Source organism: Schistocerca cancellata, chromosome 4, assembly GCF_023864275.1.
Source record: "Schistocerca cancellata isolate TAMUIC-IGC-003103 chromosome 4, iqSchCanc2.1, whole genome shotgun sequence".
NCBI lineage: Eukaryota > Metazoa > Arthropoda > Insecta > Orthoptera > Acrididae > Schistocerca > Schistocerca cancellata.
This window is the reverse complement of record NC_064629.1, coordinates 213,997,231-214,285,588: the sequence shown is the minus strand read 5'-3', so window position 1 is coordinate 214,285,588 and position 288,358 is coordinate 213,997,231. Positions and strand designations below refer to the sequence as shown.

At 42.8% G+C, this 288,358-nt stretch overlaps 1 protein-coding gene, 1 non-coding gene and 1 pseudogene across 2 annotated transcripts; 2 read left to right on the top strand and 1 right to left on the bottom strand.

Moving 5' to 3' along the window:
* Positions 1–101,938: 101,938 nt before the first annotated feature.
* LOC126184028 (homeobox protein B-H1-like) lies at positions 101,939–286,113 on the top strand. Its single transcript, XM_049926385.1, has 3 exons — positions 101,939–102,305; positions 205,748–205,964; positions 285,591–286,113. Exons 1-3 carry the CDS (start codon positions 101,939–101,941, stop codon positions 286,111–286,113), a joined length of 1,107 nt encoding a protein of 368 aa, XP_049782342.1.
* On the top strand, positions 211,083–211,200 carry LOC126185479 (5S ribosomal RNA; annotated as a pseudogene).
* On the bottom strand, positions 241,051–241,123 carry Trnai-aau (transfer RNA isoleucine (anticodon AAU)). Its single transcript has one exon. It is a non-coding gene; the product is annotated as a tRNA-Ile (tRNA).
* Positions 286,114–288,358: the final 2,245 nt, after the last annotated feature.

Genomic DNA, 288,358 nt, shown 5'->3' with positions numbered 1-288,358 from the left:
TTCATCACTTAAAAGGAAGTATTGATTTCACAAAAGGGAGCGGTAAGAATATGTGGTGTTCACCCACGGGCCTGATGTAGGTACTTCTTATAGGTGGTAGGCATTTTAACTGCGTCGTCACAGTACTTATGTTCGCTAATGAAATTCATCATAAATAATCCATCGCAATTTTGAATAACAGTGATATTCATATCTACAACACTGGGAGGAAGAATCACCTTTACCACACATCATAAAAGCTACCGGAGACTCAGAAAAAGAGTCCAATATGCAGCACGTTTTAAATCTAATTTAAAATCATTTCCCCTGGAGGACTCTTCTTATTCCATCGACGAACTTCTACTTAAAAAATGGTAGCCAAAAAGAACCTTGTTTTTAACTGTAGTTGCAAGAGTTAGACTAAAAAAATAATGCCTATATTAATTTCAGTACTAATCATGTATACATTTCCTGAAAGTGTCTCATTCCACGTCATTTCGATAAAAGAATCGTTCTGTTCAAATGCTTTTTGGAACATGTAACTAACTAAGTACCGTCGGAAAAATCGATTATGGTGTACAGAAACCGCATCAGGCGTTACAGTAGAACTGTATTCAACACTAACTACTGAAAGAAGATATGCGTGTCACGTAATGTTTCACTGAATCGCTACAGAGGAAAACTACGATAAACACACAAACTTCCACGAATCTATTAAATTTCTCGATTAATTACCAAAAATGAATGGTATTGTAACTCTTTCTATGAAACTTCAGTTCACATTTAGCTTAGAATCCAAAATTTGACTGTTAAAAACGAAAAAACTCATCATCTATTAGGAATAATTTTTTTACACAGGCAGTGTAAGTATACAATCTGAATCTCGGAACATGATCCAAGAAAGAATCTTTGGTTTAATTTCACAACAGTTCTTGTGTTTTAAATTCTCAATCATATTACTGTATGTAAGTATATTTAACACTCTTCGTTCGGTGGTAGAAATTTTCGGCTGTGTCCAAACACAGGTTCTCTGTAAGTTACTTACCATCCTCATTAACATTCAATTTTATATCTGCTATCCCCAGTAAGAACAGTCGAACTCTGACCCACCGCCACCTTCTCTCTCTCTCTCTCTCTCTCTCTCTCTCTCTCTATCTGTGTGTGTGTGTGTGTGTGTGTGCGTGCGCGCATCCTCGTGTAAGTCTCACGTGCACAACATTCCTTTGTTTCTAGAGAACAAGTGATTTCCGATCATTCATATCGATTGGCAGAGAATAAATTACTGTAAAATTTGCTTCAGCATTAGCCATAGAGGCGTTTACTCGCTTGTTTCATTATAGGAAACTGGCTGTGCAGCGCTTCGCGAGCCCTTACACGCATTCTGGGTCAAGTTGTTACGTATGGGAGGTTGAAGACACGTGAAAGCGCGGTGCAGAGCTTTTTGCAGCAATTGATGTTTAATGCTAAGGTTCGGCTGCTTCAACTGCGCATTTCACTTCACTGTGGAAGTGGTTTCCTTCGCAGGCGAATTGTGCGAGCGAGGCACGTTCCAGGGATCCAGCTACCACGATCCACCGGTAACTACGTGCTTGCCGATCTAGCCTCGCTGCACATAGTTGACTCGATGCTAATAGCGGCTGCTTATTTCCGAGGGAAGGCTTACGGAATAATGCAGTCCTGTGAAGCTGCGAACGTAAATTCGCAGACGTGACTGCTGTGTGAAAGCAGCTGTCCACATACAACACCGTGAATGTCTCCAACAGCAACTTATGCTTATGAATGTGCAATGCGCCCAATTCAGAAAAGTTATAAAAAGCATCTGATCATACATGTTGTTTTTATTTTGCGGAAGTATGTGAACATGGTGATTCACGAATCGTAGTTATCCTTAACAGCAGAAACAGTCACGAAGTTTTAATTATCATCTCGAAAGAATCAAATTGAGACCATAAAGTTCTGTGTTGGCTTACTGACTTCAAAAAAGATTTACTTTTAACAGTTTAAATGTTCTCTGTCCGTCCCATCTTAGAAGAATTTGCACCACTTAACCGCTGCGTTGTACGATGGTGCATTGTTGCTATACACTTCCACCAACTTAGCATGAACTGTTGCAGCGTTGTTCTCTTTCAGACTTGGCTTTACCAGTGGGATGCGCCATTTCGTTTCTCTCCTCTAGCAGCGCGCTACGGTATTATGGCGTGGAGATTTCAGTATGTAACAGGGCTGAAGATGGGCGCGTATGACCACAGTTGTTTTTTGCGCCCTAAAGTAAAACCAAAGGACTGATGACATGTACCGTCAAACAAACAAAGAGAGTTCCAAATGAGATAGTTAAAGTTGTATGACTATCTATAGTATTTCGTAAATGGGTGAAAATTTTGAAACACGATTTTCAGCAAGTAATTGTACATGAAGGGTGAGTATTTTTCTGTTTGATGGGTATTCATTACTATATTTTATCTGCCTTCTTCGAGGGTGTGACTAAATGTGAGCCGGCCGGTGTGGCTTAGCGGTTCTAGGCGCTTCAGTCTGTAACCGCACGACCGCTACGGTCGCAGGTTCGCACCCTGCCTCGAGCATGGATGTGTGTGATGTCCTTAGGTTAGTTAGGTTTAAGTAGTTCTAAGTTCTAGGGGCTGATGACCTCATTTGTTGAGTCCCATAGTGCTCAGAACCTTTGGAACCATTTTGAACTAAATGTGATTTACATCAAAGAACATTACTTCTATTGTTCGCCAGTTCGCCACTGTTTCGAGATTAGAAGGCTTCATAGCTTTACACGGAGGTAACAAGTCGTGGGATATTTCCTAATATCGTGTCGGACTTTCTTTTGTCCAGCGTAGTGCAGCACCTCGACGGTGGTATGGACTCACCAATTCCTTGGCTGCCCCTGCAGAGATGTAGTGAGCCATGCCGCCTCTGTAGCTGTCCATAATTGCGAAAGTGTTGCCGGTGCTAGATTTTGTGCACCAACCGACCTCTCGATTATGTCACAAAAATGTTCGATGGGATTCGTGTCAGGCCATCTAGGCTGCCAAAGCATTCGCTCGAACTGTCCAGGCCGCGCGGAGTGGCCGCGCTTTTAGAGCCGCCATGTCACTAATCGTGCGGCCCCTCCCGCCGGAGGTTCGAGTCCTCCCTCGGGCATGGGTGTAAGTGTTGTCCCTAGTGTTAAGTTAGTTAAGTAGTGTGTAAGTCTAGGGACCGATGACCTCAGCAGTTTAGTCACTTAGGAATTCACACACTTTTGTACTGTCCAGAATGTTTTTTAAACAAATAGCAAACAATTCTGGGCCGAGATATGACGCATTTTCATCCATAAATATTCCATTGTTGTTTGGCAGGAAATTTTTTTGGAAATTTGTGGTAAGTTCCTATGGGACCAAACTGCTGAGGTCATCGGTCCCTACGTTTTTTGGTCTCCAAGTATCCGTACATAAACATTTCCAGTCAATGATCGGTTCAGTTGGACCAGGGGACCCAGTCCATTCCATGTAAACACATCCCACACCATCATGGAGCAACCACCAGCTTACGCAGAGCCTTCTTGACCACTTGGGTCCATGGCTTCGTGGAGTCAGCACCACACTCGAAACCTACAAACTGAAATTGAGACTCATCTGACCTGGCCACAGTTTTCCAGTCGTCTAGGGTGCAAGCGATACGGTCACGAGCCAAGGAGCGGCGCTGCAGGCGTTGTCGTGCTTTTAGCAAAGGCACCCACTTCGCCCGTCTGCTACCGCAGCCTGTAAACGGAAAATTTCGTCGCACTATCCTAACGGATACGTTCGTCGTTCATTGATGTCTGTGATTATTTCACGAAGCGTTGCTTATCTCTCAGCTCCGACAACTCTACACAAACACCACTGCTCTCGGTCGTTAAGTGAAGGCCATCGGCCACTGCGTTTTCCTTGTTGAGAGGTAACGTCTGATATTTGGTATTCTCGGCACCCTCTTGACTCTGTGGATCTCGGAATACTCAATTGACTAACAATTTCCGAAACGAAATGTCCCATGTCTCTAGCTACAACTATCACTCCGCGTTCAAAGTCTGCTAATTCCCGTAGTGCGACTATAGTTACGTCTGCAAGCTTTTAACATCAATCACTTGAGTACAAATGAAAACTCTGCCAGTGCAGTGCCCTTTTATACCTTGTTATCGTGATACTACTTTTTAACCAATCTTAGAAAGCTTGTAGCTCCAAGACGTCAGCAACGTTACATCTCGTCCACAGGTCATTTAGAAGGCGCACTGAGTTGTACATTTAGGAGATTGAGCATTCGTTTGAACACCACATTTAAATGAACATTTCGTCATAGCCAAGTCAAATGTTAATTCTTAGAGAAAAGTTTTGTGGAAGTTTTTTTGACAAGCTTTCTGTATGTTTCCTGTGGTGCTGAATCCGAATTCTCGAAGTCCCATTAAAATTTCGGCTCCAAACTAAGTCAAAAATAAAAAAGATACGGAAAAATAGGACATTTTAGGGTTTGTTGTTTATAACTCGGAAACGACTCAATTTTAGGCAAAGTTGACTATTTACGAAAGTAAAAAGCATAAAATTTGTCTCAAAATAGGTTGCAATGTTTTTTTTTCGTGAAATTAAACACACGATGTGTAAAGCATTTTGTAAGTAGCGTAATTTCAGGTGCCATCATCAAAACCCAACTCCTAGTCTCTCAGTATGCTGTGATGCTCATTAAAACGGGAAAAACGAAAGCTTTCACCACTCCTACAATGAAAAGGTGTTCAAGTAACTTATGTAAATGGCATAATAATTATGTTTTAGTTTGCGTAATAAGTACCACGTTGTTGTTGTTGTTGCTGTGGTCTTCAGTCCAAAGACTGGTTTGATGCAGCTCTCCATGCTACTCTATCCTGTGCAAGCTTCTTCATCTCCTAGTACCTACTACAAACTACATCCTTTTGAATCTGCTTAGTGTATTCGTCTCTTGGTCTCCCTCTACGATTTTTACCCTCCACGCTGCCCTCCAATGCGAAATTGGTGATCCCTTGATGCCTCAGAACATATCCTACCAATCGATCCCTTCTTCTAGTCAAGTTGTGCCACAAATTTCTCTTCTCCCCAGATCTGTTCAATACCTCCTCATTAGTTATGTGATCTACCCATTTAATCTTCAGCATTCTTCTGTAGCACCACATTTCTAAAGCTTCTATTCTCTTCTTGTCTAAACTATTTATCGTCCAAGTTTCACTTCAATACATGGCTACACTCCATACACTCGATGTTAACAAATTTCTCTTTTTCAGAAACGCTTTCCTTGTCATTGCCAGTCTAAATTTTATATCCTCTGTATTTCGACCATCAACAGTTATTTTGCTCCGCAAACAGCAAAACTCATTTACTACTTTAAGTGTCTCATTTCCTAATCTATTCCCTCAGCATCACCCGATTTAATTCGACTACATTCCATTATCCTCGTTTTGCTTTTGTCGATGTTCGTCTTATATCCTCCTTTCAAGACACTGTCCATTCCGTTCATCTGCTCTTAAAGGTCCTTCGCTGTCTCTGATAGAATCACAATGTCATCGGCGAATCTCAAAGTTTTTATTCCTTCTCCATGGATTTTAATTCCTACTCCGAATTTTTCTTTTGTTTCCTTTACTGCTTGCTCAATATACAGATTGAATAACATCGGGGATAGGCTACAACCATGTCTCACTCCCTTCCCAACCACTGCTTCCCTTTCATGCCCCTCGACTCTTATAACTGCCATCTGGTTTCTGTACAAATTGTAAATAGCCCTTTGCTCCCTCTATTTTACCCCTGCCACCTTCAGAAATTGAAAGAAAGTATTCCAGTCAACATTGTCAAAAGCTTTCTCTAAGTCTACAAATGCTAGAAACGTAGGTTTGCCTTTCCTTAATCTATCTTCTAAGATAAATGATAGGGTCAGTATTGCTCACGTATTCCAACATTTCTACGGAATCAAACTGATCTTCTCCGAGGTCGGATTGTACCAGTTTTTCCATTCGTCTGTAAAGAATTCGTGTTAGTATTTTGCACCCGTGACTTATTAAATAATTAACAAATACATATGCAAAACATTTTGCTGCACCAAAATCACGTTTTTTAAAATCAAGGGAGATGTTAACTCTTTGATAAAATTCACATTTGTATTGTTTGGTTTGTAGGTGACAAGCTATCAGTGCAGGACACAATACAGATGGTCCTGCAGCACCGTATAATGTTAAATTATGGCAACATAAAAAAACGAACGAAAACTGTCTTTAGGCATCATTTTGTTAGATCAGTTACAACGTAAAATATGTTTAGTATCTACAGCTACAAAATCCACTAATGATGGCACAGAAGTGCCGAAACGTGCTGGGAAACAAGAAAAGACAGTGTTTTGCATAAAGACGAATCTATAATCAATAATTTTAACTGCAAACGTGGAAAAATACAAGAGCTGTAAATCCAAAAGACGAAAATATAGTAAGGACACCGGGGGTAGGTCCAGACGTGGTCCATCTCTTCAGCTATGAAGTCGCGCTAATGCCAACACGCGCTACACGCCATACGGTTGGTCTGACAAAAAACGTCACTGAGACCTATTTTATGGGAAATTTTACTGTCTTTGTTTTCATAAAAAGTTAACTTTTCCGAAAATAATGTCGTTTCGGAGTTACAAGCGAAAAACCAAAAAGTCCCATTTTTTTAAATTTTTTCCGCTTTTGACCCACTTTCGGACAGAAATTTTGGAGGTACTTTGAAGGAATTAGCACCCGTGAAAACATATGGAAAGCCTGTCAAAAAGACTTCTACAAGCCTTTCTGCTGTTTGGCCTTTTTGAGCACCATTTTTTTGGGACTATCACCAGAACATCCGTCCGAGCGCAGCCAATTATGTACAGCATTTTTCATTCACTCCAAAATCTTTGCTCGTTATCTATCTAAATAAATATTCCTTTCACTTATTATTCTGTAAGTTACAAAGACATACATTTTATCTGAAACACCCTGTATGTTTGCGTTCTCACTATTTGCAAATCAGTGCTAGATGTAAAAGAACTGGTAAGTGATAGAAAAAATTCAAAAACTGAAGCGGGATGTGAGTGTGTTTGTATGTGGAGAAGGGGGGGGGGAGAGGGAGGGAGATGGGCAGTTTAGGCGAATGTGTGCTGACGAGCCACTACTGACATCAATAAGAAATATTGTTCTAGATGCTATAAATGCATTTGAAATGTAAACCTATGCATTAAGACCCCTCTAATTGCGCTCATATTTCACCCGTGGTCAATGTTTTGGAACGTTGTAGATTTATGATGGAATGGGTGTATTTTGCTGATAATGTAGGATGACGTCTAATGCACGAAGATGGTCCAAGATGGATAGGTCGAGGCATTTCCGAATGAACGATGCATCGTAATTCTTCACAACACAGGCATTGCAATATCGTGTTTATCTGCCGATACAGGGCCTGCAATTTGAAACGTCCCCTTAGGAAAATTATACATGACTGTCCTTAAACTGACAGACAATATTTTTAGCGCAACGCAATCTGACTTTCAATAATCCCTACAAAAGAGTGGCCCTGACTAACATTAACCTATACCTTTCACAAATCACTTACCTCACAAAAATCTTCGTTACTCGAACTACTGCAATACAGCGAGCGCCACTACTGCCAGCTAAATAAAAGATTCAAACTACTGAAGGCACTAACTACTGATAGGCATAGTTAACAAATGAAAGATTTTGATAGAGAACAAACAATGTATTTACCTTAATAGTGTTGAAAAATCATAATATACGTAGCAGTTCATGACATCCTGTCTTACAAATTTCAAAACTCCACCGTCTCTCTCCCCACATCCACCACTGCTGGCGGCTCACCTCCAACTGCGCAACGCTACGCGCTGTTTACATCCAGCTGCCCAACACTACAATGGCAGACAACAATGCAAACTAGCCACAGACTGCACATAGCACAGCCAGTGATTTTCATACAGAGCGCTACGTAACGTTGCCAATAAGAAAACATAAACAGCCTACTTACATAGCACCCATGCTCCCCACAAAAAATTTTACAAATTGTTTTGGGCAGTGGCCAATAATGATTTGATAAAATTTTTCATCCTACTTACAAATTTACAAATTAAATGTCTCCCCTATATGGAAATAACGTTAATGGGTTGTACGAATTTAGAAACGACAGAAGGACGACGACATGTGGAAGTTTCGGTCTATCTGTGAGTCGTACTAGGACAGCCGAAGTGGTTAAGGCGACCGCTCGAGTAAAGCGGGAAATCAGGGATCGAGACCTTGCCGACACAAATTTTCAATGTCATAATTCCATTACGCACTTACAGGTGCTTCATATTCGCAACTGCGAATACATTTCATGTCTTTCCTGTCTTCGGTCATCTCAGAAGTGAAGGTTACAGCACTCCCATTGTGGAGAGTTAACTGTAGAAGTATTTCTAACAAAGTTCCTGAATTTACGGCCCTCCGTGAGAGAAGTTATTCTCGGAACCGAGAGCTGGCTGAAACCCAACGTAGAAGTTCCGACATATTTAGCGAAGCATGTAACGCATTTCGAAAAAAACAGATTAGACACCGTAGGAGGCACACTGTTCATCGCAGTCAACAGAAACATAGAGTTTATTGAGGTCTAAATTGAGTCTGTCTGTGAAGTTATCACGATGCGAATAGCAGGCGTAGGTGAACTGTAGTTAATTATGTTATTTTATGTATATACACTGAAGCGAAGAGCGAAAGTTTGTACCAAGGCCGGCAGTCGAACCAGGGACTCTTGCTTACTAGCCACCTTGTCACAGCGGTTCACCCAACTGCACGGATTATCCTGGTACAACTCCCTCCTCGATCCAGATTCTCACAGCCACCCACCAGTTTACTTTTCGTGTATAAAGGGGAAATTGAAAAGTAGGCTGGGTTGACAGTGAGAATCTGAATCGAGGAGGGAGTGTAATTCGTGCAGTTGTGTGAATCACTATGCCAAGGTGACTTAGTTGCTAACGCACCTGCCTAGTAAGCAGGAGACTCAGGTTCGATTTCCTGTATTGGCACACATTTTCACTTGCTATTTCAGCCTATATAAATAAAATCATATGTGTATGAGACTAATAACATCTCTGAAATTGTGTCTTTTCATTTGTTAATTATGTGATGTATTTACCGACCACCCGATTCCGCCGTAACAGGTGTGGTGTCATACAAAGAAACACTACGCTGAGTAGCGCGGAAATACCCAGATCATGCAGTATTGAAGGCGACTTTAATCTATCGCATATAGACCGGGATGTCTATGGATTCATTGCAGGTGGTACAGACAGGTAGTCTTGTGAAGTATTTTTGAACATGTTTTTCGGAAACTGTCTTGATCTGCTAGTTCGACAACCCATACGCAGTGGAAATATTTTAGATCTCGTAGCTAGAAACAGTCCTGACTTTATGCGCAGTTTCAGTACAGATACAGGGATCAGTTATCATGATATCATAGCGACAATCGTTACAGAACTTAATAAATCTACCAAGAAGACTACAAGAGTATTTATGCTAGAAAGAGCAGATAAGCAGTTGTCAGCATCCCACTTAGACAATGAATGGACATTATTTAGCTCCAGTATGATGGACGTAGAGGACTTAGGGACAAAGTTTAAACTGATTGTAAATCGCGTCACGGATAAATATGTTCTGAGTAAATGAATTAAGGACGGAAAAGACCGACAGCGGTTTAATAATAAAATTCGAAAAATACCGAGGAAGCAGAAATTGTTGCACTCTCGGTTCAAAGAGAACGTGCAAATGTCGACGGGCCCAAGCCAGGAGAAATTTTGCGTCTGTAAGATAATCGATGCGCGAAGCATACAAAGACTCCCATTGCCACACCTTAGTGAAAAATATCGCCAAGAAACCTTGAAAGTTATGGTCCTACGTAAAACTCCTAAGCGGGTGTGGCAATAGAAGACAGCAAAAGGAAAGCTGAAGTTTTCAGTTTCATGACAGAAAAGGTTGTGCCCACAAATCAGCACGGATTTTGAAAACACCGCTAGTGAGAAACTTATGTTGCTGTTTTCCTACATTACATTCCGCAAACCACAGGTGTGGGGTGACAAGTGCATCCCATATTTCTTGATTTCCGGAAATCGTTTGACACGGTGCCCTACTGCAGACAGTTATCGAAGATCCGAGCATACGGATTAAGTTCCCAGATATGTGAGTGGCTCGAAGACTTCCCAAGTAATAGAACCCAGTACGTTGTCCTCGACGGCGAGTGTTGACCACAGGTAAGAGCATCGTAAGGAGTGCCTCAGGGAAGTGTGATAGGACCACTCCTATTCTCTATGCACATGAATAATCTAACGGAATAGGGGAACAGAAATTTGCGGCTGTTTGCTTATGACGGTGTGGTTCAAATGGTTCAAAGCACTATGGGACTTAACATCTCAGGTCATCAGTCGCCTAGACTTAGAACTACTTAAACCTAACTTAACCTAAGGTCATCACACACATCCATGTCCGAGGCAGGATTCGAACCTGCGACCGTAGCAGCAGCGCGATTCCGGACTGAGGCGCCTAGAACCGCTCGGCCACAGCGGCTGGCGACGCTGTGGTTTTTGGGGAAGGCGCCGTCGGTAAGTGACTGTAAGAAAATAAGAGGTGACTTGGACAGAATTGCTAGTTGATGTGGCGAATGGCAGCTTGCTCTAAATGTAGAAATATGTAAGTTAATACAGATGAGTAGGAAAACCAATCCTGTAAAGTTCGAATACAGCATTGGTAGTGTGACACAGTGACGTCGATTAAATATCTAGGAGGAGCGTTGCAGCGCGATATGAAACTGAACGAGCGAGTAAGGAGGATAGTACGGAGGGCGAATGATCGACTTCGGTTCATTGGCAGAATTTTAGGAAAGTGAAGTTCATATACAGAGGGAACCGCGTATAGAATACTAGTGCGACCTAGTCTTGAGTGCTTCTCGAGTATGTGGATCCCCACCAGGTCATATTGAAGCAAAACTTCTAAACAAATCAGAGGCGTGCTACTGAATTTGTTACCGGGAGTTTCGATCAGCACACAAGTATTCCGGAGATGCTTCGGGAACTCAAATGGGAATCCCTGTACGGAAGACGATTTTGTTTCCGCGAGGCACTATCGAGAAACTTCAGAGAAGCTGCTGTTGAGGATGACTGCAGAAAAATTCTACTGCCGCCAACGTACGTTTGACGTAAGAACCACAAAGATAAGATGAAAGAAATTAGGGCTCGTGGGGGGACGTATTGACAGTCGTTTTCCCCTCGGTTCTTAAGCGAGTGGAACAGAACGGAAACGGCTAGAAGCGATATAAAGCACCTCCGCCATGCATCATACGGTGGCTTGCAGAGTCTGTATGCTAGATGTAGATGTAGGGTTTAAGAACTGGAGCAGCGAACTGTTGTTTGAAAGAATTCGTATCTGTCTGCAGAGACGAATGCGTTATTGCACCATAATCGGCGGAAGACACGTGGAATACCTTCTTTAAGGGCCGTCCGTAGTGGCCGAGTGGTTCTAGGCGCTTCAGTCTGGAACCGCGCGACCGCTAGGGTCGCAGGTTCGAATCCTACCTCCGGCATGGATGTGTGTGATGTCCTTAGGTTAGTTAGGTTTAAGTAGTTCTAAGTTCTAGGGGACTGATGACCTCAGAAGTTAAGTCCCATAGTGCTCAGAGCCATTTTTGAACCTTTTTTAACGAGAGGTTTACTATCTTTTGTTTCAAAAAATCGATTTTTTTAAAATTGCATTTTTGGATCCATAAAAGTGTTTGGAATCCACCACTGAAACGGTTTTTCCGAATACGGAACGGAAATGTTTGTTATTCGCGGTTGAAGAAAAAAATGCACCTGCCTGAAATCGGCCTTTTTCACGCACCAGTATTTTTCTTTCGGAGGACGAGTTACTGTACCGGTGCTTTGGAGGAAACACACAAAATTCAAATGAAAGTGTGATGAAAGTGTGAACGCGTGTGTTTGGAAGGTAGCCCCCAAGCATTTGTATTCTGGTGCGAAGACTGTGGAGATTGCAACTTTCCTGGCAGGGAGCAACTTCGACGAAGGGTATTCAGCGATTCTGAAGACCATGACAACAATGGACGTCACCCTGAGACTCTATTCGACACAGTTCGCCAAGCATTCGGACGACCACCGGATTCAAGCGGCAGAAAACCGCTTGTCACCGGCCGTACGAGCGGCTCTGGAGCAGCGCAGGATGGCCCAAACCGAGCAGAACGCCCTCTGTGAGGAAGAGGAAGGACTAGTTTATGGACCCGGAATAGCAGATTGAACGTAAGTTGCATAATACTGCATTTATATGTAGTCAAAATTTCAAACCCGTTTTTCTCGGAAATGACTTTCTTTTTGCCGCGCGGTGTGGTAACTTCAAATCTACTTAACCGATTGGCATGATTCTTTGTTTCCGACGAAGCTAACTAAATTGTCTAGGAGTTGTACCACTTTTATTCCGATCCATCAACTATAAATATTTTTACTTGGCCGACGAAGTCGAAAAATAGATGAAAAAACCCTATTTTTTTCAAATGGACGCCATTTTGTTTCCTATGGTCCAAATAACTTAAGCGAGGTACAATTCCTAAAGAATCTTATATACTTCGTTATCGTCAACTCAATTTTGATGACCTGTGACATACCGCGCGTGGAGGTCTACATCGAAATTTGGTTTCGTCCCGACGGCACTTCCGCCTTTGCTCTTCGACATTTACGGTCAAAAATATTTCAATTTGTAGAGAAAATATCAATAAGCATTTTGACCAAATTTGACATTGATATCTGTAACACATCCCGAGAAAAAAATTCTCAAAGAACATGCTTTTTTCGGGGCAAAGATAGTAAACTTCCCCTTAACATTTACGAATGTACAATAAAGTGTAACATTTAACGTGCTGCGTCAGCGTTGTAGTTCTTCTTAAGTTTGGTCACGGTTGAAATTAGGGCCCAATTAGATGTGGACTTACTCTAAATGTTTGCATTTCAAATTCATTTGTACATTTCATAGGACGATACTTCATGCTGAAGTCAGTGGTAGATCGTAGCGTAGCCTCACGTTGCAATTATACCCCAGACAGTTCTTTTGCAGAACCATGTTCACTGGAACGTTTTAGCTTCTATCGCAATATCGTATACTTTCTCACGAGTCTATTTTCACTATTAATTATCAAATACCCTGTATATACGTGAGCATTCATTGTACGAGCAACATATATAAGATGCTGTTTCACAGATACCTACAATTAAGTTGACAATCTGGATAACGAAGAATGTTAATGGTGTAATACAGTTCATGTTAAACGTAACGGCAGCGTTAGTGTGGTAGAATGGAGTCTCGTTAAGTCGCTGGCTCGTAAAATGACTTACAGCGCATGTCTTACGTATGAGGAGCGTTTAATTTTCACGTGGAGCAACGGTGTGTGATCTCAAGATGGAAAGTAGTCACGCTTTCGCCGAGGAGAAAGTATATCGCACGCTATATGTGTTGGCGAGCAGACTAATGGCTGTCACGAAACGCTTAGCGGCGACTTTCCTGGCCTCCTGTGGTCACACGAGCCGAGGCATGCCCCTTCCCAGCCGCAGTAATTCGAGATTCGGACAGCCGCCGCCGTCTGGGCAAGGAGCGATTTGGACGATTAAATTTCTGGAAAGCTGGGCTCTGAGGTTATTGACTGTGTGGTTCGAAAGCCTCCTTCACTTAATTATCGCGGTGTTTCATCTTACGCGAAGACCAGTTCAGTGATGCTTCAGCACGTCTGTGTCAATTTAGTATCGAGCTGCGAGTGAGCTGGGGCACTGCTAAGACACTACATTAGCCTTCGGTAAGTGTTATATTAATTTTCGTGATCTGAGCTTCTATGGACTGGTTAAATTAGTCGGGAATTCACTTGGATGGTACTTTAAACACGACCATGAGTGTAGTTTTGTTTCTACCATAAAAAAGTTTTCTGAAGAAGACAGCGATTTTTACTTATTTCATTTACCTTCCACACGTCTCACTTCGGGAAATGTATGACGGAAATGTAATGCTTTACATTGTGCTCTTTCAAGGCTATCGAATTTTATTAATGCGAGAAGTGACATGGTTGCGAGGAAAGGAGGAAACTTTATTATGAGTAATATTTAACACAACACACAAGCCATGGTGCTAGGCAGACATCAGAACGTGGGCAAATGCTCCGTTTGAAGTCAGACCCGCTGATAACCGGCCGAAAAAGTGGCGTTGCTGCAATGGCTAGGTGAGTACAACGCCCTCGACTACCAAGGCGACTTAGCAGACATTGGCATACAGCCAGAATGTTCGGGAATCTCCTGGAAGGTTCTGAAAGAATGCTTACGAAGTCTCTAGGAACTGGGAAAATATCTCTACGGGAGAAACTCGCTCAAAAGTCCTTGAAAAAGCAGTATGTAAACTTCCAGTGCAGGGGCCAAGACAGTGATTACCAGAAATCAGCTAGAAGCAGTACTACAGCCAGGCCTCAGAGTCACTGTAGATTGACACTTCGATGATGCTGCAGTAGGAATTACGAGAGGCTGTTCACATTCGAGGGAGGATAACTAAGATTCCGATAAGTTTCCCGCAACCACACTCCTGGAAATGGAAAAAAGAACACATTGACACCGGTGTGTCAGACCCACCATACTTGCTCCGGACACTGCGAGAGGGCTGTACAAGCAATGATCACACGCACGGCACAACGGACACACCAGGAACCGCGGTGTTGGCCGTCGAATGGCGCTAGCTGCGCAGCATTTGTGCACCGCCGCCGTCAGTGTCAGCCAGTTTGCCGTGGCATACGGAGCTCCATCGCAGTCTTTAACACTGGTAGCGTGCCGCGACAGCGTGGACGTGAACCGTATGTGCAGTTGACGGACTTTGAGCGAGGGCGTATAGTGGGCATGCGGGAGGCCGGGTGGACGTACCGCCGAATTGCTCAACACGTGGGGCGTGAGGTCTCCACAGTACATCGATGTTGTCGCCAGTGGTCGGCGGAAGGTGCACGTGCCCGTCGACCTGGGACCGGACCGCAGCGACGCACGGATGCACGCCAAGACCGTAGGATCCTACGCAGTGCCGTAGGGGACCGCACCGCCACTTCCCAGCAAATTAGGGACACTGTTGCTCCTGGGGTATCGGCGAGGACCATTCGCAACCGTCTCCATGAAGCTGGGCTACGGTCCCGCACACCGTTAGGCCGTCTTCCGCTCACGCCCCAACATCGTGCAGCCCGCCTCCAGTGGTGTCGCGACAGGCGTGAATGGAGGGACGAATGGAGACGTGTCGTCTTCAGCGATGAGAGTCGCTTCTGCCTTGGTGCCAATGATGGTCGTATGCGTGTTTGGCGCCGTGCAGGTGAGCGCCACAACCAGGACTGCATACGACCGAGGCACACAGGGCCAACACCCGGCATCATGGTGTGGGGAGCGATCTCCTACACTGGCCGTATACCACTGGTGATCGTCGAGGGGACACTGAATAGTGCACGGTACATCCAAACCGTCATCGAACCCGTCGTTCTACCATTCCTAGACCGGCAAGGGAACTTGCTGTTCCAACAGGACAATGCACGTCCGCATGTATCCCGTGCCACCCAACGTGCTCTAGAAGGTGTAAGTCAACTACCCTGGCCAGCAAGATCTCCGGATCTGTCCCCCATTGAGCATGTTTGGGACTGGATGAAGCGTCGTCTCACGCGGTCTGCACGTCCAGCACGAACGCTGGTCCAACTGAGGCGCCAGGTGGAAATGGCATGGCAAGCCGTTCCACAGGACTACATCCAGCATCTCTACGATCGTCTCCATGGGAGAATAGCAGCCTGCATTGCTGCGAAAGGTGGATATACACTGTACTAGTGCCGACATTGTGCATGCTCTGTTGCCTGTGTCTATGTGCCTGTGGTTCTGTCAGTGTGATCATGTGATGTATCTGACCCCAGGAATGTGTCAATAAAGTTTCCCCTTCCTGGGACAATGGATTCACGGTGTTCTTATTTCAATTTCCAGGAGTGTATAATTATCTTGAGTTTTCTGCCTGTTAGTAAAAAAACAAGCTCTTGAGAATTTGTCTCTGGTAGTCGCAACGGGTAATAACTGACACAGGATTTCCAGCAAAGGAGTCCTTGATTTCAAAATTAAATATCTCGAAAACTATGATCGGCAGACGAGTGCAACAAACTGGATGTTCACACTAAAAGCTGTAAGAATTTTGTACAGAAACAGCTGGAGCTATACCTTTACGCTGTGCGGATCGTACAGTATCAGTGTGCGTGACCAAACACGTCTGTAAACAGCCTTCACAATCACGTCACATCCAGTAGCAGTACAGATGAGGCGCAAACGAACAACGAAATTTTCCATCACATCCTGTATTGTCTCAACGGAAACTGATTCACATGCCACACAAATTACCGATTCAAGCTCGTCCAGCATGGTGAGATGGTTCTGGTAGACAGTGTATTTCAATGTGCCCCATAAAAAGTAATCATAATGAGTCATATCGGACGAATATGGAGGCAAATCCATCCCTGCTTCAGTAAATTTGCAACGCAAATCATCAAGAAACTGAAACAGCTGTTAGGTGCGATTTGGTCTGGCCTCAGCTTGCAGAACCACTCACGGCCTAGACGATTCTCCAGGGCCAGCTGTGTGTCGACAAATTGTTCCAAAATTGCAACGCAACGTTCAATAGTGACAGTCTGTCACTTGAAAAGAGGGCCAATAACGCCTCTGTTGCATATCGCAGCCCAAACAGTAACTTTGGGAGAATACAGTGGTTTCACTTCACAAAAAGGGGACATTAGGAAGTCCAAAATCGCCAGTTTTGGTTATTCACGACTCCACCGAGGTGGAAGCGTTCTTCATCTGTGGACCAGGTGCAGACAACATCAAATCTTTCATTATTAATGATTATGAGAGTCTGTTTCACAAAGTCAAACCCCTGTCACACAACTAGCACAGGTATCTCTTGGTGGCTTTGGTTTGGTTCAAAATGGTTCAAATGGCTTTAAGCACTATGGGACTTAATATCTGAGATCATCAGTCCCCTAGACTTAGAACTACTTAAACCTAACTAACCTAAGGACATCACACATATCCATGCCGTCTGGATTTGGAATGGAAACATGTGTATGCTCTGTCTCATTATTTCCTGTGTGCTGGAACGCTTCAAACCAGTTTCTGCTGCAATTCTTCGGACGGATTTCCCTGGATTTTTCTGAATAATTCTAGAAATCATGGAGACGTTTTTCAGGAGTAACAACAGTTTGCCGGGAGCCAACATTACTTGCTAGATCATGAACCACGCTGCCTGTCCGTTGAAATCTGGCGAAGAGCTTGCGAATGGTTTCCGCATCGGATCCTTTTGTAAAATTAAACTGTGTTTGAAAACTACGCCTTGTTGCAACAGGAATGTGTTCTAACCTGTGGTATTCCACCACCAGAGAAACAAGTTGTTCGGTGGAACACGCGATTTTAACCTCATTCTTCGGTACACTGACCTCATTTCCTGATCGCTCTGAGCTGCCGTGTGCTATTTATAGGCACTACTTATTGCGATTATACCACCATCTGTTAGTAGCTTTTCTAACTGTTTCGAAACTTCTATATAACTTCAGTATCAAATTCTTACCACTTTCACAATAAACATACCGTTTGTTGCACTTGTCTATCGATCTTAGTTTCCGAGATATTTAAGTTTAGAATCAGGGACTCCTTTACTGAACAGCATGTATTTTCTATGTGTCAGAATATAAAGGGGAACAAAAGCTGTCTCGCGCTTGATTGCGTACTGTCGGAATGAGTTGCAAGCAGAGGGCTCATCTCTGAAGTCGAAACGTAGAACTCAGGAGCTCCGAGTTACTGGAAAGAACAAACACAACTTACATAGAGTGTCGCGAAAAAAGTTTGGCCAAACGTCCAGGACGTAGAGGTACAAAATATGTTATTTTGACACGAGTCTAGAAACATTTTATTTCCTTACTAGAGTTCATTTTCTACTTCTTTTTATAATAACATTAATCATGGCAAACATGCAGAAACTTAACATACCAGCGTTACATGAAACGTTTTCTTACATGAAATGTTTCATATCCTCTTTTGGTTACGTTTGGTTAGACTGTACGGAAAGCTTTAATTCTTAGGTTCACCGTCAGTGTTTGTTCTTTCAGTGGAAGTAAAGTAATGTTGACATGTGACTCTCTTCACTGATTGTGTTGACATGCGACTGACCTCACTGCTCTACTAGCATCAAACATTTGAAGTTAACAGTTTAGGAGTCATCACGAACTGTGCAGGCATGTAGCATCACCTGTTTAGTGTTCACCACGGACTTGGTTTCCGGAAGTGCACTCTTGTGTGGTTTTGGCAGATGCCTAGATTAGCAGGTGGTAATGGCCGTGGTGCTCAACGTTTGTAAAGAGTTCTGTAACGACGGTGCAACTGATCTTCGTCTCAGGAAGTATGGGACGTTTAAGCCTACTACTCTAGGCGCTTCAGTCTGGAACCGCGCGACCGCTGCTGTCGCAGGTTCCAATCCTACCTCGAGCATGGATGTGTGTGATGTCCTTAGGTTAGTTACGTTTAAGTAGTTCTAAGTTCTAGGGGACTGATGACCTCAGCAGTTAAGTCCCATAGTGCTCAGAGCCATTTGAACCATTTTTAGAACTTAGAAGTACTTAAACCTACCGTAGCGGTCGCGCGGTTCCAGACTGTAGCGCCTAGAACCGCTCGGCCACACCGGCCGGCTAAGTTGTAGGGGACTGATGATGTTAAGTCCCATAGTGCTCAGACCCATTTGAACCATTTTTGAACTGGAGGAGGAACTTGTTCGTTCAGTTAACGACAACGTTAGCGCCAGCGTAAGATAAACAGTTGCAACAAGTAGTTTTGAGCACGTGACTGGAAAGTGCTACACGAGAACCAGCTGTGTCCGTACCACCTACAACATGTGCAGGCACTGTCAGCGGCTGCTTTCCTACACGGGTACACTTCTGCGAACATCATTTAGGGAAGTGTTTCCTTTCCTGCGTCTTTCCAATAATTAATGCGTTGCAAAATTGTAGAATCTGATTTCTAACGTGGAAACAAAGCGTTTCCACACCCACGACCATATAACATATTTTTTCCTCTAAGTGTGAAGAATGTTTCTTTAATGTTTGGCAGTACCTTTGTGTAGAGTGGTAGGGTGCACTCACTGATTTGCAAAAATGTAAAGCCACTGAAAACACCTCTCCGAATAAATGTTTACTGTTGGTAAAAAAACTGATCTTACATTACGTTCCGTTGGGCCCGCACCATAGTATACGTCAGGATAAGACGCGATGTGCGGTAGCGTTCTTGCTTCCCACGCCCGGGTTCCCGGGTTCGATTCGCGGCGGGGGCAGGGATTTTCTCTGCCTCGTGATGGCTGGGTGTTGTGTGCTGTCCTTAGGTTAGTTAGGTTTAAGTAGTTCTAAGTTCTAGGGGACTGATGACCATAGATGTTAAGTCCCATACTGCTCAGAGCCATTTGCAGTCATTTGAAGACGCGATGAAAATGAAAGTTCCAAAACTACCTGCGATAATGTAAAATATTTTAATATTTTACACAAAAGGCTTGTTTCGACTTATTGTCATTATCAAGTGACCAGCGAAAATATGATTTGTCAGATTATCTATACGTAAACCGCGTCTCTTTTATGTTTGCATTTGGTTTGGTACTTAGTCTAACTGAAAATGACGACCATAATGCATCTATAGTAATTTTTTCTGTCAAAGTCACCTGTGACGATTGCAGCAATTTATATTTGGCTAAAACTGACAAAATATGATCACCAGATTTAAAGACCACACTAGGAACAATGATAGTAATCCGTCAAGCTACTATTTGAAATCTGAAAACTCAAAGAATTGGAAATTCTGGTCTGCAGAGACAGGTCGAGGATATAGAATCAGTGCGTAGTGGGAATGTCCGTGTTACTGATAAGTCGCATATATGTACAGTATTTAATAATCACTTTCTGAATATAGCAGGTGAACTAAATAGAAACCTAGTCCCAACAGGGAATCATATAGCGCTCTTAGAAAAAAGTGTTTCGAGACTGTTACCTGAAATGCTCCTCCATGATACTGACAAGAGGGAGATTGAGTTAATAATTAAATCACTAAAGACCAAGAACTCTCATGGATATGACGGGGTATCTAGCAGAATACTGAAGTATTGTCCTATGTATGTTACCCCAGTACTTAGCCATATATGTAACTTTTCCTTTAGGAGTGGTCGGTTTCCTGACCGATTAAAGTAGTCGGTAGTGAAGCCACTTTATAAAAAGGGAGACAGGGATAATGTTGACAATTATAGACCTATTTCTACGCCATCGGTGTTTGCTAAAGTTATCGAGAAGGTTGTATATGCAAGGTTACTGGAGCATTTAAATTCACATAATTTGCTGTCAAATGTTCAGTTTGGTTTTAGAAATTGTTTAACAACTGAAAATGCTATATTCTCTTTTCTCTGTGAGGTTTTGGACGGATTAAATAAAAGGTTGCGAACGCTAGGTGTTTTCTTTGTTTTAACGAAGGCTTTTGACTGTGTTGACCACAAAATGTTACTGCAGAAGTTGGACCATTATGGAGTAAGGGGAGTAGCTTACAATTGGTTCGCCTCTTACCTTGAGAACAGAAAGCAGATGGTAATTCTCCGCAATATTGAGAGTGGTAGTGATGTTCAGTCCGAATGGGGCACTGTTAAGGGGGCGTTCCCCAAGGGTCGGTGCTGGGGCCACTGCTGTTTCTTATTTATATAAATGATATGCCTTCTAGTATTACAGGTGATTCAAAAATATTTCTGTTTGCTGATGACACCTGCTTGATAGTGAAGGATCTTGTGTGTAATATTGAAACAGTATCAAATAACGTAGTTCATTAAATAAGTTCGTGGCTTGTGGAAAATAATTTGATGCTAAATCACAGTAAGACTCAGTTTTTACAGTTTCTAACACACAAGTCAACAAGAACCGATATTTTGATCAGACAGAATCGGCATATTATAAGCGAGACGGAACAGTTCAAGTTCCTAGGAGTTCGGATAGAGAGTAAGCTGTTGTGGAAAGCCCATGTTCAGAATCTTGTTCATAAAGTAAATGCTGCTTTATTTACCATTAGAACAGTATCTGAAATAAGTGACACTTCAACACGAAAAGTAGTCTACTTCGCATATTTCCATACGCTTATGTCGTATAGTATTATTTTTTGGGGTAATTCTTCTGATTCAAAAAGGGTATTTTTAGCTCAAAAACGGGCTGTTCGAGCTATATGTGGTGTAAGTACGAGAACCTCTTGTCGACCCCTATTCAATAATCTGGGAATTCTGACATTGCCCTCACAGTATATATTTTCTTTAATGTCGTTTGTTGTTAGCAATATTAGCCTATTCCCAAGAGTTAGAAGCTTTCACTCAGTTAATACTAGGCAGAAATCCAATCTGCATGTGGAATGCACTTCCTTGACTCTTGTGCAGAAAGGAGTGCAGTATTCTGCTGCATCCATTTTCAATAAGCTACCACAAGAACTCAAAAATCTTAGCAGTAGCCCAAACACTTTTAAGTCTGAACTGAAGAGTTTCCTCATGGCTCACTCCTATTCTGTCGAGGAGCTCCTGGAAGAGCTAAAAAATTAAGCAAATTCCAGTGTTACGTTGTTGATTTTCTTTATTTAAATTTACGACTTGTCACCTGAATATGTTTTTTTATATTTCATTTTATCTGTTCTAATATCGTGTTATAATTTCATGTATTGACTCGTCCCATGACCATGGAGACTTCTCCTTAATTTGGTCCCACGGAACAATAAATAAATAAAAAAAAAAGTAGTGGTAAAACGTAGCCTCCTCCACGAACCGTACGGTGGCCTTTGAAATACGTATGTAGATGTAGATCTAAAGGTCGATGAATAAAGGTGTATTAATTAAGAGTGTAACATCCGATTCGCAACGCGAGAAACTGCAGATGATTAAGGCGTGTTTCAAAGACAGGTAGCTGACCCTCAACGTAAGTACATGAAATGAGTGGAAATGTGTCAAAACAATCAATAAAGCTTCATTAAACCATCGCAATCAATCACTAGAGTCAGTCACAACCTTCAGATATCTAGGTGCATAAATCCCGAGTGATCTGGAGTTAAACGACCATGTAAATACAATTGTAGGAAAGGCAGATATACTGGAAATTCCTATTAGAGTATTATTTACCGATGAAGGAAGTCACTCATAAATCTCTCATCTGACACACGGTTGAGCACTTTTAGGAACATTAACAAATTTAACTAACACAGTCGGCAGCTGTGACCGAACGGTTCTAGGCACTTCAGTCTGGAACCGTGCGACCGCTACGGTCGCAGTCTCGAATCCTGCCTCGGGCATGGATGTGTGTGATGCCCTTACGTTAGTTAGGTTTAAGTAGTTCTAAGTTCTAGGGGACTGATGACCTCAGATGTTGAGTCCCATAGTGCTAAGAGCCATTTGAACAATTTTTGAACTAACACAAAAATAGCGAAGAGTACGGTCGTTCAACCCGAGATTCTTGACAGCGCGATAGAGCTCTCCTGACTACAGTTGCAGTAACTAAGTAATACACCGCACAAAGATTTAAGAGTAACATATCGATAGCGCTGGCTTCCAGGGCGAGTCGTGAAACATTTTACTTGCTTGTGCGTAGTGATATTCACAAGTCGTACCGATTGTGGTTTTTTCCCCTGACTGTGTATTACCTACCGGTAGAGTAGGAACCAGGACAGTGGGAGGCAGGGGTTGAAGTAATTCTAGTTTACTTTGCACCCTTCACTACACACAGTATGATCATGTTTCGGAAAGTCGTAATATAGACAAGGTGATCCTCGAAGCACTGCAGAGTTTGAGAAAGAGTATAAGAAAACCCTCTTGAGCTTGTCAAATAAATCATTATGGAATTTTTGTTAAGAGATCTAAGGAAACCTTTACACGTCGAAGGGACACTACGATCTTCCTTTCCTTGTCGTTTTGTCACAAGATGGTTGTTCAGAAACTGAAGTCTTCGTTTCAGAATTTCATACTTTTCATTTGGGAATTCTGGACTCTAACGAGCTTTGTATTTACACTGGTATGTTGGACATTTTTGTGAGAACTAAGGGACTGTGGTTGATGATCGCCTTCCTACAATCTGGGACAGATGCGTCGCATGAGAAAGGATTCAGTGTTAACGATTATCGAGTGCTTGGACAGATGGCCTACACACCAAAAATAGCACTAAGGTGACTGAAAAGTGTAGCACCCCATTGGTCATAATGGCCACCATAAAGTCATCCTACGTCCTCACTCTACAATACGCTGTGGAATGGTTTTGAATAAAAGCATTAAATCCCTGTCGCTGACGCATTCTCTAGTAATCGTTAAGTGAATGACCTTTACATCGTATCACCTCATCGACCAAATTCTTGGGACGATATTCACCTTCACGCTTGTTTATTGGTCGTCCGGACTCTTCAGTGTAAACCAGTTTGCATTTGAAGCTAACCACTTAGTTGAAGCTTCAGACTTATCGAAGGAGTCCTTAGTGGTTCTATTCTTGCGGTTATGTAATGGCTCGATACTTCCCCGTCTAAACATCGTTCCCATGCTTTCGCGGATGTCTAGAAAGTGTGAACAGCATGCAATTTGCGACTGCTATTCATATTTACTTCTTGTACTGTGTGGTCCCAATTTTCTCGAAAGTACTCTCTCTAGATCGCTCTGAAGTGGTTCTTAGCTACTGTAATTAAGCCGTAGTACTGTAAGAGGAAGTCAGCATGATTCAGGTTGTCTGTAACACTAGCCGGAATTGTGGTTTTATATAACGAACGACAACGCCACAGATCTGTTTCACTAACTTTCACAGTCTATCTCTGACACCTCTGCCAAACTCTCGATATCTTCTTTCTGTGCACAATGAACTGTTATTTAAACTGAAGCTCCGAAGAAACTGGTATAATATGTAAACAGGCAGAATACCGCGCTGCGGTCGGCAACGCCTATATAAGGCAGAAAATGTCCGGCGCAATTGTTAGGTCGGTTACTTCTGCTACTGCAATGGCATACTATCAAGATTTAAGTGGGTTTCAACGTAGTATTATAGTCAGCGTGCGAGTGATGTGACTCAGCATCTCCGAGGTAGCGATGAAGTGGGGCTTTTCACATAAGACCATTTCACGAGAGTACCGTGAATATCAAGAATCCGATAAAACATCATATCTCCGACGTCACTGCCTCCGGAAAAAGATCCTGCAAGAACGAGACCAACGACGACTGAAGAGAATCCTTCAACGTGACAGATATGCAACCGTTCCGCAAGTTGCTGCAGATTTCAGTGCCGGGCCATCAACAAGTATCAGCGTGCGAACCATTCAATGAAACATCATCGATCTTGGTTTGATGACTGCAAGACATAAAGATTTACGCCTCGCCTGGGCCCGTCAACATCGAAATTGGACTGTTGACGACTGGAAATATGTTGCCTTGTCGGACGAGTCTCATTTCAAATTATATCGAGCGGATAGAAATGTACGGGAATGGAGACAACTTCATGATTCCATGGACCCTGCATGTCATCAGGGGACTGTTCAAGATGGTGGAGGCTTTGTAATGGTGTGGGGCGTGTACAGTTGCAGTGATATGGGACCCCTGATACGTCTAGGTACGACTCTGACAGGTGACACGAACGTAACCATCCTGTCTAATCACCTGGATCCATTCATGTCCATTGTGCATTCCGAAGGACTTGAGCAATTCCAGCAGCACAGTGCGACACCACGCATGTCCATAATAGCTACAGAGTAGCTCCAGGAAGCCCTCTTCTGAGTTTAAACCCTTCCGCTGGCCACCACGCTCTCCAGATATGAACATTATTGGGCGTATCTGGGATGCTTTGCAACGTGCTGTTCAAAAGGTATCTCCACCTTCTCGTACTCTTACGGATTTATCGACAGCCCTGCAGGATTCATGATGTCAATTCTATTAGGCAGGTGTACCAGTTTCTTTGGCTCTTCGGTCTTCGGTTTATGTATCCTTTGTCTCTCTCTCTCTTCTTTTTTTTTTTTTTTTTTTTTTTTTTTGCGGAACGAGACAGGGCAAAATTTAAGACGCTGGAATTGTAGTCTGGAAAAACAGACTCAAATCACATGCCTACCATCAAGATTCCGGGTTTTCATTATTTCCCTGTGGCACTTTCTTGACTAAGGTAACCACCAATTCCTTATCTCACCGTTGCTCGTCTCAGCTAGTTCTTTGTCACAAATGGTGAGGGAACTCTAACAGCATGAGCTCCATGCCAACTAATATGGATTCAAAAACACTCGTCACACTCGTCATATGAAGCCCAATCACGCTTTTCTCGCAAGACATCCCGAAATCGTGCACAAACTGTGGATCAAAGTAATCAGATGAATGCAGCATTTCTTGACTTCACGAAACGAATTTGATTTTCTCCGCACCAACGGTTATTAACAGAAGAACTATTACATTTGGGATACAACGCAAAGTGCGTGTGGATTGGATTCAGGTTTTCTTGACATGCAACATGAAACGTGCTATCTTGGAGGGAGAGTCAACAAAGTTAGATGTAACTTCCGGCACGCCCTTGGAAAGCGTGTTCGTACTCTTTCCGTTCATGTTGTGTATTAATGACCTGGCACAATAGATTAATACCACTCACATACTTTTTGTAGGTTATGCAGTTATCTGTAACAAAGTAATTCGTGAAGAAAGCTGCACAAATATACAGTCATATTAAATCCATCCAATACATAATATTCCTGATGAGCTACTAATTGAAACCAACCTCTTCTCATCAATGTCAACATAAAATTTAAACTTTTGTTGAAACGAACAAATTGGAAAATGTCTATGACTTTTACACACTCGTGTAGCAGTTTGCATGCTGATATAATGCGCCTGATGTATATGGCTAAGCGAGTTGGTTAATTTGAGTTACTATCTGAATGACAATATACTCATCCTTTACGTGGATCTCCGTTGAAATGGTGCACACTGTCAAGGAAGAAAACTGGGTTTATGTGTGGAAAGGATGCAATGTCTCGACTGCACGTGATGGATTTACCCGCATGTCCTATTAATCATTATTTGCATGTTTTTCAAATTAATAAGTTGCAAAATTATTTTAATGTTGCAACAGAAGGCCACATTAACATTAACTTCTCATTTTTCTACTAAACAGTATGTAAATATATGAAACAATGACATTCCAGGGATAAAAAGAAAGTACTTGTAAATGAATGAGCTAATTCATAAGCAATTCCAGTGAACAGAAGACTTATAAACTGCTTGAGAATATTACGCCAACATATTACTAATGTGCCTGTGTGGAATGAAAATTATAAACTGTAGTCTAGAACAAACTAAATGTCGTGTTTTGACTACTATTTATAATATATTAGTGTGGACCAGAATATTATGAAGACCTTCATTGTCAGATTAATTATTATATTAACATACAAATTTCTTAACACAGAAAATTCATATAAATTGTTTGATTTTATGAGTAGAAATATGTGAGTGTCTAAATAGTTATGAAAGATATGTTAAATAATGACAGATGAAAAATTAAGGTTTCCATAATATGACATATGTAAATGCTTCATTTACATTTTTTCATATGGTGATTTTGTGTAAAAAGAAATTGTTTCTTATGAAGTTAATTACATTGTGGAACTATTAAAAAACCCTTTGAAGATTCTGTAAGTATACATGGCATTGGTTGTTGCTTAAGTGAATTATATCTAGGCAAATTACAATATTTACAGATAATTTCTTTTCAAAATTTTGCTTCTGTAACTTTTCTCTATTTTAAAGTAAAGCTGTTAGGATGAATATCTTTCTGGGACCTTACTTTCCATTAATTATAGCTTGTAAAACTGTTCCCATCATTAATTAATGTGTAAAGGAAATACAATTGCTGAAAATGTTTTGGTGTCATGAAGTTAAATTAAAATTGTGCATCATATGTTTTGAGATGGAAACAGCATTTTAAAACAATTTGCATATAAAAGAGACATTAAATAATTTATTTTATACCAGTTTGTTACAGGCCTATTCATTTGTGCCCCTGTCAAATGTACAATTCCTAAAAATTTAACCATTCCAATTTTTGCAAATAAATGTGTTACGGAAAAAATGTTACCTATCATATTCTTTCAAACCAAGTAGTTGATGGTCTTCCAGTAAGTTATTTTATGAAATTGTGAAAAGTGAGATGTATATGTGCCAAATGATAAAGATAACAATTTAGTAGAAATACTATGAAACAAAAAGAAGATATGAACTCACATATCTTGCGAAAATTTCCTTTGGCAGGAGAGACATTCTGAGCTAAGGTAATTACAAAATTATAATCTGTACACAGCAGTTTGAATATAGCAGCACTAAAGAGGAAGCTGTTGTTAATAACAAAGATATGAAAATATAGTGTATGGCAAAAATTATATTCAAATGGAAGTGAACTATACAAAAAATGTAGTATGAATACAAATGTTAACTACAAATGACAAAAGTTTTACAAATTTCATCACAATTTCCAATAAACGTCTTTTAGCAATAATTACGAAACTGTCAAAATAAACATCGCATATTATCCATTGCTGACAAAACTATTAAGTTATTATCTTTAAGGACCACACTGAGCCAAAATCAAACGTTTTCATAAGTTACTTTCACCAAAATTTTGTATACATAGAGACTGGTTTGATGCAGCTCTCCATACAACTCTGTTCTGTGCAAGCTTCATCATCTCCCAGTACCTACTGCAACATACATCCTTCTGAATCTGTTTTGTGTATTCATCTCTTGGGCTCCCTCTACGATTTTTACTCTCCACACTGCCCTCCAATGCTAAATTGGTGATCCCTTGTTACCTCAGAACATGTCCTACCAACCGATCCCTTCTTCTAGTCATGTTGTGCCACAAATTTTTCTTCTCACCAATTCAATTCAATACCTCCTCATTAGTTATGTGATCAATCCATCAATCTTCAGCATTCTTCTGTAGCACCACATTTCGAAAGCTTCTATTCTCTTCTTGTCTAAACTATTTATTGTCCATGCTTCACTTCCATACATGGCTACACTCCATACAAATACTTTCAGAAACGACTTCCTGACACTTGAATCTATACTCGATGTTAACAAATTTCTCTTCTTCAGAAACGCTTCCCTTGCCATTGCCAGTCTACATTTTATATCCTCTGTACTTCGAACATCATCAGTTATTTTGCTCCCCAAATAGCAAAACTCCTTTACTACTTTAAGTGTCTCATTCCCTAATCTAATTCCCTCAGCATCACCCGACTTAATTCGACTACATTCCATTATCCTCGTTTTGCTTTTGTTAATGTTCATCTTATATCCTCCTGTCAAGACACTGTTCATTCTATTCAGCTGCTCTTCCAGGTCCTTTGCTGTCTCTGACAGAGTTACAATGCCATCAAGGTACCTCAGAATCTTAGTTCCTTCTCCATGGATTTTAATTTCTACTCCGAATTTTTGTTTTGTTTCCTTTACTACTTGCTCAGTGTACAGATTGAATAACATCGGGGGAAGGCTACAACCCTGTCTCACTCCCTTCCCAACCACTGCTTCCCTTTCGTGCCTCTCGACTCTTATAACTGCCATTTGGTTTCTGTACAAATTGTAAATAGCCTTTCGTTCCCTGTATTTACCTCTGCCACATTCAGAATTAGAAAGCAAGCGTTCTAGTCAACATTGTCAAAAGCTTTCTCTAAGTCTACAAATGCTAGAAACGTAAGTTTGCCTTTCCTTAATCTATCTTCTAAGATAAGTCGTAGGGTCAGTATTGCCTCACGCGTTCCAACATTTCTACGGAATCTAAACTGCTCTTCTCTGACGTCGGCTTCTTCCACTTTTTCCATTCGTCTGTAAAGAATTCATATTAGTATTTTGCAACCATGACTTATTAAACTGATTATTCGGTAATTCTCATATATGTCAACACCTGCTTTCTTTGGGATAGGAATTATTATATTCTTCTTGAAGTCAGAGGGTATTTCGCCTGTCTCATACATCTTGCTCACCAGATGGCAGAGTTTTGTTAGGGCTGGCTCTCCCAAGTTTATCAGTAATTCTAATAGAATGTTGGCTACTCCGGGGTCTTGTTTCGACTTCGGTCTTTCAGTGCTCTGTGAAATTCTTCATGCAGCTTCATAACTCCCATTTCATGTTCATCTACATCCTCTTCCATTTCCATAATATTGTCCTCAAGTACATCGCCCGTGTATAGACCCTGTATATACTCCTTCCACTTTCCGCTTTCCCTTCTTTGCTTAGAACTGGGTTTCCATTTGAGGTCATGATATTCATACAAGTGGTTCTCTTTTCTCCAAAGGTCTCTTTAATTTTCCTGTAGGCAGTATCTATCTTACCCCTAGTGATATATGCCTCTACATCTTTACATTTGTCCTCTAGCCATCCCTGCTTAGCCACTTTGCACTTCCTGTCGATCTCATTTTTGAGATATGTGTATTCCTTTTTGCCTGTTTCATTTACAGCGTTTTTATATTTTCTGCTTTCATCGATTAAATTCTTTATTTCTCCTGTTATCCAAGGATTTCAACTAGCCCTCTGCTGCCTTCACTATTTCATCTCTCAAAGCTCACCTTTTTTCTTCTACTGTATTTCTTTCCCCCATTCTTGTCAATCGTTCCCTAATGCTCTCCCTGAAACTCTCTACAATCTTTGGTTCTGTCAGTTTATCCAGGTCCCATCTCCTTAAGTTCCCACCTTTTGGCAGTTTCTTAAGTTTTAATTTACAGTTCATAACCAATAGATTGTGGTCAGAGTCCACATCTGCCCCTGGAAGTGTCTTACAATTTAAAGCCTGGTCTCTAAGTCTCTGTCTTATCATTATATAATCTGTCTGAAACCTTCCAGTATCTCAAGGCCTCTTCCAGGTATACAACGTTCTTTCATGATTCTTGAAACAAGTGTTAGCTATGATTAAGTTCCTCTTTCATTCCTTACCCCCATTCCATATTCACCTACTACATTTCCTTCTCTTCTTTTTCCTACTATCGAATTCCAGTCACCCACGGCTATTAAATTTTCGTCTCCATTCACTATCTGAATAATTTTTTTATCTCATCATACATTTCAGCAATCTCTTCGTCATCTGCGGAGCTAGTTGGCATATAGACTTGTACTACTGTGGTAGGCGTGGGCTTCGTATGTATCTTGGCCACAATAATGCGTTCACTATGCTATTTGTTGTAGCGTACCCGCATTCCTGTTTTTTAATTCATAATTAAACCTACTCGTGCAGTACCCCTATTTGATTTTGTATTTATAACCCTGTATTCACCTGACCAGAAGTCTTGTTCCTCCTGCCACCGAACTTCACGAATTTCCACTATATCTAACTTTAACCTATCCATTTCCCTTTTCAAATTTTCTAATCTACCTGCCCGATTAAGGGATCTTACTGTCCATATTCCGATCTGTAGAACGCCAGTTTTCTTTCTCCTCATAACGACGTCCTCCTGAGTGGTCCCTGTCCGGAGATCCGAATGGGGGACTATTTTACCTCCGGAATAGTTTACCCGAGAGGACGCCATCATCATTTAACCATACAGTAAAGCTGCATGCACTCGGGAAAAATTATGGCTGTAGTTTCCCCTTGCTTTCGGCCGTTCACAGTACCAGCACAGCAAAGCCATTTTGGTTAGTGTTACAAGGCAAGATGAGTCAATCATCAGGACTGTTGCCCCTGCAACTACTGAAAAGCCTGCTGCCCCTCTTCAGCAACCAGCCGTTTGTCTGGCTTCCCAACAGATACCCATAAATTGTGGTTGCACCTACAGTACAGCTATCTGTATCGCTGAGGCATGCAAGCCTCCCCACCAACGGGAAGGTCTGTGGTTCATGGGGGGCCATCATTCCTATAACAGCATAAAGGAAATGGTAGTAAAAAAATAAAATTCAGTTCAGGCTATCACAATGGTGTTACTACTCTCAGGACAAAATTATTTATTTCATTTTCCAAAATTATAAAAAGATATTTCTCATCTAATTTACACAAAATTGGAAAACATTGCATAACACAAAATAACAAAAATATTCCTATCGCCATTACTATTTATATGAATTCTCAAGGATAATATCATAGTAATTTCAAAAGTATGGTTGAAATGTATACTTACCAAAAACCAAGTTTCGCAGAAGTAAACTTTTCTCACTTAAGTTTCAACAGCACGATTTCTTAACATTTTTCCTGTACCAAAAACCGTCCCATAACACCTATACCTTTTCATTGTTTTAATGAATCTCATTTCCTCTTACATTTAATTTTACTTTTGTTTTACCTTAAATACAGAAGACTTTTTTGATGGTGGTATTTATCCACAGTCAGAAACAACATTATGTTGTTTGATATTGTTCACATTTAACCATCTTCACTTCATTATATCAACAACAAGTCATCATTATGAAGCTCTTGACTGAAATCCATATATTTAGAACCATCACACACACAATTAGAATGATTCAAAATCATTATAGGGCTGACAGACAAAATTACCACAGCAGATACCTCCAGAGCAACATACTCTTTGTTCAAAGCAGATCGCACATTGACAAAATGAATATAAAATGCTACAGTTCATAACAGAAGAAATCGGTAAGCCATCATCATTTAACATGTTATATAATCATCATAATCATCTCCATGAAAATCATCATTACAGCATATCACACTAAATCTCATTATAAATACCTATGAAAACCTTAAAATATATCCACATAACTTTTACAGTAGTCCATAAACTTCAGTGTAATACCTCAGTCTCAAAAGTGTTCAAATGGTTCAAATGGCTCTGAGCACTATGGGACTTAACTTCTGAGGTCATCAGTCCCCTAGAACTTAGAACTACTTAAACCTAACTAACCTAAGGACATCACACACATCCATGCCCGAGGCAGGATTCGAACCTGCGACCGTAGCGGTTGCGCGGTTCCAGACTGTAGCGCCCAGAACCGCTCGGCCACTCCGGCTGGCTCTCAAAAGTGTTCTCACTACACTATTTATACTTAGTTCACGACCCTACAGTATACATATGCAAAACAAATGTTCTCTCGCCTTACTTTCTTTCGATATTTCTTGGAATTTCTCACACAGGTACTAATGTAACACTTTGGTTTCATGTTCTCTTTACTGATGTGATCTGGAAACCAAATGCTCTCATCTAATGAACCTTCACGCCAGATTGCCAAACTTTTGTCTTGTGCAGCAAGAGCACAAATGGCTTCCTCAAATGAATTTTCTCTTTCAACAACAATACCACTTTTCATGAAGAAATACTAAACAGCAAGTCAGTTGCAAAATAGGTTTGTTTAAACCCATTGACAATGTTTTCAACATTTATAGGTACATCTTTTTCAGAAGGAAAATAGTGACAATGTAAACAGGTTAACAGTATATATATATATATATATATATATATATATATATATATATATATATATATATATATTAGTCAGAATTACTGGCTGGATCACATGTTGTAGGAGAGATATATTAAAAAATACCCAAAATGTGTGAGTAAAATATAAAATTCCACCTCCATAATATTAAAAGCATACAAAACATGGTTCTTGTCATTGGGTACTACTTCACCCATGTACAGTAATGTACTAGCATCATGGACATAACACTTTGGCCAAGGAAAGCTTCTGCTGAGAGAAGGCACCAGCAGTGTGAGTGAGGAGTGAATATTATTATACTAAACTCATTTGAAATGTTATGATTAAAATTAGGACATTAAAGCGGATAATAATATAGCTATGTAAACAAGTAAAATTGATAAAATAGCAACACATTACCATCAAAAAACGTTATTGCAGCAAAACCAAATTACCTAAACTGTGAGACAGTGTAAGTAATAAACACTACAATAACACCAGCAGAAAGGGAGAAGAAAGGTGCATAAGATAGGGATTGAGAGAGGGGTCCGGGGGGAGAAGCTGAAAGAAGGTAGAAACGTGTAAAACTAAAAAATATATCATACCTGAGAAGATATGAACATGAAAACCTCAAGAAATACATTAACATCATAGCAGGAAGAAACAAAGTACCACCAGCATGAACACATGAGAAAAATGACATGTTCAATAGTTGTGTGGAAGATGTAGCAACTTCATTGTTATTTTAACGAAATTAGGGGTCTGAAAATATCTATAAAATTCTAGTTTTCGAGTTATATCTGTTCATTTAAAATGGATTCATCTTTGTGAGCAAAATGCTTACAAATTTCTACTTCTTACAACAGATCAAAATAGTAGCCTTTACATTCTTTATGGAAAAGGTCATGGAACAAAAAAATTGAAGTTTCTGGATAATTTCACACCCTTACTTTTCTTAAATGTAACAAAGAACCAGCAATGCCTTTCAAATGATTGTTGAATATCTAATTTCCTTCGACTGATAATGCTGGTGGTACTCTGTTTCTTCTTGTTATGATGTTATTCGAGATTTTCATGTTCATAATTTCTCAGATATTATGTATTTTTAGTTATATACGTTTTTACTAACTTCTCCCCTTCTCTCCACCCTCCTATTATGCCCCACCCTTCGCCCTTCCCCTTGTCTTATTGTACAGCTTATTATTTACACTATCTCCTTGTTTATGTAATTTCATAGTACCACAATAACCATTTTTTATGCTAACTTATTATTTGTTGCAATTTTATTAGGTTTACATATGTACATATCTAAATTATGATCTGCTTTTTAATGTCATAATTTTAATTTTAGCATTCTAATCAGGTTTTGCATAGTGATGTTAATTGACTATTGCACACCCTCCTGTCACATACTACTACACCAGTTTTCCTTCACCCAAAAGTTATCTACAGGACGCTAGTGCATTAGCTGTACAATGGTGAGGTACTATTCAATGACAAGCATTTTCAAACACTGTGAAGGTGAAATTTAATATTTTAATCACATCTTTTGCCTATTTTTGAATGTACCTCCACTACAACATGTAACCCAGTAGGTTTGAATAATTTTTGTATCTGTAACAAGTTCTTATTGTTCTTACACATATAACCTAACATGTATTCATTGTTAACCTGTTTAGTTGTCACTATTTTCCTTCTGAAGAAGGCGTATTTATAAATGCTGGAATATTCCATTTTGCATCTGATTAGCTATTTATTATTTATTCATGAAGATTTCATCCTACAGTAGCATCTCCAGCCATGTAAAAAATTTTAAAGCCATATTTACTGTTACTGTTGTTATTGTTACTGTTTCCTTGCTTTGCTGAACTCAACTGTTTACATCTTAACCTCAGCTGTCCATTAGCCTTGCTTACAATTCACACTAGCTGTTCATAAGTTTGTGGTAACTGTTCCGTTAATGTAACAAAATTTGTTAGTCGCAGTTCACTTATTTGTATGGTACATGCTCTAAATATTTCCACCAATTCCAGAGTTTTTCATCTTCTACACTGTTCACAGTCTGATTCAATTCTTCAATTGATTCAGTATTTTCATCTTTATTTTCAGTTGCTTTTATGTTGTTAAATTTTAAAGTTCACTTGCAGTGTGAGCCAAAATTTCGAAGTAAATAATAGAAGGCGTATTGCACTTATCTTTGTTTTCTGTATAGAGTCCAGTCAGGAAGTGCTCTTCAGTTCTTTTTTTGTTTTCAAGGCCAGTTTTTCTTCCAAAATCTGGTTCCAGCAACGATCCTTTTACATTGTTACTTATTATTTCTATTTATTAACTCTTCTGCTTTTCCTCTTGTTCCTTTAGTTACATTCATTTTATGTGTACTGCTGAAAAACGTTAGAAGTATTTGTGTCTTAACCTGCAACTTTATGTTCTTGGTCAGAGCATGCATACAGAAAACCATCAGAGATATAATATCCCAGACAAGCTAAACAATCAAAATCATCCCTTGCGCAATTCATTATAAATATGAAAATTAATCTTTTGTTGAAATAAGGACGTAAGAAAATGTCTGACTTTTTAATGCTCTCTTCTAGCAGTTTATACACTGATATAACACACATTGTATTTATGGTTAAGAGAATCCTTCAAATGAGTTATTATTTGAATGATACTATACTAATCGTCTTTTGTAGACCTCCACTGAAATGTTGCTCATTGTTTGGGAAGTATGGTGGGTTTTATTTGTAGTAACGATACCATCATGAGTCGTTAGTGGGGAGTTGCATGTTTCTTACATTAGTAGCTTGAAGATTGATTTAAATGACACAATAAAAGATTTCTTCAGCAGAAATTTCACATTTTTTCACTAAACAGTATACAAATATTGCAACATGATATGGCTGGAATAAACAGAATATACTTGTACATACATGAGCTAATTCACAAGCATTTCAAGTTAAAAAAAGACTCACAAACCTCTGAGAAGATAATGCCAACATAGAACTCATGTCAGTTATTTTCTTTTAGTATGGGTGCACAACTTCTACAAATTTTTAAAGGAGTTAATCTTGCTTCCAGCTGTTAGAATTTTATTTTGCCATTGCAGTTTTTGCATTAAGCTTAATGCATTTACAAACTATAATACAACATTCTGAGAAGGGTTTACAGTGGTGACTCTTCAAGCTTTCCCAACAGATATGTTGTAAACAATCTTCACGGGTTTGCTGTCGGATGACATTGTGCAAATTCCACAATATTTCTTCGGAGCAACTGTCCGACATCTTCAGGTGGCTGAACCTTGCTGGTGGCCAGTTTATGGCGGTAACCTCACTTCGACGCCCCTGTACGAGTATATAGAACATGCACGTGAAGAAAGCGCAGGCGCGGAAATTACATATGTACAATGATTTGCAGAGAGATGGCGCCATACTCAAACGCCCTCTGCTGAAAATCACATAGCGGTCCTCCCGCGGGTGCGCTATACGCTATGTTTACCTACAGTACAGCCAGACGCCACTCGCTAAAAGGCTATACTAGACCAATCTATGACGGGTCTGTTATCGAAAAAATCTTGCTTTTCTCGTTGTGATTTAATAGCAGTCAATGCAGGGTTCCAGGCTGTTCTCAGTTGAAATCCCGCATCTCTGTTGATGAGATTATGAGCTGTACGGATATGTATTGCTTCCTTAATGACGCAATGGTTCAAATGGCTCTGAGCACTATGGGACTTAACATCTATGGTCATCAGTCCCCTAGAACTTAGAACTACTTAAACCTAACTAACCTAAGGACAGCACACAACACCCAGCCATCACGAGGCAGAGAAAATCCCTAACCCCGCCGGGAATCGAACCCAGGAACCCGGGCGTGGGAAGCGAGAACGCTACCGCACGACCACGGGATGCGGGCATAATGACGCAATCCTAGAAATATTATGCCGGGGATAAAACTTCAGTTTGCTCATAAATCATGTGATGTCGTGTATTCAGACAGTGGTTTGCAATTTTCCGGTTGACGCAGGCGTGTATGACGCTGGTGTTCATCGCAGCGCTCTGGTAATGTGCGACATGTCTGGCCTGTACCTTTGCCGCCGCACACCGACAAGGAATCTTGCACACGCCACATTGCCTTAGGCCATCATCCTTAACCGAACCCTACAGGTTCCTCAGTTTTGCAGATGGTCGAAAAACACACTTAATTTCGTATCTTCCGAGGACTCTTCCTATTCATGACGACATGGCATCAAAATACAGCAAAAAGGCCAAAGTGGTAGGTGTCTTCGTATCTTCACTCTGCTCCATAGATTGAGCTCACTTGGGCCTGAATGCATTTCGTATCTGTCTCTCAGAATAACCGTTTTGTAGGAACACTGTCTTCAAATATTGCATTTAACTCGGCAGGCTCTCAGGATCAGATACCACTTGTGCTCTATGAACTACCGCGTCGTGCAGGATGATGGCAACTTGTGGCCCGCAAATATATATCTGTATGCGTTGGCTTGCGGTAGACGCTGTGTTCTAAGATTCCATCTGCTTTCCTTCGTGCCAAAACATCAAGAAAAAGTTAAGTAACATCTTTTTCCACTTCCATTGTGAAGTTTATATTCGGATGGAGCGAATTTAAATGCTGAATAAACGTAGGTTTAGTTCATTGGTAGAATAATGAGAAAATTCAGTCAGTGTACAAAGGAGACTGCTTACAAAATCCTCGCGAACAGTCTTGTAATACTGCTCAACTGTGTAGAATGAATACCACATATAAGTAACAGGCAATACTGAATGTATACAAAGAAAAACAGGCTTCTGACTCATGGGAGTGAGTCACAGAATTGCTGAAAAAAGCTGAACCGGTAGATCCTTGAAGAAAGAAGTCACCTGTCCTGTGAAAGCCTACTTACGAAGTTTCAACAACTACTATTGAGCAAAAATGTAGTCATATACTACAGCACAATACGTATCACTCCCGTAAAGTCGGTGAAGACAAGATAAGGCCAATTATACTGTGTATTGAGGCACTTACAGCAGTAATTCAACCTGCACAGCATACGCAAATGGAATCGGGAGAAACAAAAATAGACGATATCCATGCCGACAGGAACCTAAAATATAATTAAGTTTCCTTGACTACTTTGTACGAGCACGTGTTTCACACCGTATTTTGAATGTAGGCTGGCCACAGTTGTAGGAGATATTTCAGTTGTCGTTTTCTTTTTCATAATTAGTGACAGCTCTTTTCAATGTTATTAAATTTACGCGTAGTGATACTGGAGGTGTGCCAAGAAACTTTAATGTTTTACAACACATCCACAGAGAGATATGCTGCAGTACTAAGGGTATTCGAATCATGTTTCCGCTGTAACGTCTACCAATCTTGATTTTGGATTCGCTAAACACTTCAAATTAATGCGAGGCTGCTTACTACGAAAATTCTAAATTAGTTTCCATCTCGATTGGAATTGTTTCCATTGAGCTACCTATGGCTGAAACGGCGAATTCTAATTTTCCTTTCTTGTTTCACATTTCCAATTCCCAATGTCTTTCTGAAATTTTGTTTTAAAATTTCTGCATATTGTCCGCTAGTACACAGTTGCTATAACATTAAAGCAGGGACGTGTGTAATTCCTGCAGTATTAAAAAAAAGTTCATAGTTTCGTTAGAACCGTTTTTACCGCAGCTACTTAGTGATACCCACAAGAAGCTACCGTTCCTGTTATATCTTGGATCAACAGTATCGTGTGCTTATCGCTCTAACTCATTGGTGAGGAATTCATTATCAGGCCCATGTTAAAAGGAGCTAACTTGAAGAGAGAAACCGATACTATATGAATGATAACAAATAGTGTTGAAGATGACACATCCCTGTGTGTGGATGTCAGAAATAGGTGACCTTGTACTTCCCGTGAATATAAAAGACACAGCACTGTGCGAGGTCTGTTGGCCCTCTTATATATGCACGTGGATGTCTGAAACAATCCGGGCTAGCGGCGTAGGAGCCCTGTCATTACCAGTAGTGAGAACCAGCGTGCTTATGAAATATTCATGCTGTTATTACGAATATAATTCATCCATTGCGCAATTCTAGAAAACTCTCGATACAGAACGTTTTACGGTCACAGCAACGATACTCAGCGAGCATTATGGTAATAAATCTGAGGAGGAAGCGATATTCGAATACATCTGCCGTTCCGCATTTTATCATTCGATTACCAGATTTTTGGAAGTGCGCCATTACAGGCGACACGGGCTCATCTTCGAAACCGTAATCTTACCATTACTCGACACTAAAAAATTCAGATTCAACTAAAGCCAGGTGAGGGCTACAAAATCTGGAAAAGAAAAAAATCGTCGGTTCGTGTTTAGGTAAGAAATGTTGAAGAATCTATCTTTGTATCCAATTTTCTCAGACTTCATAAATTACGAAAAACGGATTGTAAATTCAAACTGGTACCTTCATAATATGTGGAAAGCATTATATCTCTTCCGAAACAACGCATTCGGATGACTGGCGGAGGCATAGCCGATGTGACAAGGGCTCACAGAACAAGACAAAATGATTACGTTTATTTGTGAAGCAGTGTTTTCTTACACGTTATTTGAAATACGACACACCATTATACTCAAGAAATCACTACATCACTAGATAAACAAAAATGAAGATTTAGTATTTGATCCATCCTCAGCAACTGTAGTTGCATATAACGGAATAATAAGCAACCAGTTGCATAAAGGAAATTCAATTTCTTTATCGGTTTCGGGCAATAAGCCCTTCTTCAGAAGGTTATAACTATCGCATTATTTGCGAATGCCATGCCCATGTGGTTCATATTGTCTGTAGAAGACTAGTATTATACTAATTTTGTACAGGCACTATGAACCACATGACCTTGGCATTTTGCTGTATGCATCTTATTGTTGACACTCCCAAATAATGCAGTAGGTATAAACTTCTGAAGAAGGACACTAAGAGCTCGAAACCGATAAAATATTAAATTTCTTTTAGACAACTGGTTGCTTGTTACTTCATTATGATAATGAACAAATAATAAGTTTAATATCTATTCGGCGTCTAAGTCATTACATACGGAACGGAAGCTAAGATCGGTAGGGACAAAAGGGTCGTGACCTTAATTAAGGAATTCTTCGAGCATTCTCTTCCAGGGATTTTGATAAATCACGCCAGGTGTGTAGGGAAATCACGTGAAACCTAAATCTGGATGACTGGACTAGGATTTGAACTTCATTCCTTCGAAGCACGAATCAAGGACATTAACCACCGCATCACTTTGCACGTTGTAATGATAAAGAACAGTTTTATGTCAGTGGTACTATGGTTTTCACCGCGTGTTGGGTATCAATGCGGCAGCTCTGTGGAGTCTTATTACGGAGGATCCTCATCATCAGCAGAACTGAGACATCAAAACAAAGTCTGTGGAAGTTTTTCATTCATTTTGCCTCGTTTCGGAATTTTTGCTGCAGTAATGATGGAACTGCTGATCATTAATGAAGATGTTCAGAATAAACCACTTGAAACTTTGATGGAAACCTTTCAGAAGTCCACGCTGTTTCCATAGCATCAGGATTTTGACATACAATTAGCCAACAACGTGGTAGTTCACATACTGTTGTTGGTGCTGTAGCTGGCGGAACAGCTGAGGCTTGTTTTTTGCCAAGTATTGAGCCTACGACCGCCTTATATTAAGAGTTTTCTTGGAGAGATGCGATAGATAGAAGAGATAACGTCCTTTCATCATTCCGACTCTAGATACACTTTTCAAGCTGTTGTTCAACATTCATCATAAATCAAATACAAAGTAAAATGAGATCATTTTTCTTACAGATTTCAGTGTCTGTTATGGTCTTTCCTAACCGCCTGTAAAGTGAGCTCTGCATATTAAGAATCGCCCTGTGTACTATGTGATAAAAATATCTTTACACCCCCATGTGATGCGGAATTGACCACCAGATGTCGCGAGAAGTGGACCCGCCTCTGCCGAGGGGGAGGGAGGGGGGGGGGGGGTTGTATTGCCAGGAGAGAAGCAGATAGTTACAGCTGAATGCGTTGGGCAGGTGAGCTCAGTTACTTCGAACATGAACTAATCATTGGATGCCACCTAGTAAAAAATCCATCAGGGACATTTCAACCCTTCTAAAACTACTCAAGTCGACTGTTGGTGATATGACTGTCAAATGGAAACATGAAGGAACAACCACGCCTAAACCAAGACCAGACAGACCTTATCTACTTACGGACAGGGATCGTCGAGCATTGTAGAGGGTGCTTACAAAAAATCGCATGAAATCAGCGATCAGCAGAAGGAAGCACTAGTAATTCTAGTTAGCACGATGGCTGTGAGCAGGTGCATTGGTCGAGAAACTTCTGGCTGGAAACGAGTGATTTGGAGTGGTAAATCACGCTACGCCCTTTGGCACCCAAAAAAAGGGTTCAGGTTTGCCGAATGGATGTATAATGCCGACAGTGAAGCACTGACGAGGTGGTGTTATGGTATGGGGACGTTTCTCGTGGTTAGGGTGTGGTCCCTTATTGCCCTTAAGGAAACGTTAAATGCGGAAGGATTTGAACATACTTTACAGCACTATGTACTTCGTACAGTAGAGAAGCTGTTCCAACATGACGACTATTGGTATCAACATGAAAATACACCCTATCATAAAATAAGCGACTGTGAGGCAATGGTTTATGGGAAATAATATTTGTGAAATGGATTGGTCTGCCCAGAGTCCCGACCTGAACCCAGTGGATCTCATTTGAATGAGTTAGAACATCGACGTCAGACCAAACCCAGCGTTCAACATCACGATCTTCTCTCTTTTCGGCTCTTGAGGAAGAATGGACTCCAATTCCTCCAAAACACTCAGACAACTCACTGACTGTGCCCCAGCAGAGTTCAAGAAATCACACGGATGGGTTGGCCCACACCATTTTAATGTCCACTATTAGGTGACCAGGTACTTTTGAGCAAATAGTTTGTAGTTACGTTAAGAAGGATGCTAGAGCAAATGATCTGTCGCTGACTTGCCGCTATTTTTTCTTCTCATGCTTATATGTAAATGTATAGCTCACATGACTGTAATGAATATACTTGACCTATAGATGCTACAGGAAATGGACCGAGAAAAAGTCACGAAGTCCCAAATAAATTAGCAAACTACGCATAAAAAGAAAATGAAGTGTTGATCTTGGAGGAACTATCATCATGGCGTTCGCATACTTCCTGCTTACGGGACACGGCAAAACGTACTTAATTTTAATCAAGATACTGATTAGTAACTGGTATCCACCTCCCCTACTTCCCTGCCAGCCATGCACTAATGCAAATTCTTTTCTCCAGCGGTATTCCAGTTTACTTTCCCCTACGCAAGCAGCGTTGCAATTCAGCCACATCCCTTATTAAAATAGTCGTACGATATACTATAGATCATATATTCGAACAACGTAATGTTTTTGGAAGGAATTGTCGTCTTGAAGGATGAATCATATTTACACATCACAGTACTAAATGCACTTTCGAACACACGATTCACAAAAATTACGGTACAATGTCACTCTTCCCTCCTTTAAGCAACAATACAGAATCGGCACGGATAGTAAAGTACGTGGCACATCAGAATGTTTAGCGCACCTTAACACAGCACGCTTCTTGTATAATCTTTTAAAAGTCTTCCTTGTTTGTATAGGGCAGATGTAATTAGAAACCTCCTAAAATCACAGTTGCTCTCTACGTACTGGTAACCTGATATTAATGGTGGCTCTTCGTATATTTTGACGCAGCCATAGACCATGAAATACCCTCGAGTTATTAGAAACTGATTTTTTGGTTGCAACCGGTCTAACCATTGAAGTTTTCACAAGAATATTTGACTACTGTTATCCTTTGTTGTTAAAAGAAAAGTGTTAGCTTCTGCTCGTCACCAGTAGCATGGCAAAATGAACACTTTTTTTAAAGTTCTGGAACAATACATGTACGCGTAGGTGTAGTTTTTTTCTTTTGTATCTGATCTTCTATGTAAAAAAGGGTTGAAAGAACGTTTTGCTCTACTTGTGAGTAGTGTGTTGATGTAAAAAAATGTTTAATAGTTTCACTTCTTTTTGTGTACGGGATGTTCCAAAGAGTGACGTCGAAGTTGTCAACATTTTTAAAGATGAGATTGGAGGTCGGCAGTCTGTTATATTTTGTACAACCCATGGTACGAAGGCGACTTGCACTATAGAACCTCCCCTGCTGTGGAAGCCACTGGCTTTCTTCTTATCTCTTCTAACCCACCGCGACGCAACTGCTTCAATACCTTGCGCCCTTTGGCGCAGACCACAGCCTTACTTTCCCTGTGCATCAGCCTAAAGCACTGCTGCTACTTCTGATCATTTCTTTAGGAACGTCATTCTACTCAGCAGAAGTAACAGTCGTGCACCAAAAAAAGCATACTTTCAGTTGTCAGAGAATCAGAACTGTTTTATTTGTTCACAAGAGCTCTCGGAATTGAGAAGTTTAATCGCATTGTGCAGGCCTAAGTGCTATTGGGACTGTTTCCGTGGCCTCCTTCAGTTGTAAACCCCCTGAAATCACGCAGATATTGTTGAAACAAACAGGTACACAATATGCTGCCGTGCTGTACCCCAGCACCAGATTTGGAACTCCTACAGTACTTGTATAATATTCGCATGATGTGTGTGATTGTTTAGACTAAATAGAAATGCAGTTCTCCGATTCCTTTTTTCAACTCTATCAGGTCGGATCTACACCATACTAATGGGTCAAGCGATAATATCAAATATTTTGATGTGTCCTCATTAGCTTATGTCCTAACAATTCATACGATTTTGTAGTTTTATCTATGTCTTCCTGTTATCGGAGTGCATCATGGTACTAACTGCATTATTTGAATCGGGATGCAACTGGCACCTTTTCCAGTTTTTACGTAGTATCTGCAGGCCCAACTAGAGTCCGACTTGGATTACTCCTCCCGGCAAATCGTTACTATTTTCATGTTTTCGTACTTTAAAAATTGGTAATTTAATTGTTCACATAATTTTCATCGAATATTTAAAACAGAGCATATACTGTACTCGAACATTATGAATCACGTTGAAGAAAATGACTTATTGATACATAACCAACACGGATTCAGAAAATATCGTTCATGAGCAACACAGCTAGATCTTTACTTGCATGAAGTAATGAGTGCTGTCGACAAGGGCTCTTAGATCGATTCCATATTCCTAGATTTCCAGAAGGCTTTTGATACCGTTCCTCACAAGGGACTATTAACCAAATTGCGTTCATATGGAGTATCGTCTCAGCTGTGTGACTGGATTCGTGATTTCCTCTCAGAGAGGTGACAGTTCGTAGTGATAGACGGTAAATCATCAGCTGGAACAGAAGTGATATCTGGCGTTTCGCAAGGTAGTGTCATAGGCCCTCTTCTGTTCCTGATTTATATACCTGATCTAGGTGATAATCTGAGGAGCCCCCTTAGATTGTTTGCAGATGCCGCTGTAATTTACCGTCTAGTAAAATCATCAGACGATTAGTTCCAATTACAAAATGATCTAGAGAGAATTTCTGTATGGTGCGAAAAGTGGCAATTAGCACTAAATAAAGAAAAGTGCGAGGTCATCCACATGGGTACTAAAAGAAAACCGATAAATTTTGGGTATACAATAAATCGCACAAACCTTAGGGCTGTCAATTCGACTAAATACCTAGGAATTACAATTACGAGCATCTTCAATTGGAAAGACCACGTAGATAATATTGTGGGGAAGGCGAAACAAACACTGCACATTGTTGGCAGAACGATGTGACAAACCCCCTACATTACACTTGGCCGTCCTCTGCTGGAACATTGCTACTCGGTATGGGATTCTTTCCAGGTAGGATTGACGGAAGACATCGAGAAAGTGCAAAGAAGGGGAGCTCGTTTCGTGTAATCACGCAATGGGGTCAGAGTGTCACTGATATGATACGCGAGATGGGTTGGCAGTCACTGAAACAAAGGCGGTTTTCTTTGCGGCGAGATCTATTTACGAAATTTCAATCACCAACTTTCTCTTCCGAATGCGAAAATATTTTGTTGGCACCCACCTACGTAGGGAGAAATGAGCATCACAATAAAATAAGAGAACTCGGAGCTCGAACGAAAAGATTTAGGTGTTCCTTTTTCCCACGCACCATTCGAGAGTGGAATGGTAAAGAAGTGATATGAAAATGGTTCGATGAACCCTCTGCCAGGCACTTAAGTGTTAATTGCAGAGTAATCATGTTGATGTAGATGTAGATGTAACTAGTTTTCTGCATAAATGTGAGTGGTACACATTGCTAAACATGAATAACTTAGGTAACCAGTTTACAACAATAGTAAGTATCGATTCTGAGCTCACTTTACATCTATACCACGCTAACGCGCTGCACTACACACGCTAAACTAAGAACTAAAATATTATTATTGGGAAAAGTAAGGACTCTCCACGAAGACAGTGGCACGACCTCTCTAGTAGGTACTAAAACCCAGTTCCCACGACAGTTGTTGAGGAATGCAATTGTCTGGGAGAAGCGCAGAACAGAAAATCGCGTGACGGACTCTGGCGTACCCGCAGAGATTCTACCACCGGACGTAATTGGCATGCAGCGGCGGGGCAAAACTCCCACGCCCGAACGGGAACTCCAGTGACGGCGGTGTCACAGCGCGTTTGACGCGGTCGCCTCATGGAGCTCGTTTAGCGCTCACACGACTGCGTATCTGCGATGGAGCGTAGCGAGCACGCAACGCTCGCGGGGAACGAGCTAAAAGAATTAGCGCACGCCGAGCGCCGGCACTTAATTGGCCGGAGATGATCCCCGGAGCAGCGGCTAACAAGCCCGGGGCTGCATATTGAGCAGCGCCAGCCGCGCCGGCAACAGCCTGTGGCCAAGCGACCAAATCATTACGGCGGTTGATCCGGACCCATTTGCGTGCCGCCTTCCTGCAACATAAATGCATTACACCCACTTTGAGCTGCGGCGCTGAAACCGATAATTTATTCAGCCACCGTTCTCAACGACCTCCACGCAGAAATCGCGCACGCACGCCAACAGCGGTACGCGCAGCGCTCACGCCTCGAGCCGGCATCCCTCCCGTGTCTGCGTTGCTATCTTCGTGCGTAACGCTTTGTCGGCTCTCTGTCCTTTCTGCAGAAAAGCGTTATTTCCACAAGTGAGAACGTTTCACGTAACCAGTTCGTGGGAATTTCTGTTCCCCGAAGGAGAAGGGTAAGATGTTGCGGAACTGAACAGGTAGAGGCTAATTTTATTTTGTTCTTTTGTCGAAAACTGGCATGACGAAACCGTCACTGTGGGACAGACACATTCTTTGGGACTGTTTTGTCTTTGCAAGCCACTATCATTGAACGTAAAGATCCGTGTGACCGAAAACCTTAAGTGTGTACATGTAAATTATAATCATTTTAAATAAAATGAACCTTACTAACATTCTACATCTTTATTTCTAATGTCTATAAAGGGTGCTCGTAAATTCCCATTACAAACATCTAGAACTTTCAGAGGGGGAGTGAGTACATAATATTTTGAATAGGAACCAATGTCCGGTAACGTACCGTTTCCGTTCTACCACGGTATCAGTTCAGATGTTTAACTCTTACCCTTCTGCTTGAGGAACTGAATTAGGCGTGACGCAGTAGAATCATTAAAGAACAGCTGCCGCACGGGATTAGCCGAGCGGTCTGAGGGTGCTGCAGTCATGGACTGTGCGGCTGTTTCCGGCGGAGGTTCGAGTCCTCCCTCGGGCATGGATGTGTGCGTTTGTCCTTAGGATAATTTAGGTTAAGTAGGGCGTAATCTAAGGGCCTGATGACCTTAGCAGTTAAGTCCAATGAAATTTCACACACATTTGAACATTTGAAGATAACAGCTCTAGAGGAAACATGACGAAATATCCATTTATCACTTAAGCATATTTGTTTATACCAACACTTAAACATAACGTTCTTTACGTACAGTATGCTGGTTAAAATCTGCTCATAAAGTATGCTGGGTTCCTTTTTGCTTTAGGATAAAGTAAACACGTAACGTTTAAGTGTTAATACTAACAAATGTGCTTAAGTGATAAATGGATGTTTCGTTCTGTTTCCTTTCGAACTGATATCTAAGAACTGTACCATGTCACCATTAATTCAGTTCGTAAAGCAGAAGTGGATGAGTGAAACATTTGAGCTGAAACGCTCGTAGAACGGAAACCTTCGAAACTATCGATCACTGCGCCTCGGCTCGGCTATTGGAGAAACGAATAGATAGTCTAGCTTATATTAATAGCCGCTAGATGTCAGTTGTCTTCTGTTTTGCTTGGTAACCGTCATATGTTTAAAATACCTACTCCGCAGAAGAAATCATTTTGTGTTCTCGAGTTTGCGAAGGGCAATTCCGTGATTACAGTGCAAAGACGTTTCAGGTTGAGGTACGAAATTGATCCTCCGAATGGGTGGAATATTCGCAGATGGTATCGACAGTTTCTATGTAGATACAGGATGTGTATGTAAAGGAGAGAATCCTGGCCGCCCTCGTGTTCCTGAAGAAATTGTCACACGAATTCAAACTGTTTTCCAACGTAGTCATTCAAAATCAACTCGTCGTGCCAGTCGGGAGCTACAACTGCCTACAACAACAATTTGGGTGTTTCGAGACGGCGGTTGGTTATGAAGCCGTACAAGTTACAGCTGTTTCAAGCTCTGCGTCCTGAAGACAAACGCAAACTTGTGGCATTTTGTAACGAGATTCTTATGCTATTGACAATGGTAACACTTTCGCACAACGCATCGTGTCCAGTGATGAAGCGACTTTCCATGTTAGTAGTCAGGTAAACAAACACAATGTTAGAATTTGGGACGTACAGAACCCACATGCAGCCATTGAACATGCACGATATTCGCCCACAGTCAATGTGTTTTGTGCGATATCCCGATCATCTGTTTACGGCCCATTCTTCTTTGATGGAAACACGGTTAACCGTCAACAGTATCTCGCTATGTTACAAAACAGATTGTTTCCGAGGCTGCACGAAGACAACTCCATATTTCAACAAGACGGGGCACCCGCTCTCTGGAGTCGTGAAGTGCGTGAATATCTGAATGAAACTCTACCGAACAGTTGGATTGGTCGTCAAGGAACTAGCGACTGAGAGTGTCTCAGCTGGGCTCCACGGTCACCGGATTTGACACCCTCTGACTTCTTCCTGTGGGGTTTCGTTAGAGACAACGTTTATGTACCACCACTCCAACAGAACCTGGAAGAGTTGAAGAACCGGAGGTCACGTTGGAGTGCTGGGGAACAAAGCTGCCGATGCTGCTGCCAAGGATGTAGACCAAGTATCTAGGCCCTTTAGCTGCTCTGTCCCTTCAGATGATCTTTGTGTTACTGAACGTAGGAATACTGTGCCTCTATCACTTGAACACTGGTTTTCTCTAATGCAGGGCCGGCCAAACGCTGCGCAGTGTGCAGACGTGCGGAAGTGCTGCACATGTGCGCACGTGTGCGACAGCGACATCTGTTATTAGACATGTGTCCTAAATGCACGGCGGCGACTCCACTTCCCTGTGGTACAAGCAAGAGCGCAACATATCCATTCTCGTTTACCCCTTGTGACCGTAACCTCAACAGCGAAGTACTGAGAAATGGCAAGTACTGTGAAAAAGCAAAGGACGGGAGATCTATGTTCTCAGTCGTTTAAAAATGACTGGGAACTGCAATTCTTTTTTGTTGCCGTTGGTGAAAACTCACAGTGTTTGCTGTGTCGCCGAATAATAGGCGTCCAGTGTAAGTTTTCAATTGAGAGACATTACAATACATATCACAAAGACGAGTGTAGTGTACTCAACAGTGAAGAACGGCAAGCAAAATTAAATGTCCTTCAGAAAATGGATGAGACACATCAACTCGATTTTACTGTACGTCAAAGTAACTGATACTTCTTGAACTCTTAGTTTCTTGTGTTACATTTATGTCTGTTTTACTGTACGCTGTACAATGTACTGTTTTCAATTTTCCAGAGTGACAACCACACTAAATCTTCACTGCGAGCAAGTTTTAAAATCGCATTAAGAATTGCGCAATCTGGGAAACCCTTTTCCGAAGGGGAGTTTGTGAAAGGATGTCTGATTGATGCTGCAGAACTTGTGTGTCCCACGAACGTTAGCAGGTTTCGAGAAATCAGTCTATCCAAACAAACAGTGACAAGACGTATCAGTGCTACGGCCGGCGATCTGCACAGGCAGCTAATAAATAAGGCTAAATACTTTGTTGCTTTCTCTGTTGCGCTCTATGAAGCAACAGATCTTACAGATACAGCCCAGGTATTTATATACATACGAGGTGTCGATGACGCACTTTGTGTAACAGAGGAGCGACATCTGTGCGTAGAAACATGCACTACCTGAACGCTGACGGCTGCGGCGTGCACGCTGTGACCCGGAAGTTGCACATGTGCAAGAGCACCGCACGCGTGCAGAATTTCTGGCCGGCCCTGCTCTAATGGGAACAAACTCCGCGAAATTGAACATCTCCCAAAGGCTTGGACGACTTCCTCACGCCCCTCTCGTCGTGAGGAGGTACTTTTAGACCGGCTGCGTATTGCTCACTATTGTTCCAGGCATCGTCATTTGTTAAGTGGAGACCCTGCACCACTCTGTGCTTACTGCAACCAAGCATCGGCTGTGCGCCATTTGTTTTATTCAATGCCGATTTTACAACCGTATACGTTTTAATATACAGGGTGTTACAAAAATCTACGGCCAAACTTTCAGGAAACATTCCTCACACACACAAATAAAGAAAAGATTTTATGTGGACATGGGTCCGGAAACGCTTAATTTCCATGTTAGAGCTCATTTTAGTTTCGTCAGTATATTCTTGCACCTACGCTCAATGGAGCGCGTTATCATGATTTCATACGGGGTACTCTACCTGTGCAGCCGGCCGCGGTGGTCTAGCGGTTCTAGGCGCTCAATCCGGAACCGCGCGACTGCTACGGTCGCAGGTTCGAATCCTGCCTCGGGCATGGATGTGTGTGATGTCCTTAGGTTAGTTAGGTTTAAGTAGTTCTAAGTTCTAGGGGACTGATGACCACAGAGGTTAAGTCCCATAGTGCTCAGAGCCATTTGAACCATTTTTTTACTCTACCTGTGCTGCTAGAACATGTGCCTCTGCAAGTACGACACAACATGTGGTTCAAGCACGATTGAGCATATTTCAGTCGAAGTGTTCGTATGCTTCTCAACAACAGATTCGGTGACCGATGGATTGGTAGAGGCGGACCAATTCCATGTCCTCCACGCTCTCCTGACCTCAACCCTCTTGACTTTCATTTATGGGGGCATTTGAAAGCTCTTGTCAACGCAACCCCCGTACCAAATGTAGAGACTCTTCGTGCTCGTATTGTGGACCGCCGTGATACAATACGCCATTCTACAGGGCTGCATCAGTGCATCAGGGATTCCATGCGACGGAGGGTGGATGCATGTATCCTCGCTAACGGAGGACATTTTGAACATTTCCTGTAACAAAGTGTTTGAAGTCACGCTGGTACGTTCTGTTGCTGTGTGTTTCCATTCCATGATTAATGTGATTTGAAGAGAAGTAATAAAATGAGCTCTAACATGGAAAGTAAGCGTTTCCGGACATATGTCCACGTAACATACACTCCTGGAAATTGAAATAAGAACACCGTGAATTCATTGTCCCAGGAAGGGGAAACTTTATTGACACATTCCTGGGGTCAGATACATCACATGATCACACTGACAGAACCACAGGCACATAGACACAGGCAACAGAGCATGCACAATGTCGGCACTAGTACAGTGTATATCCACCTTTCGCAGCAATGCAGGCTGCTATTCTCCCATGGAGACGATCGTAGAGATGCTGGATGTAGTCCTGTGGAACGGCTTGCCATGCCATTTCCACCTGGCGCCTCAGTTGGACCAGCGTTTGTGCTGGACGTGCAGACCGCGTGAGACGACGCTTCATCCAGTCCCAAACATGCTCAATGGGGGACAGATCCGGAGATCTTGCTGGCCAGGGTAGTTGACTTACACCTTCTAGAGCACGTTGGGTGGCACGGGATACATGCGGACGTGCATTGTCCTGTTGGAACAGCAAGTTCCCTTGCCGGTCTAGGAATGGTAGAACGATGGGTTTGATGACGGTTTGGATGTACCGTGCACTATTCAGTGTCCCCTCGACGATCACCAGTGGTATACGGCCAGTGTAGGAGATCGCTCCCCACACCATGATGCCGGGTGTTGGCCCTGTGTGCCTCGGTCGTATGCAGTCCTGATTGTGGCGCTCCCCTGAACGGCGCCAAACACGCATACGACCATCATTGGCACCAAGGCAGAAGCGACTCTCATCGCTGAAGACGACACGTCTCCATTCGTCCCTCCATTCACGCCTGTCACGGCACCACTGGAGGCAGGCTGCACGATGTTGGGGCGTGAGCGGAAGACGGCCTAACGGTGTGCGGGACCGTAGCCCAGCTTCATGGAGACGGTTGCGAATGGTCCTCGCCGATACCCCAGGAGCAACAGTGTCCCTAATTTGCTGGGAAGTGGCGGTGCGGTCCCCTACGGCACTGCGTAGGATCCTACGGACTTGGCGTGCATCCGTGCGTCGCTGCGGTCCGGTCCCAGGTCGACGGGCACGTGCACCTTCCGCCGACCACTGGCGACAACATCGATGTACTGTGGAGACCTCACGCCCCACGTGTTGAGCAATTCGGCTGTACGTCCACCCGGCCTCCCGCATGCCCACTATACGCCCTCGCTCAAAGTCCGTCAACTGCACATACGGTTCACGTCCACGCTGTCGCGGCATGCTACCAGTGTTAAAGACTGCGATGGAGCTCCGTATGCCAAGGCAAACTGGCTGACACTGACGGCGGCGGTGCACAAATGCTGCGCAGCTAGCGCCATTCGACGGCCAACACCGCGGTTCCTGGTGTGTCCGCTGTGCCGTGCGTGTGATCATTGCTTGTACAGCCCTCTTGCAGTGTCCGGAGCAAGTATGGTGGGTCTGACACACCGGTGTCAATGTGTTCTTTTTTCCATTTCCAGGAGTGTATTTTCTTTCTTTGTGTGTGAGGAATGTTCCCTGAAAGTTTGGCCGTACCTTTTTGTAACACCCTGTATGTTTTCCATCTGAATGATCATAAATTTTAGCAGATACAGCACGAGCTGTAGATCGCGGCGTTGTACTTTTTATTCGTCACAGTAATATGGCTAAGGAAATTTAATTTTCAACCTTTTGAGCAACTTCCTAAAAGGGGAAGTGATCGTTTTTAGCTATCACTCTACATCGGTCGATTGGGCTCTGAGTATTCTCGATTGTACTATTTGTAAGTCCGAATGGTTCAGTACTTTTCTTACCAACATATCGGATATGGTTTTCTGCTACGGTTTAGGCAATGGAAGTAATACGAGCCCGTGACGTCTACGGTAAAACTACCCACGTTGGCGGGGACACGGGTCCTGTAGCATTCCAAAAGTCAAATCGTGAAATACCTCGTTCAGTCCACACGCCTGACATGGAAGAGAGTATTGTAAGTTCAGTGATCCAAAATCCTTAGAAATCGGTGCGTCGATTAACCACAACGGAAGGCGCGAGTCACTCTGTTGTCTGCGCTGTATTACACGAACATTCTCGCACCATATTCAACTCGTCCATGCCCTAATACCACAAGGCCACAGTGGCAGATTCCAGTTATTTCAGTAGCTTTTGCAAAAGTATGGGCTGATGAAAAGCTCTATGCAATTGACGAAAAACCGTATCACTACCCTTTCTCTATCAATGAATGGGCAGTTTTTCTTGGAGATAGATTACGAGGGCCATGCGTGTTACCAAAGAGATTAAATGGGGCTTTTCTCAGGGATTTCTCTAATACGTAATGCCTCCCTTGCTGGACAATCAGCCATGTCAACAAAGAATAAAGTCGTGGTTCACGTACATGATTGTCATCATTATACTTTTCCTGCTTGAGCCAGTGCAGTCGGAACACTATTTAACTTATGGGTAACCAGCTTTGTAGAAATAACGTTCAGGCTGTGCGCTGCAGGATTTGCGTTGTTACTAGTATTCGTGTCATGACTTGCTATTAGGCTCAGGTACTGGTACGGCAAGTAGGACTGAAACACAAGCATCATTGTGCATTACAGCTACAGACAGTCAACATGAGTCTGGACGAGGTAATCAGGGCTGTTTTATAAAAACAACAGCAATAGTGCTGCTGCTCTTTGCGAGAATCTACGCGTTAATGGAACATGGAAGGTTCTCTTTCCGCCTCGGGGTTGAAGGACATGATTCGTAAGTTCGGATTAAGTGGCGATTCGAGAATTGCTCCTGGGAGAGTCCACCGGACAATTGCGCCACAAATTGTCGAAGAAGTTACTGTTGCCCTGGCTGAGAATGCTGGACGCAACGTGCTATCTTCAAGTAGTGCACGATCTGTGTCACGATAGCCGAATATTCCATGGTCCACCATTCGAACAGTGCTGCAAACAATTGCGAAATAGTATCTCCAATGCGGCTCCAGGCTTCCGTGGATGCAGATGGTCGTCACATGGAGCGACGTTTGTAACCTGGAACGTAAACATGTCATCCTCTCGTGTGGACCATTGAAATGTGTTTCGTTCAATGGTTTATCCTCACAAATGTTTCGTTGTCCTACGCTGTCCTACGCTGACTCGTGTTTCGTGGGGGCCCTCTCAAGTAGCGAAAGTTTAATTATACCATCCAATGGCACTGCGGCACAATCTAGAAGCAATGTGCCTGATCCTCTGACGCTAACATTTCATAACCACTAGATTGATTGAGCAGGCTCCACATTTAGACCATGTTGTTCTCTAGACACCGGTTTGCATTAGAAAGTTGATACGATTTGCAATAAAAGTCGCTGATGATCAGTGCTTCGTACCAAGATTGACAACTGAACTATAATTCCCTTAGAAAAGCCGTCATTCGAGCAATCTTGAGTGTTTTTCGTCGGTCTAGCACCCTTAGCAAAGTGCATTCACCAAAGCGGGGGGAGAGAGGAGAGAGAGAGAGAGAGAGAGAGAGAGAGAGAGAGAGAGAGAGAGGGAGGGAGAGGGAGAGAAAGACACACAAAGGGAAAGAATATTTAATGAAGAGTTGTGCGATTCGTCACAGGTTTGTTTAGTCAACGAGGGAACATCACAGGAATGCTCAACAAATTCTAATGGGACGTTACGAGAGAGGGTTGTACATTGCGAAATGCTTTACTCGCAAAACTTGGAGAAAAATTCGAGGAGGAGAGGGGGGGGGTAGAAGAGGGGGGAATATCCTGGCTCACCATAACATGCCGTACCGTGACGTACGGGCACCATGGTACTGTCCCTCTACAGCACCCCGCTACCCTCCTCCCCCCTCCCTCCCCACCAACACACATACAAGAAAAATCAATAAAAATAAAAGTACTTCGAACAGGGATAAAAGAAACTCTTCTTTAGTCTGATATCGTTATAAGTGTCCGAGAGAAGTTAGCGTATGGGTCTTACACTTTCATCATTTACTTATTCCGCTATCAGTCTTCTGTATTGTCAGTTTCAGTCTGATACTACCATTTCTTCATCTTATTGCCAAATTTTACTGAACAGTAAATCCTCAGAAATTCTCATGCCGTGTATCCCATGCACAAGAACAGCTAACCTGATGTAAGCAGAGGTTCTAGTGGCCTCTGTGTTGAGTGTATCAGCGTTAATTACTTGGGCGATGGTGAGCCTAGAGGTGGTATAAGAGGCGGGCGTGTCGCCGCCGCCAGCCAGTAACCAGAGCCGGTAGGCTGTTGGCGCGAAACGGAGGGAAACCGCAGCCACATTCCTCTCGGTTCCCACAGTCCTGCCTTCTGCGGCTAACGGCCACTCGCCTCACATACTTCCAAACTGCCAGCAACCGTCTGCCACTTCACGTTGAACTGGACTGGGTGTGATCTTATTTTTTCCCGAGAAATCCATGTTTTAATTTCTTCTGACTGCAGCTTGTCGGTAGTGAGTTTATTGAAGATGGTCTGCCAAGACTTCCGGCTGAGATAGTACTGGTATCTGCCTGGTCAATGTGTGTTTTACGGAAGTGTAAACGATGAGCCTTCAATAAGTAATGCAACACTTTTTTTTCTGAAAGTTTTTTTTTTATCCAGAGTTTCAGTACACCATATAATTTCCGATTCCTTTGGCTACAATTTCGCCGCTCGTGGTCTCGCGGTAGCGGTCTCGCTTCCCGAGAACGGGGTCCCGGGTTCGATTCCCGGCGGGGTCAGGGGTTTTCACCTGCCTCGAGATGACTGGATGTTGTTGTGTCGTCTTCATCATCATCATTCATCTGCATTACGGTCGGAGGAAGGCAATGGCAAACCACCTCAGCTAGGACCTTGCCTAGTACACCGGTGCGGGTCTCCCGCATCGTTCCCTACGCTCTGTCGAGGAGTATGGGACTTCATCGTCATCATCATCATTGGCTACAAAATCCTGTTTTTCAACATAATCTCCGTTCAATGCAACGCCTTAGGTCAACATAATGGGAGGGCTTGTATGCCCGCCTGATACCACTCTACTGGTCGACGTCGGAGCCAGTATCGTGTTGAATCCATAACCTCCCAATAATCCGCGCACTGCTTCCCATGGAGTGCATCCTTCATTGGGCCAAACAAATGGGCCTTGGTAGGTGCGAGATCCGGGCTGTAGGGAGGAACCTAGGAGGCACACACTTCAGACAACTCCAACTGGTGGAAGCCGGCCGTTGTGGCCGAGCGGTTCTAGGCAATTCAGTACGGAACTGCTCTGCTGCTACGGTCGCAAGTTCGAATCCTGCCTCGGGCATGGATGTGTATGATGTCCTTAGGTTAGTTAGGTTTAAGTAGTTCTAAGTCTAGGGGACTGATGACCTCAGATGTTAAGTTGGGTTGGGGTTGTTTTGGGGAAGGAGACCAGACAGCGAGGTTATCGGTCTCATCGGATTAGGGGAGGATGGGGAAGGAAGTCGGCCGTGCCCTTTCAAAGGAATCATCCCGGCATTTGCCTGGAGCGATTTACGGAAATCACGGAAAACCTAAATCAGGATGGCCGTACGCGGGATTGAGCCGTCGTCCTCCCGAATGCGAGTCCTGTGTCTAACCACTGCGCCACCTCGCTCGGTAGATGTTAGGTCCCGTAGTGCTCAGAGCCATTAGAACCATTTTCCAACTGGTGGACGAGTGTGTCAGCACTGTCAACAGAGACGTCCAGTTGAGCAGCGAGGAGTCTGATTGTGATCCATCGATCACCTCGAATGAGGGTGTTCGCACGTTTACGTTCCAACATTGCAGCAGTCGCAGCTGTGTGCGGCCGGCCGGCACTCCGACAGGTTTGCGCGACCTTGTTGCGAGGATAACAGAAGCCTCGTCTAACGACTGACCGTGCTTTTTTCAGTGGCAGGTCACCGTAGACATTCTGCAAGTGCTTCTGAGTATCTGCAATTCTCTGGTTTTCCGTCAAAGAAACTCACAGACTGGTCTCTGCTTGGAACGCAACTCCGTTGCAGATGCCATTTTGAAGGCTACGTATTGCGCCGCTACCAATCAGAACTTCACGGAATTATTGGGGCTGAATTGGGAGTATTCCATGACATCCCACAACAAATTCCGCATTTTTTAAATCGAAATTGATTGAGGAAAAAATGTGTTCCATTACTCACTGAATGTCCCTTTTACGTGCTCATCGACAAAGACTGGAATACATAGATATTGGGAGGTATAACATGAACACCAGTGTAATGTGGTATAGAAACAATTTTGCCATCCTGAATATACCATTTCTCGGAAAGAAACCGTTCTAGTCCCTTGCGAGCTGTGATAGATGATAGATTCTTGATTATTTCTCCAAGACAACCAATGCCTCGACAATAATCAAATTTGGCAGAGCGTTCAGATTTTGGAATTGAATACGTCAGAGAAGATATATTATTTGAGACAAATGTTCCTACATATCAGCCTTCGACATGCAATATGAATGGGAGCATTATCATGTTGAAAATTACGTTCCCTTGACGACAGTAATTCATCATTGAATGTAAAAGTTTATATAACAACATTTAGAAGTCTCAAGCAGTTACCTTGCATTTCAGTGTTATTGTGGGACCAACTTAATATCACTAGCTACCAAATCACTACAGACCTTTCACTGTTGTTCGTAGAAGATCTAGATTTATGGGCTGAGCGGTTCTAGGCGCTTCAGTCTGGTACCGCGTGACCACTACGGTCGCAGGTTCGAATCCTGCCTCGGGCATGGATGTGTGTGATGTCCTTACGTTAGTTAGGTTTAAGTAGTTCTAAGTTCTAGGGGACTGATGACCTCAGATGTTAAGGCCCATGATGCTCAGAGCCATTTGAACCATTTCTAGATTTATGTTTCTCATGGAGACCTCCACTTGTAAAGTTCAATGGTTTGTAGCTACCTTCTGAATTCTCTGCACCAATGAAAACCTCCGTTTGCATTCATCTGCATTACAAGATGTTTGTCTATGTCATCTCTGCCATACTTTGCTGACACAGTTCCCTTCTCACCGTTTTCCTTGGCATTGTATGACACTATAATCTCTAGATGCACTTTAAGCTCAGAAGTCACTTTCGTGACAGTAATCTCCTTATCATAAGTATAAATCCTTTTTTACACCACCTGCCACTAACAGTGACTTCTATTTTCCATTTAATATTACGTTTATAAAAGCCAATTTTATCCTGTGTAATTGTGCTGTGTGATTATACATTATAGTTCAACAGTCGCTGTCTTATGTGTGAAGAGCACATGAGCTTATGACGTTCGGAAATCTATGGAACCAGTCACGAATATTGCTGCCTTGTCTTACACGTGCGCGAGTGGTACTTTGTGTCATTCTTGTGAAAGGGCTGAAGATGACGTGACTGGAACGTCGAAATTGGTTGCCTAATAAAACAATATCAAAATAACCGCTGTTGGTACAGTATTATTACATTTTAACTATGAGCTCGACCGCTATGTTGTTCATATTGATAGCAATTACTCTCAGTGTAGTGCGGCACACAGTGGACTCTGGAGTGTTGGTAATGTGCGAACTTCAAAAGAGGAATACTTCACAAGCCTTGCTCTAGCTATACTGACGGAAATGGAAAGTGTTACACCATGAAACAACAGTACACTATTTTTCCCATCTTTATGAAGATATTCCTAAAATAATGGTTATTAAATGATTAAAATCACATTCAAATCGTAACTCATGTTCATCACTAATGTCAGTATCAGTGTGTCTACCAGGGGCACGAATACACTTTTACATTCGTTGTGGCATGCAAGAAAACGGCCCTCGATTGCCATCTTCAGGAATATCTTGCATGTCTAAAAAACATGATGGACTAGTTCATGAAGATTGCTGGCTGGAGATGGTATTAAATTATACAGTACTTCTTACAATTACATCTCAGATGTGCTATATAACTGACATATCAGTCAACCGGACAGGCCATTAATGGATCCTTAAATTCTTCAGTCCGTTTGTGATGAAATTCAATGTGGGGTCTTGAATTAATCTTCTGGAATATTCCATTTGTTACCCTTCTCATAAAGAGCATGACAATGCTATTTACCATTCATGCCACAGATTGATGACTATTCAACAACCCTTCAATAATTACCAAATCAGGCATGTTGTCATATCAAATAGCTCCCCACCCTATGGTTCTAGAGTCGGAGAGTTATGGTTGCCAAGAATTGATGCTTCTTGTTACGTTTCTCCAGAATACAGTAAACGTATTAGCATTTGCGAATATGAACCGCCGTTGGCTGTATATTAAAATTGATGCACCACGAAGATGACGTGCTACAGACGCGACATTTAACCGACAGGAAGAAGATGCAGTGATATGCAAATGATTAGCTATTCAGAGCATTCACACAAGATTGCGCCGGTGGCGACACCTACAACGTGCTGACATGAGGAAAGTTTCGAACCGATTTCTCATACACAAACAGCAGTTGACTGGCGTTGCCTGGTGAAACGTTGTTGTGATGCCTCGTGTAAGGAGGAAAAATGCGTACCATCACGTTTCCGACTTTGATAAAGGTCGGATTGTAGCCTATCGCGATTGCGGTTTATCGTATCGCGACATTGCTGCTCGCGTTGGTCGAGATCCAATGACTGTTAGCAGAATATGGAATCGGTGGGTTCAAGAGGGTAATACGGAACGCCGTGCTGGATCCCAACGGCCTCGTATCACTTGCAGTCGAGATGACAGGCACCTTATCCGCGTGGCTGAAACGGATCGTGCAGCCACGTCTCGATCCCTGAGTCAAGAGATGGGGACGTCTGCAAGACAACAACCATCTGCACGAACAGTTGGACGACGTTTGCAGCAGCATGGACTATCAGCTCGGAGACCATGGCTGCGGTTACCCTTGACGTTGCATCACAGACAGGAGCGTCTGTGATGGAGTACTCAACGACGAACCTTGGTGCACGAATGGCAAAACGGCATTTTTTCGGATGAATCCGGGATCTGTTTACAGCATCATGATGGTCGCATTCGTGTTTTGCGACAACTCGGTGAACGCACATTGGAAGCGTGTATTCGTCATCGCCATACTGTTGTATCACCCGATGTGATGGTATGGGGTGCCATTGGTTACACATCTCGGTCACCTTTTGTTCGCATTGACGGCACTTTGAACAGCAATTTTAATGACCAGTAGTGTAAGTCGGTGCGTGAGTAACAGCTTTCTGTAATCGAGTTTAATATTTGAATAGCTTATCCACACATGGAGCACCCTCTCCTTCAGCATGACAACGCCAGACTGCACACGAGCGCTGCGACATCCACGAAAATTCGACGCCTCGGGTTTACTGGTATCGATCATCGTCCATACAGTCCAGACGTGGCCACATCCAATTTTCATTTGTTTCCATTTGTTTCCGCTTTTGAGAACTTCACTTTGATAATGATGAAGTGGTGCAAGCAATGGTGGAGTTGTGGCTCCGTCAACGAAGTCAAACATTTTACAGCGACGCACGGTATCAACAACCTGGTCTCTCTTTGGGAGAAATGGATTCGTCGCCAGGAAGTAAAAATGTATACATGAAGAATAAAGATGTAGAATGATAATGAAGGTCGTTTTATTCAAAGAGCTTGAAGAGTTTACACACAAAACATTCGGAGGCATTGCTTTCCAGCACGCCCTCATACACTACATCTTCTAAATAGTACCGAGAACCTCTGAAAGTTTTCAGTGCCCTGGTTACTTCACCGTTGTGCAAAGCGCTATCTGCAATTCTGTCTGAAAGACGTTGTTCACTTTCCCTTATTTATTAGTGTAATGTCAATTGCAGCTACCATACAAAGCACACTGTGACTGCCGGCTGTTACAAGCAGAAAATAGTTCAGCTTGTTATGTAATACCTTTCCGTAATTTCAGAAAACAAAGCGCAAATTGCTTATTACGGTTCAGACACAGTGGAAACGGACTTGGAAAAATTTCCGAGACTGCCACGCAGTTGCTCGTCGGCACCCTGTCATTAACGTCATTACCCCATACGAGTGCTAAGGAATATGTGAGTCCCCGGCACTTTCCTGAAAGTGATTAATATGAGGTCGTGCGCTGCAGAATGATATGGAGAATTTCGTGATATTATATAGAAAATAGAGCCTGCATATGTAGGTCATTACTTGTAACTGACTTGCACCGTTTCCGCTGCACGGATGCGGTAATGTCTAAGAAATTTATGATGCTTAATTTAGGGATTTCCCGGTGTAATTTGAAAACCCTGTTTCCTTACGTTTCTAACGCGAAATTTCAAGAAAGGTGGAACGGGTAGAGGATTTGATGCAAATCAGATGAACGTATTGTGGAGCTCTCCGTCCCCTTTTCAATAATCACCAATATCTTCCAATGAATATACTTAGTTGTGATCTGTAAAAACGATCTCGCATCCAAATGTACAAATCACTAAAGAAGAATATTTTATATACTAAGAAGCTGGCCACTTGGACAAGGTTTCTAAATTAGATTGGATCATCCTATTATTCAATCCATAATCCTCTACGTCAGGGAAACACGAACATCGGCAAGGGAGGTGAACTAATTTGGAAGATTTCAGACTGAAACTACACTGACGGAAAAAATTGCTACACCAAAAAGGAGTTGTGCGACGTAAATGAAAGTTGGTAAGCGTGTTTCTATGTCTGGAAGATGATGTCTACTCAGATTTCGTTCCAGTGGCACAAGACTGGCGCTAGTAGCGCCACTATGAGGATACAAATCAGGTTTGCTTTGAATACACGCTGTAACGGTCTAAGTGGTAGTTACCTTCAAGGGTGGACGTGGTGAGTCGATGTTAGTCAAGAATGTCTTTAAGGCGACAAAGACGCCATCAGCACCTCACTGAGTTCGAAAGGGGACGTATAACAGGGCTAGGAGAAGTTGGATTTTCCTTCTGTATTATTACAGAAAGATGTGTCAGTAATGTAGCAACTGTACGTGATTGCTGGCAGCGGTAGTCACGAGAATGTACGCTCGCAAGAAGACCGGGGTCGAGACGACCACGTAGCACTACCGAGAGGGAAGACATCGCGTTCGGCATATGACTCCGACAATCGCATTGCATCTACAGCAGCAATCTGAACAGCAGCTGGGACAACAGCTACGCAACGAACTGTTACAAATTTGTTTCTTCGAGGACAGCTCTGAGCCAGACGCCATTTAGCGTTTATTCCACTGAGCCCAAACCACCGCCATTTGCGACTTCAGTTGTGTCAAACGAGAGCTCATTGAAAGTGATGGTGGAGGTTTATAGTGTTTTCTGATGAAAGCTGGTTCTGCGTCGGTTCCAGTGATGGCCGTGTGTTGTTTAGAAGGAGGTCAGTCGAGGACTTGCAAACAATCAGCCTTTGTGCTAGACTCACTGGACCTAAAGTTGGAGTTATGGACTGCGGCACGATTTTGTAAGACAGCAGGAGCACTGTCGAGGTTATCCCATGCATCGTGACTGCAAATTTGTACGTCAATCAGCCGGCCGGGGTGGCCGAGTGGTTCTAGGCGCTACAGTCTGGAACCGCGCGACCGATACGGTCGCAGGTTCGAATCCTGCCTCGGGCATGGGTGTGTGTGATGTCCTTAGGTTACTTAGGTTTAATTAGTTCTAAGTTCTAGGGGACTGATGACCTCAGAAGTTAAGTCCCATAGTGCTCAGAGCCATTTTGAACGTCAATCAGGTGATTCGACCTGCTGTGAGGCCGTTCATGAGCAGCATTCCAGGGGGTGCTTTACAAGAGGATAACGCTCGCCCACATACCGCTGTTGTAACTCAACATTGATCTACAGAGTGTCGGCATGCTTCCTTGGCCTGCTCGATCACAGATCTGTCTCCCGTCGAGCACGTAAGGGACATCATTGGACGACAACTCCCGCGCCATCCACTAACAGCATTAACCGTCACTGCATGTTTCCGTGCTTGCATTCAACAGTCTGGCTGTTACACTGTTATAAAAGTACCAGCATTTCACATTTGCAAATGGCATACCTCGAGCGTACATTAACATGTGATCTTGCAATGTTAATCTTCAATATATGTTACCTAGACAGATACACTACTGGCCATTAAAATTGCGACACCAAGAAGAAATACAGATGATAAACGAGTATTCATTGGACAAATATATTATACTAGAACAAACATGTGATTACATTTTCACGCAATTTGGATGCATAGATCCTGAGAAATCAATACCCAGAACAACCACCTCTGGCCGTAAAACGGCCATGATACGCCTGTGCATTGAGTCAAACAGAGCTTGAATGGCGTGTGCAGGTACAGCTGCCTATGCAGCTTCAACACGATACCACAGTTCATCAAGAGTAGTGACTGGCGTACTGTAACGCGCCAGTTGCTCGGCCACCATTGACCAGACGTTTTCAGTTGGTGAGAGATCTGGAGAATGTGCTGGCCAGAACACCACTCGAACATTTTCAGTATCCAGAAAGACTCGTACAGGACCTGCAACATGCGGTCGTGCATTATCTTGCTGAAATGTAGGGTTTCGCAGGGATCGAATGAAGGGTAGAGCCACGGGTCGTAACACATCCGAAATGTAACGTCCACTGTTCAAAGTGCCGTCAATGAGAACAAGTGGTGACCGAGACGTGTAACCAATGACACCCCGTACCATCACGACGGGTTATACGCCAGTATGGCGATGACGAATACACGCTTCCAATGTGCGTTCACCGCGATGTCGCCAAAAAAGGATGCGACCATCATGACACTGTAAGCAGAACCTAGATTCATCCGAAAAAATGACGTTTTGCCATTCGTGCACCCAGGTTCGTCGTTGAGTACACCATCGTAGGCGCTCCTGTCTGTGATGCAGCGTCAAGGGTAACCGCAGCCATGGTCTCCGAGCTGATAGTCCATGCCGCTGCAAACGTCGTCGAACTGTTCGTGAAGATGGTTGTTGTCCTGCAAACGCCCCATCTGTTGACTCGGGGATCGAGACGTGGCTGCACGATCCGTTACAGCCACGCGTATAAGATGCCTGTCATCTCGACTGCTAGTGATATGAGGCCGTTGGGATCCAGCACGGCGTTCCGTATTACCCTCCTAAACTCACCGATTCCATATTCTGCTAACAGTCATTGGATCTCGACCAACGCGAGCAGCAATGTCGCGATACGATAAACCACAATCGCGATCGGCTACAATCCGACCTTTATCAAAGTCGGAAACGTGATGGTACGCATTTCTCCTCCTTACAAGAGGCATCACAACAACGTTTCACCAGGTAACGCCGGTCAACTGCTGTTTGTGTATGAGAAATCGGTTGGAAATTTTTCTCATGTCAGCACGTTGTAGGTGTCGCCACCGGCGCCAATCTTGTGTGAATGCTCTGAAAAGCTAATCATTTGCATATCACAGCATCTTCTTCCTGTTGGTTAAATTTCGCGTCTGTAACACGTCATCTTCGTGGTGTAGCTATTTTAGTGGCCAGTAGTATATATTCTCGAAATTTCATTACTTGGCACTAATTATTTTTCTATGTTGCTATTTTTATCCATCAGTGTATAAGATTGAATCTTTTGGCTTGTAGGAAATCTAGAAATTTCCAAAGCTATAGATTGTTAAAGAAGTATTTGATGAATATCAGTATTCGCAACCCAGAATTGTGAAAAAGGTGGGAGATGTACGTTCCCCGAATATGAACAACAGCGATAACGACACAAAAGATGGCGCTGTTAAAAATGAACGGATGATGAAGCCACTGACCGGAAATCATGGAGGCGAAGTATGAAGCAAAAATATGAGCAACTGTGCGAAAATGGTAATTTATCAGGTTCGTGCATACGTTCCTATCGTTTTTGTTTTGCACGTTGGTATTCCGCTTGTTGTGGGTTTCTTTACTGATTGTTATGACTGTCACTTTTTATTTCTAGTTCACTGTTGCTATTTGATTTTACGTAGTGTCATTTTTTTCATTCGGAAATAGTGAGTGGAGCTGTGGACGTTAGATTGGTTCAAATGGCTCTGAGCACTATGGGACTCAACTGCTACGGTCATCAGTCCCCTAGCACTTAGAACTACTTAAACCTAACTAACCTAAGGACAGCACACAACACCCAGCCATCACGAGGCAGAGAAAATCCCTGACCCCGCCGGGAATCGAACCCGGGAACCCGGGCGTGGGAAGCGAGAACGCTACCGCACGACCACGAGATGCGGGCGTGGACGTTGGAAAAGTGGAGATGAATGAAGGGGTAACAGCAACAGAGGCAGCCAGAAACATTTGGGCCGTGGATGGGGATAAGGACAGTACACAGAGCATAGCAAGAAAATTGATTTCTCGTTTTAAGGAGGATCATTTTGACATTAGTGACTCTCCACGTCCAGAAACCCCTTCGGCGTTTAGATGAAGATCGTTTAAACGCATTAATCCACAACGATCAACGTCAAGCGTATTCGAGAACTGGCATTTCTGGTGAACTGTGATCATTCCACCATAGTGCGGCATTTTTATGCGATGAGGAAAGTTCAAAAATCGGTTTATGGATACCGCATGCTCTAAGCCAATATCACAAAAATCAGCGGGTTGCATCTCTGCTTGCTCGTCATCAATTGGCTCGTGAACAACGTGACCATTCCCATGCTGTATCGTTATTGGTGACGAGAAATGGTTTATTTAGGATAACATTAGGAAAAGAAAGGATCAGATGAGCTCAAACGAAGCAGCAACACTCCGTACGAAGACCTGTGCCCTTCCACAAAAGATAATGTTACCCATCTGGTGGTTCAAAAATGGTTCAAATGGCTCTGAGCACTATGGGACTCAACATCTTAGGTCATCAGTCCCCTAGAACTTAGAACTACTTAAAGCTAACTAACCTAAGGACATCACACACATCCATGCCCGAGGCAGGATTCGAACCTGTGACCGTAGCGGCCGCGCGGTTCCAGACTGTAGCGCCTATAACTGCATGGCCACACCGGCCGGCAGACCCATCTGGTGGAACAGCGACGGTGTGGTGTACTACGAATTGCTTCTCCGAGGTGCAACCATCACTGTTGATACTTGTTGTCAACAACTGAGACATCTTGCAGACGCAATCTGAGAACAACGACCAGGTAGATTGTATGAAGTGATTTTACACCACTATAACGCCCGCCCGCATTTTGCTAGACTGTCAGAAACACTATACAGGAGTTGGGTTGAGAAGTCATTTCGCACCCACCTTATTCACCTTTCTTGCGCCCTCAGATTTTCACATTTTCCGCCCTCTTGCGTCCAACCTTCAAGAAACAACAACCTTCCAGGAATTTCCTTTCCGGATGAAAATGCGCTCCGAACATGGTGCGACGAGTTCTTCGCCTCGAAACCACATGATTTCTGCAGTCGCGGGATCGAAAAGTTACCCCTGCCTTGGCAGGCTGTTGTACGTTGTGAAGAAGAATATATTATTGGTGAATAAATTCTCTGTTACGTGTATCTGCTGTGTTTATTAAACTTATGGAAGAATGCTACGAATCTACCCAATAGTAAGTACGTATTTTCCTTTCAGTGCTTATGTTACATTTAGTTTTTCACCCACTAGAGATTGTAGCTAAATAATACTGATTCCACTGAACATGCGTTAGTGGTGAATCACTGTGATGGTTCCTTCAAATCTTGGTGGAGGAAGAAACTTTCGTAACTAGAAATTTACCAGTTAGGAGTTAGGATGAGGTAGCCTATAATTAATAACGGCCAGATTTAGAACTAATACGCTGAGTATATTCTACTTCTTTCTGCAAAATCTCACGCACCGATGGTACTTGATTCTGTTGACGACTATTTGTGCGAAGGATGGACTTGATGCCTCTGGTCTCCACGGGCGTGTTTATGGAGAGATAATAGGCAGGTATGGAGTTTGACCCGTTACTTTCCTGCTTTCAACATTAATGAGACGAAGATAACACTACACTGGGAAGTATATTTTTCACAATCTTCTACACTAAATGCTGGCAATCGAACGTACATGTCATCGATGCCACTTCGATCAATCCAAACCAAAATCTCTTCAAAATTACAGTTGATGATTAATCTTTTTCTTAGTTGAATGTAAATTCTTCCAGCATTACCGCAGCCCTGTCCTTTTCCTAACGTTGTCCTGGTTTCTCGGCATCGTTGTACATGTTGGAGCAGTTTCAGTGACAGTGGATGGTAGGTTGACCTTCCTCCCCCCACCCCTCCCCTCTCTACGTCTTGTGTAAATCTCATGTACAAATGTGAGAACGTTTTCTCAATTTCTGCGTACTGCGTAGCGTGTTTATTAGGCGGGACGTGGGTATCACCCCGGTTTTATCTAGATGACCTGAAAGCCACCTCCTGCCCTCGTCGCGAATCCGGGAGGCGGATTCGATTCGGGGCAGGCTCGAAGAATCATTACAAAGAGCCAGAAAGTGAAGTTTGTCTACAGAAGCCTTACAATACTGTGAAGGCTTATAATACAGGGCAGGGCAAATAAAAATGGCACGGAGAACAAAGTTCCAGGGTACAAAGAAACACAGCCGGCCGCTGTGACCGAGCGGTTCTAGGCACATAAGTCCGGAAACGCGCTGCTGCTACGGTCGCAGGTTCGAATCCTGTCTCGGGCATGGATGTGTGTGATGTCCTTGGGTTAGTTAGGTTTAAGTAGGTCTGAGTCTAGGGGACTGATGACCTCAGATGTTATTCTCGCTTCCCACGCCCGGGTTCCCGGGTTCGATTCCCGGCGGGGTCAGGGATTTTCTCTGCCTCGTGATGGCTGGGTGTTGTGTGCTGCCCTTAGGTTAGTTAGGTTTAAGTAGTTCTAAGTTCTAGGGGACTGATGACCATAGATGTTAAGTCCCATAGTGCTCAGAGCCATTTGAACCATTTTGAACCTCAGATGTTAAGTCCCATAGTGCTTAGAGCCATTTGAACCATACAAAGAAACACAGCAGAGCAAAGGAAATACTGTACTAACCTGACTATAGCAGATATTGTCAGTGACCACCACTCATCTCTTAGCAGTTTTGGGACCTGGTCAGCAAGTTTCTGAAGGCGGATCGGGGCTGGACTTCTGGAATTGCTGCAGTCTCATCTGAAATGTTCTTCTACAGTTCTTGAAGACTATGAAGGTTGTTGCGATACATCTTAGACTTCAGGGCTCCCAACAAAATGAAATCGCACACTGACAGGTCAGGTGACCTGGATGGCCAGCTAGGTCCACGACCAGACTGACCTCTACTGACAACTCTGTCAGACGTGAAGATTGTGAAAATGTGTTCGAAGATTTGGCCGCCTATATGTGCATAAATGGTTTCAAAACGTTGACAATGTAACGCGCGAAAGTCAGCGATGATGAAAGAAGATGGGACCGATAATGCGGCATGCAGACAATGCTCACCAAACCACAGCCTTCCGACCACGCAATTGTGTTTCATGGAAGTTATGTGGATTCTCCGCTGCCCAGAACCTATGATTCTGTGAGTTGACATAACCGCTCAGGTGAAACCAGATTTCATCAGATATGATGAATAGATCCATGTCCAAGCCAGTCATTGTTACCTCAGTGAACTTGGAGGCGCTGGGGAGCATCTGCTGGTTTTAATGTATGAACAACCGACACTCGGTAGGGACACATGTGCACGTTCTGGTGGAGTACTCGTCTGCTTGATCGACGGGATATGCCGGTCTCTTGCGACAAGGTCGGGTTATTTGGTAGGACTCTGAAGCATTTTCTGATGAAATGCCGCCACATTTTCTGGTGCGCGGGCACGTTTCGGAATGTTTTTTGAGTGGTTCAAAACAGATTCTGTCTGACGCCATTTCCGAACTAAGCGTTGCATGACACCCTTTGCTGGCAGTACGACATCATTAACTTCACAGCAGACAACTGACCGCACCGTTTCTACGACTTTGTTGTCAGATAACTTACCACAACGAACACCCGCTGATCCACTAAGAGTACCATCGTCCCCATTGAACTGCTCCGCTCACAATGACAAAGCCCGCTCTGAATCGGAATGGCCGCGTGGTTTAAGGTGCCATGTCACGGACTGCGCTGCCCCTCCCACCGGAGGTTCGAGTCCTCCCTCGGGCATGGGTGTGTGTGTTGTTCGTAGCATAAGTTAGTTTAAGCTAGCTTAAGCAGTGTGTAAGTCTAGGGACCGATGACCTCAGCAGTTTGGTCCCTTAGGAATTCACACACATTTGAACCGGTGTGGATGACGTAGCGAACTAAACCCTCAGAAAAATCTCGCACCAGCACGTGCACGTGGTGTGCGCGTCACGGTGTGTGGTTATATGCATACATCCGCGTGTAATCGTATCCACTCGTCCGGGCCACTTTTATTTGCCCCACCCTGTATGTATGCGGTCTGTATTGGAATGCAACATAAGTGTGAAGGATCTACAACTATATTAGTTCGAAGCAGCACAGAACATTGAGCCTGTATAGTGAAAGAAAATAAAAATATTCATAAGGTGTATAAGTAGCATGAAAGTGTAACAGAAACTCTCCAAAATCCAAAGTGACAATCACTTGAGGAACAAGCCTCATATCCCACGTAAGGCTCACATAGAAATCACAAAGAAATTGTTTTGACAGTGGCATCTACAAATACTTATAAACACCCTTCATATTGTTCCTACAAAAATAGAGGCAATAAAATCTTAAGCATGGTTATACAAACAGTCATTCTTTGCACGCTAGAATCATGAACAGAGCTAGAGGAAACTTAAATATGTGGTACAAGCAAAAGTGATATCCGTTTATAAAGCTGGAGTTCCTCTAGAAACCAGTCCAACCCTCATAATTAAGTGTATTGTATTCTGCGGTTCATGCTATTGTTGTTTTGACTTAATAGAGATTTGCTGCAAGCTAAATAAATGGTTCAAATGGCTCTGAGCACTATGGGACTTAACATCTGAGGTCATCAGTCCCCTAGAACTTAGAACTACTTAAACCTAACTAACCTAAGAACATCACACACACCCATGCCCGAGGCAGGATTCGAACCTGCGACCGTAGCGGTCACGCTGTTCGAGACTGAAGCTCCTAGAACCGCTCGGCACCACCGGCAGGCCAAGCTAAATAGCTAACAAAGCTACTACAGAAAAACAGTGTATAATCTGCTGGTGGGAGACGCCCCAGTACATAGCGTGTTTATGTGAATAGTATTGCGTCATGACGGTAATGTTACGTTGTTTGAAGCAGTGCTGCAATGTGATGAATTCCCGCTACATTGAAGAAGCTCATCACATGAATTTTGGTAGATGTCAAAGAAAAGGAAAGGAAAGCTGTTGATGTTGAGGATCTCATTTGCTCTTTCACAAGAATGTAAGAAGAAGGAATTTGCAAATTACCTTATGCTGGTGCGAGATTTTTCTGAGGGTTTAGTCGAGAAGGCACCGGAAGAGATAAGGAGCTGAAAGACGATTGAATCGGATAATTCTCCTTATAGCAGCTGCAAAGATACTGGGGACAGATGATATACGATTCCTTACGTAACAGCTGGCAGAATCTTACCAGAAGGCAAAACAGCTGACGAGTAAACAAAATACTTTTTTATAAAAGAAGGAGTCCAACAGTGTCATTACTTCCACCCTACTAAACTGAGGAACCACGATGGTATCTAGGTAGAGGAGTACGTGTAAAATAAACCTCTAGAACTACTTTACTAAGAAATTATAGAAAATCATGGGTTCATGAAAGGAAAAGGCCCCAGAGAAATGGCTTCGTTGTCCGATCTTTACAAGAGATGCAAAGATCTAAAACCGCGTACGTTATGTTTTCATTCACCAGAAAAATCTAACAGAATACTTATAGACCTTATATGGGACTCTAAAATAGAGATGAGTGTCTTCAGGGTGAGCCCGTACTCCACCGAGAAAAACTCTGAGATTTATCAGGGATACGCCGCAATGAAAAACGCCTTTGTTTTAATGATTGCCACGACAATTCGCATAACATTCCGTGATACTCCCCACCTGTTTGGCGATAATACAAAACGAGCTGCCCTTCTTGGAATTTTTTCAGCGTCCGCCGTCAGTGCTATCTGGTACGGATCCCACACGGCGCAGCAGTACTTTAAAAGTCGACGGGCAAGCGTAGTGTAGGGAATCAGTTTAGTAGACCTGTTGCATTTTGTAAGCGTTGTACCAATGAAACACAGTCTTTGCATTCCTCACAACCGTATCAACGTGATCTTTCCCGTTTACGTTGTTAGTAATTGTAATCCCTAAGTATGTAATTGAACTATCAGCCTTTAGTTTTTTGTGATTTATATGTAACCGAAATTGAACAGATTCCTGTTACGACTCATGTGAAAGACTTAAGACTTTTCATTATTTAGGGTCAATTGCCACTCTTTCCATCATACATATACTTTATCTCAATTATTTGGTAATTGGTTTTGATTTCTGATGACTTTACAAGACTGAAAATGATAGCATCACCTGCAAACCGTGTAAGTGCTGGATTACATCAAGTCTTAACACTCCATTTTCTGTTTATGTCGTACGTCGAGCTAGTAGGGAATACTGGACAAGGCACAGAAGATAAGGTAACTGAGTATTTTTGAGGTCCTGGAAGCGGAAGCACATGTGGTTAAGAGACGTAAAACAGAATAGATTGCTTGTAGCAACCGAGATGGAGGTAAGATCTCCACTGGTTTAAAAATAATTTCCTCGGTGGAAAAGTTCAAATATTTCTGTGATATTCTGGGAGGGTGCAGTATCTATGAAAAATATATGAAACTACAGCAGATTCGTCTCAATAATGTTCAGGAAAATGTCCTCAGTGTTAGTGGGCAGGAAAATGACTAAACAGTTAAAGGAAAACATTTACAAAAATGCGGCTACATCGTGTATGATATGTAGCTGAGGATGTTAGGCAGCAAATAAAAATTATGAGAAAGTGCAGCTAACACCCGAGAGGAGTTTGATGGGAATTCTTTTTTCAATAGGGAAAAAATGAATACATCACAGGGCAAGAAACCATGTCAAAGAGAAGCACATGTATTCAGACCATATACAGATGCCGAACGACAATGTCCTACCGAAATAGTCGGCGAGTAGACACACACTGCTCTCCGAAGACCTCCGGAAGATCACGAACGACGCTTAAGAGGAGACTCGACGAATACGTGAATACTTACACAGTTTAGAAATTGCACCAGAGACTGCTTTCGACAAGGCAGCATGAGAGGGCACTGTCCTATCTGCGACCCTCGCTAGGTAACAGGAGCAGACAAAGAAAGAAAACGACGAAGATTCACATACTTTTCCTATTTAAATGATCAGCTTCATTCTGTACCTCAAGACAAAAGAGAGAAGGGAGTTAGGGATGACAGCGACAAGTCTAATAATGGCGCGCCAGCGACCGGCAGCGCGCCCGCTAGAACAGCGAGGGCCGCTCCGCGTAGCGTGAAATTGCCAGCGAGAGTTTGCTGCGCGTATGACCTCGGAGGTGGTCGCTTTTTCTGCGGCCATCTCTTACCGTGCTCACAACGCGTGCAACAGTTTCACTGATGTTTCTCCGTAATTTCTCAGTTCGTTGCGATTCGCTCACGATGCGGGTTATTACAGCAGGAAACGCGACTCTTCTTGCGGCAGATTTGTTTACATTCGATACTCCTTCGTGGGTGGTAAAAGTTCCTAGCGAGGAAGTCCGGACACCGGTAGTAAAGCGAGTTGCAAAGCGAAATCCATTCAACAGTGAACTGAATTAAAGTGCCTTACGTCTCTGAAATCCGCCATATTCGTGCAGTGTGGTTTGGCAAGGCAATGTTCAGCGATCCTGAACATAAATTTATCGTATTATTAAACAGCAATCTGTTCAAATACATTAAAAAATCGGTTGACTGCTGGAGGTCTAAAGTCACTATTGCACGACGAACGAACGAGTGAGTCTGGAATGCAGATAAGCAAAAATCTGGCCGTTTTACAATCCTGAGAGGTTTTTTGACAGTTTACATGTCAGTTACCCTAATCACCTACTGTCTATGCGATCGTCCCACTGTCATGTCGTAATCAAACCCAGAGCGACACCCAGTGATAAACTGAATGGTCTGGACAGAACAGCTCCCCGTTTCTTAGCAGGCTGGTAGTTCTCAACAAGGGTGGTACTGGAGCGTTATGAGGCTCAGTCTTAATTTGGAGATAAGCGTCCTAGTCGAGTATTCAGACCTAGAGCCATGATGATAACCGTCACAAAAGTTATCTCTGTATAATGTGCTAGAGGAAACTGCTCTGGAAACTTAAATGAGCCGAACACAACTTGCGAGGTTATTGCTCTCAATTCGTGGCCAGATGGGAAATTAGTAAATTTAGATGCGATTCTATCGTACGCGGAATTATGAACTTATCCAGAAAACTTGGTTTCATGGAGCTGTCTGAGAGAAGTATTCATTAAGCTGCTGCATTCAGTTGGACAAGAACAACCACCTCTGCAGTTACATAGTTACCCTCTAACATAGGACACGTTCACTCTGAATAATCTCCTATGTGGTAATGAGGATGTAATCCATGTCATAAAATAAGTGACTCAGTTGGTTGCACAGGGCTGGAAAAAGAAAGCTGACCTGCAAAATACAGGGTGTTTAAAAAAGTGTTTACTTATTTCGAACGTATGTATTTATTAAACTGTAAGACATGCAACTATGAAACTTGGGACACATATTTACGAATCTCTCAATTTAGATTACAGATATTAAATACGTCCTCCAACAGTGATTTGAACAAGAATACATCAATACTCGAATTCCTCCCATACTTGGGTAAGCATGTCCATCGACACTGATGCTATGGCAGTACGGACTCGCTTTTTTAACTCTTCTATGTTCTATGGTAGTTTTGGTGCATAAACGTTGCCCTTAATGAAACCCGACAGGAAGAAGTCGCAAGCCCCACATGAAGAAGTCGCAGGACGTCAAATTCGGTGGCTGTGAAGGCCAGCTGAGAAGTACTAACCTGCCGACTATTTCATGTGGCTCAGTAGACTTTCACTGATATGTTTATGGTTCAAAAATGATTCAAATGGCTCTGAGCACTATGGGACTTAACTGCTGTGGTCATCAGTCCCCTAGAACTTAGAACTACTTAAACCTAACTAACCTAAGGACATCACACACATCGATGCCCGAGGCAGGATTCGAACCTGCGACCGTAGCGGTCGCGCAGTTCCAGACTGTAGCGCCTAGAACCGCTTGGCCACTTCGGCCGGCTATGTTTATGCACTTGGCGATTACAGTGCGGGGGTGCCGCATCTTGTAGAAAAACGAAGCTTTTCTTGTTCAGGCTCAGAATCAACCAGTACCCTAACATGGCAAGACAGCTGACTGTTAAACGTGATTCCATCAAAGAAGATTGGGCTGTAAACAAATGAGTGGTAATCGCTCAAAACACATTGACTTCGGGTGAATTCAGTACACGTTCATAGTGTGCATAAGGGTCCTGTACGTCCCAAAAACATTGTGTTTGTTTCATTTCCCATTCTTATAGGAGGAAAGTTGCTTCATCACTGAACACGATGCGTTGTACTGAAGTATTATAAATGTCAGTAGCATTTTGAACCTCGTCAGCAAATGCCACACGTTTGCGTTTGTCATAACGTAGAGCCTGTAGCAGCTGTAACTTGTACGACTTCATAACCAACCGACCTCTCAAAAGAGACGACAAATTGTGTCATAGGTAATTGTAACTCCCGAATGGCACGACGAGTAGTTCTTGTAGGACTACGTTGAAAAGCGGTTTGAATTCGCGCTACATTTTCGTCACAAGCACGAGGCCGGCCGGGACTTTTTTCCTTACATACACATCCTGTGTCTACAATCTGTCGATACCACCTGCGAATATTCCGTCCATTCGGAGGATCCGTTTGGTACCTCTACCTGAAACGTCTTTGCACTGTAATCATGGAATTACTACTCGCAAACAAGAGAACGCAAAATGAGGAATCATATGATGCTGCAAAGTAGCCATTTTGCAAGATGTGACGGTAACCAAGCAAACGGAAGGCAACCGACATTTAGCGGCAATGAATATAAACTAGACAGCGTATTCGTTCCTTCAGTAACCAAGCCGTGATGCGTCGATCGATAGTTTTGACAACATAATACTTTGTAGCACGTACATTCTTTTTCAAACACCCTGCATTTCATACGCTTAATATAAGCAAGCCAACTTACTTCGTGTGCCCTAGGTGTGGAAGACGTAAGAAGGGTTGCCCATATTAAGGTGCATGAAATATTTTCCAGGCCAGTTTTGTTTTTCCATCCTACGTTTCAGTTTCAGTTATTGCTCTCTTTTATTTTTTTATTCAGGTACAAACATTATTAATTGAATTATCCTTGATACCACTTTAAGTTTCTATATAAGTTCATTAGGAAAAGTATTAGTAATACTCTCAAAAAAGAAAAACGCTTTGAAGTGCTGTATAATGTGTATTACTGGTATCAGGCAGTCATGTAACCCTCTGTGACGTAAGTCACAGAAGTGAAGCGATGAGTACATGCCAGTCGGTATGATAGAAGCAGCACGGTAGTGTGGTACCACGTAACAGAATGGCAGAAAGGAACTATTGTGACTGGACGTACTGATGATGTCTACATGAATGAATTTGCTCGCTTTGTTAGTGTTCCAGCACGAACTGTCCAACGAGCCTACAACGTGTGGTGTAGCGCTTGCAGCCATCTGAAACGGTGTGAGAGTAGTGCGATCCTAACCTTAAACGACCGAAAGACGGGTGCCACACCTGGTCAATGAAAATCCGTTTCAAACCCTGCAAGAATTGCTGCTGCCACTGGATGCAGGTTCGTCTCAATCAGTTTCCGAGCGAATATTGCGAACGGAACTGCATGTAATGGACATCTTGAGTCGGGTAACTAATGGAAGGCCTTTGTTCACAGTGGCACAAGAGGTTCCACGTCTTCGGCGGCACAAAAAACACAGAGACTGGACTGTAGCTGACTAGAGACGTGTCGCATGGCCCCACGTGTCGCGATTTTACTCTTTTCAAACGATACTAGGTTTCGAGATACCGACGAGCCAATGTGGCGTTTCACCCACAGTGTCTGGAGGATGTAGATCAGGTTGCCGTAAACATGATACGAGATGCTTATTTCAGCACACGCTGTTATAAGAAAATTAAATTTTGAAGTGTAATTAAGTAGAATTCTGAGAAATATGTGCATCTTTGCACTTAATATGTTACACTAGAGCCGGCCGTTGTGACCGAGCGGTTCTAGGCGCCTCAGTCCGGAACACCGCTGCTGTTACGGTGGCAGGTTCGAATCCTGCCTCGGGCAAGGATGTGTGTGATGTTCTTAGGTTAGTTAGGTTTGAGTAGTTCTAAGTTCTAGGGGACTGATGACCTCAGATGTTACGTCCCACAGTGCTCAGAGCCATTTGAGCTATTTGAACTGAATTATATTCCTGTTCACAAGGAATAATATTCTACTGATAATTACATATTTTGTTTATTCTCTCACAAGTCAAGCGTCTCTAAATAACTTTTACCGTCATACAAAGACTCTGTGCAGATAGGGTGGCTGAGTAGAGCAGAACCAGTCCAGAACTTACATTAGGTGAGCTGAAAGCGGATTATTGTAATGTGAGAAAGATTTGAAATGGAAGAAAATCTTTCATATTCGACTCCCCTACGAAAATATTTAGACAAAACTGCATATTTAAATTCTGTGGTGAAAATCGTCTAATTTTTCTGCTTTGTGTGAGACAAAGTCAGCGCATAGTGGCAAAACACTTGCAGATAACTAATTCTGATTCGAGTGCCTCGAATTCTTATGGAGAAGAAGATCCATGTACGCTGTTCGTTTTCAAAATGCAGGCGATAGACGCAGGAGCTCCAACAACTATAGTTACAACTGTGGGCGATACACTTACCAGTCTCTTGCACGAACAAAATCCGCGAAGACTGATATTCAGCTCACTTCGAGTGCACTTTGTAAGTAAAGTTCCGTCTTCTGGATGATTCTACTCTAAGGCGGCAGCACAGCGACAGTGAGCCGTGCTCCGGCTCGCGTTTGTGCCGTTGACAGGGTGGCGTCGTGTGTTCGGATTGTGACCTCTCGTTTTCTTAGTACGTTCACTACGTTTGCTCGCTTTATCTGTCCGTGAGTGGCAGCAGCGGCATTTATCGATAGCGAGTACTGTGGTACTATCTCTGGAGCGACCTCAAGTATTTCCGGGTCGTGGTGTGTCGGAGTTCGGTTGGGACGGAGGACGAGTGAGGTCCGCACAGCCCCAGGACTCGCCGGAACAGCTGGTAATAAATGCACTACCTGATGGAAGGATGTGGTCGCGAGAGTGCATGACCACGCCAAGGACCGGATTCAGCTAGTTTAAGTTGAATGGATCGTTAAATCCGAGAAGTGAAACCACCACCATTGTGTGTGTGTGTGTGTGTGCGTCTGCCGAAATGACCTCATGGTAACAAGCTGTTAGTTCGCAATTCATACTGGGACGTTTGCCTTGCTTAACTTGATCGAGAACGACCGTTGGTTGGTCGTTCAGTCGGTCGTCTCAACGGACGACGTGTATTTGGTCTTCCGACGGCTTCTGGGTTCTCTATGTTTGTGTCGACTTGTAATTCGTTCTTGTTGCTCCACAGTGACTGGTTTTAGTATTGTTTGAGTTGTTTGTGGAATTGTTTTTGCGGATCCGTGTGTATCTAGTGTGATTTCGAATGAGCAGTCATTTTAACGCTGTCTGCGTACTAGATTCGTGGAGGCAACTTGTTGTGATTATCTCGAATTATTCTTGCGTTTGAACATGTTCTCTTGTATAATGTTTGTCGTTTTACGATGTCAAGAGTGTAGTCCGCCCGTCTGCCTGGCATGAGTTATTCTATCGAGTATTGGGCATCGGACGTTAGGTAGATTTTGCGAGAGTGTTGGTCTTGCTTTTAACTGTGACTGGTTTGAGTTGCCATCCTATTATGTGAGTATAACACTGGGCTACCTGTCCCACCTTACTGACGTTTGAGGGACTTTCCCAGGTCGATCCTTGGAGCACTCTCTGTGGGTCACTCCCTTCTTTATTTGGTTTGATTGTGTCAATTCTTTAAAAATAATATTTTGTGTAAATTACTCCTATTGCGGCCTTCAGCCGACAAGTGATTTGAATCTCTTCTTAATAAGGCCTTCAGCCGTCAGTACAGCTTATGTTACAGTAAAAAAAATTTTAATGATTCTTTTAAAAATTATTTTAATATTTTCAACGTGAATTCTCTTCTTGACTTGTGATTCAGGCGCCAGCCGGGGTGGCCGAGCGGTTCTAGGTGCTAGAGTCTGGCACCGCGCGACTGCTACGGTCGCAGGTTCGAATCCTGCTTCGGGCATGGATGTGTGTGATGTCCTTAGGTTAGTTAGGTTTAAGTAGTTCTAAGTTCTAGGGAACTGATGACCTCAGAACTTAAGTCCCATAGTGCTCAGAGCCATTTTTGTAATTCAGGCCTTCAGTCGTTAATTGTTTGTGTATTGCTTGTGGAATTCAGCCACCACATAATTTTGAATTCTTTCTTAATAAGGCCTTCAGCCGTCAGTGTAGCTTACGTGACAGCCTGTAATTTTATGATCGTTTTAAAATTTATTTTATTATTTTCAACGCGTAATTGTCTTCTTGAGCCGGCCGTAGTGGCCGTGCGGTTCTAGGCGCTACAATCTGGAGCCGAGCCACCGCTACGGACGCAGGTTCGAATCCTGCCTTGGGCATGGATGTGTGTGATGTCGTTAGGTTAGTTAGGTTTAATTAGTTCTAAGTTCTAGGCGACTGATAACCTCAGAAGTTAAGTCGCATAGTGCTCAGGGCCATTATTGTCTTCCTGATTTGTAATTCAGGCCTTCAGCCGTTAATCGTTCTGTGGTATTGCTTGTGGCCTTCAGCCGACGAATAATTTGAATTCTTTCTTAATAAGGCCTTCAACCATCAGTGTAGTTTGTGTTACAGTGAATTACTTTAGAATGATTGTTGAAAATTAATACCTTAAGTAAAGTGTATGTGTTTAGTGTGCAACCAGAGGTAACTGAGTAAGGCCCTGTCCACACCTTTTCCTGCTTTCGCTAAGTCCCACGATTGAGTTAGTTTGGCCCCGCATATCGCTGGTACGTGAACGAGACGCGCAAAAAAGACAGCCTGCTGCGTGTAAGTCACAGCGCGTGACACTCCAGGGCTTACGATTGCCAGCAGCCGTCTCCGGCGGGGAGCGAGTATCTATTTCAGACGAGTTCAATACACGACTGGCCATTAAAATTGCTACACCAAGAAGAAATGCAGATGATAAACGGGTATTCATTGGAAAAATATATTATACTAGAACTGACATGTGATTACATTTTCACGCAATTTCGTTGCATAGATCCTAAGAGATCAGTACCCAGAACAACCATCTCTGGCCGTAATAACGGCCTTGATACGCCTGGGCATTGAGTCAAACACAGCTTGGGTGGCGTGTACAGGTACAGCTGCCCATTCAGCTTTAACACGATACACAGTTCATCAAGAGTAGTGACTGGCGTATTGTGACGAGCCAGTTGCTCGGCCAGCATTGACCAACGTTTTCAGTTGGTGAGAGATCTGAAGAATGTGCTGGCAGGGCAGCAGTCGAACATTTTCTGTATCCAGAAAGGCTTGTACAGGACCTGCAACATGCGGTCGTGCATTATCCTACTGAAATGTAGGGTTTCGCAGGGATCGAATTAAGGGTAGAGCCACGGGTCGTAACACATCTGAAATGTGACGTCCACTGTTCAAAGTGCCGTCAATGCGAACAAGAGGTGACCGATACGTGTAACCAATGGCACCCCATACCATCACATCGGGTGATGCGCCAGTATGGCGATGACGAATACACACTTCCAATGTGCGTTCACCGCTATGTCGGCAAACACGGATGCGACTATCATGATGCTGTAAACAGAACCTGGATTCATCCGAAAAAATGACGTTTTGCCATTCGTGCATCCAGGTTCGTCGTTGAGTACAGCATCGCAGGCGCTCCTGTCTGTGATGCAGCGTTAAGGGTAACCGCAGCCATGGTCTTCGAGCTGATAGTCCATGCTGCTGCAAACGTCGTCCAACTGTTCGTGCAGATGGTTGTTGTCTTGCAAACGTCCCTATCTGTTGTCTCAGGGATCGGGACGTGGTTTCACGATCCGTTACAGCCATGCGGATAAGATGCCTGTCATGTCGACCGCTAATGATACGAGGCCGTTGGGATCCACCACGACGTTCCGTATTACCCTTCTGAACCCCCCGATTTCATATTCCGCTAACAGTCGTTGGATCTCGACCAACGCGAGCAGCAATGTGGCGATACGATAAACCACAATCGCGATGGGCTACAATCCGACCTTTATCAAAGTCGGAAACGTGATGGTACGCATTTCTCCTCCTTACACGAGGCATCACAACAATGTTTTACCAGGCAACGCCGGTCAACTGCTGTTTGTGTATGAGAAATCGGTTGGAAACTTTCCTGGTGTCAGCACGTTGTAGGTGTCGCCACCGACGCCAACCTTGTGTGAATGCTCTGAAAAGCTAATCATTTGCATATCACAGCATCTTCTTCCTGTCGGTTAAATTTCGCGTCTGTAGCACGTCATCTTCGTGGTGTAGCAATTTTAATGGTCAGTAGTGTAATTCTTAGCTGCGCGTTTAAATAATGTAAGCTATCGATAACACGCTACAAATTTAAGATCTCTAGCGTGTACCTTTTCACTGACATACTGATTTCCCGTGGACCCCGCACGGAGTCGAGCGCTCGCGAAGTATGACAGAGAAGGCGACTAGTGTGACGTCAGAAGTTGGTTGCGAGCCCGTATTTCTCGTGAGCCTCATACCTGAAGGAGTGACGCAGCCCCACTCTCCAGACAGCGGCCGGTGCCACGTGTAACCGCAACAGAATTTACTCCGGCGAAGGGCGGAGCGCGTCCATTGAAACGCGAAGGCAGTGAAATGCGTCCAGCGGCGATACTCTAAAGCTGAAGCACGTGAGGAGGCGGTGGCGTAATTACAGAGCTGTGGGCGGACTCTGCGCCTTGCCTCCCGTGGCCTTTCCCCGAATTATGGACGCGATGCTCCAGTCGGCGCCCGACGACAATTTTCTATCGAGAATTAATGAAGGCGGCTGTTAATATAATGATGCGGAGTGCAGATCGACATTCTAAATGAAATTCTGCTGTCCTCCTGTGTCAGCTTCAAATTCTGCTTCTCATCTGTCGTTTCGGAGCTTCCGTTGCCTCTGACGAAGATCCGCTCTCGGCCGCGCCATAATCCGCGCACCCTTAAACCCCTTCTACACGAGCAACATTCTTATCGTCGTTGACCACTCGTTATAAGTTACTCTACGAGTACTGCAGCACTGCTGGCGTTTTATTTCGCACTGAGTCTCATCTGTCATCAGTGGTCGTTCGCGATTACACAGCTGCGCTAAAATTGAGTTTGTCGTCAGTGTTGTCTGCTGTACAGTTTGACACCTGAACGGTAACAGTTAAGTTAGGAAGGACCATCTTTTTTTACGAAAACAATCGAAATGTAGTACTGGTTACAGATTGCAAGAGATAGAGTCTCCTAATGACAAAAGTAAAATCCGTAGTGGATGTTCTTTACAAAGGGCGTATGGTAAATTCTCCTGAGAAATGAAAGAATAGGAAAAGTATCGCCCAAACTTTTCAAATTATCTAAATATATTTGGTCAAGAAGATATACCGGGTGGTCAAAAAGTCAGTGTAAATTTGAAAACTGAATAAATCACGGGATAATGTAGATAGAGAGGTACAAATTGACACACATGCTTGGAATGACACGGGGTTTTATTAGAACTAAAAAAATACAAACGTTCAAAAATGTCCGACAGATGGCGCTTCATCTGATCAGCATAGCAATAATTAGCATAACAAAGTAGGACAAAGCAAAGATGATGTTCTTTACAGGAAATGCTCAATATGTCCACCATCATTCCTTAACAATAGCTGTAGTCGAGGAATAATGTTGTGAACAGCACTGTAAAACATGTCCGGAGTTATGGTGAGGCAATGGCGTCGGATGTTGTCTTTCAGCATCCCCAGAGATGTCTGTCGATCACGACACACTTGCGACTTCAGGTAACCCCAAAGCCAATAATCGCACGGACTGAGGTCTGGTGACCAGGGAGGCCAAGCATGACGAAAGTGGCGGCTGAGCACATGATCATCACCAAACGACGCGCGCAAGAGATCTTTCACGCGTCTAGCAATATGGGGTGGAGCGCCATCCTGCAGAAACATCTTACGTTCCAGCAGGTGTTTATCAGCCAGGCTGGGGATGATGCAATTCTGTAACATATCGGCGTACCTCTCACCCGTCACGGTAGCAGTTACTGACGTTTTGCTGTCCAGCGCCATCTGTCGGCCATTTTGTGAAGTCTGTTTTTTTTTTTTTTTGTTCTAATAAAATCCCATGTCATTCCAAGCATTTGTGTCAATTTTTACTTCTCTATCTACATTATTCCGTGGTTTATTAAGTTTTCAAATTTATACTGACTTTTTGATCACCCTGTATATTTACAAACACATCAAGCGTAAGATGGCGTAAAATAGCGTCTTTTTAATTTATCCTTTCTATTTTCTTGTGTTTCTAAGTGTCAAACTCGAAAATTATTTTCCTCCCTAAATAGGTTCAAAAAATGGTTCAAATGGCTCTGAGCACTATGGGACTTAACATGTGAGGTCATCAGTCTCCTAGAACTTAGAACTACTTAAACCTAACTAACCTAAGGACATCACACACATCCATGCCCGAGGCAGGATTCGAACCTGCGACTGCAGCAGCCGCGTGGTTCCGGACTGAAGCCCCTAGAACCGCTCGGCCACAGCGGCCGGCGCTAAATAGGTCTTACTTTTGCACTGTTGAAACAATTTTCATTAAATTTTTTATCCATTTAAATTTTTATTTATGCATAGTGTAGCCGTTTTGTTTATCTAGGTACTGTAAAACGTGCAAACAATATTTATTTTCAGATTTTCTCTCTTTAAGAAGAACATTAACAGGAGAAACATTGAGCCACCTTCGCACTGAGCAGCCTTCGCTCCGTTTCACGAAAACGAAACAGATAACAAAATAGAAATTTAGAAGAGAGAAAGATATGGCACAAATGAGTTCAACGAGAAAGGTTAGCAGACGATGCCACAGTCATTTGTTTCTGTACATGCGCAGTCTCCAACATACGTACTCAAGGTTTTAGAACTCCATATTCGGCACAGCCAACGGATTATTATGTCACTGATCACTCGCGACATGATTGGCGGCTGATTTACACGCAGGCACCTGACGCACACCCTCAACGAGTCAATGAGTAATGTATTTTGACCTGAAAGGCTTTAGTGCCGTGAATTCCATGAGATAAATTACACGAAATATTACTCCTCAGACTTCCTAGCAAACGTTTCTTGGCGGGAGCCGTTCACACAGGTCTGCAAAATAATTTTTTTTGTCAGCTGCATGAGATATTTTGGCGGAATTATATGTTTTAGAATGCGCTGATTTCAGAAGCGATGCCCATTTTTTTCTATCATGTAAGGTTTTTTTGAAAATTCAAACAAAAAATTGGTAAAAACATTCGTTTATTCAAAATTATCAAACATAATATTTTTTATAACCAATGAAACATTATTTTGAGACATATAGTAACAATATTATGCTTATTCATTTTTTCTATGAAACCTTTTCTTCTTTTCCTTGATACTTCGCTGAGTCCCTTTCCTATTTCCATCTTTAGTTTCCCGCTTAAGCATCCAACAATAGTCAGCAAGCATAGTGAGATCCCATCTTCCTTGGTACCGTCTCTCGTTATCACGGACATCCTGGTGAAAACACTCCCCCTGTTCGATTCCCGGCGGGGTCAAGGATTTTCTCTGCCTCGTGATGGCTGGGTGTTGTGTGATGTCCTTAGGTTAGTAAGGTTTAAGTAGTTCTAAGTTCTAGGGGACTGATGACCATAGATGTTAAGTCCCATAGTGCTCAGAGCCATTTGAACCACTCCCCCTGTTCTTCGCTGTAAGCTCCCAGGTTTTCAGGAAAACTGTCTCTGTGGGAATGTAAAAAATTGACATTCAAGCTCATCTTGCAGCCTTGAGCTTCGTATGATGCTAGCATCCGTTGAACAATGGTTTTGTAGTCAGGATCCTTAGTATTTCCCAAAAACTTTCGCACTTCATCCTTTAACGATAACCAAACTTCTTTGTCCTTCTCATTCACACTTTCCACAAAGAGCGTGTCGGTTAAAAGTTTTCTTATGCCGGGGCCAGTGAAAACTCCCTCTTTCAACTCTGATTCTGACAGCTTCGAGAATTTTGTACACAGATATTTAAAACAGTCCCCATTCTTTTGCAGTGATTTTACAAATTGTTTCATCAACCCCAGGTTGATATGGAGATCGGGCAACAAAACCTTTTCTGGTGGTACCAAAGTAGTATTGGTAACATTTTTCTCTCCAGGTATTGAAGTTTCTCGGGGTGGCCAATCACTTTTAGTCCAGTACTGTTCTCTGGCTGTATACTATCCCACAAGCATAAGAAGAGTGGGTATTTGGTATAACCTGCCTGCTGACCCAAAAGTATCGTGAGTATTTTGAAGTCTCCACAAACCATCCATTGATGGTCCTGATATTTTTTCCAGGACAATGGCCAAATCGTTATAATTTTTGTCCATATGCACAGAATGTCACATCGGAAGCGATGGAAATTTATTTCCATTGTGCAATAATACTGCTTTAAGACTAGTTTTGGGTGAATCAATGAACAGGAGCCATTCAGATGAGTCATACTGCATATCAAAGCAATGCATGAGTCCTTCCACATCATTGCAAAACACTAAATTTCCTTCTTTTGAGAAAAACTGGGTTAATTCTTTTTCTCGATGTCTCTACCACGAAAATGAGATGCCAGATGGTAAAAGGTTTTTACTTTTTTATCTGGAACCTAACAGTTCGGCTGCATCTTTTGAAAGACCTAAATCTCTTATTAGATCATTGACCTCACTTTGAGAAAATGGTTGAGGCCTTTCATCTTCGTCTAAAGAAAAATCTGAGCTTGATTCACCCTGAAGAGGCAATGTAACTTCGTCCTCCAGCTCACTCGGGTATTCATCCAAACTGGAAGGTGGCTGTGGGATAGGTATTTCGGAGCTGTGGGGCACTGGACGTGTAGCTGAGTCAACGTTAGGATAACTTATGCTTCTTTTGTTTTTTGAATCGAATCCCTTTACGTCAACTGAACAGAAGTAGCAATCAGTGGTATGGTTTTTCTGCTCACGCCATATCATAGGAATTCCAAATCGAAATGCATTTTTCTTACCCTTAAACCACAAACGAAGATCTTCTTCATATCTTCTACACATCTTATGCCGGGCCCATGGTTTATCTTGATCACCAAGTTTTAATATAAACTAAGCAAAATCAACATTCCTCACAAAGTCATTTATGTTTCTCTGTTGACTTTTATTAGTGAATTCACCACAGATATAACAAAAACTGTTTGGAGAAGTATTACAACCTCTTGTAGCCATGACTAGACAGAAACAACAGTACTGTTCACTTGAATAGCAATATGTCTACTGAGAGTTTCCCTTTATTTCATGCGAGATACAAAACGTCATTTGACTTGTCGCAACACGATAAAACTGATTAATAAGATTGTTTGCATTTGCTTCCGGTGACCAGGAGTTCACGGTAAAACCTGCAAGTGGTAACAAAGAATAGTCAACATTGTAAATTTTTTAAATTTAAGTTTACTTTTTTCAGTTATAATTGATATAATTTTTAATAATTATTAAATTAAGAAAACACATAGGTTTAATACTAATGAACATAAATATTGCGATATACATAAAAACCTATGTGATAGAATTTTTTGAATATTTTTCCTGTTTTTGGGAGGTCAAAATGTATAAGAAAATGTTAAAAAATCCTATGCAGTTTTTTAGTCGCAGACCCGTGTTATTTATGTACACTGCTACACAGAAATACTATCCTCCTAAACAAGGGTTGCAATCCTCGTTAAAAGAGTTACTTCTGTACCGCTTGTTAATGCCCTGTAACAATCCAGTTACTTTGAAGAGACCTCCAAATTCGTCTACTGGATTACAAAAGAAATATCACAAATAGTCACAACACCATCTCCAGCCGGATTATAAAATCTCCTCCATACGCAGAACGAGATAGCAATCTTAAGTTTACCGAGCGAGGTGGCGCAGTGGCCAGCACACTGGACTCGCATTCGGGAGGACGACGGTTCAATCCCGTGTCCGGCCATCATGATTTAGGTTTTCCGTGAATTCCCTAAATCACTCCAGGCAAATGCCGGGATGGTTCCTTTGAAAGGGCACGGCCGACTTCCTTCCCCGTCATTCCCTAATCCGATGAGACCGATGACCTCGCTGTCTGGTCTCCTTCCCTAAATAACAACCAACAACAACAATTTTAAGGTAAAAGGTAGGGGGTAAACGCCAACACACAATAAGTTTTCCCTCGAACAAATGGAATTCGTCTTTTACACGGTACAGACACATTAATTTGACCACTGCCTATGTTCGATGTCAGTGTGCAATAATCTCTCAAAGACGGTAGGTGGCAGCACTAGCAGTGGAGGAAATAAAAAGCGTATCGGAGGGACACGGAAAACAGTGCGGTTGTTGTCATAATGCGGAAACGGAGCGATTCATCTGACTTCCAAAAGGGCGTCATCATTGGTCTTCAGACCAAGGGTGGAAGCATTTCCGACACGGCTAAGTCTGTAAACTTTTAGCATGCAGCCCTGAATAAAGAATATTGTGCACGGAACGTTGCAGCGTATGGGCCTCTATAGCAGATGCACCCATGCAGAATGCTGTTCATTGGCGACGCAGGATGAGTTTACCGTATTGGTTCAAATGGCTCTGAGCACTATCCGACTTAACTTCTGAGGTCATCAGCCGCCTAGAATTTAGAACTAATTAAACCTAACTAACCTAAGCACATCACGCACATCCATGCCCGAGGCAGGATTCGAACCTGCGACCGTAGTGGTCGCTCGGTTCAAGACTGTAGCGTCTAGAACCGCACGGCCACTCCGGTCGGCTGTCTACCGTATTCCCCTGCCCACCACACTCCCCGGATTTCCACCCGATCGAGAATCTGTTGGACCGTCTCTAGCGCGCTGTTCGTGCCATGGATCCTCAGCCCAGAGACCCTGCGCAGCTGACCATGACACTGGTGTCTCATGGTTCCACATTCCAGTCGGTACCTTCCAGAACCTTACTGATTCACTTCCTACATGGTCCACAGCGTTCCGCGCTGCGGAAGATTGTTATTCAGGCTTTTAACAGATGGTCACATTACTGCGACTGGACAGTGTATAAGACGTTGCCAAGTCCGCCTCGTCGTTATCAAACACTACCTCCAGCTACCTGCTGTCTCCAAGTTCTGATACACATGGTGATTATAATAAAAGTTAAAATTTCAAAACGCTGTAGAAATAACACCATTGGTCAGAATGACATCAAATTGCAACAAAATATTATCGGAGAAGGGGGAAAACGTATGGCAGAAGAATATAAATAGTGAGAAAATTGATCAATAGGTGGTGCTGTAGGTGTCACAATACGTAAATGAAAACACCTGTCATGCGCACGACGCGTGGAAGTTGCTATAAATACGCCGGGTACACGGCTTTTTCTCCTTTCGCGTCTGCGACGTACGCCATGACTATCTCAATGCAGGATCACGCTCTGCTTATAAAGCAGTATTACAAGAATGATGACTGCACACGTCGCTCTGCAGAAGTTCCGGACACTGAAGGGTTTCAAAAAAGGCGTTGGTCCGATGAATGCCGTGGGTCCGGAGAAAATGATTCGGACATTCGAAAAGACGGGTTCTTTCGGGGTGCAACCTAATAGAGGGAGAAAACGAATTGATTCGACGTCAGTGGAAGCAGTGGCCACAGAAATGCAGGAGGAGACGAGCGGTGGTGTGCAAACGTGTAGTGCATGGAGAATTGTCCTAACATTGGACATACCCCTGAGCACGGTGAATAAAATCCTACAAAGCGTCCTTCTTAGCTATCCATTCAAAATTACCCATGTGCACGAGTTGCTTCCTGTTGACCTGCCAGCAAGAGAGACCCATGATTTATAATTTCTTGCTCACATGGAAGTGGACAATGATTGGCCGTGGAAGATTTTGTGGACAGACGAAGCCCACTTCTGTCTGACAGCATATGTCAATACACAGAATTGTCGAATATGGGCAACGGAAAATCCACACTCAAATCAACCAGTACCACTTCATCCCGAAAAGGTCACTGCGTGGTGCGGGTTTACGGCATCATTTATCATAAGGCCATATTTGTTCGAAGGGACAGGTGCTTCCTGTCCTGTTACCTGTACCGTCACTGGTAAGTGCTATGAGTATCTTTTGCGCAACCAGGTCATTCCAGCTCTCCAACAGCGTGGATTTGTGGATGGGATCATTTGTATGCAAGATGGCGCACCTCCACTCATTGCAAATCCAGTTAAGCAGATGCTGAAGCGCCATTAGGAAATGCTACAACCATCAGCCGCTATTTACCTACAGCCTGGCCGTCTCGATCACCTGACCTTAATCCGTGTGACTTCTGGCTGTGAGGCTATCTGAAAGATGTTGTGTTCAGTGTTCCTACTGCAAACTTAGCTGCACTGAAGGCACGCATTGCACAACACATTCTGAACGTGGCCCTGGTAACACTTCGATCAGTTTTGGAACATGCTGTTTCTCGATTTCAACTTGTTGCAGAAAACAGTGGACAGCATATTGAACATGTTTTGCGCCAGTCACACGGAAATTAATAATCTGATTTGATTTGGATTGATGCTATTTATTTGGTTTTTGGCCTCAGGACAATTAAAAACCGATTTTTCCCATCCGATGTGATATGACCTTGCGGTGGTGGATGGGTTTACGTAACTAACAGTATCACACCGGTACACTCATGCACACTGAGTAGTACAGTTTGTTTGAAGTCAGTCGTACACTTTAGACATTGTTGTATGATTCATTTATCTTTTGCAGTCGGCCACTATTAAATTATGATGCCTACAGCGCCCTGTATTGCTACATTTTGTAACTATTTATTTTTCTTCTGCCATACATTTTCCCCTGGTCCGATAATATTCCGTTGCAATTTGACGTCATTCTGACCAGCGGTGTTATTTCTACAGCGGTTTGAAAGTTTAATTTTAATTATAATCACCTTGTATAAGTCCTCTGTTCACCTAGCAAATCCTCACTCATTAAGTCGCATCCTTTCACTCAGAAAACCGAGAAAACGACTTCACTGCTCGCTTAGTGTCAGCCAATCCCAATTTAATTCGCGCAATACTTTAAAAACCTCAGCTGCGTCCCACAAGACCTTACGGTCGCTGTGGCTGCCGGGTGACTTCCCAATTTCGCGAGCTTCCAAAATCGCTCCATGCAGACGTTTCGGCCAGTAATGCTCCAGAGCAGAATGCCGGCACTTCAGTTAGATATTTCCTGCTAACGCACATAGTACTTGCTTCAAGATGAAACCCCCTGAGAAGCTTCTTTTTTAAAGAGTATTAGGGAACACCGACAATCCTATGGAAACCACTTACAAATTATCTTGATCATCTTGAGCTCTACAGCTGATTCATATTAATATTAATAAGAACCACCACGGCTGTGCTAAAGTACATTTATTATGTCGCGATTTGTTCCGTTCAGTGAACATCAGGTGACACTGCCAACAGTCTTCGTAACAAATTCTCACAGAGTTGTGCCGATAGTATTACGAGACCCGTTTAGACTTCTTGAGTCATGATATCGGCACAATACAGTGAGAATTTGTTACGAAGACTGCTGATATTGTCACCCGATGATGTTCTTTGCTTTGTGGTTCTTATTAAAAATAAAAATAAATCACTTTCTTTTAAGAAAATGAGATACGGGGCAGACTATGACTATTTAACAGGTTTAATGGAGGGCCAGCCCATTATCTGCGGTCTGGAGAATTGTCCACATCCTACAGAAGCCAAGAAACCGGCGTTGGCGTTCCCAATAGCGACCACCACAGATACGGCCGATGCTTGGAACTAACATGACACGAGCAATCCGTGATTGCACTAGCACTAAACAAAGAAAAGTGCGAGGTCATCCACATGGGTACTAAAAGAAATCCGATAAATTGTAGGTATACGATAAATCGCACAAAACTAAGGGCTGTCAATTCGACTAGGAATTGCAATTACGAGCAACTTAAATTGGAAAGACCACATAAATAATATTTTGGGGAAGGCGAAACAAAGACTGCGCTTTGTTGGCAGAACACTTAGAAGATGCGACAAACCCGCTAAAGAGACAGCCTACATTACACTTGTCTGTCCTCTGCTGGAATATTGCTGCACGGTATGGGGTCCTTACCAGGTAGGAATCACGGAGGACATCGTAAAAGTGCAAAGAAGGGCAGCCGTTTCGTGTTATCGCGCAATAGGGGGTGAGAGTGTCACTGATATGATACGCGTGTTGCGGTGGTAGTCACTGAAACAAAGGCGGTTTTCTTTGCGGCGAGATCTATTTAAGAAATTTCAATCACCAACTTTCTCTTCCAATATTTTGTTGACACCCACCTACGTAGGGAGAAATGATCATCATAATAAAACAAGAGAAATCAGAGCTCGAACGGAAAGATTTAGGTGTTCCTTTTCCCCACAAGCCACTCGAGAGTGGAATGGTAGAGAAGTGTATGAAAATGGTTCGATGAACCCTCTACCAGGCACTTAAGTGTGAATTGCAGAGTAACCATGTAGATGTAGATGTAGATGATAGCATCGTTCTAGTCCTAATCCTTAAACGCTGCCAATCCCTAGACAGCAACAGTAAAAATTTCCTGCCATACTGCTAGGTGTTTTGCCGATGGAGACCTACTGGAGTTTTATATTCTGCTTTATACACTTAATCTTCTTTTCGTGAACGATTCCTAATTTAAGTTACTTACGTTGTCCGACTGTGGTTGACGGCACGTCCAACAAAACAGGAACCAGTCGCAATTATCACCTCTCGATACGTTTATTTTTTGATGGTTGGGCTTCGAGCCTCAGAACGTTCATCACCAGGTGGAAGCATTTACTGTGGACTGTACTGAAATCGTTGCACAGATAATCATGACAGGCGTGGTAGTTGTGGGATAACAAATTCATCTTGGTAGGGTACATAATTGACAGAAGCACGATAATTAAGATTCGGAATCGCTATCGCTGCTTAGGCGTCATAGAAACGAAAAGGTAGTGCGACATTTTTGGGTAATTTAAGACATTAATCACTTGTAGTGTCTAGAAAGACAGTAGAAAAAATTCGTGCGTAAGAAATTCAGTGTGCAAGATACACTTGATGACTTCGTGATCTGAGAAGTTAACATTTTTTGTTAACTAAACTACGGCACTTAAAGCTTCGATAAAGCAATTATACGGGGTAATTAGAAACGGTCTGAACAGCTTGTAAGTTTATTGCAGGGAAGGTTGCGGTGGTAAATAAGAAAAAAAAATTCGATACGTTGCGCCGTTACCGAGTTAATTATCATTGAAGTTCGCCAATCAGGCCGCTACGCGAGCAAATTCAGACGGCCCGTCAGAGACGGTGTCACCAAACGAATTTTTTGTTTGGTTTGCTAAAACCGAACAAAAGGGAGATACAAAAATTGCCGATGGGACGGTATTAAGGACCGAACCCGAGCTAAAGGCTGGGCATCCTCGTGCGCTATCATTTACGCTATGAGAACAACGGATATTAATTGTATTTGGCCGGCCGCTTGAGTTTCCGAACGCAACAGCATGATTAGCTACCTTCAATGCTAATGAAGCAGAAAATGGCGCAACGTATCGAATTTTTTTCTTGACAGTTATTTCTCAGCACAATTTATCCTGCTGAACCCTTACAAGCTTTCCAGATTGCTTCTCACCACCCTGTCTAACATGAAATTGCAGAATAATATGTTCCTGGGGACTCCTCGCAACAAGGCAAAGACGGATAAATGAAAAGGAACCGGAAACATGCAGTCGTTCATCTATATCTTATCGTACAACTTCTCAAATTTACGCTGTAGTAATAACACCGATGCTGATGGTAGTTCATTACTGCATGTGTAATTGGTTATACGAGGGTTGGAACTTAAATTGAGGTAAGTATGTATTCACCACCGATACAAAAGAGTTACATGTTTGCACCTGTTACTGTCCGTCAAAGTAATCACCAGCGTTATGTAGAACCCGTTGCCAGCGATGTGGAAAGCGTTGAATACCGTTAGCAGAGCCTGTTCTATTGATGGTGCGAATGGAGCGGTCTACTGCCTGTCGAATCTCTGGAAGAGTTCTGAAGCGAATGCCACGAAGCCAGAACTGAAACACAAATCCAAAGGGTCCCTGCGAAAGTCGAAAGTGCGTCAGATCCCCAATATGGTGAAAGCTATAGTGATTCTATAGTTGTTATCCTAACGCATTACGTGCTACCACGGCAGACCGTCAGTGCACAGTATTACTGTTCGTTTTTGAAGCATCACCTGCGACCAGCTTTGCCAAAGAAGCTCCGAAATTTTCTGTGCAACCCACCCATCATTTTGCACGACAATGCGCGGGCGCATTCAGCGCAAGCTGCGGCTGCTCTGTTCGGTGGATGGGACTGGGAAGTACTGTACCATCCACCATACTTAAGTCCTTGTGACTTTGATTTGATTCCGAAGATGAAGTCATTCGCTTCAGAACCGTTCCACCAGGTGACTTCCCGTCAGTTACTACGAACTGTGAGTTTTCTGACAGGAAACCGCGAATCCAGTCGCACAGCTGAGGAAATACTTCATAGAAACGTAGTTTGATTAGAAGTAACTTGTGTGGAACCTTGACAAACGCCTTCTAGAAATCTAGAAATATTAATCAGCTTGAGATTTCTGTAGCTATCTCATGATTATTGGCAGACACGAACTTCACAATTCAGAAAAAGGTGGAGAATGAATGCGGTGCCATAAGTTTCTTTTTTTGTATGAAAATGTGTGATTCCAGGAGACAGGAAAGTGAAAAAGGCATGGAAAACAGTGTCTATCATTAAAAAAGTTCAGTGATGTAACAATAACACAGCAGAAAACATGGCATCCTGATAAGTGTAAAAACGCATAAAAGCATGTCACTATCACTCTATACGGTTCTATCTTTACAATTAATATAGTTACAGAAATAAGGCGATAGCCACTGAAGGTGAAACGTAAGTGTCGAAACATTCGCCGGCCGGAGTGGCCGTGCGGTTCTGGGCGCTACAGTCTGGAACCGAGCGACCGCTACGGTCGCAGCTTCGAATCCTGCCTCGGGCATGGATGTGTGTGATGTCCTTAGGTTAGTTAGATTTAATTACTTCTAAGTTCTAGGCGACTGATGACCTCAGAAGTTACGTCGCATAGTGCTCAGACCCATTTGAACCATTTTTGTCGTAACATTGTAACATTTTGCAGAAAGCGGGGTTTAAAAACTGAGGCGTCTCCAACCCCAACAAGCTGATTAGAGTTTCATTCCGTTAAAAACTTTTTGATTATCGTTATGTCATCTGTGATATTTAAGTCAATAAATTCCTACTCCTTAATAGTACTGTAATACTACTCTTGATACACTCTCATAATATGGCTTTCTTATGTGTTGCTGAGAATGGTGAAGACACAAATCAGAGGTGTGCTCCTAGTTGCTGGATACGGGTGCAGAGGGTAACGACAGTTTTGAGCGAGTTTCGGAGTTATTGGGGCCTCTGGCTACATTCTTTAGTGACTCTTATATCTACACCATCCGTCCTTAAATTCCTGGCGTATAAGTGACATCATCCCAGTAACTACGATGTCAGCTTGAATAAACGCCTGTAAACAACGGACGTGAACTGACCAGTCAGTTGTGAGCAGGCTTGTAGTGTGTCAGTGTTCTTGAGTCACAAATCGCAATGGAGCAACGAACTGAACATCTCTCAATCAGGTGTGCAAGATATTCTCCAGAATATTTTGAAGAACAGAATAATGTATGCAAAGTTCGTCCCGCAATCTTGACTTCCGCACAAAAATAACGACGCGTGGACGCCTGCCGCGACTCGATTCAGTTGACGAATTCGGACAGTTCTTTTCTCGAAAATAGCTCACTGGTGACTAGGCTTGTTGCTCTCAATACGAGCCTACACAAAACGACAAAGTTCAGAAAGGACTTTGATGTTTCGCCAAGAGCGAAGAAGGTGCGAATGTGACGCGTGTGTCGAAAATCTTAAAGGACTTTTCTGACAGGAAATTTATTCGCAGTTTCGAACTAAACTATTTTCAGCTGTGTATTAGAATGACGGCAGTGAAAAGTTCTGCTCGAATCCGGATTTCCTGCTTCACGCGAGCGGTCGCCTTAACCGCTTCGGCTACCCGTGTAGGACTCAAGGCCAGACACAAACTTCCATATGTCGTCGTCCACGTGTCAAGAGCTGTACTCGTGCGATACTTATATTCTCGTCCAGGAAGGACAAATTTACTGAGAGTCGAGGGCTTGGTATTGGCGAACAAATACGAAATAGCAGTGCCTATGTTAACATTGTATCGTATTTCTTAATAACACAGGCACTGCTATTTCGTACTTCTGTGACACTTTCACATGGTTGTTCGTATGATCTGTGAGCTGAACTCAACTGGACGGAGACTATTTAGAACATCTGCAGCATTAAAACCACCATCTTAACATTGCTCTGTCCGCAGCTCGTGGTCGTGCGGTAGCGTTCTCGCTTCCCACGCCCGGATTCCCGGGTTCGATTCCCGGCGGGGTCAGGGATTTTCTCTGCCTCGTGATGACTGGGTGTTGTGTGCTGTCCTTAGGTTAGTTAGATTTAAGTAGTTCTAGGTTCTAGGGGACTGATGACCATAGCTGTTAAGTCCCATAGTGCTCAGAACCATTTTTTAACATTCCTCTATTTTTATTAAACCAGTCTCGAAACATTTTGGACTGACAGGGTATAACTAGTGGGAGAATGTGTCTAATATTTTAGCTTGTATCTAGAATACGTGTCTCGTCGTTAATGAGTGCTTTACGTCACCTACAATCGTCGATCGTCTACTATCGCGTGATGGACTGCTTCTCTGCATTTCACTGTAGGTCTCCGTAGTCGCACCGACGTCCTCTTCTCGGAGACATGTTGGCTGATCGTACTCAGCACTCAACAACAACTTTCTCATGCTATGAATCGTGAGATTCGATGTTTTACGAAACACTGATCTTGTAACCCAGCGCTGGCCGGTGTGGCCGAGTGGTTCTAGGCGCTTCAGTCTGGAACCGCGCGACCGCTACTGTCGCAGGTTCGAATTCTGCCTCGGGCATGGATGTGTGTGATGTCCTTGGGTTAGTTAGGTTTAAGTACTAAGTTCTAGGGGACTGATGACCTCAGATGTTAAGTCCCACAGTGCTAAGAGCTATTTGTAACACAGGAAGTGCCCTTCATACAGCTTACAGTTTGTATTACTGATCTAGTTGATAATGTTGTAAGCTCCGTGAGGCTATTCGGCGACATTGTTGTCTTGTGGAAGACTTCAAGTAGAATGACCACATAAAACAAAGAGTAGGAAAAGCAGATGCCAGACTTACAGGAACGGCGGTTGGTAGCGGAAGGTTGCTATCGATGGGCCACCTAAGGGAAATGTGTAATTTTATTTTCAGTGTAACTCGAACCTTATCTTTTGTCTTTTACTATAGCAGACACACAAGGTATAAATATCCACCGTGAATGAAATATCTGAAAAATAAAATCATGTGTCATCGGTCCATTCTATGGGACTAGTTTCCTTCATTGGGCTAGGCATTTTCCATGAATGGGGTATAATGTAATGGCTTCTAAGTACTACACTCATCTAAATAAGTGTCAGTACATCTCTTTTTTAGGAGTTTTTTATTGGCATATGAAACTGAATAACATATATTGGAAACCAAGCAGACAAAAGTAGAAATGTTGTTTTTGAAGAAAAAGATTAAATAAGACAAAAAATAAAAAATGTCTGATTATGAAAACACTTAAAAACTATTAGGCAACATATGATGGGAACAGTTAATTAAATTTTCTTCAAAGTAACCCTCTTAGGCCTAAGACCAGACGAAATTCGAGGTGGCTCATTCAAGGCAACTCGCTCTGCATCGCGTAACGACATCTAGTCTCCGTCCACAGCATCTGACTTTCTATTGCAAATATGACAAAATTACGTGAATTGCTCATACTTTCCAATGGTGGTAGCAGCAGACATTTAACCACTATTACCGTACCACTACGACGTTTCAGTCATTAATACTAGTTAATTACAACAACATGGTGCAAATCTTACATTTTTCTCACAGTTTGTACGTGTCTTCGACGAGCAATTCACCACTAAGATGGCGAATCTGTGGCAACACTGGATACGCTTAATGACTGCTAGATTGTAGTTATTGTCAATATCCATCCATGGAGCCAGCCCGTCGATAGCAAGCTTCCCCTACGAAACGGCCGTTGCAATGGACCATGTAGTGTTCCTCGAGTTTGCCGCAAAGCAGAGGACGTACAAAGTGCTTGGAATAATGCACAGATATCACTCCCTCATCTTTTAGAACTTGAGTGATGTAGCTGTTGAGTTTGTGTCACAAGCAAATTTTATTAATTTTTTAGTGTCTGGCGAACAGTGCAATGTCAGTTGGACAGAATGGAGCAGATACGAATTATTTATTTTTTTTTTTTTTTTTTGAGAACGATACCAAGACTGAAGAAGAAACGTGCCAGCGAGGGTGGATGGAAGTGGTCCGAGACTGCAATGAAGCGAGCGATTCCAAGTGTTTGAAGGCGAAATGACCAAAACGGCGGCTGCCGATCGTTCTGATTTTCCTAGAATTACACTACAAAGAGATTAACATCAGTTGCAGGCAATCACCGGACGCCTATGACACCTCATACGGGACTTTTCAATCCAACATTTAAAGAAAATTACGAAGAAAGTTTGCAGCACACGTGAGAGATTTAGATTCCACGTTAAGAGTAAGTTGGCTTACGATCTGGGAGTAAATTTAAAAGTGGCTCACAGATTTAACGGCAAAGATTATCAAAACTCTGTGAAGAAGCACCCAGAAATGTCTTAGATAAAACCTCAGAACACAGATTTGATGTGTCGTGTCAGGTTCAATGGACCGTAAGTTGAAAGCTTTTTAACCATGTGTTTTCTTTATAATCATGTACTTTTGATACATAAACAGATTATTTTGTTTTTTAAGGTCAAAACACCTTTTTTACTTAACAACCTGTATTTTGTTGTATGGCCTATATTACCCCATTCTTCTCTTAACACCTGCCGAGCGGTTCTAGGCGCTTCAGTCCGGAACCGCGCTGCTGCTATGGTCGCAGGTTCGAATCCTGCCTCGGGCATGGATGTGTGTGCTGTCCTTTGGTTATTTATGTTCATGTAGTTCTAAGTCTAGGGGGCTGATGACCTCAGACGTTAAGTGCCATAGTGCTTGGAGCCATTTGAACCATCTGAATCTTTTTTGAGCACGATTAATTACTCAAAAATGGAATCGGTCAGTCCATACAAATACCTGGGAATAACCATGCATGGGGAAGTGAAAATAATCTAGTGACAGAAATAGAAATGGTGTATCGACTCTCATTTCTCCTACACTTCCTCCATGAATGAGAACATAATATATGAACGCTCCCGCTGCGCGCACTGCGATTTGTAGAGAACACAATGCGTTCGCAGTTATCTTGATCTTTACCCGTTTGCTACGATCCGTATCCTTTTCCGCTACTATGAGCGAAGTTAGCACTAGGCCGATCCGTATCCTTTTCCGCTACTATGAGCGAAGTTAGCACTAGGCAGTGTTATCAAATTTGCTAGTTGGTGAGACCAGTTATAGTAGTCAAAATATTTTTGTTTTATTTGTTTGTTGCCATTTACGTGTGACCTTCCACCTAATGGTTAAGACAGGTCGAATTTTTGAGAATTAGTGTCGTCCTTTCATACGGCAACGCAGCAGGAGGAGCGCAAAATTTAGCTCTCTCGTTTCTTTAAATCGTAAACACTATGTCTCCGGATAATATGAATTCCCATTCAAATCACTATCTATCAAATTCTCTTAGATGTTTCGTGGAAACTCCCCATCTCTCAGTACATTTTGATCTACATCTGCGAGTCACTATTAAATGTGTGGCAGAGGGTACATTTTATTACACCACACAGAGTTTCTCCACGTCTCACTCAAGCTTCTACAATAGGTTCAAATGGTTCAAATGGCTCTGAGCACTATGGGACTGAACTTCTGAGGTCATCAGTCGCCTAGAACTTAGAACTAATTAAACCTAACTAACCTAAGGACATCACACACATCCATGCCCGAGGCAGGATTCGAACCTGCGACCGTAGCGGTCACGCGGTTTAACCGCACGGCCACACCGGCCGAGACACATTGTAGAAAACTCGTGTTTTCCCACTAGCGTACTATTGCATCGCAAAATTTTACAAGGTGCGTCAGAAAAGTTCTTTGAATGATTCCAGAAAATAAAGGAAACTGGAGTTACAAACAGAATACCTTTATTGACCTTCAAAGAAATCACAATTACTTGCAACACACTTCTGACATCGTTTGTAAAACTGTTGGAAACTGTCAGCAAACACTTCGCTCGAAGCACCGTGGTCACGCGTTGTTGAATATCCGCATCGTTGTAGGAGATGAGACCTGACGTAATCAACACCATGCGGAGACTAAGCGACAGTCAATAGCGTGGCGTTCATCGTCTTCACCGCCTCCCTCGGGTAGAAATTCATGAAATATCAAGCCTTGCTGTCGAAACAGGCGATCATCGTTGTCTTATTTTGGATTTTGCCAGTCGACATTTTTAGTGGGTCGCCGGATGTTATTGGAATCTCGAGGTCTTGTCACCTGTAATGATGCGGGTATCCAACAACGCCTGGCCACGGTGGCTCCAGCAGTTCCACAAGAAACGTTTCCAACTGCTTTACAAGCAATTTCGTAGTGTGTTGTTGCTAATCATGATTTCTCTAAAGGACAGTAAAGGTGCTTTGTCTGTAAAGCTTATTTGCTTTGTTTATGAAACCATTCACTCAACTTTTCAGACTCTCCTGGTATTAAACATACCTACCAGTGAATCTATGTGATCATTCCACTTCGTAGCTATAGAGTCATTAAGACAGAAGTCAAAGAGCGAGAATTTGACCGACATTTGTTGAAAACGTTCTGGGAAAATGCAATGCTTCCGTAAACGTGATCGCAAAAAAGACGCAAGTGAGACCAATTCCAGGTTACTGCTGGAGTTTTTGGAGTCCTTACCAAACAGTCACGAGAACAGACATCGAACTTAGAGACGCGCTGCTAGTATGGTAATAGGTCGGTATTTACCTTACGGAAGTATAACAGAAATGCGCTCGAAGAAGACTGAACGGCCATTATGCTGCCACCGACGCATGTATCATGAGAATAAGATACGAGAGATGAGGGCATATACAGAGGCTTATTGACAGTCATTCCCTCGCTCAGTACGCGAGTGGAATAGGAAAGAAAATCTACAGGGCTATTACAAATGATTGAAGCGATTTCATAAATTCACTGTAGCTCCATTAATTGACATATGATCACGACACACTACAGATACGTAGAAAAACTCATAAAGTTTTGTTCGGCTGAAGCCGCACTTCATTTCTTAAACAGGAGATTGGAAAACCGATGGATCGGTCGTGGTGGAGATCATGATCAGCAATTCATGTCATGGCCTCCACGCTCTCCCGACTTAACTCCATGTGATTTCTTTCTGTGGGGTTATGTAAAAGATTGTGTTTAAACCTCCTCTACCAAGAAACGTGCCAGAACTGCGAGCTCGCATCAACGATGCTTTCGAACTCATTGATGGACACATGCTGTGGCGAGTGTGGGAGGAACTTGATTATCGGCTTGATGTCTGCCGATTCACTAAAGGGGCACATATCGAACGTTTGTGAATGCCTAAAAAAACTTTTTGAGTTTTTGTATGTGTGTGCAAAGCATTGTGAAAATATCTCAAATAATAAAGTTATTGTAGAGCTGCGAAATCGCTTCAATCATTTTTAATAACCCTGTATATAATACTAACAAAATGTACTGTCCGCCATGCACTATATTGTGGCTTCCAGACTACAGCCGTATATGTAGAAAGAGAAATACCGACCGATCTCACTGATTTCAGTTTTTTGGTTCAGTTCAGTACCATAAATTTCTGTACCTGTTATGTGGAAATTCTAACACGAATCGTACAAATTCAGTAATCATGATAAAAAACAAAGATTTAAATTAGGAATAGTAACATAGTATATCACAGCAACTGTTGTAAATATGTGAGGAACATACAAAAGAGGATGTTGAAAATATAATTAAATAAAACAACATGTACTAAAAGTGTGTAACTTTCAATTTTGTTTACTACAACTGTTACTCGCAGCCTCATGGTTCAGCTCATGGTTCACCGACAAACTAGCTGCTCGAAGCAGCTACATTGCACCCACTGGTATGTGCGTCTGTCGGCAATCCCTGATTCTAGATATACCCATGTAAGTGGCCACTGAATTTTTCACTTACATTTTAGTCGTACCTGAAATTTGCTACAATACATATAACCATTATTGCTACTATTCTATCTTAATCTTACAGTTTACTGACTTTAGTTTGATACTCAGAGCGTGCACTCGATCTTAAGGATTTGCTTTTTTGGAGTGCTGTGAGCAACGAAATTAACTGTGGTCCATAGATTGTTATATTTTACAACTGTTTGCAAATCGCAATGTAAATCTCTGCATTCCCTCTCTGAAGTACCTGAAGACGACATGATCAGCTGAACCTTCTTCACAGACTGGTGTGTTACTACATCCCACTCGATTAAATGCCTCTGATAATGACCACGACGGGTGAATAGATGCGCCATTTCTTGAGTCTGTCAATGCGTACGGGCCTGTTTAAATGCTTGGGCATATGCTGTCTAATCGTCTCGCGGTGCTTCTAATGTCCCAGTCTGACTGGCATTGGTCTAATCTGCTGGCTCGTACGCGTCTTCTATTAGCTATTCAGGCTCCTGTGATTTCGTGTATACGATCGTATTGTTCACATCACACAAAATAGTAAGCTGCCTCCTAACATGTAACGATATCCAACGGATATATCCAGAGAATCACTAGTAAACTCTCGTCATCAGAGTTGGCAAGTATCTCAATTTGGGCGGGATTCTCCCGATTTTTTTCTGTAGAAAACGCGAGTTTCAATTAAAACTTAAAGAAACATAAAAATCCCCTTTGCACCGGAACGAATAGTATTTCATACAATACAGTCTGTTTCTTATGCGAGGTAAGAGGCACTATATAATATGTAACTGAACTTAAAAATGCAGCTTTCAGTCCTAAAAGACTTGCATTCGCGAGCCATTCAGAGTCTCAACTTTAAGTTGGCCGATCAGCCTCCTAAACCTGAATGACTGTAACCTATATGCCAGCTTATGACAAAAAAAGTCCTCAACCGGCAGAAGTCCACAAGTTTCTGTTAACAGACATTTGTTTTTGCAACATCCAGTGTTACCCTCATAGCTGACAATTCTGCGAGAGGTAGCCAGAGTGTGCCTTGTTACTGTGTGCTGTTTTTCACTCTATTTCGAGTGTTTCCTCGTGTAAGTATACGTAAGTGTTGCAGTTATGTTCTTTATTAAAACTATCAATACCTATGACGGTTTCAGTGTCAATTGCGAACATCATTTAATTCATTTTCACCTCCGACTTCTGCTTGTAGAAGCAGCTGTGGCTTGTTCACCCCGCGTGGTGGTGGCGCGTGAGGTCAGGGGTTGAGGTCGGCTAGCTTACGTCAACCTCAGCAGCGAGTCAGAAATCCATCGAAACACCTGGTTATTGTTACTATTGGCGAAACATTTTTACTACTGGATTCACCGTCAGCAAAACTAATGAAGTACCATCGCCTAAAAAGAAGGAAAGTGAAAGTGAAAACAAATTTTAATGACATAAATGTAAGGATTACTCAAGGCTTCACAAAGGTAAAGATGATTAGCTATAATGTTAACTGTGTTTCTCACTGAGTCGAAAATGATGTTAATGGCACACGTTAAAATTCTCAGTTTTGTTCACTTTAAATGAGTGCTCGAGAGGTGTACGAAAGCCACCGGTCACCCTCAGGAATACGCTCCACTATATTCGTCGCAGAATTGTTCTGTTCCACTCCAGTCGAAAGTGATGCGCCCAGACGCTGGTGGCGAATCGCACAATAGCGTTGAACACAGCTTCGTGATATGATCGGACAAGGTTGGCATAAACAGAGAAGATAGATGGAGGGCGTCCATCGTAGCACCGGCGAAACGTTTGGAAAACGTTTAAGCGACCACCGGCAGTAGAATCCGCGATCCTCAGACACGGGGGCCGTGAAGTGTCCGCGTTGTCACACGCGTCACGGCGGGAGGACAGGCGGCACGTGGCAGTCGTTTAGCGGCTAGGGGAGAGGCTTATTAGCCGTGTGTCTAGGCGGCCTGTAAATCTGTTGTAGGCTTCCTTCCCTTCCTTCCGTCCGTCGACCTCGACGGAGACGCTATCGATCCCGCGGAGGAGATCGCGGGTGAAAGTCAGTGGCGGGGTCGGGCCGGCGGGCGGGAGGCGTGGCAGAGCGCACTCCGCGATTGGCCGGAGGGCGGCCAGCGCTGAGTGGAGGGGGGTGGGGGCGGAGCAAGATGGCCGCTGGGCCGGGCCGCGGCGCGCGCCGGGCGGCGCGGCCCGCAGTCGCGCGCGGCCGCCCCTAGCCAGCGGACGTCACCGTCGTGGACGCCGTCGTGAGGCTGGCGACGCAGCGGGGCATGACCGTGGACGAGATGACGGTGAGCGACAAGCTGGCGCCCGCAGCCATGGTGAGCCAGCAGCAGCAGCAGGCGACGCGCTCCCGCTTCATGATCACCGACATCCTGTCGAGCCCGGGGTCCGGCGCCAGCGGCGGCGGAGGAGGGGTCGCGGGTTCGGGCCCCGTGCACGGCGCGAGCTCGGCGTCACCCTGCTCGTCGCCCGGCTCGGGATCTGAGGGCCCGCGCGACCTGTCGCTGCGCTGCCGCGCCGCCCACGCCGCCCACGGCGCGCCCCCCGCGCCGCCCGACGCCGACCTCAGCGACGGCCACGAGAGCGGCACCGACTCCGGCCTCGCCGCCGACTCGCACTCCGTCTGCTCCAATGGTTAGTACACGTGTGCACCGCATGCCCGCGCTGTGTCGACCGAAACACCCTTCTGAGGACACATACTGCACCGTTACACAGTCGTCTGTAGTGGAACATTACAGTTCTAGCAGAAATGCTAGCAAAATGACCATTGCTGTAATGTCTGGACTGTTTGACAGCCGAAATTTCGTAACCTTTACTTCGTCAGCTGTTGTACAAGTTACCCTGAGATTCCATCGCATTATTTGCCAGTTTCACAACGGATCTTCGTACTGTCACTATCTTCCAGAAACTATCGCTAATCTCAGGGTATGCCCGCATTGTTAGAGTCCTTCCACATAAATTATTTTTGTACACATTTTTAACGAGTTTGATTCTTGGTAAAAATAAATTGATGGGTAGCCTGTCATCGCTGCTGACATTTGTTGTAACGCACTTTGAATTGTCTCTCACTAATTCCACGTGAAGTGCCGCACCAAAAATATATTATCCTTTGACAGCGTCATTACGAAGGCTGAAAGTGCGTTTAATAACAGTCAGGTCTAGAATGACTACTTAGCGCAGGTACTAAATGCTTCGGTGCTAATTACGATGTTCATATTTGTTCTAATCTCGGTACCGTAGTGCCACAATATACCTTTGTCTACAGCAACTATTTCTGTTGGCTCGTTTAGACACTGCCTTTATCTATGCAGTTACGTTAGACGATAGCTGAGAGTAATTTAACAGTTTTACTGGCGGTGTGGCACTAGTTTCTGTTAACCGGGAGCAAAAATATCGTGCAGAGTATTCTCTCGTCCGTCGGCGATACACGACGTCAGGAAGCCGGTAGATAAGGTTGTACAGTATCTAATCTGCTGAGCAGTAACGGCCTTCATCTCGGAAGTGTTCTCACCTTTGGCATCGAACGTCGTGGAAGTTAGTGGGACAGTACCCGCAATGATAGAAATGATATGAGATACACAGTTAGTGGGCAGCGTCCTGTTGCCGCTCATGCCGAGTTGTCAGGAAGACTAAGTCGCGCCCTGTTGGCTGCAACTGACGTTTTTACACACCGCGATTACCGGGGAAACCAGTCGCGCCGGCTGGTTGTTTGTCGTCGAGTAATAGCTCGTTAGAGTCCTCTGGCTTCGACAGCAAACTAAGCACCGTCGTCCTTTATTTCTTTATTAGTAAAGCCGAAGCCCGCTGTCCATTAAGACTGGCGCTCCGTACCGTGTTAGAGCGCGCCTCGACTTCTCACGCCTCCGTGTGCCGCCCGCGACAAGGGAGAAGCTCAGATAAAAAGCTGACGGTCGCCTATAAAAATCAGCGCTGCTACGGCTAGCCCATTCCAGGGAGCTGACTGAACGGCTTTTTTAATCTGTGCGCTACGCTATCGCACCATTTTTCTAAGTAATTGTTCCGAATGGGAACAGCGTAATGCTTTTTCCTTCTCGCGTCTTTGATCAGCATGTGTCCTTGGCAATCATCGCCATGGGAGCACTTCAATCGTTCCCTTCCCACATGAGGACTCTTGCCTTCTCAGTTCTTGTTCTTCCTTTCGTATTATTAACTGCCACTATTGTATCAGTTGGCGTAACGCAACTATAACTCCTTCATTTAAGCATTAAATCGTATTCTAACAGTATATGTTTGTTGTTTTTACGATTTCCGGCGTGTTTCAGAGTTAAAATTCGATTCAGCCCAGTTCTAGCATGGTATCTACTTCAGTTTTTCATCCTCTTTCAGCTATTAAATATTTTTGTTTGCATCAGTGATGAGCCTCCAGATCCGTACTTCCACTTCTGTATTTTGGTGTTAAACTGCAGAACTTTTCCACAATTGTAGTAGCAATCTTTTCAATATCAGTATTTGATAACGAGGAATCCATTTCTTACTCGCTTTTAGTTTTATTCTTCAGTATTTTTTGTCGTCGTGGGACATGTTTTGAATATTCTTATTTTCCTTTCAGTGAGTGTGAATTTTGTTTCGTGATATATTAATGTTATGAATCCGTGCGAAACTGTAGTAAGGCTGAGTTATTGTAAAATCCTTGTGAATAATAAGCACCAAATTGACACAATTGTAATTGAGGACTAAAACTATTTTTTTTTCTAAATCGTGATTGGATGTGTTGTGTGGGTGGTGCACACGGGACCTGACGTGGTATATTAATTTCTCATGGTACCACGCGGTCATGCACACGTGCGAGTCTATGCTGTCTGTAATGTTTCACAAGTTTGGCGCATGTCTGTACCATGCTGTATCCTGTAATTCATTGCTACGTCATTTTTTATTGTTGTTGTGAATGTAATTACTAACTGTAATGATGTGTGAGCAACTGCAGAATGACAGTGTTGAATTATGTCATATTATCAAATACAACGTTACAAGACCATGTGTACAACTGTACTAGATGCAGTCTAATAGTATTTCAGAAGATTTCATTTAGACGCCAGTGTTTGAGAAGATGCAGTGTGATACGTTGGTACATCTGTCTCAAAATGGGGTCGCAACACAAACAAAACTGCCATTAGTTCAAGTGTTTATAGTAATCCTTTGCCTCGGAAGTTTCTCCTCGTCGGCTACCGAAAGCGTTCGTAGTGTAACACACAGCGGGTGACGCCCAAAAGTAATATAAACTTTCTGTACAGTATGTCTCAAAAATTGGTAGCAAAAATGTTGATAATACGTTGTTCTAAATATGTTATTATTATCCGTAAAGTAGACATCAGAGTGACTATTTCTGTGAACACCTTCTTAGGCCTTCATGTACAACGAAGCCCTTTCCAGGTTATAGAAAGAGTTTATTTGTCTATGTGCAGCATTTTGTATACAGGCAGTAACATTTGCATGTCTTTACAAGGTAGCCTTTAGGCGTCGACTAGTGTTTTAGGTAGCTGGAAGGATGAATTTAGTTGCTTGACCTTTCCCCAAAAATTAAAAAGCACTATGTTCGCAGCACACGATTCAGTCAGACAGCTACCGTCATAATGATTTTACACCGAATGTGAGATGCGCGGATACTCTACACGAAAACAATTCAAACAAAGCTTGTTGTGTGTATTTTTGCTAGATGTTATTGTTGACGAAAGTCGGCTCACTGAATTTTTCCCCCAAGCAAAAATCGCTTGGTCTGCAATATTAATTGTAGATTACTCGTAAAACGACAATTTCAAATTAGTTTTCCGATATCTGCAGGTACATATCCGTAGCGCTAGTTTCAGGCGAGCAGTAATGAATGTAAATAATGTTCTGTCCTGTAGCGTGGTGACTGACGCGCACTTAGCCTGCATTTGCCGTCAGTTTGTTCTCGTGCCGTATTGTTTAATTTAAATAAAGCTTATGTGCTTCACCTGTGCTTTCTGCACGCTTCACTTGTGCTTTAGTACACTATTCTGGTTTTAATTAGCCATAAAGAAAATCTCTTCTTCCCGAGTATTAAATTTTATGCTCTATATGTCAAGGCATTCATATGGTGAACTCCTGTTTTTGATAAACCACGCTTCTCAGAGATACATAGAACGGCCAGAATGTTGACCTTGAGTGTTTAATATTTGTACCGGTGGGCTGAAAGAGGCAATAGCTACACGGTGATACATGTCGAGTCTTTTGGGGGCAACATTATATTTTTAAGACCATTTATGCATTCCCGATCAGTGTCGTTATTCGTAAATGCACTTGTCGCTGCCCACACGTAAAGTACTGAAACCGTTTCTATCCACAACGGAAATTAAATATGGATATTCTATTAGATTTGATATACTGTGTAGTGATATCTCGGCCGCGCTTACAACAAAAGGTAAAACTGTGATAAATTAGACATTTGTAGTACCTAAGATGTAATGCAAGACTAAAGTTATCCGCCTCGGTAGCTGAGTGATCAGAGCAACGTATTGCTAACAGAAGGAGATCGTGTAAGATCCCCGCCGGGTCGGAGATTTCCTCCGCTCAGGAAGTGGGTGTTCTGTTGTCCTTACCTTCGTATCGTCATAATTGACAATTCACTGTTAAGTTGACTCTATGGACACGTCCTGAAAGCCAATAAATTCGCCGGCCGGAGTGGCCGAGTGGTTCTAGGCGGTACAGTCTGGAACCGCGCGACCGCTACGGTCGCAGGTTCGAATCCTGCCTCGGGCATGGATGTGTGTGATGTCCTTAGGTTGGTTAGGTTTAAGTAGTTCTAAGTTCTGCGGGACTGATGACTTCAGCATTTAAGTACCGTAGTGCTCAGAGCCATTTCAACCAATAAATTCAAATTAAAAAAAAGAACACAGTTACATAGATTAATGGCCTGATCTCTGGCTAATCCTACAGCTTTTTTGTGGCAATGGATGTGAATTTTTCTTCTATAAAATCAATATGTCTATGGGAATTTGCAGAATCGTTCGGATTTCTGGTTGAACTGCAGATCCTCCTCTATATGAACGGATGAATCAGTTCACAAAGTACGACAAGGCTAATAGAGCCTTCCGGTGTTCAAATCCGTGTTCGTGTTGATGAGTGATCAGCTTTTTAACTTCTAAGAATACGACGTATTCATCTCCACACGACACTGAGTTATCAATATTATGCTGACTGCCTTCCTCAGGGCACTATACGCGGTACTATATCCATAACACTTCGCCTGTGTACACCGAACACTTCTGATTTGCTCTTGCTGTTAGTCCAGAGCAAGATCTCCAAGTGCGTCGCTTTCAGGATAAGTTATATTGTAGTACTGTAGCAGCAGTTCTCCGGGAAAGGTCAAGAGATCGTGACCCGAAGACTACAATTTGACGCTAATGTAATGTGCATGTTTTATGCGCTATAAAAGTGCTCAGATTGCACGGCTGTGTGTGTGTGTGTGTGTGTGTGTGTGTGTGTGCGCGCCCGCGACGGCGTTTATCTCTCCAATCGGCCCTGACCCATTACCCGAAACCAACACAACACTTAAAACACTTTCGGCGTCCATCCGGTTAACCTGAACAGCTTTCAGTTTAACACGCAAGTCGTTAAGAAAATTCTCTGTCGGCCGCACGCGTGTTTCCTGACTATAAAGATCGTTTATATCAAAAACAAGCGCGGGTGCGACGAGGTAATCGTCGCAGCGATGGCGAAATTCCCTATCGATGAACAAAGAAAGTACACGGTGGCCTATCTGACACGTTACCTTTCTATTAAACAGGTGCGGCGTGGCCTAGCGTGTCGTGCGAACGACGCAGGATTATCGTCGTTTGAAATCTATTCGTAGGCGTATCCTCGAGTGCGTTGGGTTGGGTGTGTGATCCGTTACCTTACAAGCAGCGTAACACACCTTTGCGTACAGGCCCTCAAGCAGCAGCCGTATGTTAGCCGCTTCCATTTAATTAAGACACAGAATTTGTAATTAACGGTTCTAGGAAGTTATATCCAGATGCGAATCGGATAACTCCAGCTACGGATCTCGTCAGGCAGTTTCGGAATAATATATTAATTACCGAGCTGCGCCCCTGCCTCGCACACTAGTTGAGGAGCGAGTGGCTGTTAATAAATTTTGCTTTACAGTTGAGTTAGCCTGCAGCGTGCTGGGAAAGGAGGAGCGAATTATACAAGGGAGAAGGTCGAGTAATTACAGCGGTCAGCGGCCACTCGGGCTCCTTAGTACAAAATGTCAGATCTGATTACGCCGTCACCTAAACGCCGCCCGGAAACCATGGCGCTCAGTTTACCCATGAGGGGCGGTCGCTGCCGTAGCTACCGATATATCCTTCCTCTGAACGTCTCCTTACCATCTAATATTGTTCTGTAGGTTACTGAAAATTTCACTCACGCATAGATTTATACAGAATGTTTAAGACCTTTAATGGGGGTTGGGTTGTTTGGGGAAGGATACCAGACAGCGAGGTCATCGGTCTCATCGGATTAGGGAAGGATGGGGAAGGAAGTCGGCCGTGCCCTTTCAGAGGAACCATCCCGGCATTTGCCTGGAGTGATTGAGGGGAATCACGGAAAACCTAAATCAGGATGGCCGGACGCGGGATTGAACCGTCGTCCTCCCGAATGCGAGTCCAGTGTCTAACCACTGCGCCACCTCGCTCGGTAAGATCTTTAATGCTAGAAGAGTCATAGCGATGTTTTCAACGATCTTGCGGGATGGACGTATAATCAGAAGTATGTAGAGTACTTCTAGCATACTTTTCGTTGTTTCTCATATATCGCGTCTGGCGAATGCTGGGATGTTTTCATTAAAAAATTACCAGTTACCTATGCCATCCTTACTTAGTTCGAGGTTACGCTCCGTCCCGATGACCTTATAGTCTACCCGGTATTAAATTTTAATCTGCCTTATCTTTTTTAACATTCCCTGTTCGTGTTTTCATTTCCATATTTTGTCTCTTAACGTTTTTCGCTTACGAATCTAGACGAAACCGTGGTGTGTGCGACAAATTATGAACCTCTCGTCAGACGACTACAAGTATTTCGTTTCCAGTCCTCAAATAGCACTGAAATGTCAAACCGCTCAATTCACCCGGCTTTCATCGGTAGACCTTTTTTAATCGCTTCGTCAATGGCAGGATCTCAAATGCTTAACTGTCCTACATCTTTCTCAACAGATGTCTGAAATTTCCTTTCGCGCCATGATTTCTTGTAAAAACTCACACTTTCAACACTGGAGACGGCAGAGGAAGTTTTCAACGGGTTCACGCACACAAATAGATAGTAAGAAAAAAATTAGTAAATGTGGAACGTTTAAATTCATTCCGTATTTATGCGTTTGCATTCTGGTTCCCTTGAAAAGTACGCTGCTGATTTCCTCTCCTGTCCTTGTCCAAACCGAACTTTTGCTCCGTTCCTAGCCGTCTTGTAGCTGAATGGGCGTTAAATCGTATCTTTCCTCCGCCTTTTGTTCATGTGTGCTGGTCATTTTTGACTCCAATAATCGTGGATATTCTTTATGTATCTTACAAACCGATGCGAAATCCGAGTACGTCTACCAAAATGGTACACATGTGTTAGAATTGACTATCAGTTTCATAATACGATGGTAATAAATATTTCTTACAAATCATCATAAAGAACTGAATTATCAAATACCGTACAATTTTGCAGCACCTGCACCTGCTTGAAGAAAATTTTTTACGGCATGATTCTTCTTCGACACCATTTTTTGAACTTCTAAACGTTAGCAAGACGTTATCGGAAGGTTCAGGCACGGGAATACAATGCTAGAAAAACAGGAATCTTCCTAGTAGACCTAGAATATTCCTCGCCGTATAGTGGTAATGCTCAAGGAGAAATTTAAGGCTCATGGTATTTTCTTACGCTCAAGATATTTGTCGTTTCCTTTTTGCTACCGTATACTGATAGCATACAATTTTCTTTATGGTCGGGAAAACTAGTAATAATAACTAAAACAGTTTACAGAAACTTTATCCTTTACTCTACATTTCGTTTGCGGTATATAGTGTGAACTGACAAAAATATTTAGTGGAAGTATGTTAGCACCTTTTTGATGATTGCGCGGTGTTAACCTATTCCCTATTTGGATAACTCATCTTTCTGGTTTATTCAATTGATGTTTTAAAGTTGCAAATGAAGTCCGTTTTTAAACTGACTATCAGTGCAGGTTAGAGGTATTTGACATTTTAACTAGCGTCCCATGGATGTAGTTTTATATTCTCAGCCCTGCAGCGCCTCCAGTAACTTATATCATTTTCCCGATGGCTGCCTGCGGTTCTTCGTTTCCTCTATTAAAGTCTTTTTATGCTGCAATCTGCAATTTTTTTTTTTCCTGTCTGTAATCTTCTAACAATACACTCTCTGTATTTTCTGAATGAGTGCTGTCGCCTCAAAATAACCATTCGAGAGGTTTTTTCAGATAGTATGTTTGCTAATTTCTGGTTTTGTTTTTGTTCGTCAGTACATGTGATCTAATGAACAGTTTGATTTTTGTTTATTATGTTGCCAGATTTTTCTAATATAAGGTAATCAGGCTCTCCATTTGCTGTAATTTACCAAACGTGGATTCCGTTATCACTGACCTTCGATGTTGCATGGCATTGGATGGAATGACAGTGCTAAACTAAATTCCTCCTTGGAAAAATGTCCTCCAGCTTACCAAGAAGTTATATACGAACCTCTGTTTCAGCTTGTCGCCTAACACCCTCCTCTTTGAGTGCTTATCATGCACAGCATCATCAACATCTAAGTGAAGTATCCTCGTCTCTGTTTTTAACCATAGTCCGATGATCCGCTTAGTACTGCGCTAGTTAACCCCAAACGTCGCGGCACTTGACTCAGTATGTTATCCCTTTTTGAAGTGACATTCTTCATTCTGCCTAACATCTCTTTATTGTCTGTTTTACTTCCAACTGACATTTTTAAAATTTCCTGGGATTCTAAGTTTTTTAACGTTCGCAGGTTCCTTCCTTATGTTATATGTCTCTAACTCTAAATGTAACACATTCATTCAGTCTCAGTTTCAGTAAATTTAAAGTTTTCTGGCATTACATTAGATCAATATTTGATACAGATAGCACTGGACGAGAAAGTGCAGAGAATGGACTCGTATTTTCGATGAGTGTCGTTTAAATCCACATCCTGTTTCGATTTTCCGTCATTCCCTTAAATCACTTTAGGTGAATTTCTGGATACTTCCTCAAACAAAACGACAGTCAAAACTTCCTATTATCCTATTACAACTATGTTATTTCTCCTTGCTTAATGACTTTAATGTGAAATTGATCGTTAAAAGGTACCTTTAGTGAAGATATATCCTTTCACTGAGATTGTATGTGGTTTATGAATACCTTGCTTCGGCAATACAGCGTGATTTTTTTTTTTTTTTTTGACTTTGCTATCTTCTATGGAGATCACATTATTAGAAACCCTCCGCCGTTCAGGTAAGGGGACGGTACATTCGTACTTTGCCGTAACAGTTTTATATCATATGCGGCAGCCTATCCAACGGCTTTTAGTGTTATTTACTTGGTTTAAACATTGGTTTTTTCCCTTCGTATAAAGGTAATTCGAATCAATAAGAGGCGCAATTCAAGGTATTTGCGTTCCTCCATCGCTGTGAGCGGACGTAATTGAGTCGACATGAATTACGAGTAGTTCGCCTTCCATTCTTTCCGTTATTAGAAAGCGTAATTACGCGGCGCAGTACGGGAGGCGTTCTGAACGCGGTGTCGCAGTGGAAACTTCGATCCTCGTGAGAAGCGGGCCGGCCGTAATAGTGAGTGCCATGATTGGGAATATTGACACAGGAATCATGGCCGGCCACCAGTCAATAGACGCATTTATTATTCAAAAGCCAAACAGAGCGATGTGTCGGCTCTATAAACGTATTGCGCTTATATCGTACCTCGGGCAAAACTGTGTGAATAACGTGTTTGCTAGCAACGTTACAAAGAGCAGTAATTGAATCAAACGTGCGCGATGAAATATTTAAACGGCAGGCTCGCACTATGTGACGTTTGCTAAATAGCTTCCAAAATGCTCTCGGAGCGACAAATGACGCTTAATCGAGCTGATACATTTCATATTACATGAAACGAGCGATAAATTAAACAATATCCGTGCTAAAGGCCGCGCGCAATAGGTGTCGTCGTGCGTACTACAGAAATATTGTATCAAATTTGGGCTAATTATTTTTTAAATTATTACTCGCACGAATACCGAATAATTTTTGCGGTCGGATGGATAGCTAAACGTTGCCATCCGGTTCCAGACGGTTATCACCCTTTCCGTGTCACACCTACGATCAGATCGCGATGTGTTAAAATTCCATTCGCTGTTAAATTTGATCAGACGATTAAAGTTTACGCCGCTGCATGTGAAACGCCTGAGAGGAGACACAGCAAAATATTGTTTCTCGTGGGTGTTCGGACTGAAAACCGGAGAGGCAATTCAGAATGTGAGTGTTTTATGTAACAAGAGGCCGGACGAAAGTGAGGAAGACGTTGCAGATAGTGAAATCGCTATTTGTTTAAAACATTCGCAACCAACAACTAATGTTTACAACAATTAAAAACTACTCACACTTCCCTGTATCTTTATATCGTAAACAGAGTACCTAAAAACTGTGTTCAGAAAGTGAGCAGTTTGAATTTAGCTGTGTCTGAAAAAAGTTAAGTAAAAGCTGTTGGATTCACAGATTCTGTTATTAGTATTACGTTTTTCAATGGTGTATATTTCGGGCATTAGGCTCATTCTCAGTGATCCAGTTTAAGAAAAAATAGTTGTCATATTTTGGCGTGTCACCTAAGGTAAGTTATAATAATGCTTGAAAGGCATAGTACACACTGAGTCAATACAAGCAATTTTTTTGTTATTTCTCCGTTATCGGCCCGTGGTGATGGCGTGTGAATTGTCTTTTTTCTTTCATTTCGTCAATGGAAATTACCTGCAGTTACAGCTAAAGAATTTTTATGTTGCCGAATGCGGAAACAGCATTCCTGAAACAAAACTAAAACCAATAAAGGACATGTAATCGGAAACTCTAATTTCTTTTAACTATGCCTTATTGGTATGAAAGTTGTTAAGTGGAACGTGACTAGTTTACAGTATTGGGACCATGCAGTAACATAACTCTATTTGCTGCTGACAGTTTCTCGCTTTCACTGTTGTCACGGATAAGAAATAAACGGTCGATCGGAGATAAAATGTATTCTCCACACCGAGTACAGGCCACAAACAATGCTAATGTCAGACGTTTTAGCCTCCAATGAGCTATATTTGTCTTATACGTATTTTTCGATAAAGTACATAATTCAAAAGCAGTCAGGAAAAAAGGTTACGCAGCCAACTGCAGGGACGTGAGGAGGGTATGGTTTTCCATGCTGAGAATTTCTCGTACACACTGACTACAGATTTCTCATCCAGCTCGCAGTTTTACAAGACGTCTCGTGCTTTGACCCCAAAGCCGGAATATTGGCAGGTGACGTGCTGTCAAAGAGACGGATCACCGGCTCGCGAAGCGGGGTTGACAGATTTGCTTCCACCTACCATCAGCCTGTTACGTCACGGTCATCTTCTGACGGATATTTCCCCATCTTCCCTCAGAAGCGCCATTGTCTTCTGAAAAACCAAAGACACACGTTTAGCAGCAGTAGATGTCTAGTCGTGTCTTTTTTGGGTATAGATTTACCTCTGATACATGTTACTATACAGATAGCACAGGGCGTCTGAGCGTTTTATGCAATTAATTACCATTGATTGTCGTAGCCATTCTTAAAGAACCGAACACAATATTTAGAAGCAAAATATCTGTTTGATACAAAATACGCTTTCGAAAAGCCGTTACTGTGCCGTCGCAATCATGAAGGCCTTAGATAAAAACTGAATGCTGTTTCAAGAAAAAATAAATTTCGGTGAGCGCTTTTAAAAGGTGAGCCCAAGGCAACAAAAGCACTCTAAGATTACCGCTGTATTATGTCCATCGATCATTTGTAACTTACTTATCTCAGTATATTTACAAACATACACCGTGTTTACCTACGTTTGCTTTACGTCAGATTATTATTCTAACAGTTTTATGTCGTTGCGTAATGGGATATCCGTCTACTTCCTTTTCGTTTCGTTACCCACTCCATGGAATGGTAAAACTTGTTGCGCAATCGTTCTCGAATTCATTTTTCGAATTTAATACATACCCATTTTACTTCACTGCATTATACTATACACTTCTGCACTCTTGGGAACAACGGTCAGAGTGGATTCTAGCTTTCATGACTCATTACCTTATTAAAGTTTTTGTTCCCCCGTTTGCGGTTTCGTGACAAGAACGATTTCATAATCTTTTTGGAACTTATTGTGTATGAAAGGTTGAAAAGTGCCTGCTTTTATGTACACTTCCTACAGTGTACACAAAAATATAATCATATTGGCCTATTTGCTTTGAACATTGTCTTCCGGAATGACAGAGTAGAGCACGCGACGGAACACAGGAAGCGGACACGGCCGTTTATTGCGTAATTACTGCGACGTCGACCCGACTTAATCACCGTAAAGGACTTTCAACAACTGCGCCAGGTGAGCGCCACATCAGCAAAGTAATGCCCAGTAATATTTAAACTACTTTTACATTCATGCGATTTTTGGCAGTGGAAGGCTGAGATTTTTGAAAACAAGCATTTTAACCAAATAGGGCTGACGGAGTCAATAAGGACTCGAGCAGAGTGGAGAACGAATGTCTTCTGAGGCAGCATTATTATGTCATTCTCTTGCCTCTTACGTGGTCAGTGCAAATTACAAATTTGTATATCGTCTACTTTGTTTTATCGTCGTCATTAACCAGTAGTCTGTGATTTTCTGGTCTTAGAAATTATATTTGTGTTGAAACGGAGAAATATTGCAGTTGCTTTACCATTCGCAACTTGTACCGATTTTTCTTAATGAAACGGTTAAGGGATCGTGATTTGGAGTTGTTCTACATGAATAAAACTTTGTTGTATAAATTAAATGCAGATTTTCAAAGAGCTCCTCATCTTGAAAGCAGTGGAAGTAGAGACAGTCTTTCACGTCGAGGAGAGGTTAGCGTAAACAAACATCGATAGAATGGAGATTAATTAACTCGAGGAATTTGTCTCAGGAATTATTTACATTTAGTTTTTTTTTTAGTTTTAGCGCACTTTATGTTCATTATATATGGTCCACCATGTACTGGCTCATCGTAGCACGTCCGTCTGCGTTAAACTGCAAGAGGGAATTATCTACCGATAGCTAATGGTAAAACCATTTTAGTGATTGTAAAAGTTCGCGTTATTCCGTAGGGATAGGGAAAGAATTGTACCTTATGATTACATACACATAATATCTCCCAGTTCAAAAACGTTTTAGTCACTGAGAATTGCCGCGCTTGATTAGCCGAGCGGTCTGAGGCGCTGCAGTCATGGACTGTGCGGCTGATACCGGCGGAGGTTCGAGTCCTCCCTCGGGCATGGATGTGTGTTTGTCGTTAGGATGATTTAGGTTAAGTAGTGTGAAAGCTTAGGGACTGATGACCTTAGCAGTTAAGTCCCATAAGATTTCACACACATTTGAACATTTTTTTCACTGAGCATTGTTTCACGGAGTTTCATTCCATAAAAAAAAAGGGAGGTCGACGAAGTTACGCATCCACACATTCACACGTTGTGCAAGATGCTTCAAAGAGAATGCCTACCAAAACTTCAGAAAGTCTTTTGCTGGTCACAGAGTTCCTGGCACGCTTTTGAACTTGCGAGTCAGATACCATGCGGGGCCCAGAATTCAAGTTTTTACTGGTATTCTGTAGAACAAACCATCTTCTGGTTGTCCTTAACGCAACAGTGAAAAGCCATCTATTTGTTCTGAAAATATTTGCTTTTGGATTACCTGTAAATCTTGGCCTTGGAATGAGGAAAAGATTCAAATGGTTCAAATGGCTCTGAGCACTATGGGACTCAACTGCTGAGGTCATTAGTCCCCTAGAACTTAGAACTAGTTAAACCTAACTAACCTAAGGACATCACAAACATCCATGCCCGAGACAGGATTCGAACCTGCGACCGTAGCGGTCTTGCGGTTCCAGACTGCAGCGCCTTTAACCGCACGGCCACTTCGGCCGGCAGGAAAAGATTCCTGGACTGACCTGAGGTGTTATTGCGTCTATAGGAAAGAAGCAGGCCCTAATCTCGACTAGAAACTGAAAGTTAATTCACCAGTAATTCGATAAATGTGCAAACGTGCAAACAGTTTTTCTCAACAGCTCGAAACTAGCTTTAAAACTAGGCAGCCGCTCTAAACCTTATCGGCGCATGTACGTATGTATATAAGCACTTTACGCGCTCCTTATCGCAGCGGCTATTCGACCGCTATCGTGCCGATATCAAAACCCTCATTAAGCCACTGCGAGCGACAAATGGGGTTTTTCACCCGGCGAGCCCCCCCCCCCCCCACGCGGCAGCGACAAGCACAGAGCTCTAAGCCCTCCACTACAGCAGCGCCGGCGCTTGTTAAGCGCGTCTCGTTTGCTGAAATGAATCGGGACTCAACAGTGGTCGAGTAGGCGCAAGAAAACGGAGCGGCGCAGCGTATGTCACCCGCGTCTCTGTTTCCATATTTCTTCACCTACGTAATACTACAGGCCACTATGAATTTCTCACTAGACGACATTTCATAGTAATACTTGGGACATTTTAAAATTTCTCGTCCTGGCAAAGAAAACGCTGGATTTAAAAGATTAATTTGCTTTTTTACTAGCAAAATAATCAATTACTAAATCAATAAATGTAATCGAAAACTTTCCAGCATTTTAAAACTTTCAGTAAAACAAGGTTTCCCTAAGTGTGTAAAATAAGTGTCCGAGTCTACATTTAAATCTAAATGACTACTCTGCAACCTTAAGTGTTTGGCAGCGGGTTTGTGAAACCACTTTTAGACTCCTTGATCTTTCCACTCTCTAACAGCACTTGGAAAAAAATGAGGGCGATCTCTGGTTTCTGTTATTTTATTGCGATAGTCATTTCTCGCTACGTAGTTGGGAGTCAACAAAATGTTTGGCATTCATTGGATAAAGCTGGTGATTGAAATTTCGTGAAAAGTTCTCCCCGAAAGGAAAAACACCTTTGTTTTAATGATTATCGCCCCAATTCGATTATGGTTTTCGTGACACCTTTCCCTCCATCCCGCAATAATACAAAACGAGCTTCCCTTCTTTAAACTTTTGCGATTTCTTCCGTTAGTCCTATCTGGTAAGGCTCCCATGCCGCGCAACAATACTCTACAGGAACAGAGAACTGTAGGGTAAGCAGTCTGTTTAGTAGATTTGTACGATCTTGTAAGTGTTCTGCCAATCAAATGGAGTCTTTGGTTCGCCTTTCCCACAGAATTTTCTATGTGCTGATTCCAATTTCAGTTGTTAGTAACTGTACCCCTAGGTAATTAGTTCAATCGACAACCTCTAAATCTGTACGCTTCATCAGAAACCGAAATATAAAGGATTTTTTTCACTCTTTTGATTTGAACTTGCGTTCACCTAGCCATTTATTCAAATCTCAGAATAGAAAGCAGCAGGAAGACGTTCGGAACGTTATGCAGTTTTGGAGTAACGACCAATGCGTGTGTTAAGGTGCATTATTGTAGAGGAAGGAAACATTTTTCTTTTGCGAGACGAATTGCAGACCAAATTGCATCTTTCAGTTTGTTCAGTTCAGAAGCGTAATACTTCACGCCCACGAAGGGGGAGGGGGGTTTGTTCCCCACATCACGAGAATCTCAAAAAACGATATCCATTACTTTTCATGTAGACGGAACTGTTTCTGATTTATTTGGTTCAAAAAAAATGGTTCAAATGGCTCTGAGCACTATGGGACGTAACATATGAGGTCATCAGTCCCCTAGAACTTACAACTACTTAAACCTAACTAACCTAAAGACATCACACACATCCATGCCCGAGGCAGGATTCGAACCTGCAAGCGTAGCAGTCGCGCGGTTCCGGATTGAAGCGCCTAGAACCGCTTGGCCACCGCGGCCGGCATTTATTTGGTGATCTCCCCTCTTGTCATTTACTCTTATCACCACATCGTGTCTTCAGTGTATAATGATGAATCCGTGTTTCATCTGTCGTTATGAAACGTTAGACGAACTCAGCGCTATTGTGTTTAAACAAGTCCGAACACCCTTGAGCAAAGCGTACTTTAATATAGAAAAAAATTCTGTAAAAATGTGGTACGTTATCACAGCTTTGCAATGTTGTCGAGCTCTCGTACCATGAGTCAGTAGTCATTAGGTACGACTCTGTGAAATTATACGAACACAATCTTGTTAATCGCACGGAATAGGTAATTCTTACTACTTATCATCACTGGATGCACGACCCTCCTCAATTCAGTAGGATATTTTAATAATAAATAAAACTCTCATTTTATAAGCCTTGTGCTTCAACTTATTAACAGAATGTAGTTCATCATAGTTCATAATTCAATTTGACTCAGTCTTCATTGATGTCTTAACACTCAGTTGTTATGACTGTCACAAGCAAGTAACAAAAAATCATTGAAACTTCACTGTGTGCCACTGAAAGAGTTGTATTTTGCAAAGATCCTTATATGTTAGTCATCTGCGTAGCATCTCTATTCTCGGACGAGAATTTTCACAGCACCCTTCGTATTACTAGGTTCACGTGCTGCTCCATTCACAATTGTAAAAGTGATCGTGTATCGGTGCAGTTACTTTCTTGTGGTCTCTACGCGAACTGCAAGGCGTCTCAAGAAACGTGCTCGCTCCGATGTTTCATAAGATATTCAAGAAACCGAAGCAAAGAATTCTGCAGTTTTTGGTGTATGAATGTAATATTTTTATTGACTCAGATACTGAAATAATTTTTTGAACAAATGCTTTATTCTCTTTACGTCATTAGATATTCCAAGAAATGAGAGACGCAAATCTTTTCGAAGTGAAGTCTTCACAAAAATAAACAGGAAATATACTACACGTGAGAGAAAAATCTGCCTGTACACTGCAGATTGATGCTCATCATGCGATGTTTTCATGGGCATGTAAATGTAACTGTTATTTCAGGCGGTTTCTAGCTCAAATTCAGCACAATTTTCAGCCATTTTGCATTGAGATTCCCTGCGATTTTTACCGTGTATTATATCACTGTATGCTTTCTCACGTTCTATCGAATGCGATTTAACAAAATACATCGTCTCATTAAGAAAATCATTATTTCCTCGATATCTCGGTTGGTAAAAACGTTAAGAGAATTACAAACATCTTAAAGTATCCTTCCAGTATTGTTAGTTCCTGGAAACGTTATTTCTATATTTTTAATCATTTACGGAGCAACTGAAGTTTGTTCGTTACATCGAACACACAGTGTAAACACGTCGAGCCCAATGTAATAATTATTCAGTCTACTATTTCTCTATTTTCCACATTCCTTTTGCGAGAATAGCTTTGAAATTTCTTACAATTGCTCCCATTTATGTTCAAAATTCAGCTCTTTAATATTTCTATACTAACTAAATGCATTGATTCCAACCCTTTCAAAGAAGACGCGGAATACTTTCCCGACTCTCCGTTCATGCTAACTTTATGAGGAAACCGTTCCTCAAAAATTGTTCGTACGAGAATCCTGTAAGTGTAGATGCAATAAACCTTCTGCAGAATTGTCTAAGTAAATCAATTTCTTCCAGTCGCTTTCATATAACAGACTGACGTGTTTTTCCTCCACTTGGTATTGCTTTGTGATGTTGGTTCTACATCTTTAATCAGTGTCATACGTCGAGAGGCTTACCACCTAAACTAAAATTGAGTGCTAGTTGATTATTTTCCTCCTTAAGAGATTGATTTTACACATATCCACGTTTAGTGAGAGTGGTCGTTCTGTACGCCAAGTGTAAATATTATATCGATGTTATTCTGAATTATCCTACAGTAAATTAGGTATGTCGCTCTCCTATAAACAATAATATATTAAGCGAATAATCTCAAGGTTAACCCTGCGTGTTGTCAATGGTTTTTACGTACTGGGAACATTCCTGTTACGCTTCCCGGCCGTATTCTTGACGTACGCTATCCTCCGATGCAGTCTCAATGCTTTAAGACTTATTTCAGAGCTTCCTAGCGCTATTAAGGGATAAAAAAACAGGCGTAAATAATTGTCTACATGGTTTTAAGCACGCTTTGCTTCGTCTTATTACTTCTATATTCGAAAACGCGGCGGGATTGAAGGATGCTCTACGCTAATATTTTTTCGTAATATTCCTCTGTGGTATAATGACAAAAACTGTGAATACAAATGTGTATTATATTTGCGTTGTGTTCTAGCAAAATGTTTTCGTTGCTTTCATAAGTAGCTGTGAGATGTACAGTGACTCGTGTCAACCACAACAAATAAAAGAAAACGAAGCATTACAAATGTGTGATATGACATCTTCAGTAGTTATTTTTCCTTATACTGCATCTCCTAACTACCTGCCAGCAGTTTTCAGCATGCTCAGTAGCGCTAAAATTCTCTCCTTCTAGAGATCATCCGTTTACATTAACCAAATTCTGAATCTGTGATTCGTGATCAATTTTTCGTGTAGATAATTCTGAGATTGCTGTCGTTAATCACTACATCTCCGATGACGTTGTTACTAACGGTATGTAAAATCCTGAGAAAGATATTACTCGCTACTGAGCGTTTAATGTGATTCTCCAGTGTCGTCGCCTTTACTCATGCAGTCCGTCGAATACCTTTCTACACGGTTGTGTCGGAAATTTGTGAACCACTAGCTCTCCAGATAATAATTACATACCAGCATTCAAAGTGACACCACACCGTATCGCTTCTGAGATGCTTGCATACACTGACACAGTGATTTGATTTCACCGTTACTGGACGTTAAAAATTAATTGTTAATACAGGATTTTCTTTCTTAGTTAGAACAGTCAAAGACACAAAAGATGTAGTCAAATTAACAATGCATACTCTTTTCAAACACATCTTCCTGCAAAAAGGAAAAAAAAAATACTTTGTTTCTTTGAAGATATGCAAATAACAAATACAGAAATGTATCCACATTATTTGTTACTTTTGTCAGCCCCAATAAAAGTGCTCCTTGCCTGGTGTGATGCACTAACTGTTATATACTTGTTTGTTTCAGAAGCGCTACTACATAACCTAGTCAGTAACGAAGGCAGAGGTTTTCGTGTAGCTTTAACGTACTGCAGTAGAGGGGCAGAAACCCTGACTTAAATTGCTCTGTACCTTGTCCTGTGACCTACCATTTCAAGCGAAATTTCCTCAGTCATCTTGTCTTACACACGATAAGAATTTTCATTATCAGAAACAGGACATGCCACTTCCAGTGGTTAAGTAACACAAAGGCAAAGAAATTCTTGACTTTTCAACTACTTACCGTAGAATAAATTTCAAAGAAACGTAGCTAGAGGTAACACACAAGGTAAATGTCTGAGTTTGAAAGCATCCCGTCACAGAACGCAGATTTCTATTTCACAATAAGGTTACGAAAACAAATCGTAGTACTATTGTCAGCGAAGGTATAAAAAATGGTTCAGATGGCTCTGAGCACTATGGGACTTAACATCTGAGGTCATCAGACCCCTAAAACTTAGAACTACTTAAACCTAACTAACCAAAGCACATCACACACATCCCCGCCCAAGGCAGGATTCGAACCTGCGACCATAGAAGTCACGCGGTTCCGGACTGAAGCGCCTAGAACCGCACGGCCACCGTGACCGGCGCGAAGATATAACTTACTAAACTAACCGTCACTTAAATAGTAAACGAAATATTTTGCTTAGAACAGAGGGTTTAAAAGTTGTCTACCTCTGGGAGTCAGTCTGGCTACTCTAAATTTTGTATGACTTTTTAAGTGAAATTAATGCATCGATCTTCAATACCTGAATAAAACGTTTACAGCTAATTAATGCTACGAGCATTCCAATAAACTGTCCTGCATAAGTGAGGAAATGCAATTTCTTTCATAGGTGCTACAAAATTAACAGTAACATAACTGAAAATAGCAGAAGCGTTTCAACTGTGTCGAAAAATTTTGATTAGCTAGACTATATTTTATTGCCTGGTTAGATTTCGTAAACAATATCTCAGCAAAGCTTTGTCTGTTCCGAAAACTTTAACTCGTGCGAAAATGTCATTATTGGAGGTACATGGAAGATGAGTGTCAACATTGTTAAAATATAGCGATGCGGGGATAATGTGGCAGGCGAAAACGTGTCGGAAAAGTGGTGTGCTCTTACATTGATTTATCAACGGGAAATTCAGTTGTTAGGTTGTAATGAGAAAATGTAGACGCGCACGGCTCTGGTAGTAGCGCGCATGGCAGTCACGCGACATAGTTTATTTCCACTTTTTTTTTATTCTCTCGACAGTCCGTAGTGTTGGGACATTAAAGACAATGCTAATAGCAGCACTCACTCTGAAATGTGATCGTACGCTTTTGAATGACGTGACGCGATACGCGAGGGTGTCCCCGATAACTCAGACTCGTGCAATTTCTGGACAATAAAACAAAAAGCAGCTCGCCGGAAACAGCGGTGGCGATTGTCACGTAACGCCGACTGTTTAGACCGGCTGGCAGCGCGTCGCACGCTCAAATCAGGCGCCACTGTTTGCGTTGTTCGCGTCGATAGCGGTGCATTATTAACGGCTCTTCTAGATTTAGCAGCTCAAGGCTCTGCGTTACGCCGCGTATCAACGCCACGAATTACATATCACGACCGCGCCTGCGACGTCGCCGTGTCCAATGGGTGACGGCCACGTTCCATTCTTCACTTCATTTCTGCTTCCCTTGGAGACAGAAATAAGAACATTATCAATCACGAGACACGTGAAGGGTAAGCGGTATGAGTCCTAAAGTCCGTTTTTTTTAATATTTTGGAAACGAAACATATTTCTTATTTATTCGCTGTTTGCATGAACTATTTTAAAGATGTTGCCACAAAGGTCAACACGACGTTAGCGCCACTGCCGTATGCAGGATAAAATCTTCACACAATCTGAGCTCTATCAAACAAGTTTGGAGCTCTAGCTTTCTATTATTTGATTGTTTTCAACACTGTGAACATTAGGAGACAAAAAAAAAAAAGGTTCAAATGGCTCTGAGCACTATAGGACTTAACATCTGAGGTCATCAGTCCCCTAGAACTTAGAACTACTTAAACCTAACTAACCTAAGGACATCACACACATCCATGCCCGAGGCAAGATTCGAACCTGCGACCGTAGCGGTCGCGCGGTTCCAGACTGGGAGACAAATGTTGACTGCCAGGAACGAGGTGGTCCCCCTCCCCCCCTCCCCCCTCCCCCCCCCCCGCCCTTACGAACACGGTGTAGGAAATAACTCGCGTTCTGAATCCGATTTACCTCAGATTACCAATCCGAGAGATTCTACGTTCTCTGGGTGAAAAAAATTGTATTACTATCGCAACCTGTTATCAAATACGAACGGAGTTTATTGCTGTCTTCATGTTCCTCAGAATGTTCTTTTAAAATGTCTGTTCCCTGATAATCCCATCCTCGAATCTTTTGGTCAACACATTGCAGAGTATAATACACTATGACTGATTTATACATATTTTACACTTTAGTATAGCAGTTTTCATCTGAAGTATTATATGTATTTTTGGAGCCGGATGAGGTCTGGATTTTCTGTGGCTGCCTATAATATAGCATTTCACAAGGTCACTGCTTGGTTAGTGCAATGTACGAGGCTTTCTATTTCACTTATTAGTATAGTGTGCTTATTTAGTAACATGTGTAACAGTATAGCTGCAGCTGTGTTATATAGTAATGGTGATATTGCAATACCTTCTTCTCCTCGCTGTGTCTTCCTTTAATATTTAGAATTCAACGCAGCGCATCTAACGGACGGCTCAGAAATAAGTTAAGGATATGAAATTATTTATCTTTGTCTATATATACCCTATGTGGAGTTTGAATTTGTGACCTATCACTTAGCTGCAACGTAGCAATCTCCACATGCGATTAATCACTTGAAAACAGAGTGTAAGCAATAAAGCAGCTAGAAATTATGATTTTTCTTTTTACTTGTCGCTTAATGTAAAAGCCCCCCATATTTCTAAATTTTGGTGGTACTGGACGTGTCGTAGATGTTTCACTTTAGATCAACGAGACAGAACTCGCTCACATCGTTTGAGAGTTATCATATTTTCAATCTTTTCAAACAGAAGTATTTATTTGCTCTCACTATCGTTTCTATTTATTTTTTCTGTATCTATCCTGGTCAGAGTATGTCCTTCAAGACTTCCCTTATGCTGGACCACACATTGTACATTTTACAACGTAAACATGTATAATTTGACACAACAGACGAAGTATGTTATCAATTCGTAGTACAATAACTGTAATGGAAAACTGAAACTGTCGAATGGGAACGGTAATTTTTGAAAAAAAGGAAATTGAGAAAAAGCTGTAGGAGGCAGTGAGTTAAAACGTGTGCATTTGACAAAAGTTATAAAATACTGAAAGCTATAGTGTACTGAGATAAGCCGTTAGCTTATTTCACGGGAAAATGTGGAACTTCTTTGTCACAGCGCAAGCTATTCCATTGTCAAGTGTTTGCACCGCAGTCTTGGCGTAAACACTAGCATGTAAGATGGAGATGAAGGTAGTTTAGAATATAACGAACAATATATTACATGCTGATGACATTTATGAACGCATGGAATACGTAAATCGGAGTAGACGGGAATCTGGCAGGGATCCGTAAGTGAGCATCGTAAACTAGAAGCCATGCCTAGAATAAATACGCCGGGCCTAATTGACAATGTTCGAACGCTCCCAAGAGTGTGGATAGTACGAATTTCATATTGGCTGCTGAAATTTGAGCCCTGTTTAAGCCTTGAGAGGTTCGCGGCTGAAAAATGGAGGGAGCTTCAGAAAATGGTTAGGGTGACGTTACTTACATTTTTGGGCAATAAGCCGTATAGTTTGCATAGGACTTTTGGTATACGAACGGCGCCTATAAAAAGTTGTGTGCCTCAAAATGTGCTTGGAATCGACGACCGAGTCAAAACAAACTGTCATGCATATCTGAATATCTGAGATAACAGAAATTATACAGCCTACTAATTTTTATGTATGATAATATGGCAAGGTGGTGAACTATATGTTGACTAGAAAGCTAACTTAATTTCTTTCTTAAAACTTGTGCAACCTAGCTGAGCTTAGTCATGATGAGTACAAGTTTTGTTCTGCGAAATATAAAGGAAAAACAATATTTATTGTAGTATTTAGGTTATTTGTCATTTCAGTTACGATATCATTAATAAAGCTATCACATTTCATAACAACGAGGAAATAATCTGTTCGATTTATCTTTAAGAAAGCCTCTGGATATCGATCGGAAGCAATGACTAAAATTACTTTTCGTTATGTTTATCCAGGAAGTGGAGTAGTTTTTTCATAAAGCAGAATTTAAATAAGTGAGAAAAGCTTATTCAGTGAGTTCCAACCTCACTGATCAATATTGTCGGACTCGCGAAACGTTGGAGAATGTCTGACTCAAACGTCTCTATCAGCCACCCCCTCTTGACGGCGTTGCAGTCCCAGACTTACGTCTGGCACGCGCGCTAATTTCTCAACTGACTTCGCTCGTGTTCCAAATGCACTTACCGGCCGTAGTATTTTACCTCCTTTCTGTTACCCATAATTCCAATGAAAATATAATTGATTTTCCACAATATTAAAGCAGCTTATTGAGTATTCGGTTTTATCTGTTCCTTGACACACTGATTGCGTTGTTGCAATGGTGAGACAGTGGTCTATCTCTAATGTTCACATCCAATCCCAGTTCTGCCGTCCAGATTATATTTTTTATGGTTGTCTCAATCGCTTATGGCAAATGCTGTGTTGAGTTGCCTGAAAGGGGACACGGATAAATTCCTTCCCCATCCTTCTATAATTCGAGCTTGCACTCCGCCGTTAGTAACGTAGTCACCCACAAGACGTTAGTTAACCCCTAATCTTCTTTGTTTCCTATTGTAAACTCAGTATACAAGTTCTGTGTTTCTGCTTTTAGGAAGCGAATGCTAAAACGATAATCGGAGAGTCTATGTTAGACGCCTTATTGAAACTAACGATACATTATTGATGTTGAAAATTTGGACCTCACCCGTCCATTGGCTTGTATGTGTTCAACACTGTACTGCCTTAAAACGAAGCACCTTTAAAAATTTTGAACACGTACCTTGAACAAACATCTACGTAATAAGTTGCTTCTTTATCATCCCATCTGATACAAAACCACAACATCCAATTTCAGTTGTGGCTAGAATTTTATTTTACAAAAGCGCTTTTATAAGGAATTCCCTTTGTAAAGCTCTGAGGGTATATGACATACTTTGTTCTAACGAACGCAACTCTTGCTTGGTGTCCACATACGTCGTTGGCCACAACATTCCTTAAGCCTTTGATCCTCAGAACATTCGAACTTCTATAGTAAGCCGATGAAAACTAGAGACACATAGAATGCCTTATTATGGTTATTAACATTGCACACTACATACGCTCTCGAGTAAAAGGGGAGTCCCTTTTCTCACGTATTTCTCGGAAACGAATAGCCGAATGCTTTGGCTGGAGAATTAGAGGGGATTAACTTTCTGGCAATTCATATTTTTAAATATTCACGTGACCGTTGTTAGGGTCTAAAGAAAGGAATTTACCGATATTTTGAGCTTATGTGTATCTGGTGTATGCGGAAATACTGTGCGTAATCTACATATGTACTGGTTCAAGCCTACTTAGAAAATATCGCGGTTAACATGATGCACTTATTTCTATTAGTAATAATATGACGAAATACATGTAGCGCAACGAAACTGCATTGAGAATTACAAACAAAAACATTAAAATTCCTACATTAGGAATCAAATGCAAAAGCAGCCCTATCTTTGGATAACGCTGATGTAATATAGCTCTTATCAATAATGCGAGATAGTATTCGAGAAAGAATGACGGTCGCAGTACGCAGTATAGGAGAGTATCAACCAAAATATCATTCTTCGTAACAATTATCTGCTATGAGAATAATCGCATTGTTTTCTTTCATATAAATGTTTTTTCAGGTTTTGATAGAGCACCTCTAACTTCTCAATTCTATGAAACCAGCTTTTTAACGCATGGAAAAAGCGACCAGATAACAAACTAAATTAATCTGTGAGTTCCCCCTCGCGAATGTTAACGCCGAAAGTTGTACGATAACTTACTGAAGGATTGTGGTGAATCATAAAATCAAGATATTATCAGCTACGAAATCTGTGGTTGCTGCCGGTAGATAAATAAGGCACCATTGAACTTTATACGCAATAAAAAGACGACATTGGCTGCCACTGACTCCTTTTCGTTAAGGTCAAGAAATATTTCCTCTCACAAATTTTTTACCGCGAATCCACATGAGTGATTCTCACTCCTGAGCCAAATCTGAAACTGGCGCATAGTATCGGATAAAGCTTTGAGCTATACGTTAGATTCGAACTGTGTAATAAATAACTGGTAGAAGCCGACCTTGAGGAGGTTCAGTTTGAATTCTGGATAAATTTACGACCACGCTATGCAATGCTGATTCAACAACTTACCTTACAAGATCAGATAAACAGAGGAAAACCTAAGTTTAGAGTTTTTGTAAGCTTAGAGAAAGTTTTGATAATTTTGACTGGAATGTAATCTTCGAAATTCTGAAGGTATCATAGTTCAATTATAGGGAGCGGAAGGTTATACAGGGTGGTCAAAACAGTCTGAAAAGCTTGTGAGAGTGTTGCAAGGTAGGCTGTGCTAAGAAATAGCTAATAATAAAAATTTATATACGTTGCACCGTTTTCGAGTTAATTAGCATTGACGTTAGCCAATCACACCGTTGCACGGGCAGATTCAAGCGGGCCGCCAGAGACGGTGTCGCTAAACGTGTACTTCGATTGGTCTCCTAGAATCGAATAAGAGAACGATACAAATATTAGACAAGGGACTGTAGTAAGGATCCAACGCGAGCCAAAAGCTGAGCAGTCTCGTGCGCTATCTTCTACTTTATGACAACAGCTTACGCTACTTGTATATGGAGGGCTGCCTGAATTTCCCCGAGCAGCGGCCTCATTGGCTAGCTTCGATGCTAACTAAGTCGGAAAGGGCGCAACGTTTAGAATTTTCCTCGTACTTATTTACCAGCACAACCAACGCTGCAACACCTTCACAATCTAAAATCCTGTACAGAAACGAAATGCAGTTACAAGAGTCAAAGGTCATGAAAGGGAAGCAGTAATTGAAAATGGAGTAAAACTGGATTGTAATCAATTCCCGACGTTATTCGATCTGTACATCGAGCAAGCAGTAAAGGAAACCCAAGAATAGTGTGGAGAAGGAATTACAGTTCGGCGAGAAGAGATAAAAACTTTCATGTTTGCTCACGATATTGTAATTCTGTCATAGACGGCAAAGGACTTGGAAGATCAGTTGAACGGAATGGAAAGTGTCTTGAAAAGATGGTAGAAGATGAACACCAGTAAAAGTAAAATAGGGGTAACGGAATGTAGTCGAATTAAATTAGGCTGTGCTGAGAGGATTAGGTTAGGAAATGAGAAACTTAAAGTAGAAGACGAGTTTTGCTATTTGGACAGCAAAATACGAGTAACTGATGAAAACCGAAGTAGAGAAGGTATTAAATGCAGACTAGCTATAGAAAGGAAGAAGTTTCTGAAAAAGAAGAATTTGGTAACATCGAATATAAATTAGTGTTAGGAAGTCTTTTCTAAAAGCAGTTGCCTGGAGTGTGTCGTGCGGACGTGAAACGTGACGACAAGTAGTGCAGACAAAAAAGGAATACAAGATTTTGAAATGCGGTGCCTCAGAGAAGTGATGAAGATTAGGTGGGTGCGTCACATAACTAACAAGGAGGTACTGAATCGAACTGGGAAGACAATAAATTTATTAGAGAGGGTGACTAAATGAAGGGATCTGTTGACAGGACGTATTCTGAGACATCAACGAATTGAGAGTTTGTTAAGGGAGATAAGTGTGTGGGTAAAAATTTTAGAATGCGACCAAGGTTTGAATACAGCAGGCAGGTTCAAATAGATTTAAGTTCAGTAATTATGTGGAGATGAAGTAGCTTGCATAGAATAGATGGTGTGGAGAGCAGTATTTCGAATAATCAACTTCAACTAGCTCCCGGATCGGCAGTTTTTTTCTTTTCAGCAACGAATATATATCGGTATGTATTCTTTGTCTATGCTATTTCAGTGTTTGTTAATGCAGATATTACTTAAATCTAAGAAAAAATTAGAAAATACACGTATCTGTAGAAGTTTAATCTTAACACCAAGCTTCCTGCTTGTCACAAGAAGCCGTACAAGCAAAAACGAGACTATTCTTTAGTCAGTTAATTTCTGAATTCTTTGCAGTCTTTGCCCTTACTGACTGACTAATTTGGTAGCATGTGCTTGTAGTTAATATATTTTTGAAGAGAAAGATTTAATTTATTTTGTTATTTTTACGGAAATCTTGAATCTGTACCTTTATCCTCATTGTTTATTCGTATACTTCAGTTATGGAATGGTAGCAAAAACAGTTTCAGGATGTATTTCGATGAACGGATTTCAAAATCTTAACCATAAATTCTTTTTATGAGAGAAATATCTTCCGACTGTTAGTGTTTCCCACGTAAGGCCGCAGACTATATGCGTGATGTCTATGAACTAATAAACATAGATACAGTACGAGTGTACGAATTCGATGGCTCTCTTCTTTTAGACAGTCATTGTAAAGTGCGAAATTGATGAAACAAAGTTTTATGAACTTCGAATATAATACATATCATACAAGATATATTTTCTACATTTGCTTTATATGATCAATACGCACGAATTTACATGGCATTGTCACAGCTAAATACTTAGACCATATGGGCATTCTTGTAGGCGTTTCATTGATAACGTACCCTGAAATTATGTTTTTACTCTTATTTCCCTGCATTACCATGTATTTCTATACATCAGCAGAATTCTTTATAACCTCTCATTTATTCTTTGCAATCATTGAACTCTTTCTATAATGAAAATTAAGAAATCAAAAAACGAAAGAAAGAACATTAGAGTGAATTTCCTGTCAAATGTGGTGTGATGAGAGACGAAGCACGCAATCGAATGGGACAACGGTCGAGATGAAAACAAATCAGTTCCTTCTCAAAGAAACTGTCCCGCCGTTCGCCTTATGCGATTAAGGGCAGCTACAGAAATCCGAAATTTGATGGATGGACGGGGCCTCAAACTTGCACCTTCCCAATGCTGATTCACCACCTAAACCACTGAGTAACCTCTCTCGGTTCGCGAAGTCATATTATCCCTTTATATTTTGACTGAGAAATGATCTCAGCTTTCTTGTTGCCACAATACCGAGTGGCGCGTAAGACGGATATGAAGGCGTCTGACCATTCGCACGAGGAAGGCGATAGAAGTTATGTTCTCAAAGACTTAATTAAATCCTGTGTAGGTGTATATAGCGTAAAGCGCTGCGTGGCACTCCAACATAATTTCGGCGGCGGCGTGAATCTAACCACGCCACATGTTGCGAAAATCAAGATGACCTTACAGGATGAACTGAATTTATTGGGTGAACCAAATGTGGAATACGGAGCAGTTAATTATTTGGCGCTGATGAAAGCAAATTGAGAGGAGAAGAGCGCTGACATTTGTCTCTCATCAAAGAAAGATGGCGGCCGCAGGTGGCCAGTCATAAGGAGGCTTCACTTATTAAATGCTTGGCCACGCAACCATTTCCACAGCCGGTCTCCTTCAATTATGGAAGCCACGCGGCTGCGCTGCTCACAAAATCGCCGGCCAACAGCACTTTACAAATAAAACATGGCTGCGTCACAAATACGTCGCAGTCACGTCAAGCGAAAAACTACAAGCCAGCTCGTTGCTTTCCGGAGAACCTGACGCTCCGTCTCTGAATCTACCAATCTTTAGTAGGGCCATGAGTAGGGTGGCAGAGCAACAAGGGGGGGGGGGGTGAAGAGAGGTGCGAGGGGGGGGGGGGGCAGGAGGAAAAGGAGAGAGATGAGCGAAGCAAGTGGTGGAAATAATTGGAGAAGTAATTGGCATTTGCTGGGCAGCAACAGACGCGCGGATGGAACAAGGGAAGCGGCCCATTCTGTATGAGTAACATTCCTCATCAGGCCTCTTTAATTGCAGCTCGACGAAGTTTAGATAGTATCCAGGATGTCACAGATATTGCAAGTTCTCCTTTAATTGCACAGAAATAGAAAGTTTCTAGAAAAACAGGATTTCGATGGCGGAGCAAGATGTGGTATTTTCCAGTTTTGTTAATGAAGTTCGCGACAAAAGGGACACCACATGCTGATAAGGGAAAGGTAGGAAACGTTCACTGTGACTACCGTGAATACACTGTAAAGTATTTCCGTTCGTTTCATTGTCTCAGTGGCACAGTGCGTTTCATAAGGAACGGATCTGTATCTCCTCGCTCTGTCCTAACAGATCATCACTGAAAAGATCGACTATTTGCTCTATATGTACTTCTTAATCTCATTGAACTGGTAATCCAACTGACAGAGGTGTCTCAGTGTTTAAGACACTCAATTCTCGTTCAGGAAGATTATGGTCCAGTTCCCTTCCGTCCTTCGAGGTATAGGTTTTCCATGGTTTTCGTGAATCTTTTTAGCCAAATACGAGGATTTTTCCGTTACAAAAGATACAGCTAGTTTTTTTCGTCCTTATCACTTACGAGCTCCAGTTCCGTCTCTAATGATCTTGCTGTCAACAAGGTGGTAAAACTTCCTTTGTATGCTATCTAGAGTAACATGGCCAGACATTTCACAGAATAATGCTAATAAGCGTTAAAAAATATAGAACACGCAGAAGACGATACTAGTTTGTCAGATCCATTAGATCCCTCGAACGCACGATTAAAAGTCACACCTCCTGGTTTTCAGTGTGAGTAAATTTTGATTTGTCAAATTTGGCAAGAAAGAGAATACATAGAGGTTGTCTCACGTTACACTGGAAGAGTTTGAAGGGGGAAAAGGCAAGTGCAGTTGAAACCAGAACAAACCAGCCTATAAGTATATGTAAGATTATTCTTGTGGAAACCAATTTCACTGTTAATTCATTTCTGGTCTAAGGTACAGGAGTTGAAGCTACCAGCCGTGTGAAGCGGTCTGGTGAAACTCATGGCAATTCACACCTGCCATATAAATGTCTCGTGAGCTCTCTGGTTTATTACATAAAGCTGTGCCCCACAACCTGAAAAAGGTAGCGGAAGACAATGGCAAACGGGAAGTCCGAAATATACAATGCCACAAGAGCACAGCTTTGAAGAGCGCTTTCACATGCTGCTTTCCCCCCCCCCCCCCCCCCCCCACTTAGTTTACGACCATTTTCAAGAGAATGCCTCCACATAAACGACGATGATCATTACCGCTACTGCCAACTCAAAGAGGTGAAGTCGAGAGCACAATGAAATTTCTCGCGCGTTATATATGATTTCGGTAGATTTGGCTTTGTATCCAAAAAGCAGGAAGAGTTCTTTTAACCATCGATTAACCTCCACAATTATGACTATATAGTTTTCAGCTGTATTTATAGTCTGGTTTGTCGTGCATCAGAATGGCAGCTCGTAACTAAACGATTGATAAAATTTAGCTATTAAAATAGTTAGTCCTGAGAAAACATATTGCCTCTTTGTGCTTCTGTCATTTCAGAATTTGCAGTTGGGTTGGGCTGTTTGGGGGAAGAGACCAAACAGCGAGGTCATCGGTCTCACCGGATTAGGGAAGGATGGGGAAGGAAATCGGCCGTGCCCTTTCAAAGGAACCATCCCAGCATTTGCCTGGAGCGATTTAGGGAAATCAGGGAAAGCTTAAATCAGGATAGCCGGACGCGGGATTGAACCGTCGTCCTCCCGAAGAATTTGCAGTCATCCGTTTATGGCTCAACTGAATATTGTTATTAATATAAACTGCACAGAATCAACAAAGATTCTGTATAGGATTACTTCCTACGAAACTCTTTAGTTTCCGGTAGAGTTACTTTCGTTCGTGTATCTTAGCACAAATCCTAGTTCCGTTCCCTTCAAACCGTCTCCAGCTACCGATTTACTGTTGATTGCACACTTACTGCATTACTTCCACATTCGTTATACTTTGACACATTTTCCTCAGACGTGTATACTGCAAATCTGTCTTTTGCAAAGCTCCTGAACTGCACAGAAAATGAGTCACAATTTCGTTCTCAGCTTAAAATAAGAATTGCAATGACCAAACAATGCTTCAGACATAAAAGTAATTTATTAACAAATAACAACTTTAATGTAGGAGCAAGAAAGAATTTCGTCAAGAAGTGTACCTCCAGCTTCTAATGTGAATCATGGACTCTGGGGAGACAAAAAAGGACAACGTTAGAGGCAGCAGGTATGTGCATATGGTCGACAGTCATGAAAACAATCTGATTTGAAAGAATATTCAATACCAAGAACTAAGAAAGATTAACAAGAGACGTTGATTTAAGTCACATGGAAAAGAAAAGAATAACTGAGCTCTTAATTCGGCATAATAACTTTGTAAAACGAAAGATCCTCGAAAGCAAAATCCTTGGGAATGAATCAAGAGACAGTGCCAGAACTGAAAGCGGATCAGGGAATCGAAATGCGACACTTATAATCGAATGGAAAAAGAAAAGTAGCAGCAAAGGCGGATGCTAGTATACCAAGCGATGTTGCTTTGTGGTCGACACAATGGACTCGCTTTCAGAGAAACGAGGTTCAGATCCGTTTTCGTAAACCCATTACGCAGGCTGCAGGGAGAGTCTGACTTTGTGCACCGAGTTAATAACGCTTGTAATCTTCTTCCTTTATGGAATAATAATAATAATAATTATTATTATTACTATTATTATTATTGTTATTATTTAGATCTCCCATCATACATATTTCATGTAATGATTAACCCTATACTCAGATATCTAGTTTATCTTGCTGTTGGTGACATGTTGTAACAGTGTATTAAACAAAAATTGTCGTACCTCCATTTCAAGCCTCTTATAGTACTTCATTACTGGGCGAATGTGTTTCATCTGAACCTTGAAGAGCCGCTTTTTGTCCGACTCGAATATCACCTAGTGCACGGTTATACACCACCTTCCAGCAATAGTGGAACATGTGGCTACTGTGCGTTTGACATGCTGGTCTTACTGCCTGTCACAAGAATTAAACGTTTCTCTTGACAGAATATTCACAACTGTTGTTGAACATCAGTGATAAAATCCGCTATAGTTCTAAAATTTACTTATTTCGAAAACGGAAAGCACAGCCCCGTTCCAGTACACGTCCCATCTTCAGGGGCATATAGAAATGTGAGTCCAAAAAGGCTGCCTAACTGAGGTTAAAGTAGGTGAACACTTTTACGTATATAACAGATTTAAACAACTTTAACCTCAGTTGTGCATGCTTTGTGGACTCACATTTTAATATGCGCCTGAAGATGGGACACATGTCCTGAAATCGGGTTATGATTTCCTTTATAGAAATAAATAAATTTTACAGTGGAGCGGATTTTCTGAGTGATTATAAAAATAAAATTTTTGGCGCGCACAAGAGGTGAATGAATGTGGCGAATCATCATGTTCAGTTCCATACAGAATATTGTTGCAGGTGCTAACCTGGTTCTCTCCTGTTTGTCGGTCTTCAAATTAGCAGACGGTTGCGTTCTCACGTTTTAAGGAGGACGTCTTAGTGTGTGTATAAAAATTACTTGAGACACGAAAGTGAACAAAACTTAAATTAGCTTTCATACGACCATAGGGCAGAGCTATTGGCATTGTATGTACAGATGTAATGTAGGTACCTACCAACATATGAGTTACAGAGAGAATATAATTTGGATCCTTAAAAGAAGATAATTTTGTATTTGTGTATGGCTATTGGCCTCTCAACGTATACCTCTTCCGGGTCACACTATGTAAGTCAAATGCAAGATCAAAAAATGTTCAAATGTGTGTGAAATCTTATGGGACTTAACTGCTAAGGTCATCAGTCCCTAAGCACACACACTACTTAACCTAAATTATCCTAAGGACAAACACACACACACCCATGCCCGAGGGAGGACTCGAACCTCCGCCGGGACCAGCCGCACAGTCCATGACTGCAGCGCCTGAGACCGCTCGGCTAATCCTGCGCGGCCAAATGCAAGTCAATTTATCTATGTCGTGTTGGTGAAATTGTACCACAGCGTTTCTAAAATGTTAGCATACATGCAGCAGTCTCTCATGACTATTGGATCTCGACACTCCAAACTGCACCTCAAGGATGGAAACTGCGCTCTTCTTGTCTCGTTAGGATCAACTTGGCTTCAGCTCCGCGCTCAATCTCTCAGAAAAAAGTTGCAATTAAAATATCACCTGTGTATTTAAATAAAACATTAGATTCTTCCCGTTATGTAATGCGGGAATGAATTAGAAATCCTTTGACAGTAAGAGTGAAACTTGAGAAGCTGCAAAAGGCACCTATTTCACTCTTCCTGAAAGAAGGTGTGTAGTACTGCACCAGGTGACATTCGAAACACACAACCAATGCAGGCCGAGGTTTGAAGCATCAGTACTATAATAAAACGGAAAGTCACGTTTCAGATGAAGCTTGTTTGCTCAGTAATAAATTAATATAAGTGGCTTGAAACTGAGGTACGACAGTGCTACCAACGCTACTTTATCGTGTGAGAGTACTGGTTCTTCCTGACATATAAGAGACACAGAGTCTCTTGGAATATACCCAGAAAAAATCAACAGATAAATTATGATGAACAGACAGAACATTACTCCGTGCATTGTTGCGTTGGTGTGGTACATAAATTCGAGGTAACCTCTCACTCGAATTGAGTGTCAAGTCGAGAAATGGAAAAGCCAACATGGTTAGTGTCTTACATGACTGTTCTGTACGGCACTACTGCTGACTTTAGTATCAGCATTGTGTTTTCATTATAGCCTGGCAAGATTTTGTTTTAGTTTTATGTAAATAACTGCGTGTATTAAGCTATCAGAGTGAGATAGTTGTACATTGAGCAAGACAGATTCTGACGCTGTAAGACGAACTGGATTATAGTTTAAAATAAGATAAATTCTACGAAAGACGGAAATAATTTTAAAACACAGGTTTAGCTGCCAGAGTAAAAGTGGAGGGAAGGTTTTAGTGATTAACCTTCATCGGTGCTTCAGAACAGAGCAATGTTTCATTTTACATTATCAGTCTTCAGATAATCACAAAATTAATAATCCAACCTAATATTTCTGACCTGAGTAAGGTGGCTTCACGGCTCACATAGTTTATCTAAATCACAACAGTTGAAAAATAAGAAGATTTCAGCGACAGGATAGGTTCCTACTCCCAACACTGAAGAAGAATTTCAAACCTTTCGGCTTTCGGGACACTTCCGAAACTCCTCCGGAGGCCAATGGACAAATTAATGCTGTGAAGCTCCGAGCTCTGGCACTATTATGCCACTAGAAACATTAAGTATATTTGTTACAAAGTGAAATAAAAAATTTTCATAAATTACACTCAGAATGGACAGCGGGAAGTTGGACTGCCTCGTCCAACAATGGAGAGACAGTAGCACGGTTAGCTAGACGCCACGACTTTGCCTTGATCTTTCTAAATGAATGAAGCGCCTAAACTCATTCCCACAGTGTGGTTAATCGATCCGTGAACTAACCTGAGTGAAACTACATCCGGGAAAAACGCTCTCCACACTTGAGACTGAACTCAAATCCAACATTCAGAAGGTGGCCACATGCTACTCTGAGATCATGCGTTCGCAGTGCTCTGTCATCTTTTGTAACAAGCCTCTCAAGTCTTCGCATTATTTACTGCCATTTACTCACCCGCTGTTAGCTGACTTCTTTTTTTCTTCTTGCCGTTAATTTGTCCATGTCGTTGAGTGTAGTTGACGCACAGTTTCTTCGGCTGAGAAGGACGATCGTGAATAAGAAAGCGGAAAATGTTATAATGCTTCAAATTCAAATATTTTCTGATGATAGAAACGTTTCCTCCACTTTCTTTTGCCTCGTGGACTTTATTTTAGTAGGACTTGTCACATGGCGTGCACTGATAATGTATATGTATTTTATGACAGCAAGAACGTATCCAGCAAGCACGTAATTTTTTTCATCAATACAGTACTACACTAAATTATTTATAAGGAAAGACTAAGGTAAATTTTAACAGCAAGTAACTACGTGCTGTAAGTTTAAATGTGCGTAATTTTTGTCGATACCTTCACACGATCTACTGCATTAGTTCCGAGGGCAATTAAAAGAAACAAAGTAAATACGGTGTCAGGGAGGCGCTGAGGAGAACGTCAACCGCCGGCGCGGCGTGGCCGTGCGGTTCTAGGCGCTTCAGTCTGGAACTGCGTGACCGCTGCGGTCGCAGGTTCGAATCCTGCCTCGAGCATGGATGTGTGTGATGTCATTAGGTTAGTTAGGTTTAAGTAGTTCTAAGTTCTAGGGGACTGATGACCGCAGATGTTAAGTCCCATAGTGCTCAGAGCCATTTGAACCAAGAACGTCAACCATATCGTCATCGGCTGCCCTTCGTAATTGCAAAACAGAATTTGCTACAATTCCTGGTGATATGTGAACAGCAGTTACCTTTCTAGTGTCAAACTTTTGTTAGCAAATGACCTGGCGTTGTATATTGCCTGAAAGATGAAGTGAAGCGCACAAAAGGGCAGCAGTAAACAAAATGAAACTTCACAGATTGAGAGGATAGGTAATGATATTTCAGTGTTTAAAAAATCGAGTCTAATTTATAAAGTACTTACCAGTGTGATGTTGCACCCCTTCTGGCCTGGTTCTGCACAGACTGGGTCGAGAAAGGTGACACAAAGGCCTTTGTATCCTCCTCTGAGGCACGCTGGCCCACAGCTGTTGCAACTGGTCCTTAATATGGATCAGTATCCATGGAGTTGAAGACAGAGCTGCTCTCACACATGTTCTATCTGAAAATCTTTCTGGCCATGGGAGTACCTCAGCCTTTCGCAGACAGTTCATAAAGAAACGTGCCATCTGTGGGCGAACATTGACCTGTCGGAAAATGGCGCCAAGATATTGGCGCATGAGGGGTAAAATATGAGGATGCGGGATGTGCGTGACGTACCATCGTGCCGTCAGATTTCGCTCAATCAGTACGAGCCATGAAGTGAACCTCTAGCCAACGGTTCTCCACACCACGACGCCAGAGATAGCACCGTTGTGCCTCTCCGAACATTGTAGCAAAGAGACCTCTCCTCAGATCGCTGCCGTATTCGTCGACGATGGTCATCCGGGGGTAGTGCAGAACAGCGATTCATATCTGAACACAATCCGACGGTATTCATCAGCACTTACGCTGACTGGTCACGGCACTGCACCACACACGGCTTTCTGTTGTGATGTTTATGCCAGCCTGTGCATTTGATGTTAATTCCTGCTAATCTTGGACCAGTGGTTCGTGATGACAGAGAATGTTGCAGGGAGCCTGTTACCTGTTCTGGGATGCCAGGCGCAGATGTGAAGGAGGTAGATGTACTTAGTACACAATACGGTGATCCTCAATTGTGGTGTCAGGCGTGCTCGAGCAGAACCTTAACGATTACGAAAGCCCTGCCGTTTCCATACCGTCATAAATCGCGTCACTGTCTCATACGAATACCTAAAAAATCTGGATATTGCACGACTGGGTCAGCCGGCCAAATGGAGACCCACAGTGAGGCCACTTTGAAATTCTATCATGTTCTGATAACGCTGTCTCACACGATTACGTAGCATTTTCGTGTCCCTTACAGTGATCACTCAACACCTAATCTGTTCACGCCTGTTATATACCCTACCGGGCCTGGTAACAATGCTAAACACGAACAACAGTAATCGCCTCTGGGGGCAGTTCTATCCGAGTGAAACTCTGTAATCATTTACACTGACGTGCAGAACTTAAGGACGAAAGTAACTTTTCTGAGATGTTTCACTGCCAAATAACATAGTTCAAAGATACTTGAACCGTACAGAGAAAGAATTGCTACAGTAAAGTACAGAAAATAACTGAGAGAAACACGCAATGACACTAACAGAAATGATACTTTTATCCAAAGACAATAATTACACGGAAAACACGGCGATTCATTGGACATTAAAAACGGCAGGACAAGGTTCTCAACAGGGGATGTGATCACCACGGATGGCAATGCATGCTCTACAAGGTGCTCGCATGCTGACCAGAAGGTTGGTAACGAGCTCTTGTGGTAGGGCGCTCCATTCTTCAAGCAGGGCGGTTGACTACTGCTGGATGGTCGCTGGTGCATCTACACGTGCTCGTGTGTGTGTGTGTGTGTGTGTGTGTGTGTGTGTGTGTGAGTGTGTGTGTGTGTGTGTGTGTGTGTGTGTGTGTGTGTGTGTGTGTGTGTGTAACATATTGCTTTCGATTTCCAGGTACAAAAATGGTTCAAATGGCTCTGAGCACTATAGGACTTAGCATCTGTGGTCATCAGTCCCCTAGAACTTAGAACTACCTAAACCTAACTAACCTAAGGACATCACACACATCCATGCCCGAGGCAGGATTCGAACCTACGACCGTAGCGGCCGCGCGGTTCCAGACTGAAGCGCCTAGAACAGCTCGGCCACTGCTGCCGGCTCCAGGTATACAGTGATAGGCTAGCTCAACGGGGGTTATACGAATGGCATGAAAACATTATTACAACATAAAGTGTTGTCAAAAGGAGGAAAGAAACTTTGTGTTAGAGATGACTTAGTCCCTGACGCTGGGCGGAAATAACAATGGGTCTACTACACAACTCTTGCACAAACGCCTGTGGTATAGGTGACATCAAATATAATTCTTTTCTGTCACTTCACACGTCTTACTCGAGAATAAGAACTGTGAAAGAAACATTGGGAGATTTACAAAAAACTTACATGCTGAAAAGTCAGCCAGTTATACGCTCTTGAAGGGCCAGCGAAGGAATGAAGGGACAGAGTATATTTTAAACTTGGCCAGTAAATCGATAATTATAAATTTAACATTTGCTATCAACATATTAGAGCGATATCATAGAAGCGGTTGACGAGTCTGTGTTCTGAAAATAACTGGAATAGCAGTGAAAATTCACAAACAGAAGACTAAAGAAACAGCTTTGAGTGCTTTTGCTAAACCAAACCAAAGGTTTCGGTGTTTCTAAAATTAGAAGTTTACAATTAGAGAATATCAGATTTGACTTATGATGATAATGGGACATTGTCATTTACTACGAATACTTTTCAAAATCTGAGAGCTGGCAGCGATTAATGGAGAAATTCATCCTTCATTTGTGTGACCATATTGTTCGTAGTTGCGCGGCCCCTCCCGCAGGAGGTTCGAGTCCTCCCTCGGGCATGGGTGCGTGTGTGTTGTTCTTAGTGTGAGTTTGTTTAAGTAGTGTATAAGTCTAGGGACCGATGACCTCAGCAGTTTGGTACCTTAGGAATTCACACAAATTTGCATTTTGTCCGTAGTTGCGTTACAATTCTTGAGGATATTTTCGTTACATCTTTGCAACGACAGAACGAAAATACCCTCAAGGAGAGATTTATGTTGGGAATTACTATGAGAGACTGAAAAAAAAAGCAAAAGTTTGCGCGTACGTACACCAGTAGAATTATGTATGTAATTGAAATAAAATGCAGAGGAGCGGGAATGGAGTCTGAGGAATGGACGATCAGTAAACCAATAATATTCTTTGCTAGATTCAAAGACATAGGGGAAGTACACGAAGATGACCTAAGGAAAGTCGAGTGGAAAGCATTATAAAACATGGAGGAGCAATGCTTATGTGCACACTTGAAAACCGTATGGCGTGCATATATCTAGAGGACTTTATCCAGCAGTGGCTGATGATATATTCTTGGTAGACAACCCGTGTTGCTTTCTGATATTGTTCGCAGGCAGTGAAGTTGTACACAAAGCAGACGACGTTTTTAGAAGGCTGCAGAGAAATACAGGACGACTTGCAACCAGTCACAATGGTGACGTGTCAAGGAGCATCTGTCTGTGTTGTGTTCACCACGTAAGCTTGGCATCCAACATAAAGATGGCGGGAAGAGAACCTCCTACCACAAAAAGTTCAAATGGTTGAAATGGCTCTGAGCACTATGGGACTTAACTTCTAAGGTCATCAGTCGCCTAGAACTTAGAACTACTTAAACCTAACTAACCTAAGGACATCACACACATCCATGCCCGAGGCAGGATTTGAACCTGCGACCGTAGCGGCCGCGCGGTTCCAGACTGTAGCGCCTTTAACCGCTTGGCCAACACAGCCGGCCCACAAAAAGTAATTGCTTTTATTGAGGCGGCTTGGTGAGAACGTAGCAACTAATCAGCTCCTTCACAGGGTAAACTAGGTATGAACAGAAATATAAGGCAACACAATTAGGATATAACAAACAATAATTTATTAAGAGAACTTTGCAAATTATTAATTTCGGTATGATGATGAGGATGATACACGGCAATATTTTAAGCAGTTCTATCACAGACATAACTGTGAACGTTGGTCTAGCTTTTGATTCCAGAGATCAACGACTTACGCAACTAATAGTTTGTCCAGTCTGCCATTGCTGGCACTGACCGTACACAGGGTGATCACAAACATTCTGAGAAGCTTGAAAGGGTGTTTCAGGATAGGTTGTGGTGAGAAAAAGTGCTAACAAAAATTGTAGATACGTTGCGCCGTTTCCAAGTAAATTAGTGTAGGAGTTAGCCAATAAAGCGGCTCGCCATACACGGTGTCGCAAAATGAATTCTTCGTTTGGTTTCCTAAAACCAAACAAGATAGCAATACAAAAATTGGACATCTGACGATAGTAAGGATCGAATACGAGCCAAAGGATGAGCATTCACTCGCTGTCTTCTACGCTACGAGAAAAACTGACATTAATTGTACCTGGCGGGTCGCTTGAATATGGCCCCTCAACGGCCTGACTGGTTAACTTCAACAACTCGGAAACGACGCAACGCATTGAATTTTTTCTTAATTATTATTTCTCAGCACAAGCTATCCTGAAACACGTTTACAAGCTTTTCGGACTGTTTCTGACAACCACGCACAAGTCCTAGGACTGCCTGTTGATGCACGGACACTGCGACACTGAGTTGAGCTGTGCGTCGATTTTAAACCGCGACTTACGGACGATTGTTCATTTGCGAACTATTTGCTTGACTTCAGGTGGTAGTATGATACAGCCCGTGTTATAGCGCCCTCTGTGGCGTCAGACCATAACTATGTCCCGCAGCGCTGGAGACTGGCCTCGCTGTTGGATGCTCTCTGTGTATGGCTGTGTACCGCATCTAACGGCGGATGTAACAGTTCACAGCTATTCAAGGATGAACGAACATATGAAGTTGGCCAAAGGTAAGGCAGATGTCGCTCATGATAGAGACCGCTTGCGCAGTTCTTGTTGGACTAGTTCTTGAGCGTTGTTGCTTTATTATGTACATCTACCAAGTTGGATGAACAGAAAAGAGAGAATGAATTTGTAGAAGAGCTACGTGATTCAATACTAGTCAATTTAGACAGCGCGAGGGTGTCATAAAACCGATGAACAAACACCGGTGAGGAAGACTGCAAAACGTTAGGCATCGCAGGGATCTTCACCCACAAGTGATCAAAAATCGTGTTATCCCTCCAACACACATTGTACTTAATAACCCATCGAGTGAATTTGCATAAATTCGGGATTATTAAGTCAGATGCTCAAAATCAGTCTTCTTTCTTATCGGCGAAAATGGAAAAAGGAAGGGGGCAAAATGAATCTGGCACATTATGTATCTCATCCAAAGTTAACTTATAGAGCCAAGTTGCTCACTCTTCAAAATCAACGTTTATTATAATTGTTACTATGCTAATTAGTGCTACAGTCCATGTAGGAAGCACACTGATATCCTGGTCGTTAATGACAGCAAACGAATCTGTCGCCGATACTAACCCATTAAGTTACGTTTGAGCTACTCTCGCCAATATCCGCCGTTTCAGCCATTGAGATGTTGAAAAACACATCGAATTCTCCTTGAGGCTTCAAAACTGATCAGCTGTCAGTAGTGGAAGGGAAAGTTAAATATTAACATCATTGCCTTATTCTACTGAGCAACTAAGGCCCGTATACGCTCACTCAAAATATTTCAGCACAATGAGTGAGTGCTGAAGACAGCTTCACCGCCTCCGCTTTTGTTCCGCTCTCTGACAGAGCCTGGGAAGCATTGTTTCCGTGCATTTCAATTTCTCTTTCTGCTCGCTGTCAGAATGAGAGCAATTCTGCGTGGCATCTCGTGTCTGACGTCGCTTGATTCAAAATGTGGGTAAAATTTCTGGAAAATAACTGGTATTGTTATAATATTGACCTTTATCACAGTAAACATATTAGTACCGTGTTCTAGGTTTTGGGATCACCACCAGATCGGATTAAAGGAAGCCACCGAAGCAATTCAGTGGCGTTCTGCTAGACCTGGTACTGGTAGATTCGATCATCACAGAAGTATTACGGAAATGCTTCGTGAACTAAACTGGGAATCCCTGGAGGGAAGACGACGCTCTTTTCGCGAGGCACTATTGAGGAAATTTAGAGAACCGGCATCTGAGGCCGAATGCTGATCGATTCTACTGCCGCTGATGTACAAGGACTACGAAGACAAGGTGAAAAAATTAGGGTTCTTACGGAGGGTTCTGGACAGTCGTCTTTCAAATGGTTCAAATGGCTCTGAGCACTATGGGACTTAACATCGGAGGTCGTCAGTCCACTAGAACTTAGAACTAGTTAAACCTAACTATCCTAAGGACATCACACAAATCCATGCCCGAGGCAGGATTCGAACCTGCGACCGTAGCAGTCGTGCGGTTCCGGACTGAAGCGCCTACAACCGCTCGGCCACCGCGGCCGGCAGTCGTTTTTCTCTCGGTCTTTTTGCCAGTGGAGCTGGAAACGAAATACGTGGTACGTCGTACCCTCCGCCATGCACCGTACGGTGGATTGCGGAGTATGTATGTAGATGATGATTGTTACCGGTCAGCTGAGAAAACTAGTTACAAAGCATGCCATAGTTTACTCTCGTGTTGTTCCCTATGTTCCCTCTGACCTTTCGAGGACGATATAGTGCCCTTTCTTCCAGTTTACCGAGCGAGGTGGCGCAGTGGTTAGACACTGGACTCGCATTCGGGAGGACAACGGTTCAATCCCGCGTCCGGCCATCCTGATTTAGGTTTTCCGTGATTTCCCTAAATCACTCCAGGCAAATGCCGGGATGGTTCCTCTGAAAGGGCACGGCCGACTTCCTTCCCTCATCCGATGAGACCGATGACCACGCTGTCTGGTCTCCTTCCCCAAACCAACCAACCAACCAACCTTCCAGTTTGTGCTTCATACAAGAATTCACATTTATGTTTAATAAGATCATGTTCGGTGTTCCGGTCTGCGCTTCACTGGAGTCTGCAGTTCTAACCTGGCATTTCTATCGTGATGGCGCTGGGGATAAAGAACTGGACTCGCCTTTAGGAGAAGCAGGGTTCGACTCCTGTCCACCTATTTCGTCTTCCCGTGTTTGCTCTACGTTTCCCTAAACTGAATTTCTGGATGGTTCCTTTGAACAGTCCACGCCTATGACCTCAATGACATCTTCGTCGACAGGAACTTAACTCCCTATTTTCCTTTCAATGGGACGCGTTGCTAGCCACTCTGTGATTAGGATCAGCCTATACCACCATTTTGATCTGCATGCGTCTCCTGCCAAGAACAAGTTGTCGTAAGACAAACGAAGGCACTACTCAGTTCTCGAAAACTACACTAAAAGTACTCTGAAAAACTCATTAGTGAAAGCTGTTTCTTTTGTGAAGTCATGGTATCTTCTTACAACTTTATACTACAAGCTGTTGACAGCTGCATCATACATCAAACTGATTTCTACGTGCGCAGATGCTATCATAATCTGAGGCGACGATGATAAGCAAGCGATGCAGCATTTTTCATTAACATCGCGACGAACTCCATGTTAACCTGACATCCTTCAAACTTCTTCAGAGGAAGAAGCTAATCAATTAACGTCTCGGAAACGAAAGCGTTGGAATAGTTTCCGATTCCTTTCCAGCGCTTCTGCTCTTCGGAAAATTCCATCGTTCTTTGCAGTGTGCTTGCCTTAGCTACAATGCTGACACTACTTGTTTTTCACACATTCTGTGGGTCTTGGGTGAAAGATCTGTGACAGTGCTCTAAATTGGCGTGCTGCCTTAAGTTCTTTATTTGTGTATCCATTCTTCTGCAGAACTGCTAGCACTATCTCCCGTGGCCTACTCTACCAACCAAATCCATAACCACATTACTTATACTTGTGGAATTTGTATTTCTTGCACAACATTTAAGAAAATTTTCCAACCCTCCTTCCCTTCTACTATTCCAACGTGAGAATTAGGAAAGGATGGCTCCAGAGATACGAAAAGGAAAACTCGTTTAAGTGTAGTATAAACTTCATTTCGAATGGAAAAAAATTGAGTCTTAATGGCTTAACTCTCCATCTGTGAGTCACTACCTTATATTCGGCAAGAATCTGTCAAGGATAAAAGGATGTAATTTAATTCCGAATTGAAAATTTCGTCGACGGTGGCGCCGTTAGGGACGAGTAAGGTTTCACAATTTTTTTTTTCTTTGAGTTGTGGTGAAGGGGTTCCTAAATTTACGCCATACACGTTAAGGGATTAAAGTTGAGGGCGAGTAAGTAATTTTAAATAATAATTCAGGTTCTGAGGTGTAGCAGTTTCATACTACAGGAACAAACATAAGAAAAGTATTACTTTTTTCCTATGGTGCTGAATGAACGATCGACTGCTGTTTACCGTCTAATGACGGTGGTTACAATGCCCGCTACTGAGTAGAACTGGTTACAAATGCAACCGTTGCCACAGTCGAAGTGAACTAGGATTACTCAAAAGCGGTAAAGTGGAATACGTTCTGTTACATGTTTGTTTTTGTAGCACAGAAACAGTTCATAGCCCGGTATGAGTTGTTGTTTAAAGCGGTACTTAATGGTCTGTCTCTACAATCCCTCGAAGACTGTGCTGGAAGTTTAGTAATACTCCATACGTCATCACTATAGAACGAGGCATCATATATTAGATCCTGAAATTCTTAGTACTGAAGCGAACGCCACGCTGTCATTAAAATAAGTTCTTTACTTAGGTACAATGGCGCGTAGTGGATACTTCTATTGTGAAAGGAGAGACAGCATTGGTCGTATTTTTTTGTTTTGTTTTATTAACCGCAAAATCGATTTTCGGTCACTTAGTGGCCATCCTCAGTGCTAGAAGTTAAAATTTTTTTTACATGCGATCAGAGAGTATAAAACAGAAAATCACAACTACATCTGCATATGAACATAACAGTTGGTAGGAACATACCTGTAATATACAATTTAAATTGGTAGGCACTGGTGTCAACAAGCTTAGAGCGATCACATAAACTGAGGCCGCTGTTTACATGCACTTGTTCAGCAGACCTCGGTGTGACAGGGCTTGGAACGCCCTCTATGTGACATGTGTCACGTGAAGACTTAATATTACTGGTTTTGCGAGATATTAACACTAAATAACTCTTGTGCATTTGTGAATCATGAAGTAATTCAAATTTAAAATGTACGTAAAACACATAGCAGACGAAGGGGGAAGAAAACATCTAAAATACATTGGCGTATTGTTTTTAAAAAACAAACTTATAAAACATAAAACAGATCGATGATAAGTTGTCAGAGTTATTTAGTGTTAATATCTCGCAAAACCAGTAATATTAAGTCTTCACGTGACACATGTCACATAGAGGGCGTGCCAAGCCCTGTCACACCGAGGTCTGCTGAACAAGTGCATGTAAACAGCGGCCTCAGTTTATGTGATCGCTCTAAGCTTGTTGACACCAGTGCCTACCAATTTAAATTGTGCATTGTTACAGGTATGTTCCTACCAACTGTTATGTTCATATGCAGATGTAGTTGTGATTTTCTGTTTTATACTCTGATCGTAATGTAAAAAAAATTTTAACTTCTAGCACTGAGGATGGTCACTAAGTGACCGAAAATCGATTTTGCGGTTAATAAAACAAAAAAATACGACCAATGTTGTCTCTCGTTCCAAGTATATCCATTATCTGGTCGTGGTGCACAGGATACTCCAGGGAGTCGCCAATCAATAACTTCTATTGTGTCTTTTCATTCGCTTCAAACAATGTAATATTATTAGTGACCTTTTTTTATTTACTTCATGTATCGACGACATATAAGTAGTAATAATGAACTTCGTATTTCATCAATTTCGCATATATCGGCAGAACATATTTAAACAAATTAGCTTTCACCAGCAATACAACATTGTACAGAATTTTTTTTTTTTTTTTACCGACAGTATCACCGTTTGACGGTCAGCCTGTTGATGATTGAGATCTTTTACTGGAAAAAACGAACTGTAATTTTCTTCGTAGTGGAGGTTAACTTGTTCGCGTGACTAGTTACAGTCACGTCTAGTTTAAAGCAGTGCAAATTGTTAGATCGGAGTGTTCGCGAGGAAATGTCTCTGTGGAGAGGTGCGACAGTTTACTACTAACATCGCTAAATTTATTGACGTCGGTAAAGAGAAAACACTCCAGTGGCAACGAAGACAGCCTCAGAGAGTGTTTATAAAATACTAGAGTTTATTCGACGATTGTCAGAGGAGTGGTGCGATGCCCAGGGTAGTGAAGGAACCACTACTTGATGATATGCGATACAACGCAGACCAAAGGAGACACGAATACTGGAAAAGCTCCACAGCTATTATTGCACAGATCTAGACTTCTGGGTCAGCAAGAAAGCTCCAAAAAATTGTCCTGTCAATACGATTCGGTCTCAACAGCTACCACACCAGAAGAGTGAAGGAGAAAACATAGCCGCACAGAGGCTTACTACATCAGATTGTACGAGAAGGTGAGGCATAGTAATTCAAACGACGAGCGGTTTATTTAGACGAGACATTGATTCGCACACATAGCACGGAGAATATATGCCGTGTCAATTTCAGTGTATTGACGAAGAAAAGTGTCAATCAACCTTCAGTTGCAGATGTGCGGTACAGATCAGCTTACGGGAATGGCTGGTTTAAATGGCTCTGAGCACTATGGGACTTAACATATGTCATCTGTCCCCTAGAACTTAGAACTACTTAAACCTAACTAACCTAAGGACATCACACACATCCATGCCCGAGGCAGGAAGCGAAACTGCGACCGTAGCTGTCTCGTGGTTCCAGATTGTAGCGCCTAGAACCGCACGGCCACTCCGGCCGGCAGTTTACGGGTATATCTGACAAGGGAACCTCCCCATCGCACCCCCCCTCAGATTTAGTTATAAGTTGGCACAGTGGATAAGCCTTGAAAAACTGAACACAGATCAATCGAGAAAACAGGAAGAAGTTGTGTGGAACTATGAAAAAATAAGCAAAATATACAAACTGAGTATTCCATGCGCAAGATAGGCAATATCAAGGAGAGCGTCAGCTTAGGAGCGCCGTGGTCCCGTGGTTAGCTTGAGCAACTGCGGAATGAGAGGTCCTTGGTTTAAATCTTCCCTCGAGTGAAAAGTTTACTTTCTTTATTTTTGCAAAGTTATGATCTGTCCGTTCGTTCATTGACGTCTCTGTTCATTGTGATAAGTTTAGTGTTCGTGTTTTGCGACCGCACCGCAAAACCGTGCGATTAGTAGATGAAAGGACGTGCCTCTCCAATGGGAACCGAAAACATTTGATCGCAAATGACACGTCTGATATATTCTATACGACACAGGTGACAGCATGTGCGTCACATGACAGGAACATGTTGTCGACCCATCTAACTTGTACGCTTGGCGAATGGGTAAAAAGATTCTTCTACCTTGCCCGACTTAGGTTTTCTTGTGGATGTGATAATCACTCCCAAAAAAGTGATGAAAACATAAGAGTTTATCACATAAACTGAAAATAAAAAATTAAATTTCTTACTCGAGTGAAGACTTCAACCAAGGACCTCTCGTTCCGCATCTGCTCACGCTAACCACAGGACCACGGCGCTCCTAACCTTAATGTTATCCTTGATGTTGCATATCTTGCGCATGGACTACTCAGTTTGTGTTTTTTGCTTATTTTTTCATAGTTCCACACAACTTCTTCCTGTTGTCTCGATTGATCTGTGTTCAGTTTTTCAAGGCCTATCCACTGTGCCAACTTATAACTAAATCTGAGGGGGGTGCGATGGGGAGGTTCCCTTGTGAGTACACTGTTCTGGGCTTGGGCGCTCTCTTCCTCGGACGTAAACGACGGTACAGGCATTCTTGTTGGACAAGGTACTTTGTCGGGTAAAACCTAATGGACAAACAAGTATTCCTAGGCAAACCCACGACTGATTCGCTTTTCTGCTAGAATTACGGTAGTTGTTACGTGTGAACGCAGAACTAAACAGAACATTTTGAATCGATCGGCGATGTAAGCAGTTTCATTCTCTTGACTGTTAGAACCTTGGAAGATTTAGCTTGACGCGTGCTGCTTAGGGCAGCGTGTAAGCGAAAGTTGTGAGTTGGGCTGTGGGCTGCCGCGTGGCGCTTGCAAGCGGCGGCAGCCCCATTCAACCCTAAGTGGCAGCACTCAGCACTGATCGCCGCGGGGCGCCGGGTTACCTCGGCTGTTTCCGGATCGACTCGCGGCCCGGGGGTTGAGGACTGAGGGCTGTCCGCTTATTCCGTTAAATGATTACCGGCACACGGCGCGCCGCGCTTTGAGCGAATCCCCCGGCTGTCCTGATGGCCAGCACCCGCTGTTAACACTGCTCGCAATTACAGACACGGCGACGCGCCTCTGATGCTGTTGGTCATGAATTCACTCTCTTACGGGCCGTGAACTCGCAGACCCTCTAGAGACTAGCCGTTTCTGTCGGTCGCTGCCCGTCTACGTGATAATGGTAACTGCTGTTGCTCGTCAGAGAACTGTCGTTATTGAAACGCCACAGTGAAAATAGTATTATTTGAAAAAAAAAAACTCAAAGTCGCTTTCTGAGTTAGGTATTTAGATTCACAAAAGGAATAGCAAAAGTTTTATACCTTCATGTAGGATGAATCCACGGCCTTCATGTATTTATTAAATACTTCCCGCTAACAGACATCAAAAAATATTATTTTTTGTATAATGGAATAATGGAATGTAGTTGAATTAAAGCGGGTGAAGCTGCGGGAATTAAATTAGGAAATGAGACGCTTAAAGTAGTAAAGGAGTTTTGCTATTTGGGGAGCAAAATAACTGATGGTCGAAGTAGAGAGGATATAAAATGTAGACTGGCAATGGCAAGGAAAGCGTTTCTGAGGAAGAGAAATTTGTTAACATCGGCTATAGATTTAAGTGTCAGGAAGTCGTTTCTGAAAGTATTTGTATGGAGTGTAGCCATGTATGGAAGTGAAACGTGGACGATAAATAGTGTAGACAAGAAGAGAATAGAAGCTTTAGAAGTGTGGTGCTACAGAAGAATGCTGAAGATTAGATGAATAGATCACATAGCTAATGAGGAGGTATTGAATAGAATTCGGGAGGAGTTCGTGGCACAACTTGACAAGAAGTGACCGGTTGGTAGGACATGTTCTGAGACATCAAGGGATCACAAATTTAGCATTGGAGGGCAGCGTGGAGGGTAAAAATCGTAGAGGTAGACCAAGAGAGGATACACTAAACAGTTTCAGAAGGATGTAGGTTGCAGTAGGTACTGGGAGATGAAGAACCTTGCACAGGATAGAGTAGCATGGAGAGCTGCATCAAACCAGTCTCTGGACTGAAGACCACAACAACAACAACATTTATTTATTGCGAGTGAAATTCCGAGTATGACTCGTATTCACAGACAAATATCAAATGAAAATAAGCACACAGGCATAAATATAGCCACTAGTCAAAACGTTAAGCGCGTACAAGCGGTATTCAAGTCAGAGGACACAAGAAACAAGTAACAAATCCAACTGTCAAGTGGTACCTTAGGAACGTTGGGTCGTTTTTATCTCGCACTGTCGTATTGTGTTTATTTGTGCACTCTGTGACTTGGACACCATACATACTAGCTTTATTTTTGGACTAGTGACCTGCATTTGAGACTTGTATCTAAAGTTGAGTAATACTCGAAAATATTATGTAGGTGCATAATTTCGTAGCATTTTTCCATAAGTTTAATAAACACGACAGATACGCATAACAGAGAATTTAGTCGTCAATATATTCTCCTTCACTATTTACAACAGTCTGCCAAATCTGGGGTAACTTTTCGATTCCGCGACTGCAGATATCACCTAATTTTGAGGCGAAGAACTCGCCGAGCCGTGTTCGCAGGGCATTTTCATCCGAAAAGGAAGTTCCTTGAAGATTCTCCGTAGACAGCGGAAAAGGGAAAAATCTGAGGGCACAAGATTAGGTGAACAAAGTGTGTGCAGAATGACATCCCAACCCAACTCCTGCATAGTGCTTTCTGTCAGTCTAGCAGAGTGGCGGGCTTTATGGTGAAGTAGCATCACCTCACTTAATTTTCCTGGTTGTTGTTGTTCGACTGCGTCTACAAGACGTTTCAGTTGTTGACAAGTGTCGGCAGTGATGGTTACACGTCGGTGAAGCAATTCGTAGTACACCACACCGCCGCTGTTCCACCAGATGCATAGCATTATCCTTTGTGGATTCGAGCAGGTCTTTGTAGTGGGAGTTGCTGCTTGGTTTGGACTCAACCATTCCTTTCGTTTCCTTATGTTACTATAAAGAAACCGTTTACCGTCACCAGTAACGATACATGACAGGAACTGTCCGTGCTGTTCACGAGCCAATTGATAACGAGCAAGCACAGATGCACAAATGGCCACCCGCAGATTTTTGTGATTTTGGCTTAGAGGATGTTGTGCCCGTATAAAAGATTTCTGAATCCTCCCCATTGAATGTAAATGTCGCACAATGGTAGAATGATCACAGTTCATTACATCTGCCAGTTCTCGAGTACACTGACATCGATCATTGTCGATTAATGCGTTAAAACAATATTCATCGTACTCCGAAGGTCTTCCTGAACGTGAAGATTCACTTGCGGCAAAACGAGCCGCCTCAAAAGAAGAAAACCATTTTCTTCACAGGTTCTGTCCTGTACCATTATCCCCATACACGGTGCAAATGATTTTGGCTGCCTCAGGTGCTGTCACACATCTATTCAACTCAAACAGAGGAATACGTCAGAAATGTTCCGATTTCTCCACTTCGTATTCCAGTTTCTAGCGTCCACAGCTCCAATCAGTATTTCTAAATGACAAAATGGCAATATGTAAATTGAAATAACAGTGAACTACAAATAAAGAACTACAGTCGATAAATAAATCCATAGCAACCGGAATACCAACATGCAAAACAAACACGCTACGAACTTATGCCTCAATCTACACAACAGCAAAAAAAAAAAAAAAAAAAAAAAAAAAAAAAAAAAAAAAAAAAAAAAAAAGGCTGTTAGTAGAAACGTTCATGTTAAGTTACGAAGCGTGTTGGGACCCATACTCGATGTAGAACGGTATCGATATATCTAACACTGTACTCGGTAGGTCGTTATAAATTGTGTGGCAAACTATAATCGTTACTCTACAGTATGTTATTGTTTGTTTCTGCTATATTTGCAGTTGGATCGTTGGAAGAATGGGTTCTTATGTGTCGCTGTGCTAGGTATTATTAATCTAATTTTATCTTTTCCTTTTCTCGACAGATCATATGTAAGGAACTGAAGAAAATTCTTACGTATCATCAAGGAAAACCTGGTTTCGTATCCCTGATAGTAATATAACTAGGGAGACTTCAGTTATGAGGCATTACTCTAGTTATCAAAGTAATATACCTCTACATTTCGTGAGTGGCAAATAGCCAAATCTGCATACATGAAATACTAGCAGCGAATATTTGCGTCTGGCAAATATTTTTTCTTGAAGATCTTATCTGTATCACTATATTTTTATTAGCTAACACATTTTCACTTACAAGCGCATCATTCTTCGAAAAACCTTAATTTATAGGTATCGCTGTTCACTTAGTCCCTGCCAGATAACACAAACATTAATGGATTCATCACGCTTCCCTGTGACAGACCGAAAATTACATTTGTGTCGTTGAATAATCTTAAAGTGCTGTTTTCTGAGTTTTAAGAACTCTTCAGTACATTTGTAAACGTGGCTAGATACACCATATTACGCACTTATTGTAACAGGCGTTGATTCGGTACTTAATAGTAAGACTCCCGCAACCCTATAAACACCGAATCAGCCCTTTTACCTCTGTTGATGTGAACAAGAAGTGTACATCACAATGGGCAAAACGTACATAAGTCTCTTTGCAACAATTGACATGTACATTCTATAAACCTGCAGCCAAATCAATATAAATATCAGCAAGCAGTGGAGCAAGTACTTAATAACTATGATTCAGAATATGAGGAGGGACACGGTTAAATTAAACGACGAGATGCACCATCTTGTTCAAGGGGAACAACCCCTTAATAAGGCCTGTGTTGTAACCAGGCTGAACGGGTTTCCTTACATCAAAAGTCTAGAACCACAAATAACAGCTGGCCTTAGATTTGAGAAAGAATTTGAACATATGAAACCAAGATGGCGTTCGAAGAGAGATCAGTCAGTTTACGAATGATCTAACAAGCAAGTTTTGTATTTATAGCACAGAGTAAAAAGAAGACATTATTGGGGCCAGCCTATGTTTGAGAAATAATCTGTTATAATCCAACTTCAGTGTGATGCTAAACAGAAACAAAAATTGCAAAAGTAAAGACTTACATCAACTTGATGGCCGAAGGATGTACTACAAGAAACTCGTTTGCTTTCTAATACAGCAAAAGCTGACTGTGCTGTTGTATTTGTCGCACTCCCTTGCGTTCAATTACTCAGGGATGGACTTAAACACTTTCACATTATACGTCGTCTGAAAATATCAACATTTTACAGTTTTTATGATTTTCTTTTTAGCCTCTGCTGTGACCTACTAACGGCACTCGACAAGATGACAAATTATGATGAAGCAGTTGGTAATGTGTGGTAGAGTGTTGTTAATCGACATGATGACATTTACATGCAGCGGTAGCCATTACCCACAGATGAAATCGTACAAGATTATAACGCGTATGACATTTCTCAGTCAACCAATTGTCCCTTTAAGAGAAAGGTAAGCAATCAAAGCTCCCCACGTCATGTTTCGTGCCTCACATAACAGATTTTCTTCTACTATTCCACATTTGGCACTGCATAGAGCCATCGTTTCCATAAACAGTTCGAGGTTAAACCAGATTCACGGCCGATTCCCTCCATCATCTTTGCTTGCCAGAGTCTTGGCTCCCCCTCCCCCCTCCCCCCTCCCCCCTCCCCCCTTTAACTTTCCTTCCTTCAAACAGAGAACTCTCCTTCAAACAGATTACTCTTTAGTTAACAGCTGGTCCCCTCAGTGTGAGATCAGTTTGTCATGGTAACGAATGTCCAAATGGGAAAAAATGTTCGTCCCATAAACCATTCGTCCCACACACACACACACACACACACACACACATATATATATATATATATATATATATATATATATATATATATATATATAACTCGAACTCGTGTCCTTCAATTTAAGAATAAATGACACTTTCTCAAGAACACGGAGGTCGGCGTCGTAAAAATATTTATCTGTTTGATTCATTTCCTTTTTGGAAACGGTTTCGTGCTTTGAAAGAGTAGCTTGTGGAACAATTTGAGGTGATCTGAGATCCGGAATTCATTTTCGTCAGTATAAATTGGCCTTGAGGAAACTGTCTGCAAGTACAAAGCAAGTCAACATCGACAGCTAGAGGGGATTCTGCGGACAATGCGAGAAATCTGTGTATTTGTAACAATCAGTCAAGGCGCCAAAGGGAACAAACAGCAGGGGTATCAGTGACGGCATCTCGCAGCTCGGATACATTTTCGTGCTACTGTTGTGTGTGTGGCAGAGCTGAAGAGGCGGACGAAGTGGGGTTGGGGAGGGGAAGTCCGGAGGTGTCTGCTGACCTTGCAACGGCGAAGCCCGCCTGCCACAGCGCCTCTCCATAATCCCGTCAAATGTCAACAGTAATGTTGACAACAATGCGGAGCCGCACGCTTAATCCCTTCACAATCAAACTAATCTCTGCCTACAATGAGACATTTAAGTGTCCGTTAAAACCGTGTGACGCGGGGTCCGAGGAACTTTTGTGCTCAATAAACCTCTCAACAAAGTCACCCTCCGGTCATTTTAAATGCGCCGGTTTGATCTCGGCTTAGTCTCTGTCACTGTTATATCATCCGGCTCCTGAGCGGAAGAGCTGTTGTGATCCAGTTTCCGAAACCAGATTTCCATCTCGCTGTTTTATTTACAAACGTTTGCCGTCCCGCTCGTAGCCGATGCGTACTTCTCTTCCGATGCTTTTCTGCCAGATCTCGTATGCGGGAGCTATTTTTAGACAGTTAAACCCTTCTGTTGTTACCGAGCAAGTATGGCGCTTGCCTGTAAGATGTCTTCGTCTTATGCTAGTTGTCCTACATAATGTAGCCATTTATAATATGTTTCAAAATGGTTAAAATATCACAATTAGACTTTCGAAAGCTATTGGAAAACAAAGGGCCAAGCATTCTTTTTTCAGTGTTCGTATCTTCCCTTCCTCCGAGATACTGTGACGTACACAATACTATAGATTCAAATGGTTCAAATGGCTCTGAGCACTATGGGACTTAACATCTATGGTCATCAGTCCCCTAGAACTTAGAACTACTTAAACCTAACTAACCTAAGGACAGCACACAACACCCAGCCAAATACTATAGAATGAGCTTTCTTTGGCCCTAGAGACTTGTTTTGTTCCAAAACGGAAGAAGTGTCATGTTCTGTGTTGCAAAAGAAATGAATCAAATTCTATTGGTTCTTATTCTTCTTAATAGGTAGATGTATCTGCCAAATGAAAACATACTCGAACTAGTTCAATCTTTATCTACACACGTGTAGTGATGTCAGTTTTTTGTTCCTGTCACATGTTTCGCACTTTTCAAATGTATAACACTAAAACTTCTGTTATAAACTTGTTATATATGGTTGTCACAGTTTTGGAAGCGCACAGTATGCAAAAATACTTAGTGTATATATCGTATCGATAAGTGTATACATTTTATCGTGTCGAATAATTTGACGAAGTACTGTTGAAGATCAAACCTTCTAGGTTGTAAATCGTGCCGTATTTCTTTTCAACTTCTACACGATCGACGTTTAAACACCTCTCCTAGGATCTTCTCCAAAATCTTCTGGTGTAGACTTACAAAGTTAGCTGATCACTGTCAGAGATCAATGTCGTGTTCATTTATAAAAGGGAAGTATCCCATTCTTATGATGAAGTGAGTTTAATGCGTAAAATTCACCCAGCTACTATTGGCAGACTGTAGAGATCGGATAGAACGCGAAACAGGCAGAGGAATAGAGACGGAATCTTTTTCAAACTATTATTGTCGCGCAGCAGAGGTGACTTCATAATCGTCGTTTGTATTCCTCGCGCGCCGTGGCTGGATATTTGCTTCCTTGACGGGAAGACGCCACCACGCACCCTATAGCCGTCCTCTCTATTGAAGTTACATTTCTTCTTGGAAATCTCAATTGCTTCTCAGACTTCCCTTCTATAAATATTGGTTTCCATGATCAGCACGTGTACGTTGTTGAAATCACTGTCTTAGGTGCAGCTCCCCTGCTGTTTCACTACTGTGGATTTCACGCTTTAATTTAGCCGGTGTGACGTTCGTCCTTGTTAATATGTTCTTGTATAGTCGTTCCCGTTTCGCATATATACACTCTGACACACCCACGCGTCACTTCGTGGACTCCAGGAGAACGGAGGTAATCGGTGTCGTCCGTTTCGTGTCGCAAAATGTTTTTTTCTTTTCTTTTTTTTTTTACTCTGACTCAAAAATGTGAACTTCATACCATTCCTTCGTAGAATTCTGCTGATGCGGTCAATACCCCTGCAAACGAAGAATAATCTAACAGTCATAAGGCGACCCATCGCCCTATTTACTGACACAGTTAACAAAGTTTCCTTCGGGAAAACCCTGTTTATGAATAAATCGTCGTAACCGTTGGCTTTGATTGACTTGTTGAAGGAAGCTCTGATTACAAGTTTTTATTGTCACTAATACGGAAGAGAAATGAAGACAGTGTTAAGCGTTGCTTGCTTCTGGGCTGGACGGTGGTGCAAAGTGGAATCTAAAAACCTATTTATGTTTGTAGGCTTTCTGTACGTCGCTGTCCCTAGAGTGTTGTCAGATATTCTGAAGACTAACACATCTAGGATCGGTTTAAATGAAGTGTGGAATATGCGGTAGCGGAACATCAGAAAGACAGCAACCAAGACATTTCCAACAACGAGTGTGTTCTGGCCAAGGAAACCAATATTTTTAGAGGGGAAGTTCGAGAAACCATTGAAATTTCCAAGAAGGAATGTAAGTTAAATAGAAAAGACTGCGGTAGGCCTCCAATACGTGCCTTCTCGCCATCAAAGAAGTAAATACGCAGCCGCAGTGCGCGAGGAATACAAACAACGATAGGGAACCATCTCTAAGCCAGGACAACAAGATTTTAATAAAGATCCGCCCTCTCTTGCTCTGCCTGTTTCGTTTTCTATCGAATGATGATGGCTTACCAGTAGAAGTCGGAAGAATTGTACCCAGTAACAGCACTTCTTCAGCGTAAGAGCAGGAAAACTGCCTTTTATAAGATTATTCACCATTGGTCTCCGATAGTGATCAGCTAATGGTGCACTCAAAAAAATTCTGGAGAAGCTCCCAGTAGGTGAGTCGAAATGTCGATCGTCTAGAAGAAATTGAACAGGAACGTGACGTGGCATAATTACCTAGAAGTTATACCTTCAATGACAACAGTCGCGAAAGCATGCAGACTTCCATAAAATAGTGTTGATTTATTTGGCCTCCTTGCGGTGTGAGTCAAAGTAGCTCCTGTTGTCAAATAGATTAAGATTTACATAACAAAATTATTGTGTGTCCGTTTAAGCCAGCTTCAAAATAGTTGTCAGTTTGCTGCTTCATCCATGGGCTGGTAAATGAGCCGAAAATTGGTAGAAATACCTCGGGCGCGGGTTTAAGATTAATTCAAAATTGGCTGAACTGCGTTTGACTGAAATACTGGATACCTAAGCGTGCTCGGTGCAGCAGAAGAGCTCTCATTGTAATCTGCCAGAATATGAATTTCTCTCTGATGTCCATGCTTGACATACAGTATATAATCATGTCTTATGTAACCTGACAAGGAAAGTAGCGACATCATTTCAAAACCACTTTCCAGAGCCTGAACTGTAAAGTCATTTTCAAACGATAGGACAATGAGTATGGAGATCATACCGCATTTTATTGACAGTTTAGAACAAACGGTAAAAGATGTCACCTAAAACATATACTACTACTAAGAAACAAATGTCATATGATCAAGATCGATCATATGCACAAGAATATACAAATTTTAACGATAAGCAGCTCACCAAAAAACAAATTAGCTTAATCGGGATGTGTGATGGTAATAATATCTTACGGAAAAAGATTCTACACTACGTTACACATTAGATAGAGCACTCGCGGTCTACATGGACTGAAAATATCTTTTCAGAATTCCGAGAAAATCTCAAGAATGTGTAATATTTATTAATTAAAATTAAAGTGCTGTTATCTCCCAAACATAATTCCTTATGTTTCCTTTACAATATTATCCGTTTTGGTCAAAGTTCAATTCAAGTAAATACTTGCGCGAAGTACTGTTTTCCCTGAATCCTAGAAATTCAAGCGATGTATTAACGGCTGCCAGCCTTTCTATTCCCATTTAATAATTTTACAGAGCATGGAAGTTACTTAAAATATTTTAAAACCAAATGCAAGTATCCGTGTTTTCCGGTACTCCACACAGGTACTAACCATTAACCCATACATCCCGTTTGTCTAGTATTAATTGTTGAAAACCTCGTGCTGTCTATGCAATGTTAGGAGTGAGGCCAAATATACTGCTGCTGTTGCTATTTCACTAGACTCGATCATATTTTATGCTATTTATGATAACTGATCCAAGCAAACTGCAGGTGCAGTAGGTAATTTTGCGGTTGCGGGTTTCCCTGACCTTTGCAACACATGTTACACCTATTAACCTTACAACAGAGTGAATATTAATCAGCGATATCACAGTATTTAGCCGCTGACGATACTAGTTGAATAAAGATGAGAACAGGCATTTCGGCGTGAAACGTTGTGGATCACTGGTAAAATGCGGAACGAAGCCCAAATCGTGCTCTACGTACACTCATACGGGCAACCTTGTGTCACGTTTATTTTTATTTTATTTTATTGTGTACGCGCTATGGAACACTGATTAATGATCTCCATGCGTGACAAAGTCAGTAAAATTTGTACAATATCTGAGGCAGACTTAGTGTTTCACATTTATAGATATTATTTCAGTATGTATCTCTTACAAGACGGGGAAGGTGCCGAAGGCCGCTATCAGTGAAACTTCTTGTTTTCAGGCACACAGACTGGCTTCAATTCACAAAGCACTGCTTACTGGCAATAGGTTGGAGGAAGAATGCACTATTTCCAGTAGATGATGTGGATAACTAGTATACCGACGAGCGACTGCCTGGATCATTTAGGTGTGCCCTGATGCTCTTTTCAGTGGTAGGATGAACTGGACCAAAGTGGAAATGCGGTTATAGTACAGAAGACTGGTTTCCCCTGTCAAGAGTATAAATGGGATTCTTTAGCCCAAAGCAGACACGCTATCTTCTTGCCTAGCAGTCAAAAATCTGAAAATATTAAAATACGATATATACCGGGTGATCAAAAAGTCTGTATAAATTTGAAAACCGAATAAATCACGGAATAATGTAGATAGAGAGGTACAAATTGACACACATGCTTGGAGTGACATGGGGTTTTATTAGAACCAAAAAAATACAAAAGTTCAAAAAATGTCCCACAGATGGCGATTCATCTGATCAGAATAGCAATAATTAGCATAACAAAGTAAGACAAAGCAAAAATGATGTTCTTTACAGGAAATGCTCAATATGTCCACCATCATTCCTCAACAATACCTGTAGTCGAGGAATAATGTTGTGAACAGCACTGTAAAGCATGTCCGGAGTTATGGTGAGGCATTGGCGTCGGATGTTGTCTTTCATCATCCCTAGAGATGCCGGTCGATCACGATTCACTTGCGACTTCAGGTAACGCCAAAGCCAATAATCGCACGTACTGAGGTCTGGGGACCTGGGAGGCCAAGCATGACGAAAGTGGCGGCTGAGCACACGATCATCACCAAACGACGCGCGCTAGAGAACTTTCACGCGTCTAGCAATGTGGGGTGTTTTTTTTTTTTTTGGTTCTAATAAAACCCCATGTCATTCCAAGCATGTGTGTCAATTTTTACCTCTCTATCTACATTATTCCGTGGTTTATTAAGTTTTCATATTTATGTTGACTTTTTGATCACCCGGTATATATATACTCCAGGAAGTAATTCATCTGCTTCTTTCATTACGATTTTCATCCCTTATCACATTTCTGTGTTCAATTTACTCTGCAAAATAACTCCAATTTGTCTTGCAGTCCCTTCCTTACTTACAATTAATGAATAAGCTTGTATTTACGTTGCTTCCCGCTCATTTTTACCTCAAACTTTCCTTTTTTATCTTTTCTCTCTTGCTTGAAGTTTACACTAACGGTTGTTATCTTACTGTCCATGGTTTCTGTGGTCGCTGCTTGCACCAGTATTTTCAACTTTTCCAGTGTACCATGGACGTTAGTAAATCTGAGATGGAGTATATCCATGAGCGCCAGAACGATAGAGTTTAAATATTCCACTGTTTAATAACGTCTCCGTACATAGAACATAATATTTCAGTAATGGAACTACGCTGTAGCTATTACGTGAGAACAGAAACATACAATTTTCGTAATTCTAGTGAAACTTTTTCCTTTATAAATGTCACTTGCTTCCAGATACACACGAGCAAGGCAACTGAGTCGAGCCCTGGTAAAAATGTGCCACGTATTTTGTTTACGTTTGCGTTCCTTGGTTGTATCTAAGAATTACTGTTAGGTTTCTGTGGCCGGAATGAGGTCTTCATACACATAATTTACTCGAGACATTTAAGCTGAGCGTTATTATTGATTATTTCAATGAAGCTAAAAGCAGTCTGTCGACATGCGATTCAAGATTCTGGCAAAGTAATTGTAGTTTCACGCTGTTTGTTTAACGTGTTTTAGATGAACAGAGAAAGAAGCAAAACAGCAAACAAGTAAAGAAAGAGCGTGAAGGAACTTCAAGAAAGTAAGAGCTCCTATAAGGAATTTTTTGTCATAAGAAATGCATTAGTAGAAGTCTGAAAATTCAGCAATCAGACTTGTTAGCTCCCAGTCATTTTTCTTTCTTCCATTAGCAGTTGTCGTTCAACACACTTCGTATCTGCCATTATGAAGACATCTAAGGAAAACGGAAGTTTATGTTCACAATGGAAGCTTTAATAAACAGTGTAGTGTCACGGTAGTATGAGTTATGTTTCAGGCCACTTAGAGCGGGTCATTCCCGAATATTGCGAGAGTAATCACACTGTTCCGAAAAGAAAATGACGCTCTTCAGTTGACATCTGGCTAGGAAATTGGCTGTAATCGCTTTTACAATGCTGAATATCTAGAGAAGTATCAGCTGCCGTTTTTAACTGGTAAGAGGCAACAAAAACACTGAACGTAGTACTGCCATGAGTTTTGCTACATAAGTATCTGCGGGAACAAAGTTGGGAAACACTCAAATTTTCCTAATGTAAGGAATGAATCTTCAATAACTCTGTTGCAGATATATTTTCCTTCTAGCATTCAAAGATCTGCAGCACAAAAAAAAAGGAATGTAATTTAGACGAGTACACCTATTTTAAAGCGGCGTTGAGCGTACAGGAGAATATGACACGTCCTAAATATATTTTTGTTGCCTGCTCATGGCCAGAAAGCGTAGTCACCTGTGGTTAAAATTGGCAACGATGCGAACCAATACGTTTAAAGTATGCCCAACCACGAGAATACAGCTATTAAACAGTTCTGCCAAATCACGCTTCTCTTTTGTGGTCTGTTTACTGGGGTGATGCTTTTAATTAGGGCGAGGAACGATCAGGCGTTTGTGGGTGTGTTCGGATAGTGCCTAATTCTATCGGACATGCTTCGTTTAATCTCGCTGCCCTCCAGGATAACAAAGAAAGTAATTCTCCGTCCTTCGAAAGCTGTTTGGCAGTAAATGGGGGTGGGGGTTGGGGGGGAAGGGGGAGAACGAAACGTATATTTGGATTAACTTCGTCATTATGGAACGCGATTTCATGAATATTTGTCGGACAGCCAATTACATGTGTCCGTCACCAACTTCAAAGTGGACATGTCTGTCGATTTCTTTTAGACCAAAGTGCCTGAGAACTTCAAACGCCCACAAAACGTAAACATTTTCAAGAAAAGCTTTTAGTAAAAATGGTTCAAATGGCTCTGAGCACTATGCGACTTAACATCTGAGGTCATCAGTCGCCTAGAACTTAGAACTAATTAAACCTAACTAACCTAAGGACATCACACACATCCATGCCCGAGGCAGGATTCGAACCTGCGACCGTAGCGGTCGCTCGGTTCCAGACTGTAGCGCCCAGAACCGCACGGCCACTCCGGCCGGCCAAGCTTTTAGTAAAGAAGTACTGTGTTCAAAGTAGTAGTCAGGGGAGGGTCTTCAATCCTCCTGACGAAGCACACGAGTTCGAACTATTCACTGTTTGCTTCCACAAGTTTTTAATATCGTTTAGCGATTACGGTGTAACGGCGCCGAATTTCGACTTTACTTACTATTTTATTCATGTGGTGGTGTAGTTTGTTACCTGGACATATGTAATAGGCCGTGCATTCCAGTTATTTAATTTTTTTCTTTATTTACTAGTAAAGCACCTATAGGTTACATCTGTACTTTCTAATTAAAAACAACTGCTACAAGCGAATTACTGTAGTTTTGTATTATATCATCTGCTCCTCGCATAAATGCTCGTCGGAAAATATTAAATTAAAGTATCAAGATGGTGATCAGTCGTCTCTTAGACGAATGTGAGGAACCGCTTAAGTCCTCCTCGGTAGCTGTGCTGCCAGCGCGGCGGACTGCCGAGCGAAGGGGCCGGGGTTCAATTTCCGGACGGGTCAGAGATTTTCTCCTCTCGGGCCTGGGTGTTTTGTTCTCCTTATGTTCGTATCACCATAACTGACATTCCGCTGCTGAGCTGGATGAATTGGCACCTCCAGAAAGCCAATAAAAAGAAATGACTTAATAATGTTCACATTTGTGCATATATCAGTAGTCGTTAAAGTGACTCATATGGTAGACTGATCACTTAGTGCACACAGAGAGGAAGAAGAAAAAAAATTGTTCGCATATGTCGCAAAAATCAAGAGGCGCATTCGATTGCCAGTATCCCCTTATAAGGATAAGATACGTGTCACCAATAGCTTGCTAGTCCAAGACACTGGGAACTCATTTCTTCTGCAATCAATTTCCTTCAGGAATTCTAGCTGACGTCACGTCGCACTTTCCTTAGCGCTACATTTATAATACACTTATTATTACGAAACGTTGATCGAAGGTTGTATCGGGAAGCTATCGAGCGGCCAGAAATGCACAATGCAAACTGGCCACCGTTTTCAGCTGCCGGTAAAGAAGTGCCGCCACCGATCGTTAGTGAAATGATAGCTTACCAGGTACCTAAACGCTTGGAAAGCGTTAATCAGATAATATTCTCCTCGCCAAAAACGTTGCTGCATTTTCGTTTGTCACTACTTCTGCGAATGTCACTGGAGTACAAGAACAAAAGGAATAATAATAATGACGGAACAGGCGGAGAAATCTGTACGGAAAGCGCAGTCATCATCATTAAGCTGTGGTATCGGGGTGGCGATCGACTCGCCTTGGCTTCTGGGAAGGCAAGGGTCGCGTGTGGGATTGGCACGGGCGACTTTACGTGCGGCCTCTCTGACGGTGAAAGGATAATGATTGCCATTACTGCGCCAGCGGGCAAATAGTGTGCCGACACGGCTCGCCGCTTTGCCGCCTTCCCTGCCTGTTAATTGTGCCAAATGGTTCATACTTGCTGTGGAAAATAAAGCGAACTGTTCGTCTGAGTCAGTGGGTCTGTACTTGCACTTATAAACTTTACTTCTCCCTATAGCAGGCTGTCGCTTGCACTGCCATCTGCTTGTGAAAGCAGGTAGTCACTGCTTCCTGCTGAATACAAAATAATGTCGTGTAGGTTATAGCCTACTACAGGCCTTTCGTCCTGTCGTCGCTACTGTAGTTTTTATATCAGGCTTCTTGATTACACTACCGGTCAAAAGTTCGCGATCACCTATCACAACTATGGATCATCATCATCATCATCATCATCATCATCATTTAAGACTGATTATGCCTTTCAGCGTTCAGTCTGGAGCATAGCCCCCCTTATAGAGTTCCTCCATGATCCCCTATTCAGTGCTAACATTGGTGTCTCTTCTGATGTTAAACCTATTACTTCAAAATCATTCTTAACCGAATCCAGGTACCTTCTCCTCGGTCTGCCCCGACTCCTCCTACCCTCTACTGCTGAATCCATGAGTCTCTTGGGTAACCTTCCTTCTCCCATGCGTGTAAAATGACCCCACCATCTAAGCCTGTTCGCCCTGACTGCTACATCTATAGAGTTCATTCCCAGTTTTTCTTTGATTTCCTCATTGTGGACACCCTCCTGCCATTGTTCCCATCTACTAGTACCTGCAATCATCCCAGCTACTTTCATATCCGTAACCTCAACCTTGTTGATAAGGTAACCTGAATCCACCCAGCTTTCGCTCCCATACAACAAAGTTGGTCGAAAGATTGAACGGTGCACGGATAACTTAGTCTTGGTAAAAAAAGCGATTTCGTTTTGAATAATCGATCATTTCAGTGGTTGTTCGGCTAGAGGGGAGCTGATGAGTGTCCACAACAACTGACGTGCCTTTACCTAGGACGGTTTCATTCGAGTAGGCCTCATTCCTTCTGCTGTCTGTGTACCAAAAATCTCGTGTTTGTTTACAGTACATAGTGCGCATCTGGCAGTGTGTTTTTATACCTGATCAGGTTCATGCCATATTACCTCCTAATGAAACGTAAGCAGGAGATTGGAAATGAAAAACGTGCTGAAATTGTAACTCTGCATCAGAAAGGTCATTCGAATAAGATAATAGCAAACAACAGTTGGCGTAACCCACTCTACAAAATGGCTCTGAGCACTATGGGACTTAACATCTATGGTCATCAGTCGCCTAGAACTTAGACCTACTTAAACCTAACTAACCTAAGGACAGCACACAACACCCAGTCATCACGAGACAGAGAAAATCCCTGACCCCGCCGGAAATCGAACCCGGGAACCCGGGCGTGGGAAGCGAGAATGCTATCGCACGACCACGAGCTGCGGACCCCACTCTACACTGCAGCGATTTAAGCAAACAGGTGCCATGTTTAGCTATAGTGAAGACTCCGAGTAACATCATACTGCAAAGATCATTCCAGATATGTACAGAGTAAAGGTCAGAGGGCAAATCTACTGTAAGATCATCGCCTGTCAGAAACCTATTTCTACCAGGATTATACGGAGGAAAATACACCGCATAGGTTTCAACAGTCGACTACCGACATAACACAAAGTGCCTTCTCATGACTTTTCGTCACTTCTTGTAAGTAACGGCCTCTAATCTATTGCTAAGCCATCTCTTTAACAGAGTAGTTACCAGTACGGTAGCTCAGCGCGTTCGCTCAGGGGACTGGCCACACTTTGTAATAAAAAAATAAAGAAAAAGAATAAAAAAGCTGAGTGAAGTACTCATTGATTGAATTTGAAAGACGTCATGCGACATCCGCGTAGAACTACTAACAAAACGATGACGAAGAAACAGATCGAAAGGAAGAAAGAAAAAAAAAGTTGTAAGTGTAGATGGTTGCCATGTGCAGGACCCAGGTTCGATTCCCGGTAGTACCAAGAATCTTTCCTTGATGGGAGGACTGGAATAGGATCCTCTCAGCCTCGTGATGTCAGTTGAGGGGCTATCTGATCGAGTCGTAGCAGATCCAGATCTACTAATCCGACAACGGCCGGGAGAGTGGTATGCTGAAAACAAGCTCCTCCATATTACAAGGTAGTACTGAAAAGAAATGCCTCCGAAATTTTTATTCTGTCCTCAATATCGGTTGAGGTCTTACCTGTCATCCAGTACTCAATCGAGTTTCTCTCCCTTCTCTGACGCAAGTTACAATTATCTGCCTCTAGATAGCTCCGAATTGTAGCGTGTAACATGGCGGTGTGTTAACGTAACTACGTCGGTGCGTCGGAGACCATCATAAAACTGAAAGCACGATTTTGAAAAGTTCGTCCATACAAGGAGCACCTCTCCTTCAGCATGACAATGCCAGACCACACAAGAGCGCTTCACATATGCAACAATCCGACGCCATGGGTCCACTGTTATCGATCATCCTCCATGCAGTCCCGACTTGGCCCCACCTTATTTTCATCGGTTTCCAAATCTCAAAGAACACATTCGAAGACTTGACTTTGATAGTAATGAAGCTGTGCAAGGAGAAATGAGGTTGTGGCTCCATCGCCAAAGTTAAACATTCTACAGTGACAGTTTGAAAAAACTGGTCTCTCGTTGGGAGAAATGTGTTCATCACCTGGGTGACTATGTTGAGAAATAACTATGTAGACATGAAGAATAAACATGTAGAAAGTCAATAAAGTTTGTTTCGTTCAAAAAGCTAAAATAGTTTTACATAAAAATTGTGGTGTCACCGCCGGACACCACACTTGCTAGGTGGTAGCTTTTAAATCGGCCGCGGTCCGCTAGTATACGACGGACCCGCGTGTCGCCACTGTCAGTGATGGCAGACCGAGCGCCGCCACACGGCAGGTCTAGTGAGACTTCCTAGCACTCGCCCCAGTTGGACAGCCGACGTTGCTAGCCATGGTTCACTGAGAATTACGCTCATTTGCCGAGACTATAGTTAGCATAGCCTTCAGCTACATTTGCTACGACCTAGCAAGGCGCCGTATTCAAGTGATATTGAGATTCTATTAATGTATCATCAAGAGCGATGTTCTACAAATGTGGATTAAAGTTCAGTATTCCAGAAGCTACGTACTTTTCTTTATAGAATTCATTACGTATCCTGTTTCAGACCTCACGCCAGCCTGCGTGAGTTTAAGCGCGTGCCTTTCGGCTTCCTCTCATGGTGTCTAGGCTGTCTTGTCTAGACACAACAAAAATGTCGGACGTATTACTTTTCATCACACCGCTGTATATCCAAATGACGCCATTGGCTGATGGATGACACGGCGGTAGCATGGCGAAGCTTGCTTTTATACCTTCTTCCAGAATATCAAGGAACTGGAAAAAGTTCTGTGAGAGTAACAGAGTACAAATACAGTAATCACCATTCAAGATTTACATCAATTGCAACCCAGAATTATCCAGACTGTTTTGGATTCGATGTGTAGCCCTACATCATATTGGCCGTGTGCTTTCGTTATTTTGACCAGCTCATGTAGCAGCTGATTGTGAACAATTCTACGTGTGTGTGGAGCGACAGTGAGCAGTCTAGGCAGAGTATCTTTAACTCGGCGGCGGCTGTGTAGTGTGACGGTGTGGCCGTCCTCTTAAAAGCGGCGTTAGGCGCTAGGCGGAGGCGTGCGTGCGCCGGACAGCTATCGCCGACACCGCACAACAAAACGCCGGCTTATCTGAGCCGGCGCACGCTAACGCGACAACTTCTAAATACTTCATTACGCCGCTGCGCGCCAAGCACGCCTCTCGGACGCCAACAGCCGGGTTCGATTACCGGCTCGCCTTTACTTGTCTGCCTACTCACTGGCCTTCCGCGCAACTTCATGCAAATGCAGTCTTAACGCAGACTGTTTTTCCTGTAAGGTAACTGTTTGTACGTCAATGAGCAACTGATTTAGAGATCTCTCCTTGACGACGGGTACTACGGTAAATTAAAAACAAATTATCGCTTTGGCACAGTGGTTTCGATGAATTCAGTGACATTTTGTTGTATTATGTTGCTATAACGCAAATTAAGTTTCACGTGTATCTGCGTAGTAGACGATAAGATGAAGTTACTGCGATTCGCCGGCCGGTGTGGCCAAGCGGTTAAAGGCTCTACAGTCTGGAACCGCGTGACCGCTACGGTCGCAGGTTCGAATCCTGCCTCGGGCATGGATGTGTGTGATGTCCTTAGGTTAGTTAGGTTTAAGTAGTTCTAAGTTCTAGGCGACTGATGACCTTAGAAGTTAAGTCCCATAGTGCTCAGAGCCATTTTTTGATACTGAGATTCCACTTTGTTTTATTGTTTTGATATATGTTGCCGATAACATAAGTGTCGGCTTGTCCTGCGTAATGGCTTTCTTTGTACGGATTTTTAAACTAATCGTTTCGTGTGTGTTTCGCGTGCATAGACACATTGGAATACAATAAAAGTCTGGCGGTTTATCACCTATTTAAATCCATCCGAAACTGGTGTAGGTTTATGAGGCTGCTCTTTCGTTTCCAGCAATTAAGAAATGTGTGCATAAATTCAGACGTAGTCACATACTACGAGTATTTGAATATATTCAGCGTGGAGGGCGTCCCTTTCACACAAAGAACTAGCAACGAATAAGATTTTTTCCGTATGGCTACGTCATTTGTTACTTCTTGACCAACAGCAAATGGGAACACTAATTTATAAGCAATATTGGGATACTATTAAAATAATGGTACAGATTTTTTGAGCCGATTAGTTTCCGTGGACGTATTTATTCGAACATTTCCTGCCAGAAATGAACCATCTGTCAAAGCAGTATTTAAAAGCTGGCAGCCCTGTAAGTGATGTAGTCAAAATTTTAATTGTTGTTGTTATTGTGATACATCCTGTGCAGTCCTTTCCATCAACCTACATCTTTCTGAATCTGCTTACTGTATTCATCTCTTGATCTCCCTTTACGATTCCACCTGTCCCCCCTTCCCCCGCCCCCCTCTTGCTGCAACACACAGTTCGACTACATTCCACTTCCTTGTTTTGCTTTTCTTAATGATCATCTTATATCCTCCTTTCAAACCACTGTCCATTCAGTTTAACTGCTCTTTCAAGTCATTTGTTGCCTCTCACAGCTAGAAATTTTTTCTTTTGTTTCTTTTAGTGGATGCTCAGTGTACAGATTAATTAAAATCGGGGCATGCTACGATGCTGTGGCGCATTCATTTCAGTGAGTAGCAGGACTGCACAAATGTGCCTGCAAAAAAAAGGTAACCTTATTTTTTTCGAATTGATAATTAAATTTTTCGCATTATCCCTCGTAGGCTATTACCACTGTTGTCTGCAATGCGAAAGGGATTGCCTTGCAAAGAATAAATCACTAAATGGTGATGACTAAATTAGTCTTTTGGACCAGCTGGTTTAAATATAAGTTCGAAGGGCCTAGACTGCAAAAGGAAAAATACTTTTGCACCAGGCCTATGGATCTACTCATAATGGAGCTTGTAAACACACAAAATAAAGAATCATAAAAAGCAGTTGTTGGTAATATATCGATTTCTCCAGATTTGGTAGTCTCTGACTTTCATTCAGATATAAAGAAAACTGTGCCTGGAATACATTCTGAATCAATGAAGAGGTCGTAGGTGATGGTTTTATAGAGAGATAGGAATTGGTCTATTCATTGGAAAAGCACTGGACCAATTGTTTAGATATTAAACGCGACTACACCAAGAAACAAGCTCAATTTTAACTTCAAGAAATGGTTCCTTTCACTGGAAGCGAGAGAAATTTTCACCTTGCCCTCGTAGGAAGTCTGCGATAACTTGCGAGCAGCAGAGCACGAAGCACGCAGCAGAAGTGAACACGAGTGTCTGAGCTGTGAGGCGTGGAAGCCTTTTGCGTAACGAGCGCAGCAGTTAGCAGCCGGCAAACCGTCCGTTCTCCTCTCCAGCCAGCGCAACACCTGTAGCTATACTTCAGCTTCCCTCCTAGCCTACTGTCGACACCTCATACGTGTCTACGTGCTGCCCATCTCTACTTCCGAAAGACATTATGAGGCGTAAGTTGCGCCATATGAAAGAGCTGAGTGAATGAAGGGAGCTGATGCTTGGAGTTTAATGCACTGTTGACTTGAAGGTGCATAGAAACAGCAAGGAACAGATGGCTGGCCACTGCTTCGTCTGAGGAACCGTTCCAGTACCCGCGTGGAAAGGATTTGGTGAAATCCTGGAAAAGCTAAATCTGGAGGGTGAAAATTTCAATCCCACTGCTGACGGGTATGAGACAGTATTTCAGTACCTCGCAAAAGCGTACCTAAAAATTAGGACGGGGTGTGATGGTACTTTCTACGCATATTTTATGAACTCTACTTAGAGCTTCCTCAGGAACAGCGATAATAAAATGAGGCTAATAACGACACAGCTGTCAGGTTTCTTGATCTGTACACTTGATCTGTGCGTTTGATTAGTAGGCAGTGGAGGGAGCCTGACGCCTGACAGTGAAAAAAACATCGCAGATAAGCCAACTAGCTGTAATGATGTCGAGGCATCGATGAAGAACCTTTGAAAGACTAGAGGCTGTCATAGAGTAAAGTGGCTCGGTGATCGTATCTACCTTCGTCTGGTGTTCATAGATCATGGCTCAAATGTCTCTGAGCACTATGGGACTTAACTTCTGAGGTCATCAGTCCCCTAGAACTTAGAACTACTTAAACCTAACTAACCTAAGGATATCACACATATCCATGCCCGAGGCAGGATTCGAACCTGCGACCGTAGCGGTCACGCGGTTCCAGACTGTAGCGCCTAGAACCACTTGGCCACTACGGCCGGCCATAGATTATGACAATAGCTTATAACCTAGATTCTACATCCGAAAGATTCAACCCACTACAGCAGCTAAAGGATGCGACGCGTGATGGTGACCAAATGTCTCTGTTACGAGCCCCAAACCATAATATCCTGCCAGTTCTTCCCGTCTACGGTCTGCCCTTGTTGTAGTAAATGATGGGGTGGTGTCATCGGGTACTGAACGCAAAAGGATTCAGGAAGGTGATATATATGTGTGTAATGAAGTGGACCTAAGCTAATCAAAGTGAAGAAAACCTGTTACAGAACAAATCAAATTTTAAAACACAGTTTCGTACAAAGAATTTAATTTCGGACTTAAGAACATGTCGTATTTATGAAACGGATGTGTATTTAGTCATAACACAAAATAAACCTAAAGTCTCTCGCTAGATATTTCACGCTTAAATATTTTCCGGGAAATTTCACGGCAAATCTTGATAAACCTCCAATTTTTTAATAATTTACTTCTCATTCGCTACTTGCAGGCAACTGACTGAAACGAATCCACAAATGTGGATGCTATAGCGGTGCCTCCTGTCACCAAAGAATACACCGGTACCAAGGACGACACGTGGCTTGCTTCTTCATTATTCTCATCGCAACGTCAAATTTGGCCCACAGTCGTCTGTAGCCGCTTGGTATCCAACTCCGAGTTCAAAGCGTTACTGAATTCTTGGCCCGTGTCTCTATTCAAGTTGTTAATAAATGCTAATGTTCACAGCTTACTTGTAATATCATCTGAATATAGAATGGCGATCAGTCACTGAATTAATTACAGCCATGAAGAATATATGAGCTTCCGTCCTGCAGTTTAACGACCACGCGCCGACCAGAGTGGCCGAGCGGTTCTAGGCGCTACAGTCTGGAACCGCGCGACCGCTACGGTCGCAGGTTCGAATCCTGCCTCGGACATGGATGTGTGTGATGTCCTTAGGTTAGTTAGGTTTAAGTAGTTCTCAGTTCTAGGGGGCTTATGACCTCAGCGGTTAAGTCCCATAGTGGTCAGAGCCATTTGAACAATTTTTTTCAACGACCACATAAATTTGTTCTTGGGGAAATCAGATGTCTGACTCAGATTTATTGGAAGAATCCTCGTGAAGCATAATTCATTCACGGGGAAGATGGCCGCTTACAATGTCCTCTATCGGACAACTCCTGATGTTCGTATCTCCGGGACCCTACCAAGTGCGGTTAACATGTGAGATACAGAAGACTCAGAAAATGTGGTCTTCCCGTCAAGTATTTGTTTTGTCAGGGCGGGAGCCTCATAGAAACGCTCAACAACGTGCAGTGAGAGAGGCTACAAGAAAAGCGACGTGCATCGCAGAAAGCCTTTCTTACAAAATTACGACAACTCACATTCCATTACAGGACAACAGGTATATTACTTACTCCAGTAATTCATACACGACATCTTGCAAACAGATGGATCCCGTCTTCCTAGATTTTCTGAAGGCATTCCACTCTCTACCACTTCGTTTACTACCACAACCAAGATGCAATCATACGAAGTATCTTCACAAATATGTGACTGTCTAGAGCAATATTTGCCTAATACAACCCAGTACATTGTACCGGACGTCGAATGTTCCCCATAAACTAAAGTAAAATCAGTTGTGTCCCACACAAGCGTATTAGAACATCTAATGTTTTAGATGTACATACACAATTTATCAGATAGGATTAGCAGCACTGTAAGCTCGTTTGCTGGCGAAGCTGATATATAGAGGAAAGTATCGTCGTTGGACGATTACAGAGAATTGCAGAAACACTTGGAGAAAATTTCTAATTTGTGTAATGAATGACAGCTCTCTTTATATGATGACGGCTGTAAAATAATAGCTGTAACAAAGAGAAAGAATACAGTACCTGATTACAAGGTTAGTGATGGAAACCTTGAACACGTCACATCTTACAAGTATTCAAGGGTAATACTAAGAAACTATATGAACTTGGACGATCACGTAAAACCAGTATTAGCGAAGGCTAATGGAAGTCTTAAATGTATTGCAAGAGTTCAAGGAAAATGCAAAAAACATCGTATACAAAAGATTAGTGCGATCAATTTTTGAGTATTGTTCTGGTGTTTGTAGTCCTTAAGAAGTAGACTTCAGAACAGACTCGAACGAACTCAGGGACGCACTGCTGGCATCGTATGTTGCTATTGTGTAATAGAAATGCTCGGCGAAATGAACTGGAATCACTTGGAAGGGAGACAACGTAGTTCTGTCGAAACTTAGTAGTGTAAATCTAGAGAACGTGTATTCGAATAAGACTTTTAAACCATTATGCTGCAGCTAACGGATAAGGGGCGATCAAAAACTTTCCATTCGAAGGTCGTACAGTCCAGAATCGGTATGCCAATCAGGCAAAATCGCCGTGAGCATTGAGGCAACCATACCATCGACGGACTAAGTTGAAGATACTCGTTTGGTAAAACACCGTGTGCTGGTCCTTGCAGAAGTCTGTGACTGCCTGCTGCACATCCTCGTCCGACAGGAATCGTAGACCCTTGCAGGCCTTTTTTAAGGGACCAAAGGAAAGATAACCGCATGGGTAAATATCAGGACTATAGGGCGGGTGTTCGAGTGCCTGCCACTTGAGTTGGCGTAACTTCTGCGTTACGACATTTGCGGTGCTGGCATGTGCGTCATCATCAAGCAACAGTCGCCACTGTCGCACCATTCCACAATGGTAATTTTCGACAGGCGTCCTGCCCCATACACATTCTTAATTCTCCGATGGATGTCTACTGATGTTTTTCCTTTGCCAGTAAAAAAGAGTAACAGCACGTTGATCCTATTTGTACCCATAAGGCAATAACGTCGCCATAGTTCACGTTTCCGCATTTATCTCAAGCACGTCGGAAAGACACGACTGCCACACTAATCCGTTGTCTACACGTCGGTGCTTAAGTACCCGAAACGGATTTGCGCTATGTTGCATATAAGCTGCAGCAACGCCCTCAAATTGAATCTTTTTGATCGTACTTTATATATCTTGCGTAGAGATAATAAGAATAAGATAAGAGAGGTTAGGTTGCGTGCAGGGCCATATACACAGTCATTTTTCCCTCGCCTAGTAAGTGACTGAAGTAGGAAAGAAAATCGATAAATTTGGTACGATTTAGCTTCCGCCATGCAACGTAAAATGGTTTAAGGAGCGTAGATGTAAATAACGATGAGTGAAATGTAAGCAAAACACGGACGTAAATAGAAAGGTATCGACAATCGTTCTACATGCGTACCAGGCACCAACGGAAAATGAAGATGATCGCGATACTTATGTATGCTCCGCCAGACGCCGTTCGGTGTGCACATGTGTAAGTGTGGATGTTTATGTTTAGCTGTTTAGCTGTTTATTGGAAAGTGATTACCCAGGATCCGAGCAAGGGAAGGGGGATAGTTTTGAGATTCCATGACGGATGTCATTTGATACTACTTTGAATCCATTACACACTGACGGGAAAACCATTCAAACAGCAAGAAGATGTTGTGCAAGATAAACGAAAGTTGGTAGGCATGTATCTACATCGGAAAGATGATATCTGTTCTAATTTCGCGCCAGTCACATAAAAGTGACGCTGGTTACGCCGCCATAATGATATGAATCAGGTTTGATTTAAATATGTACTGTAACGGTCGCGAGTGTTAGTTATCTCTGAGATTTGACGTAGTGAGCTGATGTTAGACCAGAATATGTTTAAGACGACGAAGGCACCATTATCAGGCCGGCCTGTGTGACCGAGCGGTTCTAGGGGCTTCAGTCTGGAACTGCGCGACCGCTACGGTCGCAGGTTCGAATCCTGCCTCGGTCATGGATGTGTGTGACGTCCTTAGGTTAGTTAGGTTTAAGTAGTTCTAAGTTCTAGTGGACTGATGACCTCGGATGTTAAGCCCCATAGTGCTCAGAGCCATTTGAACCTTTTTTTTTGCGCCATTATCAACACCTCACTGAGTTTGTTCGAGGTCGTATAACAGGGCTACGAGAAGCTGTGCGTTCCGTGCACTATACTGTAGAAAGGCTTGGAAGGAATGTAACCACTGTACATGACTGCTAGCAGCGGTGGTCACGAGAATGTACGGTCCCAAGATTACTGGTCTCTGGACGGCCACGTGGCGCTACCGAGAGTGAAACCATCGTGCTCGGCTTATGGTTCTGGCGCATCGTACTGAGTCTGCAGCAGCGGTTCGAGCAGCAGTTGCCACCACAGTGCCACAACGAACAGTTGCAAACTGATTACTTCAAGGACAGCTCCGAGCAAGATGCCCTGTAGCGTGCATTTCTCTAAAGGCAAACCACCGCCGTTTGCGACTTCAATGCTGTCAAGCGAGAGGTCACTGGAGGGCAGAGTGGAGGTGTGTTGTGTTTTCAGGTGAAAGCCGGCTCTGCCTGGGTGCCAGTGATGGCCGTGTGTTGGTTGGAACACCATATGAGGGCTTACAACCAACCAGTCTGCGTCCTAGACACACTGGACTACACTTGGAATTGTAGTCGGGCGTGCGATTTCGTACAAAAGTAAGAGCGCTCTCGTGGTTATTAAACTCATCCTGACTACAAATCTGAACGTCAATCGAGTGATTCCTCCTGTTGGGATGCCATTCATGAACAGCGTTCCAGTGGGTGATTTAGAACAGGATAACGCTCTCTCACATACCGCTGTTGTAACCCAATATGCTCTGCAGAGCGCCAACAAGTTGTCTTGATTTTTCTCGATCACCTGATCTGTCCTCAGTTGAGCACGTATGGATCATCGGACGACAACTCAAGCGTCATCCACAACCAGCATTAACCACCCCTGTATTCACCGAGAAAGTGCAACAGGCACGAAACTCCATCCTACAAACTGACATCCGGCACCTGTAGGACACAATAAATGCACGTTGCTTGCATGCAGCATTCTGCACCGGTTATTAATGTAGCAGGGTTTCACATTTGCAAAGGCTTATCTCTTGCTTTAATTAACCTATGATGTTCCAACGTTAATCACTTAAATACACTACTGGCCATTAAAATTGCGACACCAAGAAGAAATGCAGATGATAAACGGGTATTCATTGAACAAATATATTATACTAGAACTGACATGTGATTCCATTTTCACGCAATTTGGGTGCATAGATCCTGAGAAATCAGTACCCAGAACAACCACCTCTCGAAGTAAAACGGCTTTGATACTCCTGGGCATTGAGTCAAACAGAGCTTGGATGGCGTTTACAGGCACAGCTGCCCATGCAGCTTCAACACGATACCACAGTTCATCAAGAGTAGTGACTGGCGTATTGTGACGAGCCAGTTGCCCGGCCACCAGACGTTTTCAATTGGTGAGAGATCTAGAGAATGTGCTGGCCAGGGCAGCAGTCGAACATTTTCTGCATCTAGAAAGGCCCGTACAGGACCTGCAACATGCGGTCGTGCATTATCCTGCTGAAATGTAGGGTTTCGCAGGGATCGAATGAAGGGTAGAGCCACGGGTCGTAACACATCTGAAATGCAACGTCCACTGTTCAAAGTGCTGTCAATGCGAACAAGAGGTGACCGTGACGTGTAACCAATGTCACCCCATACCATCACGCCGATGACGAATACACGCTTCCAATGTGCATTCACCGCCATGTCGCCAAACACGGATGCGACCATCATGATGCTGTAAACAGAACCTGGATTCATCAGAAAAAATTAAGTTTTGCCATTCGTGCACCCAGGTTCGTCGTTGAGTACACCATCGCAGGCGCTCCTGTCTGTGATGCAGCGTCAGGGATAACCGCAGCCACGGTCTCCGAGCTGATAGTCCATGCTGCTGCAAACGTCGTCGAACTGTTCGTGCAGATGGTTGTTGTCTTGCAAACGTCCCCATCTGTTGACTCAGAGATCGAGACGTGGCTGCACGATCCGTTACAGCCATGCGGATAAGATGCCTATCATTTCGACTGCTAGTGATACGAGGCCGTTGGGATCCAGTACGGCGTTCCGTATTACCCTCCTGAACCCACCGATTCCATATTCTGCTGCCAGTCATTGGATCTTAACCAACGCGAGCAGCAATGTAGCGATACGATAAACCGCAAGTGCGGTAGGCTACAATCCCACCTTCATCAAAGTCGGGAACGTGATGATACACATTTCTCCTCCTTACTCGAGGCATCACAACAATGTTTCACCAGGCAACGCCGGTCAACTGCTGATTGTGCATGAGAAGTCGGTTGGAAACTTTCCTCATGTCAGCACGTTGTAGGTGTCGCCACCGGCGCCAACATTGTGTGAATGCTCTGAAAAGCTAATCATTTGCATATCACAGCATCTTCTTCCTGTCGGTTAAATTTTGCGTCTGTAGCACGTCATCTTCATGGTGTAGCAATTTTAATGGCCAGTAGTGTGTGTTGCCTGGACAAAAGTATTTCTGGAATTTCAATACTCTACGTTGGTTGTTTCTTGGTGTTGGGATTTTCTTCCTTCAGTGAATGTTCAGCATTTCTTAAAATTGATACTTTTTCCTGAGTGGTGATTTTTTTTTTTTTCCTAGTGACGTGGGCAGCTGCCCATGTTTCCCCCTCCGTCGACCCCTCCCTCTGGTCATATGAGGTCGCAGAGCGAAGCTAAGGACGCAAACAGAAGGCGGTAGCGCCTGCGCCTGCGGACTCGGCAGCCTAGAAAGCGCGCGAGGTGTCAAGGGGAACGGCTGAGGTCGAAGACTCTGGAGCTGGGCTAACGACGTCACGGCTTACGCCGGCCGGCGGCCGCCGGCATCTGGCGGCTGTGGCTGTGGCGGGCGCAACTGCTCTCCCGGCTTCCGTTAGTCGGCGCCAGGAAACGAGTTACGGAAGATGTGAAAATAATGACCGGCCGCTGGAAAAAACGGCCCTTGAGGACACCAGCTTCTGCGAATCCGTCCGGTATAAACCTCTTACTCGCTGTTAGGCAGTTAGCCTGATGAGTCTCGCGTTAAATGCCGCGCTGTCTTAAGCAGAACGAAAACGCTCTTGCCTGGTAACTTTAGCTATGAGTGTTGAGTGCACGATTTTCTGAAGTGCTGGAGCTCCGCTCTTACACTTCGTCAGATGCCAACTCGTCGGATCGTCTGCGGTTATAATTCAGGTAGGTTTATTATTATATCTCATTTGCGACACGTTTTGCGCCTAATCTATACGTATTTACTTGAAATGGCGACATTTAAACGGGCGTCTGTACTCTGCTAACCTCCCTGCACCGTATGTCGGAGGGCATACAACGTGTAAAAAAGAACTGTGAGGCCGACTCGCCACACACAGAGGAAGATAATATATAACACAAACATGGCTCGGAAAACGTTTGATTTCCATGTTAGAACTGTTTCTCTACAAGTATTTACACGAGGGTGAGTCAAATGAAAACCTTGAATTTGCAATAACAATTCGAAATTTCGCGTCGTTATCCTGTTAAGTTGGTAAGCGTGCTACAAACAGCGTGCAGAATGGCCTGTAGGTGGCAGTATAGTGCAGATGCACACGTACCGTCACAGTATAAAGATGGCCGCCCCACTTGCGACTTGCACCAGGGAAGAACAGCATTCTGTTATTCGGTTTTTGCATAGTGAAGGTGTGAAACCTATTGAAATCCATCGACGAATGAAGGTTCAGTACGGTGATGCATGTTTGTCACAGCAGCAAGTCTATGAATGGAGTAGGAAGCTCGCAAATAGTGTGACTTCAGTGGAAGATGCTCCTCGTCCAGGTCAGGCACAACGAGTTGTGACTCTACAGAACATTGCAGCAGTTGAAGCCATAGTGAAGAAAAACCACCGAGTGACAGTGAATGACATTGCAGCATGTTTACAGGTTACTAATGGGTCAGCACACCACATTTTGCATGATGTGTTCCAGCTTCACGAAGTGTCTGCAAGATGGGAGCCACGGCAGCTGACTCCTGAAATGAGAGAACGACGTGTTGATGCTTTTGAAGAACTTCTTCGGCGCTTTGAACGAGAAGGTGATGCCTTCCTTGCAAGAATCGTTACTGTGGACGAAACCTGGGTTCACTTCCACCAACCGGAAACGAAGAGAGCGAGCGAGGAATGGCGCCATTCATCATCACGAAAACCAAAGAAGTTTAGAACAGAACCATCAGCAGCGAAGGTTATGCCGACACTCTTTTGGGACGAAAACTGCGTTATTTTGGAGCATTACATGCCTAGAGGGACCACTGTTACCAGTGCATCATACACAGATCTATAAAGTCATCTGCGGCCTACAATCAAATCAAAGCGACGTGGATTACTGTCAGCAGGTGTCCTTTTGCAACATGACAATGCAAGGCCCCACACTGCCCGTTCAACAGTTGCAACAATCACAGACCTGCATTTTGAGTGTCTTCCTCATCCACCATACTCACCAGACCTTGCCCCAAGTGATTTCCATATGTTTGGACCACTCAAAGACGAAATGGGAGGAAAGAAATACCGTTCTGATGAAAAGGTACGCCACGCGGTGCATGAGTGGTTGCGCGGACTACGAAAAGAATTTGTTTCTAAAGGAATTTATGCATTTTGTAAGCGATGGAGGACTTGCATTGAGCGCGGGGGAGTTTGTGTTGAAAAGTGATACAGCTTTGTACCACTTCTGCAGAATAAATATTTTTTTTAAAAATATTTAAGGTTTTCATTTGACTCACCCTCGTAGTATCACGGCAAGCGCACAGGAACACAAAGTATGCACATAATACATTAAATTCATTAAGGCATTAACTGATCAAAATGTCCTCCGTTTGCATCGCCTAGCGTTGCTTTGAATCCCGAAAGCGCTGGTGTATCCCTGGGGTATTGCGTGCAGTCTCGAAGCCTTACGCGATACGCGCACGAAGACTCTGCATCTTGTGCCACTGTTAGATAGACAGATGCCTCCACAAATATAAGTCTAATGGATTCGGACGCCAGAAAGGTGGTCTACCTGTTCCTATTCTTCTCGCGCCAAATGTGTTGTTTAGAAAGAGAAAATCAAGATTAGCCATACTAATTTTCGTTTACCGTGGTTTCCCTAAATGACTTCAGGCAAATGCCGAAATGACTTCTTTGAATAGAACACGTCCCATTGCCTTCCTCATCTTTACCCGAATCAAATAAGAGCATTGCTTAAGAAAGCACTTTAAGTTCTTCCGTTGACTTTTTTGTAATAAACATGAGGCCATAACTGTCAGTAGCGATGGCGGATCACACGAAAATGAGGGATAATTTAGAACATTACATGTAACATTTCGTGCGGTAGCGTTCTCGCTTCCCACGCCCGGGTTCGATTCCCGGCGGGGTCAGGGATTTTCTCTGCCTCGTGATGACTGGGTGTTGTGTGCTGTCCTTAGGTTAGTTAGGCTTAAGTAGTTCTCAGTTCTAGGGGACTGGTGACCCTAGATGTTAAGTCCCATAGTGCTCAGAGCCATTTGAACCATTTTTTTGCTCCGTTAGTAAACAGAGACAATGCACTACTACAGTGGAGGACAGCAGTTGCCTACAACTGAAGAGCGTAATACGCCCTCTAACAATTGAAGATCGTAATACGGCCTCTAACAACTAAAGAGCATAATACGGCCTCCACCGGTTTAAATAATCCTCATAGGAAAAAATATTAGGGAAAAATATTTAAACATTAAAATGTCCCCTACTACCTCCCAGAGTTTGTCGGTTTAAATACTTTTCACCCTGTATAATTTGACATATATTATTACATATCGTGTACCAATAGAGCAAAAAGAAAAAAAAAGTTATTGATGAGAAACGGCGTCTCTGTGTGAAACCGAGAGACTTCCCCTGCGCCCTCGTAAAGCAAAAAGATAGAGAAATAAATCGGCGCGGTTGGGCAGTAGCACGGCGCGGTGCGTGTGGAATGGGCCACGCTTTAGCATCTGGTGCCCCGTCTGGAGCCGTGCGGGCATTGGCCAGGACGGCTGTCAGCGGCGAGCACTCTCATAAATAAAGAAACGGCAGGAGACGCGCAGGCAGCGAGGTGTTGGCGATATCTGCGGCGGCTGCTCCGGGCCCTGGCCACCCCACGCCCCCACCGCAACTCCGGCCCTAACTTCGGCAGCGCAGCCGGGCTACGAGAAAGCCTTTAAATTTCGTTTTCCACCACTCGCTGCCCTTCTTTTCACTCGCTCTCTTGGCTCCGCTTCTCATCCTCCTCTAAACCTCTCCCTCGCCTCTCTCTCTCTCTCTCTCTTCCTCCTTTGGCTGCCTCACTCCCCGTCCCTCCATTTGGCTATTTTCTTTTTATTTTCCTTCTGGGTGAGGGAAAAAACTCTTTGCCAGGATCGATAAAACAGTTTCCCTTTTTCTGCTTCAAACTACCGATTCCTCCGGATGATGAAAAAGTTCGGTCGACCCGAAACGTAGACAAATGAATACAAATGCCGAGCGCCGCGCGAGGTCTGGGTTGTGGAGTGAGGGCGCGTCCGGTTCGGAGCATTTCCTTCTCGAAATCTGTCCACAGCTCGTGTCCCGCACCTTGAAACAGACACGACTATCTCCTGCTGATAATTTCCTTCGTTTCTGTTCGCTATTTGTGGTGTGCGTACTGTAAGACCTTCGGTACACACGCCATCAGATTATTTGACTTGTCGCTCTAACGAAGAAGGCGAGTGTCAGCAATATGTCTCGTGGTCTTATCGTGGCGTGTTTATCTTCCGCCGTTAGGTCAGACGATAGAAATGCCACTTGCACGCTTAGAGTAGCAGATTGACGGTGACCTACTTTAAACAGAACTTGATTAATTTTCACACATATTTATTAAAATAATAAAAAGCGTAGAAATTACTTAACTTGATTCTGGATGCTGTTGACAATTGACAATCTGAAGTTCCTTTGGTCTTGGCACGTTAATCTTATTCTCACATATCTCTGATACTTGACAAAGTGTCTATACATTTCTCTTCATGGCTATGTACAGGAATATGATAATCTTATTAGGCGCAGACTGGTGGAGACTAATGCAGAATAATGCAGACTGACTAATCGGAGGTCTGTACACTCGTTATAATACCTCGCGCGTTCAGGTATCACTGCGCGAGTGTGATCTGCGAGGAGAAAAGGTTCTACGTTAGCAGCAATCTCATAGGCTGCGTTACATATTAATACGCGGATCGGCGGAAGCAGAATATGGTTGTCTCTAAGACAGCGCCATCTCGCAGTGCGGAGACGGACGAGCGCTGCGCCTGCGCTGTTGTGCTTAGCGGGACGCGCTCTAGTGGGAAAGTTGTGTACGCGCAGACTACGCGGAACTATGTAAACAACACTATTGTATGTGTTTTAAATCGAAAGTATCTTTGTTTCTATCTGTTGGTTCTAATTTTATAAAGTGATGAGCAGTAGAAAAGACAAATTTTTCTTCGGCTATCACCCACCCATTGATGAAAGAAAGCCTCTTCCATATTCTTCCATTCCACTACGATGTGTACCGTCAAATACCGCCATATTTCAGTAGTCTTCATGTTGTCACTACAGCATACTTTTGGTGGTCTTCCATTGTCCACTTTGTGTCCTTCAGGTGAACCATCTTATACCTCCATCTGTTGGAGACTTGCCTCGCTATGTAGCCTAGGCCACTGCCATTGCCACCTGGGCATCTCCAACCTGATCTTGTCCCTGAGGCTGGTGCTCGACTCTGTCCGATCCAATGTTTCTAAATCGCAACTTATTACTAATAGCCGAACGGGTTGGCCGAGCGGTTCTAGGCGCTACAGTCTGGAACCGCGCAACCGCTACGGTCGCAGGTTCGAATCCTGCCTCGGGCATGGATGTGTGTGATGTCCTTAGGTTAGTTAGGTTTAATTAGTTCTAAGTTCTAGGTGACTGATTACCTCAGAAGTTAAGCCCTATAGTGCTCAGAGCCATTTGAACAATCTTTATTACTAATAGAAAACAAGGATTGCACACAGGATGAACTCAATTTTAGCTAATACTTTCTAATTCAGCCCAATTCTTTGTTCAATATATGTCGTTGGCTTGCTTTTCATAGCTGTAATTTCTATCCAATGCATAAGTATTCTGAGAATTCTTGAACAGTTTCATGCTTCTGGTCGATTGGATATTTAAAACCAGAACTTCATTTTTTCTCAATTTCATCGCCAAAACCAGCTGTTGCAAAGTTAACTCTCAGATGTAGCGAAGACGTATAAAACTATCTCGAAAAATTCACTACACTGGGGTGAAACATATGGGTACACGAATTATGTTCTGTGAAGACACGGTGTGTAGCGATACATAGATTGTACAGCAACACCAAAGCTTGGAGGAAACCCAGTCGTGTGTATTCTTCTGTGTGCTTTGCTTCCAGGTAGATGGGAATTCCTGACGCGCTTTATCGATGCGACGCTTTCTTCCGCAGGTCGCTTCGACGCGAGACCAACAATCACTGAAGGCTAGCAGAACTGCCATGAGACGACGTGTGTTCGAGAAAAATCGGGGACAGAGATAGAGGAGCTCATACTTGGTTTGCGTAGTCTTCACCCAATGCAAGTAATTACAGCGATAAATGTCTTTAGCGAAATCCAGCTCCAGATGTGGAGAACAGGAAAAAAATTACGATGGAAATTGGGAAGCCTGGACAAATGGTGCTTCAATGTAATTTATATGAAATATAAGCAGCAGTCAAATGAAAAAAAAGACAGACGGAAGAATGTAAGTAAACTGTTTAGTACTTCAAAAGTTATCGCCATACCTGTCAACACATTCATCCCAGTGTGAGACAAGACGGTGTGTGCCTCATGGAAAAATGTTTGCGGTTGTTCATGAAACTAGGATTGTACCCACGGTTGCGCTTCTACACTGACGGTCATGAGAATCTTTCTTCTGGGTTCCAAGAAGATGGGCAACTCATGAGGAGAGATCGAGACTGTATGGAAGATCTGTAAGGCCTTCTCAGCGAAATATGTACAGCATAACTAAAACAGCCGCTGCAGCATGTAAACGGACATACCCGCGTTCAAGTGAAGTAACTTACAAAAACGGAGGAAAACTTAAAGTAGGGTGGTTGACGGATGTTCGAACCAGTCTCTTTCCAAACACAATTCCAGTTTCTTAACCTCTGCACCACCTCGGTTGGTAAAGAAACATATGCATTGACCAGATAAACGAAGGTAGGCTTTTACATTCATTAGAAATCGTTGTATACAAATTATGTTGACACGACGAATCGAAAAGTCTGCTTCATGTTACAACGAGAACATTGATACAGAGTTAACACACATTTGTTTCAAGCGCATGTTTTAAAACTTTGTTCCCATACGGTAACACTTTTTATTTGTATTACATACCTCACCTCGCAAAAAAGCAATTTAACTGTTCGCTATTAATTAAGGATTTCAGCAAATTGCAGACGGGACAAGAAGTGTAATTGCGTTGTTTTAGAGACTATTGCCAGTTTCACTCAAGGCCAGTCCAATTATTTCCCCATTAGGATTTTTTCAGCATTATGAAGCATAAGGTATTACGCAAGCATCGCTTCCGCTGGATGAACTTTTACGTAATAGCAACATTTAGCACTTAATGGTAGTCACTTATGCTTTCGCAATGACGTCATTAGTGAGCGCAAGAACACGTGTCTTGCCCCCTGTTTGGCCAGCCAGAACGTGTCCATTATTTGCTACTAATGGACGCGCTATGAAGACATGGCGCATGAGTAGGGAAACACGCAAGAGAGGAAGTGTGGAATTAACCCTTCCATTGATATCAACAGAATAAGAGTACTGACTCAGTAGGCGGGGGAAAGAATCGGATGTAGCGTAGGTTATAGAATCATACTGACATTCATAGAAAGCGATTTGCCTTGACCACGAAAGCTCGTATCAGACAGACCCAATTGGGATGAAGATCCCATTCGTCCAGAATACGAGCTCTTTTGTAAGCCCTGGAGCATGACTGCTGAGATTAATCCTAACACATGACTGACACGTTCACTATTAATATTGATAACTGTAGCAACGCTCGTGAGAAGCATGTCCGTCCGATATAAGTTCTCGCTTTTCGTACAAAATGCGCATCCAAACATTTACTATACTTCATTTATTTACTGACTCAATTTTGTACCTGATTCTGCTTCCACATTTAAGGCCACGCACATCAAGACCCTGGTGATAACTGTCCTGTTACCTTAAACTACGATAAAAATTACATCTACAACCACTGTGGCAAATTAATCCACATTATTATTTCTTGCCTTTTTAGTTTTATTAATTAGCTGGCATTCAATATAGCGAAATTTGCGTTTAGATGTAGGGCACATTCTGTGACAGAACCTTGATTTTATATTACGACGGGTAGAAATGCAAGAGCTAAAGAATCTTATTCGCTATTCAAGAAACATTACTGTTACCTGTGGTTATTCGGCAGATTGTGCTCGATTTTATTACCATACACCGCTCCAACATTAGAGTCAGGTTATTTTTTATTTCATTCTGCAGGTTTGTAGAATCTGTGTCAGACTATCTTCCATGGCCCTAGATGAATACTCAATACAACTGATTGAGATGGCGCAATGCATACAACTGTGAAATCATATGAGGGGCGTTCAGTAAGTAATGCAACACACTTTTTTTCTGAAAACAGGTTAGTTTTATTCAGGATTCTATTACACCAAATTAGTCCTCCTTCATTTGGCTACAAAACAATATTTGTCAACACAACCTCCGTTCATTGCGATGGCCTTACGCCACCTTACTGGGAGGGCATGTACGAAAAAATGGTTCAAATGGCTCTGAGCACTATGGGACTCGACATCTGTGGTCATCAGTCCCCTAGAACTTAGAACTACTTAAACCTAACTAACCTAAGGACATCACACACATCCATGCCCGAGGCAGGATTCGAACCTGCGACCGTAGCGGTCACGCGGTTCCAGACTGAAGCGCCTAGAACCGCACGGCCACACCGGCCGGCGAGGGCATGTACGCCCGCGTGGTATCACTCTACTGGTCAATGTCGGAGTCAACGTCTTTCTGCATCAAAAACCTCGCCGTCATTGACGTACTGCTTCTCGTTCAGTGCATCCTTCATTGGGTCAAACAGATGGAAGTCGGAAGGTGCGAGACCCCGAGCTGTAGGGTGGATGAGGAAGAACAGTCCAATGAAATTTTGTGAGGCCTTGCGTTATCATGGAGAAGGTGATGAGTTACTGAGACGATTCCGGAACTCAAGTAGGAATCCCAGGAGGAAAGAGGCCGGTCTTTTCGAGAAATACTGTTGAGAAAATTTAGAGAACCGGCATCGGAAGCTGACTGCCGAACGATTCTACTGCCGCCAATATACATTGCTCGTAAGGACCACGAAGATAAGATAGTAGAAATTAGGGCTCATTCGGAGGCATATAGACAGTCATTTTTCCCTCGCTCTATTTGCGAGTGGAACAGGAAAGGAAATGCCTAGTAGTGGTACAGGGTACCCTCCTCACGCACCGTACGGTGGCTTGCGGAGTATCTATGTACCGGATGAGCAAAAAGTCAGTATAAATTTGAAAACTGAATAAATCACGGAATAATGTAGATAGAGAGGTACAAATTGACACACATGCTTGGAACGACATGGTGTTTTATTAGAACCAAAAAAATACAAAAGTTCAAAAAATGTCCGACAGATGGCGCTTCATCTGATGAGAATAGCAATACATTAGCATAACAAAGTAAGACAAAGCAAAGATGATGTTCTTTACAGGAAATGCTCAATATGTCCACCATCATTCCTCAACAATAGCTGTAGTCGAGGAATAATGCTGTGAACAGCGCTGTAAAGCATGTCCTGAGTTATGGTGAGGCATTGGCGGCGGATGTTGTCTTTCAGCATCCCTAGAGATGTCGGTCGATCACGATACACTTGCGACTTCAGGTAACCCCAAAGCCAATAATCGCACGGACTGCGGTCTGGTGACCAGGGAGGTCAAGCATGACGAAAGTGGCGGCTGAGCACACGATCATCACCAAATGACGCGCGCAAGAGAGCTTTCACGCGTCTAGCAATATGGAGTGGTTCTAATAAAACCCCATGTTATTCTAAGCATGTGTGTCAATTTTTAACTGTCTATCTACATTATTCCGTGGTTTATTAAGTTTTCAAATTTATACTGACTTTTTGATCACCCGGTAGATGTAGATGAAGTGCGTTTGCATTTTTGTAGCGCCGAACTCTCTCAAGTCGTTACTGTTAAATCGCGAGGAACTTGAGCAGCCGGCCAGGGTGGCCGAGCGGTTCTAGGCGCTACAGTCTGGAACCGCGCGACCGCTACGGTCGCAGGTTCGAATCCTGCCTTGGGCATGGATGTGTGCGACGTCCTTAGGTTAGTTAGGTTTAAGTAGCTCCAAGTTCTGATGGCCTCAGAAGTTAAGTCCCATAGCGCTCAGAGCTATTAGAACCATTTGAACTTGAGTATTCTAATTGATGTGCGAGTGTCTCAGCACTACCAACTGACATGTCCAATTGTGCAGCGAGATATCTGAGTGTGATTCGTCGATCACCTCGAATGAGAGTGTTCGCAAGTTCCAACGTCGCAGGAGTCACAGCTGTGTGCGGTCGGCCAACCTGCGGTTCGCGCGAACTTGTTGCGATGATAGACACTTCGTACAACGACTCGCTCTGCTTTTGTTGCCTTCCAGGTCTCCGTAGACATTCAGTAAGCGCCTATGAATATCTGAGATTCTCTAGTGTTTCACCAAAAGATAATCGGTAACAGCTCTCTGCTTGGAGCGATCTTCCATCATAGACGCCATTATGAAGGCTACGTGTTGTGCCACCACCCAACTGAACTTCATCAAACTACAGGGCCCGAAGCTGCAATATCCAACGATGTCCCACAATGAATTCAGAATTTTCTCTAGCGAAGCTGGCAGAGAGAGAGAGAGAAAAAAAGTGTTGCTTTACGTATTGAACAACCCTCGTATTTTGGTGGAGTGCGGATCCCCAATCAGCCGTCCTGATTTTAGTTCTTCCATGGTTCCCTTATATTTCTTCACGTGAACTTCTGGCTGTTTTCTCTAACGAGGCCACGGCCAAATTCCCTCGCCACGGGTGCCCAACTGAGCTAGTGCCCCAACTCTAATGACCTCAATGTCGACGGGACGTTAAACTCTAGCTTTTCTTTCTTCGTAACAAAAGCGACGGAAGTGGCAGCGTTTATGAGTAATGAGGCAGACGACAGAAGCTGTAGTGCAGTACGAACTGCCGGCCAGCTGTCGCGGCCATCCTCATTACGGGGCTCAGCTGCTGCGCCGCCGGCGCTTGCCCTGGTGCTACTTTCCACGCGAAACAAACTCCCCGTAATCGCTTTTGACACAAACAAGCAAAAATGAAACTTTGGGAATGTTTTACGATTACGAAGGCAAGAAGAAAATATCTCGCCTTGTCTTTGGAATACTGTTCCCAGGTTAAAATGCACTCATTTTCGAATGAAATCTCTGTTAAGATCTGTGCACGTTGTCGTGTGTTTTACCACTGAACATATTCCATCCGGGAAATGTGATTCTTTAAAATCCGTAAAATACCCCTCTGTGGCTGCCATAAGCCCCTTCATGAGTGTCAGATTTATTGCAGAAGCAAATTTCTTTAGATGCGGGAATATACGAAAGCCAGAGAATGGTAAATTAATTGGATCTTCCAACTAATCATATTTCAATTCCCGTAGCTTCCCATTGCCATAGCACCTTTGTCACCAAGCGCACTGACCTGACATTTCTACTTTGCAATCTACGCGTCTTGTGCCGTATTTTCCCATACAGCTCAGCCAGAATACTTCCCTAGTATTCGCCAGTTATTGCTGTACAGTTTACGCCTGAAGATATTCCGTAAGGAGAGTTTCTTCGCCATTCCAGGAAACATTATGACTATAATGAATGGCGTCCAAGTTCAGAATTCTTGCTTTCGTGTGTACAGGCTGCTTCAAACACAGAGCACAATGGTGGTGGTGGTGGTTAGTGTTTAACGTCCCGTTGACAACGAGGTCATTAGAGACGGAGCACAAGCTCGGGTTAGGGAAGGATTGGGAAGTAAATCGGCCGTGCCCTTTCAAAAGAACCATCCCGGCATTTGCCTGAAACGATTTAGGGAAATCACGGAAAACCTAAATCAGGATGGCCGGAGACGGGATTGAAACGTCGTCCTCCCGAATGCGAGTCCAGTGTGCTAACCACTGCGCCACCTCGCTCGGTACAGAGCACAATGGCCACGCTCTAACAGATAAGTTTCTATTCTTTGTCTGTGCATGATTTCTACGCGAACAACCTATATGTGCTAGTGTGGAATCCGCAACAAATTAGAATGCTAGTTGGGAGGACATTACACAGTACATAAGGCTAATGAGAAATGCCGCCGGCCAGTGTGGCCGAGCGGATCTAGGCACTTTAGTCTGGAACCGCACGACCGCTACGGTCGCAGGTTAGAATACTGCCACGGGCATGGATGTGTGTGATGTCCTTAGGTTAGTTAGATTTAAGTAGTTCTAGGCGACTGATGACCTCAGATTTTAAGTCCCATAGTGCTCAGAGCCATTTGAGTAATGCCATTTTGCTGATATACCTCAACAGGAGTCGAAGGGTCGTGAACGAATTGGTTTCTGCACAGTAAATAAGGCTCAGTTCAAAAACTGTCGTCGCGTTAGATACTTTTCACACTTCAAGAAAGGAAGGAAAATACATCCTGTTGTACGTGACATTCTTTCTTCTACTAGGTTATACAAACGAAATGAAGACATTAGCTGCCATTGGGCATTGAGATAAATAATTGCAGAAAGTTGAAAATTGGTGCTGGACCACGACTCGAACACGGAATATTCCATTTTTCGGGAACGGTCGCCTTGACCGCCTCGGCCATCCGGACACGGTCCCCCTTATTAACCGCATTCGGGAGGACGACGGTTCAATCCCGCGTCCGGCCATCCTGATTTAGGTTTTCCGTGATTTCCGTAAATCATTCCAGGCAAATGCCGGGATGGTTCCTCTGAAAGGGCACGGCCGACTTCCTTCCCTAATCCGATGAGACCGATGACCACGCTGTCTGGTCTCCTTCCCCAACCAACCAACCAACCAACCCTTATTAATCTCATCACCCGCGGCATGTCGCTGACTCGTGTAAGAGGTCGAGGGATCACTGAGCCGCCTCATCCAAGTTGTACACATGTGGTGTCTGTTCTTTCGGACAACTTCTGCTAGAGACATACTTGTCTATGCTGGTACATGAAAAGTCTTTACATGACATAAATCGTAAAGTGGTCACCTATTAATCCAAGGGGGTATTTTAAGTTATCTGAATATGTTACACAACCGTCTGGGTTGTGTGTTCTTTTTCAGCATTCACTTTCATTTAAGAAAGTAAGAAGGAACTTAATTCCCTGGTACTACCAAACAAAAACGAAGCGTAAAGATCGTTTCTTAGTGTGTTAGGACCACAGAAAACCGAGGGAGAGTCAGAAGTGACTGTAACCTCTGAATGCAGTCAAATGCGTCTTTCGCATTAAGTGTTGCCTCAAGGGTATAGTCGGCGTCGTCCTTTTGTGTCTCCCTCCAGCAGTTGGATTCAATGACTGTGTTCATTCCATGTTGCGAATAGTTTGGTGCTCACTACTAATGACCTTCAGCGTGGCACATGATAAATAGCAGTTGAGACTTTCCGACGTCCATTGTTACTTATACTGTCTTGGAAAACAATTTTTTTCATTTTCATAATAAGACATGTTAGGCACGTGTAAGTATTGCTCTTAGAATGAGATTTTCACTCTGCAGCGGAGTGTGCGCTGATATGAAACTTCCTGGCAGATTGAAACTGTGTGCCCGACCGAGACTCGAACTCGGGACCTTTGCCTTTCGCGGGCAAGTGCTCTACCAACTGAGCTACCGAAGCACGACTCACGTCCGGTACTCACAGCTTTACTTCTGCCAGTACCTCGTCTCCTACCTTTCATATCAGCGCACACTCCGCTGCAGAGTGAAAATCTCATTCTGGAAACATCCCCCAGGCTGTGGCTAAGCCATGTCTCCGCAATATCCTTTCTTTCAGGAGTGCTAGTTCTGCAAGTTTCGCAGGAGAGCTTCTGTAAAGTTTGGAAGGTAGGAGGCGAGGTACTGGCAGAAGTAAAGCTGTGAGTACCGGCCGTGAGTCGTGCTTCTGTAGCTCAGTTGGTAGAGCACTTGCCCGCGAAAGGCAAAGGTCCCGAGTTCGAGTCTCGGTCGGGCACACAGTTTTAATCTGCCAGGAAGTTTCAAGTATTGCTCTTTCCTTCCTCGGAATGTGCAGGGACGACGGGCTTTCCTTATTGATTTACACTCTATTTTTCCCCACCACCCATGGTAAATCACTTGTCTGATCGTTGCAGTTGCAGGTATGTAGTACTTTGCTCTAAGCGTACGTGTCAGAATAACATTCACCACAACTGTAACCCTGCACAATACAGCTGTCATCACGTGCGCGGACAATATGGAGTGTGAGCAACAAGGAGAGCGCTGGTCGACGTGCTTTCTGTGGAAGGAGAGTGAAACACTGCCAATATTCACAGGCAATTGGTGGCAGTGTGTTTAGAGTGTGCACCACCACGATAAAGTACACTTGCTATAAGACAAGTCGGAGTCGGAAAATCATGGCTTCCATCGTCGAAGTTGGGTTCCAGGCACTGCCAAACCCCTCGTATATTCACGTGACTTGGCCCCTTTAACTTCTGTTGGCCCTCCTTGAGCCACTCTTTTGGAGCCTGCCGCACCCACCATTGGACAGCGGCTCGCAGGTCCTGGAAATCTGTAAAATGATGTATCAGAAGTCTCTTCATAGCCCTAATCGTAACTAGTAATCAGAAGCGGCCAAGTCCGATGAATACGGTGCGTGTGGCAGTACCTGGAAACCACATTCCAGCGATGGCGCCAGCGGTTTTCCGAATAGTATGGAGACGAGTGTTATCGAGTTACACCAGCTCGTTTCAAGACTGTGTACACTCTGCACACATTGAAACCAATCGTCTGTGAATATTCGCAGTGTTTATTCCCTCCTCCTATAGAAACCACGTCGTCTAACGTTGTCCTTGATGGTTCAAATGGTTCAAATGGCTCTGAGCACTATGCGACTTAACTTCTGAGGTCATCAGTCGCCTAGAACTTAGAACTATTTAAACCTAACTAACCTAAGGACATCACACACATCCATACCCGAGGCAGGATTCGAACCTGCGACCGTAGCGGCCGCTCGGCTCCAGACTGAAGCGCCTAGAACCGCTCGGCCACCCTGGCCGGCTGCTCAAGTTCCTCGCGACCTAACAGTAACGACTTGAGAGAGTTCGGCGCTACAAAAATGCAAACGCACTTCATCTACATCTACCGGGTGATCAAAAAGTCAGTATACATTTGAAAACTTAATAAACCACGGAATAATGTAGATAGACAGTTAAAAATTGACACACATGCTTAGAATGACATGGGGTTTTATTAGAATCCTTGATGCTGACACACTGTGTTGTCCCATCACGTAATGACAGCGGTTGAGCAATTGGGCTGTACTGTGCAGGGATTGCAGTTCTAGTGATAATCCTGCCACCTAAGGTTTAACCGAAGTACTAAACACTTGTTTCTGTAACTTTGGGTCAAACGGGGTATTTCATTTTGAACTCGCTGCGCCCGATACACACAGAGGGTGCGACAGAACAGCGCCAGTCTCCAACGTGGGGCTACGTACCAATGAGGAGTCGCTACATAAATGGCGCACAAAACAGGGACCATATTATGCTTCTGCCATAAGTCAGATCCAGCAGCCAAAATTATGCTTTGACGCCATAGACGGCGTTCAGGACAGGCACTACATGCTGCTTCCACCTGACGTCAGACAAATAGTTCGTAAACGAATATTCGTCCGCCAGTCGAGAATAAAAGCGAATGCACAGCTCCACTAGGCCAGTTGTCGCAGTCGCCATTTACTAGGTGCCATCGATTACAGGCAGCTGCCATCGGTTATCCGGCAGTCATCGAACAGCTGTTACATCGCCGCGGTGGTCGCACAGTGTCACGATAACTGCCGAGTGTCGTAGTGTGCGTTATTAACAGAGACAGAACTTAGATACTGTCACCAATAGCAGAGCCAGACTGGAATTCCTATTGGATTAATCGTCGTCCACTGAGTTAGGTTGAAACGCCCCCTTTGAAAAATTATATACACGACTGTGCTTAAACTGACACACAATATTTCTAGCGCAACGCAATCTATCAAAAATCCCTACAAAACAATGGCCCTGACTAACATTAACCTATACCTTTCACAAATCACTTACCTCACCAAAAATCTTCGTTCCTCGAACTACTGCAATACAGCGAGCGCCACTACTGCCAGCTAAATAAAAGATTCAAACTACGGAAGTCACTAACTACTGATAGGGATAGTTAGCAAATGAAAGATTTTAATAGAGAACAAACAATGTATTTACCTTAATAGTCATAATATATATATCAGTTCATGACATCCAGTCTAACAAATTGCAAAACTCCGCCATCTCTCTCCCCACATCCACCACTGCTGGCGGCTCACCTCCAACTGCGCAATGCTACGCGCTGTTCACATCCAGCTGCCGCTGCCCAACACTACAATGGCAGACAACAATGCAAACTAGCCACCGACTGCACATAGCACAGCCAGTGATTTTCATACAGAGCGCTACGTGGCATTACCAATATAAAAATCTAAACAGCCTACTTACAAGGTATACATCCAGTGCCACGCCTTCTCGTCGTCAAACTAAAGCTTAGTATTTGCATTAAGTTTTTAATGAATGATTTTTAATTGTTACTCATTGTGTTGTCACCAGTATTTTTGCCGTAGTGCTAATTGCCCCTGTGACAAGAGAGCTGCTGCGCGCAAGCATGCCAACTCAATACAGCGACTACTTTCTGTTATAGGGGGTTCGCTTCGGATAACTTTATGTTGGGCACCAAACTTATCTAGTGACTACAACAGAACTGTTTATTAAATCTAAGATAATTATTTCTAAACCTGTAATAAAATCTTCTCGAGTTTATTGCTGCATCAATTCCCAGTGCATCCGCGTCGTTTTCAGAAGATAGAAGAAGAAAGGATGTCTTACGAAACGTCGCGGACACTGAATTGTCCCGACAAGAAACCCTAGAAGATTTTATTCCATAGAGGTAACCATCATTTCATACATCTGGATCTGTTGAGTTGTAAAACAGTTCATTTAGTGGGACTGACACTGAGTGAATCGGGGGAAGATGGTAATCGGTGTGTGATGCCTATTTGCTAGCGTTACTTCACTGTGTCAAGAGAGCGCAGCACCAGACAGTGCAGCAGTTCCTTGAGTCCAAGTCGTTAGAGGCAAGCGGTAGGTGCAGTTATAACGGATATTTTTCATGTTTTGGAGCAAAAAACTGTGGAATGTATTAAAATTTACACTGTAAAATAATGTAAAATCTATTTAAAAATAGCAATAGTGATTTCTATTCATATGTATCAGTTCTAGGAGGATATTGGTGTTTAACGTCCCGTCGACAACGAGGTCATTAGAGACGGAGCACAAGCTTGGATTAGGGAAGGATGGGAAAGGAAGTCGGCCGTGCCCTTTCAAAGGAACCATCCCGGCATTTGCCTGGTGTGATCTAGGGAAATCACGGAAAACCTAAATCAGGATGGCCGGACGCGGGATTGAACCGTCGTCCTCCCGAATGCGAGTCCAGTGTGCTAACCACTGCGCCACCTCGCTCGGTGTATCAGTTCTAACCGAGTTTTTATTTTTATCTATTCTGTGTCTTGAACTACGTGTGCGTCCAGCTATTTCCCGTTAGCTGCCATATGGGAACGCATATTGCAACCTGCATCTCACCCCGATACCTGGGAAAGACGCCATATTTTATCTGTGGTAAGATGGACACTCGTAATACCTGTCTTTGTTCATTTATTTATTTGCAGACGATGCGTAGAAATTACGAAGAAGCATCCCAGTTGAACCAACGTAACTGTTGGATCTGGCATCTCAGAACCCAACACTCCTAATGAATCTGTAAGCGCAGAAATTGCATCTAAGCAAGTGTTGCAGCTAAAGCAGGGACCTGTAACCTAGTTTGAAAAGACTGCACCGATACCAGTTTTAGAAAGACCAGAGAAAAGGAGGAAGAAAGCTGCTTCGGTGTTGACAGCCCAGGAAACCCTGCGAAGTTTGAGAGAGCGCACCAAGAAAGACTGACACCAAAAACAGTAATCCAACCTCCAAACGAGAGGGAAAAGTAAGGTCGACTGCTGAAGATTGATTGTGTTGTGTGTAAAAGACACTGCTACGAAAAAAACGACCTGTAAGTGATCTGGATTCAGTGCACTCGCTGTAAGAAGTAGCTTCTTAAAACATACACCGATTAAGCAGATACTTGTAACGACTCTGCAGTAAAACCGTAAAATCAAATGTAGAATAGTCGGTAACTGCAAAACAAAATTTTATTTTTTATTACTTGACAAAATATATAATAAAATTGGTGATGGTACCACATTTATTTTGCCATCTTACCCCGATTTCGTTGTATACATCGGTTTTCTGGTTTGAAGAGACCTTGCCAAACATGAGTGATTAACTGAGTTTTTAAAATCCCAAAATTCCCCTCATAATTTCAAGTCGAAGCAAAGAGTATGGCATCTTCCCCAACGTACTATATACGTTTGTCGATTTTCTTGTTATGCGTGTTCAACATAAAGACAAAGGTCATCCATCAAACGTGGAAAATGATTTGAGCAGTCTACAGCGAAGCACTGATTATAATAGCATTTCGCCCTTGTCTCGTAGTATTCAAGAGCTGAAGAACTGCATAGCTCGGTTTATAAAGACAGACAGACAGACACTAATCATAGCCTGGTGTGAAATGTAGGCAGTGTCATAGGAACACGACCTTACTGAATATGTCAGAATGTGCAAAAACTGTAAACATGAGACTCAAATATCTCGAGGAAAACTTAATTATAAGATCTAAAGCTGCACCTGTTCGTGCTGGTCAATATGAAAACGATGAATACAGGTTTAACGTCCCGTCAACGTCCAGATTATTAGAGATGTAGCAGTAGCTCCTGTCGGACAATGGGTTCAGAAGATACTCGTTCATAAATGTTTTAGAAACCACGCAGGCATCCGTCTGGGGTTAATTAGGAAAATCGTGGAAAACCTAAATGAGGCTGGTCTTTCTTCCAAACACGAGTACAATAATTTCACTTTCGTGCAATTTTGCTTGGTAGACAACACACGCGAAGTGCATCTGATAAACTGAAGAATTTGAGGCAAATCTCTGCTCGCTGTGCTATTGAACGTTAGATGATATTTAGGTCGTATGCATGATTTAAATTCGCAACAGCCGGATAGGCGGAAGACAACGTGAATCGATTCGGATCCAGCCAAGAGAGAAAAGGGTGAGATGCAGCTCGCAGCTTAACCGGATTGTGATATTTAGACAATTAACTCCGCTATACGAGACTCCACATTAGAAACCGTTTGCACATCAGGAATAAAGTCTCGTACTAGCCATTAGTTGAATCCGTCCTTCAGAACCAGTACAAAAAACTATTTTTGTAGCTCATAAAAGTGACAGAGTCGAGTTTTGTGAACGACAACTTACCACACAAATTGTAATGCATTGTGGCCTCTCTCCTGCCTAAGTTCAGCTTTTGATGACAATTTTGCTCTTTTACGTAGTCATCATGTGTTACGAAGCCACGTGTGGTGTTACAAGAGCACCGCTTTGTACTTGAAAGCGGAAGCGTTCGTCATACACACGCAGATTGAAATCTGTGCAGCCAGTGGAAAGCTGCCGCAGGTTGCGGTGTGAACGTTTCCTCAGTGACACCACTACTTCTCTCTCTGTCGCTCACACACACACACACACAGATGAGAGATAAGCAAACCTGGCTAAACTAAACAGTCTGTAACACGACAGTTGTTCTCAGCATTGCAAGATCCGCAAAGTCCTCACAGGTAGAGTTTGCATTTACCTCCAAAAATAATAACGAGTTCATTCAGTCACCTCGGATGCTAGTCTACAAGTTAGCACTTCTCGAATATGTAAGACTCTGCCTGGAGTTGAATGATGCAAACGATAATTAAAAACCTCGCTCTCGCAGATGTGAAACGGATGCAGCGAAACAGGACTAAACAGCACTGTTTCGAAGGACAAACTTTGTGTCTCATCTGACAATGGAGAAACGGATCTTACCCGCAATTTCAGCTCTTGTCGAGACTACTGTAGAACAATTTTAACCATACTCGTCATATAAAATTTGAGAGCGAAGACCGTTTTCATGCGGGGGTGACAGCAGGGTTTGCCTTCTGCAACAAGTTTGGCAGAGCATTCAGCTCTAAAGATGTTACGCCAAACATATTTGTCCGGATGATATGTGACGGATAGTTCGTTTATACTGTAAAAAATGGTTCGAATGGCTCTGAGCACTATGGGACTTAACATCTGTGGTCATCAGTCCCCTAGAACTTAGAACTACTTAAACCTAACTAACCTCAGGACATCACACACATCCATGCCCGAGGCAGGATTCGAACCTGCGACCGTAGCGGTCACGCGGTTCCAGACTGAAGCGCCTAGAACCGCACGGCCACACCGGCCGGCGTTTATACTGTACAATTCATGGATGACGTCGATGTGTATTCCTACTGTGTCGTCCTTTAGTTTCTCTATTTTTATTTATTTATTTTTTCTTGTCGTAGCGAGTGCCTGTCTCTTGTCTAATTGCGATAAAATTATTAGCTAAGCTTCTTACAACTCTGCACGGAGGCAATAAGCAATATTTTTCAACTAAAACAAGGCAGAAACTGCAATCTTTATGTCGCTCTGTGACTTCTTTTGCGTTATGCTGTTGTTTGATGGTAGTTTTTTCCTGATAGGACAATACAGTGTCGAATTTCAATAAAAAAGGATGCATTACGTTCTTATTGTATTCCTCCATTCAGACACATGCATGTGTATTTCATTTTCAGAAATCATGTCATGTTGTAATAAGAAACACACTCAAATATGATAACTAATTTTTTTGCATTATTTTACACTTTCACTTGGTTTTTGTATCGTTGCTTTTATGGAAAAAGCTGTACGTATTACTCGAGATCTTACGTTACACAAATTCCATTACGCTTTTGATGACGAATCCTGTTAAATTGCGGAAAATGGATGCTGTAATTTCGGGATAATTGTAGTGTTCACTTCCCTGAAAAATAAGAAACTTTAAAAAACTTCCTGTACCTTATTTCCAGCTAGTTACTTGAGATAATTACAATTAATTACACGTCTCGAACTTCGCTTTGTGTTTAACGTCATACCATTCCAACTGCATTCGAGATTAACTTAAACTAATATAATGGTGGGAGAGAGTTTCGCTGCCTGTTATCGGCTGTGCACAGCTTGTCTGGTGAAATCTTCCCAGTTAATCAGCCACGTAAACTTACAATGAGATACAACACTACCCGAGGTAGGTGAGGGTGGTTCACACTTCTAGATGGCAGCTTTTATGTAGGTTTTTCCAACCATTACTCGGTGATTATTCGTCGAGTATGCTGTTTGAGAAGAGTTCGTAGGGAAAAAGTCATACATTATAATTAAAAGACCAAGTTAAGGACCTCAAGTACGTTGACGTGACGTAAGGACGGCAATGTTTATGTGGGAAGCCTTCAAAGCTCGGAAATTGATGTGCAGTGATATATAAGTACTTGAAAATAATCATACTAGAATGATATTTTGTAAAAAAGTGACTCCTGCGGCACTGTTTTATGTTAATGAATTACGGGTTACGAACAAAAACAACTGTACTCAAGTATCATAACTGAGATTTATTAGTACAATAACGAACTGAAGTAGATTACCTAGTGATAAGAAGGGGTGTTAGAAAATCACAGAGCACAAATGAAACAAAAATGTAGTAAAAGTAACTAATTAACATATTAAAACAATGGATAATTAAGGGCAACCTTCCGTAGTTAAGAGCTGTAAAATGAGACAGATTGGGCTAATTAAGAACTCTACGTACAACTTAATTGACAAATGGCTTTTGCCTCGTGCTAAGATGTAGACAACACTTCAAATTTTCTACCTAACATACTTAATATCCCCTATGACACGAAAACATTTAAGCTGCATAACACAGATATCATCCCTATCTAAGTGTTTATTAAGGCAGCTAATGTATAATGTTTACCTTCTGTTTCCTCGTAGATGCAAGTTCATCTGCTTTCCAACTTTTCGGTACTTCTGGGAACGAGTGAGGCTAGTGACACAGAATAGTATTTAAAATAATTTAAATTTCGTAGCAGGACTGTTCCTCACGTTGTACGTTGAAGAGTAACTGCAGAGACTGAAAGGAAGAATAGTGAAACAAACCAATAAAACTGATTACGTTATTTTCAACCAGAAAGGTACTTGGTGAAATTTTATTATTCCTTAGCTAGTTATCTGTTCTGAGCGTGACACAGCAAACTCGTGTACTGCAAATTGCAACTATCTTGAGGCATGGTTACAGCCACAGGTACGCTTGCACGCAGTATCGGCATTGATCCATTCAGTGGTAGAGTACAGGTGATGGAAGAAACGGGGTAATCTCGCGAAACGGACGTGTTCTGAAGAGCCAACACAATGCTACGGCCGGGAGAACAGAAGGCGCAACATGTGTGTGACGGTCACAAGTCACGCAGCGCGGAGATACCAAGGGCAAAAAAAGGAAAAGAAGAGGAAAAAAATCAACTTTAGACGTACGTGCTCTGAAGCTTTGCCTGTCCAGTTCAAATGGTTCAAATGACTCTGAGCACTATGCGACTTAACTTCTGAGGTCATCAGTCGCCTAGAACTTAGAACTAATTAAACCTAACTAACCTAAGGACATCACACACATCCATGCCCGAGGCAGGATTCGAACCTGCGACCGTAGCGGTCGCCCGGCTCCAGACTGTAGCGCCTCGAACCGCACGACCACTCCGGCCGGCGCCTGTCCAGTTCCATCTCATTAACTACTTCATTAAATTACGCTAACTACATCTGTCAACATTTGTTGCTTTCGTAAAGTTCTGCGTTAATTTCACTGAATTTCTCTTTTTGTTGCTTTTGAAATGGTCATCTGCTAACAAAGTGTGTCGTCACTTTCCTCCTCTTGCGCATGAGACAACTGCGTTGCACGAGGGGCGCTCAGTAAGTAATGCAAACACATTTATTTCCTCAGCCAGTTATGTCCAAAATTTTGAATTTGTTGTAGGACATCTTAGAATATTCCCGCTTCAGCCCCTAAAGTTTCATTAAGTTCCGATATGTGGTGGCGCTATACGTGGCCTTCAAAATGGCGTCTGTGACGGAGGTGCGTTCCCAGTAGAGAGCTGTCGTTAAGTTTCTTTTGACCGAAAACCAGAGCACCGCAGATATTCAGTGTCTACGGAGACCTAACAGTGAACAAAAGCACGGTGAGTTGTTGGGCAAGGCGTCTGTCAGCATTGCAACATGGTCGCGCAAACATGTCCGATCTCCCGCGTGCCGGCCTTCCGCACACAGCCTTGACTCCTGCAATATTGGAACGTGCGGACCCTCTCGTTCGAGGTGATCGACGGATCACAATCAAACACTTCACTTGTCCATGAGAAAGCACAAGTCTGAGCACCCGAGAGAAGGTGACAAAATTTTATCAGACTGTTCTTCCTCAACTACCCTACAGCCCGGTTCTCTCGCTTCCGGCTTGTATTTGTTTGGCCAAATGAAGGATACACTTCGAGGGAAGCAGTACGTTGACGTTGGTGATGGAGAGGCTATTGATGCAGCAAGACGTTGGCTCCTAAGTCGGCCAGTAGAGTGGTACCATGCGAGCGTAGAGACAACCCCCCCCCCCCGCCCTTACCCCCCCCCCCCCCCCGGACCTCATAGTAAGGTAGGGCAAGGCAGTCGCATTGAACGGAGATTATGTTGAAAAATAATGTTTCGTAGCCAAAAGAGTGGGGAATAATATGGTGTACTGGATTCCTGAATAAAACCAATCTGCTTTCAGAAAAAATCGTGTTTCCTTTCGTGCAAGACCAATTTGACACATCATGGTACAACTTTTCGTCGGGAAACCAAAACTGGGTTGGATATGCGTTAGGTAAGGGAACACTAAAGTCTCGTACAGCTCTGCTGTTCCGCAGTCGGCTATCCTGATTGATTTATTTATATTTGTAACTTAACAGCTGTAACACATTTAAAGAAGTGTTTTTTCGCCATCAACTGTGCATATTAACTATATTTTTGACCAGTTTCGGTAATTTGAGCCATCATCATTAGAATAAAAAGGTGTTCCAACTGATGTACTGCAATTTCTTCCAGTGATCATGGTTTAAATAACCGAAACCGGTCAAGAGTAAAGTTAAATATTGACAGCTGACGGCGAAAAAATGCTTTTATTTAAACATTCTAATTGAGATTTATCGTGGTTGCCATAAATTACCTAAGAAAAATGGCGGGATGGTTACTATTATGAGGCCACTACCAACTACCTGTTCCATCCATGTCAGAATAGACCTGCAGGTATGGACGTGCCTATATATATGAATTATGTTATTTTTGTTGTTCTTAAATTATAATTTCATGGTATTTCCAGTATCCGCGTAAAAGTGATCAACAGATAAATAGAACTAATGCTACTACTACAGTCCACTTCCAGATATGGAGAGATATTTCCAATGACATCTTCTTTTTAGCTTCTAGTACATTGTAGTGTACAAGAAGGACGGACTAATTTCTGGTTACAGTCTTCATTTATTTTCCTGTTTTTCTCTTTATGACTGAATGAGGTCAAAATGCACTCCTGTGCATGTTTAGTCCTATTCATACTCGAAATAAAATCTGCGGATTACTCATCTCTGGCTAATCAGAATCGTGACGAGGATCTTTACACTCGCCGTCAATTTCCCTGTGGCAGAGTATGCAAATCAAATCCACATGTAGCTTAGCCCAGTATAATGTTCGCCGAGGTAAAATACGTCTGTCATATTCGTAGAATGTTCAAAAAAATGGCTCTGAGCACTATGGGACTTAACATCTTAGGTCATCAGTCCCCTAGAACTTAGAACTACTTAAACCTAACTAACCTAAGCACATCACACACATCCATGCCCAAGGCGGGATTCGAATCTGCGACCGTAGCAATCACGCGGTTCCAGACTGAAGCGCCTAGAACCGCACGGCCACCGCGGCCGGCAAGAATGTCGGAGTATGAATCTACATTATGATGGTCAGTTAATGACCACGAAGTTTCAAAACTTCACTTTAATTACAAAACTGTCAATTGCGCTCGTGGTCATGTAATCTCAAAGCGTGCTAATAAAGAGTCCTCAGACCACGAAACCACTCTTACTGCCGATTCATAGATCGAACCTGTTTATATTGACTAGCACACTGCGTACCGTAAGTTCAGCGCTCTACAAAATTTCCCCTTCAAGGGCCAGTTTACTCTTTACGGTACTGCTTCGCTGTTTTCTATGTTAAAACGCTGCCTGCCACTGTCTTCCGGTGGTTTTTGTGATGTATCGTAATCTGACATATGATCATAAAAATATAATAAAGCGTTTACAATGTTTATAGGAGCGTTGAAAGCTACACTTTTGAAAAAACTTTTTGTGTGATATCACAAGTAAGACATGGCTGCAAGTGATAAAAGGCAACATTACAGCTCAATAAGTCACTCAATGTTTGGACTTCTAACGCCATCACCGCGCGGGGTAGCGCAGTGGTTAGCACACTGGACTCGCATTCGGGAGGACGACGGTTCAATCCCGTCTCCGGCCATCCTGATTTAGGTTTTCCGTGATTTCCCTAAATCGCTTCAGGCAAATGCCGGGATGGTTCCTTTGAAAGGGCACGCCCGATTTCCTTCCCTACCTTCCCTCACCCGAGCTTGCGCTCCGTCTCTAATGACCTCGTTGTCGACGGGACGTTAAACACTAATCTCCTCCTCCTCTAACACCATCTACAAAACCCATACCTAGGAAATACCGTCCACGACTTTGATGAGTTTGATAAACCACTAGTTGCAGCACTTCGAGAACTGCAGCCATACAGAGCAAAACAGCTCACACAGTCTCTTGAGAAACGGAGTAAGAAATAAGAGGACAACCTCAGGAAAGGGGGATTTTTCGAGACACAATCGCTGGGAAACTGCAAACTACCTGGCATAGGATCAGTCCAATCCCTACCCTACCCAGAATACATTCAGTTCTCGCAATAGGAGTAAGAAAGAGTATATTTTCATGACTCGCTGTCGAGGAGGTCAAAACAATGGAGCGCGAACTCAGACTGGAGTAGAATGCAGTAGGAAACTCACCATTTCCTTTTCAACGTAATCATAGAGGCATTCGCCTTTGATTTCAAACGCGACTCAAGCCGCTGAAGACGGAATTTCTGCTTGCAATTTTAGAGTTCCGTATCTCAGTGAGTAAAAACGAAGCTATTGTAGGATGTATGTGTATCTGTATGGCTGTCTGTCCTTGCGACTGTTCAAAATTCTTTTTCTCAGTATCGGGTAGACGTATCAAGTTAAAATTAAGGTTACATATTAAGGTCTACGGTTCCTTGTCGCTGTAAAAAAGTGAAGTTTCTACGTCAATGCAATCAAAACATACGGCCATTTATGTCATATTTTGATACGTACAAACTCTCTCATCTAAACCTAACCTACAAGGTACTTTTTATTGACCTAGAATCATGAAATTTGCAATAAAAGAAGATTTTTATACTATAACCAAAGGAAAAAGCCCGAAAATCGTTAATTTTTGATTATATCACATGAAGAAAGTTGAAACTTCCTGGCAGATTAAAACTGTGTGCCCGACTGAGACTCGAGCTCGGGACCTTTGCCTTTCGCACTTGCCCGCGAAAGGCAAAGGTCCCGAGTTCGAGTCTCGGTCGGGCACACAGTTTTAATCTGCCAGGAAGTCTCATATCAGCGCACACTCCGCTGCAGAGTGAAAATCTCATTCTGGAATCATGAAGAAAGTTCTTTGTCATTTGTTATGTGATTTTCTGTCTGTCCACGCGTCTGTTATGCCTCCTCTTCCTCTGAAACGGGTAAAGGTTTCAAGTTGAAATTTATGTCACATAATAAGGTCTATGATCGGTAGGCGAGTAGTAAACGTAAGCTTCTATGCCATTGCAATCGAAAGATATGACTGTTTATGTCACATATTTTGATACTCGCGAATTCATTCGTCAAAACCTATGCGGTACTTCCCACTGGTCGATAATCGTGAAATTTGGCAAGAAGCAAGGTTTCACCGTAAAAAAAGGGAAAACGCGGAAAATTGTCAATTTGCAATTATATTACACACAAAAAATTTATCATTCATTATCTGACTGCCTGTCCGTAAGCCCGTCCCTCAGTTAAGCCCCTTGTTTCTCAAAGACGGGTTGACGTATCGAGTTGAAATTTATGTCACGTGCTAAGGTCTATAGTCCCTTAGCGGTATTACGAAAGTTGTCTTCTAAGTCAGTGCATTCAAAAAAATAAGGCCATTCGCAAACTCACTCATCAAAACGTGTAGGGTACTTCCCGTTGGTCTCGAATCATGAAATTTGGCAGGAAGACAGGTTTCATAATACAAGTAAAGGAAAAAATCGGAATGTGTTACCCAACTGTGTTGTTGTTGTGGTCTTCAGTCCAGACACTGGTTTGATACAGCTCTCCATGCTACTCTACCCTGTGCAACCTTCATCTCCCAGAACGTACTGCAGCCTACATCTTTCTGAATCTGCTTAGTGTATTCATCTCTTGGTCTCCCTGTACGATTTTTACCCTCCACGCTGCCCTCCAATACTAAACTGGTGATCCCTTGATGCCTCAGAACGTGTCCTACCAACCGATCCCTTCTTCTAGTCAAGTTGTGCCACAAATTTCTCTTCTCTCCAATTCTAATCAATACCTCCTCGTTAGTTATGTGATCTACCCATCTAATCTTCAGCATTCTTCTGTAGCACCACATTTCGAAAGCTTCTATGCTCTTCTTGTCCAAACTATTTATCGTCCATGTTTCACTTCCATACACGGCTACACTCCATACAAATAGTTTCAGAAACGACTTACTGACACTTAAATCTATACTCGATTTTAACAAATTTCTCTTCTTCAGAAACGCTTTCCTTGCCATTGCCAGTCTACATTTTATATCCTCTCTACTTCGGCCATCATCTGTTATTTTGCTCCCCAAATAGCAAAACTCCTTTACTACTTTAAGTGTCTCATTTCCTAATCTAATTCCCTCAGAATCACCCGATTTAATTCGACTACATTCCATTATCCTCGTTTTGCTTTTGTTGATGTTCATCTTATATCCTCCTTTCCAGACACTGTCCATTCCGTCCAACTGCTCTTCCAAGTCCTTTGCTGTCTCTGACAGAATTACAATGTCATCGGCGAACATTAAAGTTTTTATTTCTTCTCCATGGATTTTAATACCTACTCCGAATTTTTCATTTGTTTCCTTTACTGCTTGCTCAATATACAGATTGAACAACATCGGGGAGAGGCTACAACCCTGTCTCACTCCCTTCCCAACCACTGCTTCCCTTTCATGTCCCTCGACTCTTATAACTACCATCTGGTTTCTGTACAAATTGTAAATGGCCTTTCGCTCCCTGTATTTTACCCCTGCCACCGTCAGAATTTGAATTATCCAACCACAGACTTGAAATTAAAACATTATCGAAAGTCTCGGAATCTTGCCAGTATTAGTGTCGATAAGAGGCAAAAATCGCCGATATCCTCGACTCCGGGAATTGACGCACTGTCTATATACGTAACTTCGTTTATGCGAAACCTTCAGAGCGTGAGTTCTCCTCGCAGCCGCTAATTTTTGTACAGGTTCCCTGTGGGCTACAATATTTTATCTGTTTTCTCGTGTATATACTATAGCTTGTCCATTAAAAAAATAATACCAATATGAACTTACTGTTGCAGGACACAAAGAGGACGAGAGCAAGGGCGGCCACGGATCGAGCAGCGCCCTGGCCAAGAAGCAGCGCAAGGCGCGGACGGCCTTCACCGACCACCAGCTGCAGACGCTGGAGAAGAGCTTCGAGCGCCAGAAGTACCTGAGTGTCCAGGACCGCATGGAGCTGGCCGCCAAGCTCAGCCTCACCGACACACAAGTCAAGACGTGGTACCAGAACCGCAGGTAAACACAGCTCATTTCAACGCCTCCTCTCATATTTCTGTCTTAATTTTCAGTATACACTACTACGTAAGTCGTTTCCCTCAGACAGATCGAAAGCTGCCCAACTACCCGTTTGTCTTGAATCTGATTTCATAACTAATAAGGCTCCGGTACGAATGCCCTGAAACATATTCTTTCTTTGCAAAACGTTGACCAATAAACTAACAGCAACGTGATATGACTTCTACTGATGAAAGATTAGGTAGCAAGTAGACTTTCATAGCGCAACGGAATATATGACGGGACCTCTAACATGTGTTTTGGGCAACGGCCTTGCCGCAGTGGATTCACCGGTTCCCGTGAGATCACCGATGTTAAGCGCTGTCGGGCGTGGCCGGCACTTGGATGGATGACCATCCAGGCAGCCATGCGCTGTTGCCATTTTTCGGGGTGTACTCAGCCTAGTGATGGCAATTGAGGAGCTACTCGACCGAATAGTAGCGGCTTCGGTCAAGATTACCATCATAACGACCGGGAGAGCGGTGTGCTGACCCCACGCCCCCTCCTATCCGCATCTTCCACTGAGGATGAGACGGCGGTCGGATGGTCCCGGTAGGCCACTCGTGGCCTGAAGACGGAGTGCTTTGTACACTACACACACACACACACACACACACACACACACACACACACACACACACACACACACACACTCGTGTTACACTAATGCAAAATTAGAACAAAAATATTCAAATATTCTAACACGACCTATAAGGTACTTTCGTATTCTCTTATAGAGAAAACGTGTGCTCTACAGACGTAAACTGCACCTGTATTGCTAACACCCAATATTAGGAAGCATGAATGACCAAGTAACCAAATCCCGATGTCTTCAGAACTGAAGTAGGTGTCTCGAAGCTTTTAGAAGTAGAAACTTATATTTACTGAAAACTGGATGTAAACAAGGAAGATATTCCATTTGCCAGTATCAGTTTCTCATTGTATAAGGAGCAGTCAAATGAAAACCGAATACCCGGCACAACGGGACCATGTAATGTTTCGATTCAGAGGTAATCACCACACACGTTAAGACATTTATCCCACTGGGAGACGAGAGGATCAATTCCTGTTTTGTAGAAAGCTATCTGCCAATGACCGATCCAGAACCGCACCCGTCTTGTAATTCCTTGTCCGACTGAAATCGACATCCACACACGTCTTTCTTCAGGTCGCCAAAGACGTGAATATTACACGGTAAAAGATTGGTGCTATATGGAGGGTGTTGCAGTGTTTGCCAACCAAATCGCTGCAACCTAGCCTTGCCCTATTGGCACTGTGGGGGAAGGCGTTATCGTGCAACTTATCGAAGCTTGTGTGAACAGCTTCGGATTTCTTTGATGTGGAAGATGTGGGATTTTTCCACTGTTGGCTTTGGCGTTTGCCCTCAGGCTCTAAATGGTGGCACCACGTAATTTCATGATGACCTCTCCCTCGAGAGTGGAACTATAATCAGTGCGCAACGCTACGAAGATACTTTGCAGAAACTGCGACGTGTTATAAAGTCAAAACATCCAGGAATGCAGTCGGACGGAATGACCTGTTACACGATAACGCCCGCACTCATACTGCTCATCGGAAGTAGATTACGCTTCAGCGATATGGTTGGGAAACACTGCAACATCCTCCGTACAGCTGTATCTTTCGCCGTGTGATTTTCATGTCTTTTGCGACCTGAGAAAGACATGCATGGACATCGGTTTCAGTCGGCGAGGAAGTTCAAAAGTGGGTGCTGTTATGGATCCTTCAGCAACCGACCGTGTTCTACGAAACAGGAATTGCTCATATCATCTCCCTGTTGTTCTCCGTTAGCGGCTGACAGCAGTTATTACTTGTCATGCCTTGTACTCGGTCCGATACAATAATTTTTAATATATCCTGACGTGGATGGAACTCTCAGTTAATGAAGGTGAAACATGGTATGAACTCCATGCCTACATGCTACACGAACCATACCTTATAATTTTTATGACATCACTCAGGAAGCATTGTAGTCAGACGTAGGGTTTACTTCTGTGTCACAGGAAATTGTGTTTGTTCCAGGAAATTTTAAATAGCCTGTTCATAGTTCACAGAGTTATACTGTCCAGTCAGGAATTTTTCACCATCGTGTGTTCTCGTGTTTTCTCCAGTAGGACACCGTTGCGTTGATAGAAGTTGCATCAATATCCCGGTAAAAATGTGCAGCAAAAGACTCTCTCTGTTGCTTTGTATCACCTGCTGAAAATCTTCTTTCGTCATCTTTAACCGTTTTGTTACATTTGTGGTTTCCATGTAGGTAAGCTTTGATGTAAATTTATGCTTATAACGAAAGTATAACTATCACTTAAAAAGTACACTTCACATCGATGGTAAATCTTAAATTAAGAATCCGAACAAGAATTGGAGCAGTTGACATTACTTACACCTTACGGATGGGGCTAGTGGAGACCGTGAGTTGGTTTCATTGTCTACACTTTTGAGACTTACTTAGCTCCCTCGGGTAGTGTTACTGTTCCTTATTCAGCTTTTATTATTATTATTATTATTATTATTATTATTATTATGGTGTGCGTCCGGTTCAAAGTGAGGTCGTTTCACTCTCATACCGGCAGAGATTTATGGAAAGATGGTCCGTTGGTTTGCTGAGTTCACATTCCTGTGTTTGCCTGAAGTGTTAGGAAATTAATGCAGACTTTAAATGACGATGGCCATATGGGGGATTTGCACCTAGGTCTACCCGAACACAAACAAATGAGCTGTGGCACAGTACTCCTTAAGATGATGTTTAGCAAAAATGCAAAGAAATAAACATCCTCCAACTAAAAAAAAATAAAACATTGTTAGCTGAGCTATATTGGGGAGCGGCGGAGGACTGTTTAACATTTTTATAAAGCTCTTGCGTCCCTTAGATAAGATTCGTCAGAAGTGTTGCTGATATTAAGGTATCGTATCTGGTAAAGGATCAATGGTACGAAGGATTGATATCGAAAATGGGACAGATTTAGTCGTACTTCCAGACGCTATAAATGTGCGGACTGGAATTTATTTACATGCTACAAAGGCCACTAACGTCAGTAGCTGTGGTTACAGGTGTGCGTGTTTGTCGAGCTTAACATGTTAGTGGCGTCTCTCACAACCTGGAAAACGATTGACGCAAGAGGTTACCCAAGTTCCTTTTGTACATAAACGTGATTGTACGCTCGCAAACAACTATTTCGGGCGAAAGAGGCAAATACACACCTACACACTCGTGATGTGGTGACGATCAATTCTGTGAATGAGTATGTTCGCAAGCAACGTTTCTTCTCATCGCAGATCGCTAAAATGGAGGAATAGTAACCTGCATAACACTGATTTATGTTTCGGTTCAGAAGATTTAATTCCAGATTCTGTGTGATCCTTTAAATTGTCCTGTAACAAACCCAGAAGATCTATTTTTTCATCGTTCTTAAAGCCTAGTCACGGACATCTCATAAACTCGTTATCGTTAGTCACGAACATAGAAGTGCCGACCACTGTCCTGGTTATCGACATGTCAATACTCAACAAAGCAAAGCACAAATAGAACCAAGAGAAAATTTACGATCCGATAACAACTATAATTTGTAGCCGAAAAAGACCACTTCGAAGATTTTTTCTGCGTGTGCATCACAGCCTGGATAACTTTATTTCTTGAGCTAAAAGTGCGTAATAGGTGTGGATACGTCATCGTAAACGGTAAAAGACAGCAATAACATGCCATGTACAGTTACTGATATCATGGTGTCCAATGTACACTACCTCGGAATAACTACCGATTAACCAAAGTAGTATGACCACCTATTTCGAAGCGTGTTGGTCCGCCTTTGGAATGCAATGCAGCAGCAGTTCTAAGTGGCATGTATTCGACAAGTCCTTAGTAGGTTTCCAAAGGTTGGGGCTATGTGGAACCATATGTCTACGCACAGGTCACGCAATGCTTGTAAATTATTAGGACTTGGTGTTTCGTTGGCGCGATGAAGACTACAGATAGCGGCCCACAAGTGTTCCACCGGTTTAAGAATTTGGTGTCCGAAACTTGAATGTGAGTTCATTATCAAGCTCCTCAAACCGTTGTAGTGCGATTCTGGCCTTGTGACACGGACAGTTATCCTGCTGGAAGAAGCCACCTCGGTCGGGGAAGACACTAAACACGAAGGGTTCAAATGGCTCAGAGCACTATGGGATTTAACTTCTACGGTCATCAATCCCCTAGAACTTAGAACTACTTAAACCTAACTAACCTAAGGACATCATACACACCCATGCCCGAGGCAGGATTCGAACCTGTGACCGTGGCGGTCGCGCGGTTCCAGATTGTAGCGCCTAGAACCGCTCGGCCTCTCAGGCCGGCAACACGGAGGGATGCAGATGGTCCACAATAACGTTCACGTAGTTCACAGGTGTCATAGCGCCGTCGATTGCTACTACAGTCCTACAGAAGCACAAGTGAACATCCCCACAGAGTAACATTGCTCCGACGTCCTGCGTCTGTGGAGTGGTGCATGTTTCGATCAGCCGTTCACTCAGATAACGGCGTATCCGGGCACGACCGTCGACATGCCGCAATCAGAAATGTGAATCATCCGATCAGATGACATGTATCCATTTATCTACGGTGCTCTGGAACACTTGTGGCTGCTCTAGAATGGTACACCGACGTCAGATCTGCCACAGATTGCCGCCTATGATGCTTGACAGAGGAGGAAGGCCTCTGACATTCACGTCATGAGGTGTGGGCGTCCAGACCCTTGTCTCCTATACGTGTCCTTCAGACACTTTCCACAGATGCTACGACAGTAGTGTGCGAACAGCTGATCAGCTTCACTTTGTCCGAGTCGCTTGTATCAGTGCATTTTCGGTTTTGCAGCCGTATCGTCGCTCGAAAGAATCCCCATGCATGCATGAACGAAGGAACATTGCATTGAACTTCTGAACAACACAGGAACTGCAGTATCGTACGAATCCCCATTCGTCTCTGTTGTGTTAATATACGAGGGCCTGCTAAAACGTATTTCCTCCGAAATTTTTAGATGAAAACCCCTAAAGTTTTTGAAATAATACGAACGTTATTAACATTCTGCCAACGGCCTTGCCGCAGTGGTAACACCGGTTCTCGTCAGATCACCGAAGTTAAGCGCTGTCGGGCTGGGTTAGCACTTGGATGGGTGACCATCCGATCTGCCGAGCGCTGTTGGCAAGCGGGGTGCACTCAGCCCTTGTGAGACAAACTGAGGAGCTTCTTGATTGAAAAGTAGCGGCTCCGGTCTCGGAAACTGACATACGGCCGGGAGAGCGGTGTGCTGACCAGCCCCTCCATATCCGCATCCAGTGACGACTGTGGGCTTAGGATGACACGGCGGCCGGTCGGTACCTTTGGGCCTTCATGACCTGTTCGGGAGGAGAGATTATTAACATTCCACACTTTACTCTTCATGTCTGCATGTCTGTCTCAACATAGTCATCATGGCGACGAACACATTTTCCCAACGAGAGACCAGTTCGTTGATGGAGGCACAACCTCGCCTCTGCTTGCACCACTTCATCACTATCAAAGTGAAATCCTTTAAGGTGTTCTTTAGCGACCCAATGTTTCGAAAACAAATGAAAATCGTGTGGCGCCACGTCAGGACAGTATGATCGATGAGAGTGAACGTAAGGCGTCGGATCGTTGCAGATGTCGCAGCTCTCGTGTGTGGTCTGGCATTGTCATGCTGAAGGAGAGGGTGCTCCCTGTGTGGACGATCTCTTCGAACTCGAAATTCGAGTTTAGCATGCTGTTCCTCACGCACAGACATAGTTACGTTACACACCGCCACTTTACACGCTACAATTCGGAGCCCTCTAGTAGCAGAGGGTTGGAACTTGATTCGACCGAGTAATATGCATAACACGTAGTACTTGAACCGAGATTGCGAAGAGGATAAAAAATTGGGAGGCATTAGTTTTCAGCACGCCCTCGTACTTTCCTTGCCACGTCATGTGCTCGCATCTCCACCAGAAGAGTTTCAGTGTTCATAATGTTTGGGTTCATCAATTTATATCAGCAACCTACACCTACGTGCCTCACATAACTAAAGTGTAACTAAAGCAAATCTTGGTATTTGGTTCAATGTTGTACTACTGCGAATCAGCGACTTATAATGGAAAAGAGATTGTTCAAATGGTTCAAATGGCTCTGAGCACTATGGGACTTAACTTCTGAGGTCATCAGTCCCCTAGAACTTAGAACTACTTAAACCTAACTAACCTATGCCCGAGGCAGGATTCGAACCTGCGACCGTAGCGGTCGCGCGGTTCCAGACTGTAGCGCCTAGAACCGATCGGCCACCCCGGCCGGCAGGCTCTACTTAATCACGGGGGAAAACATTAATAGGTCGAATCCTGTAAAAGATACCTAATACCTCGCAGTGAGTTATTTGAAAATTACAATAACCAGTTTTCAGACACTAATCTTCTGCCGGCCCACGGCGCTCTCGCGGTTCTAGGCGCGCAGTCCGGAACCGTGCGACTGCTACGGTCGCAGGTTCGAATCCTGCCTCGGGCATGGATGTGTGTGATGTCCTTAGGTTAGTTAGGTTTAAGCAGTTCTAAGTTCTAGGGGACTGATGACCACAGCTGTTAAGTCCCATAGTGCTCAGAGCCATTTGAACCATTTGAACCACTAATCTTCTAATATTTTTCAGACCCAAAAATAACACTTCCGTAGAGGTACTGATCGTAATATTACATTTACAGTAACTCGTACATGGGCATATATGTACTCATTCTTTCGACGCTCCATACGCCAATTGGACAATCGAGCGAAGTTACACAGTGGTTAGGAAAATGGAGTCGAACTCGGGAGGACGGCGACTCAAATGCCTGTTCGGCCCCATAGATTTAGGTTTTCCGTGCTTTTCCTAAATCACTTCAGGCAAACGTCCATATGATTCCTGTGAAAAGGACACTGCCGATTTCCTTCCCGATCCCTCCTCAATCCGAGCTCGCGATCCGTGTGTAATGATCACATCGTCGACGGGACATTAAACACTGTCTTCCCTCCTCGGTTTTATTTACGCATACTTGGCAGAGCTAAACATTTATATGGCTGCCATCTTATGTTTACGACGTGATGTTATTGCGAGCATCCGAAGCCTTAAAGATCTGTCTAGACTACGCGAAATGGCGAGATGTGAAACTCTGTGTGAAAACAGTGTGAAAAAGTACAACGTAGCACGCAGCGAAGTGAGAACTGGGTGATCGACCACTGCAGCGGCATGAGGACAAACACGCAGGAGGCATCCTGGTTAAGACTCCGACGAAGTTCTTCGGCAAAGAGAAGCATCCTCGGTGTTGAAACTTCTTGGCAGATTAAAACTGTGTGCCCGACCGAGACTCGAACTCGGGACCTTTGCCTTTCGCGGCAAGTGCTCTACCCAAGCACGACTCACGCCCCGTCCTCACAGCTTTACTTCTGCCAGTACATCGTCTCCTGCCTTCCAAACTTTACAGAAGCTCTCCTGCGAACCTTGCACAACTAGCACTCCGAAAGAAAGGATATTGCGGAGACATGGCTTAGCCACAGCCTGGGGGATGTTTCCAGAATGAGCACTTGCTCGCGAAAGGCAAAGGTCCCGAGTTCGAGTCTCGGTCCGGCACACAGTTTTAATCTGCCAGGAAGTTTCATATCAGTGCACTCTCCGCTGCAGAGTGAAAATCTCATCCTCGGTGTTATTGATAACAGGTTTTGTTAAATAAATAGTAACTTAGAGGCTTGCATGCTTTTAATTCCTGATAATAAGCACCAGCGGCTTGAAACAAGTTATCTATTTATGTATTTATTTTACCCAGGAAGATTAGGGCCTTCAGGTCATTTCTCACATCTAACCCCACATCCTTAGTTACCCCATATCACAATATGCACTGTACATGTGCAGTTCATAATGATAATAATAACACTAGTAACAGTAATAGGTGCAGTAATGAATGAAATGAAGTATTTGAAATGCCAGTATTATTTACACTGTGTTACACAATTTTATCATTACATTCTTGTTGAATGTGATTGACATCAAATATAAATGTGTGGTAGCAGCACAAAAGAAATCAAAGGTGGAGAAGAAGTTGACTAGTAAATAATTGACAGATAAATAATTGGATAAGGTTAGCAGATCAGATAGAGGATGAAACCAGAAATAGATATGGATAAGAAAAGCGCGTATAGTGTGGACACTTTGACAGACATGCAGGTTCAGTGTTCCATAGAGCCGGCCGGGTTGGCCGTGCGGTTCTAGGCGCTGCAGTCTGGAGCCGCGAGACCGCTACGGTCGCAGGTTCGAATCCTGCCTCGGGCATGGATGTGTGTGATGTCTTTAGGTTAGTTAGGTTTAAGTAGTTCTAAGTTCAGGGGGACTGATGACCTCAGAAGTTAAGTCCCATAGCGCTCAGAGCCATTCGAACCATTTGTTCCATAGAAGGAAAATAGTTGGAATATGCCGAAATGGTGCTACGCCGATAACAACAGGAAAAACTGGAACCTCCTTTTGAATGCTGAGTGGTTTCGGATAAGACGCAAATTGCGGGGTACTTGGTTCCAGAGTCGTATGGCTGAAAAGGAGATGGAGAGATATTTACTATTATGCAAAGGTACAGCTGGGTGCTGGCGTATACTATCTAGTAGTGTAAGTATTGGACAACGATTAGTATTCGATATAATAAGACATTAAAGGAGACTGACGTCACACAAAGCGCGTTCACTGAGGCTTCGGGAGACTTTTGACCGCACGTTATATGGCTCGAAGAAAAACTGAGACTCGGTAGCATATGCAGTGTAGGCTTTTGAGGGGTCGCCACCGTCCTCGCCGCGAACACATTTTCCATCGATAACATCGCAGATGTAAAGCACTTCGGAGCGCAGATACGGCGTCCTCGTACACAGACGTGGGTCCATTCGAAGCGTTGGAACTGAAACCGTAAAATTTCGTTTATCAGAGTGAATGCGCTCAAAGCAGAGGCCAAGTGCACGGGAGGCGGCAGTTTACGCCACAAAGAAGTGGCTTAGCGCTGCGCCGTCCCGTTGCCCTCTCCCTGGGGAGAGTCCTGCAGTCCCCGCGGGCCGGGCCGGTGGGGGCTCCTTTGTGCCGGCCAGCCCGCCAATCTTCACGGCTTGTTGGCGCTGTCATCGCGGGGCCGTTTTGATTTGTTGTCCGCCAGTTTCGTCCACGAGGTGAGTGCCCTTCGGCCCGCGTTTTAGAGCTATAAACAAAGTAACCGTTCGGTCTGAGCCAAGAGACACGAAAAGCACGACCACGATGCTTTTCACATTTCGCCAAAGCGACGATCTCACGTGGTTCAAAGTGGATGCATACAAACCTTATTTCAGTTAAGAATTTACGTCTTCTGCTACGAAGCGGCGATCGCCTCGGTAGCTGCGCGGTTGGCTAAAGCCGTCGGCACACGGACCGTGCATCCGAACGTTGAGCGTGCCGAGTTTCTGACGTCATAGCGTGGAATAGCACGTTCGGGAGTCTTTCCGAACGTGCAGAGCAATATCTGCCATGTCAGATATTCTGAGCGTGCGTCTGAGCGTTGACCAATAAGATGCCACAACGCCACCTACGTCACACGCTAGCCGTCTCCCTTCAGTACAGAGTTGTGAGGCGCCATATTGGCATTCATTTCAAGCTCATATGTATACATACCGTTTCTGAGCATCAGCAAATTCAGAATAATTGGAAAACCCGTTATTAACTGTGTGATTCGTTCCAATAAAATAACGAGAAACATCATATTCGTAGCAAAAGAATTATTGTAACTTGCGTCTTATGAGAGTAGGCTATTTGAAGGCAGTGACACACGGAAGAGCCACGCAAAACGCATTGTTCTTGTACAATTTGTTATAATTAAATTTCAAATAGTAACGTATCTACGATAAGGTTTTCTCCAACGGGCAGCATACTTGGATTACTTGCGACGTGTTTCTGTGTGTTGTTGGATTAGCGTAATGAGTAGCGTAACCGTCTCGTATTGAGTAATAGTTGGCGCGGTGGTTCGCGTATTTTATTTCCTAACATTAGCGTTTTTATTAGGTTCTGATACTTTATTATTAGTTTAATATAAGTATATACTATATTTGATGTTATGTAAATATAAGTTCACCTTTTTTTGAGGAGTGACTTTGTTCGATTGGCTTAATTTACAGGACAGCTTGCGCTACTTGCATAAAGATATTTTGCTCCTTTTCTTTTACGCTTCGTAATTCACATGTTGCAAAGATTCTGCTGTTGGGTAGGAACAGCGATTAAGTAAGACTGACCTTGGGGTTTTAATAAAATGTGGGAATGATGAAATAATGTTTGTTATGCACAGAAGTATTCCAAATTTGTACCGCACTGTTTGTAATGGAACTTTTATATGTCTCTGTCCTTATTGATTGGACATTGTACTTTCCTTTTCGTGGACGATAGGACATAGAGTTAACGTGGGAATTTTACGCGCGCCCGTCGAGTAAACAGTGTGATTTACGAACTAGAAACATCCCTCAACTGCCGCTGGAGTGCGTTGCGATCGCGTATACCATGTTGGGGCCCACGTAACATTCTGACATGTCAGAAAGAAAGCGTGTAAACCGTCTGATGATGAATCGCAACGATTCGAAACCGGTAACGGTAACGGTAAGGAACTCAAAGTAAATTTGTGGCTGGTTGCTGTCATTACACCATCAACATAAGTCCTCTGCACTTTGGAGAATAACAGATGCGTACGAGAGTTATTATTCTCGTTTTAACTCCTTGCGTATATCTGCACACCCTAATATTTACATTTTTGTGAGTAACTTTGAGAAGATTACAAACAGGCTCTTATAGTCGACTAAATAAAGTCTGGTTTCGTACGAAAAGGTGACAAGAAAATCAAAGAAACAGAATTAAAAACAAAATTCTGCAATGGGGAAAAAGGTAAAATGGAGAGATTGCTCTAATTGAAGCGTGTTTCGAACTATCTTAAAAATTAAAGTTAGCTTAAAACTATCATTTGAATAAAAGAACTTTCATTCCAATCTCGTTATCAAATACTTTTTTCTTTAAATACTACTTCTTCATCCACCTTGAGGTAGGTTCCGATAATTAAGATAATAATTTACCATTTTTAATTCTTTTAAATAAAAATTTAATATTAAATTGTAAATTAACAATGCTAAACTCGTATAATTTAGCTCACTGCCATGTTGAGCCGAGTTTACAAGAGAAAATCACAGGTTTTCCTGATAGTTTCGGAGTTCGGGTACTGTCGGTAAGTGCAGATCTGGGCAAGTTACGTACTCTGGAAGATGAGCAGTTCGTGAAAGCCTCTTGATTAACTCCGTGGTTGTTCTTCTGTTAAAGATTGTTGAGAAAGCCATTTTCTTTTTGTAAAGCTTTTACTTCATTGTCAGCGTCGTTGTCGATCAGCAGTAACCATCTTCAGACATTTATTGATGGAATCTTCTCGGGTCGTCAGCACTTATCGACTTATCGTCAGGAGCGCCCCAGGGATGGGCGACAGAACTGCTCTCTTTCTCTATATACATAATTGATATGACGGACAGGACGAGCAGCAATTTACGGTTGATTGCTGGTGACGCTGTGGTGTACGGGAAAAGTGTTGCATTGAGTGAATGTAGGATACAAGATGACTGAGACAGAATTTCTAGTTGGTGCGATGAATGGCAGCTTGAAGTAACTGTAGAAAAATGTAAGTTAATGCCGATGAGTACGAATAAGAATTGTGTGACATTCGAATATATCATTAGTATGGTGCTGCTTGACGCAGACATATCGGTTAAATATCTTGGCGTTTTATTGCAAAGCGATATGGTGTGGAAGGAGAACTTCAGGTTGGTAGTAACGAAGGCGAATGCTAGACCTCGTATTATTGGGTGAATTTTGGGAAAGTGTAGCTCATCTATAAAGGAGACTGCGTATCGAAAGCTAGTGTGACACATTCTTGAGTACTGTTCGAGTGCTTGTCATCCCCACCAGCACGGATTAAAGGAAGCCCATCGAAGCAAATCAGAGGCGTGCAGCTAGATTTGTTACCGGTTGGTTCAATCCGCAGGCAAGTATTACAGAGTTGCTACGGGAACTCAAATGGAAATTCCTGGAGAGAAGGTGACGTTTTTTCTTGGAACGTTATTGAGAAAATTTAGAGGAAAGGCATCTGCAGCGGACCGCAGAAGGATTCTACCGGCATCAACCAACATTTAGGATAATGACCACAAATATAAGAGAAATTATTGATCGTATTGAGGCATGTACAGGGTGAACATCAATAAAACCGATAACGGCAGGGACGGAAGCCTGACTGGAAACGGAGGAAGAAAGGTCCTATAAACTTGTGTCCGGAAGTGCATCATTCCCACGGTAGACGGCGCTGACGAATGAAAGTTCCTCTGACCACGTGCTGTGTGTTCGTCGTGTGTTGAAAGAATGGTCCGGTACTCACGTCAGGAACAAGCCGAGATGGTGTTTGTGTACGGCCAAGCACATAGAAATGGTCGAGAGGCAGCACGGCTATGCCAAAACAAGTACCCTCACAGACATCAACCACATCGTACAACATTTCAAGCAGTGTTTGGGTGATCCTGGGTCCTTTCAGACAGATGAAAGTGCAGGGAGGCGACAGACTGAGCGTACACCAGATCTGGAGGACTGCGTCTCGACCGTTTCCATCTGCTTGGCCGTACACATCATCTCAGCTTGTTCCCGACATGAATACCGGACAGTTCTGATGCTTGCAGTACGCTGCATCAATCATACAGCCTGCAATGCACATGGAACACACGGTACGTGGTCACGTGAACTTTCATTGGTCAGTGCCATTTTCCGTGGCAACGATGCGTTTACGGACACATATTCGTAGGACCTTTTTTCTGCAATTTCCCGTCAGGAATCCATCCCTGTCGTTTGTCGATTATATTGACGTTCGACCTGTAGACAGTCGTTTTCCCTCACTCAATTTGCGAGTGATACAGAACAGGAAATGACTATTAGTGGTACAAGGTAAAGGCCGCCATGCACCGTACGGTGGCTTACGGAGTATGTATGTAGGTGTGAATTTAGACGCACGAGCAGAAAGCAACGCTTCAACCATCTTCCTACTCGTCGTCTTAAGGCGAAGTGAGATGATTACTCGTTAAAATGTTACTTAAAGATGGCACTGCTACTCTGTTGATAACCTGAGAAACTTACAACTATTAAATTCAAAATCATCATACAAGTCGACACTTCTGTGAGAAGTCGTCTGTTGCTTTGCTGCGTGGGAAATAGTGACAAAGTTTTAATGATCACCTCAAAAAATAAAGTTAATTAAGTAATTGTTTGCAGGTATATGTGCGCTGTTCTGTTACAATTGGAAACGCCTGCGCCACAGTATCGTAGCAAAACGTGGCGCAGTCCACTGAAGAAGTGGAGATGGGATGATTTATTTAGTTTTCGCTGCTGTAGCAGCCTGTTACGATACTGCGGAACAGGCATTTCAGATATGTACCTGTAAACAAACTAAAATTAAGGTATATAACTTTTCTTTGGAGGCAATAAAGAATACTTATTGATTACCGCTCGAATTTATGATAGGGTAATGTCCAAATGGCATGAACCGATTTTAAAGCAGGTGTAATGTATTCTGGTATTAATTACATGAAATTTTAATTAGATATGTGCTCCAATGTTCAATGTTTGATCCTTAGCCAAGTGGAGAGACCCACGTTTTGGAATCTGCTTCGCCGTGTTCTTTCTTCCACCATCAGCGTTAATAGCGGTAACACATCTAATGATACTGACTACAGACCTACACTGCTGTTAAGACGGAAGATGGGACGCGCACACTTCTAAAGGAGTGATATAAATGTACCAGAGATGGGATAATTTTACCAATTATTGTACTGAAACACGGCGCCGGGTTTTTCAAGCCGCATAACGCCGTCTCAGCTGCATTAGAGACGAGCGAGGGATTTGGCAAATTTTCAGAGTTCGGCAGTAACGGGCGAAGCCGCAAGCAGGCAGCATCTCTGCTGACAGCGGAGTAATGCGACCATCGTGTCGGCAGGCGGTCCAGGAATGTGCCTCACGACGGCGACAAATCTTCGGTGTTAGCGGAACAACGTTTGCTGCTTGGAAATTCAGTTAGCCAACGCAGTCGTGAGGAAACCTCTGCTCTTGAATTAAGACGTTTCCATAGCAGCTCCGGCTAACAGGACCTAGTCTCCAGCCTGACTTATTAGAGCAATTAACGTCTTAATGACCAGAAGTGTTTCAGTTACGCTTCCATTACCTGCTGCTAGTTTCTGAATTTAGAAAGGAAGAAGTAAGCCCGTTTAGCAGGGAGTGTTGATACGTTGCGGATATAATTCATTCGGCTGCTGTAATCTACATAATTTTAAAAACATCCTTGGCGTACATTTTGGGGCCGTTCCTTTTTAAAATTATTTACGCATAAACGAGGTGGATTAAGCAGATCGTGCAGCCTCTGTCGTGACGGATGTAATTTGAAAGTGAAAGGACGGCAGAGAGTCGAAATAACATTTGCAGTTCAGAGAGACGGTCGAAAGGAATCTGATAGCGGGCAGAGGAAGCCAACAATTCGGCGAAACATTATACAATACGAGATTCGCGTGTGTGGGCCAGATATTGGGTAATATTCCTCAGGGCAAAGTGGGAGGGCTCCCAGGAGCCGTTGCACCACCTCGAATCTGTTATCGGACCGCGGGTCATTAAAGACTTCCGACTGTGGAAGCTTTTCAATTGCACGGTTGGCTGTGTATATTCTTCGCTCGACAGACACATAACGTGGAAATTGCATGTAAGCACGCGAACCAATTGTTAATATTAGTAAAAATTCGGTTACGACTTCCAGCGCGGACGACTCGGCAATAACGACGCCAAGCGAAGTTTCCGACGCTGCCGCATTTACATTCCAGTCTGACGTGGTGAAGCGGCGAGAGCCCCTGCAATATCTCCGGCATTTTGCTACCTTCTCACAAAGGCGCTGCGAAATACAGCACAGTACGTCGCTCCCACCGTTTTCTGCTCATCACCAAGTAGGGCACTGCCATCTCGCTTTCCTTCAGGTACCGTACAGACGGTTATCAAAGATTATTCATGCGCAGCGGTTGTCATTCGCTGTTGTCGTGAAGGAGTACTCTGCAGTATGGATCAAATGGGTCTGAGCACTATGGGACTTAACATTTGAGGTCATCAGTCCCCTAGAACTTAGAACTACTTAAACCTAACTAACCTAAAGACATCTCACACATCGATGCCCGAGGCAGGATTCGAACCTGCGACCGTAGCAGTCGCACGGTTCCGGACTGAAGCGCCTAGAACCGCTCGGCCATCCCGACCGGCTACTCTGCAGTATGTTAGGCGGTATATTGTCAATACAACATTATGAACGAATGACTGAACTATTGCGCCTATAAAGTAACCAATAGGTACTCAGAACCTTGCGTGCCTCTTAGCTGTATTACCAAAAGTGTGTAATTTCCTAAGGGACCAAACTGCTGAGGTCATCGGTCGCTAGACTTACACACTATGTAAACTAACTTATGCTAAGAACAAAACAAACACACACACACACACGCACAGACACACACGCACACACACACACACACGCACACACACACACACGCACACACACACACACACACACACACACACACACACACACACACGTCTAAGGGAGCACTCTAACATCCGGCGGGAGGAGCCGCGCAATCCGTAACATGGCGCCTCAAACCAAGCAGCCATTCCGCGCTGCTGTATTACACGCTACATTTGTTATACAGGGTGATTCTTAATAACGTTTAAAAACTTCAGAAGCGACATACATGATGCTGAGACAAGTAATTTAATGTAAGACACATGAGGTCCGAAATGTCGGGAAATACCCCAAAAGTGGATGACAGATGCTGAACATTTGACGTTCCCAGATGCCGTACGTCGCCGCTCGTGCACCGGTCCACCCTATCGGTCTGTCGCACCTCAACATCCCAACCCAAGTCAAGTATTCACGTGGGTGTGGCTCCGGTCTACGTTCGTGACTTAAGCGCGTGGGGCTCAAGATTCCAGTCTTGCGTCCGGCGTATAATATAATTTTTGCGTTAGACAATTACGTGTTTACAACGAGGTAAGTGTTGTGTTGGCAGAAGATCCAACACCGTGTTACTAGAGGAGGCCGAAATGCAAGCGTTTCAGCTCACGCAGGCTGGCGCGAGGAGCGAAGGACTATACTGACGTGAGATCTGGAACATGACAAGGAATTAGAATTCAGAAAGCGGACGGAATTAGTTTGATACTTAACTTTAATCCATTAATGATGAATGTCGCTCTTGACGGTACATGAGTCACAATATTATCTGCTCAGAAGACATAGTAACTGAATATGGCGCCTTGTTGGGTCGTAGCAAACGACGTAGCTGAAGGCTATGCTAAACTGTCGTCTCTGCAAATGAGAACGTATGTAGACAGCGAACCATCGCTAGCAAAGTAGGCTGTACAACTGGGGCGAGTGCTAGGGAGTCTCTCTAGACTAGACCGGCCGTGTGGCGGCGTTCGGTCTGCAATCGCTGATAGTGGCGACACGCGGATCCCACGTATACTAACGGACCGCGGCCGATTTAAAGGCTACCACCTAGCAAGTGTGGTGTCTGGCGGTGACACCACAGTAAGATTTATTAATTTATTTACCGATCTAGCGGCCTCTGCTTGTTCATTGCAAAGGGTAATATAGCTGAAAGCTACAGTATTCCGTCACAGGTAAATGAGTATGAGCTTCCGATCTGCGTTGTTACCAGTAAATTATCTATGCTTTCTTTTCTAAATTAAGTCTGTGAACAAAAGAAGACGGGAGAAAAGGAAAGAAACACAAAATAACAGCAGCTTTTGCTTGGTTACAGTGATGAAAGTAATTTTGTAACTTACGCATCCGCCATTTGCCCCGTTGCGCAGCAAAGTGTGGTTGGTTGGTTGATTCGGGGGAGGGGACCAAACAGCGAGGTCGTCGGATTAGGGAAGCATGGGGAAGAAAATCGACCGATCCCTTTCAAAGGAACCATCCCGGCATTTGCCTGAAGCGATTTAGGGAAATCAATGAAAACCTAAATCAGGATGGCCGGACGCGGGTTTGAACCGTCGTCCTCCCGAAAGCGAGTCCAGTGTGCTAACCACTGCACCCCCTCATTCGGTGCCGAAGTGTGCACTGCCCCCTACCAGCGAGTGTAGAAACGACTAGCACAATCGCTGCGCGTGCGGCGACATACGCCGTATGCTGACGTAACATCTTGAACATCACTTTTGGTGTATATGCCGTCAATTGCGGCCCCGTGTGCCATGTATTAAATTACTTGTCGCAGCGGCGTCTACGTCACTTCGAGTGCTTTATATTAAGATGAATCGCACCGTACAGCTGCTGACTATACGATTTTGGGTCTCGTTGTTGTTGTTGTTGTTGTTGTTGTTGTTGTGGTCTTCAGTCCAGAGACTGATTTGATGCAGCTCTCCATGCTACTCTATCCTGTGCAAACTTCATCTCCCAGTACCTACTGCAACCTACATCCTTCTGAATCTGTTTAGCAAATTCATCTCTTGGTCTCCCTCTACGATTTTTACCCTCCACGCTGCCCTCCAGTACTAAATTGGTGATCCCTTGATGCCTTAGAATATGACCTACCAACCTATCCCTTCTTCTAGTCAAGTTGTGCCACAAATTTCTCTTCTCTCCAATTCTATTCAATACCTCCTCGTTACTTATGTGATCTACCCGTCTAATCTTCAGCATTCTTCTGTAGCACCACATTTCGAAAGCTTCTATTCTCTTCTTGTCCAAACTATTTATCGTCCATGTTTCACTTCCATACATGGCTACACTCCATACAAATACTTTCAGAAATGACTTCCTGACGCTTAAATCTGTACTCGATGTAAACAAATTTCTCTTCTTCAGAAACGCTTTCCTTGCCATTGCCAGTCTACTTTTTATATCCTCGACCATCATGAGTTATTTTGCTCCCCAAATAGCAAAACTCCTTTACTACTTTAAGTGTCGCATTTCCTAACTAATTCCCTCAGCCTCACCCGACTTAATTCCACTACATTCCATTATCCTTGTTTTGCTTTTGTTGATGTCCATCTTATATCCTCCTTTCAAGACACTGCCCATTCCATTCAACTGCTCTTCCAGGTCCTTTGCTGTCTCTGACAGAATTAAAATATCATCGGCGAACCTCAATGTTTTTATTTCTTCTCCATGGATTTTAATACCTACGCCAAATTTTTCTTTTGTTTCCTTTACTGCTTGCTCAATATACAGATTGAATAACATCGGGGAGAGGCTACAACCCTGTCTCACTCCCTTCCCAACCACTGCTTCCCTTTCGTGCCCCTCGACTCTTATAATTGCCATCTGGTTTCTGTACAAATTACTAATAGCCTTTCGCTCCCTGCATTTTACCCCTGCCACCTTTAGAATTTGAAAGAGAGTATTCCAGTCAACATTGTCAAAAGCTTTCTCTGAGTCTACAAATGCTAGAAACGTAGGTTTGCCTTTCCTTAATCTATTTTCTAAGATAAGTCGTAAGGTCGGTACTGCCTCGCATGTTCCAACACTTCTATTGAATCCAAACTGATCTTCCTCGAGGTCAGATTCTACCAGTTTTTCCATTCGTCTGTAAAGAATTCGTGTTAGTATTTTGCAGCCGTGGCTTATTAAACTGATTGTTCGGTAATTTTCACATCTGTCAACACCTGCTTCCTTTGGAATTGGGATTATTATATTCTTCTTGAAGTCTGAGGGTATTTCGCCTGTCTCATACATCTTGCTCACTAGGTGGTATAGTTTTGTTAGGCCTGGCTCTCCCAAGGCTGTCAGTATTTCTAATGGAATGTTGTCTACTCCCGGGGCCTTGTTTCGACTTAGGTCTTTCAGTGCTCTGTCAAACTCTTCACGCAGTATCATGTCTCCTATTTCATCTTCGTCTACATTCTCTTCCATTTCTATAATATTGTCCTCAAGAACATCGCCACTGTGTAGACCCTCTATATACTCCTTCCACCTTTCTGCTTTCCCTTCTTTGCTTAGAACCGGGCTTCCATCTGAGCTCTTGATATTCATGCAAGTGGTTCTCTTTTCTCCAAAGGTCTCTTTAATTTTCCTGTAGGCAGCATCTATCTTGCCCTAGTGATATGCGCCTCTACATCCTTACATTTGTCCTCTAGCCATCCCTGCTTAGCCATTTTGCACTTCCTGTCGATCTCATTTTTGAGACGTTTGTATTCCTTTTTGACTGCTTCATTTACTGCATTTTTATATTTTCTCCTTTCATCAATTAAATTCAATATCTATTCTGTTACCCAAGGATTTCTATTAGCCCTCGTCTTTTTACCTACTCGATCCTCTGCTACCTTCACTATTTCATCTCTCAAAGCCACCCATTCTCCTTCTACTGTATTTCTTTCCCCCATTCTTGTCAATCGTTCCCTAATGCTCTCCCTGAAACTCTGTACAACCTCTGGTTCTTTCAGTTTATCCAGGTCCCATCTCCTCAAATTCCCACCTTTTTGCAGTTTCTTCAGTTTTAATCTACAGTTCATAACCAATAGATTGTGGTCAGAGTCCACATCTGGCCCTGGAAATGTCTTACAATTTAAAACGTATAATACTGATTTAACACCTTCGTGCGTGCAACTACACCGACAACGGTGAGACCAAATGAGAGGCCTGGCAACGCAATTTTAAGCGCAGTAAGTTGGAGCAAGTGTTTTGAAATATTCACAATTATAAGCCCATGTTACACGACGAACAATCAAGACAATAATTGTCTACACTGCAGCAGCGTGCTGTAGGTGGTGCTAAGGCTGGCTAGTAGGCGCAGAGAGTTCCTTGAATCTTGGTGCCTGTTGACCACTTAACATGCCAAACATGGTACTCGTCTGCAATCTACAAGACTGTTCACTCATTCCTTTGCCGCGTGACACAGGCTTTCACGTTATCAGAGCGACAGCATCTGAGGTAAAGGATGTAAGAGTGACTCGTGGCACCAGTGAGCCATAATAATAATAGCTGCTGATAACCAAGCGCTACGAATCGCCTCAAGCTGAAAGGGGTTATCTTAAGGAACTGTGAGGGTAACGCGACACAAGTTGTGTCAGAGCATAGCATCTCGAACGACTACTTGTTGTCACAGTTCGATGTTCACGAAATGAATAACCGCTGCTACGCCGTATTTAAGAATCTTTCTGTCAGCACCGACACGTCTGCGCAGTGGCTGTACAACATGGACCCACGATGGTTGGAAATGGGTAGTATGGACTGCACACTTTTCAACGGCTGATCTTAAGGAGGCAATTTAGTACATGAGAAGTTCCCGTAAAGATAATGAAGATTCCAGTTGTGTAGATTTTTTTTTTATTTTGTTAATTTGAGTGTAATGTTCCTTTGCTGGCCGCATTCACAAACTGACTGCATGATTATGAACACACTGTGTTTTACATAGGACGCCAAAAAATAATCGGTGACGAGTGTTGAGTGTGTGTATGAGTACTGCTATCATCCTTTTTTATGAGAAAAGGAATGCGGATTATTAATTCCACGACACGTTATTAATGGGAAAAGAAATGACGTACTGAAATCGGCCAATGAACAGAAAATAAGTAGATAATACAAGGCCGTACGTAACCATCTATCTCCCGTGAATGATTTTCTCATTCAACATGCTCGTCTTATGTCAGTAGTTCACCGTCGAGAAGTTATGTTCCAATCCTAGCCACAATAAGTTTGTGCCAACTAATCTTAATTTACATACACTGCCCTTATAGAAAAGTGTTTCCGACGGCTGCTAGATTATTACCTCGACACTCTATAATCTTAGCTTATGTTGCTGTAAGGTAATGGTTATCCTTTTCCGATAATGTCAGCGACACGTAAGCAATTCGCATCTTATCTATACCAAACAAAATTACGAGCTTTGACCCGTTCGAAATCACGATCTTCCGTGAGAATCGAGTGCGTTTATAACAGCGTATCCGATTGCCTTTGATACCTGTTCTGAAACAGAGATCGTGGAAACCGCCTGCATGCGTTCTCGTTTAAAGCTTAAACCGAAACATTGATCTGCGAGACGCCTATGATATTTCACTCGCTTGGTGTGGTAACAGTTTTTGTAACAGTATCCGGCCCCGTCTTCTCGGTTTTCACACCTGTTTTTGCTTGGTTCGATGAGAAAGCCCAGCGACCTATTACACCAGCAGCCTCTGGAAAGTATCGCTAGCGTCTGCATTACTTACCAGTGATACGAGGAAAACTGAATCTTTTTTTTGACGTAATTTCGTACTTGCTGTTTGTGAGAAGTTCATTGAAGAGTAAAGTTGCGGTAGAGGAGTGGTTATGTCGTTCTTACTCTTGACGGAATGTTTTCACACTATGAGTAACACCTCGAGCAGTCTAATGCTTGTCGAAATTTTCGAGAAAGCTGTGGGGAGACAAACTGCAGGCTCACAATGAAAATATTCATTGTCCGAAAATGAATAATAACGTAAAGTTTATTGTCCTCCAGGGAGACAAGGAAACGTGTGTTCTTTCCAATAAAGTGTGGATTAAGGTTTAACGTCCTATCGATGACGAGATTATTAAATATGGAGTACAAGTTTGGATTATGGAAGCAAATTGACTGTGTCCTTTTCATTAAACCATACGAGCATTTGCCTTAAGCAGTTTCTAGAACGCATGATAAACATAAATCTGGGGATTAGGACGGGAATTCGAACTGCTGTTCTCCCGAGGGCGACTCATGTGTCTTACTTACCGCACCACCTCACTCGGTGGAGGCAGGTTCGAATCCTGCCTCGGGCATGGATGTTTGTGATGTCCTTAGGTCAGTTAGGTTTAACTAGTTCTAAGTTCTAGGGGACTAATGACCTCAGCAGTTGAGTCCCATAGTACTCAGAGCCATTTTTTTCGGTGGAGGCATAAATAACAATCTAAATTGTAGCCCCAATTTGCCAGGTAACAACGCTACAAGACTGACATGAGCGACCATGCGTCTCAAGTGTCTTATGGGCGACATTTCAGTTTATTCAGATGAGAAGATCCAAAAAAATCGCAAAACGATTTAGGAAAGATGTCTGTATGGTGCGAAAATTGGAAATTGACCCTAAATACTGAAATGTGTGAGGTCATCCATATGAGCTCTAAAAGGAGTCCGTTAAACTTCGGTTACACGATAAATCATCGAATCTAAAGGCCGCAAATTCAACCAAACACCTAAGTATTACAATTACCAACAGCTTCAATTAGAAATTACACATAGAAAATGTTGTTGGGAAGGCGAACCAAAGACTGCGCTTTTTTGACAGAACACTTAGAAGAAGCAACAGATCTTGTAGTGTAGGCAGTCTCTTTAGAGAGATTGCCTACACTACGCTTGTCCGTCCTCTTTTCGAGTACTGCTGCGCGGACTGTTATCCTTGCCAGATAGGATTAACGGAGTATATCAAGAAAGTTCAAAGAAGAGCAGCGTGTTTTTTTTATTATAGATGAGTAGTGGAGAGAGTGTTACGGACATGGTACAGGATTTGGGGTGGACATCGTGAAACGTCCCCTTTGAACAAATTATACAGGACTGTGATTAACCTGACACACAATATTCTTAGCGCAACGCAATCTGACTATCAAAAATCCCTACAAAAGAATGGCCCTGATTAAGATTAAACTATACCTTTCACAAATCACTTACCTCACAAAAATCTTCGTTACTCGAACTACTGCAATACAGCGAGCGCCACTATTGCTAGCTAAATAAAAGATTCAAACTACAGAAGGCACTAATTACTGATAGGGATAGTTAGCAAATGAAAGATTTTAATAGAGAACAAACAATGTATTTACCTTACTATCATCAAAAGTCATAATATATGTAATTTCAAAACTCCACCATCTCTCTCCCCACATCCACCACTGCTGGCGGCTCACCTCCAACTGCGCAACGCTACGCGCTGTTCACATCCAGCTGCCGCTGCCCAACACTACAATGGCAGACAACAATGCAAACTAGCCACAGACTGCACACAGCACAGCCAGTGATTTTCATACAGAGAGCGCTACGTAACGTTGCCGATAAGAAAACATAAACAGCCTACTTACAATCGTTAAGACAAAGGAGTCTCTCGATGAGGCGGGATCTTCTCACAATATTTCAATCATCCATTTTCTCTTCGGAACTGGATCATTTTTATTTGTGCCGACCTACACAGGGAGAAACGATCTTCATAATAAAATGAGGGACATCAGAGTTCGCACGTAGGTGTTTGTTTTTACTGCACTCTGTTCGATAGTAGAATAATAGCGAATTATTGTCGAGGTGTCTTGATGAACAGACAGTCAGGCACTTAAGTGTGATTTGCAGAGTATCCATGTAGATGTAGATCTAGATGAGTGTGTTACTGAGTCGCTAGTTAATGGCGTCAGAGTCATCAGGCGAAGACAAAGGTTTACATAAATGTTCTGCTGGATGTCGTCGGTTATAGGTGTAGTAATCGTTGCCGAAACCGCAGGAAGTTACATGTAATTTTAAGAGTAGAGTTTGGTAGCTGGGTGGAAAGTCGTGTCAACAATGATGTGGATATGATGGGTAAGTTGCAGACCTAGAGAATCATCTAAACTTGTTGGAAAAGAAGGGCCATTGTGTAACTTAAAACGACGAACCATTGTACATTTAGTTGCCTTTCGTATGATGGAGTTACTGTCACGTTCATACAATAAACAAAAGATTGACAAAAAATTGGTGTTTGAATGGCCCTTCCTTAAACGTTAAATATATTAGTATGCACAATTTTGTAGGTTTTGTTTTCAGTAGGTACCCAACAATAATGTATAGACATATTTACAGTTTTGTTACCTTAAGGTTAAAGTTTTCATGCTGGCACGCACTATTGCCTTGGTACACAAACTGTTGGCCGTAGTTGATAGCCTATTTTCTGTTCTGTAGCATTCAGGTGTAGCAAGTAGCAAATTAGTCGTCGGAGAATTAGTCCCTCTCTGGTGTCCATTGGCGTGGTACGTGGGTATGCTGTCATGCTCTCCAGTCCCTAGCCTAGTTTGATGGTGCTGCCCACAATAGTCTGTCTTGTACAAACCTGTTCATGTCTGCATAGCTACTGCAATGTACAGTGATTCGGAACCTGCTTACTGTAGTCAAACCTTAGTCTGCCTCTGTAAATAATCCCACCCCACCCCCCCTCACACACACAATTCTCTCCACTACCAGCTGGACTATTTGTTGATGATTCAGGATATGTCCTATCAACCGATCCCTCATTTTTTAGTCAAGTTGTACTCTAAATTTCTTTTTCTCATTGATTAGACATAATATCTTTTCATTAGTTACCGGATGTACCCATCCAATCTTAAGTATTCTTCTGTAGCACTACATTTCAAATGCTTCTATTCTCTTCTTGTGTGAACTGTTAATCACCCACGTTTCACTTTCATAAAAGGCCACACGCCAGACAGATACTTTCAGAAAACACTTCCTAACACTGAAATTTTATATTTGATGTTAACAGATTTATCTTCTTCAGAAATGCGTTTCATGTCGCTGCCAGTTTGCATTTTATATCCTCTCTATCTCGCCCATCGCCGGTTATTTTGCTGCCCAAATAGCAAAACTCAGCTATTACTTTTACTGTCTCATTTTCTTATCAAACTGCCTCATAATCTCCTGATTTGATCTGATTACATCCCATTACATTTGTCTTTTTATTTTTTCGTATTCATCTTATTATGTCTTTTCAAGGTGCTAACCATTCCGTTCAACTGACCTTGTGAGCCCTTTACCATCTCTGACAGAATTTCTGTTTCATTTGCAAACTTTGATGCTTTGATTTCTTCTACCTGGACTTAATTCCTTATCTCTGACAGAATTACAGTGTCATATGCAAACATTCATGTTTTTATTTTTTCTCTCTCAACTTCAATTCCTTTTCCAAATTTCTCAGTGATTTGTTTCATGCTTGCTCAACGTAAAAGATATACGAGGCGTGTTCAAAAACTATCGGGAATTTACATTTTTTGAAAATAATTTTATTTATTCGTCTACATTAATGTTATCTCCTTCAAAGTAGTACCTATGAGATGTTATACACTTATGCCAGCGCTTCTTCCAGTCCCCGTCACATTTCTGGAACTCGATCTTTGGAACAGCACTTAGCTCTTTCAGCTAACCTCATCCAAACGTGTAAAGCAAATGTCCTTTGAGGTTATGTATATTTTTGGAAACAGAGAAAGTCACACGGGCTCATAGCTTGTGAAAAAGGAGGCTGGCACATGATTACAATGTTGTTTCGCATCAAAAATTCACGAAAAACCAATGAATTGTGAGCAAATTCAATATCGTGACACAAAATCCATGAATTATTTCGTCACAAATCTGGAAATTTATTCGTATTGCTCTCCGAAAAGGGCGTTGAACTTGCAGGTAGTACTCCTTATTGATTGTTCGACCATTTGGGAAAAAAAAAACTTGTGTTCCACTATGCCTTTAAAATCTAAGAAAAGAGTGAGCAGAGCCTCAACATTCGACCACACTTGCCAAGTATTCTTCGGTCTTGACGATGTGGAATGCCTCCACTGCGAAGATTGAGCCTTAATTTCGTCGTTATACCTGTACACCCATGTATCGTCACCTGTTACGACACGTTTCAGTAGTTCTGCGTCGTTGCTGACTTCAATTAGTGACTCTTGCGCAACTTCCATTTTGCTCGAAATTCAACACCTTTGGCACAAATTCTGCTGTCACACGTTACATACCCAAAATATCCGGAAAGATTTGATGGCATCAGCAAATCGATATTTCAACATAATCAGCAACTTCTGTTGTGATTCGGTGACCGTTCATAATCTTTTTTCCTTCGCTTTTTACGTGTCTTCATCGGTTGTTAATGTGCTCGGGCATCCAGAACCTTCGTCATATTCAACTTCTTCACGGCCATCTTGGAAACACTTATACTTTTCGCAGACCCTATTTTACACACAGCAGACTCACCAAAAACAAAATTCAACAGTTCTAAGACTTTGTTACATTTTGTTTCACTTTTATAACATAATTTAACGCAAATTCTCTGACCCATCAGTAATCGCCATTCGAAGCAAACACATGTAACCTTGTTCAATACAGACGACAGACTAAACATGTCATACAGCTACCAGCGTACACATACGTTTCAAACATGTTTACCAACATAATTACGAAAAATTGCGCGAATTAGACGAATACAACCAGCGAAATTACAAAATTCCCGATATTTTTTGGTCACATCTCGTATAGGTCACGAAAAGATTACATGTGCACTGATTATATCTCTGAAATGATGCCGTTTAAAGAGGGGCACATAATTTCAAAACGATCCACTGGAAGACAGACTGCTTTACAACAAACAGTCCTCTCTGTAAGAGTCCGAGAAATTTCTCATTCACACGGCACTCACGCGAAGCGAATTTTGAAACGTGTGAGGAGTTGCGTCCTGGCAGAGACGACACGACACTGGCTCCAGTGGACGCAGTGCAGGTTTCGAGGCGGCGATTGCAGCCATATGGCGCAGGAAGCGAGTGAGACCTGCGAGGGCGATGGGCGAGATAAGCGGCGCACACACCCACTTTGAGGAACAACCTTCCTGAATTGCCCCTAATTGCTTTTAGCCTGTTTAAATAATGCATGAAGGCCGGCCAGCGGCACTTAGGCGGCGCTGCAGCTCGGCCTAACTTATTACTAAAATACATCGCACACAATGACACTGCCGGCCGCGCGCAGATAAGCTACCGAGTGCTTTACTCTCTTTCCCAGCCACTTGCCATCGATTGAAGTTAGGCTTATCTACCGCTGTCTGATGCAAGCAAGCACCCGCTAATTCGTCTAAATAAACGTCAACGGCAACTATTTACGGCAGAGAGTTACACGACGTGGAAAAACGAGTGCCACACTTGTGATGAAGAAAGCGGTAGGCTATCTGCAGGTAAAACTCAGTAAACTGCTTTAGAGACTGGAATGTCAAAGTCTCTTCCTGAAGCTGCTAACTAACTGATTTGTTTACTCGTGTCAATTCTAAACTTGCGACAGATTCTTATGTTCCAATCCGCGAGTGCTGTTGGTGACATGGCCAGCCTGTTATTGGCGTGCGTCTTTGTGTAAGACTGTGGGGTGGAGAGGGTGGGGGGGGGGTTGGCGTCAGGGGGAGGGCACTGGCCGATGTTGCCAATCGGTCTCGCATATGTTACAGCGTAAATATACGACGAGTGTAAAAAAAAAGTAATGATAACTGCCTAGGCACTGTCGTTTAAGCCGGCCGGTGTGGCCGAGCGGTTCTAGGCGCTTCAGTCTGGAACCGCGCGACCACTACGGTCGCAGTTTCGAATCCTGCCTCGGGCATGGATGTGTGAGATGTCCTTAGGTTAGTTAGGTTTAAGTAGTTCTAAGTTCTAGGGGACTGATGGCCTCAGAAGTTAAGTCCCATAGCGCTCAGAGTCATTTGAACCATTTTGAACTGTCATTTAATCCTTTGCCTGCAAGATGTGACACAAACTAACATACATCAGCTGCAGTAATGTTGTTTTAGAGAAGTGAGTTCAAGTTATGTTGATTTCAATTCCTGTCAAATGCAAAATTTGTGCTATGATTAGAATTTTAAAAACACCGTTGGCTACCATAGAATATCACAAGCAAGCGTAGACTCCGATAATTTTCCTAGAAGATTCGGTCAGTTAAGATCGTAACTCTGTTACCTAACCGAGTTACCACTACATAGGTGTGTTGCATACCTATCGGGCTTTACTTCATATCGATAACTTTGTTTGCGTACGCGATCAGTGTCTCACCACATACCCCTAGGAACCGGAAGCGGTGAACCGTCTTGAAACTGAGTGACGATATATAAAGGGCCGCGTAACATACGCAACATTTTTGCTCTGCATTCTGATCCTCCTGTTTCTTACTTAAAAATAAAGAGTATTTATAGCTAAACTGAAATTGTCAATATTTAATTCAAGTTATATTCAGAAACTGTTGATTTCTAACGTGAAACAGAGGGATGTTGTAGAAAAAAATACAGATTTATGATATAGTACAAGAAAACGCAATTTCCTCAGAGAAAGGTAAAATTAGGAAAAACTGCAAAACAAAAACATACCAAACATTGCTTCAATACTTTGTCGAGCTTATATAAAACATGTTTCTGTTACTCATAAACAACTTTCGCCCTTATCAATAATAAAAGGAAACTCTTGCCTTTGATCATGATGAAGAATTCTCTATTGCACACAAAAAACAACAATAATAATATATATTACTTTTATTTTTGTGTATGTAAACTGTACTTGCATCAGAAGTAATTTCTTTGGTTACATAAAAGCGCAGAAGTTACTCGATCAACCAATTTTTGACACCGCCACCCGGCTGGAAGCCCGAGAACTCTTCGCCAGCTGTATATGCCGGGGAAGCAAACATTCACATTTAATTTTTATTACTTATAAAATGCAATTCGTATTTTGTAGGGATACGGAATACAAAATGGACTAATACTAACGACGTGCGGTTCGAGTGATGTGGAAATCACACAAACAAGAGAAGTCGTCGGCTTCCAGTTTCTCTCTCGTACATTCATTTTTATGTCTCTTTCCTACTAATGCTACCAATTCTACCGGTATTTACTACGTCATTTGTGTATTGCACCAAAACGACCGAACCGTAGTTTTGGTAGAGCGCAGCTCTAGCTTTGATTCAACAGGAAATTATTTTCGCGACGACATTCCGAGAAGCGATTTCACTTGGTACACACATGATAATAAGCAACGATGACTGGAATGGAGGCAACACACTCACAACTTGACGATGAAAACTTAGATTACTCACGAAGCGAATGAGAAAATGTAATAATTAATGGAATGGCGCAATGCACACTCACATCATCTTCATGATGACACTCGAGTGACTAGCTAGATGCCCGAGAATACGCGACAGTAGATAGAGTGGCCCTGCGCATACGCCCGTGAACTTGACAATGAACCTACACGAATGACAATATGTGACGTTGAATGCGATGGCGCCACACGCGCTGGCATCAACTTCACGATGAATGGTCAGGCTGTTGTTTCTTTATATTTGTTTTTGAGAAAAAAAGAAAAGGACTAATTTTCGTCGATCTTTTACTCAGTTAATTCCAAATTAATGCAGCATCTACGCCGAGGCATTACAGGAGCTCCGTCCAGCTGTCAAAAACAAGGCGAGATATGCTGTCGTGGAAAGACTGTTTCGTTGTCGACATCTCCCGCCTGCACATACATTATATTTGGCACATATTTAGCATTGATCCATAAATACTAATTCTGTGCCATATTATTTTCTCCTCTGTCCATTATTGATAGTATATCTGATTTGAAAGTCTTTTGGAAACAGCAGTCAATTTCTATAGGCAGTGATGTACTGTAGTATGAAATAATACGTGGAAGAGTAAATAAGCACACGTTTTAAACATATTTAAAGTGAGCACGAAGACAAGTGCTTCGGAAGTATTATTTGTGCACTGTGTTCTTACTTTCCAGGTAACGCTCGCACACTTTCTACCATTTAAAAATCAGGAGACAGTAAATAGATGTTTTTTCCCATGCATTATCGTCTCGCCACCAACAGGATTCTAAACTAAAAATAACGTCTAAATACATTTTTTGATGTCTCACATATGATGTTAGATGGAGTTTTCACTTTTAATATGTGAATGCATTCAAACTTTTAAAAAAATTTCGCCATAGCTAAAACAAATTTTCGTGTTCGTTAAATCTAGTCCTATTTCTGCTGACATAAAACAAGAAATATGCATGTAGAGTTGATATGACTTATGCGGAGCTTCGTTCTCTGCGTTTCCTTACATTTATGTTCTTGTAGAGGGAACAAAGTGGGTCTACCACCTCTGCTGATCTCCAGAAAACATTGAAGTTCCAGAGTGTATGGAGACCAGAAACTGGTACAGGATAGATTGGCATTAAATATTTCAATCTTCAAGCAGTCTGTTTCAAAGTTCGTCCAAGTCACCGTAATTCAAATCTCTCTTCGTTTCCTAGCTCTTTAGATTTCGTGCTGTCACTTGTATTAAACTGGACTCGCATTCGAGAGGACGCCGGTTCAAGATCTCGTCCGCCAATCCTGATTTAGGTTTTCCGTGATTTCCTTAAATCGCTTCAGGCGAATGCCGGGATAGTTCCTTTGAAAGGCATGGCCTACTTTCTTCCCTAACCCGATGGGACCGATGATCTCACTATTGGGTTCCCTTCCCCAAATCAACCAACCAACCATCTATTAAGAGCTTTCATCTTTGTTGAAATATTATGTGAATTTTTTTCTGAGATATACCAAATCACACATACCAAGTCTACCGACATAGTGAAGCAGCCTTTTTTTTCAAATTGAACTAAAACTTTTTTAAGGTTAACTCGTGAAAAATAGATTGTTGTGATACAACAAATGTCAGGACTTACAGTGAACCTTTTCGAATAAATACCTGGGAAACGTGAGGCACGCCGAGTTAAGGCGCCCGAATCGGGCCGGCCGGAGTGGCCGAGCGGTTCTAGGCGCTACAGTCTGGAACCGCACGACCGATACGGTCGCAGGTTCGAATCCTGCCTCGGGCATGGATGTGTGTGATGTCCTTAGGTTAGTTAGGTTTAAGTAGTTCTAAGTTCTAGGGGACTTATGACCACAGCAGTTGAGTCCCATAGTGCTCAGAGCCTTTTGAACCATTTTTTGAAACGTGAGGCCTAAGTTTGGGACACAGACACAGGGTGGTTTTATCCCCGTTAAGTGGTTTACATAGAAATGGAATTCCACAGAATTTGGCTAGACAGTTGTCATACACTCAGGCTATCTTTTGCTAAAAGTTTCGCTATGGGTGATGAAAAGTTTTATAGCAACGCGCTCCGCTTTTCTTGATCTTCGGAAACAGTTGATAAACGTTGATATTAACTGTAGCTCTATTTACCTATTACAGTTTTCAGCCCCCCAGAGTGTAAATGTGCAGGTTATTAGATCGAATGAACTCACTAAAAATTGCAACGTTTGTGAACTCAGCCTACCCTACAATTTATTCCACACAATGAAACGGTGATTAACTAATACTTTATTTATGTAAATAACAGTTTCAATTTTGGTATCCATTTCGAATTGTTGAACCATTTTCCAGACAAGACTTTCAGAAATGTTGCGCAGCGGACATTCTTTGCGAACACTTCGCATAATGACCCACTATATTGTCGAGACGCGAAGCGTGGAAGAAGCCTAAAGAAACAGTGTCACGAACTATTCCCTTCCCTCGACACTGAATTTGCCACATTTTGTGGCTGCAGGATGCGAGTTGGTGCTCGTTCACCGTACGACCCTCTGCGTCATTCGGGTCTTTGCTTGCGAGGGTCGTAAAACTCCGATCCGTGCCATTAAGTGGCCTTTTTGCATGTATCACTGCTTTACTGCTACCCTGCTCCGCCTCTTGCCGTTTCGTCATCCTGCACCCTTTCTCAGTGCCCCATCTATTTTCTTTTAGGAACGTTTCTCTAAAAACACCATGTGGCAGCTATTTGTTTAACGGCTAGTTTCTGTCCGTCGTTCTATTCCAGTACACGTGTCTTAACCCACTTCGGAGATTCACTGATTCTGATGAAAGGAAAGGAGGAAGAAATGACAGGTATAGCATCCAGTCAATTTGGAGGACGTTAAAAACGGACCATTAGCCCTGATTAGATACGAATTGGAAGAGGCTTTGTTGAAGCATCCCTCCCAGCATTCGCAGGAAACGATTTCGGGCAACTACAGAGAACCGTCGGCGGAATGATCAAATGGAATCTTTAATTCCACTGCAGCCTTCAATTCAAGTAAATGCCGGAGTGGCTCCCTTCAAAACGCTGTGGCCTGTTTCCAACAACATCCTTGTCCAGTTTGAGTTTGTACTCAGCGAATTATTAAACCCTGTCCTCCCTTCCTTCTGCTACTCCCGATTTCAGTCCTGACAAACGAGTCACACTTTTCAATACATAATTTTGGTGATCAACTAGTATCCGGCAACTTCTCGTATATTGCTTGACTGTTCCAGTAACTTACTCAGATAGCTTTATTGCATTTTGAATTGGTCATAACTCCGCCTACAAAGTTCTAGAACTTGATCAATGTTATCCGCTGAGTGTTTTATAGTGATCTCCGGTGTATCGTTACAAGATGATCCTTTCAGTTTGTTACCACAGTTTAGTTCGTGACTACACTGCACTGAGCGCAGCTATACACCTGCGGAAATGCGTGTATTACGAAATCTGTGTCGTGTTTACGAACAAAACATTTATAATGAAGAATGGAAATGATGGGTAGATTTAGACAGATGGAAGTGGGGTCTGAAGCAGATTTGGAAGAGCATAGCGTATGTAACCAAAAAGGCTCAATGAAAAATAAAAGAAGTTAATAATATCCAAACTTTTAAACTGGCTTTAATCATACTTTATCGTGAAGGGTGTTAGTTATTATATCACTATGCATGAAAGAATCATAAATGAAGGCACATGTATTCGAAGTAAGGATACAGTACTAGCCAGTACTTTAACGAAGAACGGTGTTGCACACGTCGTATGTAACACCATATTTTTCACTAATCTGAAGCAAGTTACGCAGTAGGAAATATACGTGCCATATTGTAGTTTCGTTATATCATGACAAAACTTTTGTGTACTTGTATGGTGATTTTGCTCCTTCTTATTTATACGGTCAAATTACATCAGTAAAAGTGAGACAGAAACCTCGGTAGAATGGAAAGAATGACGAATAGCGTGTGGATCCCTGTCGGCAACCAGATCAATAGACGCAAGTGTATGTTCGGAGAGGGCTTTATCAGTTAAGGAAATAGGAAGCCACCTTTTCAAAAAGAACATATCTACAGTTTCCTTAAGTGATTTAGCGGAACCATGAAAAATCTAAATATTTATACTTTCACGGCAACCTGGGTCCTGCTCCTCTCAAATGGTAGCTGGCAAACTAAAGAAGAAACCAAGACGCTATATGAGTAAGCGAAAAGTTTTGCGGAAATTTACAGTGGCTTCCAAGTCTTCGTCCTTAAATTATCATTTGAAAGACTCATACACACAGTAACATCACCACTGCCTCAGAGAAGGCTCATACACTTCAATGATGATGTTGATGATGATTGAAGTGTGTTTTCTCTAACTCAATAGTGATCCCACTGATGATATACTGTATTTCTGGCATACGATAAAAAGAAACTCTGGCTCCACCATAAAAAATATTGATCTAATAGAATATTGTTCACCCACGTAACGATCAGCTGAAGTGCTAAGGCAAATTGACTGGTTACTACTTAAAACATCCAAGCCTTACAACAAGAGTCGTAAGTACGTGTCACACCAAATACCCTACAAACAAAGTATGGGGCCATTGTTCCTGAAGTGTAACAATAGACAGTAGAGGAAAACCCAGGAAATCCAATTATGCATTAGGGCTGCAAATAATTTGCAGGTACCTTCGAGGAACACCTACGATCTCCCAAGTAGGAGGAGGATTAAGAGTACAGCTGCAGCCATGGTGCAGATGATAACTAAGGTAATTGACACCGACAAACAGAATAACATCTCGGATGTGCTGCTTCTCCGACCGCAGGAGCAGCAGTCCAGAGCGTTTCAAGAGAAACGCGTATTGTTTGGTAGCGAAAGCTGAATGAACATAGATACCTCAAAGAGATGTTAAAGGCAAAAGTGTGCCTATCCTTCCTACCATTTGGTAGCCACATTTTTAACGTTACGTTTCAACTGTTAAGCAACAGTGACACACAGTTTCGTTTGCTGACAGGCGCTGTTCGAAATAAAACCACCCTGGTAGAGATGGGTGAGATTGGGTTTAACGTACCGTCGACATCGCGGTCATTAGAGACGGAGCAAACGGCTGGGGAAAGAAATCGGTCGTGCCCTTTCAAAGGAAACATTCCGGCATTTGCCCGGAGCGATTTACGGAAAAATTGGCTCAAATGGCTCTGAGCACTATGGGACTTGACTGCTGAGATCATCAGTCCCCTAGAACTTAGAACTACTTAAACCTAACTAACCTAAGGACATCACACACATCCATGCCCGAGGCAGGATTCGAACCTGCGACCGTAGCGGTCGCGCGGATCAAGACTGTAGCGCCTAGAACCGCTCGGCCACTTCGGCCGGCTTTTACGGAAATCTCGGAGAACATAAAAATGTGGATGGCCGGACATGGGTTTGAAGCGTCATCCTTCCAAATGGGAGTCCAGCGTGCCGACCATTGCGCCACCTCGCTTGGTGCCAGTGTGGTGTGTCATTTAGGACGTAATGGGACACTTTCACCTCTTTCATCAATTTTCCGTCATAATACTAAATAGTTAGCGAGTGTTTGCAATGGTGAAGGATGTACCCGCCACAGAGAGCCGTATGTTTCTCTGCTACATTTCCATTATCGACCTGCTTCCTACACTGCCCCAAAATAAAAGTCACATTCCAGTTAAAATCTTGTTTGAAACTTCTCATACAAATAATCATCAAAAACGACTATGTCCTAGAAACAAGTGGCTCATTCACTCCAACATTTTAGATCAGTTCACACTGGCTTTTGAAATGTTCTTATTTTGGTAGAGAGTATAGCAATTTTAGCGTCTAGGATTCGATAAGTGGGACCAGCTTGTTAATTACAGTGCGTAGGTGCTACCTTGCGGCATGGAGAGATAAGGCGGAGCTGAGTAGAAAACACTCGGAAATGAAGGCTGTTTGAGGCTTACCTTCCCGTCGACGCCGAGCTCGTTAGAGAAGGAGTACTATTTCGGATTAGGAACCGGAAGGGAAGGCAATCTACAAAATTGTATTCAAAGAAACCATTTCAGAACTTTATATGTAAATTGTATGTGGAGAGGGGAAAGAAGGAAAGGAAAGGGAGGGATTCACTGATGTTAGCTACATCAAGACATTACGTGGAATCAGCGGTGACAAATGAAAATGCGTACCGGAGCGGGATTCGAACCCGGGATCTCCTGCTTATTAGGCAGGTGCGTTAACCACTGCACCATCCGGGACATAGTATTAGCGTAACTGTCCGGCGTAAATCGGCATGCCTCATGGCCGATCCACATTCCCATCGAGCGACAGCTATCCGCAGTCCCTGTCAATTTCCTCTAACTTCGCTCTCTGAGATTCCCACAGGAGGTCGGACGTGTCCCAAATAACAGACTCCACGCGTTCATATCATTTCAGAACTACAAGAAATCCAGGAAATCCACGGAAACACTACGTCAGATGCCAGTCGGAGAGTTGGATCCTACTCATCTCGAATACAAAATTAGTGTCTGCACCACTGAGCCACCTTGCTCAAACTGGAGTAACCGAACTAGATCTCACACAACAGTCTCCCAAAATGTGCTTTTTAGGTGTGTCCCCATTCCATGTAGCTCAGTTTTCTACTGGTCCATCTTTACGTGAAAAACATAAGACAGAAATAGTTAAATACGAAAACATCATCCACGGACCGATTTTCGTTTACGGTATTAATTCTTTAGAGTGAGATGACCCTGTTTGGTGAGGAAGAGCACTCACTTACAGAAACACGTGCCACATGCATGATTACCAAACACACATCAGGCGTGAACGCTGAAAAGTGTGATGAAATTCGTAAATTCGGGAGGAATATTTCAACTCCCTTATGTGCGGTTTTTCAAACCTCAGAAATGAATGACGATATTTTTCCTTCTCTCAGTCTATGGTTCTTATTCCTCTGCACACTTATCCGTGTAATCGTAAGTGATTGATATCTTTCATAAATGTAATGTCGGCGAAACGTTAGACCGTACCTTCTTCCGTTTTTATGCAGCCGCTGCTTTCTAACTTCGTCAACGTGACGCTACACAGCAAACGAGAAGATAAGTAGAATCACAGCTCATCTTGGATAATTGAGGAATGATTTCCTTGTAACAGAGGGATTGATGTTTTCGACGCTGGCGGGATCTTAATCACTAACGATTTCATTTCTGCAAAGCTAAACTCCCTTCAGCTCCATTGCTCGTACGATTAAGTGCTGTACACGCCAAGCGTTTTCTGGCCTGATCTGTATTATACCTACGTTCATACCGACTTCAAAGTAGAGAAGGAGCCAGCTCTGTTGGTCGCAGGTAGCGGCGTGGTGTGAGAGTCGGCAATAGCCGGCGGCTTTGCGGCCAACCCTTCCCTCGAGCGCCTATTGCAGTTCGCTCGCCTGTGAGTGATCGCGACATTAAAAACAGCTTCATCACGGAACGGAACCTCGACTCAGTACTTACACAGACAAAAAACGCTTTGCCGCAATTTGTCAGTCGTCGTAATAAAATATTGCTCGGCTCGCACTTCTATGACCGCACTGGTGATATATTATTTGGAGTGGTAGCTTTGTAAATGACGTCTGTGTTGTGAATAATTATTGGGAGGATTTACATTTTATAGCGGGGTAGTCAGGGGTGCGTGAAATGGGTGCTAATCCGAACGCTGTTTATTGTGGTCGGTCACCGAGTGCTAAGGACACTCGCCGCTTCAAATTTAATGTTATTCCAAACGTAAAATTATTATTAACGCTCGCCACTCAGAGGTGGAGCAACTTAGCGCTTGCAGCTTCAGTCCTTACTGTAACAATTGGCGCCCCCTTGATCACAGAAACGTCTGCAGCTGCCTCAACGGAAGCTGTTACCCGCTGCTACCCGCACGTGTCGTTCTAAAAAAAAAAATGGTTCAAATGGTTCTGAGCACTATGGGACTTAACATCTGTGGTCATCAGCCCCCTAGAACTTAGAACTACTTTAACCTAACTAACCTAAGGACATCACACACATCCATGCCCGAGGCAGGATTCGAACCTGCGACCGTAGCAGTCGCGCGGTTCCGGACTGAGCGCCTAGAACCGCTAGACCACCGCGGCCGGCCGTGTGTCGTTCTCAAATAGATTACCGTACGATCGGTCGCCATACGTTTGTTATGTGTATGCGTCCTTGGTGTCAGATGTTCACTCCACGATGACAGTCATATAATTTGTGTAGCCAAACTAATATTATCACATGATATCTTTCTATGTGATGCAAGAGGAACAGAGTGTACTAGTATAATTTTATTCCCTTCTAATTCCATTCGCAGACATTGCGTTGAAGAAAAACTGTCAGTACACCAGCGATTTAACCTGAGTCTATTTAATTTTTACGTCATAATTATCAAGCGAGGTGTATGTGAGAAGGAATAATAATACTTTTCGTGACTCCCTTAGAACATAGGATTGCGGGATTTTAAGCGTAAGCTTATAAATTGTGCACAAAATCATTGCTGTAACGTCTCTCATAGGATGTCCCTCGGGAATTCTGCATAAACTCGAGACGAATTATGCAGATCATGTTTAAATTTTCTCTAAATCTTCTATAAATCCAAAGTTGTGAGAGACCTAACGTGTCGACCATCATTTAAGAGTGGGACAACAGAGAATCTCGTAAGCAATCTCCCTTGGTGAGACGTTACACGTAATTAGTTTGGTTCCGATGAACCGCAGCTTGGCATTTGCCTTCAGAACATCTGGATTTCTGTGGTCGTTCCACCTTGAATTACTCCCGATTGATTGCCTTAGACATTTGCCGGTTTGGAATGACGCCAGTGATTTTACAGCGATCATATTATCAAGCAATATCGTAATATTTCTTACCTTTCTGTGCATTACATCATGCTTGTATCATTTTGCACCTCTTTATCAGTATTATGCGTCCTGTTACGGTTCCTCATGATCGATGGAAGCGGAATTCGTGTCTATTCTTATAGAAGAGTTAATTGGTCTCCAAAAAAGTCAGAATTTAACTTCATGCACAGGATATAGAGTTACAGAACTGTACATCTTTCCTCCTTCCCTTCTTATTGCACATCTAAATTGTTACTAGTTTAGCAACCTTACCGTGTGTATGAGTATATCGTATACCAACATCATTTCTCTTCCATGTTTCATTCACGGTTGACGGTATTTACGGTTGGCTCGGGGGAAGAACGGCTATTGGAAAACCTCCATTTGACGTCTAATTTCCCTCATTTTGGCGACATAGACATTTTGCGAATTGTGTTTGGAAGGAAGCAGTTTTTGCTTGACTCTTAGCTAAACGTGCGTTCAAGGAATTTTGACTGTGAACCTCTCCAGACTTCACAACGCCTCTCTTCTACCATCTACTATTTTAGTTGGATGAGCAACTCTCTGAAGTTTTCACTCTTATTAAACAAACCTGTGACGAAATGTGCAGCTCTTCCTTGTATCTTCAATATCTTCTTTACTAATCCTACCTGATAAGTGTTTCACATTGACTAGCAGTAGCCAAGAATTAGGGTTTGTAAAGTATTCGAAGCATTCTCTGACATGGTCCGTGATGACAGCATACAGCCATCTGTCTACAAAACTGAAAACTATAGCGTTTGACTATTCTTTTACTTTTTTGCCTATAACGCCCCAGGATAAGACATCAATATGTCAGTCTAAACTTGCTTATGTTCTAAAACTTTAATTCACTATTGGAATAGTACAGTGTAATTGCCAGTAATGACATATTATGACGTCGAAGTCGTACTGGCCACTCTGTACACTGCAGATTCAATCAGTTTTGCAGTACGACGTTTTACAGGTGAAGGGGGTGCTATGGGGAGTTTCCCTTGTCAAAAATCCGTCGAACGAGTGTTTCGTAAGCCACCTCTCTCATGGTTGAATGACACTTCCTTAAGGGCCTTCCAGTCCTTCTCAGCCTGGCATGTAATTCTCCTACTACTTATTTTATCTGGTAATTCCACTTCAGGTCGCACTGGATGATTACCCTAGGTGTTTTACGGTAGTTACTATTTCTAGCGACTTGCCGCCAGTAGTGTAATCCAGCAGTAGTAGATGTCTTCATTTGTTTATGTTTGCAATTCTTTAGAAACTCGTCCCCATTAAAAAGGTACTGAAACTATGAAGACAGCTGTAAATACAGGGAAAGTGCAAAAAATGGTTTTGGACAAGCAGCAATGAGAGGCGAGGAAAATACGTGACACTACAGGCTTGCCAGAAGTAGTATGTGAACACTTCATGTAATGCGGAATCGACCACAAAATGCCACGAGAGGCGGAGAGTGCTGCGTTGTTAGTAGAGAAGCAGTAAAAGCGCGATGGCTGGGTCAGGACCATCGAGGACATTTCTCCTGTATAAAGCTGCCAAGGTCGACTGTTGATGACGTGATCGTGAGGTGGAAACATGAAGGAATAACCACCACTAAGCCAAGACCAGGGAGAGCTCTCGTACTGTCCGACAGGGTCCGTCAGGTATTGCGGAAGGAGGTTGTAAAACTTCTCATGAAATCAACGGAAGGGACCACTCGTTAATTCCAAAGTGCTAACAGTGACCACAGTGGCACCAAGCAGAACGCATCCCGAGGTTGGCAGTAAACCATGCGACGGCCACACCAATCCGCGGCCGTTATTGAAGCCACACCTCTTGCTGTACCAGGGAACAGCGCTACCACCGAGACGGCTTATGGTTGGTTGGTTGGTTTGGGGAAGGAGACCAGACAGCGTGGTCATCGGTCTCATCGGATTAGGGAAGGAAGTCGGCCGTGCCCTTTCAGAGGAACCATCCCGGCATTTGCCTGGAGTGATTTAGGGAAATCACGGAAAACCTAAATCAGGATGGCCGGACGCGGGATTGAACCGTCGTCCTCCCGAATGCGAGTCCAGTGTCTAACCACTGCGCCATCCCGCTCGGTCGACGGCTTATGGAGCGCGGAGCAAAGATGTCACCCAATTTCATTGCGGAGTTCGTACAGTGCATTAGCGGTCTTATTCGTAGTTTCTCTTAGGGCTGCTGATAAAATATCATATCGATACTCTTCCTTAAATGCATCGATAATGTCACCGCTATCTCATTCCACGATATATCGATATCGAAACGGCAATATCGAATACCGTTATTTTTATTTTATATTATATTTTTTCGCAATTTTCAGTAAATATTCGAAATTGTTGTACAACATGATTTTTTTCACTGTGTGAAGGAGTCTTACTACATTTTTGAGCTTTCATCACGTACAGTCTTTCTCTTTGACTGTGTGAAGCAAGTGTAGGTGGCACAGAGAGGTTCGATTGCACTGGTAGGTGGTGGGGTGAATGGAATTACAAGATTTCCGATGTGAAGGAGTAGCATACCAGTTGCGTTAAAAACCAATTTTTAATGCCACTAGTGTGCTCTTTCTTCACAGCGCCCTTTTTTAAAAAACAGTTGCTGAAAATGATGAAAAATCTGAATGGCAAGAGTGGTCCTTGCAGTGGACGGAGACATGTGAAGGGAAATACTGCGGTAATCGGCGCTCGGTGTTAACAACAGAAACCGCAACGTTTAACTTCACACGCAATTTTGACACTGCCACTGCTATGTCGCTGGCGTTTGCAGAGATGAAAAAAACGGGGAAGTCGGCTTGAAGTATTCCGGACTAATCCGATCTGTGATGAAACCGAACGACTGTCCCATCCAACGTCTTTTATTGTGCAACTTACATGCAGTTACGTGCATCGTTTTCCTTTCAGTTAATGTGCAAGGGGGGATAAGCAGGCTGGTAGCTTGTTGATGTACAAAATATCTAATAACAAATCAATACGTAAATGTGCAATTCTAAAACCGACAGTATGTTTACAATGTGCAGCTGATATTTTAATAGGCCGGAATGTCGATATACATTCCGTCAAAATATCGACAGATCGTTACATTTCTCGATACATCGACTGCCGAGAATGACGCTATTTTAAATATCGATATATCGGATTCGCGATATTTTTGAAAATCTCAACATTCCTAGTTTCTCTGTACTGTGATTGTTTATGACGACTAGGTTCCGACTGACAAATTTCTGGAACAGAGTTAGAGTTGCTGCATTAAAATAAACGCCAGTGTCAATCAGATTACGTGGACTTATAATTATTTTTGCTTACTGTCTAAAAAACCCACTTATTTCTCGGCTCCCATCTCTGCCGGATCCAACACATAGGAAAATAGAAAGACTGGGGTATAGTGGTCGAACAGCTACTTATAAACCAAACATCTGTGCAGTCAGTGCTAAGCGACACTTGAGGTGATGTAAAGACCGACGTATTCGAAGTGGATGACTGAAAATGAGTGATTTTGTGTTATGAATCACGCTATGCCCTGTGGCAAACCGATGGAAGGTTTCGGGTCTGGCGAATGCCTGGGGAACGTTACCTCTCATCATGTGTAATGCCAACAGTGAGGCGCCGAGGCAGTAGTGTTACGGTATGGGGGTGTTTTTTACGGTTAGGGTGCTGTGCCAATTATTGTGCTTAAGGAAAGCTGGATGCGGGAGAATTTGAACGCGTTTTACATCATTGTGCACTCAATACGGTTGAGGTACAGTTCGGAGACGATGGTTGTTAGCGTAAGCGTCACAATGTACCATGTCATAAAGCAGCATCTGCCCGGCAGCAGTTTGTGGACGAAAACATTCCTCAAATGGACTGGCCTGCGAGTCCCGACCTTAATCCAGTGGAAGACCTTTGACGTGAGTTAGAATATCTACTTGGCTCCAGACCTCAGTGTGCGAAATCACTACACTCTCTCGTCTCGGCTATGGAGGAAGAACGAACTGCCGTTCCTGCACGGACACTCAAACAGCTCACTGAAAGTGAGCCCAACAAAGATCAAGCTGTCAGAGACGAAGTGTGGAAATACCCCATATTCGTATCCACTAATAGCCGTCCGGATATTTTTGATCAAATGATTGAACATGAGAAAAGCATTGTTGGTGTCGAATAAGTTAAATTCTGACCAAAGGCAAAGGTGGAATTAACTTCTCGGCAATTTCTGGATGGCTTCGGAGAGAATCAGGCGAATTCTGCGGATCAGTTTGCTACTGTAGATGGGACGAACGTTCATCTCTTCCGGAACTGAAACAGCAATCGGAAAAAAAAAATAGAAGACAGCAAACTGGACTTTTTCTACTGGGAAAATTATATCAAGTGTTTCCTGGAATGCAAAAAGGATTCTCTTTGTTAATTATCTTGTAACGAGTAAACGAATAACTGGAAAATACTATGCAAGTCGTCTGAACCAGCTAGAGCATCCGACAATTTCGGACGCTGTGTTGCCTGTTTGCACAGCTAAACAGATCTGTGTCTTGGATATGTATTCATTCTAACGAAGTGGGTATGGCAATGGAATATTGCACACCTTCTAGAATCAAACTTTTTGGGAATGAATCGTCTCACAGGATAGAAGTTGGACAAAGTACATCGTCTTAAAACGGCATTACGTCGGAAATAAGTGCAATTTTATTCATGAATTAGTTCCTCATTGCTAGGTAATGAAATTTTTGCTGTGTCCTAGTATGCCGAATGGAATCATTAAGATTTTCGTTTAGGGGCCAAACAATGGACTTTTAAGGGCAGGAGCGGAGTTACTGTTGCGTCAGGTGACATTTTTCGTCGTTTCTCCTAAATCACTGCAGGAGAAAGCCGATATTCTTCCCCCGCCCATATTCAACTGAGGCAGTGCTCAGTCGCTAACGTTCTCGATGTCGACGTGACGTTAAACTCTAACTTCTCTTTTTCTAATTTCATGGTGCATGTGTCTACAGCGCAGTTGAACGTTCGGAACTTCGCCTTGCGGTTTCCAGCAATCATAGATGAGGCAGAACGGAACTACTTTCAGCAACAACTTGTAATGTTTTACAGCAGTAATTCGCTTGTAAACAGGATGTCATAGGTAAGATTTGCGATCAAGACAGTGGTTTTCTTGCGACTGCATGAATTACCTGCGAGTCGAAACAAGAGCTGGGCGTGAAGTTTTTGCTGGCCGTGCCGGCACGTACTCAAAAATGTTCCGCGACAAAGGACGCACTTTCTTCTGTAGTGGGACGCCATCAGCTCACCAGGGAACTGCGGGCTGTCTCTTGGGAGGCTCACCCAATTACATGCTGTGCAGCTCCACCATCGAGTGTTACGTGATCCCAATGTAAAATACAATATTTCGTAAACGATACATTTTGAAACAAAAAAAATGTTCCATCTCTTTGACATGCGCATTTCACCAAAACTGTGAAGCACTTTTCTTGTCCCAAACGAATATCAAAATCTAATATCTGTGTTGATTATGTTCGTAAGATGTACCCCCTCAAGGTCGACAGTCCTCTAAATGGGAAGTAATTTGTTAAAAGTGACACACGGCTCATTTATAATTTGTAGAGGCTGTTCAGTAACACATCTGGGTAAGTTTTCCCCGTTAATCCTTCACGTAATATAAGGGACGGTCAAAACGTTTCCGTTTGACGGTTTGGTGCAGAGTATATGCATCGTAGTGCGACTCTGATGCGTGTATATAAGCACCGATATGTAGGTGATGGATTAGTGTGGCAGTCTTGGCCGGCCGGAGAGGCCGAGCCGTTCTAGGCGCCACAGTCTGGAACCGCGCGACCGCACGGTCGCAGGTTCGAATCCTGTCTCGGGCATGGATGTGTGTGATGTCCTTAGGTTAGTTAGGTTTAATTAGTTCTAAGTTCTAGGGGACTGATGACCTCAGAAGTTAAGTCCCATAGTGCTCAGAGCCATTTCAACCTTTTTTTTGGCAGTCTTGTCTTTCCGTCTTGGGTACGGTAAATGCGGACACGTGTACCACGACGGCGTTGTTACCAACATTATTTCCATTCAAACATACCGCGCAGGGTAGCCGCCTTGTCACAGGCGCCTTGCTACGGTTCGCGCGGCTGCCCCCGACATAGGTTCGAGTCCTCCCCCGGTCATGGGTGTGTGTGTTGCCCTTAGCTTAAGTTAGTATAAGTTAGATTCAGAAGTGTGTAAGCCTAGGCACCGATGGCATCAGCAGTTTGGTCCCATAGGAACTTACACAAATTTCCAACAATTTTCCACTTAAACATGGCGAACGTGCTATTATTCTTCTCTTGGCTGCCGAAGGACAAACACAGGTACACACGCATCAGAGAATGAAGAATAAGTATCTGTAGTGAGGCGAAACGCCCGTGAAAACTGCGACAGGGATTGTTTTCCACTCAACTTTGCCCATATAGGTAATGTCCTAACCCAAAAGTTACGCCAACTCTATTGGGAGACACTCGACACACGTCCTATAATCCTGATCTCTTCCCAAGCGATTATCATAAAAAAACCTTCAATGGTCAAAGATTCCTGTCGGACGAGGGTGTGCAGCAGACAGTTACGATCTTCTTCATGCAGCAGGACAGTGTTTTGCCTAACGGGTATCTTCAGCTTGGTGCGTCGGTCGGATGATTGCCTCAATGCTCACAGCGATGTTGTCTAACGGCATACCTATTCTGGACTGTACGGCCTTCCTACGGAAACTTTTTCATCGTTCCTTTTATTTCTACGTTAACTTACGACAATAAATTAAGTGGCCAACTCCCACTGAAGAATATACACACCAACACAGTTTATACGAGTAGTATGAACGTGATCTTCCATATACATTTCGTGATGGGATACGGTTTCCCAAGACCTATATCGAATCCTTTTAGCGATTTATGTAGATTTACGAGTATGTCAAAGTAACTTTTTTGTGTGCCGCCGTATCTGTATGGTACACAGTAGAGGGTACTTTGCACCGGTATTTCTTCCTCCCTTTCCTATTTCACTCTCAAGCTGAGTTAGAGAGAAATGATCCGCTCACTCCATAATCTCTTGTCTGTTTCTTATGGCCCTTCCGCGGGATGTACGATTCAGGGAAAAAATTTTCCTTACTCTCTGTCACGGATACTGTTCCATTAAATTTGTCGAACAGCTCTTCGGAAATGATTGTCGACTTTCTCATTAATGTAAGATCCCAGTAACACTCTGGCACTGAATGAAAGTTTCTAATGCGCAACGCTTCTGAATTTGATCTTTGCCTTTGATCTGACATGACGAGAACGCTAAACACCAGAGTGATATTCGAAAAAAATGGTGCAAATGGCTCTGAGAACTATGGGACTTAACATCTGAGGTCATCAGCCCCTAGAACTTAGAACTACTTAAACCTAACTAACCTAAGGACATCACACGACATCCATGCGCAAAGCAGGATTCGAACCTGCGACCGTAGCGGTCGCACGGTTCCGGACTGAAGAGCCTAGAACCACTCGGTCGCAACAGCCGGCTCGCGATATTCGAGAATAAGTGACAGAAGTGTATTTACGTGGCCTCCTTTGCAAGCACAAAGCATTTGCTTTGAAATGTGAAGTACATATTTAGATTCTACAATTATTCTGCTTGTGCCAAAAGAAAGCGAGGAGCAGCACGTCTCTGGTTCATTGGAACTGCCTTCCGGAAATTTATCACACTGCTGGATGAAAATTGCTGTATCGTAGGCTCCAGAATGTCAAAATCACCGATGATATTGTGTAAATATCCGGAAAGCAACGTCGTCTTACTTCTTATATTCGGGCAAAATGTTTTCTCAGCCATTTCTTCCACAATACGGTCTGCTTTCAGCCACCTGCGAAGATTACGCATCTTTCTTCTTTTTTTGTACTGTCTCGTATTATTAATACAACATTGAAATGCCCTCTTTATTAAAAGTGAATACGCTATGAGGCATACTTGTGTCCATTGTGGCAGAGGCGTGTAGAACAGGCACATTAGAAAGCGTGTTGCGAATAGCGTCGTGGCAGTACGAACGATACGTGGGACATCAGGCATATCACACATATCCGTGTGTCTGATTTCAAACAATGACCTAAAATCAACGTTTAGTGCTACCAACACGTTGATTTGTACACTCCTCGGAGAAACTGTTCCCAGTCGTGCCGCGGTGATCGTCTGCGATTTAGAGAAATCCGTCTTTTTTAACTAAACCACCTGTAATTCATCTTACCGATCAACTGAAACTGAACTGAAGTGACGTGTATGAGTTAGTGACAACAGATATATTAAGACGGTGAACGCGATAAACTGCTCGTCAGCGAACTAGAACTGAACGTAACAATGGAAACCCAAGCACTTTGTCGGGGAGGGAAGCGCCTGCAGTGCGCGTGAGTGCGCATGCGCGCGAAGAAGCCACGTAATTGCCTGCGCTGCGGTCTGAAGCAATGGCGGGCAGCTTGTCTCACCTCCTCACATCCTGCTGCGGTCGCTTCGCCGCCGCGCTACCTAATATAACGCGCCAACCTGTCGAGGAAGCGTCTGAATTTCGGGATTATTTCACACGACATAAAAGGCATCTATACAGGGTAGATTAAACCGATTCGTGGTAAAGGCTTCCCGTGAGAGGAATTGGTGAACGGCGTTTCCGTACTTTTCATATCTTAAAAAAATAAATAAACATTTAAGTAGCGAATTTTTTTGACCAGCGGGAACGTAATATGAGTAGGTCTAAATCAATTATTGTTAACGGAAAATAAAGAATATCAAATACTTTACTGCCATTTACGTATATTACGAAACGGTTTTTTTACGATGCCTTTTTTAAGTAACAACTAGTAGCTGACTTTCGGAAACGAAAGTTTATTATATTTTTCTACCGTTGAGTGCACTCCGTAAGCTGTGGTCAGCGTCTCTGGCTGCCACGCTTGTGCCGAAGGGTCGATCCCAAGCACAATCAAGGAATTACCCTTTGTTGGAGGATGGAACGGCATCCGTTCATCCATCTGGAGGGGGTGTTGGAAGTGAAAGTAGGGGCTAATGTTTCGAAAACGTCCGAGAGAATGAGGCGCCGTTGCAGCAACGCCAGTCAATGACAGTTAAGACAGGGAATTAAAAAAAAGTATAGAAGTCGACCAGCATGACCAATATGCTGGACGATACTACCGAATTGTTTTAGTGTCTACTTTAGTTTTTTTTACAGTAAATTGTCGTAAGAGTTCACCAAAATCACTGTAAGTAGATAGTTAAGAAGCTGGTAACTTTTCAAATGCAGTAGCTGCCGTCTGAAGCATTCCTACCTCAGCTAAGTAAATTATTCGTGCAACCGGCCTCGACTTGACGACTTTGGATTGGTAGCTGCTTGAGGAAGTGAAGAGACAATTACGGAATTAAAGATCTCTCTATCGTTGAAAACCCGTTTCGCACGAGGAAAAATGTTTTAATCTATTCTGTGACAAAGTAAATAGATGAAAGAATGGTTGGTGCCGAAGAATAGCAACGTTCTTTGTCTTGCCACGCATTTAACCGTTTAGCTCGAAACAAAATTAGAAAACACTATAGATTTATTTTCGTAGCTATATAACTGCGAGACACTTATCCTGTACAAGGCGTCTAAAGTTAAGTGCAAAAAAACTTTCATTCGCTTATCTTAGTCGGGAAACTACTGTGGGACAAAGCACCAGTACCTCGTTCTTCATGGTCTCATCAGCACTACTCTTTTCAAACGAAATATTCTTCTCCTTGAAAAAAAATTTCTACAATGTTTACTAGACTGCAGTCTAGAAAACAACAGTAAGTTAAGCCGTTCAATTATTGTGAGTTTCTTGAAATTAAAAAACTACTTCAGCTGTAAGAAAATACTTTTTGTTGGATCACGGCCTTTTTCGTAGCGTTGTAACCTCATCTCCAGGTGAGTATATACCTCAGGTCATCAGATGAGCATCACTGGGGTTGTATGGGAGACCTAACAATCGTCGTCAGTTTAGAATGGAAAGTAAACTGTCTAGACAGTTAGAGGTGGTGTCCTCTGGGCCTCGTGAGATCGACTTCCTGAATAATGGTTATGGTTTTTCTACACTGGAAATCCAGCATTGGACGTATGACTAATTCCCACTATTTATCTTTCGAACTTGTTGAAAGTTACACCATCACGTTACAGCTTTCTGTCTTATCCATTAATAGGCGATAAGATCGCTACGTTGGAGCTTTTGAATTCTCGGCAAGCCGCCTCCTTGGCAGTTTAGTTTTCATTCTATATTGACGACGAATGCTGGGTCTTCTGTATATCCCCATGTTGCCCAACTTATTATCTGAGGTGTATGTACACCTGAAGATGTGGCTGTAATGCCATGAAACCGGTAGTGAGTCCAATAAAAAGGATTTTCAAAAACCTGGAGCGGTTTTCTAATTTCCAAGAGGCACAGACGCAGCTGCGGTTGCGCTGATTACACTATCTTTTGCATTGTGAGTTTCTTCAAAATTCTACATTTGACCCAATTGTGACACTTTATACAAATTAACGAGCCACATTAACATCAATATAACAAACCTACATTTACAAACAAGCCAAATACTAATTAAGAGAGTTAAGAATACACAGAAATAAACCATTGTCTCTAAGCTGCCCAAGCAACCCTGTACTCTCTGATAAATTATCGAGCTAGTAGCCCCTTCTCTCGGAGTATCTCCAGTTGCTGTTCTCTAAGTGATTTTCCGCGGACTCCTGTGCTAGCAACCAAAAACAAATAAGCAGATCCTTTTCAGTGTACAACGAATTTTGAGAACATTGAACTAATGGCAGCACGTTGAGAGCATGCACTCGCATCGCTTTCTGGTCTATCTCTGACGGAAAAAGTACCGCTAGTTGTCAGCTTTCTTATAATGCATGGCGATCATTCAACGAACTCCGGAGATACTCTTCGATATAAGAATTCGCTTTTCTTAAATGAAAAAAATAAAGAAAGAGAATGGGAAAATTTTTGGAAAGATATAATTTCCTACTCTATTGAAATGTGGCTGAAAATTTAAACTCGTTTTGCATACGAGTGATATGCTGGTCCTTCATCTGAATATGTGAAACGTAGAGGTTTGACTGTGTTTCTAAGCACATTCAGTAAACTACAAATGAATTAAAGCCAGTAAAATGAATGAGTTGATGGACGGCGGAAGCTTCAACCTAAGGACGTGCTCCGAGCTCCGATAACCCTATCCTCAAGGAGAGCTCGTGGTAAGCACTATATCCGATTCCTCGAATTACGATCTGGTACAAATCTTCAAATGTCACTATATTAGCTAATCGCAAGTATTTTTTGGAAGAGTTGACTCCACAGTGATTAAGAAACTCCAGTGGCATTCAGGATGGGGAAAGGAATGTCGGCGTCCAGCCATTCTGATTTTGGTTCCCATGGCTTCGCTCGGTCACTTGAGGTGATTTCAGGGTAGATCCTTTGGCGAGGCCACGGACGATTCTCTTCTATACTCTCGTCCAGTTACGCCACATCTGTATCTGTAACGACTTCATTGGCAGCTAATGTTAAACTCCAACATTGCTCTCTCGTGAGTATAGTTCTTCAAGAATTGAACCCTAATATTTCCAAAGATTCTGAATAAATTGTAACGCGTAGCTGCGTTTTAACATGGAGGAGACATTTACTCAAATGGCCGCTCTTACCATCTCGTAATGCCTTGCACTTCACTGTACGTTATTTGGATATGTTCTTTACTTTTGATTTTATACATTAGAAACTTGGCGCATAAGATTAGTTGTAACTGAAGAAAACACTATCCAAATAAATTGCTTGAACACTAGAGAAAATTATCACAAGAAGTGAGTGAATAGCATCAAAATATGACGAAAACGGCATAATCTCAGACAACTGAAAGAGGAGAACACCACATATATCCCTGAACCTGCATACTATTCTCATCAGCGTACTAACACGCAGAATCTCAGTTATAGGAATGGAATGTGGTACTGTGATATGGTTCTATTACAACTTTTGCTAAGCAGCAAGAGTAGTTTTATTAAAAGATGGAACCACTGTTCTGTATTCTATAAGTTAACACCTGTGTAATTAAAATGCAGTTATTAATTCAAACGGTGGAGAGGAGTGGAACCCGTGGAGATTACAGAGGTGCTAGGCGCAGAATGAAATTGCCCATGAAAAGTGGCCCTTTGTGATGGTCAGTCTTTCCATTTTGCTGCCAATAAGTCGTCTTGGGCCATTAACTTTCTTTGCTGTGCGGCGATCTATCTATCGTTATTGGAACTGTTCCGCCTGGAGTGCACCCTCTTGGCTGTAGAAGCGGCAGCGGAACCCTTAGGTCGACAACTGCTCCCCTTCTACAGAAACAGATACACAATTACCGGCCTAATGTGAAGCAGACTTTTCTAACTCTGATTTCCTTCCACAGAATGTGGTACGCCTTCTGTTCTTACTTCTTTCACTTCTGTGAACTCTTCATTAGATCTCGCTCTTGACTTAAACCTCTACTCCTCCTTCATTATTTCCCGTTCATTATTCTTGCACTTCTGTCGCCTAGATAAAGGACTCAAAAGTAAATTTTTGCTCATACCTTTGTTTGCGCATCCTGCACGGACGCTTTTTCCTTTACGCCTGGATAGTCCAGTCAGTAGAGTGTTTTCCCGCGAAAGTGAAAGCTTCCGGGTTTGAGCCCCGGTCTGGCACACAGAAAATTTCAGACAGGTCAAGTCACACTCCGCTCATTCTATAAGACAGTCAAATTTTCGGTGACTTACTATCTCTTTGTATTTCACATTGCATCAGAGAAATTTTTGTCCAATAGCATATTCATGTAAGTTGTGAATGAAAAACCTATTGAGAGCCCGTTGATACTTCTTCGTCGGGATATTCGAAACCCATTCCTTTCTGCAGTCCCGATTCCGTATTTTACGCAACAACGGCTTACTCAACTTTAACTTTTTCAAGCATCCCCTGTCACCTTTTCCTACCACCTACCGCTCTTTCGTCCTTCATATTTAATGGTATTAACAAACAAGCCGTTGTGCTATTCCGTGATCTGCGTGATCATTTCCTCTTGGCGCTGTGTAGTCACGACGTACGCTATTTTGAACCGGAACGTGATTACAGCAGTCACGTGTCCGATTTTAAACCGCTACTGGCGGGACCAGTTTGTATTGAAGAGAAACGCATAATCATGCTTGTGGGCGTCTCTTCACGCATTTTCGAAGAGCACATTGTGCGTTTCTTGAATTTGTAGTTGTCACATCGAAGTAAGTGTTACTTGTTTGATACTCAGCGACAGCGCGCGTGTCCATCGCGCAGCGCCCCCTGGCGACCAGGCGGCCAGCGCGTAATCACAGCACGTCTGCTGTACAAAGCTGGCATCTGAACCTAGAGCAGGGACCGCTGCTACTTCGTATTCATAGAACTCGTCTCTGCCAGAAGCGAAAAAGCCTGCAATAACTTGCTTCTCGATAGTGACCTATACAAACAGCAGAAGAAACTCTGTGGTGATCGATCATGCCGAATTCGAAGAAATACTAGCGTGTAGCTTACGTTACTCTACGTGCTAGTACTTTACATTTTAGTTTCTCGGACTGACCTTGAGTTTTTTCAGTAACTCATCGTAAGAGAAATACACCCGTCTCACATCTAGAGGTGACGAACGCACGCTTGTATCATGGTATTTGACTCGGAAGTAGTCGTTATGAATCCTTTTGGTGTTAATAGTTTCGACAGCCAGTGTTTGACCAACAAGGGAATGTCAGATGGTGGTGTAAAGTTCTATATCGCCGGAATTTTTGCAATAGTTCTAGATTAAGTTCCTAATATTTCCACCGAGTCTGTAGGGTTGAGGACATATGACATTATTGGTGACGATGATTCCATCAGATGGGGTTGTTAAGCCCGACGGTCCCGTGGAAGTCCTACGCAGTCAGCAGGCTGGGCACTGAATTTCACCCTCCACCACAGTCAGATAAATCGTAACAGATCCCAGCAGGGCAGCGGTTAATCACCACTAAAAACCTCACTCAGGACGCCAATGTAGGATTTCTGTTTCATCTGACATCCACTCCCCCCCCCCCTTCTCCCTCACACTCTACCTACCTACCTACCTACCTACGTCATCTACCAAAGCTAATTCCCTAGAATATTTTGATCGTGTCTTTCTGACTTTTATATTATGATAAATTTCAGCAATATGAAAAATTGCGTCCAAAATTCAGGTACGTGTTATATTCGAAATTAATATAAAAATATCCAGTCTTAAAAATGGCCGTATATTCAATGTCGCAGCCGGCCGCGGTGGCCGTGCGGTAATAGGCACTTCAGTCCGTACGCGTGAATGCTACGGTCGCAGGTTCAAATCCTGCCTCGGGCATGGATGTATGTGATGTCCTTAGGTTAGTTAGGTTTAAGTAGTTCTAGGGGACTGATGACCTCAGATGTTGAGTCCCATAGTGCTCAGAGCTATTTCAACCAGTTTTTTCAATGTCGCGGGATACCTATCTCTATGTGACAACATTGCATGCAACTGGAAGCAGCAGTGCACCGATGTGGTGAACATGAGGTGCTGGGAATCACAACCTTGCTAGCACTGTCTGCCTCCCTCCCCGCCATAGCAAATCCAGAAAACTGTCTAGTCTATGGTGCGTCATTCCAGTCTACGATATCAATGAACTTGAATTGAAAGTGATTTGTGTTATCGGTAACAGTAAAATTGTTTTGTTAGTAGTTGGTTTTTTAATGGGAAAAATGCGGGCTATAAATTTAAAGAAATAGCACTTGCAGAAGAAATGGAAACAGAGCAGCTGAGCGTCGTTTCGGGCCTCCACCAACAGAAAAACTATTCGCGATTGACAGGATGATACAGAACTGAAAAAAATGAGGAAGACTAACTGTTCAAATAGAGGCCTGAACGAATAATGGACAAAACTAGAAGATGACAATTTTCAGAATTTTTGAAGGTCAATTCTGTTTTATAAACTAAGACCTTTTTTAGTCTGACTTTGCAATCTAACAATAAAATGGTGAAAACTTTATTTTTAAAAGATGCTTAAAAATTAATATGCGTCTTGTAGTCCGTAGCGTCTTATTGTCCATAAAATACGTTAAAAATCCGATAACTATTACTGTTAGGGAAAAACCTTTCTCGGAAGAAATATGGCATTCGGTAAATTAGCCATGCAGTCAGCTCGTTAGCCTTTTTTAAAATTTCAGTCAGTTTTTGTAAGCACGCGAAATATTTAGAGGATATACAGCACATTAAGTTGCAACCTAATATTTACCTTGATTCCACAGACAAAATACACAGTAACAGTGGATTAAAAATCCTCATCTATGCCCGAGGCTAGTCTCGTACCCACGACCTAGAGACAGCGAGATTGCTCTGAGACTACGCAGGCTGGAGAACGACATTCGTTGTTAAGAAAATGTTAACTGCCTTGCTCATTTTGCTACAGGTGTACCTTACCTGCGTCTCAATTTATGCAGCAACGTTTCGCTATTTTATGATGGCTCTGACGCATGATGCGTAACATAGTCTATAACATATAGTATTGTACTGTACTTTCCTGGGATGAACTTGCTAGCATTTGCTACACCTACAGTTGATAAAAGTTGTCATGGATTTAATTTGTCAAATATATGATTCTTTAAGAGAGTACTTTTGCACTATATTAACAGTGTAATTCTTAAACTCGGGACACTGGAGTAGTTGAACGTGGTGGGTCCAACGAATCGACTGTGATCTTCTTCGATCAGCTATCCTAAAATCCGCTCGAAATGAAGTTGAAGAAACAAAGAGTCGAACTCAGAACAGGGATATCCCACCGTCTTCCGAATAATACTGTAACCATTTTAGACCCTGAATTAGCACGTACGAGACACTGACGATGCACGTCGTTGTGTGAACATTTCAGGAGAAACCCTTGTTTGATTTCCCATCCCAGTCCGGGCACTGTTTTGGGAGCTATTCACGATGTCTCAGAACAGTGTCAAATATTCCTACAGGAGGTAATATTGGTCAAAGACAGAAGAAAAGTTCCTATAACTGCGTTTCCAGAAACCATACAGTATCACTATAGGAACTTTTCTTCTAGTTTTGGCTAGTACTACCTCCTGTAAGAGCATCTGACACATTTTTTAACAGCCTGTATGGCTGTATTCTCCATACACTGTCTCTACCACAAGGCTATAGCTAAAACCATGGGGCTAGACTCTAAGAAGGAGCATTAAGGTTTAACGACCCCTCGACCTCGAAGAGAATGATTTATTGACACGTAGTCAGCACGGATTCAGAAAATATCGTTCTTGCAAAACACAGCTAGCTGTTTATACTCATGAAGTAATGAGCGCTATCAACAGGGGATGTCAAATTGATTCCATATTTTTAGATTTCCAGAAGGCTTTCGACACCGTTCCTCACAAGCGTCTTCTAACCAAACTGCGTACCTATGGAATATCGCACCAGTTGCGCGACTGGATTCGTGACTTCCTGTCACAAAGATCACAGTTCGTAGTAATAGACGGAAAGTCATTGACTAAAACAGAAATAATATCAGGCGTTCCCCAAGGAAGTGTTATAGGCCCTCTATTGTTCCTGATCTATATTAACGACATAGGAGACAATCTCAGTAGCCGTCTTAGATTGTTTGCAGATGATGCTGTCATTTACCGTCTTGTAAAGTCATCGGATGATCAAACCGAATTGATAAATGATTTAGATAAGGTATCTGTATCGTGCGAAAAGTGACAGTTGACCCTGAATCAAGAAAAGAAGTTGTTCACATGAGTACTAAAAGAAATCCGGTAAATTTCGATTACGCAATAAGTCACACAAATCTGAAGGCTGTAAATTCAACTAAATACTTAGGGATTACAATTACAAATACCCTAAATTGGAACGATCACATAGATAATGTTGTTGTGGGTAGAGCCAACCAAAGACTGCGATTCATTGGTAGAAGACTTAGAAGGTGCAACAGGTCTCCTAAGGAGACTGCTTACGCCTCGCTTGTTCGCCCTATTCTGGAGTATTGCAGTGCGGTGTGGGATCCGCATCAGATGGGACTGACGGATGACATCGAAAAAGTACAAAGAAGGTCGGCTAGTTTCGTATTATCGCGAAGTAGGGATAATGATACGTGAATTGGAGTGACAATCATTAAAACAAAGGCGTTTTGCGTTGCGACGGGATCTTCTCATGGAATTTCAATTACCAGTTTTCTCCTTCGATTGTAAAAACGTTCTGTTGGCACCCACCTACACAGGGAGAAATAATTATCACGATAAACTAAGAGAAATCAGGGCTCGCACAGAAACATTTAAGTGCTCGTTTTTCCCGCGCGCCGTTCGAGAGTGGAACGGTAGAGAGACAACTTGAGGTGGTTCATTGAACCCTCTGCCAGGCACTTTATTGTGAATAGCAGAGTAATCACGTAGATGAAGATGTAGACGATATCAGTAGAGATGAAGCAAAATCTCCTGTTTCTGGTGGATGCGATGTAAATCGGCTGTGCCCTTTCAAAGTAATCTTCTACATCTCCACCTACATCTGTATACATACTCCGCAAGCCACCGTACGGTTCGTGGTGGCTGTTAACTTGTGCCACTACTAGTCATTTCGTTTCCTGTTCCATTCGCAAATGGAGCGTGGGAAAAACGCCTTTCTATATGCCTCCATACGATATTTTATGATCGTGGTCCTTATTCGAATTGTATGTTGGCGGCAGTAGAATCGTTCCGCAAATCTGCATCAAATTCCGATTCTCTAAATTTTCTTAATAATATTCCTTTAAAAGAACGTAGTCTTCCCTCCATGAATTCCCATTTGAGTTCCCGAAGCATCTCTGTAATACTTGCGTGTTGGTCGAACCTACCGGTAACGCCTCCTACTTGCTTCGATGCTTTCCTTTGATCCGACCTGGTGCGTATCCCAAACACTCGAGCATTACTGGAGAATGGGTTGCACTAAAGTTCAGTACACGGTCTCCGTAACTGATGACCCACATTTTCCTAAAATTCTCGCAATAAAACGATGTCTGTCATTCGCCACCCCTGCTAAAATCCTTACAAGCTCGTTTCATATCATATCGCTTCGCTGCGTTACGCCTAAATATTTAATTGCTGTAACTGAGTCAAGCAGCATCCTGCTAACGCTCTATTGGAACACTACAGGATTTGTTTTTACTGCTCATCTGCATTAACTTACACTTTTCCACATTGAGAGCTAGTTGCTACTCGTCACGCCAACTAGAAATTTTGTCTAAGTCATCTTGTATCCTCCTACAGTCACTCAATGGCGTCACCTCCCCACACACTACAGCATCAACGAGAACAATCGCATACTGCTGCTCACCCTGTACATCAGACCATTTACGTACCGGTGTTTAGAGAGAAAGAGCACCCGTAAGGACAGCGGAGAGCTCTAACGCGCTGCTTCCTGGACTCGGGTAGGCACGCCGGCCGCGGATCGAATCCGCCCGGCGGATCGACGACGACGGCCGGTGTGCCGGCCAGCCTGGATGTTATTTTTAGGCGGTTTTCCACATCCCCCTAGGTGAATACCGGGCTGGTCCCCACGTCCCGCCTCAGTTACACGCACACCGCTGGGATACACTAATTCCGTCCCGGGGGGTATCGGGTGGCGGCAGAAAGGGCATCAGGCCACCCCTTAAAAAAAATTTAACCATGCTAAATCCGTCCTTAACGCTGCTGACCCAGCGCACAATGCGGGATAAAGGCAGTAGCAAAAGTAAGTATATAGATAATAAGAGCGGTCCTGTCCTACCCCTGACGATACCATTGTCTTTGATGTACACTCGCTGTCGAAGAAAACGTACTAGGTTCTTTTACTTAAGAAGTCTACGAGCCACTGACATATCCGCGAACCTATTCAGAATGCTCGTACGTTCGTTAACAGTCTGCAGTGGGATACTTTCCGGAAATCTATGAATATGGAATCCGCCTGTGCCTTTCATCCACTGTTCGCGGCGGAACAGTCCGATGGGAGAAGAATGGCGGAAATTTTTACTTAAATCATTAGTGGAATTAAGGTAGTGAGTCGTGGATTTGGACACTGCTCCTCCTTAGCGTGAGTCCAGTGGCTTAATTATTACGCCACACGGTTCACTTGACAGGCGTAAGAGGGAAGACACGAACTAAAGCAGGAGGCACCACGTGTCTCTCCGCAACAGGAAATTCCGACAGCGCACGTTTCTGTGATCCAGTCTAAAATCAGATAATCTCGGCGTGTTGTTCCTACACACTGTGACTGGCCACGATGTTGCGTGGCACGTAGGACGACAGATAGCGCTACAGCGACCCGCGGGGCAAGATCGATCAGTAGCAGCACCGTCATCCACGCGTTGAGAAGCTAACGTTTTTGCGACGCCGGCGGCTCCTGTGAGCGGCGGCCTATTAAACGATGAGTGGCTGTTTGTTTGTCGCATAAAAGGAGTCCCTCTTAACGCAGCACGCAGCGTGTACGACAAGCCCAAAAAATCTGTGCCCGCCACAATTCGGGACGGATTACGTCAGAAAAAGATTAGAAAATTTCAAAATAGGAAGTTAATACTCTCGTGCTTATCCCAATTTAAATTAAGGATCAAACGCGGTCCCGGTAAAAAGAAGATGCCAGCATTTCAGGTATTTAATCGTAAAAGCTTCTGAAAACGGCCGTACTCTTAAAAGAAAGGATAATGAAATTTTACGGAGGCTGGATGTCAGAACTGCGTTCAGCAGTCAATCAGTTCTGAGGAGGTTCGTTTTGTGCAGCAACGTTAATAGAAGACGACGTCTCTTGTGAATACATATAATGGTTCGACATGCAGATCTACGCCATCTGACTCACGATAAAACATGAGAAATAAAAAAAATAATTTTTTGTAAGTCTATTACACTCTGCCTCAAGCTATTGACACTTGTTACCGTTAGAAAAGGTATTGTAAAGTAATTTCATTACAGTATTACAGTTTATCCGAACTGAAATTAAAAATTAGTCATTTTGCTGTTATATCATCACACTTGTCTGTATACATATATTCTTTTAATTTTACAGCTAATTAGACTACGTGTTACCCGAGTAACTTCGTGTTACGCCAGATTTCTTACAAGGAAGACAGAAAAGAATATTAAGAGCTTAGCGTCCCGTAGACTCGAGGTGATTAGAAATGGGGCATTAACAGCTGGATAAGGATGGAAGAAGTCTCTACCGTGGCACTCTTGAAGTGACCCTTTCGTCATTCTGAGGTAGGATTTATAAAAACTACGGGAGAACGTTTGTAGGATGATCAGATATTAAACTCGCTTCTTCAGAAATATGCAGAACCTTAAGAAGTACAATACTTCACTCAGTGATCTCACATATGTGAAATCTTACAATATTACGATCATTTTCTAGTACTTATCTAGGAACTTCGATTTTACAACGGGGAGGTGCTTTGATTCCCAAGCATACCAGATGATGATCACCCATGGTGAAGTGAAATATTTGTTTTTAACAAGAATACATTTCACTCCTGTCCACTCTTCAACAGACAGCAAAATTATTGAGTTGTTGCTGGTCTAGCGAACAGATTAACTGAAATATGTTGGTGTAATATTCCTGAACCGCGTAAGATAGACGACATTTTATATAATTGCTTCTCAAAAAATTCGTTAACTCTTGTACGATAATTATCACCGAAATAACCATGAAATATGGTCGATGTTGTGATGTGTTAGATTAACAAGATCTCAAATTTTCGTCTTGAAGCAACTGCTATACAAACAAACTAACTAACAAATGCATCGTTCAAACATACTGACTACCTAGTGTTACATATGATTCCGTGATAGTGTTGCTTAAGTCGTTTGAATCTGTAAGTAGTTTAGATATATGTTTATCACTTTCATCGGTGGGCTCAAAATATCACAGTACTTTTACATTAGTACAGAATTATCCTTCGAGCTTACGCCTGTGTCCTCTAGTATTTGTACATACATGAAGCCTAACTTGGTGGGAAAATAGTAGGCGTAAGCCAAACAATAGAATTAACGTGTAGAAATGAGACATCTGTCTGGTGAAAAAGTCAGCATTTGTTTGCATTTGAGCTCCCGAACACAATGTAACGTAAGTTTTTGTAGCAGTGGAAATGTGCGTGGTTGAGAAGCTCAGATTGATGGCTATGCGAGAAACACGGAGTGGAAAATTTCGTTACCCGTCATTCATTATGAGTGAATGTCACGTGAGAGATGCTTGCGCTACATGCCCTTTGATTTCGTTCATTTCTTCTAAAGCAGTGCAGTCTCGTTTCGTAAGCACGTACATCCTTAACTGTATAAAATAGTACCTTATTCATCTGTAAAATTGTTGCTTTTAGCGTAACGTATAGTTTTTCTGTGACAACAGTTCTTAGGTAATTCCAGAATTCCATTGATAGCACGCGTCCCTTAATTTGTCCTTGTGATACACATTTCGTTTTGTAATGCAGTCTGCGAAGTTCTCTGATGGTATGCTCCCGTTAGCTACCTTATTACATTCACTCACTTAGAGCATTAGTTAGTCTTTATCTAGCAGCCAGTTTGGAAATTTAGAAACCTTATGAAGCTAACTGTTGAGTAACAGCTCAGAACACACTGGAAGCCTTTAAACTGATTCCTTTCCTTCGAATGTGTCGAAACACTTTCGACTAGTTCTTTGGCAATATTTTCACTTTACGTACACAAACGAGTGAAATCATATAGTTTCTGGTAAGATGACTTTAAGTACCTACTGAATCCATTATCAGTAAGATAACACGACAATCCATAGTTAGAGGGGAACAATACCGACAGAAGAGCCCAAATATATTGGTAATGGATGTGACAAAAGCTTCTTCTTGTAAGTATTTGCAGCCATTGCAATTTTGAATACTATCATGTACTTATTTTAGCTCTTCATAACATAATTTGGAATCAAGATGGTAGGAGAAATCAATTTCCGGCAAATTAAGGACCATACGATCGCATTCTCAAAAAAGGTTCAGCACGAAGTAGTAAGAACAGTGTGCTATGTCCCTGATTTCATGTGACACAAAGTAAGCTACGAATTCCAATATAATTTCTAGGTACTAGTACGTGCTGTTTGCCTTTGTGTGATGCTTTTGTAGATTCACCCATCAACATGATCCTTCTCATTATCTTAAAGTTGCTAAAAATGCTATTAGAAGATTGAGTTCTCCCAGATGTGCAATTGCATTCCGAAAGGACACAAAAAGTTTTTTGGTTTGTTACCAGCACGCCTCTTTTTGATAATCTGTTATAATGTTGGCAGAATATATGGTATCGCCATCTGATAGCGCTCACACGAAAAGAGAATGAAATGGAAGTATAGAACCGGATCTCACAATTCATAAGCAGTAGCACGGGGCTGATGGTCGTGTTACGGCAAGATTTGAAAGTATGAACAGCTTGTTTTGTGGACGTTACGCTCAATACATAGTTTCATCATAAAGATTTATTATCTTCATCATATCAAAGTAAAAGGAAAGCCGACTTCACACGAAAATGATACAATATGTTAAAAATACCCGCGAATAATTCAAATTGTTGTGACCTAAATGAAAAGGAACGGAAGTCCACCATCCTTCAAAAGAGATGTATGAAAAACATACGAGGGCTGTTAGGGAAGTAAATTCCGATCGGTCGTGAAATGGAAACCACTGTGAAAATCAGAACAGTTTTATTTGCAATAGTTAGCTTCACCTAGCAGCTACTTCTCTACATAGCCACCGCTCCGACTTAGACATATGTCGTAGCGTTGTACCAACTTTCCAATAACCACGTCATAAAGCCAGCCGCCAGTGCATTCCGCCAAGTCTCTACGATCGTCTACAACTTGTTGTCTGTGTCAAAATGTTGTCTTCGTAGCTAGCGGTTCATGAGAGCAACGATGAAACTCAGGGGGAGCCAATTATTGGTTGTGTTGGGTGTGATCAATTTCCATCTAAAACGCTGCAGGAGAATCTTATTGCCCCTGCATAATGCGGCCAACAATTGTCATGAAGAATAAAAAACATGACGTTTATGTTACGTGGGCTGCACGACACTGTTTTCTAGACATTTTTACGTGCTCACTGTACGCTCAAAATTGAAAAGCATGCCGAGCCGCGATCGACGGGCATATTAGAGGCACTGCCCAACACCTTTGTGCAAAACTTCATAGGATTTTCGCAGTAGTTTACATTTCGCGACCGATCGGAACTTACTTTCCGAATAGTCTTCCTATATGCCCAAAGTCCTATAGAGCAGAGTTGACAACCACTATATTGCTAATCGTTTTGGGAAAACCTTGATGAAGGACGAAAACAATGGAAAAATGGGGCGGGGGGAAATCATCTTACAACCATTCAGATTAATTTTTTTCTGTGGCTTCGCTAAATCTCTCCAGATAAATGCCGAAATTATTGCTTGGAAAGGTCATGGTAATTGCTTCCCACCTGTTCTTGGTGAGTTTTGTCTTAAGTGTCTAATTACTACGACGTCGACAAAACTATGACATTCCTTTGTCTTTATTCTGAGGACAAATTAAACTACGTATGCCAACTGCAAGGAAAAGAGACACTAAAATTTCTTCTAATCAATATATCGAAGAAACTTTGTTTTCTACGCTACACGAGTTTTCTTTACGTTGTTGTTGTTGTTGTTGTTGTGGTCTTCAGTCCTGAGACTGGTTTGATGCAGCTCTCCATGCTACCCTATCCTGTGCAAGTTTCTTCATCTCCCAGTACCTACTGCAACCTACATCCTTCTGAATCTGCTTTCTGTATTCATCTCATGGTCTCCCTCTACGATTTTTACCCTCCACGCTGCCCTCCAATGCTAAATTGTGATCCCTTGATGCCTCAGAACATGTCCTACCAACCGATCCCTTCTTCTAGTCAAGTTGTGCTACAAACTCCTCTTCTCCCCAATTCTATTCAATACCTCCTCATTAGTTATGTGATCTACCCATCTAATCTTCAGCGTTCTTCTGTAGCACCACATTTCGAAAGCTCTATTCTCTTCCTGTCCAAACTATTTATTGTCCATGTTTCACTTCCATACATGGCTACACTCCATACAAATACTTTCAGAAACGACTTCCTGACACTTAAATCTATACTCGATGTTAACAAATTTCTCTTCTTCAGAAACGTTTTCCTTGCCATTGCCGGTCTACATTTTATATCTTCTCTTCTTCGACCATCATCAGTTATTTTGCTCCCCAAATAGCAAAACTCCTTTACTACTTTAAGTGTCTCATTTCCTAATCTAATTCCCCCAGCATCACCCGACTTAATTCGACTACATTCCATTATCCTCGTTTTGCTTTTGTTGATTTTCATCTTATATCCTCCTTTCAAGACATTGTCCATTCCGTTCAACTGCTCTTCCAAGTCCTTTGCTGTCTCTGACAGAATTACAATGTCATGGGCGAACCTCAAAGTTTTTATTTCTTCTCCATGGATTTTAATACCTACTCCGAATTTTTCTTTTGTTTCCTTTACTGCTTGCTCAATATACAGATTGAATAACATTGGGGAGAGGCTACAACCCTGTCTCACTCCCTTATTAATCTTTTTTTTTTTGTCTTTATAGTTGAGTGGTTGCTAAGGAAGGCCTTGTTAACAAAATCCCTCCACAAGTAATATATTTCAGTCAGCTACATTAAATTTCTTGAAAGAAGTTATTTTTCTGAAAGACGCTGTTAAAAAAAAGCTACCTTATTCTATTTACGAGTAGATAATATCGCCCCACTGGGTATGATCAAGCAGAATCACACAAACATTACATTACATGAGTCCATTCGTCTGCGTACCACGATCCACACCATAGTTGGGAAGATCAGCATGTAACGGCTCCCCAGTTTCCCCCGTGTGACGGAATATCGTGGAATCACATATGTCAGCTTCTTTATTCGCTGTTTGTGCTCATACTGTGGCTAAACTGGCAAATAGCCAGCCTGCAGCTGTTTAGTTTTGGAATGTCGTATCTCTGATTGTAAGATATTGTGCTATTCGATGGGAATATAAGACACCATTACAAGGTCTTACTTCCACACTGCTGTATGGCACCTGATATATCAAATGAAGGATATTTTTATGTTATTTTGCTTGATGTTGTCAAACGGAGAGAACTTAGTTAATCGCCATTGAAACAGTGGGTTAGTTTAAAATAAAAAACAAAATCACACAGGAAATATTTTTCTTCAAGGATTAGTATGATTTACGTATCAGTTTTAATGTTAGCTTATCGTTTGAACTTTTGTCATTCTACAATATCATTCATTTTAGAATCGTGACTGACACAACAGACCTCTTTTTTGCATCAGTATCTTCACAAAAGCATATTTGCACACCCAAGCTAAGTGTAACAGACTTCTTCCTTGCCTTTCATGTTAAGTGACTATATTTCACTAAAGGAACAAAGAAGATCTTTATTGTTGTCTTTAGAATTCCTTCTCACTGAAATAATTTCTGAGCGTGCAATTTATTTCCCTAAGTTTGAATCTAGAGAAATCTGTACGATCCCTCTGTTTCACAACTTCATTCTTATTCATAATACTTGGCTTGTTTACATAATGAACTCAGCCGGCTGCGGGGAAACAGTCCTATTCGTCGGGCTAAGAGCTTGTCAATTTGGCGAAGACCGACAACTCGGCACGCTGGTGGTAAAAAAACACCTTAAGATTCCGAGGAAGCCTTACTGCAGGGGCTACGCGACCTGACGAAACGTGACAATCTCCACGCCAAGTCCTTCAATCGATGCCTGTTGCCTTCTTTCTTTCCCCATACAAAGCGCTCTCTGATTATTTAACCTACACCGTTGACACAGATACATTATTTGAAAAATGAGAATTTGATTTGTTTTTTCCAGTTATTTGGATAAGTATAGATCTCTATTTTGACTGAATAACTACTGCATTCAACAGAACAGTACAAAAGTTTGCTTATCTAAATATGGAATACAATACCCGAAAAAAGTACTCTTCCAGTGGTTTACCAACACTGCGCGTTTTGATAGCACTTTTGGCAAAGCAGCGCTGATCAAGCGTGACTTTGGGTGCCAACAAAGAAATTCTCACCATGTGTGGTAATTGTCGAACTTTATATGGAATTTAGGTCTTCTGGATTTCTGTTTATTAAATAAGTTAATAAAGTACTAAGAAATTGATTAATTTAGAAAATTTTCTCCAATTTGTCATCCCTAAAGGTAAAGTTAGCTAACTGACTGAAACAACGGTGAGAACATTGCCCTGTTATAATGGAGAAAATACTCTTTCATATTTGCTTTCGGAAGTGTTTGATATATGTTGCGTGTTACGCTGTGGGAACTCATTAACTATCAACCGTATTCCAAACCAGATAATTACTTCTTTCTGCCACGAGGTGTATACAGATTTTCTTGAGATCGTTTATCTACAAAATTCATCTGAGTTCCGAAAATGTCCTAATTAGTTTAAACACAGTCTTACAACGTGAAGACTCAGATCTATGGTACAAAGAATGTGAGTGGTCCTCAAGTTCCTCTCGTGTCTCCTGTGGAACAGTGTGTGTCGTACGCTCTGCTGAACATGGGAGAGCGCAGTGCATACATCCTTTCTCTTTCCAACACCTTTCCCCACAGTTAAGCGGCTTTGACTCCGTTGCGGAGATATTTAATTTGACGTACTCGAGACCGTTTGCTTTCTTATTGTCTGCTGAGAAATGTAAGACCTTTTGTTAATGTCTGGTGTATAAGAATGCAGTTTTAGTATCACATTTGGACATCTGTTAAATGGTTTAGGATTTGTTACACATGACGAGTTGCAGTCGCATGTATGCCATCTGCTGGTTTCATGGCATCCGTGCGAGGAGTCTGTCGTTACCCTAGCTAACTACTTCGAATAATTAAGAAAATAAGAGCGTAATAAAATCAACAGAGACTGATACAAATTGCAGCAGTGACAGGATGAAGTAAGAGACCCAGTTAACGTCAGGATCTGCTATCATGTATTTTGTCGTTTTTCGCTATAACTATCATCGTCACATCTTCTAATTCGCAGAAGGATTAAAATTTTAAGCTCCGTGACGAATGTAACTTCTGTGTCATTCCGGCTGATGATGTGGATAGCTACCTGTGCTGTCTTCGTAACCAAGGAAAGAAAAAAATGGAAAGAAGCTTAGTGATTAAACACTTGTCGAGGCTGAAGTTGCTGGAGACGGAATATAAGCTCTGAAGGGACAAACTGGAGAAGAGAAGGCCACGATATTCTTTGGAAGCGTTCCGCCATTCACTTGGACGAAAAGATAAGTCAGGATGCCTGAATCAGGATAAATCCGACATCTCCCTAGAACAATATATATTAGACGCTACTCCAGCTCTGTTATAGGCAAAGAATATCTTCGCCTCTGGTGTTTTGGTGGCGAGTACATGGGAGTGGACAGAAAAGAAATGAAATAGAACACTGTACAGAGATACTTCGGAGCAATTAAACATTTGATGCGAGATGTTTCGCAGGCTTATTTGTTGAAATACGTCCGTGGCCAGTCATACAATACGTCATGGAAACTGCTTTGGGTCTTTGTCAACCGCAGAGCGAATCGATTTCCAGGAGCGGACTGCTCTTATTTATTGCTGGAATAAGACGCGCGAATTATGCAACTAGGTTACAAACGTGGCGAGCAAAATGATGTTCTCGTTTCACCGCACGTACCCTCTCACACTTGCGCAGGGGGTGTACACACTGACCTTTTCCAAAACTACCCTGTATCAAGATAAATCCTACGGTCTATGTAGAACGATGGAAATCCGCTGTTTTTCATCAAAAGACGATGTATAATTTTTGAGTATTTTTCGGAGTTACCTCCGAGCTCGTCCCTTTCTGGACGAAGGACTGTTATTAGCAGAACTTTATGCCTTCACTGCAGGAACCATAGCGGAGAGGTCGAAAACGTAGTCTGTCGCCTTGTAGAACTATATTGTAACCGAGAGCTATACACCACCATGTATCCTCCCATTTGAGCAAAAATCTGTAGATGAAAATGTCTTCCACTACCAAGTACGGGATCTAGTACATCCAGACACGGTGCTACTGCTTTAAGGAAATTTACACAGATCGGTGACGGATGTGCTAGAGTTTGATGTTTATATTATAAAATGATTAGATTATCAAATAAATTATTGTGAACATTGCACCACAGAAATGTGTTTTATGTACGTAGACAACAAGGACACAAATCCGTTAGAGCGTCTTATTGACCACGCTGGAGAAAGGTTCGCTGGTTTGCAGTGTAACCCGACAACATTTCCGCTGGAGCCTTGATTTTATCTGCTTTCTTGTTTCACCTTGTCTCTCAGAGAAATGTCTAAGGAGAACCTTGGCGCATCACCTCTGCAAATAACGTATACCATCTTTGTACTAGGGCACCCATTACGGAGTTCACCATAACTGAATTGTGTACTGTAATGATTGTTTCCCTCGGATATAACACTTCGCTGATGCTCTCATGTAATAAGCCATACTGCCAATACGAGGTTAAATAACGTAATAATTATATTTAATGACAGTGTGGTTGTCAGCTAGTGACTCTTCAATGTAGAGATTTCGCAAAAAATGCATTACAAAATCGAAAAGAACTCTAAGGAATTTCAATTGTTAGGTGGCTTTGCAGCCTGTGCAATCGAAAAACATTACGTGCTTCAAATCACATTACCATGACGAAATTAAAAGTATTCTGGGATACCTTCTACCAAATTTAGTGAAGGATGTGACTTGTTTCTATTTTAAACACACCTTTATTTGATGTCTCAGACATTTAGGGTAGACGATGTCATTTTCTGAAAGACACGCATTTTTAAAGACGAAAGTACTAGAACATGGCTGGATTCCTTTGCTTTGAACCCCTAGAGATGCTGGTCGTGAGAGCAATTTCAGACGCATGTTGCTGTTCATCTTTTTCGAAATTCAGTCTGCAACAATTAACGTCAGGTCGTATGTTGTGTTAGATTAGAAATAACGTTTGTCATTAACCTTCCCATATTTTCTCTGTCTGACAAAAAGTCATGAGAAAACTGGTGTTTGGTGTTGTATTAAATGCAGAAAGTGAACATAGTACAGTGTAGCTTTCAAATTCCGTGAATCTCATTTGCGCTTTAGTTTTCACAGATTCCGTAGGTTTAGCTGTCGCAGTACTGTCAAATGTTCTCAGACTAAATGTCGACTGAAATATTTACCTAAAACCCCAGCTTAGAAACATTGGTAACCGAACTTGTTAGGTGAACGTAATTAATCCTTTTCCTAATTTCCAACACATTAGGATCAGTTTCATTGAAACTTCAATTTCATAATTTTAACATGTAGCACGTTATTACTTTTTTGAATTACCGTTGTACCCGTTACGCACCATGAGGGAGTCAGTGATAAGAAGTGAATTCCATGTTTTCAGTTTTGGATATCAATCCGTAATACATCCATAAAGTTTCAGGTTCATTATATACAGATTTTCGTCGAAATGTAAAGACTCTGAGGTACTTTCCGATTCATACATTGCTTCTCTTCTTCACGTGTGATTACGTGGACAAATCTGTTTTAGTGTAAATTCGAAAAGAAAATTCCACTATAAACCACCTCTACACCTACATTTTTACTTCTGTCTGTGTTCAGGAACAGGATAAAGTAAGAATTCATTTGTATCCAGGAGTGTTTTCTCTTTACATGGACAATACCATTTTGGAGTAAATTCGAAAAATAAAACTCCGGTATTTGCAACCTCTATACCTCCATTTTTAGTTCTGTCTCTATTCAGGAACAGGATAAAATAAGAATTCACTTATATCCAGGAGTGTCCTTTTCTTTTCACGTTTCTGTTTCTGTCATGAAGTTATGTAAGAACAGGTGCTTCCAGTCCCATGTAGCTTGGATGTACTGCTGTATGAATATCTTATAAATACGGCGTTGTGACACGAGGTTAAGTTATGATTTTGAATAATGTATATCCCATTCTTCGGAAACAAGTTAATCTACTTTTCACGGAATATGTACACCACATCTGTGGTTTACTTTCTTACAGGTCGAGAGGCCAAACGTGAGATTTCGACTTGTTTAGAGCAACTGACGACATGTCATGAATTACTTGTTTCCTCCGTGTTGAGGTGGACTCAACATGTTGCATCACGGCGTAGGACAAGTGCCAGATCAATACGCTTACAGAGCCAATACACGCTTAGCGTAGCGATGAAAGCTAGCAATCAGCCATGAGGAAACGCTTTTGCTAATTCATAGCCGCAGCGATTTAAAATAGATGCTAAATCGACTTTCAGTTATGGAAGTACACTACGGAGTTTACCCTGGCTATTGCTTAATGTTCCTGGACAGCTCGTTATCGGCCGTAAATGAGAACGTGGGAAAGGCCACAGTGAGTTCCTATTGACACGACTCCACAACAGGAGTGCCTGAGCCAGAGAAACAACGCTCTGAGACTTATCCACTAGCACTGTGCAGTGTATCTCTTAGAAATACATCCAGATTTCCTGAGTGCCGTTCGGGTTTCTAGAGGAATAATGTTGAATGGTAATATTTATGATGTACTGGTATGTCAGATATTAGTCCTTGATATCTTCACTGTTTCCAAAGTGATGTTTCTGTTGTCTATCATAGCTCTGTACATACTTCTTTGCATTCATTAGTGCTGCTAGAGGAGATGGACTCGCAACTCGAATTCCGCGATGTGCATCAGCACAAATCTTATTTAAGAAGGGTAGGCCACAGTATTAAACACACTTTGACCTGCTATTCAGCTGTAGGTCGAAATTCCATTACTTATTCATTATACCAACACCTTCTGCACAGCGTTCGTCATTGACTTTATCTCTAACGTAAGACGACGCAGCGATTAAGGAATTGTACTTGTCCTTACTACAGATTGGATACCCATCCGAGAGGACGACGGTTCAACTCAGCACCCTGCCATCCAAATTTAGGTTTTTCGCGATTTTCCTAAATCAAACCATTGAAATGCCGGTATGATTCCTTCGAAATGGCACGGTCAATTACCTTCCCCATCCTTGAAACATTCCGATCTTGTGTTCCGTCTCTAATGACCTAATTGTCGACGAGAAGTTAAACCCTAACATTCTTTCCTTTATTTTGTATTTAGTAGGAGTTCGAACTCCTTCCAGGAATTTACATTCTGTTTAAATATTCGTTAATTAATTTCTAATTGATGCCGTGGTGCTTCATCAAGCCATTCGCACACCGACTCCTCCCGTCACACTTTTCCACCTGAAAAAGTGTTCCGACTCAAATGACTTCGAAATACAGAGGCTATTAAAGTTATATTATTCCTTGTCAGTCGTTAACCAATTACACAAAGGCACCACGGCAAGCATCTTTTATCAACAATATATACCTCCTAATCTCCAGATAGAATAACGAATTATCTGGAACAGGTCCTTGTACACTGACGAATACTGCTCGGTCTCTCCACGGTCCAGTACGATCTGTGTGTTTGGCTAGTACTCGCAAGACCCAAGTTCCATTTTCGCTATCGCCACTGATTTCCCTCTGGTGGAAAAAATAGAAGGGGCTCTACGCAGCCTCCTGAGAACAACCGAGGAGCTACTTGAAAGAGAAGTATCGCCACTGTTTTCGAAAGCCGACCTCAGTGGATGGGAGAGCTGTGGGGTGACTGCGCGTCCCCCAATACTGCTGTATAATAACGCTTTGGGAAGAGCATGAAAAAGTGATTAAGCGACGACCCAACTTCTTGCAGATCTATCCGTCGTGCAGTTTATTGGAGTTCACATAGGGCACCAATCTCAGAAACAAGTGGTGGGTTTGTGCGCCTAGGGTGCTATGAAAGCTTTTGTGAAGTGAGGGTGAAGATGAACAGTTGACAAACTGTTCTACGCTTCTTTAAATCTGTCTAAACTTGCTCGAGGATCTTCTATAAATTTTTTTAAAAAAATCTGTTACTCAACTATCGGCTGTACATGTCACGCTAGAAGAAATTAATTTCAAAGAATTTTACGGTATATTTTTCTTGGGGACTGTGAACCAGTGATCATGTTCTCTGTGATGCAATTCTATCCAACTAGCCTCGCTATTCGTATATCCGAGATTGACCGCTTGAGATGAAAACTGTTGTATTCCTCATAAGCTAAACTCCACGTAATAAAATTTGGTCATAATGTAGCACTTTCGGTAGTGACACAGAACCGCTCGAAATTATTCGTCCGTTTCGACATCAGTCTTTTTATTTATATTTATTACGTTCATGTGTTTCAAGTTTTCCAAGTTTTCGTATGGTTTATCTTTCAGAAATTAGCCCCAATTTGCTTACATGTATTGGAAGTCAGAACCACTTCCCACTCACAGTGACACAATTGGTATTCTGCAGCATGGCTTCCACCAACTAATCTTCCAAAGGCTGATAGGAAAACACAGCTCATTTTAATTTACACACTGTTTTTTTTTTTTTTCAAGCAGTTGATGTGTTTGAGTCAAAACCGGAGTTGAGTGTACCTCGCTTCTGAAAACTAGTTTCATTTAAAAGACGGTATTTTAACTACAATGAATCACTAATTAAAACTTAAATAAAGACATACCAATAGTGTTATGATACCATGCCTAGACAAAATTCAATTACAGTTTTGTAATACTCCGATTAAACGGAACCGTTTTTTGTATATCATAACATTGCTTTTTATTTTGGCAACTACGTAGTGACTTCTGTGTCTGTTTGTTCTTAGCGCCTTCTATCCCTTTCAACGCAGTTCAATCAGTATACGTACTAAGACAAAGAAAAAAAAGGGATGGTGTACCGCGAAGGAATTACCCGAATTGGACGGAAACCGGTAGATGTGATTTTCATGTACAGGCAAACAAATGATTACAATTTCAGAAAAAATTGGATGATGTTTTGAAGATAAAGAGCTTCACAGATCGAGCAAGTTCAAAAAAGTGGTTCAAATGACTCTGAGCACTGAGACCTGGCCGGCCGGTGTGGCCGTGCGGTTCTAAGCGCTTCAGTTTGGAACCGCGTGACCGCTACGGTCGCAGGTTCGAATCCTGCCTCGGGCATGGATGTGTGTGATGTCCTTAGGTTAGTTAGGTTTAAGTAGTTCTAAGTTCTAGGGGACTGATGACCACAGCAGTTAAGTCCCATAGTGCTCAGAGCCATTTGAACCATTTGAACCACTGAGACCTACCTTCTGAGGTCATCAGTCTCCTAGAACTTAGAACTACTTAAACCTAACTAACATAAGGACATCACACACATCCATGCCCGAGGCAGGATTCGAACCTGCGACCGCAGCGGTCGCGCGGTTCCCGACTGTAGCGCCTAGAGCCGCTCGGCCACCCCGGCTGGCGATCGCGCAAGTCAAAAACGCGTTGGTCCACCTCTGGCCCTTATGCAAACAGTTATTCGGCTTCGCATTGATTGCTAGATTTGTTGGATGTCCTCCTGAGGGACATCGTACGAAATTCTGTCCAACCTGCACATTAGGTCGTCAAAAAACTCCGAGATGGTGGAGGGCCCTGCCGATAGTGTTCCAAACATTCTCATTTGGGGAAAGATCTGGTGACTTTGCTGGCCAAGGTTGGGTTTGGCAAACACAAAGAACGTGGACACTCTCGTCGTGTGCGGGCGGGCATTATCTTGCTGAAAAGTAAGTCCAAGATGGCTTGCCGTGAAAGACAACAAAACGGAGCGTACAATAACGTCGATGTATCGCTGTGCTGTAAGAGTGCCAAGCAGGACACCCAGATAAATGGCATGGATGAAAGTAAATGACACCCCAGACCATCAATACTGGTTGTCGGGCCGTATGGTGGGCGAGAGTCATGTTGGTATGCCACCGCTGTCCGGGGCGTCCCCAGTCACGTCGTCGGCCTGGAATCTAATTTACTGGAGTACAATTGTCTTCAGTGATGAGTCCCGCTTAGATCTAAGCCCCCACGATCAGCGAAGACGCGTCTCGAGACGCCCCGGACAGTGGATGGATACCAAATGGACTTTCGTCCGCCGGTCATGTCGTTTGGTGAGCGTTTTCTAGTAATACAGAGACGCACTGAGTGGGGTGCGAATTAAATTTTAATAGGTAAATTAGACATGGCCGTATTGCTAAATTTTTCCAGTGCCATTTGAAGCATTTTAATTACGTGTACATTATTCTGTTATCACAGTCGTGTATATAGCCAATGTAAAGTTTTCTGACATCTATCAAATTTTTTTAAATTATATTTCTCTTATGTAACAACAGAAGGAGGTCATACATCTAAAGTTCTAGATCGGATATCCAGTTTTTACCTCTATTAGCGAGAAGGTTACTGTTTATGGGTGAGGAATACACATGCCGCTGCTGAACATTATTCTTTGTGGCAGAATAAAGTAAACGTAGTGCTTAGTACGGACCGTGGAAATGACGCACATACAAGCACAGTAATGTATTACACAACACGTTGCCATCAAGATATAACTAGTCTCCCCTTATTCCAAACAGAAGTCCTTGCTCGAAATGTTTGTCAATCTTAATGTTCATCTGCTCAAATAAGAGTGTATCAAGAACGGTAATCAACGCATTGGAGAAGTTTTTTTTTTCATTTTCTGAGAGTTTCTGTACGCAAATGACCTTTAGGAACGTTACATCATAATTCAAAAATGTTCAAATGTGTGTTAAATCTTATGGGACTTAACTGCTAAGGTCATCAGTCCTTAAGCTTACACACTACTTAACCTAAATTATCCTAAGGACAAACACATACACCCATGCCCGAGGGAGGACTCGAACCTCCGCCGGGACCACATCATAATTACGAAGAACGTTATTCATGGGTTCTTTTCGATACGTAAGGGCATTTTATGACGACAATAGGAAATCTGTTGTGCGATAGTAACTGTAGTCGATAGCTTTCGATCCATTCGAAGGAAGAGCTGTTGGATCATATCGTCTCCTCAAAAGCTAAATCAGAGCGAGTGGACAAGAGTTTCTGTCCGCATATTCCAAAAATAAACCTAGTGTCTCTTGCCACTCTTCGTTTGATATTATTATCGTCCGCTCGTGTTGAAAGATGCAGTCGCCATCCCCGAATTGCTCTTCAACAGTGGGAAGCACGAAGGTGCTTGAAACATCAATGTAGGCATGTTCTGTGATAGTGCCACGGAAAACAACAAGGGGTGCAAGCCCCCTCCATGAAAAACACCGCCTCCGAATTTTACTGTTGACACTACACACGCTGGCAGATGACGCTCACCGGGCATTCGCCATACCCACACACTACCATCGGATCGCTACATTATGTACCGTGATTTGTCACTCCACACAACGTTTTTACACTGATCAATCGTCCAATGTTTACGCTCCTTACACCAAGCGAGGCGTCGTTTGGCACTTACTGGCGTGATGTGTGGCTTATAAGCAGCCGCTCGACCACGAAATCAAAGTTTTCTCACCTCCCGCCTAAATGACATAGTACTTGCAGTGGATCCTGATGCAGTTTGGAATTCCTGTGTGATGGTCTAGATAGATGTCTGCCTATTACACATTACGACCCTCTTCAACTGTCGGCGGTCACAGTCAGTCAATAGACGAGGTCGGCGGCCTGCACGCTTTTGTGCTGTACGTGTCCCTTCACGTTTCACTTGACTGTCACATCGGAAACAGTGGACCTAAGGATGTTTAGGAGTGTGGAAATCTCGCGTACGGACGTATGACACAAGTGGCACCCGATCACCTGACAGGTTCGAAGTCCGGGAGTTCCTCAGAGCGCCCCGTTCTGCTCTCTCACGATGTCTAAGGACTACTGAGGTCGCTGATATGGAGTAACTGGCAGTAGGTGACAGCACAATGCACCTGATATGAAAAACGTATGTTTTTGTGGGTGTCCGGATACTTTTGATCACATAGTGTTTTTTATTCTATCACTTACTTTTCATTCTTCTTCTTGGATGTTCTAGTTCTTTCACAGTTTCTATTATTCCTAGTCTGATTTCATTCCAATTGTGAAACTTTCTAGCGAATTCGTTTCTGTTGTGTGACAGAAATTTTGTGTCAATTCTATTGAAGATTTTAATTTTGGGGTTTGGTCCATAGGTCGAAATTTGGCTTTGATTTCTGTTAAAAAGTGGGTCGAATCTATCCGTAGTCCTTTTCTGGCCCGTATGTTCGTGATTTATCTACGTTTTTGTTTGGTTAGTGCCAAATGATCCAGTTTATATGAACCTAAACGTGTATTAAGAGAAACTAGATCTTCTTTCTCCTTAACAATTTTCTGAAAAAGGTTGACATTGTCTGCAGAAGTTGAGTCTTTCTCCATTCTTATTAGTGCGTTTGTGTTCATGGAAATTTCCTGCTATTGTCTTGCAATTATCTTCTGTGCCACTCTGGCCACTGAAGTCTCCTACGAGTAGTTCTATGTGGTGCTTTGATATTTTTCTAGTGTTTTCCAAAATTGTTTGACTTTTCTGGATTTTTTTCTGTTGTCGTTGTTGTTAGTGGCATGGGGAATTATGATGGTATAGTCCTTGTTTGCTGATTTAAACGGGACAAGTGATATTTGCTCCAACGGGGACGCAAAATTTGTTACGGATACTGTTAGATTCCGTGTGACCATAAAAGCTGTTCCAAGCATCGTGAATTTCTGTTTGTTCTTTATGTCTGGTTTTCCTTCATAAATCCTGCAGTCTTCTGGTTCAGATGCTTTCTCATCACCGTATCTTGTTCCTTGAAGTCTAGTATCAGTATGTTATTGTTTAAGTTTCCCAGTCATTAGTGGAATGTTGATGTTCAATGCTCCTAGCAGATGTTTTTTTTCTCAGGCCGTATGCGAAAATTTCTAGGATGCTGCGGCTCTTTCCTACATGATGTTTTACGCTCTTCAGAATCCGATGGCGTAGTTGATTGATACCTCCTGGACTACTCTTCCGTTCAGTGTTTACCATCATGTCTTGGTTGAAAGTAAATTAGGAAGGGGGTTAACCTCTTCGTGGGATGCTACATCTCTGACCGACTCTCCAGATGGATCTTTACAGGCCACCCTATATGGGAACAGACGCCTTTCGCAGGCGACCACTTTGGTAACAGTCGCAACTGATTTTTGCTGCTTCGATCAGCATGCAGATAGACGGTGATCACGTAGCCGCTTCTTGCAAGTCAGACGTGACGTAGATTATTGTTATACTTAGTGGGATGCCTCTTCTGCTAGATCCGCCATACTGAGGTCCATCCACTCCACTCCGCCTTTACTGCCGTTGAGGTATCACTATGATGAGAAAATGACTCTTCTTTGCCGTTGAGATTAATATCTTCATCCGCCTCAGAAGCCGTTGAACCTCTTCACCTCATCTCCCACGTTGCTGGCTAATTGGCTTCCTCTCTCCTCTTACGAAGCGACCAGCTATTAGAAACAGACTGTCCCGCTTTGTTGGTCTGGATCATTGAGTAGTGAACCCCCCGCCACACCAAGGCGTAGTCCTTGGGCTGGCTCTGTAAGTATAACATAAAATTCATGAAAAATTCCAAGCACGTTGCCCCTTAGCTTACATTCAGAATTTCAAAATTTATTCTTGAGACGACTTTTGTAGGGTTTATAGAAATAAGTGTATAAAATATGATGATTCTAGCCTTCATAGATTCTGAGAATAAGGTACATAAATTTAAAAAATATATAATTTTCAGAAAATGCAGTTCAAAGTTCAACCTAATGTTTTTTCTTTATATCATCTCTTCAGAAGGTCCCAGATTTGTACTGATGGTCCCCTTTCCCTTCAAGACTTCTCTTCTGGTTTCTTATTTTCTGCCTTCTTTGCTTTACCACGTCTTCAACTGACTTTTCAGTTGCAGAGAGGCGCTGTAAATCTATTTTTCTCAAGGTGTCTATAGTAAATTTCCTATCCTAAAGCCCATTCTCTGCAATACCTTGATCCTCCCTACTTTTTCATCATTAAACACAAGAAGTGCATCATAAGTTGCAATTCTGTCAACTGTAGGAGATGAAACTGTGGCTTTAGAGGCTCTTTTCTACGCAACTGGTTTGTTGTTGTTTGGAAGATACGAAACAGATTCACAGATGATCTGTAACATCAAAGAGTATATATCATAGCCTTCTAGATGAATCCCGTGCAAGTTCGCTTAAAAATAATCCACGGAATCGTTTTTCATCGAGCTCGTATTGACGTGTTTCTACAAAAAAGTGGGCGTGGCAGGAAGGTGACGGCATAAATATAGTTATTTTTCAAGCACTTCGGATTGAATTTCATCATTGAAACTCTGGGAACTAATTTTGGACGGGTTCTACTAAGAAATAAAAGATAAATTGAAAATTTTTATTTTTTGTCAATTTCATGAACGTCCCCGCTTAACACATAAACACTGATGAGCCAAATCTTTAGGATCTCCTGCTTAACAGGTTGTTTGTCCGGTTTTGGAGCGAAATACATCACTGATTCTGCGTATCGGGGTTCCGACAGTTTGTTGTTAGGTTTGTGGAGGTATGTGGCCTTAGATGTCTACTCACAGATTATATAATTGGCGTAAATAATGGGCCGCAGATTTGCGTACGATGTGGTGGCGCCCGATAGCGACACAGATGGGTTCCGTAGGAATTACATCAGACGAATTTGGTCACTTAGACAACAACGTATGTTCGCTATATGCTTCTCAAACCGCTGTAGCACGGTTATGGCTAGGGGACAAGGAGAGTTATACCGCTGAAGGATGAAATCGCCGTCGGGAAAGACATCAAGCATGGGATACAGGTGTTTCGCAGTTGTCAGAGTGTCTTCGATTACTACCACAGGTCCCATGCAAGCGCAGGAAAATGTCTCCCATAGCCTGCATCCGTGGCGCACTGCACGTTTCAAGACGCCGTTCACCTCGACGACGGCGTTTGTGAACCAGCGGCCTAGTGTAGCAAAGATGTGATTCACCGGAAGAGCCGACACGTTTCCATTGATCAACAGACGGATTCCGATGGTCCGGTGCCCACTGCTATCGTAACTGACGATGTTGCTGGGTCAACATGTGAACACCTAGGGGTGGTCCGCTGCGGAGTTCCTTGTTCAACAATGTATGATGTACATTCGTGGACAAAACGAGCGAGACCACTCGCCTTTTCGTTATGCTGATCCGCACAGCTTTAAAGTCTGCTACACAGCATAACAGGCAAGGCGACGAAGTGCTACCAACATACTATGCAAGTTCGCTCAGCTGATGTGCTGAGATAGCTAGCACTGGAGAAACTCGCGTTTCGAAGACGCCACAGCATCGTCTGCCACCACTTCGTGGGAAACGAAATACCTCAAGCATAAGCCAATGTGTTGTATCCGCAAATCTGTGACGATGACTTGGATCTAAAGTGTGGCTATGGATAGCATGTATGCTCAGATTGCGAATCTAACATCAAGAATAAAGATAAGGGGAAATGAATTAGGCGTCCTTTCTCTTCCGTAACATCAAATATATTTTAGTTATTCTTTCTTAAATGGACTGCGCTGAAAATCATTCACCAGAAGTGAATAACTTTTTAGTAACAGCAGATGATATCAACAGCTTGCTGGCGTGGGTTAGCCGTGCGCTCAACGGCGTCATATCGCGGACCGCGCGGCTCCTTGCGCCGTCAGTTCGAATCCTTCTCCGGGCATGGATGTGTGTTACGTTAGGTAGGTTGCAGTAGTTCTAGATCTAGGGGACTGATGACCTAACCAGTTTGGTGGCATAGTTCTTAGAGCCATTTTTTGACCTTTCGCGTAAATTTTCTTTACATAAAGGGCCGTATCTTTAGATTGCGTTGACATAGCTCACTTTTTTACACCACCAAGGGACCGTATACCGCAGGAAGTGCGATACATTTCCGCTTATTATGTCCACCCGTACTCGAGGTAAACGGGTTTTAAGGGTTGGGTAGGCAGATAGACGGTCAAGAAAGTGAGACTAGTAGGATTACATCTTTACCGATTTACGTGACGAAATCCTAACAACGAAAATAGCTACCACTGTTACTGAAGATGAGTGCCGCATAATAATTTCCCCTACTCTTTATTCGAAATGCTCCAGTTGCAGTCGATACACCAGCATATTAATCATAGCTACGATTTCGATCCAAATCACGTTTACAGGGATGCAAATAAAATCAACTGTATATACACGTGGTAATTCAGATCCCACTATTAATGCCATCGTGTTTTAGATGTGCGAGTATTTTCATTGCTAACCACCTTAAGGAACACTTCGGCTAATGAATGTTTTCTGGCTGTAGCATGTCTAATGGAGAATTCGAAACACTGCAGAATACGTTTGGCAGCTACGTCGCCGTTTATTTCCTGGGATGGTGCAGAATTATCCTACTAAATTTACTCGCTAATAACAGTTTTTTGTTATTTCGATAAACATCCCGAATGATTGTCACATGAGCGGTGACGTAAAGGTACACAATTCATGTTTCTGAGTCCACAAAGTTCTATGCAACAGAAACTTCAGATTATTTTGCCATTTTCATTGCGAAACTGCCGGCTTATTCATGTCTGGGGTAATAATAGAGGGCGGTTTGCCTGGGTTGTCTGCTAGCGTAGTGAAAGGTGTTTGCTATTGCAAGGGAGGTCTGGTTTGTTTTCGGTTCTAATCTCGATGGAGGCAGATAGACTATCAGTAAAGGAATTTCAAGAGATTCTTGCACCCCCAATACGTTTTATTGCTATCTTTATTCTGCACCGGCGCCCTGTGGATGTCGATATGAAACTCTTGTAGAATTTCATACTTGTTACTGCCTCCTTTTACCGCTTCTGTCAATAATTGAATTGACTTAAGTGTGGCAGTGAATGACTTTTAACTGAATTTCGCTATCAATCTTAACGCATTGCTAAATTTGCACACTTTGGTGGTAGGTCAGCAACGGTAATCCAGTATGGCTGGTCTGAACATTGACACAGACCATTTCGCAGCCGAATGCCCATAATATTTTGCTAATTCGTAAAGATCTGGGGCACTTTGTCTTACTAAAACTGTTACGTTATCTCGATAAGCTGAAATCCGTTTTTATTAGTACAGTTCATGCTAATTAGCGTTTCTTCTTTCATTTATATCTTATATTTAGGTGTTGTGGTTAACACACTAATCAGCATTAATATAGTCTTACCCATGATTGAAAGCAGTCTGACAAATTTCGGAAAGTTTTTCAATTTCACGCCTGTGCATAGTATGCCGGTAGCACTTTGTCACCTTGCCTGTTATGCTGTGTAGCAGACTTTAAAGCTGTGCGGATCAGCATAACGAAAAGGCGAGGGGTCTCGCTCGTTTTGTCCACGACTTTACGTTGTGCCCCGAAACACGCGTGCGTGCACCAGGCCTGTGTTCTTTCGGCAGAGGTGCCGCGGATCACCATCTATCCTGCTTTGCAGAGCAGATAAGCCACCGAATACCACGTTCTGTGAAGAGTCGTGGACGCCCAACCATTTAGCGCCTAGTGGTGGTTTCATTGTCCTAGTATCACGTGAACATCCGACCAGCTTCGTCGTTTTCGAGATACTCGTTCACGGGCTCTGCGTAATAATAATCTGCTCTTTGTCAGAGTCACTTATCTGAATGGATTTCCCCATTTGCAGCCCCTGTCTTAACTAGGGTGATGGCCCGTCCGTGTCTGCGCCGCTTACATACTTTTGTTACCGCGCCACGTGCCCACCAACGTCACCAGGCGGCGTCCAACGTCGCTGTGGCCAAGTTCTCATAATGTTTTGGCTCGTCACCTCGCGATGATGTTTTAAACCTCTGAAATGCGTTGTGGACATAAATAGAAATTGGTAAGAGTAAACGTGTTGTTTCCTTCGATGTTTCCAAATGGATCGATTCGTTATTCGTCGCAAGTGTATGACGATCGGTGGTAGCGAGTGTTAGCCTGAGGCTGTGTGTCGTGTTGCAGGACCAAGTGGAAGAGGCAGACGGCGGTGGGCCTGGAGCTGCTGGCGGAAGCGGGCAACTACGCGGCGTTCCAGCGGCTGTACGGCGCGCCCGCCGCTTACGGCTGCTGGCCGTACGGCACTGCGGGCGCGGGGCCTGCGGCGCCGGTGCCGGCCGTGGTGTCGCCCGACCTGTACTACCGGCAGGCCGCCGCCGCCGCCGCCGCCGTCTCCACGCTGCAGAAGCCGCTGCCCTACCGCCTGTACCCCGCCGCGGGGCTCGGCCTCACGCTGCCCGGCCCGGGGCCCTCGCACCTCGGCTCGGCGTCCGCCTCGCTGTCGTCGCTGTCCAGCTACTACCAGCAGCAGCAGCAGCAGCAGCAGCCGCAGGCGGCGCGCTCGCCGTCGCCGCCGCCGCCGCCGCCGCCCCCGCAGGCCGCGGTGTCGGCGGAGGACGCGTCCGCGCTGAGCCCGCACGCGTTGCCGCCGCGCAGCCCCGCCGTCTCGGACCCCGACGTGGGCGCCGCTTCCGACCTGCACGCCTGAGCGGCTGCCGCCTCCCTACCGACACCGCCCGCGCAGCGGCCGTCCACACACCAGCCTAGTGCTATATTTTTTGAGATGACGCGATCAAACTGAAAATGCGACACTACTTAGTAAGGTGGACTGAGTTCGATATTCGTTATCCTGTCATGTGGAAGCACACGACGTTATTCAGATTCACAGGAACGTAATCGGACTTACGTTTCGGTATTTAAACAGAACAGGTTGCTACGAAATAGACTACTAAAACACTACCTCGTCTTTGTGACACGATACTTTCATTTGGTGGTTAAAGAAACTTTCTCTTATTATCGAAGATAGACGAACTCGACAGTTTCTTATTTCATTCCAGTCTATTTCTTCTCTTTCCTTTTCGTAAGTACCCGTGACAACTTCGTCGGTATTCTGCCCGCGTAGTTTTCACTCTGCATTAGGTAAGGTCCTCCGAGACAAAGCAATTTCTGTCTGTGTAATTCAACGACAAATATTCGTATCCCTATATATTATAGCCTATACATTTCGAAATTATATCCTCTTTCTTAGGAAACCACTAAAAAAATTTAGTAATAGTCTTGCCTTTCTTCGACTTTTTAAACGATTTAACGTCTCACCGAGCGATATTATTTTTCGTGATGAATAAGTCCGCACCAGTTGTCCTCGATCAGCACTTCATCTGAATAAAATCGTTCACACGAGCCGGGTTTCAGGATGTAAATCCAATCTTCAGGCGCTACAAAAAACAAAGAAAACGATGAGAGATCGTCATAAATTTAATTAACCTTAAATGGCCCGAACAGACGTGAACATAGGTCATACCTTGACTGCGTACGAGAAAGTCGTACCAGTCATGTAAAAAATTCAGGAAATTTATCAAGTAGCGCACGAGTTCCAGGGCGGGTGAGGCATGAAAAGGTTCTCTGAGTCAACCAGTTCCACGCTGGGTAAACGGGCCTAACCGAAAGAACGATGAATGTAACAGCAAATAAGCGCACATTGCTAGCCTAATGTGATCTATGTACCAACTGCGAACGACTGGGCTTAATAAGTTAAAATGACGGCATAAAAGCCGTAAAATGCCAATTTGTGAACCTCATAAGCAGCTTACCGCATAAATGCGCAGGAAGTCGCATGCCGTGGAACCTCAGCAAGATTGGTCAATAAACTGCCGCGCGAACCGGAATGAGGCACCCGAGTACACAGATTCGTCAAGGTGGCCGCCACCGGAACTAAACCGAGGGCGCGAGGTACCACCGAAAAAATCTTAGCTAAGAACACGGCCGCACTCACATGTTTCCTCCCAAACGCCACATGTCTACTCGTTCGCAATTGGTTCGTGGGCTGTATTAAACCAGCAGCGTGTGCTTATTTGCTGTTACATTCATGGTATTATTAGTTAGGCCCCGTCCATCCAATGTGGATGACTCAGAGAATCTTTTCATGCCCCACCCGCACGGGTTCCCGCATGCTACTTCACAAATTTGATGGATTTTGTATACGACTGGTACGACTTCCTCATATGCAATCGAGATAACTGATGATCACATTAGCGGCCCCTTTTAATGTTAATTTTTTGATAATTTCCTCTTACTTTTCCCTTTTTTTTTTTTCAACCGTCGGAAGATGGGATTTATACCCTGAAGCCCGGACCGTGTCTAAGGTTTTATTCAAGTAAAGGATTTATCAAGTACAACTGGAGTGGGTTTATTCATCATGAAATACTTCAGCGATAGTTGTGGATGTCCCGCAAAGAGTTTATTATGAAAGCAATGTCATTTGAACACATTTCCTACGATTTCAAAAATTCAATTTTTCCGTGCAATATTTCTACGAAACATCTAATCGTCTAATCCTCCTAATGCAAACAATTGACAACTCTATCGTCTGCAATACCTTCAGGAGATGACTCGGATCAGTTACGCAAATATTGTGTACAGTAATGGAATTCTCAGCTCAACTATAAACACGGAACAGGCCTCAAACACTAGCACCATCACTTTCCCCTGAATTCTAGCGAGATCATTTCCTCTGGATGTAACCAACTGCCCAATAACATTTGCATCGTGAAGGATCAACCACCCTGGAGAATTGTTTTGTCAAATCGACAGACTTTGGCTTAAATGTCGCCTCTTTCCTGAGGTTTTACTCAAAGCTTAAGGCAACTGGCCGAAGTTTTATATTGCAGTTACCATCTTTTCATTAAAGAATAACGTCCGAAAATGGGGTTTATGTCATTTAACTTATCGTGACT

Coding starts and splice junctions, on each gene's coding strand:
- LOC126184028 (XM_049926385.1), top strand. CDS start 101,939: ATGACCGTGGACGAGATGACGGTGAGCGACAAGCTGGCGCCCGCAGCC. Junction 102,306..205,747: donor GCACTCCGTCTGCTCCAATG/GTTAGTACACGT, acceptor TTACTGTTGCAG/GACACAAAGAGGACGAGAGC. Junction 205,965..285,590: donor ACGTGGTACCAGAACCGCAG/GTAAACACAGCT, acceptor GTCGTGTTGCAG/GACCAAGTGGAAGAGGCAGA.